The following is a 288358-nucleotide window of genomic DNA, read 5'->3' on the forward strand; positions in this document are numbered from 1 at the left end:
AACCTTCAAATCAATCCCAATTTGGGAGAAGTTCTTAGCCTGGGGCCTTTTGTGAAACTATGTATAAAAATATCCTTTTTCTAGGGAGAATATCTGTAGTGTTCCTCAGAGACTTAAAGGAATCTAGAACCCCAAAACCATAGCTGAGAACTCAGGTTCAGAGATAGGATTTGCTGTTTTACAGGAATTTACCCTAAGGAGTTGATAACATTTGGATTAGAGAATACAGCCCCAAACTCCTCAGAGTGAAATTTATTGTTGTTCACTCTCTTAGTCATGTCCGACTCTGCAGCACACCAGGCTTCCCTATCCTTCACCATCTCTTGGAGTTTGCACAAACTCACGTCCACCGAGTCGGTGATGCCATCCAACCATCTCATCCTCCGTTGAGCCCCTTCTCCTCCTGCCTTCAATCTTTCCCAGCATCAGAGTCTGAGTCAGCTCTTCGCATCAGGTGAGCAAAGTTTTGGAGCATCAGCTTCAGCATCAGTCTTTCCGATGAATATTCAGGGTTGATCTCCTTTAGGCTGGACTGGTTTGCTCTCCTTGCAGTCCAAAGGACTCTCAAGAATCTTCTCCAACACCACAGTTCAAAAGTATCAATTCCTTGGTGCTCAGCCTTATAATGGGTCATTATAAACCCATCATCAGGCAAGCACTTTTTTTTTTTTTTGCTGTGTGCATGGGTGCGCAGTCACTTCAGTCGTGTTGGACTCTTTGGGACTCTATGGACTGTAGCCTGGCAGGCCTCTCTGACCATGGGATTCTCCAGGCAAGAATACTGCAGTGAATTGCCATGCCCTTCTCCAGGGGATGTTCCCAACCCAGGGATCAAGCCTATGTCTTCTGTGTCTCCTGCATTGCAGGCAGTTTCTTTACCCGTTGAGCCACCTGGGAAGCCCTTTTGGCTATGTATTAGGAATTTAATGCGTGTTAACTGTTAGGAAGATGAAATTAAGGGAGGAATTGAAATGACTGGAATCAGAAATCCAACAAAACCATTATGGTATTGCAAACACTTTTAGAATTATCTTGCTTTTCATTTTCTAGAACAGTCTGTACTGGGTATTTTCAGAAAGAGTGTTAAGGCTCCTAGCTCAGACCCCAGCTATTTTAAAACATTTTTTTTATTGACGTGAAATTCATATAACATAAAATTAATCATTTTAAAGTGAACAACTCTGCGGCATTTAGCACATTTATGTTGTGCAACTACACAAGGCCTCATTTTTAATCTCCTTTCATAAACCCTGGTTAAAATGATTAAATATTGCCGTAGGATATATACAGACAGGCCTTGAAAGCCTGAGGCACTGTGAGATGTTGGTTATTATTATTGCGTCATTGTTTAACAATGATCCTTTTCATTTGTGAGTCCATTTTTCTTTTTAGAGTACTTGGACCCAGGTTGACACTTTCTCGGTTATTTGTCCATGGCATGTAGATCAGTCATTCATCACGTTTTGTCAGCGCTGGATCCTACCTCCTCAGTTGGAAGAAATAAAGGCTTTTAAAGCTTTCTGGTCACTGATAGCTGCCCTAGGCGTCTCAGCTCTGCATATTTTGCAGGGCTTAGGTCAGAACAACCAACTCCTTCTTCATTTCCCGCCTCTTCTCCTCCTCCCCCAACCAGCTCTCAGAATGGGCAAGGGATGAGGCATTTTGGCAGGCAGAGGGGACCAAGAGAAATGTCTTGTTTCTGCCTCAGATGAGCCACAGCAGTTGGCAAAACGAGGCTGTGTATTCACTCACCATTGTAGTGGCCGCCAGTTGGGGTTCAAGTCAGCTCTGTGGCTTACCACCTGTGTGTCCCTGGGCACATTATTAACCTCTCTATGCCTCTGTTCCCCTCTCAGTGAGACAGGGAAGAATAACTGTGTATACTTCATAGAGTGGCTGTGAGATAAAATATGATCATGCAAGTAAAAACAAAGCATTTAGTAGAACATCTGGTACTCAAAAAAAAAAAAAAAAAGATGTACTCAAAGACATTAGCTCTTATGATTTTTCATCATCACCATCACTCTGATTGGCAAAGGCAGCGAGCTGCATATCTCAGTCAATCAGGGTCAGCTTATCCACCCAGGCAGTGGGAGCAAATTCAACTTGTTGTCTAGTGGCAGAGGTTCTCTCTCTCTTTCTGCCTAAGATGGTCCCAGCCCCTGTGAAAAGAGGCTGGAAAGTGAATCCTGAGAAGGGAATCTAGACCTCTGGTGAAACTGGTTTTTGAATAACCCTGTTCCCTATAAGAGCCAGAGGGGCAGCAGAAAAAGCCCTCTTCCGGCAGCTTGGCCATCCCAAAAGCCATGCCTTGGGTTGGGTAGAGCTCAGAGTACAATCAGTGACTTCCAGGAAGGCACAGATCAGCTTGAATCTGTCTGTCTTTCTAACAGAAGCAAGCAAAACCAGTGTCTTCTGTAGTTTCTGACCAAGTTACTCCACTTTGAGGAACTGATCCCCTGACTGGGGAGTGATTTCTGGGGCGTTTCGAGGACGGACTCTCCCATAGAGCCAGCTCCTCTGTCCTTGTTCGCAGCCCCATGCAGTCAGATGTTCTGTTCTGTACACCCATCAGGGCTTCTCTGTGGAGGCTCTCAGGGGTTAAGGAAGGTCTGGGACTGAGTTTCACTGATTTAGAGTGAAACTCCAGAAATAGGCACCAGCCGCAACTCACCCATGAAGTAGGTGGTGGTCTTGCAAACAGCGCTCCCGAAGATGAAATCCTTGAGCAGGTTGGGGATGAGGTTGAATGGCATGCAGAAGAGACAGAGCATGAGGTCGCTGACAGCCAGGGAGAGGAGGAAAATGTTGGTCACTGTTCTCATCCTCTTGTTCCTAACCAGCACCGTAATGACCAGCGTGTTTCCCAGCACGCTGAGCAGGAATATCAAGGAGTATAACAGAATCTGCACGGCCGGCTGCCACTCTGCAAGGAGGAACCCGGACGAGCCGGAGAGATGGAAGTGATGAGGGCAGAATGTTAAAACCCCGGCACACCAAATGAACGCTTATTTCCTGCTGGTTTGTATTTTCAGGGGTGTGCCTCGCCGACCCCAGCTCTCCCCATACTGACGATCTTTTGCAGAAACAAAATGAGGAGAGCACAGAGTGATTTAGTTGCTTCTGAAAGGCTGGTCTGTTAAAGGACTGCTCACTAGGGGAACCACTTTTTCTTAAGAACAAAGCTCCTCCAGTGATTTGCTTTCTTCCCTAGCTGCTAAGCATTATTTCGGTTTAATCACTTCTTCACACCGATTTCCCCCAAGGAAAGGCGACAGCTAGATTGTGACAGCACCTTTTCTGTGATGTTGGTAAGTTCCAGCTTTAACACTTGTACTCCCTCTGGCTCCACTTCAGCTCCTCCTCCCACTGCTTTTGTGCCCCCCAAGTCCTACACGTTAATCCCAACTCTCCCATGGGGAACAATAAGAGCATTGGACTCAGTTCTGCTTTTAGATCTCTTACCCAAACTTCTGAACTGATGACTTTATCCAGTCTCATCTCACGAGGACTGTGTTCTATTTTCACAGTCAGCCTTGCCTTTGCTGATTTTTTCCACAAACTTAAGGTTTTCTGAATTCAGATAACAGCCTCTGACACCTACCTTTGGCAGGATGGGGCTGATCCAAGCAGAAAAGCGTCTCATTTTCGATCCCCAGTTCACAGGGGGGAGTCAGGTTGCTTTCATTCATGAGAAGGCTGTCAACCACATCCATGCTTGCCTGCTGCTTTCCACCAAGTGTTGGCAAGCTGCTGAATGGCTCACTCTCGGCTCAGGCTCATTCCTCTAATGACTGACCGGAGAGTCTCCCAAATGCAACCTGCTGTGGAGAGGCAGGAGGGTAGGGGGAGTGAGTGCCAGGTGTGGGCTCCTGCGGCCATTCTTAAAGGCGACTGGAGTTCAGCACGCTCAGGCCAGCTGGGCAGGCATTTGCACTCCTGTCTTAGAAAGAGCAGCTGATGCGAGCCAAGCCCGCTCCACCTTCCAGGCCCACCCCATTCCTGGGCCAGCCGTAGGGCCCTGAGCACAGGCAGCCTGATTGCGAGTTAACCCTTCCCGAGTGTCACTGCTTTTCTGCACACACACACACACACACGTGGACACACACGTACAGGGGCACAGTACCTCTCTCCTCTGTGTAGGAACCTGTCACCATCCCAGACATAGGCAGAATAAAGCTCAAGCTGGCTGTGTGAGACAGGAGCGATTAACTCGGCAACAGACAGCGACATGCAGAGCATCAGGACCAGAGGACACGGAGGGACTGTGTTTCTACCTCCTTAGATAAAAGCAATTAGTGCCTTTTAGCTTTGGAACCATGCCCAGCAATGTGTGTGGATATCACTGCTGGATGGTTGTTAAGTTGTTGCCAACCACGGGGTTATTTCTTGTGGTCTCTGTCCCTGGTAACTGAAAGGAGGGGGGTGCCCTGACTGTAGGTGCTCGGATCCTTATTATAGAAAACACTTAGTAAGATTTTCCATTCATTCGTTTACGCATTCGTCCATTCATTCAGCACATGTTCATTGAGAGCCTACTGCTTACCAGGTGCTTCTCTAAACACACAAGCAAATAATGAACAAGATCATTTCAGATGTGTAAAGCACCACAGAGGAAGTCAAGCAGGAAGGTATAATGGAGAGGGATGATGGATTGTGGGGGCGGGTGTTGCTCATTTAGATGGGGTGGTCAGGAAAGGCCTCTCGCAGGAGGGGACCAAGATTGGAGAGCTGGATGACAAGTTGCAGGAAGGCTTGTGATGACTGGGGAAAGCTGCTTCTAGGCAAGATAAGCAGTCTTTTGGGCAGAGGTCACAGAAAGAGCAAAGGCCCTGCGTGGGAATGAACTTGGCCTGTTTGAGGAATAGTTAGAAGTAGGAATGAATGAGGGGTCACCAGTGGGAGATGGGGTTAGAGATGGGGACCTGGCCAGGGTCTGGGTTTTCTGTGAGGTGTTGTGGTGCCAGCAAGCTCCTCTGGCCCCTTCGTACACGTGGTCTCCTCTGTTGAGACCTTTGGGACAGCAGAGGACTCTGTGTTGCTCCCGGCTGCTTAGCTGAGCTGAGACCTGATCTAGACACTTCAGAGGTCCCTCATGCTTTGACAGCTTTCTCCGCTGACAGTCCTATTTGTCCTATCTTGGCTGATTCCCGGCCAAACATGGATGCACCGATGGGCATTTTTACCACCCAGGCTTGGGATGTGGGGGCCGGGAAGAGACCAATACCTCTTTTCTTTGAAACCACAAACAGCTCATGCTGGAGGCACTTAGTCACAAGAACTAGAAATGCAAGGAATATTGGAGAAGCTGTTAGCAGTTATTAACAGGAGAGACAGACCCCAGATCAAGTCCTGGCTTCACTGGTTACCTGCTGGCAGATACTGGGCAGGTTTCCTAACCTGAGACTCATTTCTTTCTGTCAAAGGGGGACCACATGACTTCCCAGATACTTGTTATAAAGATTGATTGCCTCAGGACAGTGTCTGACGCACAAAAAGTGTTCAATAAACCATAGATAATGAAAACGATTATTATGATTTTTCCTTTTATTTTTTTGTTTGCACTGGGTCTTCATGCTGTGTGCCGGCTTTCTCTAGCTGCGGCGAGCCGGGGCTGCTCTTTGTCGTGGTGAGTGGGCTTCTCGTGGTGGTGTCCTCTCTTGTTGCAGAGCACAGGCTCTGGGGCATGTGAGCTCAGCAGCTGTGGTGCATGGGCTTAGCTGCTCCATGGCATGTGGGATCTTCCTCAACCAGGGATCAAACCCGCGTCCCCTGCATTGGCAGGCAGATTCGTCTCCACTGTACCACCAGGGAAGTCCCTATTATTTTTCTTTTACACACCAGGATTTGACTCAGAGTGGTCCCATGGTTTGCTGGTGAGAACGAGTGGTTCTCAATCCCCTTCATGGACCAGTGGCCCCGTCCTTGCTCCTCCTCCTGCAGTGTACAGCCAGCTTTCTTCATTATTCTATGTCCTGGAGCCTCTCTGGAGCCAGAACCCCTGTCTCTGCCTCTCCTTCCTGCCTTGGTTCCTGTTGGCTTAATCTTCTCAGTCTGCAGACTGATATGGACCCTGCCCACTAGGAGGGACCCGGAGCAGTACTGTCCTGATTTGGGGAGGGACAAATATTCAGATTTTGAGCCCTGGGTACAGCTGAATTTCACCACGCTGCTCTTCTCAGCAGCTGACTGCTTCAGCTGCTTTAACTGGGCAGACATCACCATCCATAGCAGGTGCTTCCACCTGGGAAGCCCTGAACTGAAATGGAGTCCAACTTGGAGCAAGTTCTTCCTTTCTGCATCCCTCCTTCCCTCCTTTCTGTTGAGTCCTGCCCTGAAGCCACAGGTTCGAGGCCTTGCACCGAGGCCACAGAAGCAGAGCCCATAATCAAGGACACCTCCGAAGCTGGCTGGGCCCCTTTGTAACCTCGCCCCAAACCCCCTGATAGTCACTAACAAGCTTCCTGACTCCCAACTAAGCGAAGATGCCCACTCCAGTAAACACTCTATAGCACCCCAACCAGTCACCTAATGCCAACCGTCAAGCAGGAATTTTCTTTGTCTTGAGGCTCTACAAATCGGCTGTTAACCCACAAAAGGTCAACTCTTCCTGGCCTGTCAGGAGTTGTTGGCCTACTGCGCTTGCATTGCCCCCCTTATCTCTGCTCTTTGTTCTCAATGAACTCCCGCCTTTCTGAAATGCCCTGTGTCTGGAAATTCTTTTTCAACCCATGCTCAACACCTTCCATCCTTTCCTCCTTCCTCCCCACCTTTCTACTCCATCTGTTCATCGGTTGGCAGGAAGCAAGGGTGCGGGGGCCTTTCCCAGTGGCTCAGCTCTGCCTGCAATGCCAGAGTCACAGGAGACGCTGGTTTGATTCCTGGGTCAAGGACGGTCCCCTGGAGGAGGGCTTGGCCATCCACTTCAGTATTCTTGCCTAGAGAATCCCGTGGACAGAGGAGCCTACCGGACTACAGTCCCTGGAGTAGAGTCGAACACGACCGAAGCGACTTAGCACACACGCACGCAAGGATGCGGGAGGCGGGTGCTGGGGGTTTTGTAAACTCGGAAGAAGTCAGCGTGGCACATTTGAGTGATGTGCTTTACAAGCTTTAGTGCAAATCTGGATCAGCTGAGTTAGTGGTTAAAAATTGGGATCCCCAGGCTCCCCTCCTGGGATTCTGATCCTTCAGCCCCGGGCGTGGGAGTCTGCATTTTTATCCAGCATTCCTGGTGTTTCAGAGGCCAGTGATCTCAGGGTCACTCTCAGGAAGCTCCTTGGAAGCCATTATGCCGGTTATGAGCGCGGGCATCAGACTACAGTAACCTAAGCCTGTTCTCCACCCCTGCCACCTCTGCTGTGAACATGAACAACTTAATTGGCCTTTCTGAGTCTCAGCTTGCTCATCTGTAAAATGCGTATAACACAACATGACCTATAAACAAAGCAACACATGGAAGGCACCTCAAACAATGCCTGGAACTTAGGGCTGGACTGTAATAATTTATTGCCAGTGGAGAAGATTAATCCCAGGGATCCTCTATTTGTCACTATTATCACAGCCAGATTAAGGGCTTATGTCTCCAGCACCCGAGCACAGTGCCTGGCATACAGTATGTGCTTGGGAAATGGAAATAAATAAAGAGTAAAACATCAGGAGTGTCAATATTGCATTGCCTAGTCTACCCTTTTATATCTCTAGCTGAAGAAGGAAATGGCAAGCCTCTCAAGTGCTCTTGCCTGTGAAGTTCCATGGACAGAGGAGCCTGGCAGCTACAGTCCATAGTGTTTCTAAGAGCCAGACATGACTTAGGGGCTAAACAACAGCAGCAATATCTCTGTCACATCTGTTCTTTTCCTGGCCATCTCTGGATTTTTCACTCTGAGTTTCTGAGCCAGTGTTACCGTAGAATTAAACTGAAAAAGAGGAAATTCTAACAAGAGACCATAGTGCTTTCAAGGTGAGAGCTGATGCATTTCTCAGGGCGTTAGTCTTTATTTCACTCCTCAGTGCACATTTATTGAATGCCTTCTAAGTGCCAGGCATGGTGCCAGGTGCTGGGGATAAGCCATGAGCCAAGTTGATGGAATCCCGCCCTCAGGAAATTCTCAATCCACTGTGGGAGACAGGCCATAAATAGATGGGGCAAAATTGAAGTAGTCCCCTTGTCTCAGAGCCCTGTCCCTTAATTGGGCACAGGCCCAGACGAATTGATAAAAATTGACTCAACTGAGCTGAAAAATTGCCTCCCCTTTCTCTGAAACACACAGGTTGGGTGCCTCCTGTGGTCCACAATGCTCTTTGGGTACTGAGGACTCTTGGCAAATGCTGCCCTAGGAAGACAGAGCATGAGCTATCTTTTTGTTGTTGTTGTTGTTTTTTAGGTTTGTAAATTTAAAAAATTTATTCTTAACTGAAGGATAATTGCTTTACATGTGTTAGTTTCTGGTGTACAACATCGTAAATTAGCTATATGTATACATATATCCCCTCCCTCTTGAGTCTCCCTCTGACCCCTCCCATCCCACCCTCTAGGTTTTCACAGAGCACTGAGCCGGGCTCCCTGTTCTATATAGCTGCTTCCCACTGTTTTATACATGGTAGTGTATATATGGGTGTTCATTGGACGGACTGATGCTGAAGCTGAAACTCCAACACTTTGGCCACCTCATGCGAAGAGTTGACTCATTGGAAAAGACCCTGATGCTGGGAGGGACTGGGGGCAGGAGGAGTAGAGGACGACAAAGGATGAGATGGCTGGATGGCATCACCGACTCGATGGGCATGAGTTTGAGTAAACTCCGGGAGTTTGTGATGGACAGGAAGGCCTGGCGTGCTGCGATTCATGGGGTCGCAAAGAGTCAGACACGACTGAGTGACTGAGCTGAACTGAACTGAGTGTATATAGAGAACTTCCCTGGTAGCTTAGTTGGTAACGAATCTATCTGCAATGCAGGAGACCCTGGTTCAATTCCTGGATTGGGAAGGGTTAGGCTACCCCCTCCAGTAGTTTTGGGCTTCCCTGGTGGCTCAGACGGTAAAGAATCCTCCTGTAATGTGGGAGGCTTGAGTTTGATCCTTGGGTCGGGAAGATCCCCTGGAGGAGGGCATGGCAACCCACTCCTGTATTCTTGTCCGGACAGAGGAGCCTGGCGGGCTACAGTCCTTGGGGTCACACAACTGAAGCAACTAAGGATAACACAGTGTATGTAGAACATGAGCTATCCATTACCCTTGGATAATGGCCCCCTTGGTAGCTGCTCCCCAAATTGTTCTCCACCTTAAGAAACAATTGTTCTAAAACACCAAAGACTTGTTTGTATTTTTTCCTCATTATAACTGAATCACATGCTCCTTGTGATTTTTTTTAAATAAAGAAAAATAGATAAGTATAAATATCACACAAACATATTTCAGGACTCCACATGATTGAAACACAGTCCAGAAGCCAGAGGTAGTTAACAGATAATGGCAGGTTGAAGAGTCTCAATTCTTAGGGCAACCTGACATTTCTTCAAGTTCTCTTGCCTCTGCTCTGCAATTTCCTCTCTCTCTGCTGCTCAAATGTCACTGTCTAAATTCTTTATTCCTCATTCTCTTTCCAAACCCAGCCACACCGCTGCCTGCCGGCTAGGGTTTTTCTCTTTCCCTCCCTGTAACGGTCTCAGACTTCCGGAAGTGCCTGCCTGGGACTCGCCTTCCTCCTCACCCTGTACTGGTCATGCTGGGTTCCTCGGGTCGGGGAGGGTGGACATGCTGAGGTTCTGGTACAACCCTGCTGCCCTCAGAGGACTGTATGTGACCCCCTCTGAAGGCCTTCTCCCACTTCTTGAGAAATCACAGTGGATCTTTTCTGATAAATGAAAAACCCCTCCTCACTACAGAGAAAGGCGAGCATCATGTCTGTGTCTGACGAAACTTTCCCTTAGCAAGTCATGGCTGGGTTTGGACAAATAGCTTTTCTGCTTTTATTTCCTCACCTTAAAGTGGGTTAACAGAGGTAACGCCTACCTCAGAGGAATGCTGGGACATTTCACATCACGGTGTGTTTAAAGTGCACAGCCTAGTGTTTGGCGTGTCATATGTGTGTGCTAAGTCGCTTCAGCCGTGTCTGACTCTTTGCGACCCTCTGGACTGTAGCCCGCCAGGCCCTTCTGTCCGTGGGATTCTCCAGGCAAATGTGCTGGAGTGGGTTGCCATGCCCTCCTCCAGGGAATCTTCCCAACCCAGGGGTTGAACCCTCATCTCTTATGACTCCTGCATTGGCAGGTGGGTTATCTACCACTAGCGCCACCTAGGAAGCCCCTGGCTTGTCATAGGGCTTAGTAAATAATAATATGCCATGCTTCATGTCGACAGAAACATTAAAATCATCTTTAATGCCAGTGCCTCAAGATAATGTGGAGAAGGAAATGGCAACCCACTCCAGTATTCTTGCCTGGAGAATCCCAAGGACAGAGGAGCCTGGTGGGCTGCTGGTTATGGGGTCGCATAGAGTCGGACATGACTGAAGTGACTTAGCATGCATGCATGCATTGGAGAAGGAAATGGCAACCCACTCCAGTGTTCTTGCCTGGAGAATCCCAGGGACAGAGGAGCCTGGTGGGCTGCTGTCCATGGGGTTGCACAGAGTTGGACACGACTGAAGCGAATTCGCAGCAGCAGCAAGATAATGTTTGTTAAAGATTTGGAGGCTATCTGTCCAGACTTCACCTCTATACAATTAAAAAGAACAAACAAACCAAATTTGAACTCCTGCCTCATATACAAGATTCATCCTACTTACCATTTTTTGAAAATGTATTTTTAAGATAGAATTTTCCCTCAAAATGAGAAACATGGCTTTTTAGGGTTCTGAAAAACTTATTTTTTAAACATTTAGGTAAGAACGTTAAAAAAGTATTACAACCCCATCATCCAGCAAATTTGAAAAGTATTTTGCATACATACTAGTTTGCATATTTATTGTTTTCACTTAGTATTCTTTCATCATCATGTTTCAGTACTTCTCTATGGTATTATTTTCAGGGTTGTCTATTATTTCATTAATAGGCACCACTGGTGGCCTGAGGCCTGGGCAAATAGTTTTGCAAAGGATCAGATTCGTTATATAAGGCTGCTATTCATTAGTATTGGCCTATTATACTTTTTATCAGCATTTGATATTATTAGTTCACATTTTCATTTTGTTAATTTAATCATAAAAGGTACCTCATGGTTGTTCAAATTTTCATTTTCCCTTTTAATGGATATATAGTTGATTTACAGCATTACATTAATTTCAGGTGTACTGCATAGCAAGGCAATATTTTTATTGATTATAATTCCTTTATAGTTATTATAAAATATAGGCTGTATGCCCTATGTTGTGCATCACATCCTTGTATCTTATTTATTTTCTACCTGGTTGTTTGTATCTCTTAACCCCCTACCCCTATCTTGCTCCTCTCCTTACCCTTTTTCCCACTGGTAACCACTAGTTTGTTCCCTGTATCTGTGAGTCTGTTTCTGTTCTGTTACATTCATCCATTTTTTTATTTTTCTAGATTCCACATGCTAAGTGAAAACCTATAGTATTTGTCTTTCTCTGACTTACTTCACTAAGCATAATACCCTCCAGGTCCTTCCATGTCATTGCTAAACGGCCAATTTTCATTCCTTTTTATGACTGAGTAAGATAATTTGCATGTCTTTTATTACCAAAGATGCTCCATATTTTCCATGGGCTTATTTACTAGTTGTATTTCTTCTTCTGTCACTTGTATAAACCTAGGATAAGCCAGAGCATTTCTTATGAATGGTTTATGTGCTTTGCCTATTTCTTCGTTAAATCAATGAATACTTATTGAACACCTAGTATGTGCCAGGAACTGATGTAGGTACTGTTCATAGCAGTGAGTAAAACAAAGTCCCTCCCTTAACTGAGCTCCCATCCTAGTGAGGGACACACATAAACATGGAAGTAAATAGATAATATTTATATAATATCAGATAGTATATTAGTTCTTTGCAGGGAAACAAAGCCAGATGAGGGGATGCAGAGTGATGGGTGACCAGAGAAGTTCTTTCTGAGGTGGTGACATTTGAGCAGAGATCTAAATGAACTGAGTCTCATGACTATCTGGGAAAAGAACATTCCACATAGGGTATTTACTGCCACGTTAAAATGTTTTTCTCATCACTTGACAGAAAAGCTACCTAAAGAGTTGACAATGATATTTCATTTACAATTTACTGTCATAAACTGCTGTGTGTAGCACAGACTACATCCCTTTTCCCCCTTCTTATATATAATTGGAGCTCCAATTTTTAATTGGGCGCATGGCTGCCTAGAATTTATGTTATATATTTCCAGCCTTCTTTGCAGCTAGACGTAGTTCTATGATAAGGTCTGGCCAATGGGGAATAGGCAGAAATGAATATGCGACTCTGAGAAGCATCTTTGCAGAGAAGGAGCATACTCCTTTCTTTCCTTTTCATCTTTCCTCTGACTAGAATGAAGATATGAGCACTGGAGCTGAAGCAGTCATTTTGTACCCTGAGACAAGTGCCAAAGTTGAATGTAGCTGAAACCTGGATACTAACAGAAACGTGGATCCCTGATGGTCTTAGAATTTATATACTAGCCAGCCCTGGACTGCTTCCAAAGAAAAATACATTTATTTTATTAAGCCAATGTTATTATTGTTATTATTGCCATTTGCAACCTAATCCTAACTAAAACAGTGTGGAGTAGAGTCTGCATATTTAATTTATGATCTTTTCTCACATGATTCTTCAACTGCACTCAGGATGCAACATGGTAGCGGTCATACACATGCTTATATTTTCCAGCCCCTAGTGTATCTGATTCCTTCCCACCTAGTCAGGGTCTACTGTTCTTCAGGGCCCAACTGCATCCTGTCTCCAAACAGCCTTCTCCAGTTTATAACCCTCATGGCTCTGCCTTTTCTTTTAAATGTCACAGTCCTTTTCACTGATCCCACTCTCTGGGACTCAATCAAATGGGCCTATTCTTTCTCAGGTTGAAGATAAATTTCTGCCCCATTATTCACGTCCCTCCATCTCCACTGCTCTGGCCTGGTCCATGTGACCCTTAACTGAAGTCCCTACCTTCCCTTTGACTTCTTCCATCCCTTTTCCATATAAAGGAATAGGATGGTTTTCCTTTTGTCTGGAAAAGTGGTGGTTTCAAAACAGAGAAGGATACTATTATCTACCTAAAACTCTCCAGCCCAATCCAGAATGGATAGACCCCGACTCTCTCCCTGGCTTCATCTTACACTCTTCTCCACCCACTTTCTGACTCTGTGTACCAGATGCACTTTCTTCTCCCCACTGTGCCATGCTCCTGGCCCACTCTCTTCCCCAGCACCTTTGCCCACTTTGTTCTCTCTGCCCGGGCTGTTCTTTCTGCCTGTTATCTCACCCTTGCTAATCCCCACCCACTGCTGCCACCTTCACAGGGAAATCTCCCCTGGACCCAGACTCGAATGCATTTCCCTGTTGGATGTTTGTATAGCCCACAGGTCTCATCTTTCACTTACTATGCACTTATTGTGGTTTGTGATGTTACATTTGTCTGGTTGTTGGATCTTTATGGGTCTCCCCACTAGCCTGAAGGTCCACAAAGTTCAAGGTTGTGTCTTTTTTGCACATCGCTATAGTAACTCCTCAATCCTCAATCAAAGAATCCAGCACTGTTCCTCATAAAACCTCAAGAAGTAATAATTATCTCTTACTAGAGTTTGCTTTTACAGATGAGGAAGGTAAGTTGCAAAGAGACTGGAAATGCAGTGTCAGTATTCAGACCCAGGTAGGATTGGTGCCAAGACCTACACTCATTTCATTCCACGACTACAGTCAAAATATCACCTAACAATTCTCTGAGTCTGATGAGAGCAGGGACCAACAACTGACTAACTCCCACCTCCTCTGGTCCTCAGCACAGTTGGGAGGGGCTGTGTGTCGTTAAGGGCATGACTCTCAGAATGGAACTTCATGGTGGATCACAGACACTGGGTGAGATACTCAGCAAGAAGACAGAATAAGCTTATAATTTTCCCACCCTTCCTTAGGATCTCCGAGGACCACTCAGAGCAGGACATCCAGAGATTAGCATGCCAGGACCCCTGCACGTGCCTTTACTGTGTGATCTTCCATGATCTGGCCTCAGTCGAACTCCACTCTTGACCTTCATCGTCTGAATTTCCATATCCTCATTCATGACATGCTGATTATCATAGGAACCTCACAGGGTCATGAGAGGATCCCATAGGATGGGGTATGTGTATGAAAGTTCTGTCTAAACTCTGGAGAGATTGTGTGAGTGGTTAAAACACCATTACTGAGCATGAACTCTCCCTTAGGTGCTTCATTCTACCATTTCTGTTCCTCACACACCGTGTGAGGTGGCTTCTATCATTCTATTTTACCCATGAGGGAACTCAGAGTCATAGGACTTAGATCCGCTGCTCCTCCTTGGAGGGTCCCCCAGTTATGTGCCGGAGTCCTCAAGCAGAGGCACCTGCACCTGATCTCCTAGCTGCCAGTTCCCTCCGGACGCCTGTCACTTTACCTCCCATCCTAGTCCCACGGTGGGCATGTGCTGCCCACGCAGCCACTGGAATCCCACCGTGAGGCCGCTACCGGCCATGGAAATGATAGTGTTTCCATTTAACCCAGCAGTAGCCAGTGCTTGGGCCAAGATGGGAAGCGAACACCCAAACGGCTCTGTTTGGATCAGAACCTCGGAAAACCTCCTATGAAAACTGTTCCATCACCTCCAGTCCTCTAATCCCGTCCAACGGCTGCCCTGATACTCTGCCTCCTCATCTCCCACTCTCCTGCTGTGCTCCCCCACCCAAAGGCCTTTCACCTCCCGGAGACAAAAGATCATGGCCCGGGAAATCTTAGTGGCTGCAAAGAGCTGAGTGCGTCTCCCTGAGGTGGTGGGAGGTCTGTGACCAACCTCTGCCAGCTGAATGTCCTGCTCCCTTATTGGCATTATTCTGGAAGAGGTTCCAGTTATGCCAGCTGCTGCACACCATTAGGTCACTAAAAACCCAAGGTTCACATGCCTCAGAGGTGTGGGGCTCCCGCCACACTGCTCTTCCGGGATCCTCTTAGAGAGTTGTGCCTGCTGGTATCTGCTCCACCCATGTGTCCATTTGCTATTTGAGGATTGTGACAGCTACCGAATCCATCAAATGGCCCCAAAGTGAAAGCCATCGGAAGCACAAGTGGCTTGAAACGTTTAAGCACCATAACGCTGATCTGGCCTCATTACTGCCAAAAGTAGTGTCAGAACAGAACTCTTGATCTCAGCCCTCTTCATGGCCCAATACACTAAAGGAGAAATGGCAGATTTAAGAATTAAAAAGTATCATTTCTATGCCTGTCAGTAATAAAAGCTTGGGTTAGAAATTCAGTTATCTTAGAATGGTACTAGCGGTCACAGCATACTTATAGTACTTACACTTCCAGGCTCAAAGCTTACTCTGCAGTGATGTAATTTGCCTTCCTTCTGGCTCCCCAGAGGAGGGTGGGTGTTCTGAGCTCCCTGAGGGCAGGGCCCTGTAGGACACATTTGCTGCAATTATATCTCCAGCTGTTTCTGCAATGTTTAGTGCATTGTAAGCATTCACTAAATGACTGCTAGGTAAATGCATGAACAGATGGAAGGATTCAGTATCAGTTCAGTCGCTCAGTCATCTGATTCTGCGACCCCCATGGACTGCAGCACGCCAGGCTTCCCTGTCCATCACCAACTCCTGGAGCTTTCTCAAACTCATGTCCATCGAGTCGGTGATACCATCCAACCATCTCATCCTCTGTTGATGTTATTTAAATGACTCTGATGCTGGGAAAGATTGAGGGTAAGAGGAGAAAAGGTGACAGAGGATGAGATGACTGGATGGTATCACTGACTCAATGGACATAAGTTTGAGCAAACTCCGGGAGATTGTGAAGGACAGGGAAGCCTGGCGTGCTGCTATTCAAGGGGTTGCAAAGAGTAGGACATGACTGAGTGACTGCACAACAACAAATGTCATTTCACCATTCTTATAGAAAGAAGAAAATTTTAGAGTCTGAAGCTGTGGGATCTTCCAGACTAGATGGCATCATCTTCTTTACTTTTTTTGTGATATAAATGTTTTGACAACTCAAGTCTCTCACATGAAGGGTTCTTTCCAAGCCATTAAAAATATAGCAACAACAAAAGCTATCTAATAGCTAACAGATTGACTTCTGCTTCATGAGCTTTATAAACATTGACTCATGTAATCCTCACATTAACCCCTGAGGGAGGAACTACTATGACCCCCCGTTTTCCAGAGAGGCTGAGCAACTTCCCCCAAGACCAGAACAGAAAAGGAATGCTTTCCACTAAGGTTGTTCCTTACCTTCTTTGGCTCAAAAATCCTCCTTTAGAAATCTAAGCTTATGAGTTTCCACGTAAGGGAAAAATGTGCACTCCTCAAAACACACCGTGGTGCACAGTTTCAAAAAGTGTAGGAATCTGCCAAAAGCTATTCATAAATTGTAGGTTAATAACCAGTGTGACAATATCCTTAGGCTCTGGGATCAGACACTCCTTGTTTCTTTCTCTTTTTAAAAAGTATTCATTGTTAATTGAGAACTAATATTGAAATACATGTTCTTTAGCGAAAATCCAAACATCAGAATGTGTGCTTAATTGCTCAGTCTTGTCCAACTTTGCAACCACATGGACTATAGTCCGCCAGGCTCCTCTGTATATAGGGATTCTCCAGGCAAGAACACTAGAGTGGGTTGCCATTCCCTCCTCCAGGGGATCTTCCCAACCCAGGAATTGAACCCAGGTCTCCTGCATTGCAGGTGGAGTCTTTACCAGCTGAGCCACAAGGGAAGCCCAATGATAATTTAAACTACAAGCCAGCCATCAGAGGTATATCTAAATTTCCTTTGACCAGTTAATTTCAGGTCCCTTCTTAGAAGTAACCATTGCTATCAGTTCACTTTATATCCACTTTCTATACATTATATACCTATCTATGTATCCATGGAAATTACTTGGTATGGTTGTATGTTATCTCGGAATCTACAAGAGCTATATTGTATTGCATCTTTTTCCCCCTGCAACTTGCTTTTTTTCTCACTTAAGAATCATCTTGGAGGTTTTTCAGCTTGTATAGATGGGCTGCCATATCTTTTTAAGCTACTGTGTAGTACTCCACAGTGTGGACACAGCACACTATTACCATTTTCTTACTAAGTGACTTTAGATTGTTTCTAGATTTTTGCTCTTACAGAGTTGCAGTGCATACATTTATAAATACTTCTTAAGCATGTAAACAGGTGTCTGTCTTGAAGAATACCAAAGTTCTGGGATTACTGGGTCGTAGAATATGTGCATTCTTAAATATAAAAAAAAAAACCACCAAATTTCCCCGGAAAGTGACAGTGCTAATTTGAACCCCTCCAAAAATGTACACAATCCATAATTTATTCACATTCAATCATTACCTTTACCAGTCATTTCAGTTTTCCCTAATGTGAGAGGTGAACAAAGGTATCTTGTTTTATTTTGCATTTTTGATGACTAGTGATGTTGAACATCATTTTGTATTCTACTAATCATTTGTATTTTTTTCTCTTGTGAGTTACCTGCCCATTTTTCTATGCATTTTCTTCTTGCCATTGATTTATGAGCTCTCTCTTATATTCTGATACTAAACATTTGTTAACCATGTTATAAATATTCTCTCTCCATCTATTTATTGTGATTGTAATTTACATACCTGGCTTAAAATCCTGGCACTAACACTGAATTCTGGATGACTTGAAAAAAATACTTACCTCTCTGAGCCTGCAGGTCCTTATCTGTGACATGGAAGTGCCATTCACCTTTAGGGCTGTTTTCAGGATTAAATGAGATAATGACTGAAAATTCTTGATTCAGTGCCTGGCATGTAATAAGTGCTCAAACAAGTGCTTATGTAAATATTATGAATATTCATTGCTAATGTTTAAAAGATTCCTCCATTAATGAGCAAAAATAATGCCTACCTTCAAACTTTTACCCAGTGTTTTTAGACCTGTTTTCTACAGGAAAACAAAAACGAAAGTCTGAAAGATCTTTTAGGATGAATGGTGCAAAAACATCACATCAGATTTTTGTTTGTAACTTGTGTAATAGGTCTGTTTTATTTTCACTTTCAGCCAGTACTGTAGAAATCAAACTGTTATCACAGCAAGGGAAAGCCTGAACAGAAGTAAAATTGTTTTTATTGAAAAAAAGTGTTTAAAGCAAATGTATAAAGACATTTTTCACAACAGCTCAGAAAGAGGCAGAGACATCCTGTCTTCTTCCCACTGTAACATTACCTAGAACATTACTGTTCTTAAAATTACTCATTTGTTCCTATAGATCAAACAGCTTCTCCTGAATCTGAATGATCATAAGACTATCTGTTTAGCATTACTCTACAGGTCACAGACCAGCTCATGAATTTGATCCCACACACCCTCTGTCCCAGCTTCTCCATACACTTCTAGAATAGGTAGAACAGGAATAACTATTTCCTCCAAACTTCCAAATAAAGAAACAGAAGTTCTGAGGGCAAAGACGTCTCTGACTTTCCCAATCTGACTCAGAGTCCACTCCTAGGCACCTGTATCCTTCTGTCAAACCATGTTCAAGTCAAGTATGTAAGTCTTTTCTTCAGTAAATGAGCTCTAACATGTTTCTTATGAGCAGAAATTCTGCCTTTGGTCTGTACATCTTTAATACCTGCCTAGCATGAATGCATACATGGATGGATACATGTATGTCATGCATGCTAAAAAGTGGTACCCAGGTCTCCATAAACCATATGGAGCACTTTTCTAGGTGTGTTAGCAAAACTTTTTAATGTATGAGCTGATCATATAGTACAAAAGACTTTAGGGGATGTGTGTATAGAGTTTTCTGAAGTTCAGAATATGTATAGATTCATATGGGCTTCCCAGGTAGCTCAGTGGTAAAGAATCTGCCAGTAATGCAGGAAAACACAACTCAGGCTTGATCCCTGAGTTGGAAAGATCCAATGGAGAAGGAAATGGTAGCCTACTTCGGTATTCTTGTCCCTGAAATCCCATGAATGGGGGGCCTGTTACGCTACAGTCCATAGGGTTGCAAACAGTCAGACATTATTAATGACTAAATAATAACAACAAATAGCTTCATATATTCACTCTCACAATCAAATGACAAAGATATTCAACTGTCACTAAAAATTCCCTCTCATTGCCTTTTATAGTCACCTGGCATCTACTGAGTCTGGTCTGCATTACTAACATTTTGTCTTTCAAGAATGTCATATAAACGGAATCATACAGTATGAGACTTTGATATTCTTTTCTTTCATTCCGTGTACTGCATCGGGGGTTCATTCTTGTTACATGTATCAATAATTTGTTCCTTGTTTTTGGACTGAGAAATACCCCTTTGGGTGGCTGAACCACAGAGATTTTATCCATTCACCATTAGACTGCTTCCACTTTAGGGCATCTATGAGTACAGCTGCTGTGAACACTGAAGTCCAGGTTTTTATGTGAACCTAAGTTTTCATTTCTCTAGGGCGAATTCCCAGGAATGGTGCTGCCAAGTCTTATGGTAAGTGTATATTTAACTTTTTAAAAAATTTACTGGCGGAACAAGATGGCAGAGGAGTAGGTGGATCTGGAGTACATCTCTCTCCACGGATACATCAGGAATACACCTTCAGACACAGAAGTGCATGCAGAACACCAGCTGAGCGCGGACAGGAGTACCTGAGCAGCATAGAAGAATATATAGACCCACGCAAAACTCAGTAGGATGAAGGAACTAGGGGGAAAACAAGAGTGTTAGTAGGACTGGAGGTGGGGGAACTGAGGCAGGGGTCCAATCCCCACATCAGGGCAACTGAGTCAGAGGAGAAACATTTAAGGCTGAGAGTGAACAGCTGATCTGTGGCAGCCTAAATGGAATGAGAATCAGACAGTCCTTGCCACAGCCATACATACTCCGGACAGGGATGCAGATCCCCTGGAAGACGCAACGGCTGGGAGCTGGAGTTTAGGGAGTGTGGAGCAATCCCAGGGTGAGGGCTGCTGTTGACTGTGGAGAGATGGATCAGGGGGATGTGAGAGAGGAGACTGTGGTAGGAAATATCTGTGGAGGAAAGCCAGGCAGCCATGGAAGCAAGGCAATACTGCTGAGTCGCGTGTAGGGGGTGGAGCCATCACCGTAGCCTCTTGTCCCCCACACGGCAGCATCGGCAGCTGAACAGTAGAGAAGCTGGCCCATCAAACGCCTGAGGCACTGAACTATAGCGTAGTACCCGCCCCAGGTGCTTCTTTAAGTGACTGATGCGCCAAACTACAGAGTACAACCCCAGCCAGGGTGCCCCTTTAAGAGCCTGATGCCCCGATCTACAGCGAAGGACCCCAGCTAGGGTAGGGGGCCCCCTCTATGTGCCTGACACGTGGAACAACAGAGAAGGACCCCAGGCAAGGGAGCCGTCTAAGTGACTCTATGGGTGGAGCTACGGAGAAAGACTGGCCAAAGAGACCTTCTGATCACCAGCTACAAGAGTCTCGAAAAAAGACTCTGATGGGGCCCTAACTCCTGCAGTGGAGGCGGTCCATGTCCCTGCACACTTGGCGCCGCCAGGGTCCCTGCAAGCCAAGCCGCTGTGCCTCCTTTATGCCCAACTCTCACTGGGGCAGAGCTGCCACAGGTGAAAAAAGTCTTGCATCTGTGTGTGCAGGGTTGCTTTGATAGTGTCCGACTCTTTGAGGCCCTGTAGACTGTGGCCTGCCAGGCTTCTCTGTCAGGAAGGGAGGTTCTCCAGGCAGGAATACTGGAGCGTACTGGCCAATAGTGGTTGGATACCCTTCTAGAGCACTGTATCTCCTGCTGCCCTAGCCGCCAGTTACCCTGAGTACCTGGTGCCTCCAGAACCCCTGTAATCCAAGCGGCTGCACCACCTCCATACCTGGCCCTCACAGGGGCAAACCCAAGCCCTCCAGGGCAGCCTCAGGAGCAAACCCCAGTGGACGGCCCACATGCAGAGGTGGAAATAAAACCATAATTGAAACCCAGGGGCAGTGTGACTAAGGAAGAAAACCCAAAACCCTCCCACCAGCTGCACAAGCTGCAGATTAAATCCGCATGATTAACTAGGCAGACTCTGTGTCTGTGGAATATGTAAAAGGTCACTGAGAGCTCCCGCAAAAGAAAATGCACTAGTCCTGATAGCTGTGGACACTGGAGGCAAGAACCCAGAGCAGTAGGACCAGATAAGAATCTGAGCCGCCCCCACAGCAGGTCCAGAGATCAACACAGTGTTGGAGGGCGTCCTAGGGAGGTGAGGTGGACTGTGACTCCCAGCAAGGGAAAGGATTCTAATAGCAGTGACTCAAGAAAAACATTTATTATTGTCATGTTTTGACTTGTTCTGTAGATTCTTTGGATTTTTTTTCCTTTTTCTTTTCCTCCCCACCCCTGCCCCTGTTGTAATTGTCGATTTCATTGGCACTATGAAATCTACTTAAGCTTTTGAGTTTGGTTGTTTTTTTCCTCAGTCACATTTTTTATTGTTGTTATAAACTTCTGCCTCTACATTGGACTTTTGCAGTTCTGGGGAGTTTTCCTTTTTCCTCTCTCTCTTTTTTTAATTTTAATTTTTTAAACCTATTATTATTTTCTCTACATTTATTCCTTTGTTGGCTTTTCCTACTGTTCTTTCCCCCTTGCAGTTAATCTTTAATGTATATAAATCTTTATCTACCTGTATTTAACTCTGCATATCTATTCTTTCTCTCTTTTCTTTCTTTCCTTTCCTCTCAACATATTTGTTAGTTTTATTTTCATTGCTTTATTCCCCACTTGGCACCTTGCTTTAGTTTTGTTTTCCAGTTTGTGCTTTAGTTAGTTTTGTTCTGGTGGACATATTTTTTGGTTTCCTTTGTTCACTGGATCAATCTATTGTACTTCATTTTTGTTGTACTGTTTTAATTTTGCTTATGGGTGTATATGCATATGTGTGTATTTAATCACACTTTTTATTGTTGTTATAAACCTCTGCCTCTACGTTGGGCTTTTGCAGTTCTGTGGAGTTTTTATTTTTTCCCCCATTTTTCTTTCTTCTTTTTTTTCTTTTCTCTTTTTTATAATTTTAATTTTTTAAAACCTATTGTATTTTTCTACACTTATTCCTTTGTTTACCTTCCCTACTGTTCTTTTCTCCTTGCAGTTAATCTTCAATGTATATAAATCTTCTTCAATTACCTCTATTTAACTTTGCACATCTATTCTTTCTCTCTTTTCTTTTTTAAATTTTATTTTTAAAATTAATTTATTTATTTTAATTGGAGGCTAATTACTTTACAATATTGTAGTGGTTTTTGCCATACACTGACATGAATCAGCATGGGTGTACATGTGCCCCCCTCCATCCTGAACCCCCTTCCCACCTCCCTCCCCACCCCATCCCTCAGGGTCATCCCAGTGCACTGGCTTTGAGTGCCCTGTTTCATTCATCAAACTTGGACTGGTGATCTAGTCAACATATAGTAATATACATGTTTCAATGCTATCCTCTCAAATCATCCCACCCTCACCTTCTCCCACAGAGTCCAAAAGTCTGTTCTTCATATCTGTGTCTCTTTTCCTGTCTCGCATATAGGATCATCATTACCATCTTTCTAAATTCCATATATAGGCATTAATATACTGTATTGGTGTTTTTCTTTCTGACTTACTTCACTCTGTATAATAGGCACCTCATTAGAGCTGATTCAAATGTGTTGTTTTTAATAGCTGAATAATATTCCATTGTGTACATATATCACAGCTTTCTTATCCATTCATCTGCCGATGGATATCTAGGTTGCTTCTGTGTCCTAGCTATTGTAAACAGTGCTGTGATGAACATTGGGGTACACGTGTCTCTTTCAATTCTGGTTCCCTCAGTGTGTATGCCCAGCAGTGGGATTGCTGGGTCATTGCATGTCTATTCTTTCTCTGTTTTCTTTCTTTCCTTTCCTCTCAACATATTTGTTAGTTTTATTTTCATTGCTTTATTCCCCACTTGGCACCTTGCTTTAGTTTTCTTTTCCAGTTTTTGCTTTAGTTAGTTTTGTTCTTAATTGGTAAATATAATTTTTTTCTTTCCTTTGTTTGTTAGGCCGATTTATTGTACTTTATTTTTGTTGGACTGTTTTGACTTGCTCATGGGAGTATATGTGTATATTCCATTATTTTAATTATTATTTGCCTGATTTTGTAACTGCCATATGTGATAAGCTTATAGCAAGCATTATTCTCAATGGTGAAAAATTGAAAGCATTCCCCCTAAGATTAGGAACAAGACAAGGGTGCTCACTTTCACCACTATTATTTAACATAGTTCTGGAAGTCCTAGCTATAGCAATCAGAGAAGAAAAAGAAATAAAAGAATCTAGATCAGAAAAGAAGAAGTAAAGCTCTCACTGTTTGCAGATGACATGCTGCTGTACATAGAAAACCCTAAAGATAGTATCAGAAAATTACTACAGATAATCAGTGAATTTTACAAAGTTGCAGGATACAAAATCAATACACAGAAATCACTTGCATTTCTATATAGTAACAATGAAAAATCAGAAATAGAAATTAAGGAATCAATCCCATTCACCATTGCAACAAAAAGAATTAAATATCTAGGAATAAACTTACCTAAGGAGACAAAAGAACTGTACACAGAAAATTATAAGACACTGATGAAAGAAATCAAAGATGACATAAACAGATGAAGAGATATTCCATGTTCCTGGGTAGGAAGAGTCAATATTGTGAAAATGATTATACTATCAAATGCAATCTACAGATTCAATGTGATCCCAATCAAATTACCAATGGCATTTTTCACAGAACTAGAACAAAAAATTCACAATTCATGTGGAAACATAAAAGACCCTGAATAGCCAAAGCAGTCTTGAGAAACAAGAATGGAGCTGAAGGAATCAACCTTCCTGACTTCAGATTATATTACAATGCTACAGTCATCAAGATAGCATGGTGCTGGCACAGAAACAGAAATGTAGACCAATGGAACAAGATAGAAAGCCCAGAAATAAACCCATGCACCTATGGGTACCTTATTTTTGACAAAGGAGGCAAGAATATACAATGGGACAAAGACAGCCTCTTCAATAAATGGTGCTGGGAAAACTGGACAGCTACATGTAAAAGAATGAAGTTAGAACATTTCATAACACCATACACAAAATTAAACTCAAAATGGATTAAAGACCTAAATGTAAGACCAGAAACTACAAAACTCTTAGAGGAAAACAGGCAGAACACTCGATGACATAAATCAAAGCAAGATCATCTATGACCCACCTCCTAGAGTAATGGAAATAAAAACAAAAGTAAGCAAGTGGGACCTGATTAAACTTAAAAGTTTTTGCACAGCAAAGGAAACTATAAGCAACATGAAAAGACAACCCTTAGAATGGGAGAAAATAATAGCAAATGAAACAACTGACAAAGGATTAATTTCCAAAATATACAAGCAACTCATACAACTCAATGCCAGAAAAACAAACAACCCAATCAAAAAGTGGGAAAAGGACCTAAACAGACATTTCTCCAGAGAAGACATACAGATGGCTAATACATACATGAAAAGATGCTCAACATCGCTCATTATTAGAGAAATACAAATCAAAACCACAATGAGATATCACCTCACACTGGTCAGAATGGCCATCATCAAAAAATCTACAAACAATAAATGCTGGAGAGGGTGTGGAGAAAAGGGAATGCTCTTGCACTGTTGGTGGGAATGTAAATTGATGCAGCCACTATGGAAGAAGGTATAGAGATTCCTTTAAAAAACTAGGAATAAAACCACCATATGACCCAACAATCCCAGGTATACACCCTGAGGAAACCAAAATTGAAAAAGACACATGTATCCCATTGCAGCACTATTTACAATGACTAGAACATAGAAGCAACCTAGATGTCCAATGACAGAGGAATGGATGAATAAGTCGTGGTACATATACACAGTGGAATATTACTCAGCCATAAAAAGGAACACATTTGAGTCAGTTCTGATGAAGTGGATGAACCTAGAACCTATTATACAGAGTGAAGTGAGTCAGAAAGAGATAAATATAGTATTCTAATGTACATATACAGAATCTAGAAAAAATGATTCTGAAGAATTTATCTACAGGGCAGCAATGGAGAAACAGACATAGAGAATAGACTTATGGCCATGGGGAGAGGGGAGGAGAGGGTGAGATGTATGGAAGGAGTAACATGGAAACTTATATTACCGTATGTAAAATAGAGAGCCAATGGGAATTTGCTGTATGTCTCAGGAAATTCAAAAAGGGGCTCTGTATCAACCTAGAGATGTGGGATAGGGAAGGAGATGGGAGGTAGGTTCAAGAGAGAGGGGATATATGTATACCTATGACTGATTCATGTTGAGGTTTGACAGAAAACAGCAAAATTCTGTAAAGCAATTATCCTTCAATAAAAAAATAAATTAAAAAGAAAAAAATTACCAAACTGTTTTCCACAGAGGCTGTTATCAAGCTTTCTTACCTTTGTACCATAAAATCTTTTAAGAAAAATCCATGCTTTTTTCCCCCTCCTTTGGGATGGGATCCCTCTCCCAGGCTCCCCTTATCTAATTCCCCCTCCCTGCACTCTTCAGAATTCTGGGTGCCTCCCTGAACTCCACGGCTTGAGGGGGCAGAAGGCAGCCATCCATAGAGGCATTGGAAGATGCACCCCACCCCCAGCCCAGCCTCTCCCTCATGGCTTTTGAATGTCTTCCCTTCCACAGCACCAGAGTCTACCTTTCATCCTTGTTAAAAAGCAGATGGTCAGGGTTGGTACACGATGGGCCCTTCTCAGTCATATTTTTCTTAGGACAAACCACACTCGTGGTTTTCCCAAGTATGGACGTGGTACGGGAAGTAGAGAAACCGTGGGGGTGGGTGCAGGGCCGGGCAAGGAGCGACTTAGAGGAAGGTGGAGGGTTCCCAGCGCTGTTGGTCTGTCAGCCCTGTTTGTCTGAGGCATCTTTGCTTCCTTACACTCTGACTTTAGTAACAGGAGGTGTGGGGGGCAGTGTTGCCCCTCACTCCACCCTTTCTTTCCCCTATAATCTACCAGTTCTCCCCTCTCATTTCACCACAATGATCACAGTGCAACTGGTTCCTTGAGTGCAAACTTTCATATTGTGTGATTAGCACAGAGCCCCAAGAGAGACACTTTTAGATTAAGGGATTATGAACTCCCAAGTACAATAACATCTCACATCACAGCTTCATTCTTCAGGTTCTAATTATGTACTGTTCTAATTTGACACTAAGCTCGTGGTAGGAAGGCAGGGGAATCCTGAAATAACACAGGCTACAAGATGGAAGAAGGTCCGGCTCCCCAAAACTTTGGAGGAAGCACCACAGCCTCTTAAAATAATCTATGTGGCATATTTCAAGCCTCATGCTCTTTATTTTATCTGTGATTTTAAACACTGCCTGACAATGAGATACAATGATATCAGACTTCAGAGCCACAAATCATGATGTTATTTGAGTTGCTTCACTTTTGACAAACTTCATAAATACAGGGGATGGAAAGAAAGGGCTCTTTTGGTCTTTCTCTCTTTGTGAAATCTTGACACGATGCAGACCCACATTCTTCTAATGAGCCTTTGGCCAACATGGCGGTGGCCATCTGTCAGTGGAACTCACACCAGCATTGGTCTCTGTGGAGCCAGAGGGCCACGTGGGTCCAGGGCTGTAGTGCTTGCTCGCTGGAGGCAGTGCTTCAGGTAGGTCTGCCCCCGCCCTCGCCTGCCATCCCTGCCAACTCCCCTGCCTTGCTGGCCGCCTCCTAGACTGGCATGCTGGGACTTTGTCAATTCAGCAAGCAGATTGTTCATAGGCTTCGTAGCTCAGCGTTCAGCATGTTGTGGCCCCTCCTACACTGATGGGGTAACAGGCATACCAGAGGCTCCTTTGCCCCTCAGCTGGGCTTTTCCCTGGGGCCACCTTTTCCCTGGGGCTTGTAGACTACACAGCAGGGAGAAGGGAGGACCAGTGTGTGGGGTTAGGGTGTTTCCGAGGGTGATGAGTCTGATGGGGTCACAACACAAAATCCCCTAATGTAAGAGATGGAGAAGGGATTTGGGGGCTACAGAATCTACTGTATGCTCTTATCCTCCTGCCATTCTGTATGACCTTGACAGTGAGGAACCAGGGAAATGGCCTATACCATTCTCTGCCGGGTCTTTCCTGCATGGGTGAAACTCACTGTTTAACAAAGGGGGAAGGTGACCCTTCAAATGTGTTCTCTGAACAACCAGCTAAAGCAGGGATCAGCAAACGTTTTCAGTGTCACAGCAGATAGTAGATATTTTTGGCTTTATGAACCACATGTTCCCTGTTGCAACTACTTAGTTCTATCTGGAGCATGAAGGAAGCCAAGACAATATGTAAACAGATGGGCATGGCTGTGCTCCAATAAAACTTCGTTGATGAAAACAGACAATGGACTGGCTTTTGCCCACGAGTGGGTCATGATTTACTGACTCCTGCTCAGTAAAGAGATGGAGATGGCAGATAAGCTAGAGAAAGTTTCCAGATCCCTATCCTATGGCTCTGGATTACTTATATTTAGTCTGTTGGGTGAGAGAGAAATAAACATCTATCTTATTTAGGCAGCTGTTTTATGGGGTCTCTGTTACAGCAGCCTATCCGGTCCTTGCTTGGCTCAAGCCCTTACTTTATTTAAAACTTGTGCTTGAATGCCATCTTCTCAGAGAGACGTGCCCTGACCACCTTACCTAAAGTAGCACCTGCCAACATCCCGAGCTCCTTGACATGCTTGATTTTTTTTAAGTGTATTGTTAGGAAAGGAAAGTGGAAAGTGAAAATCACTCAGCTGTGTCTGACTCTGTGACCCCGTGGACTATATTCTGCTAGGCTCCTCTGTCCATGCGATTCTCCAGGCAAGAATACTGGAGTGGATAGCCTAACCCTTCTCCAGAGGATCTTCCCAACCCAGGGATTGAACCCAGATTTCCTGCATTGCAAGTGGTTTCTTTACCATCTGAGCCACTGGGGAAGCCCATTGTGTCTGTTACTATAAAAATACTTTAAATAATTTTTTTACTGCCTATAAATCCAAGTAAGTTCTAAGAGGGCAAGGAAATTTCCAGTTTTAATGTTGTATTCACATGCCTGGACAAAGCATAGCACATAGTAGGCACTGGATGAATATTTAATGAGTGAGTGAGTGAAGAAATGAATAAACTTAAAAGAACTGGAAAGCTCAAAATATGAGAGACTAAATCAAGTTTCCAACATTTTTTTCATCTATCCTCCATCAGCAAAAATTTTTTGAGCATGTACACCAACTATAGGACTATTTGTTTCTCAATTAAGTCAAAAATTCTAAAGGATAAGAAGAAAAGAAGAAATAGAACTTCCTAGTTATCAATGAATTGTTTCATGCATCCATTTTGGAGTCCAGTGAATTAGAGATGGTGGTAAGAGAAGACCTAGATAGACGTTAACACTGGGGATGAAAAAAGAATAAATCAAGCAGTGAATTTATTGGATCCTCCAAGAGATCTTTGAAGGCACTGTCTTTGCTCAAATCTTTCCCGATGTTCCCTCTCACCCCAGTGAGTGGTTTGAGGGGCTGATCCTTCTGAACAAGTGTAGAATCTCAGGGATGACCCCAACCATGAGATAACAAAGGCATATGTACAGGTTTTAGGACCAACTGGAAAACTATATACTTTTTTTTAGTGCAGGCACTTGGGAGTGGGAATGGCCCCCTTTTTCTTTTCCTTTTTTCCCCCTTTCTCCTTTAATTTCCAAAGTTCTGGAGCGCATATGTGCTACTTTAATTTTAAATGCAGTAGCTCCCAATTTATTTATTAAACACAGTCCACTTGCTAAGCATTATGAAAAGCTGGAAATTGAGAGCAAAAACAACATTCTCAATATCTAGGAAGCACAATCTCCCTTTTAAATGAGAAAAAAAGCAGGAGGAAAGCACACATACGGAATGATTCTTTGTTGCTTCCAGAGTGTAGAGAGCATCTGTAGGGTACTAAATATTCTTGAGCCTAACCTTGGTGTCAGCACTGCAGGACCAGTGAGCAGCTGCTCCCTTAGGTATTCTCCTTGCTAGCCTCTTGGGCCCCTCCCACTCCTGTCTTATTTGTAATTTGCCTTTTGCAGGAACTGACTTTCCAGCCCATTCCAGCCTTATCTCTCTTCTAGCTGCATTGAGAGGGGATTTATTTATGATTAACATTTTCAACACGATGTCTGTGTCCTGAATATCTTTCTTCTTTGTTTTATTAAAACCGGATAGGCTAACACGGATGTTTTCATCTTTATTAATATATTGAAAAACAGCTTGCTTGTTATAATTCCTTCTTCCCAGGATTCAGGTGTGAGTCCCTGGGGGCTGAGACAGACGGCAGACCATAGATGCGACAGTGGGATCTCATTGTGGGTTCAGACTCTCCCTTTATGCTAACCCTGCTGAGCTTGGGTTATATCTGCGCACTTAACTCTACCCGGGAATGAGAGTTTTCCCAGGAGGCTCTCCTGTTCCTCATGCTAATCAGGTCTCCATACGATTCTCCCCACTGCTCTTCCAGATGCGACTGAAACCTGGAGTAAAAGCCCATGGGAGTCCCCACAAATATACTCACACACAAGAGTGCTACACAGTTTTGTTGAAATAGCATGGGTTTTGCAGTCAGCAGGAGCTGAAATTGAATGTGATTTCATCATATGCTCAGTGTGTGGCCTTGGCCAAGGTACTCAACCTTTCTGAGCCTTGGATCCCTTATCTTTATGTGACAGAGAAAAAAGGAAAGATATTAGATTATGACTACTTGCATTCCCCACCCCACCCCCCCACCCCCAACACACTCCACAAAACAATACCTGAAGTGAACAAGGATTCTTTGCCTACATAATCAGCTATTGGGCTTTGTATGGATTCCACAGGGTGAGAGATGGAGAAGAATATTAAAGAAATCAGGAGAGACCAGTTTGCATTGTTTAAGAAAGATATGAAGGGGCAGTGGTGAGCCAGAAGGAAGCAAGTAGGAGCCTTTTCCATGGCCAACTACAAGGAAATAGGAGTTTTGGAGCTGGGGGTTATATGTGTCATTTCACATCTTCCAAGAAGCAGACACCAAGATGGAATTAGGACAGAGATTTCTTAGGGAAATGCTTGTGAAATAAAAGAGATAAGAGAGGAAGCAGGAAGAGCAGAAGGGAAGTTTGACCTCTGTGAAGAAAGAATGGGAAGGAAGGAGGATTGAGTAAGAGCTTCAGCCTACAGTATAGCTCTGAAGGAAACTTGGCCAGGTGATGGAAGACCCAGATCAAAGACTGCCCAGGAGAAGAGTCCCTTGTTGGTTAGGAATATCTGGGCTCAAGTACCCCCACCATGCACATTGGCTGGGAGAAACCCAGAGAGGGCTGCAGTGGGTCCAAAGCCCTGCTGATACTGTGGTGGGTCCAAAGGTGCTATAGCGCCAGGCTGTCAGCCACAGCAGGTTCTCTCCTGAAGGGAGACTAGAGAGGCATGCTCCCATAGACCCCGTGGAAAGATGGCCCTGTTCTGTGTACCGTCATGGCTGCTGTGGGTTGATGGTCACTACTGTGGTGTTACTGTTCCATTGCTTCTCTTGACAATGACGCAAAACTTAGGGGTTTTAAGCAACACAACCTATTATCTTATAGACCTGCAGTTTGGAAGTCCAAGAAGAGTTTTACTGGGCTAAAGGTAAGTGTTGGCAGGGCTGTGTTTCCTTTGGGAGGATTTAAGAGAGAATGTGTTTCTTGGTTTTTCCCAGACTTCAAATGCTGATGGCCTGTCTCCTCCATCTTCAAAGCCAGCTGCAGCAGATGGAAGGCCTTCTTCCATCCCATCACTCTGGCCTTTCTTCTCTACTCACATCTCCTTCCCTCTCTCCTCCTCTGCCTCCCTCTTAGGCTTTTATGGACTCGTGTTGTAACGTTGGGCCCACCCAGATAATTCTAGAAAATCTCCCCATTTCAAGGTTATTAACTTAGTCATATCTGCAAAGTGCTATTAGCTGTGCCATCCAGCATAGTCACAGGTTCCAGGGGTCAGGGCGTGGACATCGTTGTTCTGCCCATCGTGACAGCTGTGTTTTCAGTTCTGATTCTGTGTTCCATTGGAAACACAATTTATGGAGCCAGCCATTGACAGAGAGGGAAGCAGTCGGGCTATGAGGCAAATAGGTGAACTCCAAAGGTAGACATTCATCAAGGATTATGCAGGAAGTTAATGATGGATACATCTTACAAGTCATACTAAAAATAGTTTTGTTCAGGTGAAAGTGGGAAGGGGATGATCAATTTCAGGACAGAGGTAGCACTGACAGAATTTTGTTGACCAAAAAATTTACAAATATAACAAGTTTGGGGGATGCATTCATCTGAAGTTGTTTCTTTTTGTCCAACAGCCTTTTCCCACAAGGAGGATACATAAAAATCATCCACCTAATCAAAATTTCAAAAGAAATCTCTTCTCAATAAAGCATTAAATTGTCTGTGTAAAAATAAAAATTTTGAGGGAATACCCTGGTGGCCCAGTGGTTAAGACTTCATGCTCTCACTGCTAAGGGCTCAGGTTCAACTACTGGTTGGGGAACAAAGATCTTACAGACTGCATGTCGTGGCCAAAAAAAAAAAAAAAAAAAAAAAAAAAACAAATTTAAGAAAAAAGAAGAAGAAAAATCTTGAAACATAGTGAAAAGTTTTGAAAAGGATTGAAATTTTTGTTTAGGAAAAGTAATTTCTTTTCCCCCCACTTTTTTATTTGTTTGGAGTTTAATTACTTTACACTGTTTCTGCTGTACAATGAAGTGAATCAGTTATATGTATAGATACAACCCCCTTACTCTTGAGCCTCCCTCCTACCACACCCCATCCTACCTGTCTAGGTCATCACAGAACTCCGAGCTGAGCTTCCTGTGTTATACAATAGCTTCCCACTAGCTATCCGTTTTACACGTGGTAGTGTATATATATTAATGTTACTTTCTCAATCCGTCCCTCCCTCTTTATCCCCTGCAGTGTCCACAAGCCTATTCTCTATGTCTGCATCTCTATTTCTGCCCTGCAAATAGGTTCATGAGTACCATTTTTTCTAAAAGGAACAGTAATTTCAGACTTTGGGGTAATTTCATACTTTGAGAATAAAGATTACTAGATGGCCTTCAACAGTGTTCAAAATCTTATCAACACCACAGAATTCATAATGGAATAAAAATTTGTGAATATAATGAGTGTAGGGAGATTGTTTAGCCACGGCTCTCATCTTACTCAACATCAAGGACTATACACTAGAGAAAAAATGCTGTGGATGTGATAAATGCGAGAAGGCTTTTAGCCAATGCTGAATTTTAACCAATTACTCTCTATTGAAAAATTCATATCATGGATAAAGCCTATGAATGTAACCGATATAGAAAAGGTTTAGCAAGTGCTCAGACCTTTCTAGGTACCAAAGAACTAATAATGAAGATGAAATCTGTGAGTTTCATTCATCCAAGCATGGAGTCATGACTGTGAGCAGGCAAGATCTTTAGCCATGTCTCCAGCCTGGCCTAGAGTGAGAGAATTCACGTTGGAGAAAAGCCCTACAAATGTAATGACTGTAGAAAGTCCTTTAGACAGAGCTCAAACATCGATCAACATTTCAGAATTCCCACATAAGTAATGCTGGCAATTCATGCATCAAGCAACCACTATAGATGCAAAGAATGTGGGGACAGCTTTAACCTGTGTCACTCCTTACTCATATCAGAGAATTCTTGGGGAGTGAGGGTGGAACTTCCCTTAGGTATAAATTTCATTGATTTAATGTCCAAAAAAAAATTGCAGCAATGAGAAACCTCTGAATTTGCAGTGTCTTTTGTCACAGCTCCCTGGTATGGACTTTTCTTCTGGCTCAGATGGTAAAGCGCCTGTCTGCAATGCAGAAGACCCAGGTTTGATCCCTGGGTTAGGAAGATCCCCTGGAGAAGTAAATGGCAGCCCACGCCAATACTCTTGCCTGGAAAATACCATGGATGGAGGAGCCTGGTAGGCTACAGTCCTTGGGGTCGTAAAGAGTTGGACGCGACTGAGAGACTTTATTTTCACTTTCACCTTGTCATAGTTTAACCTTACTAACAAGCAGGGAATTCTAACTGGGGAGAAATCCAAACTGTGGAGCAAGTGAGTAATTTGAATACACAGGTTGAAAAGCATGAGAAATGTGAAGAAATCCATTTGTCTGTGTAAATACATGGTTTTCATTGCCATTTCACAGAAAAGGTCGATAAATAAAGCCAAATAGTAAGGAAGACTTTTGTCTTAGAGTCAAAATCAATTGAGGCAGTAGTGCAGACAAGATGAAATCTTTGTTACAAGGAAAGCCTAGGACATTTGTTTTTAAAAACCTTGTCTTAATAATATGTATTGCAGGAATTGTAAATGAATTCATTTAATGGATAAAGTTTTGAATCTATTACAAATGGCTCCGAGAAGACAATGAAGAACGAATCACTCCAAAATGAAAAGTGTCCAAGGGAGAGAAATCCTGATACTTAGGAGAAACTACAATTTTCTGATGATGAGCATAGAGAAAGATACAGGAGCAGACTGGGGGAACCTGGTGACTTTAGAGGAACCAGCAGATTCACAGTGGTGGTGAGAGTTGACTTATGTGGAGAAGAAACGAAGAAGAAGCTTCAGGCTGGAGATCTGTGGAATCGGAGGAATCTATTTTCTTTGCAGTCAGAAAGCATGTAGAGAAGAAAGTGTGAGCAAGGCAAATGGAAATGAAGGGCCACGGTCTTGGGGGGAGACTGAAGCAGGGCTTTCATTTAATCCATAGTGAACGTGAACATTGGGGATTGTATTATTGTTTCATGTGAAAGTAATTTAATATATTCTATACATGAAAAGATTTTTTTTTGTGGGGAAAAAAGTAGAGAACTATTGGACTACTGCAGTGGGGGGGAAAGGGGGAAAGATTTGCAAATGGAGAGAGGGGAGGGCTAGGGAATGCCAGGTGGCAGAGAGTGGGGTGATGTGGAGAGGGAGAGGAACTGTTCAGATCCTTGATGAGCAGGGTTTAATTATGGAGACAGAGTCTGTGGGGTTGTGCAATGTAATCCCTCCTTTACGTCCCTCCGCTGCTCCCACCCTAATACAACTCTCTGTAAAGATTTGTGTTGCTTTTTAGTGCCACCAGGTCAGATTTGTGCTTCTCCTAAAGTGGTCCTGTTTTATTTGGATTATGTGCAGAAGCATGATTAGCATCTACCTTTTGGTATTATCTGACCAACCAGGGCGGAGAAGGCAATGGCAACCCACTCCAGTACTCTCGCCTGGGAAATCCCATGGACGGAGGAGCCTGGTGGGCTGCAGTCCATGGGGTCGTGAAGAGTCAGACACGACCGAGTGACTTCACTTTCACTTTTCACTTTTCTGCATTGGAGAAGAAAGTGGCAGCCCACTCCAGTGTTCTTGCCTGGAGAATCCCAGGGACTGGGGAGCCTGGTGGGCTGCCGTCTGTGGGGTCGCACAGAGTCGGACACGACTGAAGCGACTTAGCAGCAGCAGCAGCAGACCAACCAGGGAAGCTGTTTTGATATTATAAGGAATAAATAAAGCAAGTCACATGGAATTTCTTGTCATACAGCATACTGAGCACCTAATATGTACCTGTCACTGTTCTATGTAGTAGGAATGGAGAGATAGGCAGGACCGATATAGTCTTGCCCTCATGGATCTTAATAAGAAAAATGACTTTTCTTATTTTCCTTCTCAGGAAGCTTTCAGTTTAGGAGATAATGGGTCTCATTGCAACCTTGATTTCACATCTGCATAGACAGACAATCCTCTTAATTAATATGATATCTATTAGTTATGATAGTTAATGATCTTGGCTAATATTTGTCGCTTGCACTTGAGAAGTTTTTATGTGTGGATGTGTTGAATCTTCACATCACGCTCATAAAGCCAGTATCTGTGTTACCCCATTCTAAAGATAAAGACGATGGAGCACAGAGGTCTTGAAGCGCTTAGCGAGGGTTTGGCAGACGTGAGATCTAAACCAGATGTTGGCCTTTGAAGCTGCCACTCTTCAAAGACATCATCCTACTGCGGGAGTGCAAAGACCTATTCGCTCTGGAGAAACAAGTGTTATCTAATGAGCCTGCCCACGCTGTCCTTAATGAGTTAACTGCTGGACAAATGTTTGCTTTTCATAAAACAAACCTTAGTGCCTTTATCTTTCCGAATGTGTGTAGTGCCGACAAGGCCATTCAGGCAGCCAGGGAACAGAGGCAGGCCGAGGAAGCCTTTATTTACATTCTGAGAAGACAGTTCAAAATTTTTCTTGTCTACAGAAGAACGCTAACTTCTGTCCGCAGAGCTGGTTCTGAGTTCCCACCGCTGTTTGTGGCTGCTGCTCCCCACGCCCGCTGCCAAGACAGAACTCTCCCCTTCATCCTCAGGACACTGAGACTGACCTGGCTACCAGTTCCAGACAGTTATTTTCTGTGCCAATGCCAGGAGTAATTCTTCAGCAGATTTATATGTTTCTCCTTCATTTGTGGCCCAGGTTTCTTTTTTCTTTCCACTGCCACATTCGTTTCTCTTATGAATGACATACCTTTTCCTGGATTCATTTCTCTCTGCTTTTTTCATCTTGGCTCATTTAGTTTTCTCTTCCTGTTATTCAAGGTTAATAGTGATATTAATATCTTCTGTTTGCACAGTGCTCTCTGAATTACAAATGCTTTTGTTTATTTAATCCTCTTGATAGTTTCCTGCAATGGGCGTTTTCTACCCTTTATACAGATGAGAAAACTGAAACTCAGGTATTTTTGGTGATTTGTCCAACGTGATAGTAGTGGACATTTGTTGTCCACCTAGCATCCATTTACCCCTTTTCCAACATTGTTCCAATTTTTATTGGCGTCAACTGCCCCATCTTGGGCTGTGAGGTCCTTGTGAAGCTGTCAGCCAGTGGTTTCACAAATAGCTATTAGAGTAATACACCACCCGAGTGTCACTGAAAGTTTGTCAGTGACTTCCACAGAGGCGACCAAAGCTCATCCTGGGAGTGATCTGCTGAAGGGCTTTGTTTTTACTGACCTTGAAGCCTGAGGACCCACAGGAGAAGAACATGACTGAAAATGGAGTTGACACCAAAGGATGAAGAGCTAAAGACCGTCAGCCTCTTTATAAGCTGGATCCAGCTGGAAGTTCTGGTTGAGAGAGCCAATACCCACCCCTTCTGACTTATGCCCGGTGAGCTGGGTTTCTGGGACTGAGTCCAGATCACACCCCACGTGCTCAAAGCAGCAAGTCGATGTGACGCACCTCACCTAATCCCACCTGGTGTGTTTGTCCCTGCTCAGAGTCACCTTCAAAGGACCAGCCGTCCCACCCATCTGAGTGTGATAAAGAGTATAAGGGGCGACTTCATTACGACGTCACCCCCTTCCTAAACACCCCTAGAACTTCATCTTTACCCTGGCAGCTATGTTTCTACTTGTTTAAGGATCTTCTCTAAGATCTTTCCAGTGATAAAAACAGACTTAAAAATGTCCAGCCTGTAAACTCAAGGTCACTTTTTTTTTTTTCATTTTGAATAGAAGGGTGACCTTTCTCATTTTTGAGAGTTTTCTTTATGCTTCTGAAGAACTAAAATATAATAGCTAATAGCTTTGCGGTAATATCTTCATATTCCTTGAATACCTTAGAATAAATACCATCTAGCTTGGCTAATTGAAGTGTGTTCAGGTTCTGAATATTCTCTGTCATTCTTCCTATTTGTAGAGACAGAGATTAAAGAGAAAACTGTAAGAGGTGCCAACGTTAGTGATGCTATTTTTTTGGTCTATTTCTTTTACATTTTGTTTTTCTTTGATTTTTATTACAAAATTAACATACTTCCTGCAAAAATTTAAAGTAGAAAACATAAAATTAAAAACATACTCCCAGCCTTCAATAACCCTCTTTTCTCAGTTCAGCCCTGAAAAAATAATCACAGAACAAGGAATCCAGAAATATAACAAGTTATATTTGAATCTTTCTAATGACATTTTAAACATTTCAAATGTCTTCTTTGAATAAAAGTACATATATGTATGGGCTTCCCTGGTGGCTCAGACAATAAAGAATCTGCCTGCAATGCAGGAGACCTGGGTTTGATCCCTGTGTAGAGATGATACCCTGGAGATGGGAATGCAACCCAGTCTAGTATTCTTGTCTATAGAATTCCATGGACAGAGGAGCCTAGCAGGCTATAATGGGGTTGCAAAAAGTTTGACACAACTGTGTGACTAACACACACATATATTTGTATAGAAAGTACGGCTTTCCCCCATTTTAAAATTTCACTCCCTTATGGTAGCAATTGGATATTTTATACTGTTCTGTGATAGTTTTTATTTTTTGCTTAAGAATGTATGATGAAAACTTTCCAGATCAACATACGTAGTTCTACCTCATTCTTTGCAAAGACTATGTGATCATCCACTGTCTATTTAGACCATAATTTATTTAACCATTTTCCATTTGATGAGCATGTAAATTGTGTCTATTTTCTACAGTTATGAACAATAAGGCAATAAATAGCCTCTCACACATTTCTTTATACACACTGGCACAAGTATTTCTGAAGTTTCAATTTCTAAAAGTGAAATTTCTGAATCATCATTTTTTAAATATTGTCAAATAATGCTCCAAAAAAGGCTTTATCAGTTTATGCCGCCATCAAAGTATACAAATGAGGTAATACTAGAGGTAATCAATTTTTTTTTCATTTTTGCCAGACAACAGGTAGAAAATAGAATCTTGTTGTTTTAAATCTTCTTCTTTTACTATTGGAGGAGTTTGCTCCTTTTAAATATTTGCTAACCATTAATATTTCTTTAGTGAATTTCCTTAATATATCATTTGACCATATTTCTATTGAGTTGTTTGACTTTTTAATTGATTTTGTAGGGCTCCTCATATTATTTATTTGTTTCTTTGTTCATTTGTCTCATGTCTTCTGAAAGCTTTCAGATTATTGGATTATGTATATTGTGGTGACTCACATGTGACTCATTTTAATTTTCCAAATAGATTATCACCCTCTTTTTAGGTAGTCATATTTATTTTGATTTTTCCTAAGATAATGGTTTTCTCAATTTCATTTCATTAGGCAAATCTACTGCAATCAATAATTGATTTTTCTCCAATATATTTTTGTTAACTTTTAATTTTAATTTAATCTTAAATAGACACTCCATTTAAATTTAATAAATTGGTAGTCAATTATTCCTATGCACTTTATTGAATAAGTCATATAGTTTCTTCTGATTTGAAATACTACCTGTATTATATTTCCTAAACCAGTCTGTTTCTGTTTCTGGACTCCCTGTTCTGTTCTAGCAATATATGCATGTATTCTGAACCAGTGTTGCAGTATATCTATGCCCTAAATTATCCATTACATGCATTGTATAGTTAAAAGTACAAGCTCTGAAATCAGACTGTGTGGGTTCAAATCTTGCCTATACCACTTATTAGCTGTGTGACTTTGGGCCAGGGACTAAATCTCTCCTGATTTTTTCTTCACATCTGGAAAATGTGACCGATATCCGTTTTAGTTTCATGAAGATGTTGTGATGGTTAAATGGGATAAAGTATACCAAGCATTTAGTTGAATGCCTAGTTCTTTAAAAGCAGTACATTCCTGTGAAACTTCAAGTCCAAACCACGTGCTGTGTGCTTCTTTTGTAGATATGTTTTTTTTTATAAATCTCCACTTAAAAAATAATAAAAAGTATATTATGTATACCTATTGTTGATTCATGTTGATGTTTGGCAGAAGCCAACAAAATTCTGTAAAGCAATTATCCTTCAATTTAAAAATTAATTAAAAATTAAAAAAGATAATAAGTAAGATTTATAAATTTTAAGAAACTTGTGTAATGTGGTAGAACTCTGGTTCTAAAGTCTGTCTTTTTTGAAGGCACGTTCCCTTTCCACTATATAGAATGCGAGTGCATGCTTAATCATGTCCGACTCTTTGAGACCGCGTGGACTATAGCCCACCAGGCTCCTTTGTCCATGGAATTTTCCAGACAAGAATACTGGAGTGGAGCCATTTCCTTCTCCATTCCACTATATCATCCTTCTTTTAAACAACAGGCACTTTGCAATAGTGGAAATTCGTGACTCATATTTTACTTATATTCTTATTACCGGTCCCATTAAGTCTGGAATCAGCTTTCCCCTCAAACACGGCTTTTTAACCCTCTCTTGACCCCCTGGCTTCCATGCTGAGGAAAGATGTCTGTGTCAAAGTTAGTTCTCCTAGGGGACTTCCCATGCGCTAACAATTGGGGAAAACAAGCAAATCTAAAACAGAGTAATACATTTTCTACTGTGGTGGCTTTCATAGTTATGTTACTCCAAAGATTATTCAACATAGGCTATTGGCCAAAGCTTAAAATTATTTTAAATTCCACTGAGTTTTTAAAATGATATCCATGGTGAAGGGTTTGGTCCCCGTGCTCTAGGTGTGCCCTCTGTTCTGAGCTCCCAGGGCATCTTGCACCCTGCCACCCTCTGCTTTCTTTGGCACTTTGTTGGCACCCTTCTCACTTGGCCCCAGTCCTTCTGGGATTGTTCTTTCCTAGGTCAGGGATCCTTTATGCTGAAAACCCACTGTGGCAGAGACTAGCTAGATGTCCACTGATCCAGTTTCCGCTTCCTAGACACACGGGACAGTTATATTCCCTGCCTTCCTTTATGGGTAGATTGAGGCCTTAGGATGAGTTATGGCCAGTGGAGCGTGGTCAGGAGGGACGCACGCTATACTTCCAGGTCTAATGATAGAGTGGACTGTGTGTGATGGTTAATCTTATGTATCAACTTCATCAGGCCACAGTTCCCAGATATGTGTTGAACATTATCCTGGATGTTTCTGTAAGCATATTTTTGGATGAGATTAGCATTTAAATTAATGGGCTTTGAGCAAAGCAGATTGCCCTCCATAATGTGAGTGGGTTTCATTCTATTAGTGGAAGGCCTTAGTGAAACACAAGACTGGCCTCCCCCAAGCAGAAGGAAATTCTATCAGCAGATGGTCTGTAGCATCACCTCTTCCCTAGTCTCCAATCCACCCACCCTGAAGATTTTGGAGTTACCAGACTCTATAATTACATGAGCTAATTCCTTAAAATAAATCCTTTTCTATACGCATGCATCTTACTGGTTCTGTTCCTATGGAAAATGTAATTAATACACTGTGCGATTCTCCGTGCTATTTTGTTCCCTAGCTGTGTGGCTAGAAGTCCTCCAAGATGACAGAGCCACGTGATGGAAGGAGTTTGGATCCCTGCCTGTCACCATAAAAGGCACTCTGCCCAGTAGCATCATCTGACTGTATCAGACTTTTTCTGAGCTGGAAATAAATGTTTTTTTTTGTTTGTTTTTGTTGTTGTTGTTGTTGTCAAGTCACTGAGATGTGTTACAGCAGCTAGAATTACTTGTCATAATATAAACACAAATTGTTGTCTACAAAATCAAGTGAAAAGGTCTGACTTTTGTGAAACCCTTTCTCAAAAGTAGGAATTTTGCTTGAAAGGTATCCTGACCCTGGAGATTTATCACACTTGAGTGATAGTCCTAGAACTGCACTGTATGATCCTAATAATTTTTTCTTTCTGTTATATTGAGATATAATTGACATACAGACTAGTTAAGTTTAAGGTATATAGCATAATGATTTGACTTACCTACATCATGAAGTGATTATCACAGTAAGTTTAATGAACACCCATCATTTCTTATAGGTACAAAAATAAACAGAAAAAAAAATTTTTTCTTGTGATCCTAATAATCTTGTCACATTTTTCACAGTGGACTAATTAAGTGATTTACAAACATTATTTTATTAATTTATTCAAGAAATATCTACGGTGTCTACCAAGTTTGAGGCATTGTTAGTGTTAAGGACACAACAGTGAATAAGATATGCATGATGCTTGCCCCACAAATCTAGTGGGGGATTTATGGCTCTCAAAACCTTGTAAAGTACAGATCATCATCTCTACAGATGTAGAAAAGGAAGCACACAGAAGTTAGGTGTCTCTACTAAGCTCTTTCTGGGTAAGGAGGCCTCTCTCATTGACTCACTAAGCCATCTTAGATGTAGGCTTCTGGTTCCAGCTTCCAGTAGCATTTGATTCAGGAGGAAAGCATTGTTCAACATGGCCCTTGCTCACTTCTTCCTGAGCTCCTCTATTTTTCATATAAAGTTTCGTGTTTAGTGGGCCATGGAAATCATAGACTTCATCTCCACTGTTATGCACACCCAAATATATCATCAGGGTTTTTTGACTGCAAATAACAGAGACTGGGCTTTCCCAGTGGCGTAGTGAAGAAGAATCTACCTCGCAGTGCAGAGGTAGTGGGTTGGATCCCTGGATGGAGAAGATCCCCTGGAGTAGGAAATGGCAACCCACTCCAGTATTCTTGCCTGGAAAATTCCACGCATAGAGGAGCCTGGCAGGCTACAGTCCATGGGGTCGCAAAGAGTGAAACATAATTTGAGCACACACACACACACAAAACAGAAGCTAAGTTTGGTTGACTAGGGCAGAAAAGAGAATCAGTAGAAGGATATTCTGTTTCCAACAGAAATGATGGAAGATTTAGGGAGCAAGTTTTAAAAAGTGGCAGGAACCCGGGTTAGCAGAAACACAGCCATGACCACATCTCAGGAATTCTCTGGCAAGTGTATAATTGCCACTGTGACCACTGGATTAAAAACTGCTATTTCTGCTTTGAATATTGTTTCCACATCTTTGTATCATCATCTAGATGGGATAATTGAGTTCCAAAACTCTGGGCCAGGAACAGCTGCTAAAGAAGCAGGGGATCAGGAAGAAGTATCGCTTTGAATAGAAAGGGAGTGGTGAACAGATTCTGGGTAGCCAAAAGTAATGAACATCCACTCCATCAAAACAGTGATACTGGGGTACAGAGGACAGGCATGGTCATGAAGAAGTCTCAGCGTTGGTGATCTCAGAAGCCAGATGTTGGCAGGGTTTAGTTCTGAGGTAGAGGGGATTCATGAAGTGTGGAGCATTAGTAATCAAAACTAAGGGCTTCAAAAAATAAAAGCAAATTACCTTAAGCAAAAAAATCTATTGCCAAATCAAATGGAAATGGACAAGAATATTTTTGCTTTAAATATGTCCTATCCAGAAATTCAAACAATGTTACTAGAGTCCAGTTTCATCTTCTCTGAGCAATGCTCTCCTGTGTGTTTACTCTATTCTCAGGCTCTACTGTGAGGTAAACAGTCCTTGGCCCACATTCTTCCAGGTTCTCAATCAGCAGAGGGTGTACCTCTCTCTATAAAGTCTTAGTAGAAGTCTACTTATATCTTGTTGGCTTGTACTGGGCAACATTCCCTTCCCTTAACTCATCACTATGGTCAGAGAAAAATGATATCTGTTTGGCTAGTCCAGTCACATGCCCACCCCAGAGCTGAAGTAGAGTTAAGTTTACTTGGGCACAAAGACAAAAAGTGAGGGAGAAACTGGGCCTTCAGAGAGAAATCAGAAGAGGACAGATATATGTCAGCAGCAAAAGCCAGATGTCCAACTGAAATAGGACCCCAGGCAGTGGTGGAACATATAGATTAGAAGGTCTAAAATGCAGATAAATGGAGGTCCATCCAAGTGAAGAATCCTAATGAAGACCAAGGAGGTGATGCACAAGAGACTTGGGGGCTTCCCTGCTGGCTCAGTGGTAAAGAATCCACCTACCAATGCAGGAAACACAGGTTCTATCCACAGGCTGGGAGGATTCCCACACACCGTGGATCAATGAAACACACGCACCACAACTACAGAGACTGTGTTCTAGAGTTCGGGAATCACAACTACTGAAGCCCTTGCGCCACAACTACTGAGGTTCACACACCATAGAGCTGGTGGTCAGCATCAAGAAAAGCCACCGGAATGAGATTCCTGCACATGGCAAGGAAGAGTAGCCCCCGCCTGCCACAACTAGAGAAAAAGACTTCACAGCAATGAAGATCCAACCCAAATAATAAAAAAATAAATAAAATGGTTAAGAAAAAACAAACAAACAGAAAGGACTTGGGAACTGAATAAGCAGAGAGAATGCTTATGGACCAGAGGCTGGCCCAGCGAAGAAGAGCTCACCCAGGCAAAACACATGCTTATTCGGCAAAATGAATTTCAGACTCCAGCTGCTGGGGGTGAATCAACCCAGGGACTTTATGGGAATGAGTGAGCTGTCTCTTGTAGAACCAGAGAGTCCGGGGCCCAACGCAGTTTACTCAGGAAGTGGGAGGGCAGTGGAGGTATCTGGGCCAGCAGCAGTAACCCAGACTCCCTCCGTCCTTTGGTCATAGTCTTAATTCTCCAAGTATTCCTGCACTTCTGCTTAATCTTGCTGGCATCCCCATTTCTCCCTCTCCCCTTATTTCTCTGTAATGAGCATAGCTTGTTTTAGCTCCCAGGCAACCAGAGGAGAATGCAGGAATCAGGTAATGACCTCGGCAGGACTCTAGACTTTGATGTCTCCTTGCTCCTTGTAATGGATTGAATGCTGCCATCCCTGACCCCAGTCATGCCTACCCAGAACCCCACAGTGTGACCTTATTTGGAAATGCGGTCTTAGCAGATTCAATTAAGTGAAGATTCTCAGAATGAGATCATCTTGGACTTAAGGTGGGTCGTGCATCCAGTGACAGAAATCCTGATAAGAAATGCAGAGGATGCAGAGACACAGCCAAGAAGGTGATGTGAAGATGGAGGCAGAGATTGGAGTGATGCATCTTCGGGCTGTGGAAGACCAAGGATTGTAGGCTACCACGAGGAGCTAGGAGAGCAGAGAGGCCTGGGGCAGATTCTCCCTTCGAAACTTCAGAAGGAACCAAACCTGCCATCACCTTGATTTCAGATTCCTGAACCCCAAAGCCATGAGAGAACTCATGTCTGCTTTTGCAAGTTACTCAGTTTGTGGTTATTTGTTGTGGCAACCCCAAGCCGGTTGGTGGAGTGAGGCTTGAATCTGGGCCTTATGATGCCCAAATTAAACCTCCTTCCTCTACCTCTTTAGCTTTAGGCTTGTAGGAGGGATTTATGTGGAAGCAGTTGATTAAAATGGAGACTGAGGCAGCAGGAAGCAAAATGCCCCTGATACCATCAACCCTGACCACTAGCAACTTCATCATAGACTTACTGGTTCAGTACACTTGTTACCTAAATTCCAGCCTTCCTTCAAGGCAAAAAAGAGAGAGCGCTGTCTACACAACCTGCTCAACGCAATGAAATGGAAAAATTATGTTCATCACTGCAGTTTTTGCTAGTTCCAAAGGGCTAGATAACAGAATTCTCTAGCTGCCATAGGGATGTTTGCTTGGCATAGGCATAGACAGGGTTAGATGTTTCCATAGTTGGCTTTATTGGAGGAAAAAAAATTAGTGCGGTGACTCAGAATGTAAAAATCATATTACTTGAAACGATATAAATAGCAGTCAAGGCAAGAATACAATTATCTGCAGGTGGAATCAGAAAGCAGAGATTCACTGTCGCAGACCAGAATGAGGTTTGTGGTCGTCTGCATTCCTTCCTTTTCCAGACAATTTCACTGACTATTGATCAATCAAACACAGTCGACAGCACAGAAATTGACCTCAGTGTATCTAAGAAAATGAGTTGGTGTCTTCATCCGTGCGGGCTGCTGTAACAGAATGCCATGGTTGAAGTGTCTTGCAAACAACAGAAATTCATTTCTCACAGTTTTGGAGGCTATGAAGTCCAGGATCAGTGTGCCAGCAGGTTCAGTGTCTGGTGAGAGTCCACTTTCTTATTCACAGACAGTTATTTCTCTGTCCTCATATGGATAATTGATGCTTTTGAACTGTGGTGTTGGAGAAGACTCTTGAGAGTCTCTTGGACTGCAAGGAGATCCAACCAGTCCATCCTAAAGGAGATCAGTCCTGAATATTAGTTGGAAGGACGGATGCTAAAGCTGAAACTCCAATACCTTGGCTACCTGATGCAAAGAACTGTCTCATTTGAAAAGACACTGATGTTGGGAAAGATTGAAGGCCGGAGAAGGGGACAACAGAGGATGAGATGGTTGGATGGCATCACTGACATGAGTTTGAGTAAATTCTGGGAGTTGGTGACAGACAGGGAGGCCTGGCATTCTCCAGTCCATGGGGTCACAGAGAGATGGACATGACTGAATGATGTGGATAAAGGGGCCAGGAAGTTCCTTGGGTCTCTTTTTTAAGGGTATCAATCCTATTCATTAGGGTTCCACCCTCATGACCTAAATACCTCCCAAAGGGCCCACCTCCAGATATCATCTCATTGGGGATTCAGATTTCAACATATGAATTTGGGGGAGACAAACATTCAGTCTATAGCAGATGGCATTTCAAGTTAACTGAGGGAAAATGGATTATTATTATTATTAAATAATTCATATAGGAGTGATAGATTATCTATTTGAAAAAGCTGTGTTCTATTCTTACCGCACAGCATACTTGAATTAGTCAGTGCACTTGGTTGTAGATAATAGAACCCTCTCTAGCTAGTTTAAGCAGAAATAGAAATGATTAAATAATTAAAGGATATTAGGTGGTCCTGAGACTCTCTAAGAAGGACACGAATCAAGCTCAAGGATTCTGAAGCTAGGAATAGCCCAAATTACAGCACAGGCCAGCTTAAATAGAAACCATACTACTCTCCTCCAGAGTACCGACCTCCAGACCTAACCCACGGTAAGATGTACAAAAGCTGGTGACACCAGAACCTCTGCCATTGCTGCCTCTGCGATCTGGAGGCCTGTGCCATCACCTTGCCCAGAGCGGTTCTTTAGAGGCCTCTACCCACTCATTACTGGTTTCTAAACTGAAACTTCACATGGATTGGTAGAGTCTTGGTCACATGCATGCTAAGTCGCTTCAGTCATGTCCAACTCTTTGCAACCCCATGGGCTGTAGCCCAACAAGCTCCTCTGTCCATGGGGATTCTCCAGGCAAGAATACTGGAGTGGGTTGCCATGCCCTCCTCCAAGGATCTTCCCAACCCAGGGACTGAACCTGCATCTCCTGCATTGGTAGGCAGATTCTTTACCACTACCGACACCTGGGAAGCCCCCTTGGTCACATGCTTGTGCCCTATTGGCAAAGGCAGCTGAACATTGAGTTTCTGGCTTACAAACAGATAAGGTGGGCACACCCTACACACACACATACACACACACACACACACACAGAGGAAAGATTGTGTCCAAGTTGCTGTCAGCCAGAAACATAATAAATGTTCACTATAATACTTCATAATAAATTCTTGAAATTACAGAGTAACTATAAAAAAGGGAGCCCTAGAAAGACTGGAAGAAGATACAAACAAATATTGAACCTATCTTCGGATGAGGAAGGACTTTTTGAGCATAACACCAATAGAAGAAATCACAAAGGGACACATCAATAGACTCAACTGCTTAAAAATCCATTCCTTACTTCAAGAAATCCGCAAACCACTTGTCTGATCACCCCATGTAGCATTTGCTCCCTTTAAAATATACACATGCAAGACTATACTTTGAGAGATCATTTCTATAGTTTGTAAAATATATACATGTGTAAGGCCAAAGGCAACTGAATACAATATGTTTGGAAGGTCATCAGAGATCACACAGTTTGAGTCCACATGAAACTACTTCTGTCCTCTCAGATTGCCTAAAAACCAGCTCTGGTCTCCTCCAGAGGATGACTTATATCTCTAAGGAAGAAATTTGGTTTTTCCCAGTCTCTTAAGAATTGCTTTTACATATTTGGAAAGTTTAATTATTTTTATTGTCCAAATTACATTCTGCTTTTTAGAGGTATTTAAGTTAATCCACATCTAGACTCATGAGATTCTTTTAATTAGAAAGAGAAATGACTCAGTAATATTGTCGATGTTCCCTGCAGTTCCCTTAGCTCTGTTTACAAGCTTAATGTTGGATGTATTATTGTTAAGGTGGAGTGTGACATGGGGTGGGTAAGAGAAATTCTCTTTATTCCTTTTCATTACAACTACTGGAGAATTCTGGGGCTCAGCTCTGGGGGCTAGCTGGGCCCTGACAGGTGCTTTTTGCTGACAACATGAAATACATGCTTCTTGTTTCTTTGTCAGATTTAAATATACCATTCACGTGATTGGGAAAATTCCCTGGAGGGGGGCATGGCAACCCATTCCAGTATCCTTGCCTGGAGAATCCCATGGACAAAGAAGCCTAGCTGGCTATGGCCCATAGGGTTGCAGAATCAGATACGACTGAAGCGACTGAGCGTGGGTGGACGCAAGAAAAATGAGGAAGGGAAGAAGAGCAAATCAGGGTCTCGACACAGAAGTGCTGATGGATGTGAGGCTGAGGTCTGAGCTTAGAGCAATGCAGATGTGCGGGGCATCTCCCCGCTGCCAGCCCGCTCTCATCACTGTAGGGGAACGGATGAACAATACCCTACATATGGGAAGGAGATAAAGAAGGGCTAGCTGATCAACGTCACCTTAATTATTGTGGAGTTTGTGATCTAAGATTAAGCAAAAAAGAGTACTCATAAGCAGATACGAAAACCAGGGTCTATTACCAGCCAGTCCTTCCCATCCTTTGCATTTCTACCCCTGTAAACCTACCCATGTACTCATTTCATCACAAAACACAGAAAAAGTCAGAAAACTTCATTCTGGTATTTATATGCCAAGTACTTTGAATAGGTAACAGAAAAATAGTTTTGCTGTTGAACAACACTTATTTCAAAATAATAGGTATGACAGATTAAAGATGATGCAAATTGTTATCTGAGCTGGCTCTAGCTTTGACAAGTAGAACGTGGCAGAAGTTTTTACTTAAGAACTTCCAGGGCTGGGCCTTAAGAAAGCTACAGCTTCTGCTTCCAAGGGTTGAGAATCTTCCCTCTTGGGACCCAATTGCCACACTACAAGAAGACCAAGCAAGTGGAGAGGCCACACAGAGGAGAACTGGGTCACTCCAGCTCAGCTCCCAGCAGAGAGGCAGCACCCACTGCCATCCATGCGAGTAGATGGTCTTGGGTATGTCATCCTGCTGATGAAGGTAAGGCCAGCTGACGCCATGTGGAGCAGAGGAACCACCTGGCTGAGCCCAGCCAACCCAAAGAACCGTGACAAAGATAATAAATGCATGCTGCTACGTTAACCCAGTGAGTTTTGGGGGTGGTTTTTGCAGGAATAGGCAATCAGAATAGGGAGTCCTGATAAAATGACCAGTGGACCTTTTGTTTGCTGAGCAGGGTGTCAAGCTTTCACGTGTGAGTGGAAACTTCAGAATTGGCTTGGAGCAAAAGTCATATGGTAATAGAAGTTCGATGAAATTGCTTGGGGTGAGAGATTCTGGAGGGAGAAGGAGTAGGGGCAAAGAAAAGAGAAGAGAAAAAGAGAATGAGAAATAAAGAAAAAGATAAATAGAGCGAGATAGATAGAGAGGCTCCAATCACCACCCCACCCTCCATCAGCTCCTCTGGTGGCAGGTTAGCAGAAAAGGGTGCTGGAGAGAGAATAGGTCGTTTGCTGTGGAGGGTAATACGTAAAGCTCTTCTTCATTGTTCTATGCAATCTTCATCATAGTCTACGTTACTTGAGAATTCTTCTGTGCAAGTGCAACCATCAGACACAGTGGCTGCCCGTGGTTACGCTGGAACCGCAGGACAGGAAGGCAGAGGGCAGGGCTCAGACATGAGGCAGCATCTCATCTTGTCAGCCGCCCTGTGAGATAGGTATCATTCAATTCATTTGCATTTGAGCAAACATACGCTTTGAGATGTGAAGTGATGTTTCCAGGAAGTGCAGCCTAGAAATGGAGGCAGTGGGATTCACCTCCAGTTCTCTCTAATACCACTGCTTGAATTCTTTCTGCCTTACCTTATTTGTTTTCTGTACTGCTTTTCATCTTTTACTGTTCAGATAAGCAATATTCAAGACTTAAGTGTTTCATGGGCCTTGTATTCCTTGGTTTTTCAAGCCTTTTGTTCTCTAGAAATGCAATGTCCTACTAGTATTTAAATGTTGTTTGAGAGGCTATTGGCCTAATGGTCACATGTATAGATCCTGGAGTCAGATTCTGGGTCTGGGTTCCACCTCTGGGCAGGGTACCTCATAACCAAAAAAAAAGAAAAAAAAAAAAAAAAACAGTGGGGAATCTTTGTACCTTTCTCTCAATTTTGTTGAGAATCTAAAACTGCTCTAAAAGAATAGTCTTCAAAAAATTAAACAGTGGTCCTCTCTTGTTGATGAGTTACAAACAAACTTAAGTTTTTCCTCATACTTTTTGGTATTTTCTGATTTTTTTTTTTTTTAAAGGACACTTTGTTCTTATTGCATAGAAGCAAGAAAGCCATTGATTCAAAGCTCACCTCCATCACTGACCGACTTTGTGATATTGGGCAAGTTCCTTAACTTTTCTGTGCCTTGTTTTCAGAGGAGGATGATGGGTTTTTTTTGTTTTTTTTTTAAGCCTTTTTTAGTTTGTAGGCAATTTTCAATGATTTAATGCCTGAGGTTCTTATGGCAGCGCCTTGCATAAAGAAAATGCTACACAAAGTATTAGCTATTGCTGTTATGCTACCCACGCCGTCTCAGAGGCTTCTGGAAACTAAATTTTTCCAGTCATTCTGAGGCATATTGCTGGAATTCTTGGTTTGTGTTGGAGATGAGAGGAGGCAGGATGCCCTCATCTTGCCATGAGCCTGCACTCCCTGCTGAAGTGGTCAGCTTGTCCCCAGCATGTGGATAGTGAATTCTGTTACAGACAGCAACCGTGGACCAATGACGAGGTCAGTTTAAAACTTCCTTCTTCTGGGAATTCCTTGGTAGTCCAGCAGTCAGGACTCAGGGTTTTCACTGCTGTGGGCCCAAGTTCCATCCCTGGGCAGGACACTTCCCCCACCCACCTCCCAAAAAACAGTGGGGAATCTTTATACCTTTCTCCCAATTTTGTTGAGAACCTAAAACTGCCCTAAAAACAGTCTTCAAAAAATTAATAGTGGCCCTCTCTTGTTGATGAGTTACCAAAAAACTTAACTGTATCCTCTCTACTTTTCTGTATTTTCTGATGGTTTTTGTATGAACATTTTGCTTTTATTGCATAGAAGCAAGAAAGCCACTTCACATTTTTTAAAAAAGCTTAGAACTCACGATTAACTTGGGATTTATGGACTCACAGAATTCTCACCTTGGTAACAGTCTTTGTTACATTCCCAGCTCAAGCATCCATCCTGAGCTGACCATGAAAATACCTGCTCCTACCCCTTAATGATGGTCTCTCTAGTGCTGGAAGGCTATAATGATGTTTCTTCCTCATTCTTTGGGGAAAATGACACCAATTTTGTTAGTCTTTTCTCCTAGAGCCAATTTTCCCAGCCCTTTCATCATGTCAACACTTCCAATCGGCAGTCCCACCAAGTATGAAAAATAATTACATGTTACTGACCTCCATCAAAGCAGGTTGACCACATCCTCCAACAGACATCTGGAAAGTCTGAAATAAAAGCTAACCAGATCACTCGTATGTGAGAAAGGGCTAAATAAGGCATAGTGACTACATGGGCCCCCAGAGGCCTCTGCAATTTCTTACATTGCTATCATGCCTTAAGTTGTTGCTGTACCTCTCATCCAGGGGCAGACTTTAATTTCTGTTATCATAAGACCTGGGGACCAGAATGCTCCATTGCTACTTGTGAAGGAGGAAACAGACAGAACAGTTTCCAGCTTGAAAGCAGGACTCCATTTTGGGCCGGACTGTGGACTTTGAGCTATGTGCCCTGTATCTATGGAAATGACATATAAACTGGAAAATCAGAGCCCCTGGATGGAAGAGCCCCAGGGCTCGTACCTAGACTCTCCATCGCCTAAAAGAATACCCTAATTATCTGTGTAACCGAATAGAATCATAAATTCTATTATGCTTATTGGGGTATGACCACAGGCCTATTGATAATTGTCCACTATTAACCACCTGGGCTTAAGGCATACAAATCACGGGTTTAAGACATATGAATCACGGGTTAACTTTGTATTTCTCTTTTCCTTTGTTCAGACTAGTTTCAGAGAATTTGGGGAGGTGGGTTTGAGCACATACACTTAGGGTATATAAGTTTTCACAAAAACTGGTCGGGGTCCTTGGCTAAGAGGAGACTCTGCCTTGGGCCCACTGGTGTAATAAACTGCACTCCACTATCTGCACTGTCCTTCTGAGTGAGTTTGTTTCCTGGAACATGTGGCTACAACACTTGTTCTGCCATAGTGATAATAATAGTTCAATGATTATCATTAACAATAACAAAATGACCATATTGATACATTATTATTATTGTTGCTACTATGTGTGGGTGCTGTGTGTGTATGCTCAGTTGTGTCCGACTCTGTGACCCCATGGACTGCAGCCCACCAGGCTCCTCTGTCCATGGAGTTTTTCAGGCCAGAATACTGGATTTTTTGGCCATTTCCTACTATCACAATTGATTCTAATTTAATTCTTTGCAATTGTTATGTTCTAAAGAGTTGCTGAAAACTTTAAATTAGCTGATACTGAGCCATTGCTCCTAGGAGAAATACAAGGTTCTGTACCTGTAAGCCTCTGTTACAACATTTTCATGAATCAATCAATACATACCTTATTTCCTGTATGCTTCTGCTTAAAGACACCTTAGTTAGCATCTATTGTCGATTCATTAGCATTGAACTCCCGGCCAACAGCACCATAATTCATGCCTGCATGACTCTTATCTCATACATCCATTTCCTCTAGAGGGCATAGCGCAGCCTTCTCGCATTTAGGAATCTTAGCCGTCACTTCACCATTACACATGGGGACAATTCTAAACAAACATCACCCCCAAAAGCACAAAAATGAATACATAATGGCACTAAATAGACTGCAGAAAGGCACTTGTTTACAGTATGAGAGCTGAAATGAGGAGGCAGAGCATCACCCGGTTCAACCTCAGCTGGAAACGTGAGCACTGAGTTCCTTACTACTTTACAGAGATAGGTACATAGTAGAAGAGCAAATAAACATGTTTGTTAAAAAGAATGCCTTTTTCTTATTCTCAATTAGCTCAGAATTTTCCAGGCCCTGGGCATGTACCCTAACACGCAGTAGAAGCTTAATCAAAATCCCTGGAATCCCAAACAGTTGAAATTATCTGAGCTACCTGTTTTTCAAACACATATAATTTTTCAGGGATAGAAGATGCTTTTTACAGTCAAATGTAAGAGAAGCCACCCAGCAGGTCACAGTAACCCTCAAGCTTGGCTTGCAATTTCATTGAATTAACTGTATATTCAGGGACTGGCTTTAACCCATCAGGACCACCCATCTCATTGTGCATGGCAAGCAAACTTAATAGGGCTCCCTTCTTCTGTCAGGACTAAATAATATCCAGACACCCACCAGGATCCAGGTTGGCCATTGCAAGCCGGATATATTTTCTTTGTTTTGTTTCAGAGCATATTATCAGTCTCCCCAGAGCACTTTATATTCAGAAAAGATCTTCCCAGAGAGCAGTAAGTAGCTTTTACAATTCAGCAATGTGCATGCAGTTTGGAGGTAGCTGGATTTGGAGGTGAGTGAAAGGAAGTAAAATCCAAATGTCTTTTTCATTCCAAGGTCTTAGTTTACCTTAAATCAGCAGCAGGCTGCCTGCATCTAACCCCAAGAAACATGAAAGGGTAACTCCAGGTTAAATTTTTAGCAAATTCAAGTCTCTCGTTAGGGCCTCTCTTCAGAGCTTTTTGTTAATTACAAACATAAGTCTAAAACCGTATTTTTTTGTTTATGTGCAGTTTAGAAGCAGCTTGGCCATTTCTGTTCTAGAAGAGAATGAAGGCAGAAGATCTTTTTCTTTGAATAGTTAATTTAAGCACAGTGTTTGATACTTTCACAGATAATATTCCACTTAACCTCCACAGTGACTCTGTAAATTGCATATTATTATTACTACATTTTACTGGTAAAGACACTAAGGTTTAAGCCTGTAATGTAATTTGCCCGCAGCAGTTCAGTAAGTAATGGGAGAAATGGAAGGAGAAACAAAATTTCTGTTCAAAAAAATTTGCACAAAGTGAAACTTGCAAGTTAAGTTTTATTTGGGGCAAAATGAGGACTTGGACCATAAAGAAAGATGAACACCAAAGATTTGATCCTTTTGAACAGTGGTGTTGGAGAAGACTCTTGAGAATCCCTTGGACTGCAAGGTGATCAAACCAGTCAATCCTAAAGCAGATCAGTCCTGAATATTCATTGGAAGGACTGATGCTGAAGCTGAAACTCCAATAATTTGGCCACCTGATGCGAAAAACTGACTCATTGGAAAGACCCTGATACTGGGAAAGATTGAAGGCAGGAGGAGAAGGGGACGATAGAAGATGAGATGGTTGGATGGCATCATTGACTCTATGGACATGTGTTTGGGCAAACTCTGGGAGTTGGTGATAGACAGAGAAGCCTGGCGTGCTGCAGCCCAGGGGTCACAGAGAGTCGGACACGACTGAGCAACTGAACTGAACTGAGGACAGCAGCCTGGGAGATAGCAGCTCAGATAGCTCTGAGGTAAGAGGAGGAGCTAGAATACATAGAAGCTTTACGACAAAGGGCAGATGGTCAGGAACATCAAAAGATTACTTTAGGGACTTCTCTGGTGGTCCAGTGGTTAAGAATCCACCGGCCAGTTCTGGGGACGCTGGTTCAATCTCTAGTTGAGGAGCGAAGATCCTACATGTGGCACAGCAGCTGAAGAAAGCCCGCATGTAGCAGTGAAGAACTGGTGAGCCACAACAAAGACTCAATGCAGTCAAAAAGTAAAATAAAATAAAGGATTACTGTTAGTTAAATAAGCCAGATGTGTCCAGGAATTTAGCGCTTTTCTGTGTAGGTAAAGATTCAAGAGTCTGAATTCAGCAAAAGCATTCCTTTGATATGCACCTCAGCTAACTGGGGCAAGTATTCTGTATTTTTACATCCTGAGTTTCCTCTGGGCTTACCTGCTCACATGGAAGGCTTCAATCACTGATGACTGTGACATCCCTCCTTTCATGATATGGCAGGATATATTCCATTTATTATCTCTAAGAGCAAGAGTAGGATGAGAATTGTTTTTTGAACCCAGGGTCAAAAGCATCACAAATAGGACTGCATTAAACAACAAAAACCTTTTATAAAGACACTATAAGGAAACAATAAGACAAGAACCCCCATGTTTCAAAGTGAGGTGCTGAATTATCTATGTGAGATTTGCAAACGGTATTTTGGAAAAACCTATTTTGTGACGCCCCTAAATGAAATGATCTGGAGAGACGGCATTCAGGAGACGGGGCTGCATGTACCGTGCGTTCTGTCGTACACATGGATTTGCATTCGATGCACTTCTGAAAAACTCTACAGATAGGTGACTGGGTGATGCTGCCTGACGCAAGCAAGCATTCCAGAAAGGTCTGCACTGGGAATAAACTCTGGTTCACTGGTGGAGAGCGCAGATACTAGCTGGGGTACCAGCTGCGTGACAATGTGGAAAGTTCTAGCTTGAAGGCATCTTGGACTCCACCTGAGAGAACCTTCCAGAGGGGCAGTGTGGCTGCAAGAGAGTGAGTGAACAGCCAGATGCCCACAGGCTTAAGAGGAATCATAAGTAGCTACTGAGGGGCACAAATTCTCTACATTAAGGATCACATGAGGCACCTCTGGGAATTCTTCAGAGCATCCCATGAGAGAAAGAATTAGCTCTAGGAATCTCTTATGGTAGAGACAGTGCTGTGCATTCCAAGTCCTGGGTACTCAGACCACATTTCCCAGCTGCTTTTGCAGGTTTGTGGGATCATGTGACTGAGTTATAGGTAACAGACCATAGGCAGGAGTGCTTCGAGAGATACCTTCCCGAATAAAGAACATCCATGGGATCCTCTGTCCTTGTTCTCTTTTCCACCATAGCAGAGCAGGAGAGCACCCTAGAAAATGGAGAAGTCACAGACTGGAGGAAGTGGGGACTTTGAGACTGCCAAATATTGCTCTCTGTAAAGTTGCCCTCCAATATACCTCCATCAATAACATGTGAGAGAATTGACTTCCCCATGCCTTCTTCGTAGAATTTTGTATTCATTTTCTGAGGCCATCATGATAAATTATCAAAAACTTGGCAGCGTGACACAACAGAAATTTATTCTCTTACATTCTGGAAGCCAGAAATCTAAAACCAAGAAGTTGACAGGGCCAAGCTTCCTCCAGAGGTTCTGGGGAAGAACATCTCTGGCCTCTTCCAACTTTGGCTCCCAGCACTTATTGGCTTCCTTGGCTTGTAGCTGCACCAGCCCAGTCTCTGCCTCCTTCTTCACGTGGCCTTGTCCTCTTCTGACTGTGTCATGTCCTTCTACCTCCTTCTTATAAGGACACTCATCCTTGGATTTAGGGCCCTCCTGGATAATTTAGGATCATCTCTTCATCTTAAGAATTTCAACCTAATTACATCTTCAAACACTCTTTCCCCAAATCAGGTAACATTCACAGATCCCAGGGACATATCTCTTTGGGAGCCATAATTCACCCCCCTACAAGTTTATTAAAACTTTAAAAAATCTTTACTAATCTTATAGATGAAAAACAGGTTTTCGGTATTTTTACCAAGAGCATCTTTGCCACAAGCATTTTTGTCACCTAAAAAATGCCTACTTTTCTCATATCTGTGGGCTTACACCCATACACTTCCTCTCCAACATCTTTAGTTTCCCCCGGTGCCTCTTCCTTTCTATCCAAGCATGCACACTCTCATCCTGTCTAAATCAAACACATTAGATCATCCTCCTTTGATCCTGTAACCTCCTCTGGCTGAGATTCTGTTTTTCTCCTTTTTATTGCTAAATTTCTGGACTAAGTGGGAATTAAATGGTCCCTCTGTTGCTTGAATAATTGAACCTTCATTGCCATATTTGCCATAAAAGAGTGAAACATAAAAGAGAGACATTAAAAGGGTTATAATGAAGCAAGAAAAATGAATAACAACATTAAAACAACTTACAAAATATGAAATATTTGAGTATATTTGAAATGTTGGCAGATTCATGGCAATACCATGCAAATAACTGATTTTATTTTGTGGTTTGTACTTAAGCTTTTGTCTTCCAAGTCTTTTGTTCTTAGTATTTTATGTTATTTTTTTTGCTTATTGATTTGTGTCCTTGTTCAGCATCACAGCTTTTCTTTGTTGCTCAAGTTTCTTCCTTCATTAAGAGAGGTATTAGTTTCCACTATTGAGTCAGAGTCAGCACTTTAACAAGATCCCCATGTGTCAGATGTGTGTGAAAGTTTAAAGAAGCACCTGTCATATTGCACTCTCTCGCTCTGATCCTGGCCCAGCTTGATATGTAAAACTGAACTCTGGATTCTCCACCCCATCCCCTTTCATCCCACACCAATCTCAAGCTTGTTCCTTACTCATCTCTGTAAATGTTGGTTCCTTCTCCTGAAACTCTTTGAGTCATCCTTGAAGCCTTGCTTTTTCCTGTCCTCCATATCTAATCCATCCTTAAATCTTGTCAGATCTACTCCAAAATTACCCACAGTCTGACCATTTCTTTGGACTTTCAACACTATCCAAATAGTCTAAGACATGATCGTCTCTCTACTGTGTCACTGCAACAGCCTCTCAAATGGAAATGGTCTTTCTGACATTACCCTCCGGCAATCTCCTGGCCCACTCAGAAGAAGATCCAAAGCCATCTTGTGTCTTACAAGGCCCTACATGGTCCAGACCCACACTCCCACTCCACCAACTCTCTGACTTCATTTCCTCCTCTTCCTTCTCCCCTCCCCTGCCCCCCTGTCCCAGTCACACTGGTCTTCTTACTATTCTCAACTATGGCAAGTTCTCCTACCCCAGGGCCTTTGCACTTGTTGTCTCTCTACCTAATAAGTGTTTCCACAGATATCAGCATGGCCAGATATCTCACTCAGTAAGATCTCTACTCAAATATCACTTCTAAATGGTCTTCCTATTATTTCTAAAATAATACAATTCCCCCCACCCTCATTCTTCTCTACCATATCAACTGCTTCTATTTTCTTCCTAACGACCAATAATTACTCAATGTAATACACACATTCATACATTTATTTTCTATTTATTTTTTGTCCATCACCTCCCATGAGATTCAAACCCCTGAAGGCAAGGCATTTCTATCATTCAGTCATATAACTCTCGTGCCTAGAACAGGATTTGGCTTGGAGTAATTTCTCAGAGCAAATATACTCAAATTTGGCACATTCTAAAAAGCAGTTAAATATATCACTTGTTGTCTTATTTCTGGCTACCTACATGGCCTATTGAAGTTTGTGTGTTCTGGATGTCTTGCTCTGTAGACAAGATCAGATCTTTCTGGTGTTCCTCCCACTTGCGCTCATTCTCTTGAGCATGTTCTCTCCCTCTTTCTCTCTTCCTTAACACTGCTTTAGGCAGTTAATAAAAATCTGATGATGATAATGATTTTCTCATTACATCAAGAAGATGCAGTACTAGTAGACTGGCAGGTGGCTGAAAGTCACCCAGGAGAATCACGCTGATTAGTACCCTGTGAGTTAGAGGTCAAAATGATTTAGTTCTTATTATGTGAATGAAAACATTTCAACACTTGTTTATATTGCTTGTTGATTACTCCACTGAGTCTTGTTAGCACATTCAGGAAAATAAATGTAACTCAAAGTCACCTTTGCCAAAGAGAAAATGATCCATCCAAAATAAAAATAAACTCCAAAAGGAATAAGTGAGATAATTTGGGGGGAGAACAAATGGCAGTGAGTCAGGTTGTAAAAGACTTGACTCTGCAGAAGTCAGAGGGAAGCTTGGCATCTTAGTGCAACTCACACTAGCAAGACCTAATACTGACACTAGCAAGACAGCTGCCAGTATTTGTTGGATACTTTACAAGAGACAGGCACTAAGGAATCCTATAAGATAGATAATATTATCATCCCTATTAAACTGACAAGCAAACTGAGGCTAGTAAGTTCTCCCGGGCCATAAGAGCTATAACAAGCATACCCAGCCTGGCACTGAATATATGCCCAACTGAGAAAAAGACATGCTGACTGGGTACTTTGTTTGAACTTATGAATGGTCATACAATAGAATAGGAAATAGTAATTGAAAGATTATAAAAATTTCATTGCCTTTTAAAATAAATTGTCCACCTACACATTTGGAGTAGTCAGAGGACAGAGGCAAATGCTATTTAAATACCAGTTCTCCAGGAATTTTAAATGGCAAGGCGAGATTAGAATTAGAATTACTGTATCCTGTATATAATTCTTGTATCCTGTCGTCATTCTTGTCATTCTGTGTTGTAGCTATTTGCTAAGTGTTTCCTCTACTGATTGTGGACATCATAACAAAGCATCCCCTTTTTTATCTCTATAGTTCCAGTGCTAGATGGTTTGTTGTCTTCACTGATAATAAATAATGGCTAACAATTTTCATATAAATTAAAGAAATATGAGGTAACCACCTAGACAGCATATTAAAAAGCAGAGACATTACTTTGTCAACAAAGGTCCATCTAGTCAAGGCTTTGGTTTTTCCAGTGGTCATGTATGGATGTGAGAGTTGGACTATAAAGAAAGCTGAGTGCCAAAGAATTGATGCTTTTGAACTGTGGTGTTGGAGAAGACTCTTGAGAGTCTCTTGGACTGCAAGGAGATCCAACCAGTCCATACTAAAGCAGATCAGTCCTGGGTGTTCATTTGTAGGACTGATGTTGAAGCTGAGACTCCAATACTTTGGCCATCTGATGCAAAGAGGTGACTCATTTGAAAAGACCCTGATGTTGGGAAAGATTGAGAGCAGAAGGGGAACGGGATGACAGAGGATGAGATGGTTGGATGGCATCACCGACTCAATGGACATGAGTTTGTGTGGACTCCAGGAGTTGGTGATGGACAGAGAGGCCTGGTGTGCTATGATTCATGGGGTCGCAAAGAGCTGGACATGACTGATCGACTGAGCTGAACTGAACCTCCCCAAATCTGTTAGCGAAATGTAGCTGAGCCAGCATGTATTAGTCAAGACTCTGTCAGTTGTAATGGGCAGAATTTTAACCCAAATTGGCTGAAGTTAACTGTGGATCCTATAATGCATATTTCACAAAACTAAAGCAAGTCTTGCAGGCATCATGGCATCTCCAGGGCCATCTGGGATGGAACTGCACCCTGACACCCCAGGACTGCACATCATCTGCCCAGCCTATTTCTGGACTCTCTTTATTCTCACCTGTTGAAGGTGAGCTTTCTCCATGTGGAAGGCAAGAGGGTCAAAGTTCTACATTTCTTATCCCCTTGTTCTTTCAACTCCAAATGGAAAAACCCCAGAGAAAGGCCATGTTTTGCCCAACATAGTCCTTTTCTCATCCTGGAACCATTTTCTGTGGTTAGGAGAATGGGAGACTGGCCTTCTAGAGAAGAATGGCTGAGCAACTAGAGTGGAGAATTACTCAAGTAGGGGAGGAAGGTTCATTCCTCTACTTGGAGAAAGTGTCCTACATGAACAAAAACAACAGATAGTCAACTCGGCAATGTTTTGTTACTTGAAATAAATCTTACTTCAATAGATATTTACTGCGTTTCCAGAGATTGACACTGAAGATTAGGAACGGCAAAAGTTTGAGACCCAATATCAAGGAGTTGGGATGACCCAAAGTACATACTGATTTCAGCTATTCAGACTTCAGGTCCAACTCTTTTCGAACCCCTGGACTATAGCCCACTAGGCTCCTCTGTCCATAAAAGTCTCCAGGCAAAAATACTGGAGTGGGTTGCTATTTCCTTCTCCAGAGGGATCTTCCCAACCCAGGAATCTGACTTGCGTCTCCTGCATCTCCTGCACTGCAGGTAGATTCTTTACCATTATGTCACCTGGGAAGCCCACTTAGAATAAAAGATGGATAGAATTGCTGAAGATGTCAACGTGAATAACCTATCTGAGGAAGTGTGAAGAGAGAGCAGGGCTCCCCAGGTGGCACTAGTGGTAAAGATCCCACCTGCCAACGCAGGAGACATAAGAGACATGGGTTTGATCCCCCGGTCAGGAAGATCCCCTGGAGGACATGGCAATGGCAGTCCACTTCAATATTCTTGCCCAGAGAATCCCACGGACAGAGAAGCCTGGCAGGTTACAGCCCATAGGGTCACAAAGAGTCAAGACAGGACTGAAGGGACTTAGCGTGCATGCACAAAGAGAGAACAAAGCTGAGAACCAAGAACTGAGCTTGGGCAGGGCCTAAATTAAACTGAGTAAGAGGAATAAGAGATGGAGAGTGAGCTGGAGAGAAATGAACTGGAGAAGAGGGAACTGGCCAAACAAGAATCACTCTATCCAAGATAAGATAAAGTTTTGTTGAAAATGGAGAGGTGGCAATGTTTGCTGCTGAGAAGCAGGAAAGGAAAAAAAAAAATTTTAAAGTCACAGCCCCCCAGATTTGTTCTAGAAGGAGAGATTAGCTCACTACCTCAATGTCTCTTTATCCAAATCAGGACTGGTCCCCCATGGATGAAGGAAAGCTCTCCCACTTAGAAAAAGCCCGAGAACTTGCCCTCGAGCTCAGTCTATGAATTTGATCTGCGCTGCTTGCAGTCTTTAAGAAAAATGAATAATTTCAAAGTTTCTGCTCGTTATTTGTTTTGCTAAAGGTCATGAGTTGGGATTCACTTCGGGTGAAAGAAAGGAGAAATTAGATCTCTGTGCAAAAGGAAAAAAAAAAACCGGACAAAAATGCAAACTCATACTGGAATTGAGAAGCTGAGACAGTGAGCAAGGAAGCTGGGACTTCCTTTCTCTGTCTGTGCATTAAACCCCATGGGGAGCTTTTAAAGCACACCCATATCCTGACCCTAATTCATGTGAATCAGAATCTCTGCAGGCACAGAATAATCACTGGAATTTTTTACAAGTCCCAGGTGACTCTAGTATGTAATCAGAATCGGGTTAAATCTCAGTAAACTGTTTTATATGTTAGTGTGATGAGTTTGGGAAGTTCAGCTTCTGCGGGTTGGGGCTAGAGATGGGGAGCTGGAACTCGGGAGACAGAGACTATAAGAAGGGGCCTTCAACCTGACTGAGGAGGGGACCCTCAACATCATGGTGACTGGCCTTGAGCTAAGGAGGTAGACAGCCCCCATACTGAATGTTCCCCTATCCCCTCTCAATCTCTGCCCCCATGAAAGGGCCAGCCAGTAAAGTTTAGGATATGTTATATCTAACTTAGGATTGCTATCATATTTAATTCTTTTGTCCTCTGTGATAATTCCTTGCAGTAAACTTGTGTTAGCAGGGCCATGGGAAATGCAGAAAGGGGCTGTGTTTATCTACCCTTGGGCGAGAGGGGAGATGGCAAGAGGCATCCACCAGAGCAGCCTAGTACTACCATCTCAAGGGAGGTGGCAAGCATCCCTCATCAGTAATCTTCAGCTAGATCTGGCAAGACATTGGTTTCTCGTAATAAGGCAGGAAAAAGGCAAAAGGTTTTATTTGAATATAGTTTTCTAAAACTAGTAGGAAAGAGCAATAAATTTGACTGGGGACAAAGAGGTCAAGGACCTAGGAAAGATTGTTAGATTTGGCTCTAAGATCTGTGGGAACATCCAAACAATGGGTTTCAGAGGAATGGAGTTAAGTTTGTAGGATCTCACCCACAGAGTCGGTGTGCATGCACATTCTGGGGATGGTGGTGAGGACAAAAAAGCAATGAAGGTACAATTATTCAAGCAAGAGAGGCACCTTTTGATGCCCACTTAGTCCAGGAATTTGGCAATAAAAAGGAGAAAGATAGAATCAGCCAGAGGAGGTTACAGGATCAAATGAGAATGCTTGTATGTATTTGATTTCAAGACAGGAATGAGATATGTGTGCTTGGATAGAAAGGAAGAGGCACCAGGAGGAACTGAAGATTTGGAGAGGAAGACCATAGGTGGGATAAAAACAGGTGTTTTTTTAGGTGTGTAGTCTTAAAACTTCTGATTGTGCCATTCCTATCAAGATAATATTTTTGAAGATTTATTCTGAATACAAGTATGTTTATTTCCTTATGAACTGCTTATGTAGCATTATTATATGTTATTAAAATTGTGCAAATGGGTATTTTAAAGTGATGATATATCGCTTCTCGGCCTTTTGGCTAAGATCAAGTGTAAAGTGATGATATACAATATTTTAAATGGTTTTAATTATTTATGGTACATAAATCTTTTGTTTTCAAAATGTTGCTTAAATCCAAGACTAAGTATTATTAATAGTAATAGTATTTTTAGTTACAGCAGAGTAATCAAATAAGCTTCACTATTTTTGAAAATCTTGATTTAACATTTTGTATTATGTAATCCAAAGGTCTGATTCTAATTTCAGCTTATTTTGATACTTGATTTTATGTCTATCATAGCTGAAAAAGATATAGCACAAAGATACAGAGATCTGACTGGAAGTGTATATTTGCTTTGCTTATCAATTCAAGATACTCATTTTTTATTCCCACCCATCAATTATGCAGGGTTTTTTGTTGAAATTGAGCCAAGAAATTTCTATCTTCCCTGATGTCAATCATTTGTTCTTGTAAACTAATTGTAAGGCATTCTGTCTCTGTATTTTTAACAAATGGATTCAAAACCCATTGAAATTCTTTGTTTAGGAAAAAAATGATTTTTTATTGGTTGATAGCACACATGGTAAAATTCACTGATCCTTAAACTCAATTGAGGATTATTAAGCAGTAGAAAACTCAGTTTCCAAGTTTTTCAAGTGTGCAGATACGGCTGCTTTTACAGTAATAAACATAAATTGTTCGGAGCAACAGTATGAAATAACTGTGGGAAACTCCTGATACAAGCTTCCAAGCTGAACCCTCTACACACAGCATAAATACATTTTTAAAAAAATGACTTTTTTTCCCTCAGCATTAAAAATCACCCTCACCAAGAAGGGACATATTTACTTGTTTCAAAAATATTTGCTAGGTAGCATTCTAGTGACATTTGCTTGTCATCACAGAAAAGGTCAGTAGATTTCTAATATTTGTAAAAGAAAAATAAGTAGTATCTTTTAGTTTGACGAAGATTTTAGCTTGAGATAACGGCTTTGTATGTGATACCAGGTTAGTCCACTGTTCTCCATCACAAACAACCACAGGATTTCAGTGGTCAAAGGCATAAGCATTATTTCTTGCTCACAGGTCTGGGGACACCCTGGTCCTGGTTGTGGATGACTGAGCTTGATTCTGAGCTGCTTCATGTGTCTCATTCCAGAACCCAGAATGAGAGGCAGCAGCAATTCAGAGCATATTCTTCATGGCTACGGAAGTGAGCAGCGCTTGCATCTTAATCCTCTCCCTCTAACAACTTATGGGCTAAAAGGAGTCACGCATTCAACCCAAAGTCAAGAGTGAAAAGAGTACCCTGTCCTCTAGGAGACTATGTCAAGTCTGTTGTTTAGTCGCTAAGTTGTGTCTGACTCTTTTGCAACCCCATGGATGTAGCCCGTCAGACTCCTCTGTCCATGGGATTCTCCAGGAGAGAATACTGGAGTGGGTTGTCATTTTCTTCTCCAGGGGATCTTCCCAGACCCAGGCATCTAAACTGCATCTCCTGCATTGGCAGGCAGATTCTTTACCACTGAGCCACCAGGGAAGCCCTATGTCAAAACTATTGAAGTTTAAATTTTCCAACAAGAGAATGAAGAATTGAGATCAGTCATTCAGTTCACCACAGGTTCCCAAGATTTTTGTGGTCACTTCTCATCTCTCTAAAACATATTATACAAAACGGTACCATAGGGAGTGCTATCTTTGTAATCTTTCCCTGGAATGTATTTATTCATTCCAATGCTTTGGCCTTATCAGTAGTTTGCACTACTAGTAGCTTTAACTAAAACATTTCTTTCTTGCCTTTTTAATGGAAAGAATTTCCAGTCTTTCAAAACAGCTTTTTATTGACGTGTAGATGATGTACAATGTTGTGTTAGTTTCAGCAAAGTGGTCTAGTTGTTGTTCAATTGCTAAGTCACGTGTGACTCTTGGCAACCACGTGGACTTGTAGCACGCCAGCCTCCTTTGTCCTCCACTATTTATTTATTTTAGTTATTTATTTAGTTATTATAAGATATTGAATATAGTTTTCTGTACTAGACAATAAGTCTTTGTTGGCTATCTATTTTATTTATGGTAGTGTGTATTGTTAATTCTGAACTTCTATTTTATCCCTTCTTCAAGATATTTCCCATTGAAAACACTATTGAATTCTTCTACTAATTGTCTTTCCGTAGAGATTCTCTCTCACACAACAACAGTAGTCAGTGTCTCCTCTGTTCTTTACCAAAGCAGAACCCCTAAAACTGCCAAGTGAAAGGCACTGGCATGACTGTGTTTTCCTTTGACAGAGTAGAAAACCTTGCATACTGCTTAACTTGAACTAATACTAATTTATTCCATCTTGAGGTAGCTTTTTTGATACATCTTCCAACAATATTTTCTGAGAGATGAACATGTATTGTTTGTAACTCTATTGTTTTCAACATACTATTTCAGCCATATCACCACCATAGGAAGAACAAGTGATTCCATCTATGGTATATAGCTTGTTGGGTTTCAGTATAAAAGCACTTCATACAAACCTTCTAAATATTTATGATTCAATTTAACTAAATGTCATAAAGTAATAGATTGATATCACATGATTTTAACTATTGCTGAAAAGTAAGAAGGATCTGTCATGTTTTGTCTGTTTGATCTTTTTATGTGATTTGATGTGCTATCAAAGGAGAATATCCACAATATCTGAAAATGATGTGAAAACACTCCTTCCTTTTCCAGTTACATATCTCTGTGACACTGAATTTTTTTCATCAACCAAAAAAAAAAAAATAGCACCACAGATTGAGTACCACAGCAGTTTGAAGAATCCAGCTGCTTTTATTGTCAGACATCAAAGAACTGTGCACAAATCTAAAACAATGCCTCTTTTCTCACCAATTTTTGCTTCTGAAAATACATTTCTTTTAAATAAAAATATGTAGATTAATATATAATGATTTGTTATTATTATCTTAAAATGAATGAATAAGCAGTCTTTTTATTGTGGTGAAGTATATGCATAACAAAATTTACCATCCTAGCCATTTTTAAATGTACAATTCAGTGATATTAATAAACATTCATATTTTTGTGCAATTATCACTACCACCAGTCTCCAGAACTCTTTCTGTCTTGTGAAACTGAAACTATATTCATTAATCAATAACTGCCTATCCCTCTCCCACCAGTCCCTGGTAACCACCATTCTACTCTGTCTCTATGATTTTCACTGCTCTAAAGTACCTCAAGAAGAAAAGCTATGGCAAACCTAGACAGCATATTAAAAAGCAGAGACATTACTTTGCCAATAAAGGTCCATCTAGTCAAAGCTATGGTTTTTCCAGTAGTCAGGTATGGATGTGAGAATTGGACTATAAAGAAAGGTGAACCCTGAAGAACTGATGCTTTTGAACTGTGGTGTTGGAGAAGACTTTTGAGAGTCCCTTGGACTGCAAGAAGATCAAACTAGTCAATCCTGAAGGAAGTCAGTACTGAATATTCATTGGAAGGACTGATGCTGAAGCGCCAATACTTTGGTTACCTGATGTGAAGAATTGGCTTATTGGAAAAGCCCCTGATGCTGGGAAAGATTGAAGGTGGGAGGAGAAGGGGACGACAGAGGATGAGATGGTTGGATGGCATCACCGACTCAATGGACATGACTTTGAGTAGGCTCCAGGAGTTGGTGATAGACAGGGAGGCCTTGCATGCTGCAGTCCAAGGGGTTGCAAAGAATTGGGCATGACTGAGCAACTGAACTGAACTGAAAGAACCTCATTTAAGTAGAATCATATAGCATTCACTTTTTTTTGTGCCTAGCTTATTTAAGATGGCCTAATGTCTTTAAGGTTCATCCACACAGTTGCATGGCTTCCCTGGTGTCTCAGTGGTAAAGAATCTGCCTGCCAAAGCAGGAGATGCAGGTTCGATCCCTGGGTTGAGAAGAGCCCCCGGAGAAGAAAATGGCAACCCACTCCAGTATTCTTGCCTGGGAAACCCTATGGACAGAGGAATTTGGCAGGCTATAGTCCATGGGGTTGCAAAGAGTCAGACATGACTTACAGACTAAACAATAGCAACAACATATGGTTGCTGATGTCAGAAATCCCTTCCTTTTTAAGGCTGAATAAGATCCCGTTGTGTATATACCACATTTTGTTTATTAGTTCATCTGTCAGTGGGTGCTTGGGTTGCTTCAATTGCTTAGCTATTGTGATCAATTCTGCAGTTAACACGGAAGTACAATACCTCTTCAAGACCCTGCTTACAACCCAGAGGTGGAATTGCTGGATCATATAGTAGATCTCCTTCTTGAATTGGCATCTTCCAGCAATGAGAGACATTTCAAGTCTTTCTTAGGATTTGAAAGCTTCCTTTCCTTTCTTTTTCAAGATTATATTATCTTTGTGACCTAAGCAAAATAACCTGTATTAACCGGTACAATTTAGAAGTTTCTTGAATTTTTGTCTTTGCCTACAATTTGTACCTTTAAAAATGGGCTGTGACTTTGCTGTTTATGGCAGAATTTTGCTATAATCAGCTCTGGCAAAGTCAAAAAAACCATTTAAAAATTAGTCATTTTTCCTTCCTGGGCTTAATAGACACCTATTTATGCAAAGAGAGAGAGTGAATCTTTGTATTTTCAGAAAATAAGGACATTTATGAGACTGTCATAATGGCCCCATAGTGGCCCCAGACAACACAGTGGCTAACAGAATTTTATGCCATTCAGGAAATAGGGAAGCAACATGAGCAAGGTAAAGAGCAAATTATAGATGAATTTCTCTTCCTAACAAAGTGTCTAAAGAATTAGACAAGGAACATTAAGCTCCATAAGAAGAATGAAGAATAATTTGACCGGTTGGCATAATAGACTCTGAAAATTATTGGGAAATGAGGAAGGTTTAACTCTGGCCCATCCAGCATCCTCCTTTTATTAATGACCATCTTTAATATTTTTACAGGACTTTGCAATTTACATAGAGCTTTTCTTACTGGTCCACCCTCCTCCTCATGTTTCCCGCTGGTCCCCCGGGTGCTCTCCAGAGCTGAGCTCAGAAATGCAATCGCTTGACTCATCCCCAGCAAGCAGCTTCAAATCCTTTATGAAACAAGACAGGGTCATATTGAGAAAAAAATTCATTCAAACAAAGGTAAAAATGACTAATAATGTTTAATATGTGACCTTTGCAGAAGCATTTGTATTTTAACCTGAAGATAAGGTCTTAAGTTAAACAGATGAATCTGTAATTCTATAGGTCAGGCAGCAAAGAGATTTTTCTGGGGGCGGGGAGGATTTAAAGTTTCCTTTTTGGTATCTTTAAAATGAAACTATTTAGGAAGCCATTTTGCTCTCTGGCAAAGTATTTCTCTCTACAGGTCTGCAACGCCGATGGTGTACATTTCATTTTGGCATCCAAAATACAGACTAAGAGTTTTAGAGACTGTGAGGTCTTAGAGCTATTTTGAACATACCCCTTATTTTATAGATAAGAAACTGAGAGCAAGGAAGTCCAAATCTGATTAGAGCCATAAGATCCAAATGCTTTAAAAATCAAGGAAGTTGCTAATGTAAAGACTAAATGTCAAATCGACCAATAAAATCTCTGGAAATGTATTGTCATTTAGACCCATGCCAGGTCTTCTGTGTTTGGTTCTTGTGGTGGTGGTGGTAGTTCCATAAAGCCAACTAAACTACATCTAAGCAGTGGATGTCCTGATTCTGGTTCTATCAATGTGTTATTACTTTCTGTCTCTAGAGTAATCATTATTACTTACATTGATCTTTTACTATTCTCTGTATACTTCTGAAATTTAATATATAGAAGGATTCTAGAAAAGTCAACAGATTCTCTTTAATATTGAGTTCTTTTATCACATTAACAAAGATGCCCCTCCTTAAACTACAGTGCTGTTTGAACCGCTGCACTCCTTGCTAGCTTTATTCCATCATTAGATTTGTTTTTTTTTAAACAATTAATAATTTATTTCTGCTTCTAAAAATTTGATTCAATGGAGCCACAAGAAGGAACACTTTTACTCTAAAAGTGACAAATTAAGTATTGATTTGTTGCTGTGGACATAGTATACTACTTTCAATGAGAAAAAATACATGCTAGTCTACACTGGCTAACATTCACTTTTCAAGAGCTGGTATGTTTGTCTAACATGATGCTCTAACTTTAGTTATAAAATAGTAAGAATGTATAGACAGAAAAGTGAACACAAGACTGTATACATTGCAAAGCTCTAAAATACATTTATTTCAACATTAGATTTGTGATGAAAGATCTTTAAAGATCATCTTATTTAGATATCATGTGGCTAAACAGATGAGACCCAGAGACCCAAAGACCCACACACCTAATTTATAAAAGAACCAGAACTGAGAGCCTGGATGCCCCATATCTGAGCCCTGGTCTCTGTCTACTGTACCGCATGGCACCATTTTACAAGCCCAGAGGCATCTGGTGGCTCCAGAAAGACTCTTATCCCATATTCTTCAAACCTAGAGAATGTTGACTGGCGTGATTGCTTTGGAGTAGACCCAATTCTGGAAGAGGAGAGGAGACTGAGTTATTCTTTTCCCAGGCTTTATGAGCTGACTGGGAATGTTCTCAGATGATTTGTTTGTCTCTAAGAGTTTGGTTTTTTCCCCTTCAGCTCCTTTTTGTTTTGTTTGGCCTCACAAGGAGGGAGAGCACTTAGCTGAGTGATTAAGCCAATAACATCTAAATTGGCTGTTTTATGTTTTCCTCATTCGGTATTTCCATTTGTGTTTAAAATTCAGAAGCTCATCTTAAAGAGCAAAGGTTACATTCAAGATTAATGTCAAAGAAGTCTTAACAAAATAGACTGAACTACCAAGATCCTGGTCCTTGGAGGAGCTATTCTTTCTGAGAAAAGCCTGATGTCTTGTGCTGGTTGTAGAAGTTTATAGATTTGCTGTGCAAACTGAGAACTTACCCTTCAAAGATTTCCTTAGCTACACTGGATTATCTGGAGAAAAATTGGAAAAAAACAAACAAAAATTCCCCAAAAGTCAATTGCCTAGGTATTCTGGCTACATAATGACAAACATATATTAAATAGCTTTTCTTCAAGTTTTGCATATGACTGCCTGAACTTTTTATCATCCAGATTCACAGTCATGCACACTGTTGAGCTCAAACCTGCATTACTATCAAGGAACAATTTGTTTCTACCTGGCATATAGTTGGAAATTTAAAGCACAGATTTTGGTGATTACTAGCTTAATGAATAAACATAGCTGAATATGAAACATCACAACTCATAGAATCAAAAATTAGTTGAAAGAAAAATATATCACAGAAGAGAAAGGATTAAAGCAATCCAGCTGCAACTTATCATCAGAGCCAGTGTATTGTTGGCATAATGAGATGTAGTTTAAACCAAACATACTCATTTGAAGTTTTGGTATAATGGCAGGGTCTCTGGAATGCTAAGCCCTGAGTTCTGCTGATTACTAACAGGAAGGAACATCCACACATAACATGCAGGTCAAGAATTCACACTCATCTGTCTGGGAGTTCAGCCAAGAAATCTCTGGTGCCTAGAAAACAGGAGGAAAAAAAGAGACACGTGCACCCCAATGTTCATCGCAGCACTGTTTATAATAGCCAGGACATGGAAGCAACCTTGATGCCCATCAGCAGATGAATGGATAAGGAAGCTGTGGTACATATACACCATGGAATATTACTCAGCCATGAAAAAGAATTCATTTGAACCAGTCCTAATGAGATGGATGAAGCTGGAGCCCATTATACAGAGTGAAGTAAGCCAGAAAGATAAAGAACATTACAGCATACTGACACATGTATATGGAATTTAGAAAGGTGATAACGATAACCCTATATGCAGAACAGAAAAAGAGACACAGAAATACAGAACAGACTTTTGAACTTTGTGGGAGAATGTGAGGGTGGGATATTTCAAAAGAACAGCATGTATACTATCTATGGTGAAACAGATCACCAGCCCAGGTGGGAAGCACGAGACAAGTGCTCCGGCCTGGTGCACTGGGAAGACCCAGAGGAATCGGGTGGAGAGGGAGGTGGGAGGGGGGATCGGGATTGGGAATACATGTAAATCCATGGCTGATTCATATCAATGTATGACAAAACCCACTGGAAAAAAAAAAAAAAACACACACACACAAAAACAGTAGATTGTACTCCATGAGGCAGGTCCGTTCTGACCCACTTCTATTCATCAGACGTCAGATGAATAGCTACCAAACTTCTAAGCCCTAGAAGCTTCAGCTTTGTTTCTTTTGTTTTTCCATTTGTTCATCCGAGCTTAATACCTTTAAGTTTGTGTTAATTATTTGGTTGATGAATACAATTTGATGTCAATGACTAAGTAACATGGGTCAGACGTTGAATGTCACTGCCTCAGAGATGCCTTCTGTGACCATCCAATATACGTATCAGACATCTCTACCCATCACAAGGTTTTATTTTATTCAAAACAACCAGGTTTATCTAAAATTGTCTTTGAAATTTTTGGTTATGTATTTACAGTCCATTTTCTCCAGTGAAAAGGACTGTAAGATCAGGGCTTGTATGGTCCACTTCATTGCTGAGTATCTAGTATCTAGGACCAAACATAGCATGTGAAAGACACCCAATAAATGCCTGTTAAATAAATATCTGGAAGCCTAGGGTGCATGGCCTTAATTAGACCTCTTTCCTGTGGAATGGAAACTAAGTTTCAAGATGCCCTGTAAGGGAGAAAATCCTCTAAGACAAACCAGAGAGATTGGAAAAAAGTTAGCAATACCTAGAAACAAAACTGAATAAAAGAAGCAGAGCCAGATTATTTGAAAGATAAATAAAATTCATTGATTATTAATTATTATTAAATGGTTAGGAAATAATTTATTTAAGTGATTTTATGGGTAAAAATGTAAAAGATAGTAAAAAGTTTAAAAAATAGAAGTTAATTTGGCAAAAAAAAAAAAGACAAGATATTGGGTGGAAGGTTTGAACTGTAGGCTTGGCATGCTCCCTACAGCAATCCTTGGGAATTCAAATGCTAAATGGACCAGAAGGAAAGAGGGTCTGGATTTTCCTGGCACCATCAGTAAGAGCCCAGACATTGGAAGCAGCCTGGATTCAAATCCTGAAAAGTGTAGATAATTCTGAGATGAGGCTTGAATGAGACCTGTATAGGTCTTAGCACTATACCTGCTTCTTAGTGAATGTTCAAAACTGTCCGTTCTTATGGTTTCTTTTTAAAGTCAGGAAATAGGGCGTGGTGAGCAGAGCTGTTGGACCTCTCTGCCTGCATTGTATCAGCCACCAGGTTGCTCCTGAAATTGAAGAAGTAGAGATTTGTCCAGAATATCAGCACCCTCTTCCAAGTGACATTTTGCACTATCCCCTTTCCTCACTATTGGGTACTTGAGTTTCCCAAGAACTTGATATCTGGAATGGCAAAGACAAATTCATAAGAAAGGTTCCACTTATTAAGCACTATACAGACACATATAACTCGTCCTGAAAGGCTCCCCTACATCCCTTGCTGTATTTTCTCCATAATCTCTTCCCTCTTCTGTAACAGCACTTAGGACCTGCAGCTGTGTTTATAATCTTTTCTCCTAGAGCAAATCCCTCCAGAACGGAAGTGTGTCTTACTCACTGTTATGGATTGAATTATGTCCCCCTGTCCCCAAATCCACATTGAAGCCCTAGTTCCCTGTGTGACGTGTTTGGAGACTGAACTTCAGATAGGTAATTAAGGTTAAATGAGCTCATAAGAGTGAGGCCCTAATCTAACGGGACTGGTTTCCTTATAAGAAGAAGGATGGACATGCATACAGATAAAAGGCCATTTGAGGACACAGTGAGAAGCAGCTACATAGAGCCAAAGAGAGAGGTCTCAGGAGAAATCAAACTTGCCACCTTGATCTTCAACTTTCCGCCCCCAGAACTGTGAGAAATAGGTTCCTGTTGCTTAAGCCATCCAGTCTGGTCTTTAATTACGGCAACCTTGGCCGCCTAATGCCTCCAACTAGGATGGAAATGGGAGACTGGCATCAGCATCTCTTCCAGTGTCCCTCCAGCGTGTCTCCTGCGCCATAGAAGACGAGAGCTTGGTGTTCCCTCCGTCTTGAACGTCAGTGTTTCCTCAGTTAGCTGCCCTTTGTGGGGTATTCAGAAGCTGGAAGCGAGGCAGGGGCCATCCTTCAGCTGTTGTGAGTGTTGCTAGGACAAGCACAGTCATGAAGATGCTGAGTTGTTCTGCCACATTCTAGTACCCAGAATCTAGCTTTGAGAGCGTTGGGAGGCAGCTGTTGCCGTGGTCGAGGCAGCCATCTTGAGGGCCAGACAGGGGCTGAGGCATCGTATCCTCAAACTCAGCGGTTCCTGAAGGTGGTCCGATTCTCCCTCCCCTGACTGTATCTGTGGCTCCCCTTGACGGTATTGTTCTCAGAGTTGTTTCTGGAGCCCTGGTCTAGAACTTGCTCCTCAAGGCTTTCCTATTTCATAAGTCTTTTGCAGTCTGGATAAAATGTCTTTTTCCTTAAGAAAGCTAAAGAGGTTTCTGTTCTTTGAGACGGAATCCAGGCTGATGCCTACTTCCTGTATCTTTGACCTTGAACACAATACCTGGCACATGTGAAAGATGAACAAGTGTTATCTAAACTAATGTTTGTTAATCTTTGATGCATATCATTGTCACCTGGAAGGCTAAGAAAGAACACGAAAGTCCAGGCTTACTGAGGTAGAATAGGGACTTCATCTTTGTATTTGTGTCAAGTTCCTTGGGAGATTCTAATACTCTCCAAAGCCTGAGAAGCTCTGGTTGAAACATTCTCTGGCTGAAGCCTCCCAGGGACCAGGGCATACTTCTAAGCACTTGGTATTCAGTGACTCGAATTCTTATAAAAACTTTACGAAGTGGGAAGTAGTATTATCCCTATTTTACAGATGTGAAAACCGAGGCATAAAGTGCCCAAAGTCACACAACAAGTAAGGATAGACCATATAGACCATATAACCCCAAGATCCAGGGAGCTTAGACCATGAGCACCAAGCTTATGACCACTATCTTCTTTTGCCTGGAAGATCTCTCTATGCAGAGTCTAAAGATAAACCTCATTTACATTTAAATCAGATTCCTCCACGTGATTTTTAAAAAACTTAACAATGTCTCAGTCCCTCTGATCAGGTCAGTCCTTCAGTTGCTAAAGAAAAACACTGAGCTAAGAAAAAAATCTTTCCGATGAAACCACAGTCTCTTGGGTAAATGCCAACAGGTTTGAAAGTCTAATAAAACCTATTTGAATCAAGGAATAGCTTGAAGGAATAATTGCTCTCAGATACAAAACTAATAATTCTCTGAATTTTATTATTATCTTTGAAGTGAAGAATAACAAAATTGACCCTTAGGTCCATCTGTTAGAGAAAACATTTACACATTTTCAAGAAGAATAGATCAATAGAGTATTATTTAGCTGCAGGTCTCACACTCCATTTTCCTTACTAATCTTGTTCCTTACATTCTCAAGATTGCATCTCTAAGATTTAATAAAATCTTATTATTTTTCTAATGCCTAGAAATTAATAATGTAGAAAATGATTTTCAAAGATGTTCAGAAGAACTTCTTGCAGAGATATGCAGAAGTGTACAATGAATAAAGGGAAATATTCTCCCCTCACATACTTCATAACCTGTTTCGTCAATAGAAGTGCTCACATTTAAATTTTATCATTATTAAAAGGGAGGACTTCTGAAAACTTTCGGAGTTTTCATTCTTATCACTAGTTGGGCTAGCAAGACAAAAGTGGGACCTGAATATTTTTGAGGCAAAAATTACCCTCATTTTTCCCAGAGAGGAAATGTGAGGCTACACAAGCTGGGCTTGTATCCCAGCTCTGTTATTATGAACTTTACCGTGACTTTTGACAAAACTTTGAGAAACGTTTTATGAGACTTTATGAGGTGTTAGAAGGGTTAAGTGAGATAGTACTAGTTTTTTTCCAGCCATGTTAAATTTCTGCAGCTCTGAAGCAAGAGAAGGAAGGAAGGGCAAGAGAGAAGGAGGGAGGAAAGAAAAAGAAAACGAAATTATAATGGCACAACAAAATACACACACCAAAATAAAAATTCTGGAATCAAGGGAATGCGTGAGATAAATTGTCAGAAAACTTGGGTGTAAATTTGGAGCTCCAGCTCCATCTTCATCTGTGACTCGAAGAATTTTCTTAATTTTAGTCTTGGAAAGAGCAAAATTTCACCCTTGAGGAAATGAAATATTTGACTTCCCAAGTTTGTTCTAATTCTGACAATCCAGGCTGCAGAAATATAAAAAGTAATTCTTAAAATTTATTTTAAAATTTTCACCTTTACTCATATCCTGAAAACCTTAAAATGTGCTTTTTAACCATCCACATTTCCTGTCTTTTATTTGTATTGTCAAGTGAAGCAGTTCCAGCAAATGAGTCAGTTGAGAAGGAAGCATTTCTTTTCTGATATAATGTGTCAGTGACGCTGTTTTAAAGTGTTTTCAGTATGTTTTGACATTAAGTAACATCACACACAAACACACACAAATGTGCATGAGACAACTAAAATACTAGTGGTGAACCACAGACACGATTCCCTTCCCCTTAGGGGCTCCAGCTTGATTTTGTTACTTCTCTTTCTTTTAACAAATGAGCTATATGACATATATTTTCATGTTTAGTTCGATGAATTAAATTTTGTTTTGGTTTGGGAATCTGTAGAGACTCTCACACCTTACCTGGGACCCAACGCAATGGACCACTGAACCCAGATGCCCAGGCCTGAAAGGACTGTGGCCCCAGATCAAGAGCTCAGTCCCCCAAAGTGGAATCCAGTTCAGCAGGGACACACCAAGAACAGAAAAAGCATGAAACGGGGTAAAGCACCAAAGAGTCTCACAAAAGAGAAAATCACAATGGAAACTCTATAGGGAGACTCACGAAGTTAGGGAGATAATGAGGGATCAAAATAGAATGGGACTTCATGGAGGCAAGTATGTCCAAAAAGTACTGTTAAAAACCTATGTTAAGGACATGGGCATGTCTTGTATTGGTTAATTTTATGTGTCACCCTGGCTAGGCATGTTGTTCATTTGTTTGGTCCAAAACTAATCTAGAAGTTGCTATGAATGTCTTTGGGTGTGATTAGCACCTGCAGTCTCTTAACTTAAGTAAAGCAGGTTGCCCTTGATAATGTGGATGACCTCATTCAATGAGTTGTTGACCTTAAGAGCAAAAACTGAGGTTTTCTGAAGAAGAAGAATTCTGCCTCAAGTCTCTATCCTAGAAATTCTGCTATTTTCCAGCCTGTTGCCCTATGGATTTTGGCCTCAAGATCACAATCTCAACTCATCTGAATTTTCAGCCTGCTGACTTGTTCTACAGAATTCAGGTCTTCCAAGCCTCATAGTCATGCAAGTCAATTTCTTAAAATCAATCTATCTATATCTACAACTATATCTATATGTTTCTATCTCTATCTCTATTGCTTCTCTTCCTCTGGAGAATCCTGACTGATAAAATCTCTGTTGCCATTCTTCTGTAATGTGAGTATGTAAGGTCTGGAAGGCCCTCCTGAGCTGGAAGATTGGGTTTAAAGCTGCAAAACCCCAGCCAAGCTCAAGGATATTTTGAGCTACTTGAGAACCACTCTTTTTTTTTTTTTTTTTCCATTTATTTTTATTAGTTGGCAGCTAATTACTTCACAGCATTGCAGTGGGTTTTGTCATACATTGACATGAATCAGCCATGGAGTTACATGTATTCCCCATCCTGATCCCCCCCTCCCACCTCCCTCTCCACCCGATTCCTCTGGGTCTTCCCAGTGCACCAGGCCCAAACACTTGTCTCATGCATCCCACCTGGGCTGGTGATCTGTTTCACTATAGATAATATACATGTGAGAACCACTCTTTTAGTGCAGTCTTTGTCTTTTCCCCTCTCTACCTGGAGAAAATTGGAAATGGTTATTGTTTCCTTTGGCTTAAGAAGTGCCTGCTATCTTCCAGGTATCTTATTTGGTGTTTAATTTAGGTTGGGATCTCCCGAAAGCAGATTCTGAAATAAGAATTTGAGTGTAAATAGTGTGTTGGGGTGACTCCAGCAAATACTGGTGGGAGAGTAGGGAAGTGAGACAGGGAAGGAAAACAAATCAGAGTATGTTAGTAAATGGGGTAACGTTGAAGGCTAAGGTTCAATGCCACTGAGACTCCTGGGAAACTGTGTGCTCTAAGGGCATACAGCTGTGCCCCAGGAAATGGGCTGAACATCAAGAATACAAATGGTGCATTAATTTTCTAGATGTTGCATTATTAAAATATGTTTTATATTAAAATAAACACAGGCATATTTTGGAATACCTACATAGTCTTGTAAATTTTTGACATAAAGTTTGGAAACTCAAAGATATTTTGAGGTATTTGAGAACCAGTCTTTTAGGACAATCTTTGTCTATTTTTCCCTCTTTATCAAACCTGGTCATTCAATTTCCCATTTGAAAGCTTCTCCTTGCTGTGATAACCACTTTGTCCCAGGGCTCATGGCCTCGCTCCTTCCACTGAATAGAGCTTGTCACTGTGTTGTTGTTTAGTGTCTAAAGAAAGACTCTTTGCAACCCCAGGGAATGTAGCCCACCAGGTCTTCTCTGTTCATGGGATTTCCTAGGCAAGAATACTGGAATGAGTTGCTATTTCTTCCTCCAGGGAATCTTCCTGACACAGGGATTAAACCCAAGTCTCCTGCATTGGCAGGTGAGTTCTTTATCGCTGAGCTACCAGGGAAGCCGCTGCATAGAACTTCTCTCTGGCTTATGTCCTGGTAATAGACCTGTCTGCCACTTCCCTAGAACCTGCTGTTATTAACCAGTGGGCCTGCTCGTTCTGCTCTAGAGGGCCACGCTCTGCCCCTCACTGGCTCTGATCTCAGATGATGGGGTCTCTGACATATGGCGCTTGGTATTCTTTCTAGGTCTAAAACTCGATCCTAATTCCCCATCTGCATCCATAGGGATAACTTGTATAGTAGGGCCCCATTGCAGTCTTTGACTTGATCTTAAGGACTTAATATCGTAGCTGTCTTATTCTTATATATATATATATACATGCTTGCCTTGTATGTGCCACTGTGTCTTCAAGAAAACTGGAACAAAGACAGCTGGCAAATGGTACACTGGTCTCCCAGGAGGTAACAGAAGAAAGGCCATATAAGGTGAAAAAGAGCAATATAAAAGGAAATATCCTGGAATGGAAACATCTGTGTGTGTGTGTGTGTGTGTGTGTGTGTGTGTGTGTGTGTGTGCATGTGTGCTTGTGCAGTTTGGAGGAGGAGGTGAGAAAGCAGAGTTGCAATCACAGACATGGGGAGAAAATGAGCCAGGTAGATCCTGCTCTACCCTGTTACCTGGAATGGGGTGGAAGTGCTGGAGGAACTATCGATAGGACATCCCTTGGCAGCAGTAAATCTCTTTCTCCCCAAGAAGCACAGGTTGTGTTGAAAAATAGATTGTTTCTAACATTCAGTTCCACTTGTACAACCAGAGAGAATAACCTAGAGTTTCAATAGACTGGTTTCTAGATACAGAGAGCCCTTCATCAAAAGTCATTTATGCACAAGCCATTTTCTTCACATGTCACCAATTTTTGTCTTTTTTAGAAAAAATAGTAGTTGCAAATGTTTTGCTCTTGCCACATAATCATTTATTCATAGACTTTGTTTTACGAATGTGTCAACCTTATTTGTTTTTAGCTTTTAAAATATCATATCATAATGCTGAGAAATTGCCACATCTAGAAGTATTATCATTTAGATTCTGGGTCTTAAACCTCACACAGTCAACTCTGTGTGAATAGCAAGTGATCTGAATATTGCCTAACTCTAAGGATTTTCATTTATTTTTAGTCTGACTGGCCCAAATATCAATCAGAGAAGTTCATTTACAAGTGTTCATATTATGGTAAAATTTTATACTAAAGGCATTTTGGACAATATGGCAGCATCAGCAAGCAATTCTCCTTCATCCTTCTCCCAGGTTTGAGAATAAAATACTAGGTTATTTCTTGCCAGGCTTTCATGTAGCATTCTTTCTGGGGCTTCCTAAAAAATAGCCTTTCCTCAAAACAGAGACACACAGTCACTGAGAACTCTTATTTTTCTCCCCCGCCTGGGAGTTGTAGGCAGCAGTAGAACATGTCACTTGGATCTACAGCAGCCATCTTGAGACTGAAGCAATAAGCTAGGTAGTGAAAGCTGGCGTGCTAAGATGGTGAAATGGAAAAAAAAGAAGAGGTCAGATTATTGATGATTTTTTTTGAGGCACTGAACCAAAATTGTGCAGTAGAAACTACCGCACAATTGCACTCATCTCACACTAGTAGTAAAGTAATGCTAGTAAAGTAATGCTCAAAATTCTCCAAGGCAGGCTTCAGCAAAACATGAATCGTGAACTTCCAGATGTTCAAGCTGGTTTTAGAAAAGGCAGAGGACCCAGAGATCAAATTGCCAACATCCTCTGGATCATCGAAAAAGCAAGAGAGTTCCAGATACATCTATTTCTGCTTTAGTGACTGTGCCAAAGCCTTTGATTGTGTGGATCCCAATAAACTGTGGGAAGTTCTGAATGAGATAGGAATACCAGACCACCTGATCTGCCTCTTGAGAAACCTGTATGCAGGTCAAGAAGCAACAGTTAGAACTGGACATGGAACAACAGACTGGTTCCAAATAGGAAAAGGAGTACGTCAAGGCTGTATATTGTCACCCTGCTTATTTAACCTCTATGCAGAGTACAGCATGAGAAACGCTGGGCTGGATGAAGCACAAGCTGGAATCAAGATTGCTGGGAGAAATATCAATAACCTCAAATATGCAGATGACACCACCCTTATGGCAGAGAGTGAAGAGGAACTAAAAAGCCTCTTGATGAAAGTGAAAGAGGAGAGTGAAAAAGTTGGCTTAAAGCTCAACATTCAGAATACTAAGATCATGGCATCTGGTTCCATCATTTCATGGGAAATAGATGGGGAAACAGTGTCAGACTTTATTTTCTTGGGCTCCAAAATCACTGCAGATGGTGATTGCAGCCATGAAATTAAAAGACATTTGCTCCTTGGAAGGAAAGTTATGACCAACCTAAATAGCATATTAAAAAGCAGAGATCTTACTTTGCCAACAAAGGTCCGTCTAGTCAAGGCTATGGTTTTTCCAGTGGTCATGTATGGATGTGAGAGTTGGACTGTGAAGAAAGCTGAGCACCAAAGAATTTATGCTTTTGAACTGTGGTGTTGGAGAGGACTCTTGAGAGTCCTTTGAACTGCAAGGAGATCCAACCAGTCCATCCTAAAGGAGATCAGTCTGAGTGTTCATTGGAAGGACTGATGTTGAAGCTGAAACTCCAATACTTTGGCCACCTGATGCGAAGAGCTGACTCATTGGAAAAGACCCTGATGCTGGGAGGGATTGGGGGCAGGAGGAGAAGGGGACGACAGAGGATGAGATGGCTGGATGGCATCACCGACTCGATGGGCATGAGTTTGAGTAAACTCCGGGAGTTGGTGATGGACAGGGAGGCCTGGCGTGCTGCGATTCATCGAATCGCAAAGAGTCGGATACGACTGAGTGACTGAACTGAACTGAACCAAAGTTGGGATGCTCTTCCAGATTTGTTGCTGACAATAATTTTCCCACTGTTATTTGTTATTTGGATTTCTCTCCTGAGAGCTTTAGAATTTACAAGGAGTCAACACAGTTTCGAGATTGTTCACAGAGCCAGTAGCCCAGTCTTCCTCATTCACACACAATGGTCTGGAACCAGAGGAAGAAAAGATAGCGAGTGGAGACTAGCACAGCCTGGTACTTACCCTGGACTCAGAAATGAGGTATAGCCACCTTGTAAAGAGAGGTGGCAAGAAGGTCAAAGAGGTTTTTCATGAGGGCTTTGCTGAGCCTTGGGAGTTAAATACTTCTGGTATTTTGCAGCTTTGGGAGCACGAAGAAGCAACACTGTGGACAGTGGCTTGGGGGCGCGGGCCATCGCCAGAGCAGGCAGAGGAGATCACAAGGGGAAATTTCCTCACGCACACCTGTGTCATTTCCTAACAATTCTTACGAGTAACAGGAAGAGACTTCTAAGACGAGCCTGAGGTCTTGTGCTAGCACATGGGGCTAACTACCCAGTGACAGGTAGTCGATACCACTACAATCTCATTTGTTCCCAAAGACAGTGCGATCTGTTGACATTCGTGACCCACACGACAAAAAAACATCATAAATTTTGTTGAAGTAAATTCCTGACAACATACAATTCAAGCCATTCTGCAGAAACAGTAGGCTAAAAGCGGAGTGTGTGTGCTTAGCCAACCAGTCATGTCTGCCTCTTTGCGACCCCATGAACTGTAGCCCTCCAGGCTCCTCTGTCCATGGAATTCTCTAAGCAAGAATATTGGAGCAGGTTGACATACCCTTCTCCAGGGGATCTTCCTGACCCAGGGATTAAACCTAGGTCTACTGCATTGCAGGCAGATTCTTTACTGTCTGAACTACCTGGGAAGCCCAGTGTCTCCTTCAAAAATAACAGCTGAAAATAATTTTCATTGCAAATTGTAGAGTTTATGCAAGCCATACTCATGTGAATAAAATAAGGACATGTTCTGGTATACCCTAAGAGTGCCTTAATTTTGCATTAGACTGGCAGGGTGTTTTTGATGTGGTCCACATCCTTGCCTCTGTGAGGCCACTGGTCAGTGATTTTCAAATGCATCCCCTCACCCACAGTGAAATCTGACATGACATTGTATATAACACAGATCAAAGGAGAGCAGCTCTGAGGAAGTCAGTCATGACTGAGCACACGGCCTTACACATGTTGGCCCAGAGTACCTCTGCTCTGAATTCGAGGCAATTTTGAGGAGACTTCGCTCTGCATCTATTTTGCTGTTGTCTCTGTTTATGCAGTTTTAATTATTCAGATAATTTGGACCCCTTTGGCTATTCATCTGTTAGTCTGGGTCATGGTTCACTTGAAAATGTCAGAAATAGTGTATTTTCCCAATTCCCCACCCTGTAGGTAAAGTAAGAATTTCCAAGGCAAAGTTCTCCCTTGAGGGACAGAGATAGGAAGCAGTACTTTCTGTTTTTTATGAGACAATTACGTTAAAGTAATAAAATTTCCAGATTCACAGGTGAAAGGGGCCTGTCTACCATTTTAGCCCTTTGTGTACTGGGCTCACCATCCCTTTGGGACTGAGACTTCCTTGAGAGAAGGGACCATTGCTCACTCATATTTGTATTCCTTGCCATTCCTAGCACAGAGAGGTGTTCTGAAAAATGTGGCTAAATTGAATTGAAAAAAGAAAAGCAGGTACTCTAGGATTGAATTATACTCCAAACACATCTGCTTCTGTGGGTGTGAGAAACACTTTTTTAATGTTAAGATTAAATTTTAACTTTGCTTGAGCAGGTCATCAAAAAAATTTGAACTTTTTACTTTCTGCTTTAAGACTGAAAATTATTTTCTCCTTAAAAGAAAAATTTTTTAAAGCCTCTATGTGTGCAAAGAATTGTGCTCAGTACTTTCATATGTCTTACGGCATATCTTCAGGTACTTTCTATTCCCTTGTCAATTGAACAGGGGCCTGTTTTGTCAAACTATCCAATTTTAATATTTAATTTATTATTAGTTGCTGCTATTTTAATACTAGGCACACTATCCCCTCAGGTGGGTCTTTTATCCTCTTGTTACAGAAGAGAAAGTGGAAACTCTGATGATGGAGGACTCGAGCAGCTCCAAGGGGAACCCAGACTTTTCTGACTAAAGGCACCGTGCTTTATCTTCAGCTCCATGGTTTCATTTCTTTCCCTTCTATACTTTATGAACTTTCCTAACCTAAGCATCCCTATCTCTTCCGTTATTAATCACGTCACCCTTTGCAATCTCAAAAACACTGTCTCCAAAGTTTTTTTTTTTTTTGGTTGTTGTTGCTGTTCATAGTGACATTGATGCAGAGATTCTTGAATGGGTGGGATGTTGGGATAAACGGACTGTAGAGAGTTGAGGAGATGCACTCATATACAAGTCTGAGAAATTCTGAGTTGTGGGAGAATGTTTTGTAGAGGAGCCACATGTTTTGTAGAGTATGTAAATTGCCTTAAGCACCAAGTTTGATCCCTGGGTTGAGAAGATCCCCTGGAGGAGGGCATGGCAACCCACTCCAGTATTCTTGCCTGGAGAGTCCCCATGGACAGAGAAGCCTGGCAGGCTATAGTCCACAGGGTCGCAAAGAATCAGACACGACTGGGCAGCTAACACACTTTTCCCCTTGCCCGCCTCACTCCAAAGAAACAAACCTGACCAAAGGATTTATTTGGGATCTGTATTTATCATCATAATATTCTGAAAGCCAGGGTACTGCCCATAGATCCCAGAGGTCTGGTCCCTTTGAATTTTTATTGTTTACCTGTTCTAGTCTTTTGCTATTTAGAATATAGGCCTTGGGCCACCAGGGTTACCATCTCTTGGAAACTTGCTAAAAGTGCAATTAGCAGGTCCTACCAGAGGCCTGTTGAATCAGAAGATCTGTTGTGATGCCTAAGCACATTAGAGTTTAATGTAGTTATACTAGCATAGTTTTTGCCAGCAATCTTGGTCTCTTTCCTTGGAATCCTACCTTTTCTCTGCTTAAAAGATATGCATGCACATATCTGAATTTAATTCTTGATTATTTTGGTGAGGTTATTCTAATACATTTATTATTCCATAGGCCTTTCAAAATTAGCTGCCTTTTGGAATGTCATTCAATTAATCAGATACTTCCAGTTTTCTTTGGGCTTCCCTGGTGGCTCGGAGGTTAGAGCATCTGCCCGCAATGTGGGAGACCCGGGTTCGATCCCTAGGTTGGGATGATCCCTTGGAGAAGGAAATGGCAACCCACTCCAGTATTCTTGCTTGGAGAATCCCATGGACAGGAGGAGCCTGGTCGGTTTGCTATGTTACGTTGATGTCAAGAACCATGTTTTATTTACCTTTGTGCCTACACGATTTCTTGTGTGTAAAAGCTCAGTAAATTGAAAGCTGAATGAATTTTGAATTGAGTTTTGATTGAGTGAGTGCATGGAAGAAGAGGAATCTATTTCGATGGCACATTCCTTAAGACTCCGGCAATGTCTTAGCTACCACCGAATTGCCAATGCTTCAGAGAAAACCTATCAATAAAATGCTTATTATTGTAGCTGTTAGGTGGGGGAGATGTTGTATATTTATTCCTGGCATAAGACCCCAGAGAACACAAACAGAAAAGGAAATAAAATGGAGCGCTAAGTACAGTGCTAGGCACCCTCACAATTGTTATCTCAGCTAATCATCACAGCATCTTGTCATCTGGGTATTATTTTACTGAGGCTGAAGCCGAGTTCTTAACTTGAAGCACCTCGCCCAAGTTCACGCAGCTAGGGTCAGAGCCTCATAAGTTTTGGAAGTCATTTGCAATATCATTGTGTGCACTGCCCTGTTTTCTGTAGAGACTGGAAGATGGAAAAGGAATGATCCTTTATGATAAAACACAAAAATACACAACTTTCTGATTTCCCCTGATGCATCAGAGGCTCTGTAGATCTGGAGGAAAGAGACCCTATTTCTGCCTTTCCACCATAGACTAAGCGGGAACAATGGAATTGAAAATCTACTCTCCCCTCCTCCCCAACTCCGCAGGTCGTTTTCTGCCAGCGGAACGCAGGTGCTGGGCCTTCAGGCTTGAGGGGGGACCAGAGAGGAACGGACTCTCGGCCTGGCAGTTGCCTAGTAACGCCCGCTGGAGGAGTCCCAGCGTAATAAGGTCCCCGAGAAGTGTCACTGGTCTGGAGTGGGACCCCGAACATAGCCAGTGCTCTCCGCGCTAGCGGCCCCCGCTACTTGGCGGGATAGGACAGGGGAAATGTTGCAGGAGGAGTCGGATCTGTCTCTCATTATTGCCCAGATAGTCCAAAAGCTCAAAGGCTCCAATTTGTACGCTCAGTTGGAACGGCAGGCCTGGGTAAGTGAGGCTATGGGAAGGGATGGAGACCTGCGGGGCCGCGGCGTTGCCCCGTCTCCTTCTGCCTCCGGCAGACGTAAGCCCGAGCCCGCCTCGGCTCTCTTCAGCTCCGCTCCTGGGCACGGAAAATCCTCCCTGCCCCTGGTTAAGCTCCACTTGCTCAGTCTCGGGCGTCGGGTAATAGATTTATTTTTAAAGTAGGGTGGGGCACATCATGCCTTTCTTTTAGGCCAGAGCATCGCTGAGGCTATTCATTCATAATGTAGAGCTTTACAGGATCTAATTATTTAAGATGCTGAAATCGTTGGAGGTAGGTTGGAGTATACCTTACTTCGCTTTTTCCATCCTGTGGGTGTGTTTGAGCCCCCAGGTTCCTTTTGACTTTGGCTTCTATGACCTTGCTGTCTACCCTCCATGCAATGATTCCCCCTCTAACGGCCCACCAGGCATTCATTATTTTCTAATGTGTTAGGTTCTTTGGATGCAGAGATTGATCAGGAGACCTTTGCCTTTTTTTGTGAATGTGACAAATGGAACCATATAGTATGTGAATTTTTGTGCTTGGTTTCTGTCATTTTGCATAATTTGAGATTCATTCATGTAGTTCCTCTTTCAGTAGTTATGTTTCTTTTTATTGTTGAGTAATATTTCATTGTTCGAAGGTACTACGATTTGTTTATCCATTCCTTGGTTGTTGGGCACTTTCAGTTAACAGAGTTATGGTTTGTTTCCATTTATAAACATTATGAGTAAAGCTGATATATGTTTCCTGGTATAGTTTGTTTGTTTAATTTTCTTTTCTCTTGAATAAATACTCTGGAGTGGAATTGCTGAGTTGTATGGTAAGTGTATTGTCTATTAAGAAACTACCAAACTTTTCCAAAGTGGCTGTATTATTTTGCATTTCCACAGCAATTATGAGGATTGCTCTGCATCCTTGCTAGTGCTTGGGATTAGTTTTTAATTAATCAATTTTTATTTGTAATTATACTCCTCTGAATCTTTTGCCTTTAAAAAGATGGTGTTTGTTCTCATACTGGTGAATTGTATGGATTCTTTATGTATGACATAAGTCCCTTATCGGGCTTCCCAGGTGGCTTAGTGGTAAAGAATCTGCCTGCTAATGCAGGAGATGTGGGTCTGATTCCTGAGTCAGAAAGATCCTGTGGAGAAGGAAATACTCACTCCAGTATTTTTGCCTGGGAAATCCCATGGATGGAGGAGCCTGGTGGTCTACAGTCCATGGGGTGGTGAAAGAGTTGGATACAACTTAGTGACTAAACAACATATGATTATTGTACACATTCTGTTAAAAATTTCCCCAAGTATTTCATGTTTTTTTGATACTGTTAAAATGCTGGTGTTTTTTCTCTTGTTTCAGTGTCCAATTATTTGTTCTTTTTTCATTTGTACTTAGTATACAGAAACATAATTGATATTTGTATATTTACCATGTATCCTGGGGCCTTACTAAACCTATGTATTTGTTATAATACCTTTTTTTGTAGATGACTTAGGATTTTGCAAGTCGGGTGTCATTTGCAAATAAAGATGTTTTACTTCTTCCTTTCCAATCAGTGTGCCTTTTAATTCTTTTTCTTGCCTTGTTACACTGGCTAGTGATTCCAGTGTGATGTTGTCTAGATACTTTTTGTTAAGTTGAAGAAGCTCCCTTCTATTCCTTGTTTTCTGAGAGTTTTATTACTAATTGATGTTGAATTTTTTTCTCAGATTTCATAGTTATAGTTTACTGTTGTTGTGGACTCTATGAATTTTAACAAATAAATAATGACTTGTATCTAACATTGTACAGCATAGTTTTTGATATCGTGAAAATACTCTGTGCTTCTTTTGCTCATCCCTTCCTCCCCCTGAACCTCAGGCAGCCACTTACCTTTTTACTGTCTCCATAGTTTTGTTTTTTTCAGGATGTCATATATGTAGTTGAAGTCATACAATATGTAGCCTTTTCAGATTGGCTTTCACTTAGTAATATGTATTTCAGTTTCCACCATCTGTTTATAGCTTGATAGCTTTTTTTTTTAGTGCTGAATAATATTCCATTGCCTGGATGTATGACCGCTTGTCCATTCATTGAAAGATATTGTCTGCTTTCAACTTATAGCAATTATGAATAAAGCTGCTACAAACATTCATGTGCATGTTTTCGGGTGGAGACATTTGCAACTCATGTGGGTAAATACCAAGGATTGTAATTGCTGGGTTATATGTAAGAATAGTTTATAAGGACCAGTCAACCTGTCACCCAATGCCTTGCTTTTTATTTTTATTTTTTAAATTAATTTTAAATTTTTATTGGAGTACAGTTGCTTTTTGATAGCTCCTTTCTCTTGCGCTTTTGGCAGCTGAACTTTGTCTTGTGGCACATAATGGGTGAGAGATTCCTCCCTCTCCCTAGTGCTGACTTTCCTCTGCTTTGTACTGGTATAGGACTTGGGGCCTGCGAGAGTTTTCTTATGTTTCCATGAGGAAGGTAGTTTTTCATCAATCATAATCCCCAGAGGCTCCCCCTGTGCCTAAGTGGTAAAGAACCTGCCAGCTGGTTCAGGAAGCATAAGAGATGTGGGTTTGATCCCTGGGTCAGAAAGATCCCCTGGAGGAGGGCATGGCAACCCACTCTAGTATCCTTGCCAGGTAAATCCCATGGACAGAGGAGCCTGGCGGGCTACAGTCCATGGGGTCACAAAGAGTCAGACACGACTGAGTACACACGCATACACCCAGAACCTCTGCCTTGTCCAGAGGTTTAAGGCCTCTTCCTCAAATGAGAGGGGAGTTTGGGCAATGTGGCATGGCTGCATGCTGTTTTTGGAGTGGTGGCCTATCCTTTGTTGCACACCTGTGCTGCGGAAAGGGACCCTTTGCAGTTCCTTGCTCTACCCTCAGCCCTGATGGAGACCTTTGGCAAAGAGCATGCAAGTGTGAATTCCCCTGTGTTTTGAGCTTCCAATGTTTCTAAACTGACATACTAGCCCACATCTAATCTATAACAGTTAATTTTAACTGAATTTTTCTTTCTTGTTTGTACAGTAGCCTCCTTTTCCTCCTGTGCTTTGTCAAATATTAAATAGTTTGTAGTTCCTTTTGTCTATAGAGGGGCTTGTTACTGTTTGGAGTTTAATTCATTTGATTGTCTTAAAACTTCATTTTTCTGTTAAATTCAAAAGGTAAGATTTTGTAGATTATACCATTCTTTCTCATTGTTAGGGTGGGAGTAATATTTTCTTGTTCTGACTTTCCACATCCTATACATTAGCAGAAATCCAATAATAAGTGTTGAAGGATTGAACCTATGTCAGTGAGAAAGATTTGTCTGTAATTTTCCTTTCTTGTAATGTCTTTAACAAGTTTGTATCAAGGTTATGCTGGCCTGATAAAATGGCATCTATTTGATGCAAGAGTGTTACAAGACAGTGTTATTTCTTTCTTAAATGTTTAGAAGAAGTCTCCATTGAAGCCTGTGCCTCAGATTTTCTTTTGAGAACGTTTTTTTTTTTTTTTAATTAGTAAAGCTTTATTTTTTAGGATGGTTTTAGGCTTATGGAAAAATTGGGCAGAAATACAGAGTTCTCATACATCTCCTCTCCTTACACAGAATTTCCCTTATTAGCATCTTGCATTAGTGTGCTACATTTGTTATTATTGGTGAACCAGTTGATATTGATACATTACTGTTAAAGTCCACATTTTACATCATGGCTCACTCTTTGTATTATACAGGTCTGTGGGTTTGGACAAATGTGTGATACCATGTATCTACTATCCCAGTATCTTACAGAATAACTTCAGTTCAGTTCAGTTGCTCAGTCGTGTCCAATTCTTTGCGACCCCATGGACTGCAGCATGCCACACCTCCCTTTCCATCACCAACTCTTGGAGTTTACTCAAACTCATGTCCATTGAGTCAGTGATGCCATCCAACCATCTCATCCTCTGTTGTCCCCTTCTCCTCCCGCCTTCAATTTTCCCAGCATCAGGGCCTTTTCAAATGAGTCAGTTCTTTCCATCAGGTGGCCAAAGTATTGGAGTTTCATCTTCAGCATCAGTCCTTCCAATGAATATTCACAACTGATTTCCTTTAGGTGGACTGGTTGGCTCTCCTTGCAGTCTAAGGGACTCTGAAGAGTCTTCTCCAATGCTATGGTTCAAAAACATCCATTCTTTGGCTCTCAGCTTTGTTTATAGTCCAACTCTCACATCCATACATGACTACTGGGGAAACCATAGCTTTGACTAGATAGACTTTTGTTGGCAAAGTAATGTCTCTGCTTTTTAATATGCTGTCTAGGTTGGTCATACTTCACTGTCCTGAAAATCCTCTGGCTCTGCCTATTCATTCCTCCCTCCTTTCAAGCCTGCAGCAGCCATTTGGCTTTTACTGTCTCTGTAGTTTTGCTTTTAAGAATGTCTCACTGTTGTAATTAGATAGTATGTAGCTTTTCAAATTAACTTCTTTTACTTGGCAATGTGTCTTATGTTACTGTATATCTTTTTGTGTCTTGACAGCTTTTTTTTCTGAATAATATTATATTGTGGGGATATATCAGTTCATTTGTACATTCACTATCTTTTGAAGGGCATCTTGGTTGCTTTCAAGTTTGGCAGTTATGAATAAAACTGATATAAACATTCCTGGGTAGATTTTTGCGTTGGCATAAATTTTCAGCTAATTTGGCTAAATACCAAGAAGCATAATTTCTGGTTTTTAAGACTTTAGTAGAAACTGACAGCTTGTCTTCTGTTGTGGTTGTACCATTCTGCATTCCCACCAGCCTTGAACGACCGTTTCTGTTGCTCCATGTTCTTGTCAGAATTTGGTGTTACCAGTGGCTTAGATTTTAGCCGTTTTAATAGGTATGTTGTGATATCTCACTGTTGTTTTAATTTACAGCTCCCTAGTGACATATGATAAGGAATATCTTCTCATATGTTTATATGCTATCTGTATGTTTTCTTTGGTGCGATGTCTGTTCAGGTCTTTAGCCATTTTTATTTGGGTGTTCTTACTGTTGAAGAGTTTTAAGAGTATGTTTAGGGTACAAGCCCTTTATCAGATATGTGCTTTGCAAATATCTTCTCCCAATCTGTAGCCAGTCTTTTCATTCTCTTAGCAGTAACTTTCCAGAGAAATTTTTAATTTTAAGGAAGTCCAACTTACCAGTTTTTTTCTTTGATGGATCTAAGTATGTCTAAGAATTAATTTTAGATTAATTAGATTAATCTTAGATTTTCACCTGTGTTATCTTTTAGAAGTCTTATAGTTCTACAGTTTACATTTACTATCCATTAAAAATATATATATGTATACACACACACACACACACACACACACATATATATTTGGCATGCAGATGTCCAGTTGTTCTAGTACAGTTGGTTAAAAGGACTGTCTTTGCTCCATTGAATTGCTTTTGCTCTTTTGTCAAAGATAAATTGATTATAAATAATAAATGCTGGAAAGGGTGTAGATAAAAGGGAACCCTCCTGCACTGTTGGTGGGAATAAATTGGTACAGCCACTGTAGAGAACAGTGTGGAGGTTCCTTAAAAAGCTAAAAGCAGAGCTACCGTATGATCCAGCAATCCCACTCCTGGGCGTATACCCAGAGAAAACCATAATTTAAAAAGATACATACACCCTAGTATTCATTGCTGCGCTGTTTACTATTTACAGTCGCAAGACATGGAAGCAACCTATATGTCCATTGACAGAGGAATGGATAAAGAAGACGTGGTAGATGTATACAAAGAAATACTACTGAGCCATAAAAAAGAATGAAATGATACAATTTGCAGTAACATGGATGGACCTAAAGATTGTCATACTGAGTAAAGTAAGTCAGAGAAGGCCAAATGTCACATGATATCACTTACATGTGGGATCTAAAGAAAGTTATATTATATTATATACCAATCTATATTGTATTCTTATACTATATTCTTTGCAGCCAAAGGTGGAGTTTTGTGGTCAGCAAAAACAAGACCTGGAGCTGACTGTGGCTCAGATCATGAGCTCCTTATTGCAAAATTCAGACTTAAATTGAACAAAGTAGGGAAAACCAGTGGATCATTCAAATATAACCTAAATCAAATCCCTTGATTATACAGTGGAGGTGACAAATAGCATTAGATTTGGTATACAGAGTGCCTGAAGAACTATGGACAGAAGTTCATAACATTGTATGTGACGCAGCGACCAAAACCATCCCCAAGAAAAAGAAATGCAAGAGGGCAAAGTAGTTGTCTGAGGAGGCCTTACAAATTGCTGAGAAAGAAGTGAAAGGCAAAGGAGAAAAGGAAAGATGTACCCAACAGAATGCAGAGTTCCAGAGAATACCAAGGAGAGATGAGAAAGCCTTCTTAAGTGAACAGTGCAAAGAAACAGAGGAGAACAATAGAATGGGAAAGACTAGAGATCTCTTCAAGAAAGTTGGAGGTACCAAGGGAACATTTCATGCAAAGATGGGCACAATAAAGGACAGAAATGGCAAGTATCTAACAGAAGCAGAAGATATTAAGAAGAAGTGGCAAGAATACACAGAAGAACTGTACAAAAAAGGTCTTAATGACCCAGATAACCACGATGGTGTGATCACTCATCTAGAGCCAGACATCCTGGAGTGTGAAGTCAAGTGACCTTAGGAAGCATTACTGCAAAGTTAGTGGAAGTGATAGAATTCTAGCGGAGCTGTTTAAAATCCTAAAATATGATGCTGTGAAAGTGCTGCACTCAGTATGCCAGCAAATTTGGGAAACTCAGCAGTGGCCGCAGGACTGGAAAAGGTCAGTTTTCATTCCAATCCCAAAGAAAGGCAATGCCAAAGAATGCTCATACTAATGTACAGTTGCACTCATTTCACATGCTAGCAAAGTAATACTCAAAATCCCTCAAGCTAGGCTTTTACAATATGTGAACTGAGAAATTCCAGATGTACAAGCTGGATTTAGAAAAGACAGAGGAACCAGAGATCAAATTGCCAACCTCCATTGGATGATAGTAAAAGCTATGGAATTCCAGAAAAACATCTGCTTCTGTTTCATTGACTACACTGAAGCCTTTGACTGTGTGGGTCACAACAAATTGTGGAAAATTCTTCAAGAGATAAGAATACCTAACTACCTTATCTGCCTTTTGTGAAAGTGTATGCAGGTCAAGAAGCAACAGTTAGAACCAGACATGGAACAACAGACTGGTTCCAAATTGGGAAAGGAGTATGTCAAGGATGTATATTGTCACCCTGCTTATTTAGCTTATATGCAGAGTACATCATGTGAAATGCCAGGCTGGATGAATCACAAGCTGGAATCAAGATTGCCAGGAGAAATAACAACCTCAGATATACAGATGATACCACTCTAATGCTATCATTCTAATGGTATCTTCACTTTCAGAAAGTGAAGAGGAACTAAAGAGCCTCTTGATAAAGGTGAAAAAGGAGAGTGAAAAACTTGACTTAAAACTCAACATTTAAAAAACTAATATCACAGTATCTGGTCCCATCACTTCATAGCAAATAGAAGCAGAAAAAGTGGAAATAGTGACAGATTTTATTTCCTTGGGCCAAAATCACTGCAGATGGTGACTGTAGCCTTGAAATTAAAAGATGCTTTTTGGAAGAAAAGCTATGACAAACCTAGACAGTATATTAAAAAGGAGAGATATCACTTTGTTGACAATGGTCTGTATAGTCAAACTGGGGTTTTACCAGTAGTCATGTATAGATGTGAGAGTTGACTGTAAAGAAGGCTGAACACTGAGGAATTGATGCTTTTGAACTGTGGTGTCAGAGAGACTCTTGAGAATCCCTTGGACAGCAAGATCAGACTAGTCAATCCTTAAGGAAATCAGTCCTGAATATTCATTGGAATGACCGCTGCTGAAGCTGAAGCACCAATACTTTAGCCACCTGATGCGAAGAACTGACTCATTGGAAAGGACCCAGATACTGGGAAAGACTGAGGGTATAACAGAGGATGAGATGGTTGAATGGCATCACTGACTCAATGGACATGAGTTTAAGCAAACTCTGGGAGATAGTGAAAGACAGGGAAGCCTGGCGTGCTGCAGTCCTTGGAGTTGCAAAGGAACTTAGCAACTGAACAAGGAACAACAGCAACAACAGAAAAACGGTACAAATGAACTAATTTACAAAAGAGAAATAGAGTTATAGACGTAGAAAACAATTTTATGGTAACCTGGGGCAGTGGGGGTAGGCAGGACAGGGAAGAAGGGTAACTAAGAGATTGGGATCAACATATACATGTATATGTAGAAACATATAAAATAGGTAACTAACAAGGACCTACTATATATAGCACAGGGATCTGCTGTCTGTGTTTTTAAAATTACCACATTGTCTTGACTTTCATAGCTCTATAATAAGCTGAAGTTGTCAGTCCTGCAACTTTGTTATGTTTTAGCATTGGCAACTGTTTAAAGAACAGATTTATTCTTTAATAGATATAGGAGTGTTCAGATTTTCTATTCCTTCTTTTGTCAGTTTTGGTAAGTTGTGTTTTTCAAAGAATTTGTTTATTTAAATGTATATGCATGCGTGCTTAGTCGCTCAGTGATGTCCGACTCTCTGCGACCCCATGGACTGCAGCCTGCCAGGCTCCTCTGTCCATGGGATCCTCCAGGCAAGAATAATGGAGTGGGTTGGCATGCCCTCCTACAGGGGATCTTCCAGACCCAGAGAGCAAACCAAGGTCTCCTGCATTGGGCGGAATCTCTACTGTCTCAGCCACCAGAGAAGCCCATTTAGATGTATACCTGTGGCCGATTCATGTTGGTGTATGACAGAAACCATCACAATATTGTAAAGTAGTTATCCTGAAATTAAATAAATAAAAAATTTAAAAATAAATGATAGAAATAATTGATGTCTAGTTGTCTAAAACAAACTTTTATTTCTTTTTAATGTCTGAAAAATCTATCAGTTTCCTATAATGAAAATTTGTGTGCATATGTGTTTTTGAACAGTTTGCTAGGTGTTTCTCAATTTTATTAATCTCATCAAAGAACCAATTTTGGCTTTACAGTTTTTCTCTTAATTTTGGATCATATCTTTATTATTAATTTTCTCCTACTTTCTATGAGATTGATTTGCTATAGTTTTATAGTTTCTTGAGGTGGAAACTTAGAACATAAGTCTCAAGACTTTTTTTCCTTTCTAAAATATCCATTTAAAGCTATAATTTCCCCCTAAGCACTACTTTAACTGTATTGTAGTTTTAATGAGTCATATTTTTAAATATTATTTTGTATAAAACATTCTCTAATATTTTTGTCACTTTAAAGATTTCATCCAAGGGTTATCCTCAAATATATTACCTAATTTCCAAGCGATTGAAATTTTCTTTTTTTTTTTGTATTTTTTATTAGGATTTTTTTTGGTATTTTTTGAAGTTTAGTTGATGTACAATATTTATATAAGTTTTAGGTGTACAATATTGTGATTCACAGTTTTTAAAGGCCATACTTTCAGGTGACTCAGTGGTAAAGCATCCCCCTGCCAGTGCGGGAGACACAGAAGATGCAGGTTCGATCCCTGGGTCAAGAAAACCACTTGAAGAAGGAAATGGCAACCCACTCCAGTAGTCTTGCCTGAAAAATCCCACGGACAGAGGAGCCTGGTGGGCTACAGTCCATGGGGTCACAAAGAGTCAGACATGACCGAGGGACTGAGCACACATATACTCCACTTATAGTTATTATGAAACATTGACTATGTTCACTGTTTGTACAATATATCATTGTAGCCTTTAGTTACAAACTATACCTAATAGTTTGTACCTCTTAATCCCATACTCCTCTATTGTCCTTCTCTTTTTCCCTGTTCCCACTGCTAACCACCTGTTTGTTCTCTGTATCAGTAAGTCTCTTTCTTTTTTGTTTATTCACTAGTTTTAAATTTTTTTTTAGATTTCACATAGAAGTGAAATCACGTAGCATTTTATCTTTCTCTGAGTTATTTCACTTAGCATAATACATCCATGATCCTGTAAATGGCAGTATTGATTCTTCCAAAACAAGAACATGGTATATCTTTCCGTTTGTGTCATCTGATGAAGTTTCCTTCATCAGTGTCTAATAGTTTTCTGGGTATAGGATTTTTGTTTTCTTAGGTAGGTTAATTCCGAGGTATTTTATTGGTTTTGATGAGATGGTAAATGGGATTTTTTTCCTTAATTTCTTTTCTTATTGTTGATTATTAATGTATAGAAATGCAATATATTTCTGTATATTAGTTTTGTATTCTTCAACTTCATTGTTGAAGGAGCTCTTCTATAATAGTTTTCTGGTGGCATCTTTGGCATTTTCCATGTATAATACCATGTCATTGTTATTGATTTCCAGCTTAATATCAGTGTTGTCAGAGAACATTCTCTGACTGGTTAAATCTTTTAAAAGTTGTTGAGGCTTGCTTTGCAATCTAGTGTATAGTCAGTTTTGCTGTGTATCCCATGTGCACTTGTAAAGAATGAAAGAATGTGTATACTGTCGTTGGGTCAGGTTATCTGTATATATGTCACTGAAATCCAGGTGTCAATTATACTGTTCAGCTTTTCTATAATCTTACTGAATTTTTTTCTGTTTGTTACCAACTATTCAAAGAAATATGTTTAAATCTCCTATCATGACTGTATATTTATCTATTTCTTTTATTTCTCTCAATTTTAAAATTTTAAGGCTATTTCATTGGTTGTACGTAGATCTATATTGTGATAACTTCCTGATGGAGTAATCCCTTAATCATTATGAAATGTCTTTTATTTCTAGTAAGGTTCTTGCCTTAAAGTCTGTTTTTTCTGATGTTATTATAGACACAGCAGCGTTTTTTTGATTAGTGATTGCATGGTATGACTTTTTTCATACTTTTATTTTCACCCTTTCTGCATCAAAATCATCCTATAGTTATCTTTTAAATCCAGGCTGACAAATCTTTTAATTTTATTAGTTAGTATATTTACATTTAATGATTTTACTGATGTATTTGGTTTTACATTCTTGGTCTTAATATTTGGTTTTCTAATTTTGCTTCATATTCTGCTTTCTCTCTTTTTTTATATTCTTCTGGGCTATCAAATATCATTCAAATATTTTTATTGTTTTTTGTTTTTCCTCTCCATTAATGTGGTAGATACACATTGTTTTACTGTTCTTTATATAGCTGCCCTAGATGTTACACACAATATTTATTCTTGATTAATTGTACTCTCGAATAAACTTTTTTTTTTTTTTACTATTTCCCTGTAATGTAATGCTAGAACTTAGAAACTTTAGTTATTACACCTCTTTCCTTTTGTGTTATTTTTGTTGTGCATTTTATTTTAAATTCCATAGGACATTGCTATCACTATTTTGTAACAAAAGTATTAAATCTATATTTACTCATCTTAACCAATTTTTATTCTTGTTTCTCATAATTCCCTTCTATATATCTTTATTTACCCTGGGATTATTTTTCTTCTACTATAAAAACTCTTCTTAGTCTATCTTTTAGTTCAGATTTTCTGGTGACAGTCTCCTCGGTTTTATTTGTTTGATGATGTCTTTAGTGAAAGTGAAAGTTTCTCAGTTGTGCCCGACTCTGTGAACCCATGGACTGTAGCCTGCAAGGTTCCTTTGTCCATGGAATTATCCAGCACAAGAATACTGGAGTGGGTAGCCTTTCCCTTCTCCAGGAGATCTTCCCAACCCTGGAATCGAACCGGGGTCTCCTGCACTGGCAGGCGGGTTCTTTACCACTAGTAGTACCTGGGACGCCCTTATACCAGCTGAGCTATGAGGGAAGCGCCGATAATGTCTTTATTTCATCTTTATTTTTGAAGGATTTTTTAAATTTGTGTTTAAATTTCAAAGTTGTCATTAATTTGTTTCTCAGCATGTTGAGTCATTTCTTTTTCTTCTGGCCTGTTTGTTTTCTGTTGTGAAGTCAGCCATCAGTCTTTTTGTTATCCACTGAATATATGTTCCCCACCCTCACCCTGGCTATTTAACATTTTCATATTATCTTTTTCACTTTAATCTTTGTTAAAAATAACCTTGGTGTGCTGTTATTGTTGTTGTTTGCATTATATTATTATTGTTAAATTTACTCTGGTTTGAATTTATGGAGCTTCTTAAATCTCGTGTTAGTATCTTCCTCAAGTTTTGGAAAATTCTTGATCATTTACAGAATATTTGTTCTGCCACATTTTTCTCCTCCTTTCTTTCTGAGATTCCAATTTGTACATAATAGATTTTTCACTAAGTCCTGCTTATCTCTAGTACTCTTTTCCTTTATTTTACATTTTTTCCCTCTCTGCTTTAGTTTGGACATTTTCTTTTGACCTCCTTTCAATTTATGAATCCTGTTTTGTGCTATTTTTATATCTCTTGGTAAATCTATCTAATGAGTTCTTACTTACATTTAGTGTTATTTTTCAGTTCTAAAATCTCCAAATGGTTCTCTTTTATTGATTCCAATTCTTAGGTAAAATTACCTGATTTTCATCTACTTTGTCCAGTTCTTTCTCTTTAAAAAAAATATAACTCATAATTGTTCTAAAGTCTTTGTCAGTTAACACCAATATCTGGATCACATGTGGATCTGTCTATGGTGTTATTTTTCCTTATCTTTTGTTTATCTAATTTTGTCTGTTGGCATGCCTAGTAATTTTTATTTTATGCCAGACATTGTGTCTAAAAAATTGTAATGCCTCCTGATGATATCTTCCTTTTTTTAAGGAAGCCCCTCTGCTGGGCTTCCCCAGTGGTACAGTGATAAAGAATCTGCCTGCCAATGCAGGAGACGCAAGAGACGCAGGTTCAGTCCCTGGTTTGGGAAGATCCTCTGGAGGAGGAAATGACAGCCCACTCCAGTATCCTTGCCTGGGAAATCCCATGGTCAGAGGAGCCTGGTGGGCTACAGTCATGGGGTCCCAAAGAGTCAGATAGGACTGGGGGACTGATCACCACAACACTACCACCTGCTGGACCGATAATCTTGTGACTGATTCCTTTTCTCCAGTTAGGGAGTGTGGTAGGTTGAGATTGAGATTGAGATTGAGTTTTACTTTCAGGCTAAATTTTCTTTCCTCTGTTTCTTCCCTGGCTCTCACAAGTTTTCAGCTATGAATTTGATATATTCTAAGGGTGCTTTTCTCCTTGGGTCCCAGACTCTAACCTTTTTCTTGTCAGACTGCTAAAGAGCTTTTTCACAAGTTTCGTGCTTAGGTTTGTAGCCTTCTACCCCACGCAGTTTTAATATTCAAAAATTTCTTGAGAAAACTGACCATGTGCTTGAGATCTCCCAAGTCTGTGCCAAAGCTATGCTTATTTCTCTGTCCTCCCTTGGTAGCCCGCCACCAGGGTTGGTACTGGGTTTGTCCTGATCGTCAGCCTTCAGTTCATGCTCAGAATAATGATCTGAAAGTGTGGCTGCAGCAGCTAGTTTGTCTCTCAAGATCTTCCCCTTTCTGTTACTCTAGTTCTTGTTCTCTTAACAACCCTCTTCTGTCTATATATAGTTGGATTTCTGTTTGTTTGGCTCTTCTAGTTGCTGTACGTAGGGATGCTGATCAGCCACCAGCTCCTCCTTACAACTTGGAAATACAAGGCCAATTTTGTGAGGCTTGAACAAGATAATATGCCTGGAACATAGTAAGTGCTCAGAAAGTAGAAGTCTGAGTTAAAGTCCAAATGAAATATCACTCCTTTGTTGAAAATCCCTCAGTACTTCTCACTGCCCTTAGGAAAATGAGCAAAGTCCTTGATTAGGCCTGCTTGATTAGTCTCTGCTCTTCAGCCATGACTGTCTAAGATTTATAGAATTGCCATAACCTTCTAGTTTAGTTTAGGTACTCCTTTCTTTTGGGGATCCATAATACCTGGAACTTTATTTCTTGTAGTATTTAAACGTCATCCTTCCCCACTAAAGTCTGCTTCATAAAGACAGGGAAAGACTCTGTGTCTCTTGTTCTACTGTCTTATACATCTAGCATGATGACTAGTATGAGAAAGGTGCTCAACTTGTCTTTATTAAATGAAACAAATCCTAGTTCTTCTTTTTAGTGTCCATTCTGACAATATAAAGTACCTTCAGTTCAGTTCAGTCGCTCAGTCGTGTCTGACTCCTTGCGACCCCATGAACCGCAGCACGCCAGGCCTCCCTGTCCATCACCAACTCCCAGAGTCCACCCAAACCCATGTCCATTGATTCAGTGATGCCATCCAACCATCTCATCCTCTGTCATCCCCTTCTCCTCCTGCCCTGAATCTTTCCCAGCATCAGGGTCTTTTCAAATGAGTCAGCTCTTCACATGAGGTGGCCAAAGTATTGGAGTTTCAGCTTCAACATCAGTCCTTCCAATGAACACTCAGAACTGATCTCCTTTAGGATGGACTGATTGGATCTCCTTGCAGTCCAAGGGACTCTAAAGAGTCTTCCCCAACCCCACAGTTCAAAAGCATCAATTCTTCGGTGCTCAGTTTTCTTTACAGTCCAACTGTCACATCCATACATGACCACTGGAAAAACCAAAGCTTTGACTACCCGGGCCTTTGTTGACAAAGTAATGTCTCTACTTTTTAATATGCTGTCTAGATTGGCCATAACTTTCATTCCAAGGAGTAAGCATCTTTTAATTTCATGGCTGAAGTCACCATCTGCAGTGATTTTGGAGCCCAGAAAAATTAAGTCAGCCACTGTTTCCCCATCTATTTGCCATGAAGTGATGGGACTGGATGCCATAATCTTAGTATTCTGAATGTTGAGCTTTACGCCAACTTTTTCACTCTCCTCTTTCACTTTCATTGAGAGGCTCTTTAGTTCTTCTTCACTTTCTGCCATAAGGGTAGTGTCATCTGCATATCTGAGTACCTGCTATGTACCAAATACTTTACTTAGTGGTAAAAGATTATGAAAATCATCCTTAATTAAGGAATTCAAAGTCTGCTGTGGCATTCTGCTTTTCTTTAAAAATGTTTTTTCTTTAAGTGTTTCTTTTTGTTGTAATTTGGGATCTAGTAAGTTGATAGTTGTTTCTCAGTTTTGTAAAAAATCCTGAAGCTTCAGAATATAAGCAGTAATGACAAAACTTTTTCCAAAGCTTTTTCTGTTTCAGAATTGCAAATAAAGAGATTAATGATGTATAAGTTATAACTTCATTTGGAGGTTACTGCCTTGGAGGAATATTTTTGTTCCTTTCTATTTTGAACTCCACTTCTATTAATTCACTGTTATTATTTATTTTGATTATTGAACAAGTATCTATTGAGTATTTACTATGTGTAAGGCACAGTTCTAGGCCCAGGGAATAAACCAATGAATAAGATAAAGTTTTCCTCTCATGGGGAGATGATAGTATTAGGTTGGTGCAAAAGTAATTACTGTTTTGCATTGTTAAACTTTGCCATTTGATACTGGAATATTTCTTAAATAAATGTGGTTATGTTATACATCATTTTTTATGTGCATCTCTCAATTTATGTTTTTTGCTAATGTCTTATTACTTGCTGCTTATTTTATATTTATTTTAAACTATAGAAATTATGTTAGACAAAAAGCAAATTTGAGCGATTTTTTAATTCCAGTTTAAAACGGGTTGTAAAGCAGCACAACTCACAACATCAGCAATGCATTTGGCCCAGGAACTGCTAACGAATGTACAGTGATGGTTCAAGAAGTTTTGCAAAGCCTTGAAGATGATGAATGTAGTGGCCAGCCATCAGAATTTGTGTGTGTGTTAGTTGCTCAGTCATGTCCAACTCTTTGTGACCCCATGGACTGTAGCCCACCAGGCTCCTCTGTCCATGGGATTTTCCAGGCAAGAATAATGGAGTAGGTTGCCATTTCCTTCTTCAGGGATCTTCCTGACCCAGGATTGTGCCTGGATCTCCTGCATTACAGGCAGATTCTTTACTGTCTGAGCCACCGGGAAAGCCCAGAAATTGAGACTGACCAACTGAGAGCAGTCATTGAAGTCGATCCTCTTACAGCTACATGAGAAGTGGCCTAAGAACTCAGCGTTGACCATTCTCTGGTTGTTTGGCATTTGAAACAAATTGGAAAGGCGAAAAAGCTCAGTAAGTGGAATAAGTGGGTGCTTCATGAGCTGACTGAAAAAAAATGTTGTTTTGAAGTGTTGTCTTCTCTTAGTCTATGCAACAACAAAGAACTATTTTTATATCAGATTGTGACCTGCAACCAAAAGTGGATTTTATACAACAGTTGGAGATGACCAGCTCAATGGTTGGACAGAGAAGCTCCAAACCACTTCCCAAAGCCAAACTTGCACCAAAAAATGGTCATGGTCTCTATTTGGTAGTCTACTGCTGATCTGATCCACTACAGCTTTCTGAATCCTGGTGAAACCATTACATCTGAGAAGTATGCTCAGCAAATCAATGAGATGCATGGAAAACTGCAATGCATGCAATAGGTACCGGTCAACGGAAAAGGGCCCAATTCTTCTCCATGACTATGCCCGACTGCATGTCACACAACCAACACTTCAGAAGTTGAACAAATTGAACTATGAAGTTCTGCCTCATCCACCATATTCACCTGACCTCTCGCCAGTGGATTACCATTTCTTCAAGCATCTCGACAACTTTTTGTAGAGAAAACCCTTCCACAACCAGCAGGAGGCAGAAAATGCTTTCCAAGAGTTCACTGAATCCTGAAACATGGATTTTTTGGGCTACAGAAGTAAACTTATTTCTCATTGGCAAAAATGTGTTGAATTGTAATGGTTCCTATTTTGATTAATAAAGATGTGTTTGAGCCTAGTTATAACGATTTAAAATTCATGGTCCAAAACTACAATTACTTTTGTACCAACCTGCACGTAAATACAGGTCCACAATCCCTTATTCAAAATCTAGGGGCAGGGTATGTTTTGGAATTCACATTTTTCAAATTTTAGAAAGCTAATTCCTGCATATTCTATATGTTATTTAAATCCTTACTATTTATTGTTTTATTGCACCTTGCAATTACACATTAATATTTATGCAGCAAAACGTATGAATTTTCACTAGATTTTTCTACCAAATGAATTTTAGTAAGGACAGATTTTGCCATCAAGTCAGTTTAAAAAAAACAACAGCTTTAATTTTCCAAGCTTTATAGGTTGTAGGATTTCAAATAAAGGATTATGTATCTATACATATAACATCAGGGAATTAATTGCCTTGAGGTAATAAAAAGTAGAGGAAACAAAACTGATAAAGGAGTGTAAGGAGATGGTTACACAGGAAACTCAAAAACATGTATTTGCCTGATTCTTAAGATAAAATAGGAAATCTATGATATTATAGATTCCTACTGTAAAAGAATATAATTATAGATCCTTTTAAAGTAATGTAATGTAGTCTTGGACTTGAAAATATATGTGATAACTTTGCCTTAGTTTATGTCCAATACCTCAGACATTTGCTAGAAATGTCAGCTAACTCTTAAAAGGCAGCTTTACAATCAACTTTGATAATGTACGTTTAAACAACTGGCTGTTTGTAACAGGCCTTTAAAAATTTAGTCAAGAGGGCATTTTCCTGCCACAAGCACATTCTGTACTGCCTTCGTTTTGTCTGTGTATATTTAGAAAGTGCTAAAGCAGTGTTGGCCCAACTTAATTAGAAAAATTAAAATCACACAGAATATTTCAAAGCCAAATATAAATGATTTTCAGATTTCCCCCTTGTTATTAGTGCTTTTCTTATAGTATTTTAATGTATCCTTTCATATACTAAAGTTTACTTATTTAAAAATCTTGATGTAATAACATGGAACTTTGTGTTTCTAGAAAAAGCATATGGTTTTTTATTTCTGTGTTTTCTTAAATTATGAAATCAACCTACATCTTAAAATTGAATTTGCTCATTCATCCTCTAGTTGGTAGAGTGATAGCCAGATTCCAAATTTGATGTCTAGCACCAGGTCATCATTGTTATTTTGTATCATGTGTTATTTGTGTTTGAAATGGATGTTGTGTAAAACCTCAAATGCTATTTCCATTCTATTAAGTGCTTAATAAGTCTTGTTGCTCAGATTGTTATTATAAATAATAGAGTTGTAAGAGTTGTAAAGGAAGGAACCTGAAAGGAGATAGGCTTTGGAGAGAGAAGGAATAATATAACTGATAGGATGTTGTCATGAGACTAGAACCTCAGAGCATCGTTTTGTTGTTGTTGTTGTTTTTAAAATTTGACCACACTGCATGGCATATGGGATCTTAGTTCTCTGACCAGGGATCAAAGTCACACCCCTGCATTGGAAGCACAGAGTCTTAACCACTGGACCACCAGGGAAGTCCCCTAGGACCCCAGAGCATCTTTTTTAAAATTTTTATTTACTTTAATTGGAGGGTAGTTGTTTTACAAGGTTGTATTGGTTTGTGCCATGCATCAGCATGAATCAGCCGTAGGTCGCCTCTCTGCCGGACCTCCCTCGCACCCATCCCACTGCTCTAGGTTGTCGCAAAGGTTGTGTGGAGCGCCCTGCATCACGCAGCACATTCCCACGGGCTGGCTGGTTTACATACCGTGACGTGTGTTTCTGTGCCACTCTTTTCTGTGGGGGTGCTGGGCCCTTAGAAAAACTACATTAAGTCCGAAGCAATTATGTTTGTGGTGAAAATGTTTGCATTTGGTATGGGGAGGGGGTTACATATATATTATTTTAAAAATCATACTTCTCTCTTAGCTTTTTTTTTTTTACTTCACTAAATACATTTTGAGTTCTACAAGGGTGAGGGATGACTTTGCGTTGGTTTTCCCTTTTATACTGAGCAACTAGCATGTAGGAAGTGTTCTGTTAATTATTGAAGGAAGAATGCAAGTGAATAGGTGTATATACTATATTGAAAGGAGACCCCTGGACTTGGAGAAGGCTTGGATGGCACTTAAGGGGGGAAGATGGGAGTGAACTCCTGATGTAGGAATGGTGACAAGGCTAAGTAGCTCTTTGTTGTAGGGCACTTCTAGAGAGATAAGATTTTATAAATTGGGGTTGAAGTGCCAGAATGAGTTTGTCTTTATTTCATAGGCAGTGAAAGGGTCTTTGAGGTATTTTGAGGGTGAAGACATTGAGATGGTTTTGGGGGACACTAGTCAGGCACTGGTGAGCAGGTTAGATAGAAATGGGGAGTGTTCTACTTTCATCCTCCACTTTATTCCTTCCTGTATTCTCCTGGAGCGTCCACCCTTCCACAGACTGATAGTGCAGCAGAGCATTCCCATGCCTCTGTTCAGTTCATCCACTCCGCCTATACACCTTTTCTAGTTTCTAAAATTAGAATTAATTGTTCTGTGGATGATGCCTCGTTGTAACATAGTGGAGTTAGCTTTTTTTTTAATTGGCCATCTTTTTATGTTTTTTGTTTTCATGCGTTTTTATTTGTAGCCATTTTTCCCCCCTCCTGTTTGTGTTCTGTGTTTTTTGTTTTGTCTTTGGCTGCGCCACATGGCTTATGGGATATTAGTTCCCCAACAAGGAACTGAACCCAGGCCACAATAGTGAAAGTAGCGAGTCCTAACCACTGGACCATCAGGGAGTTCTGTTCCCATGGGGTTTTGTAGGTGTGAAAGAAAGTGAAAGTGAAAGTGAAGTTGCTCAGTCGTGTCTGACTCTTTGCGACCCCACGGACTGGCTATAGCCTATCAGGTTCCTCCGTCCATGGGATTTTCCAGGCAAGAATATTGGAGTACCATTTCCTTCTCCAGGAGATCTTACTGACCCAGGGATTGAACCCGGGTCTCCCAATTGTAGGCAGACGCTTTACCGTCTGAGCCACCAAGGAAGTCTTCCCTGATAGCTCAGTTGGTAAAGAATCTGCCTGCAATGCGGGAGACCTGGGTTCGATCCTGGGTTGGGAAGATCCCCTGGAGAAGGGAAGGACTGCTCACTCCGGTATTCTGGCCTAGAGAATTCCACGGATTTTATACTCCATGGGGTTGCAAAGAGCCAGACACAACTGAGCAACTTTCACTTTGTAGGTGTAGGCCTAAGTAATCTTTAGTGCAATGTGTTCACTGAAAACACGTTTATGAAGTACTTCTATGTGATAAGCATTATGCTGGTTCAGAGATGAAAGACATATGCTTTAGAAGCCTAGTGCAGTGTTTCTCAAAGTATAGTCTGCGAACCCCTGGTGGGCCCTAAGACCCCTTCAGGTCAAAACTATTTTCTATAATACAAAGGCCTTTAAAAAAAATATTCACTGTGCTGACATTTGCACTGATGCTACAAAAGCAGTGGCGATGAGTTTAAATCGGGGAACTAGTACCAAACTATACTAGTAGTCACTGTATTTTTCGCCAACACAGTTTTAAAAAATAATCTAAGTGTTTAAGTGTTCTTTATCAATAGTAAACAAGTATAAATTTTATTAAATTTCATTTCTTGAATACTAATTTTTAAATATTCTGTTTGCTGAAATGGAAATTATGAGTAAGACACTACTGCTGTATATTGAAATAAGATGATTATCTAGAGGAAGACCACTCCAGTGATTAACTAAATTATAAACTGAATTGCTTTTTTTTAAAAAAATGAAACAGCTTTACTTGTAAGTGTAAACTGTTGACAAGCTGTTATTCAGACTTGAATATTTGGCAGATATTTTCTCTGAAATGAGCAAAGTTAGCCTATCACTTCAAGGAAAACCGTTATGTGTTGCCAATGATAAAATTCAGGCTTTAAATAAAAATTGGATTCTGGAAAACTTGTATTCATCAGTGTGAATTTGATGGCTTCCTAATACTTAAATACTTTTCTGATGATGTTGATGGTGATATTAACAAATGTTACTTTTTGATATTGTTTAATGAAATATGTCCACTGCATCGCTTGTTAATATGTTTGAAATGATCGATACATAATGTTACAAAATCATGTATAAGTAGAAGATTGATTCAAAGTGCAAGGCAGATTGAAACATGTTTTTCCAATAAAGTATGAAAGTATGAGAAGTTCATTGATGTTCAAATTCCACATTTCAACTAATCTTTAGGAAACTACTAGCTGTCAAATTTAGTATACTATCAAAGGAGAATATCTGAAAAGTATATTAAAATATCATTTTCCAGTTGCCTATCTGTTTGACACTGATTTTCATGGATGTTAGTCAAAACAGCATAGTGCTACAGATGGAATATCACAGCAGGTTGAAGAATCCAATTGTCTTCTACTAATCCAAACATCAAAGACATTTGCAAAAATGTAAAACAGTGCCTCTTTTTCTCACTAATTTTTGTTTCTGAAAATATAGTTCTTTTAAATAAAAATATTTTGGTTAATATATAATGGATTTATATATATTATTTTTAAATGAATTGACAAATATTTTTATTAAGATGAAATAAACATGGAGTTTGCCATTTTAACCATTTTTAAGTGTACAGTTCAGTGACATTAAGTACACTCACATTTTTGTGCAACCATTATCACCATCCACCTCCAGAACTTTTTCATCATCCCATACTGAAACCCTGTACTCGTTAAACACTAACTTCCATTGCTCCTTCCTCACAGTCCCTGGCTGTTACCATTCCACTTTCTGTCTCTATGAATTTGACTATCTAGTACCTGATATAAGTGGCATCATACAGCATTTGTCTTCTTGTGACTGGCTTATTTTGCTTAGCATGATGTCCTCAAGGTTTGTCCATGTTGTAGATGTGCCAGAATTGTCTTCTTTTTTAAGGCTGAATAGTATTCCATTGTGTGTACATACAACATTTTCTTTATCCATTCATTTATCTTTGACCCTTGGGTTGCATCCACATTTTAACTATTATAAATAATGCTGCTATGAGTGTGAGTGTACAAGTAGCTGTTAACATCCCTGTTTTCAGTTCTTTGAGTATGTATGCAGAATTGGAATTGCTGGACCATATGGAAATTCAATTTTTTATTTTTTGAGGAATTAATTTCTAGTACTATAAATATCAGTAGATATAATCCACATAAACAGAAGTACTCTTGGGTCTTCAATGCTTTTTAAGAGTGAGGGTCCTGAGACTTAAAAGTTTGAGAATAAGTGGTGTAGTGGAATGAGTGAAATAGAGAGGTAAGTTAGGAAGTTACTACAGTAGAAGACAAGTTGGACTAGACTTTGCTTAGAGAAAATGACCAGAGTGGTAAGGAGAATATGTCATATGAAGAGAACTTGGAGAACCTGAAAATGTATGTGACCTTGAGAACTTTCTGGGAAGATATAATAGCTAACTTTGAGTATTTGAAGATGTCTCACAGAAAAGAGATTTGGCATATTTTCTGTCAACTTGGGTTAAGGTGGAGCAGAGGGGAAGACATGATAGTAGCAGATGTTAAGGGGAATCAATTTTAGTTCATAATAAGGATTTTCTAACAGAATAGTTCCAAGGTAGAATGGACTAAAGGTAGGGAAAGCTAGCATAGAGTTTCAAACTGAGAGTTTCTAAGCTTAAAAAAAGCTCCTTGGAGAGGAGAGGTGAATCTGTCATTAAATGGTTAGTTGGCCTAGAAGAACTGTCTAATCCCTTCTGATGCTGAAGTTCCATGATTCAGATTAAAATGTTCCTCTGTCGTTTGTATGACTTGTAAGTTGATGGTTGGATTCAGGGGTTTTGATTAGACTCAGGTGCCATCTCAGTGACCACAACTTTTGGCACTGGTGTCCTCTTTCATTGAGAAGCATATAATGGCTGGTTGCTTTTTGCAAAGTTAGTAGCTGTTTCTCCTTAATGCCTAGAATTGATTAGGAGTTGCAAAATGATGGTATTCTAATTATATCATACCTGTTTTAGTTATTTTAGCTGGAATATTTTTATAAAGAGACATTTCTCCTTATCTATTATTTGGTTACCAAATGATATAGTTTCTGTAGGACTTCCCTGGTGGCTCAGTGGTAAAGAATTCCCCTGCCAATGCAGGAGTCACGAGTTTGATCCCTGGGTAGGGAAGATCCTCCGGAGAAGGAAATGGCAATCTACTCCAGTATTCTTGCCTGGAAAGTTCCATGGACAGAGGAGCCTGGCGGGCTACAGTTCATGGGGTCGCAGAAGAGTTAGACACGATTTAGTGACTAAACGATAGTTCCTGTAAGAAAGTCAGGCTAGATAGGCGCCTTTTCATTTATTTGTCAGTTTTCAAGGTAGTAAGTGGGTTCCTTGTCATCTTCAATTTTCATTACTCTATCAAGTTTTTCTTCTTCAAAAGGGAGACAAGGAGACTTGTCTGGTCAGTTTCAAGTATTCATAGGTACCAGGCTGCTCCGGTGTCTTCAGACCTCATTTGCTATCTTGGATTAGAGAACAACCCTCCCGCTGTCAGCTCCTGTTCTAAAATTAGCTCTTCATATGTTCCAGTGAATACTTGCTGGCAATTTTGGAGTCTTCCTCTTTTCATATTCATCAACAGTCCCTCTGCTGTTTCCTTTTAAAGTTGCTAACACCATACAAGTCTTGTGGTTGTTGGTTTGTCCCCAGCTTCTTGTATTTTAGGTTTGTGGGGAATACTTTATTGCCAAGGTTGGTTGGGAGTGTTTTCCATGGGATTTTGGTTTTGTTGTCTAGTTGCTTGGTTTCAGTGTGAAGATCATGGAGATTAAAACAAACAAACAAAATCTCCTTACTGCCAATGTCATCTTCCCAGAGAGAGGATAAAATCCTGGAAGAATTAGGGTAGAATTGAGAATAACTGAAATTTCTGACTTGGTGAATGGTAATTTTCATGGATGAGGATTAAAAATAGGAGAGAAGGAGAAAGGTAGTGAGTGGAATATAAGATCAGTTTTTGATTTCTTAGATTAGAGATATTTGTGAGATACTCTAAGAGAGATGCTTTCTTAAGACATATGTCTGTAGAATTTGATAGAGAGAGCTAGGTGATGAAAGATCAACACTTCAAAGGTAATTGAGGCCATTATAAGTTGGAGAAATTATTATTTTGGTAAAAATTACAGTGTGAAAAACCAGTAGAATAGAAAGCATTCAACTGAAGATGAAAGAGACACTAATAAGCATTTGTGAGTGAGTAGTTTTATGTATTTTCCATAAATATGCACAACAAATGCAGGTTTACAGAGCAGCAATCCAAAGGGGATGACACTCTTCAAAGCTCCAGTTATATGGATGCATCACGGCTTTTGGCTATTTGGTGTATGTAGATGGCATATGTATTAAGTATAAAGAGAATGAATTTATAAAGTATTTTTCCTATTAGAAAAATAGATGTTAAATACTCATAAAAATGAAAGTCTTAGATGATGTTAACTGTTCATCAGTTACAAGGTTTAATATTTTCAGTAGATTCTAGTGTCCTATCACAGATCTTCTGTTTTAAGAGTAAATGAAAGTGTTCTGTCTTACGAGCTGTTCCAGATGTTCAGGTGCTTTGATCTCAGAGGGGGTGTTTTAAGTGGTAGTATGCATACTGGGGGCCTCCCTGGTGGCTGAGATGGTAAGAATCTGTCTGTAATATTGGAGACTCGGGTTCAATCCCTGGGATGGGAAGATCCCCTGGAGAAGGAAATAGCAACCCACTCCAGTATTCTTGCTTGGAGAATCCTATGGAGCCTGGTGAGCTGCAGTCCACTGGTCTCAAAGAGTTGGACAGAACTGAGCAACTAACACACACACACACACACACACGCACGCACATTTGGACATTCCTTTTTAAACATCTCGTTAGCATTAAGTATCACCCCAAATGACTACTTTTGACCTGTCTTTTCGTTTCTTCTTTCTAAAATCAGGCCAGTCTTCAGAGACCTGAGATTAAACTTGAATCACTAAAAGAAGATATTAAGGAATTCTTCAAAATATCAGGTTTGTAAGTTGCTTTTTCTTTTTCTTTCTCTAATTCTTTAAAGCAAAATAAGGAAAGACTTTATTTTGAGGGGATATTGTATCTGCAGTCAATTACTTGTTTAAAATTGTGAAAGAGTGGTAGGATAGTTTTTTTATTTGAAGTGAATTAGAACTTTCAGACATTTCTGCAGAAATTCAGGAACACTGGTAATAACTACTTTACATTGATCAGTTTTAAATAGTGTTTGCCTTCCTGGTCAAAATACATCCTGAATGTATTAAAATCTCCTTAGTTAAGTACCTTGTCTTTTACTTTTCATCTGTGACTTTTTTTCCTTCTTTGCTTCATTCTCTCTTTTCCACGCTTCAAAGAAAACAGAAGAAAATTTCAGCTTTTTTAGAGCAAGCTGTTAAGAAGCCTTTGCACTTGGGAGCTGAGATATTAAGTGGTTTACTTAGCCAGATAAGTTGATCAAAAATAATAGTTAGTAGCCAAGTGAACTGATCTGACTGGTGGTGCCTTATAATAGTCTGCTTCTCTTGTTTAGGAATTTACTGACCAGGTTATTGTCACGAATTACTTGTGATCTTTGTCAGGTGCCTGGCTGTTTCTCGCCCTTCCATTTGCATATTCCTCATAGCACTGACAGTACAGCTGCCAAAGATTTTGGCATTTGTTGAGTGCCTTAACAGTGGAAGAAGGAAATAGTCTTCTCATCTTAAGAAAATGGCGCCATAGTTTAACTTACAAAGTAATAAATCATGTTGATGACTTTGTATTTAGTGTTAGCCAAGGGAATATTGGTAAATATATAAGAAATAATTCCTTAGAATAACACTTTACATTAGCAATTGCCAGTTGGTAAGGTTCTTTCGCAGTAAATATGATGTTAAAGTCTTTGTGAGATAAATTTAATTTTTATGTATGTTTACTTTAAAAACTAATATGTTTGTATATGTTTTCCTTTTTTTAAAATAGGTTGGGAGAAAAAACTTCAGAATGCTGTGTATAGTGAACTGAGTGTGTGAGTTTTTCCTCCCTATTTTGAGATACTCAAATTACATTTAGCTATATTTGCTTTGTAAGTAATGAATATAGTTTTACTATATGTACTCATTGTTATTATTTCTTGTTAGCATTTATATAGTATTTCAAATGAGTTTATACTACTAAAAATTGTAGTCTTCCTGAGAATTAATACATGGTGGTTTTTACCAATAAAATTTTTATATTAACAATTCATTAATCCAGTGTATTTAGGGAATATGATATTTCTCATAAGTTAGTATTTCAGATAATTTAAGCTTTCCAGTGTTCTCTTTATTATTGCCATATTGGACATTATCCTTTTTCTGTCTTTATATACTGACCATTCTAAACATAGCTAACTCTTTTTTGAAATATTCATTATTAAGAATATTACTATTTTTATTTATCTGAATTTGTTCTCAGAGTTTGCTGAAGTGTGTAGAACTATTTGTCATTATGAGAAATATAGATCCCGAATGTTAACCTTTGTAGTTTATTTAATGCTCCATTATTCATCAATTATCTATTGCTAGCACTATAGATAGTAGGCACTGGGGATATAGCACAGAAGAGTGAACACAGTTTCTGCCCTCATGAGGTTTATGATCTAATTGAGTTCTTAAGTCTTCTTTTCCCTGCTATCAGTGTATCTATGTCTGTAGCCTCTCTAGTTTCTCACACTCCTGTTTCCAGTTTGCTCCTTCTAATCTGCTGTTACTTGGAAAAGGAGATAACCTGGTTTACCAGGATTGTTTCTAAAACAAAGGGATGAATGCTTGTGGATTTGTGTTTAGACACACGTTTTTAAAATTAGTTATTTGCTTCTTTGCTTATTGCTGAGTTGGTTTTTGAGCTCTTAAACTCATATATAAAGTGCTATCTATTAAGTAAAGCTGATTGTGATCATACCTTTGGTTCTAGTCACTAAAGGAAAAGGTATTTATCATGACAAGTAAGGTTTTAAAATTCCCCAAATGTAGTAGAGATACCATGAGTTGATTAAACTAATATGGACATGGTGATTTACCTCTGTCTATTAAAGCTTGTAACTTCAGTGTCTTTGTCTCTGATACTGGCAGAATAATAGCATCTGTTGTGTATAATTCCAGATATTAGATTCTCATCTCAGTTGATACTACTGGTGATTGCTATTTTTGTGGTATAATGCATTCCTGAAAATTGTTCTGTGAGACAGAGTCCCTTTTTACTTGATGGCATTGACAATATATCATTCATGGTCATATCTTTGATATCCTACATAATGGACATTAAATAAGTGTTTTATAAATATTCAATAACTTGTTGGGGTATTTGAAGGAGTTCAGTAAAACTGCCTGTTTTCCTCACTTAGATTCTGAACTAATAGAGAAAATAAAATATAAAGGCAAATGGGATAGCAAAACTATACTTTTACTTGTAGTAAAGATTGGGTAGGAGGACATAGCTTAGTGCAAGAGCAAAATAAACTCTAACTGAACTCCAGACTTAGACTTAACCTTCTAGTTAAATAGCATTGTGAGCATATTCAGTTTATTCTAAACTTCAGAAGTTGTAGAGGGCATTTTCTTCTCTTCTGGGGTATAGTGAATAAAGCCCTGGAAGGAGGTCAAGTGTGTTACAGGGAGGCAGTTCGTTTCATATGAAAGGGCACATCTAGAGTTGGGGAAGAAGTGTTTCTTCACGCAAATCAGAAAAGTAAGTGGACTTAGCATAGTCTGGTCCATCTTTCATTGGCAGAAATCATTAGATGCATAGGTAAATAAAGCAAAAGTAAGATAGAAGTATCTATTAATTCAAATGATTGGAACTGAAAAAAAATGTACATACTCTCATTCCTAACAGAAGTGTGGCCACATGAGCCATATACATCATACCTGGAATTTGCTCATGTCATACTTATTTTAGTAATCTTTCCAAAGGTTTTAGTCATATTTTTATTTAACAAGTATAGCAGGAAAATTTCTACAGTCTTTTATTACATGAAACATAACCCTAGCCCAGGTTAGCTCTTTCCACTTCAAAACTGCATACTTTGTTTAATTATTATTGTGTTAATAACTATTTAATATTATATCAATGAATAATTTGCATTGATTGAATGTTTATGTCCAGCACTGTGGTAATAAGCACTTTATAGGCATTGTCTATATTAAGTAGTCTTTATAACACCCTACAAAGTAGATTATTATTCTAATTATTTTGCAAAAAAGAAAACTGAGTCTAAGATCACTTAAGTAACTTGCTGAAAATCATGTAGCTAGTAAATGGCAGTGCTGGGGTTACACCTCTAGTGAAACATACTCTAAAGCTGTGTGTTTTACTGCTTGTCACACATACTTGCATCTTGTTTTTTACCTAGATTAAAAGTGTTCTAAAACAAGAATTATGTCTTAAATTTCTTTGAGTATCTCCTATAGCATCAAATAAATGACACTGAGTCAGCAAGTAGTTATTGAGCCACCCCTAGGGCTAGCACACAATAAATTATCTTTTTGAATTGAGAAAACTTAGTGAAACTATTAATCCTAAATATTTACTGTAAATATTTAAGAAAGTCTTTACTTTGAAAATGTTCCAATTTCTTTGTCTCTCAGTCTTTATTGTATTTTATGTAGAGCAGTTTGGAGAAGGAAATGGCAACCCACACTAGTATTCTTGCCTGGAGAATCTCATGGACCAGAAGAGCCCGGGGGGGCGGGGTGGGGCGGGGGGGACTACAGTCCATGGAGTTGCAAAGAGTTGGATATGACTGAAGCGACTGAGCATGCATATAAAGAATTAGAAGATATATTATTTTTCCTTATGGACTATAAATTAAAAGAATATATAAACATTTTTAACCTACCATATATGTATATGCTATAAAAACAGATACCACAATCTGCTATTATAGTATTTATATGCAAGCGTCTACCATATTTTGGAGAGGTATAAATGTTGAATGATAGCTGGCCTCAAAACAGAAAGACTTTTAGATTAATGAGTACACTGCACTAGATCATCAGACTAGGTCAGTCTTTTATAGACTTTCACAGTATTCTCTAAAAGAGTCCTCAGGTAGTAGACCTGGGCACCTCTAAAATATCCTAATCATAGTTCTTCTTGCCCTCTTAGTTTTAAATGTTACACATAACAAGTGTTGTGTTCAGAGCTAGGTGCTGGCATAATGCACAAGTAGGTAGATAATGTTTGCTTTTTATGGAGCTTACATCCCAGTAGGGCACAGAGACTTTACAGAAGCAATTATAGTAGAATATAGTAAGTGCTATAATAGGGTAACTGCAAGCAGTACGTAGGAAGGTGCTTAAGTCAGATTGGAGATGTCATGATGACTTGTCACAGGAAATAATATTCAGACTGAGATCAGAAAGCAAAGCTACAGTTAGGGGAAGGAATAGAGAAGAAAAATGCTTTAGGCACAAGGGAACAAGAGGTACAGATGTCTCACACATGCGTGTGTGTTTAGTCGTGTCCAACTCTTTTGTAATCCTGTGGACTGTAGCCTTCCAGGCTCCTCTGTCCTTGGGATTTCCCAGGCAAGAATATTGAAGTGGGTTGCCATTTCCTCCTCCAGGGGATTTTCCCAGCCCAGGGATCGAACCCACGTCTCTTGCATCTTCTGTACTGGCAGTTGGGTTCTTTACCACTGGTGCCACCTGGGAAACCCACGTATGTTTAGAGGTAGAAAAGAATGTTGTATATTGGAAGAGCAAAAATTGTATGGCTGGATGGGAGTGGGCAAAGGGCCATAGGAAAGAATGAAGCTAGGTCTGTAGGCGGCTTGTGCCTGTTACTCAAGGATTTGTAGACTGGATCCTAAAAGCACTTGGGTACCATTTTAGGATTTAGTGGTAACATGATCACATTTGCATTTTAGTTATTTAGCAGTGTGCGTATGTGCATGCTCAGTTGTGTCTGACTCTTTGTGACCCCTTGGACTGTAACCTGCCAGGCTCCTCTATCCAAGGGATTCTCAAGGCAAGAATATTGGAGTACATTGCCATTTCCTTCTCTTCCTGCCCCAGGGATTGAACCCACATCTCCTGCATTGTTGGCAGATTCTTTACCATCTGAGCCACCTGGGAAGCCCATTCAATAATGTACTGGGTATCTAGTATGTGCCAGGTCTTATGCTAGACACTGGAAATGCAATCACTGGTGAATAAAGAACATACTACTCCTGACTAACAGCCAGACAAACTGACAATTAGGTTGAAGATAGTGTAGATGCAGGGGAGAAAGCTTATGAATATATCAGATATGCAAGCAAGTAATGTCATTGCCTAAATCAGTGTCAGTGAGGTAGTAAAAGATGAGTGGTATTTAGAGGAATTTGGAGAGACAGGAAGAGGGAGGAGTAAAGAGAGACATCCAGGTTTCTGCATTGTTCCTATCTGCTGATCCTCATCTCTTTGTATTACTAAATGTGAAATCCATGAGGACAGAGATTTTAATGTGTTTTATTTTCTGCTGTATTTCTATAACCTTGAACACTTGGTAGATTCTCATTAAATATTTATAACTGAATAAATAGCTTTATTTTAGTTTTAATATGAATAATTTTGGGGTGACCACTTCTTACCTTTTTTTCTGGATAAATTTCATTGAGCTTAAATAACCCTTAAAGTAAGAACGCGTTAGTCACTCAGTCGTGTCCGACCCTCTGTGACCCCATGGACTACAGCTCGCCAGGCTCCTCTGTCCATGGAATTCTCTAGGCGAGAATACTGGAGTGGGTTGCCATGCTCTTCTCCAGGGGATCTTCCAGAATCAGGGTTTGTACCCGGGTCTCCTGCTTTGCAGGCAGATTCTTTACCATCTGAGCCACCAGGATCTTGTCTAAATAACCCTTAAGACCATCAGTAAATGCTCTCAAGTTTCTAAATTTCCATTCCTAAGTTTCTAAGTTTTATTAAATTTAGAAATAATTACCGTTAAAATGGAAGGATTTTAGAATTACATTTCATTATAAAACATATGTATCTTTACAAGTAATATAGTGAGCAATATAAAATATATAACTTTTAAACCATCTTGCATATAAGAAATACTGAGGTATCTAGAAATTACCAGTGTGTTTTTTGCTTTTTTTTTTTGTGAGTGGGGAAAGGTGATTTGTTTAGGTACATGGAATGCAAATTTTAGTAGAAAAAACAATTAGAAATAATCAGTTATAGAAGCTGTCTAAAATTCCCCTTTAGATGTCCCTGTTTGGATGAGGAATTTCTTGAGAACTCAGTGCATGGTTCTTGACTGTTAGAATATGGTTGCTTTACATGGGTACAATTTCTATGACTAATTTTAATTGGAGGTATAAGTTGTGAAAGAGATTGAAACCTCTAAGGAAATGTTAAAATTGTTGTCTTTACCTATTGCCTTCTCTATGATTTTATATCACTCTGTGCCTCAGTCATTACATTTCAACCATCCTGGCTTTTTCTGATTTTTAAACATTACACATTTTCCCACCTCAGAGTTTTGTGCTTGCTGTCATTTTGCTTGGAATGTTGGTTGGCTCCTTTTCACTCATGTCTTAATTTAAGCATTAGGTTTCCTAGATACCTTCCCTGCCCTTCCAAATCATTTAGACTTTATCCTGCTCTCATTTTCTCATGGCATTTAATACTCTTTTATGTTATTCTATTTATTTGTTTGTTTTTTATAAATATTGACTTTCTTCACTAGAATATTAGGTATGTGAGAACAGGAGACACTGTCTTAATCTCACCATATACCTAGAATGGCTCAAATATTTGTTGAATAAATGAATCTGTTTTCTTAATAAAAACAATATATTTTGAATATAAAATGTCATGTTACACAGAAAACAGAATTTATGACATTAAATTTAAAAAATTTTATTAAATCTGTGAATTAATATAGTATGTAATATATTGCATGCTAAAATATGGCTATTACAAAAGAGTATTTAAACTATCATTTCAATTCTGTGGAAAAGGAAATTGGGAGAAATGAGAAAAGTTGATATTTTAGTAAGTTAACAGACTTGTTTAGGCTTCAGATTTTTAAAATTTCTGTTATATGTATATACTAAAATTAACAGTTGTGAAAATTTCGTATGAGCACTTACAGAACTAAATAATTTTAAAAGTTACCTCAAACTATGAATTCCACTTTAAGTTTTAATGTCATTAAATTGCTAATTTAAAGTTACAATGCTAGTAGGGTAAGAATTAAAGTTTTATTAGGTTGTTGTACCTTGTGTAAGTACATAGAACTGCTAGCAAATGTTCTGTTTCATATATCGTGGACTACAGAGGTAAGTAATTTCTAACCAAACAAACTGACTAATTATCAAGAGTAGTATATAATATTTAGCTCCCTCTTTCTGTCCTCAGGTTTCCTTTACCGAGTCATCCAGCTGCACCTCCTGAACATCTTAAAGAACCTTTGGTATACATGAGGAAAGCACAGGTTGGCTGTTATTCATTTTAATTTATTATTCCATACCAAGTTATATAATTCAGAATGAAAGATCCTTATTAACATTAGGACTATATTTATTATATGAAAGACTGGATAAGGACTACTAAAGTGATGCAGATAGTATTTGCATGCTCTTTACATTCGGAAACCAAAGATTACACTTACTTAATTCCTATAGTAATTCTAAAAAAAAAAACTTAGTAGAAGGGAAAAAAGTCCTGTACCATACTGGCCTAAGATTTAAAATATGATATAAGTATTATGCACTGATTTGTTCCTCAAGTTCTGTGATATTAAAGGAATGAATAGGGAATGAACTGACTCACTCTTCCCCTAAAATTTTGGCTTTTGACAGCAGTGTTACTGATAGTGTGTTTGAAATATATTTGTTTTCGCAACAGGTTGTTACACACTAGTCGTATTCAGTTGCAGAATCCAAATGAATCCTGTAATCTCAGATGAACTGAGAAACAATGAAAAGTAACTTTAAAAGAATGAAATAAAATAATTTAAATAGAAAGAGTATAAAAAGCTATTAAAATAGAAACAATAAGCTGTCTAAGTGCCCCTAATACTTTAGCTGGCCTTTGCCTTTGCCTAGCCTTGTCTACCCGCCTGTGAGGTAGGACTGTTCATGAGCCTTCCTCACAGTGCTGGGGACCCTTTAACGGCCACTGCTGAGGCTTTAATGGACATCATAAGCTGACCTTCTTTCTCCATCGTAGTCTCAGAAACTATTATGGAAAATTTGAAATACACCCTGGAGAACTCCCATGAACCCATCACCCAGCTTCAGCAATTACACATTGGTTCTGCTGCTTTGAGTTACTATGTTTCACGTGCTGGGTGTTAGGCAGATTTTTAGTTTTCTGCTTTCATTTTCATTTTAAAGACCCTTGAAATTGGAGGGTGAAAGGAAGTGATATAAACAAAAAACATGGAGATATTTGAGGAGATATTACTGTGTAGTATATTTCTATCCCTAGGTGGTATTAATACTTTGGTATTAATGTGTAGTATATTTCTATCCCTAGGTGGCATTAATACTTTGGTATTAATGTGTAGTATATTTCTGTCCCCAGGTGGTATTAATACTTTGGTATTAATGTGTAGTATATTTCTGTCCCCAGGTGGTATTAATACTTTGGTATTAATGTATAGTATATTTCTATCCCCAGGTGGTATTAATACTTTGGTATTAATACAATCAGGTGGTAGTTACTATTGGTGTGTCATAAAGCATGATCTTGAAATGATGCATGTATGAAAGAATTGTTTGGTCTTTTATTATAAAAGTCTGAACTCAAGAAAATAAAGCTAAATATCTAGTTCTAAGTTTTTTTTTGGCAAAAAGTGAAAATTCTTGAAACTTTTAGAGAAAGTATCAGTTTTAGCATGTGTAAAAAACAGAAGTTGGTTTCCTATTAAGAAGTGAAGAGGTGAATAATAGGTCTATTCTTAAAGTCTACTGCTAGTTGCTGAGACTGTGTATGAATGGTAAGTGTATGTATATGGATGGTATTCCTTTCTCTTCTTTCTAGGCTTACCCACTAGATCAAGAGTGGGCATGCTACAGCCCATGGGCCAGATCTGCCCTGCTACCTGTTTTTGTACTGTGGGGAAGCTAGGAATGTTTTCTTTTTTTTTTACATATTCAACTGGTTGAAAAATCAAAAGAAGAATACTATCTTGTGACCCATGAAAATTATAGGAATTAATAAAATGTATTTACTAGAAAATAGGCATGCTCCTTTATTTACATGTTGTCTATGGCTGCTTTTGCAATACAGTATCAGAGTGAAGTAGTTGCAGTGGAGACATTATGACCTGTAAAGTGTAAAATTCTTAACCACCTACCCTTTTACAGAAAGTTTGCAAATCCCTTGATTAAATTATTCAGTACTTTAAGAGCATGAACTGTGCTTTTATCCTTAACATCTAAGCACAGTCCCTGGCTCATAGAACACTCTCAGTAAATGTTTGCTGAAATGCAGTTGACTGTTGAACAACATGGGTTTGAACTACATGGATCCACTTATATGTGGATTTTTTATTCAGTGCTAAATACTACAATACTACACTATCCTGGGTTGGTTGAATCTGCAGATGTGGAACTACAGGTATGGAGAGCCAACTATCTGGTTATACTCAGATTTTCCACTGTGTTAAGGGCTGGCATCCCTAACCTCCAAAAAGTTGAAGGTCAACTGTAACTGATTCTTCAACCATGGTCATAGTAAGTACCTCCTCCACCAGTTAGGGTTTGCTTGCCTTCCCATCTGTTCTTCTCTAGTTGCCTAGTTCTTTATCGTCCTGATCTGTCAGGCAATTCTCTGCTTTGTGTGAAAGCTACCTAGTCTGGATTGAATGATTGCTGTTCTATCATGTTCTATCTTCCACCTCATACCTTTTACCCCATCAGATTTCTACTCTGACGGGCGTTTTAGTCCTCAGCCTAAGGCTGCCTCTACTGCCTACTATCTCTCTTCCCCTAAACTGTTGAGTACTTAGGGAAGAAATCACATAAGTTCTATGTTTACCATTAGTTTAGTCTAAATCCATTTATTTATCTTTCAGTGGGTTCATTTTGCTGTGTCTCAATCCTTTTATTATTATCTGCTTTTGATAGTCAATACCAAAGTCAGGTTGATTATATTCTTTGCAGCCAAAGATGGAGAAGCTCTATGCAATCAGCAAAAACAAGACCAGGAGCTGCTTGTGGTTCAGATCATGAACTCCTTATTGCAAAATTCAGACTTAAATTGAACAAAGTAGGAAAAACTGCTAGACCACTCAGGTATGACCTAAATCAAATCGCTTACAATTATACAGTAGAGGTGACAAACAGATTCAAGGTATTAGATCTGATAGACAGAATGCCTGAAGAACTATGGATGGAGGTTCATGACATTATACAGGAGGCAGTGATAAGACCATTCACAAGAAAAGAAATGCAAAATGGTTGTCTGAGGAGGCCTTACAATTAGCTGAGAAAAGAAGAGAACTAAGGGCAAAGGAGAAAAGGAAAAGATACACCCATTTGAATGCAGATTTCCAGACAATAGCAAGGAGAGATAAGAAAGCCTTCCTCAGTGATCAATGCAAAGAAATAGAGGAAAACAATAGAATGGGAAAAACTAGAGATCTCATCAAGAAAATTAGAGACACCAAGGGAACATTTCATGCCAAGAAGGGCACAATAAGGGACAGAAATGGTATGGACCTAACAGAAGCAGAAGATATTAAGAAGAGGTGGCAAGAATACACAGAAGAATAGACAAAAAAGATCTTCGTGACCCCGATAACCAGGATGGTGTGATCACTCACCTAGAGCCAGACATCCTGGAATGTGATGTCAAGTGGACCTTAGGAAGCATCACTATGAACAAAGCTAGTGAAGGTGATGGAATTCCAGTTGAGCTACTTCAAATCCTAAAAGATGATGCTGTGAAAGTGCTGCACTCAATATGCCAGCAAATCTAGAAAACTCAGCAGTGGCCACAGGACTGGAAAAGGTCTGTTTTTGTTCTAGTCCCAAAGAATGGCAATGCCAAGGAATGCTCAAACTACTGCACAACTGTATTCATCTCACACACTAGCAAAGTAATGTTCAAAATTCTCCTAGCCAGGCTTCAACAGTACAGGAACCGTGAACTTCCAGATGTTCAAGCTGGTTTTAGAAAAGGCAGAGGAACCAGAGATCAAATTGCCAACATCTGCTGGATCATAGAAAAAGCAAGAGTTCCAGAAAAAACATCTACTTTTGCTTTATTGACTATGCCAAAGCCTTTGACTGTGTGGATCACAACAAACTGTGGAAAAGTCTGAAAGATGGGAATACCAGACCACCTGATCTGCCTCTTGAGAAATCTATATGCAGGTCAGGAAGCAACAGTTAGAACTGGACATGGAACAACAGACTGGTTCCAAATGGAGAAAGGAGTACGTCAAGGCTGTATATTGTCACCCTGCTTTTTTTAAAAAAAAAAAGCATGATGTACGCAGAGTACATCATGTGAAATTCCAGGCTGGATGAAGCACAAGCTGAAATCAAGGTTGCTGGGAGAAATATCAATAACCTCAAATATGCAGATGACACCACCCTTATAGCAGAAAGCGAAGGAGAACTAAAGAGCCTCTTGAAAGTGAAAGAGGAGAGTGAAAAAGTTGGCTTAAAACTCACCATTCAGAAAACATGGTATCGGTCCCATCACTTCATGACAAATAGAGGGAAACTGGGTATCAGATCCTTGGGAATTCTCCTTAGTATCTTCCCGATTTTCCTATACATCTAAAACTCTTGTAAAAAGTCAAGTCTACTAAAAAAAAAAAAAATAGTGGAGACTTTATTTTTGGAAACAGTGAGACTTTATTTTAGGGGGCTATGTTTTTGGGTTGCCATTTCTTTCTCCAGGATTTACCCTTCTAATATTTCTCACTGACTTCTAGAAAACCTTTGATGACTGCCAGTTGCCTAATAAATGATGTTCCTACTCCAAAGCCCACCACTGAAGGGTTTTTACTGTCTGTCCCCAGCAGAGACTATTCCACTCCATCAGTCTCTGCTGTCTTGTAACTGCCCTTGTGCCAATCCAAGTGAAGCGTTTTGCTTTTCCTATTGCATCTTTAACACTTTTTTGTTTTGCTGTCATGGAAAGCCCTCTGCCTGTTCTATATTATGTAAATCCCATTTATTTTGTGTCAGCTTAGATGGCATCTCTTCTCTGAGGTTGTTATTACCCCTGTTGAAAGGATTTCTCCCTCTTTTGAACTCTGGTAGCATACTATCCCTGGAGGAGGGCCTGACAATCCAGACCTTTATGTAGCAGAACCTTAGTAAGTTTATAGTGAATCAATAAGAAAAGGCATTTACCATCTTTTCTTACAGTATTTATTTAACAGATGTTTACTGAATGCCTGTGAGTAGAAGACACTCTGCTGTGTGCTTTGGAGATTCAGAAATAAATTAGATTGAGATTCTGCCTTCAGGAAACTACATGATTTGATGATTGAAATAAGACTTGGACACATGTATCTGTAACACAAGGTAGAAAGTGCTGCCTGCCAAAGAGAAGGTGGCCAGGAAATCTGGGCTGATAAGGGGAAGAGGCTTCTTTTACTGCGTCAACCTTTTCCCGAGTGTTTTATGCCGAATCCTCACCCTGAGAGGTGCTCCACAAAGCGGGGTTCCAGGGACAAGTAAGTTTGCGAATGGAAGCACACATTGCCTTCCTCCTATTGAATCACAATTTATTTTATTTTTTTTTTAGTAGACTTGATTTTTTACAAGAGTTTTAGATGTATAGAAAAATCGAGAAGATACTATGAAGAATTCCCAGGGATCTGATGCCCAGTTTCCCTTATTAACTTCTTACATTACTATGTACATTCATTACACTTAGTGAACTGATACTAATACCATAGCTAAAGTTCATAGTTTATTCAGATTCCCTTAGTTTAAACCTCGTGTCCTTTTTCTGTTTTAGGAACCCATCTGGGACACCACATTGCATTTGGTTGTCATGCCTCCTTAGGCTCCTCTTGGCTATGACATTTTCTGAGACTTCCCTTGTTTTTGATGACCTTGACAGTTTTGAGAAGTACCAGTCAGGTATTTTTGTAGAATATCCCTATCTTGGAATTCGTCAGATGTTTTTGTCATGATTAGACCGGGGGTTGTGAGTTTTTTGAAGGAAGATCACAGACATAAATTGCCATTTATATTCATTAAATTGTATCATCGTTTATACTATCAACATGATATATCACTGTTGATGTTGACCTTTACTGCCTGATTGAGGTAGTATTTGTGCGGTTTTTCCACTGTAAAGTTACTCCCCCTCACCCACCTTAGATGCATGCTATACTCTCTGGAAGGAAGTCACAGTTCATACTTAAGGAAGAGAAATTATGTTCCACCTCCCTGAGCGGGGGAGTATCTACAGAAGTTATTTAGAATTCTTTTGCATCGAAGACTTGTCTCCTCTCTCCCATTTATTTACTTATTCAATCATTTATTTGTATCAGTATGGACTCATGAATATTTATTTTATACTTTGGTTTTTAATCTAATGCTCCTTAATTTTGTTGCTTACAATTTCTTTTGGTGTGTTAATAGCTCAGAGAGGCTCTTCAGTAGAGAAACCGTTTAATTTTTATTTAACCTAGTGCTGTTCAGACTTATGTGACCTATTTCCATGTAAAGTACTTTGGGAACTACTTTGCTACACCTTTCACAGAAAGCAGTATTTGAAGAAATTTATATGCAGTGTGATAAATATAAGTTCACGAGTTTTCAAGTGAAATAATAGTAGCAAGCACATAGAGCTCTAATTATGTGCCAGGTTCCATTCAGGTATTCACTCATTGAATATTTATGTCTACTCTGTGAGATGAGTTACATTTATCGTCTCAGAGAGTGCCAGCTTCACAAAACTACTAAGTGGAAGACTTGGAATTTGAACTTGGACAGCCACTCCAGAATCTGCACTACCTGATTCTATTCAGCCTGTTTCTGTATACAGTCCAGAAATGCTCAGACAAACTCAGGATGAGCTGTGTGGTTGAATTTATCCTGTTTTCTGTCAATCCAGTAAGCTTAGTAAAGTTGAGACTTTTGCTAGTTTCTTATTACTTCAATTCTCATCTCCTTCCTAACTGGTCTTTCTGCCTTCTGTATTGTCACGCCATTTCTTAAAGCTTCCAAGACTTTTAGGATAGAGCTTCAGTTCCTTACTTTTGCTTAAAAATCTATACATTATCTTGCCCCATTTTACTGTTCAAGTCTCATCTCTTGCCTCCTCTTACTGTCCCTCCCCTTCCTGCCACGCCCGCTGCCATTTCCACGCACATGTGCCTTCTCTCTCTCTTCATCTCCTTGGTGTCCTCCAGCAGGAGAACCAGTGCTCATAGCATCACTCCTTCCCCAAACTGCCTCCCCTCAAACCCTGCATGTTTCTGGCTAACTCCTACACATTCTTCAGGTGTTGGGTTAGATGATGGTTTCTTTAGGAAGGCTTTCTGACCCCTCGCTCTCAGATACTCAGATACTTTTCCTCTATCTCCAGTCCTCCACATTAGAGGCACCCTGCCCTTCCTACCACAATACTTGGGTTGTCTGTATCATCATTAGATTCTGTAGAGCAGAGCCAGTGTCTGTCTTCCCACATTGTATCTGCAGCCTCTGGTATGGTGCCCGGCCCATGGTAGACGCTCAGTAGATTTTTTTTTTAAATGATGAGTGAATTGAATAATGAAAAAATGGAAATGTTCCCTTTAGGAAAATATTTATACCCTTATTTCGAGTAATTTCACTTCTTGAACCTTATCTAAAGAAAAGAATCAGAGATAATAGTAAAAAATTTAAAGGCATCTAAAGAAAGCAATAGGGCCTGCTTAAATATAACATAGAATCTCCAAAAGACAGTTTTACACAGGCATCAAAAATGGCATTTTTAGAGAAGTATCAGTTCAGTTCAGTCGCTCAGTCATGTCCGACTCTTTGTGACCCCATGAATCGCAGCACGCCAGGCCTCCCTGTCCATCATCAACTCCTGGAGTTTACTCAAACTCATGCCCATCGAGTCGGTGATGCCATCCAGCCATCTCATCCTGTCGTCCCCTTCTCCTCCTGCCCCCAATCCCTCCCAACATCAGGGTCTTTTCCAATGTGTCAACTCTTCGTATGAGGTGGCCAAAGTATTGGAGTTTCAGCTTCAACATCAGTCCTTCCAATGAACACCCAGGACTGATCTCCTTTAGGATGGACTGATTGGATCTCCTTGCAGTCCAAGGGACTCTCAAGAGTCTTCTCCAACACCATAGTTCAAAAGCATCAATTTTTCGGTGCTGAGCTTTCTTCACAGTCCAACTCTCACATCCATACATGACCACTGGAAAAACCATAGCCTTGACCAGACAGACCTTTGTGGGCAAAGTAATGTCTCTGCTTTTTAATATGCTATCTAGGTTGGTCATAACTTTCCTTCCAAGGAGTAAGCGTCTTTTAATTTCATGGCTGCAATCACCATCTGCAGTGATTTTGGATCCCCAAAAAATAAAGTCTGACACTGCTTCCACTGTTTCCCCATCTATTTCCCATGAAGTGATGGGACCTGAGGTGAAATTGCATATGATATAATCTCAATTCAAAAAAGCAAACTATAAAACAATATAATTCTACTTTAATTAAGTGTATATATATCCAAGTGCATATTATATACACACATATACATCTCAGTTGTACATATACATGCATAGAAAAAATGAAGAGAATAAAATGGTAACTGGTTATTGTGACTGGTGGAAATTTATGAGTGCTTATTTATTATTCTTTACAATTGTATGGTTTTTCATATTATCTTGAATAAATGTATAATTTTATTATCATAGAATTACTAAAGCTTTTTCCATTAGAAAGCTGGGTTATTATTATTTTGTTTTGCTTCATTGATTTCAGCATGAAGAAAGTAATTTTAAATTTTATAATTTCATAAATTTTGCATGCTATATATTTGTTACATGGTTTTTAATGACTTCTTATTTGTTTTCATCTTATGAAAAAGTAGCAAGATGATAATTAATAACCATTTAAAGATTTCAGTAGAATTGCAATTCTTTTGTGAATCTTTTACCTCTCATGGCTTAGAAACTACCTTATTTATAAAATTCTTGAAATCCTTTGAGTTAATACCATAGTTTTTAATTATTAGGGAAACTGATTAGAAAGCAACAATAATTTCATTTAGAGAGGATATGGGTTTAAGTAAAAGGTAATGTCTCCCTATTTAAACATTTTAAATGTAAAAGACCATCCATTTTCCTTTTAAATAACATTTAAAAAAATCTTTATTTTGTAAGTCTTTGGGGTAGAAACTTTTACTTCTTATTTTATATTGGTGCACTATCATTTTTCAATAACTTATTTGCTACTTCCACTTTTTGTTGGGTGCTAGGTACACACTTAAATTTTTATTTAAATAATAGCATAGGAATAACTATGACTTTTTAGCATTTATCTTTGAGATGTAGGGCTTATTTATTCATTTCCACAGGTAGAAAAAAATTATGTACCTATAGAACTGGAGTTGGAGCTAAAGTGGACCTTCACATTTATCCAGTCTAACCCCTGAAGCTCATCTCCTTTTGATGGAGAACTGGAAACAAGAAATTCACAATTTTAACCCATTTTGATTAAGTCTTTTAATTGTTGGAAAGTTTCTTGCGTGTGTTAAATGGTTATAAGCTCCTTATAACATTTACTCACTGGTCTGAGCTTTGTTCTTTCTAGATATAAAGCATTGAATACATGATAATCAGTGAGACAAAGGAATGAATAAATACCACTTAATCAAGATAAGAGTTCTTTAGGGAACCTAAAGGATGACCCCACTTAAAAGCAGCCACTTGCTTCATCTTGGATTTCCCTTCATTGTCTTGAAATTCTGTTACTGTTTCTGATGTCTGTGGAAATGATTTTTTTTGACTAAGACTTCTGTGAAATGACTTCTGACCATATCACTGAAGTTCTTGCAAAGAGTACCTTGGAAAAATCCTGACAGCCTTTCACAGATATGACACAGGGAACAGGGAAGACAAGGCCGACCACTGGGGTCACTCTTCTTTCCTTATTCTTAGGATTTCCCAGGATGTGATGTGTTCTGTTGTCAGCTAGAAGTTTTGATATACCTAGCTTCCTATTGCGTGCCTATTGTTATACATTTTCTATGGTTTTTGATGTATAGATTGGTATAGCCCTTAAGAACTTTTTGCAGCTTATCCCTATTATTTGTTTCTGTCTTATCCTTCTCACCTTCTCTACAGGGATAGCTATTTTATTCATCTTTTAATGGCATATGTTTAATAAGAGCCCAATAAGTATTTGTTGAATCAATATATTTTCATTATTTGAAAACTCAGCTATTAACCTCATGTCTACCTGTTCTAGCCTTAAAAATTTGAATTTTCTGAGTTGAACATCCTTTTCCTCTTTCTCTGTTTTTCGTCTTGTTCTTTCTTCTCTTCTGGATCATTTCCACGTTTTTGCTTTAGTTGTATAACACAGTAAAAAAATGATAATTGAATAAAGCTTTGTTCAGCATTGCTTCAGTTCTTAATATTCTTTTCCATTCTATTCTCATGTGTTGTTTTAAAAAGTTTTCCCATTTTTAAAAAGAGGGTAATGATACATTACTCAGAAGATTAATAAAATAACATATTGTCAACACATGTAAATCACTTAGCTCTATTTTTTTCATTCAGAATGCTTTCTTCTAATATCTAATTTCTTTTTTAAAAGATTTTATTAGAGTATAGTTGATTTACAATGTTGTGTTAGCTTCTGTTCTTCAGCAAGGTGAATCAGTTCTATACATATACATATATCCACTGTTTTTTAGATTTTTTCCCCATATAGATCATTACAGAGTATCAAGAAGAGTTCCCTGTGCTATACAGTGGGTCCTTATTAGTTTATTGTTGTTTAGTCACTAAGTCATGTCCTACTCTTTGCGACCACATGGACTGCAGCATGCCAGGCTTCCCTGTCCTTCACCATCTCCTGGAGTTTGCTCCAATTCATGTTGAGTCAGTGATGCTCTCTAACCATCTCATCATCTGCTGCCCTCTTCTCCTTTTGCCTTGAATCTTTCCCAGCATCAGTGTCTTTTCCAATTAGTTGGCTCTTCGTATCAGGTCTATTTTATATGTAGTAGTTTGTATTTGTCTATCTCTCTCCCCCAATTTATCCCTCCCCTCACTTATTCCCTGATAACCGTAAGTTTGTTTTCTCCTATTTTCTTTTCTGTGAAATTTTTTTCTTAAGTAGTTTCTCTGTATATTACATCTAACATTAAATTTAAATTTGGTAAGTTGAAATACTTGGTAAGTGGGATAGTCATTTAGAGAACTGTGATTTATCACTAAAATTTTACTTTGTCGAAACACCTGAAGAGATGTTTTTGTCAGAGTGATTTTTTTAAAGAATAAGTTAAATATGCTTCAGAATATCTTATTAACATATAATAATAGAAAGTATCATTCTATTTTAAATGGACTTTATGTCTGAGTTTTTAGTAGGTTTTATGCTGTATTAAAATTATGTATTGCAGTCTTACAAATATGTACAGTATATATTATGAGCCACACATTGATGTCTGTTGTAACTTTTATTTTTATATCTGAAAGTTATTTGCTTTTTATCAACTCAAGAGTCCTCTTATTAGTGGTTGAAAATGAGAATTTTTGTAATCATAATTCAATACCTAGAAATTTGGTTATTTTATATAATAGGATACATAATACAAAGTCAGGGATTGGATTTTTAATCATTATGCAAGTTTTATTTTTATAGTAATGACTGAATTAAGATTCAGTTCAGTTCAGTCACTCAGTCATGTCCGACTCATTGCAACCCCATGGACTGCAGCACGCCAGGCTTCTCTGTCCATCACCAACTCCCAGAGCCTACTCAAACTCATATCCATCACGTCAGTGATGCCATTCAACCATCTCATCCTGTCATCCCCTTCTCCTCCCACCTTCAGTCTTACCCAGCATGAGGATCTTTTCAAATGAATCAGTTCTTCACATCAGGTGGCTAGAGTATTGGAGGTTCAGCTTCAGCATCAGTTCTTCCAATGAATATTCAGGACTGATCTCCTTTAGGATGGACTAGTTGGATCTCCTTTCAGTCCAAGGGACTCTCAAGAGTCTTCTCCAACACCACAGTTCAAAAGCATCAATTCTTTGGCACTCAGCTTTCTTTATAGTCCAACTGTCACATCCGTACAGGACTACTGGCAAAACCATAGGTTTGACTAGACAGACCTCTGTTGGCAAAGTAATGTCTCTGTTTTTAAATATGCTATCTAGATTGGTCATAACTTTCCTTCCAAGGAGCAAGTGTCTTTTAATTTCATGGCTGCAGTCACCATCTTCAGTGATTTTGGAGCCCCCAGAAATAAAGTCTGTCACTTTTTCATTGTTTCCTCATCTATTTGCCATGAAGTGTTGGGTCCAGATGCCATGTTTTCTGAATGTTGAGTTTTAAGCCAACTTTTTCACTCTCCTCTTTCACTTTCATCAACAGGCCCTTTAGTTCTCCTTAGCCTTCTGCCATAAGGCTGGTGTTATTTGCATATTTGAGGTTATTGACATTTGCATATTTGCAATTTTGCATATTTGCATATTTGAGGTTATTGATATTTCTCCCAACAATCTTGATTCCAACCTGTGCTTCATCCAGCCCAGCATTTCACATGATGTCCTCTGCATATAAATTTAAATAAGTAGAGTGACAATGTACAGCCTTGACGTACTCCTTTCTCAATTTGGCACCAGTCTGTTGTCCCATGCCCACTTCTAACTGTTGCTCCTTGACCTGCATACAGATTTCTCAGGAGGCAAGTCAGGTGGTCTGGTATTCCCATGTCTTTCAGAATTTTCCACAGTTTATTGTGATCCACACAATCAAAGGCTTTGGCATAGTCAATAAAGCAAAAGTAGATGTTTTTCTGGAACTCTCTTGCTTTTTCTATGAACTCTCTTGCTTTTTCTCTTGGCAATTTGATCTCTGGCTCCTCTGCCTTTTCTAAATCCAGCTTGAACATCTGGAAGTTCATGGTTCCTGTACTGTTGAAGCCTGGCTAGGAGAAATTTGAGCATTACTTTGCTAGTGTGTGAGATGAGTACAATTGTATGGTAGTTTGAGAATTCCTTGACATTGCCCTTCTTTGGAACTGGAATGAAAACAGACCTTTTCCAGTCCTGTGGCCACTGCTGAGTTTTCCAGATTTGCTGGAATATTGAGTGCAACACTTTCACAGCATCATCTTTTAGGATTTGAAATAGCTCAACTGGAATTTCATCACCCCCACAGCTTTGTTCCTAGTGATGCTTCCTAAGGCCCACTTGACCTCACATTCCAGGATGTCTGACTTTAGGTGAGTGATGACACCATTATGGTTATCTGGATCATGAAGATCTTTTTTGTCTAGTTCTTCTATGTATTCTTGCCACCCCTTCTTAATATCTTCTGCTTCTGTTAGGTCCATACCATTTCTGTCCTTTATTGTGCCCTTCTTGGCATGAAATGTTCCCTTGGTGTCTCTGATTTTCTTGATGAGATCTCTAGTTCTTCCCATTCTATTGTTTTCCTCTATTTCTTTGCATTGATCACTGAGGAAGGCTTTCTTATCTCTCCTTGCTATTGTCTGGAAATCTGCATTCAAATGGGTGTATCTTTTCCTTTTCTCCTTTGCCCTTAGCTTCTCTTCTTTTCTCAGCTATTTGTAAGGCCTCCTCAGACAACCATTTTGCCTTTTTGCATTTCTTTTCTTAGGGATGGTCTTGATCACTGCCTCCTGTACAATGTCATAAACCTCAGTCCATAGTTCTTCAGGCACTCTGTCTCTCAGATCTAATCCCTTGAATCTATTTGTCACCTCTACTGTATAATTGTAAGGGATTTGATTTAGGTCATACCTGAGTGGTCTAGCAGTTTTTCCTACTTTGTTCAATTTAAGTCTGAATTTTGCAATAAGGAGTTCATGATCTGAGCCACAATCAGCTCCTGGTCTTGTTTTTGCTTACTGTATAGAGCTTCTCTATCTTTGGCTGCAAAGAATATAATCAGTCTGATTTCAGTGTCGACCATCTGGTGATGTCCATGTGTAGAGTCTTCTCTTGTGTTGTTAAGGTTCTCATACTTGCTCCCTCTACCCCCACAATCTGGAGTTGAGGCACCAAGTGGCAGAAAGCTTATTAGAGGAAATTATTTTTAAGCTGAGATATGAAAGTTGAGTTAGATTTATCCAGATAAATTTGGGATAAGAATGTTGAGGGTGGATGTGGGTTGTATTGCACTAGCTAAAGTTTGGTCATGAATTACATACTCAAATATATTTGAAGTCCTGCATCTAAGAGAACTCTTTACAGGAAAAAAGAAAAGAGAGAGAAAAAAAATGAAAACAAACTAGTAAACAGAATTAGTTTGGACTGTATTTTATGAAATTTATTAAGAGTATTCTTTTATTCTTGAAAACCTATTTCTATATATTTAGTAAACTAAGTCTTATGCATTTCACACAGCTCTTTATTTCTTATAGATGATTTTTTTTCCTGTTCATGCATTGCTTTTGCAGTTGTACCAAGATTTTTCTAAATTCTTGCAGCATAACTAAGAGTAGAAATCTGTTCAATTATTGAAAACTTATTATGTACTCAATAAAGTGTGATATGTGCTGTGATATGTGAAGGAAGAGATGCTGTCAGAATCTGTAGGCAAAGGCACTAATATTATCTGAGTGGGGGCCAGGTAAGAGCAGGCTTAATGGAGGTTAGAACCTGAATGGTGAATATAATTTATTCAGATAACATAGGAATAAGTATGTTGGGATAAAAGTAGAGCATGGAGAGTTTATTCCAGATAGAGAGTTATATATTTAGATATGTATGTTAATGAAGAAACTCTGAATAATGATAGCTGTAGTAAAAACTATCAGTTATTGAATGATTATTATCATTGTGTCACTGTTCAAAGTACTTTACATCTTTAATTTTTATAGCAATCACATAAAGGAGGTATTATTATTCTACTTTTATTGACTGATTTTAACTGTCCTTTATGGATAATATAATATATAGTTATCTCCATTTCTCCTCATTTGGTCTAAATTTTGGAGCTTTGGTATTATTCTGTTTTTGTGAGTCAGATGTGGCCTGTGCTAAAAGACCAAAAAATTATGGCATTTTAACTTGGCATTAAAAAGAATAATTTACTAAAGTATGATATGTATGGATGATCAATTTATGACTGACCGTTAAAGTTAACTTACTATTTCAGGTTTATGAGAAATATCAGGGACAGAGAAGAATGTAATTGATATGGTGAGAAAACAGTAAGACCAATCTAGATTGTGACACATTCCAAAAGACATCTGCCCTGGACTGCTCAAAAAAGCTAGTATGGAAAAGAAAAGGAGAAAAGCACTCTAGATTAAGCTATACAGAAAGAGACATAACAACCAAATGTAATGCATTAATTTTTAATGAATTCAGGATTTAAAAAGCTATAAAGACATTTTGGGGGATAATTGGAAATTTTTGAATATGGGCTAAGATGATATGAAATAATTTTAGTTTTCTCAGGTGTCATAGTGGTATTGTGGTTATGTAAGAGAAGGTTCTTATTCTTAAAAAATTCATAGTGAAGTATTTAGGGTGAAATATGTTTGGAAAAATTACAATATAATAATTTCTATAAAATTTTATTTTACTAGGTCATTAATAGGAGTTCCAAGTATCAAAGATTTATAAAGTGCTTAAATATAGCTTACCTTTTTTTTTGAACTTTTTATTTTATTTTTTAATATAAATTTATTTATTTTAATTGGAGGCTAATTATTTTACAATATTGTATTGGTTTTGCCATATACCTTTTTTTTTTAATCTGCTATTTCCCCATCTGACTTATTGATTTATTTCTTTATTCCATCTTCATTCCTATCCTCCACTAGAATGTCAGTTCCATGAGGATGAAGACATTTTGTTATTCACAGCACTAAGGATAGTATCTGGCACATAGTAGGCAGTAATCAATATTTGTTGAGTAATCTAGCAAGTAAAGATAACCAATCTCAAGCAAATCCACCATTTCTATATAACTCATAATGTCTTTAATTTTTAAAAAATCACTCTTGGCACTGTTAACCAAAAATAATAATAGACTGTTCCTTATGTTTCAGGGAAGTTGGGAAAAAAGAATTTTGAAGAGTTTAAATAGTATGTGCACTGAACTGAGTATCCCACTGGCACGAAAGGTACTTTTAACACTTAAGTATTTTATTGTGAATCATGTACTAGGAAGTGTTGTGAAATTATAGAAGTATCGTGAAATTATAACTGTTAGGCAGATTTATCTTTTTTTGGTGACTGGTATACAGCTTTCTGAAACCAAAGTCTATAAAAGCTCAATTATGTGGGTGTAGTTTATATAGTTTTCTATTACATATGCTGTAATGCTTTTTGTAAAAAAAAAAACAAAAACCTGTATCTTGAGAATAAATATAGGCTGTACAGTACAGATTATTTGGAGATTTGTCTATAAAGGTTATAAGTGCACTTTAAAAATTTTAATTACCTTTAGTCTCCTTACTTGAATGATTTATTATCTCTCCAGAACTATTTAGGTCTAATACTCAACATTTATTTGTAATTCTGGGCTTTGATAGGGGAGAGATGAAAAAGGAGAGAAAAGCCACTTGAGGAATGTTCTGGACCTTTTATAGCTGTTCAAGAGTAGGAGAGAACAAGTTTCTCTTCACTTCATCCTCCCTACCACCTCTTTATTCCCTGCTGTTGGACAAGATATAGTGAATGTACATTGGATAATATCCAAGCACAAGTCACTGAAGGCACCAGAAGGATGGTGTAAAAAAAGGATAAATTTACATGAAAAACTGTCTAAATATGTAGTATTGTGTAATATACTGTCTTTCATATAGGAAGATGATGCTACTGACTCACAGTCACACTCTCTTGGCCAGCCCCCTTGTGATGCATTTCTGAGATTGCTGGATGGGGTAAGAGATGTAGTATGTGGCTGAGGAGCAGTTTTTCTTTGTGAAATTTTACTGGCCGGTCATATCATTTACCTTCTATTTTAGACTCATTAGCACCATATTCTAACTGAGCCATTAAGACTATATACAACGTAATAGTTAAATAATATTAAGTGTAATTCCCAGAAAAACTAATCATATGTAATGAAATTATTTTTTCTTATGTTATGGTAGCTTATATAAGCTTTTAGATAAGGTATTGATTCTTATTTTTCAGCTGCATTGCTTAACTTCACAAAACGAAACCAATTTTAAAATTACCTTTTTTAGAGGCCAGTTGGAGAACAGAAAGAACTTCTCAATAAATGGAATGAAATGGGAACCGATGAACCAGGTGCATATGAAAAAAGTATTTTCAAAATGTGGTAGTGGGAAAAAAAATTGTCCTCTTAATTGTGGATCCAAAATAACAATAGTAACAAGTATTTTTAATAGCAACTTTCCCTTCTCACTAATTTATTATCATCTGTTATTTTTTTTCCTAAACTTCTACTTTGCAGTTTAAAATTCCCAGCTTTAATCACTGTTCTCCGTTATTTTGAGAATATTTAAATCAGTTATTTTTTAAATCAGCATTTGAAAACATTTTTATGAAAGAATGTTAGAATCATTCAGTGGATTTCTTAGGCTCATAATTAAGATAAATCTCAAGCTTTAATTACATTGAGATGTTAAAATATGTTACATTTTGAAGTTTTAAGACTTCTAAAATGTTTTTGAGAATTTATTTTGGTTCATCTTAATGTTTAAAACGAGTCTCAATTTTAAAAACATTTAATGAGTGACAACTGTGAAATATTTACTGTGATAAATATATGTGTAAAATAATTATTGATATATATATAAAATAATTGTTTAGGTAGACATGTATATAATTCTTCACCACTCCTTCTTAAAAAAAAAGATGGGGCCTGGGTAGGGTGCAAGAAATTTTTAGCCACCATAAAGGAAGCAGTGTGTTATAGAAGTTCAAAAGGGAGAGCAGTTCAGTACAACCACAAGATTCACTGAGAATTTATTGTTTGTATTCTAAGTACTTAGAGAATTCTCATGTAGAACTTTCATATTATATTGACATTGTTTTTCAATTCAATTACTAATGCTCCATTACAAATCTATAGAAGAGAGGACTCTAATTTCTTCTAGAATATGTCATCTAGACTGTCAAGGGAAGGGACTTTCTTTTTATTTTTGTTAGTACAGTGCTTATCACAGTGTATGACAAATAATTAACATTCTGCAAATGTTTGAATTAACCTAGCTGCATAACAATATGAAAGAACCATTATAATTTATTATTAATAAGAATTTGTATATTATAACTGAAATTCTGTTTTAATCTTTCTTATTAATTCTAGATTTAAGCCTTTTCAGACCTGTTTATGCACCTAAGGACTTTCTTGAGGTAGGTTCTATTGTCTAAATATATGTATATTAATGAGGTAAAAATGCAAAAGAAAAAAAAACATCTCCAGGCAGAAGAATCACCATGTAAGAAGCCCCAGAGCCATGAAAGCAATGGAATAACCTGATCAGATTTGTGTTTGGAAATTGCTCTGGGAAAATACATTGTAGTGTGGAAAGATTAGAGGGAAGTAAATCAAGAAGATTTGATTAAAAAATAGTGACTATAAATCATGTAGCCTGCTGGCTAGCACAATAGGTGCTCAGTGAATCTTTTCCTTTTTTATTTTTCTCCCTGTTGTAGTAGTTCAGGCAAGGTATGATAAAGGTTTAAACTCAGAGAACAGCATTCAAAATGGAAAGACATCAACAGACTTGAATTTAACAAGATGTGAATTTAACAGATTTTTTAAAAGATTTGGGAATTTATTATATCTTGGGAGTATGAGAAAAAGAAAAGATAAAGATGACCTTTAAGTGTCTAGATTGGATAACTGGGCAGAGTTAACTTAAGATACAGAATACAGAAAGAGACACAAGTCCATTAGTAAAGGTGATGCACTTAATGAAGTTTGAGAGGCGTATTGACATTGAAGAGGAACTCTTTAGTAGGCAGTTAGAACTCACTAATTATTTTAATTCACCCATCTTTGATTCCATTTTTTTTCTCTTGTACCTTATATGTAATCCACCAGGAAATCCTTTCAGCCTTACCTTTGAAGTATGTCCAGAATCCATTCACTTCTCATCACCACCATTCTTATGTTGCTGATCCAAGCTGCCATCTCTTGTCTGGACTATTTCAGTAGCCTCTTAATTGCTCTCATTGCTTCTACACTTCCCCACCTAGAATTTGTTTTTAGCAGAGTTTCTAGAGGAAGCCTTGTAAATACTATTCTGAAGAAGCCATTCTTCTGCTATCCAGTGGCTTCTTATCTCATTCTACTTAAAACCCAAGTCATGACAGTGGCCTAAAACACCCTATTTGATCTGACACCCATCAGCTCTCTGAGTTCATCTCCTATTACTTTTCCTCCTGATTTGTTCTACTCTAGCAGCTTCAGCTTGCTTACTCCCCCCTGGCTTTCTCCCCTTTGAGGGTCTTTGCTCCTTGTTTTCTCTGCCTGCATTGCTTTTCCCTGAGATGCTGGTGTGTCCATTCCCTCACATTCCCTTATGTCTTTGCTTAAATGTCATATTCTCAGCATAAACAATATGGTCAAGAGTATTGTAATAACTTTGGAGGGATACAGACTTATCGTGGTGATAATTTCATAATGTAGCAAATGTCAAATTACTGTTAGTACGATCTGAAACTAGCAGGTGTAACAGTATTTAGCACATAGTTGCTCAGTAAATAAGTGTTGAGTGAATGAGTAAATGAATGTTTAATCTTTTGCATTTCATTTTTTTTCTGAACTTGTTTTCTCAGATACAACTTTGCCAGCATTGTTAGAAATTATTTCGGGCCTTTTAGAATTATAAACAGTCTCCTTTTAACTTAAAAGAGAAATTACTTTGTTTTGAAACTGCCTTTATACTGCTAGTGTTATTTCTCTTAGATTATTAAAGGTTTCTCTCAAACTCATTCCTAGCACTTAAATTTCATGTAATTTTTACATAATTAACTTTATGTTTTCTCCTTAATAATCATAGCATTCTGTTTCCTTAAGGACTGTTGCTGAATTGATTCTTTTATTAGTCATGCTGAGAGTCTTCTTTAGCTAAATAAAATTTTTCTATAATCACTTCCTTATAGTTTCTGCTTTTCTAATATTTTTTTCTTTTCTATTGCCCATATAGTCATAATTTTTCTTTTCAATTCTATGTTTTTAAGTTTTCCATGCACTATGATCCCTTATTTTCATAATTAGACTAAAATTGTATTGTGCTATATTAGTCTATATTTAACACTGTTGGTTCTTTGCTAAAACATTTTTTAAAAATAAATTCCTTTGATATTTTTAGCTTCAATTTAGTGTTTGAAATTTTAGAAAACTCTTTTGCGCTTGTGGTATATTTCATTTTGCCAGCCATTAGTTATCAGGTTATTAGTGCCTTCTTCAGATACGCTGGTGTTTCTATCATTATAATCTTCTTCACTGAATTCTTGGTTTCTTTCCCTTCAGAATTGCAATTTAAAAATATTTTTGAAAATTATTATTATTTTCTCCCTAAAATACATGTTGCTTTAAAAACAAGAAAACATATATAAGAAGAAAATTTAAAACAAAAATTACTCATAATATCATCATATAGCAATAAACACTACTGTAATTTTTAATTTAATAAACATTGTAGTGTTTATTAATTGTGGCATATTAAACTGTATTTTATGTAAATTAAACATAATATAGGTAATTTTCTCTACCGGAATGTTTAAGTAGTCTTAAACATCTTAAATGTCTAATATTGAATGTCTTAAGATATTAAATGTATAATATTTTTCTGTTATAAACAACACTTCCTTTACCTTTTTTTTCTGCACTATCTCTGCAAGCAGTTTTAATTATTTCCATAATCATACTCATAGAAGTGAGATTCCTAGATTAAAAGATGTGCAAATATCCAAGATTTTTAATTTTGAAAAATATTTCCTGTTAGTTTGGCTTCTGAAAAATTTCTTTTTTTACCTTTGGATTTGATTTAGAAACAATACCTTATGATGTTATTCCACTGTCTTTCTATAAACTTTTCAGCATCTATTTTTAAAAGAGAGTTGGTTCTGAAGTTTTCCCTGGCAAATACTGAAATCAAGCAGTTTAAATTTTTCTGTCATTTTTCCTTGTAAAATATTACACTCAAACAAATTTTATTTTTTCTTAACATCAAAAAGTTTTTCTTTCTAACTGAAATTTTAATTTTTTAGTATTTTATTTGATAGATCGTCTTTTGGAATATTAAATTGAAAACATGTTTATGGTATCTTAACATTTTAACATAATTTTATAGCTTTCAGAATGTAATTAAAGTATATGCATAACCCAAATAGTTTTTAATTTTGTGATGATATACTAAGAATATCACTGCCAATTTTATAAGTGTAAATTTTGTATAAAGAAACTCACCAATTTCATTGGATTTGTTTTTAAAGGTATTAATTAATCTTCGCAACCCAAATTATGAAAATGGTGATTCTCTTAGTTTCCGGACTCATTTGGGTTTAATCCAAGTTCCTCTCAAAGTAAAAGACATCCCTGAATTGGTAAGTATAGGTACTTAAAAATAAATTAACATATTTTAGAGGGTAACCATTGAAAAATACTTTAGTTCAACATGTATCTAAAGTAGTAGGACAATCTGCTCATTAAATAAATGAATAAAGTGGAAAATTTCTTTTTTATTGTAAATATGTTCTATAGAGAGTGAGTTGCTTTGCTAGTGGGATTAAAGGTGACCTTTCATTGACCTATAAATGCTTTTGCTTATTTCTTATTTTAATAAACAGCATAGACTTATAAGACCTGTTATTGGGATTTAGGTGCCTGATGTATAGCTATAAAACTGATTGAAACAAATTGTGAATTTTATTAAAAAAATTTAAGGAATATACATTTCATTTATTTGAACCAACCTTTTTTTAATCTCTGAATATGGAAGACACTGAGGGAGATAAAAGAACATAAGACGAGTTAAAGACTATCTTTGCTCTGCAGACTGTCACATTTTGGTAGGGAAATTAGTTTTAAAATAGAATAATTGTAGGAAAGTGGAGAGATTTCCTTACAAAGAAGTTAGTTAATTACCCCAAAATAGTAAGGAGCACAGAAATGTAAATATTGTCTTTGGTGAAACTAAGAAACAACTAAATTTTAAAATATTAAGATAGAGAACTGGAAGCGCCGGGTGACTCAGCCGCGTGGCCGCGCGGGCCGGGGCAGGGGGGTGCGGGGTGCGCGCCCTGCGGCACGGCCCGTCCCCGCGGCTGCCGCTGGCGGCGCCGTGAGCGCGCGCGCCTCCCGGGCGGATTCGGGCCCCGGGCTCTGGAGCGCGGCGGCAGCGTCGGGTAAGTGGTCCGACGCGAAGAACCGGCGGGGCGAGTGCGGCAGCGGCGGGCCTGGCCCCGGGAGGTGTCTTTGTGTCGGGGGGTAAGGGGACCCGCTCCTCAGGACGGCGCTCGGGCGGCAGCCCTCCGGGTCGTACCCCCATCGAAAGGCCGCGGCGCTGCAGTCATCTCGAGGAAAAACGTTGGCAAACGGGTTCCAGGCGCCGGTTTCCGTGCTGAGGATCTGTTCTGAGGACCAAGATGCATTTGGGGGATGGTTACAGAAATGAGCCATGGTAGGCAATAAAAATACACATTCAAAGTTGAATGAAACATCCATCCCGGAAGGGGAGCAGACCCTCACCATAATGTTGAAGCTCACTGCCCCGTTATTTGTTGAAGAATTCAGTGTCTGTCAGTTTGTTTCTTAGGTTTCATAGATCAACAGTTTTCTTCTATCATTCTAGGATTATAGAAGAATTAGTTTATAAGGGACTTTGAGAAATGACAGTGGTTTCTTAAAGTACGTACCATTTAGCATTAATCCTGAGATGGTTTCTTGGGGGAAAAATGTTTCTAGGCCAAATTCTCTTGGGGAAGCTGCAAATTAGGTCCTCTCTTGGAATTCCATGGTACACTCTAATCCTATTTATTGAAACATTGTAATGGTTAGAAACAACTTAATTCATAGATAGGAGAGCAGAATCATAGAATATTACACAACAGTTAAAAAGAGTGAACTAGATAGATGTGTCTTCTAACATGGATGGATTTTTAGAATGTTAATTTCAAAAAGCATATTACAGAGTGAGAATGTATAGTTTGTATGTTTTTTACAAATGATATGCTTTTATAGTATACCTGTATAAGGCTTGAATTTTTTTAAGAGGGAAAATTTTCATGTTTTACTTATAATAAAAATTAACTAAAGATGCTTACTCCTTGGAAGGAAAGTTATGACCAACCTAGACCGCATATTAAAAAGCAGAGACATTACTTTGCCAACAAAGGTCCGTCTAGTCAAGGCTATGGTTTTCCCAGTGATCATGTATGGATGTGAGAGTTGGACTATAAAGAAAGCTGAGCGCAGAAGAATTGATGCTTTTGAACTGTGGTGTTGGAGAAGACTTTTTTTTTTGGAGAAGACTCTTGAGAGTCCCTTGGACTGCAAGGAGACCCAACCAGTCCATCCTAAAGGAGATCAGTCCTGGGTGTTCATTGGAGGGACTGATGTTAAACCTGAAACTCCAATCCTTTGGCCACCTCATGCAAAGAGCTGACTCATTTGAAAAGACCCTGATGCTGGGAAAGATTGACAGCAGGAGGAGAAGGGGACAACAGAGCGTGAGATGGTTGGATGGCATCACTGACTCAATGAACATGGGTTTGGGTAGATTCTGGCAGTTGGTGATGGACAGGGACGCCTGGCGTGCTGCGGTTCATGGGGTCACAAAGAGTCGGACGCAACTGAACTGAACTGAAATACAAATAAAATGCTTGTTGAGTGCTTAGCGGGTTACTTTCTTTTTCCTCATTGGAGATATCTGCCCCTGATAATTTTCAAGCATATCTTTCTGTTTATTAATTCATTGTTGTAAGTTAAACTGAATTTTGAGCCCTGGTATTTACAGATTGGGAAGAAAATATTTTCATGATAGTCTATGATAATGAAACTTTTTCACACATTGTAAGGAATAAATGAAGTAACTTAAAAAAAAAAAAATAAGATAGAGAACTGATGGAAGAATGAGGAATGACCTAGACTTGAAGAAGGTCAAGCCTTATTGCTTCTGAAAGGTGGGAGGTATGGATGAGAAGTGTGATGGTAATCAATTTGTTACCTTTCAGCTCCGAATCTACCTTTTTGAAAAACTGAACTATGGTTGCTTTACAATATTGTATTAGTTTTAGGTGTACAGTAGAGTGATTCAGTTACATACACACAGATACACACACATATTGTTTTTCAGATTCTTTTCCATTATAGGTTATTGTAAGATACTGAATATAGTTCCCTGTGCTATACAGTGAATCCTTGTTGTTTATCTGTCTTACATACAGTAGCATATATATGTTAATCTCATACTCCTAATTTATCCCTGCCTCCCTCTTTCTCCCTTTGGTGACTGTAAGTTTGTTTTCTATGTCTATGAGTCTATTTCTGTTTTGTAAGGAAGTTCATTTGTTTTATTTTTTGAGATTCTACATATAAGGATATAGTATTTGTCTGTCTGACTTACTTCACTTAGTATGATAATCTCTAGATCCATCCATGTTGCTGTAAATGGCACTATTTCATTCTTTTTCATGGCCAAGTAATATTCCTTTGTATATCTATATACCACATCTTCTTTATGCATACATTCATCTGTTGATGCACACTTAGGTTGCTTCCATGTCTTGGTTGTTATAAATTGTGCTGCTATGAACTTGGAGTGTGTGTACATTTTTGATTTAGAGTTTTTGTCTTTTCTTGATATATGCACAGGAGTGGGATTGCTAGATCATATCATGAGTCTATTTTTAGTTTTTTAAGGAACTTCCATACTGTTTTCCCTAGTGGCTGCACCAAATTACATTCCTACCAACAGTGTAGGAGAGTTCCCTTTTCTCTATTCCCTCTCCAGCATTTATCATTTATAGACTTTTTGATGGTGACCATTCTGGCCATTTGTAGTTGGCAAACCTGCCTTTTTTTTTTTTAACCCTGTTTTATTATACTGGAGCTGGACCTTGTAGACATTTCCTTTTTGCCAACTAGCTTGACATTAGGCTTTGTCAGTAGAGGATTCTGGAGAGACATTGCAAGACCATAGTAGGATAAGAGGACTTTCCATGTACAGAAGCCAGCAGATCAGCAAACAGAAGACCCAGTAGGCTTCACCTTGGCAGCCCTTAGTCAACCAGCTCCAGCCTGTACTCACTGGCAAGATTGTTCTTCGCCTCTGGTCTGCATGTTCCTGGGGCAGGCACACCCTCTCCTTAAAAGTCTGAATCTCAGTCTTGAGGACAGGGGGACCTTTCCTGAGTTATTAGTTCTTTGGTTCACGCTCCTTCAGCCTAGAAGCCATAGTTGCTTTCTGCACTTGTTAATTCTGTTTGTCCCTGTTCACACTTCTGATATGGTTTCTATTTCTTGACTGGACTGTGACTGATACAAGAAACCAGATGGTTTTATCCCTGGAACTTTGCAAAGAATCAGGAATTGGAGACACCACATGTGATAGAAGGCATTGAGGAGACATAGAGCTGAAAATGGAGATTGTATAAAACGGTTTAGACTCCCAGACTTGTCCCATCCTTCATTTTCTGGCGACTCCTCCTCCCCAGCAGGAGACCAGAGGTGTATATAATCATTGCAGAAAGGCCATGAACTCAGAGACCTCAAATGTAGAGCTGAATAGGAATGAAGCATTGTATTGAAAACAGAAGAATTAAGTGAAGGTTGACCAAAAGAAAGAAAGCAAAAGCTGGCTGTCTATAAAAATTTTTTCAGAGTAAAGCCCATCATACTCTGCCCAGGCCTCAAAGACAGAGCTTCCAGTCAGTTGTTCATTGCCTAAATCCGAAATATGACTGACCAGCCTAGGCTCTCCAGATACTTTAAATTTTACAATTTGAAAAGCACAGCTCAAAACTAAAACAGACCCCGCAGAGAAAAATAAGGAAGAAGAAATAGCCAATTTATGAAATGAATAATTTTTATGACCACCAATATAGTTACTTCATGTTTGAATTTACATCTACACTCGCAAGATACAATAGGCCAAACCTGGTGTAAGGTTCAATTAGATTTGTAGAGAGATACAGAACAGAAAACATGGCATGTCAATATATCATGTAGATCTTCACTGGAAGTCCTTACAGCCTACCAGCTGCTACTTCCCAGCCCCTACAAGGAATGCTTGCAAATGGAAGTAACAAAGTTACATTGGCACAGCATAGGAAAATCTCATGCGCAATAGGAACCGTTTCTTGTAATGCATATGAGCACAGTTTCCAAGTCCTCTCAAGAGGCATACCAGGTAGCTAAGGCCTGTGTTTTCCAATAGGTTTCTATAGTCCACTTATAGTCCTCCATTTCAGATGAAATTTACCAGTCAAGTGTCATATTTTTTTTTTCAGTAAATTATATTGCTGGTTATGTAGCTGGCTTTCCTCTCCACATTTTTTTTTTTTTTTTCATAATCCAGTACATTTTCAGGGCAACAGTGCTGAAAGAAGGTAAATCCAAAGTAATCTTCATGTGGACAAAGAGGTTAACCTTTTGTTAACTGTATCTTCCCAATAGAAGACTTAAAACAAACATTAATCTCAGAGAAGATATTACTCATGAAACAGGAACAGAATTTCATTAGAACAACAAAACAAGACATTAGAAAGTGGAAAAGAACTTTTGGGAATCAAAAATATGATGTGCAAAAAAAATGAGTAGAGAGTTAGGGGAAATAAAAAAATATGGTGTACAAAAAAAGTCAGTAGAAGGCCCAGGAAATCTCTATCAGAAGACAGTGTAAAAACAAAAAGCCAATGAGATGAAAAATAAATGGGAAAAGGTCTTTTTAATTAGATGGTCAGTCCAGATAGGCTGATGCCTGGCCAGTAGGAGTTCCAGAAAGAGAATACAGAAGTCAAGGAATTTAAAAAACTTTTAAGAACTGAAAGACAGGAATCTTCATTATGAAAAGACCTACCCTGGTACCCAGTTCATGAATGAAAGAAGACCCATAGCAAGGCACCTGAAAAGAAGACGACTAAAAACTTTTTATGGAAGAACAGAGTGTATATAATGTTTCAGGCCTCAGAGTGGCATCTGACTTCTCAGCAGGAAGACTGGAAGCCAGAGAATTTTTTAGTAAAGCCTTTGAAAATCTGAATGATTTCAAGCCTAGAATCCTGTATATAACCACCAGTCAGTCAAATGTGAAGTTGAAGTATCTGTTTTCAGATGTACATGATCTAAAATATTCTAATTCATGGAGCTATTGGTAGAAATGCCCTAAAACAAGATCATAAACAAAAAGAGCAAAATAGAGGATCTCGGAAATGGGATTTCCAACCTAAGTATAGAATAAGTTCCAGAATGCCAGTGAAGAGAATTTCCAGGCCAGTCTGTGCAACAGGACCAGAGCAGAGCAATCCATATTGGAGCAGAAGCTTGTAGGGTTCCATGATAACTGGCAAGAAAAACATCAAAAATGTAGATGATCTGACGACGTGCTAACCACATGCAAAACTATTGTGGAGGGTCTTTTCAGAGTTGTGAAAGGGAGGAGGAAGAGGTAAACAGAGAAAATACATAAGTGAAAAAGTGATTTAATTATGAACTGTATGGAAAAAAGTACAAGAAAGGAAACATATTTATAGCATACTACATTCTTCAGCAGTGAGTAACATTTAAATAGTAATAACTAACTCTTAACATTGATGTAATTAAGCATTGATATATACTTATATTGGAATGATAGAGGGAGGAGAAGAGAATGTACTGAGATAAAAATCCACATTTATCACTAAAAAACTTAATAGTTATTTGAAACTGCTAAATTTAAAATAGCGGAATGTACCTGTTACTTGAAATACGGATATATGTTTGTTTTTTGGCCATGCTGCATGGTTTATGGGCTCTTAGTTGCCCAGCCAGGGATTGAACCCAGGCCCTTGGCAGTGAGGTGGATTCCTAACCCCTGGGCCACCAGAGGATTCCCAAAATATGGATATAAATACCAGGAAAAATGCTGAAAGTGGTTGTTCCTGCTTAGTGGAATAATTATGATTGTGTGTATTTGTGTGTTGGAGAGGAGTGCATAAATAGGGGACTAATGTTTTGTTACTGTTGTTGTTAAGTCTTTTAGCTGACTTGATTTATGTTTAATGTACATAAAGAGAGCATAGCATGGTGGTTAGATAATTAGATTCTGAAGTCAACTAGCCTGGTTTACCCTCTTGCTCTACCACTCACTGGTTGTGTGACCTTGGGCGAGTTTTCTTAACCTTGAGCTTTAGTTTTCTTATTCAATATATGGATAATAGTACCTCATAAAAGTATTGTATTGATCAATATCTTAAGATATGTTATGGGTTGACTTGTGGCCCCCCCAAAAGTTATGTTGAATCCTGACCTCCAGAACCTGTAAATGTGACCTCATTTAAAATAGGACCCTTGCAGATGCAATGAAATTAAGATGATTTCTTACTGGAGTAGGGTGAGCTCAAAATCCGATATGACTGGTGTCCTTAAAAGAAGAGGGGAAGAGAGACTCACAAGGAGAATGTTGTATGACAGGCAGAGATTGGAGTGTTGCATGCATAAGCCAGGGAACATCAGCAGTTGCCAGCAACACCAGAAGCTAAGAGAGAGACATGGAACAGATTCTCTCCTGGAACCTTCAGGGAAAGCATGATCTTGTTAACATTTTGAACTTCTAGCCTCTAGAACTGTGAGAAACTGGGAGTTTCTGTTGTTTAAAGTGAAAGTGAAGTTGCTCAGTCGTGTCCAACTCTTTGCGACCCCATGGACTGTAGCCTGCCAGGCTCCTCTGTCCATGGGATTTTCCAGGCAAGAATACTGGAGTGGGTTGCCATTTCCTTCTCCAGGGGATCTTCCTGACCCAGGGATTGAACCTGGGTCTCCCGCAGCAGACTCTTTACTGACTGAGCCAACAGGGAAGAACCCTTATGTTTTTAAAAGCTAGCCAATTAGTAGTACTTTTTAAAATGGCAGCCTTAGGAAATTAATATATAAATATAAAGCATATAAGTGGTCCTTGAAACATAGTGAGCAGTAAATGTTAAGCATTAGTACTACAACTTTCATAAAAAAACAATTTTTAAGACGTTATTTTAAAAGATGTTAGAAGACCTCTTCAGTTCAGTTCAGTCGCTCAGTTGTGTCCGACTCTTTGCGACCCCATGAACCGCAGCACACCAGGCCTCCCTGTCCATCACCAACTCCTGGAGTCCACCCAAACCCATGTCCATTGAGTTGGTGATGCCATCCAACCATCTCATCCTCTGTCGTCCCCTTTAGGAGAGGTTTATACAAAATGGTATGGCTGTATAGAAGAGGAAGTGGCAGATTCTTCTCATGAGGTGTAGAAGGTCTTCTCAGAGGTACTGACATTTGATATAGTTTGAAGGCATTTTCTAGGTAAAGAAACAGGGAATGATGATTTATGAAAAGGTTTAGCATATTGTAAGTGGGGCTAATTAGGCCTTCTGTCTGTCTGAGGGGACCTGGAGCTGGTGTAAATACATTCTTAGCTATTGGAGAATCAGAATCCTGTGACCGATTTTCAAAAAACTGTGACCATACTTAATGTCTTCAGGTATTAGGGATAGTTGTACCCATTTTCTGAATCATGTGGCTGGTGATGATGGTTCCACCTCCAGAGTGCATGGTTTATCTGTAACCCTGGTCTGTCTGTGTGAGTACTGAACTTGGTGAGACTCAGTGAGTCGTATATGATCCTATAATAGATGGCCCTCAAACCTAGCTTACAGTGTTATGCAGACGCATGCATATTAAAAAGGATTTTTTTTTAGGTATAGTTGATGTACAATATTACATGAGTTTCAGGTGTACAACTTATTGATTCACAATTTTTAAAGGTGATACTTCATTTATAGTTACAAAATATTGACTATATTCCCTATGTTGTACAATATATTCTTATAGCTTATTTACTTTATATGTAGTAGTTTGTATCTCTTAATCCTGTACCTCTATCTTGCCAGAAGGGAATTTCTTGAAACTGAAATGTATTAACTCTAAAGAGAAGTTGCAGACTAATTCCTGTTCAGTCTTGCACAGGCAGCAGGTCGGAACTAGAGCTCAGAGAAGTGGTTCCCCATTTATTAACTCCCCTCTGTCACATGTCACTAAGCACTGTGCTAAGTACTGGAGGTGCAAATGTGTGTAAGAGATAGGACTGTCTTCCAAGAGCTTCAGGCTAGTGAGGAAATGACCAGTACAAAGATAATTTCAATACGATGTAATTACATGCTTTGATAGAGGTTGCAGAAAAGGTAACGCATGTTCATAAAGAAGAAAATCTGAGATTAGGGCCCAGGGCTTCTGTGGTGGCTCAGCTGGTAAAGAGTCTGCCTGCAGTGCAGGAGACCCCGGTGTAATCCCTGGGTCAGGAAGATCCCCTGGAGAAGGGAGTGGTTACCCACTCCAGTGTTCTTGTCTGGAGAATTCCATGGGCAGAAGAGCCTGGCAGGCTCTTGTCCATGGGGTCACAGAGTCAGACCTGACCAAGTGAGTAACACTTACACTACTGCTATAAAATAAAAAATAGTCCAAAACAGTACATTTTACCTCTTTAGTTGTCAAAAATTGGTGGCATAAGTTGCAGTGCTTTTTTAAGATATAGATAAAAATCAAGGTTTTAGTTAAAAGATTGAAATAAAATGACATTTATTTAAAATCTATACAAAAATAAAATATATGTGTTATGCTGAATAACTGTTTTATGAGGGACACAAATCACTAATTTAAATAATCATAGATAATTATGAAAGATTAAAACTAATTCCATTTTTAAAGAAGAAGGAAGTTTGGTTTTAGCAATTAGGATAGTAACAAAAGACTGAGGCAAGTATTAATAGAAATATTTAATTACTTAGGGAATAAAAATAATGTGAATACTATGAGGTTCTTATGTATTAAAAAAAACAGACAAACAGGGTTACTTTCCTTAGACATTAGTAGATAAGTAGAGGAAGTCTGGAGAATAAATCTAATTTATTCTTATTTTAGCAGAGCACTTGATAGTCTAATTTTACTTAAAAATTAATTTAAGTTGTTTTGGATATTTGCAGTGTTTATTTGATTAAGAGCTGAGTGAAGTACAGTACCATACAAAGCACAGATACAGAATTATATTGGTAATTTTAGATAATGAATTTAGAAAATAAAATTTATCAGTACTGCATGTGCTATTTGTATCTGTATGTTTAAGGAAAGATTTGAATGTTATTAGTTCTTTACTCAAAAGAATAATTATTCTTTACTTTCACTGACTAGTTTGTTATCTAAAATGGGAAAATTTTGGACTAAAGCATTACTATTTAAAGGTTCAATAATATCGTTTTCTTTTTTAGATATTTAAATGAAGCAAAGATTTATTTTACATTGTGATTTTCATTTAAGTTGATGTCTAGGTGAAGATATTTTTTTAAATAACATGTAGAAAAGTCTGAGATGTATGGTAATTCTGTGTGTTATTTTTCAGAAAGAATTCTTTGTAGAACTTGGCTTAACTACAGGACAGCTGGGTATAGATGACTCTACACAAGTGCCTCCTGGTCAGTATTTCTCCCATATGGCATATAATAAATGAAAATGAGAGTTAGGTTAAGGTTTATCTTGTCATTTCCAAATTAATCTAGTAACTTTTTAATATCTGTCAACTAACATGCTTTTTGCCTCTCCTTGGTTACTATTAATTATTGTATAGAATCTTGTATATTTATTAGCATTCAATTAGATATTGTCTTTTTATTTGAGGGTCTTTAAAACAATTTTGAAAACTCATAAGACATACATAAGTCATTTTGTTGGCAAAATTTTTCATTGGCAGCACTCATGGTTCCCTTTATTTGCCGTTACTATCTTTATTATTTTTCATATCACCAAGTTAACTGAACACTGACATTCTGTCTTGCATAAACAAACATAGGTTTTAAAATTGGTATGTTTTCATCTAGAACATTTCCCCAACATCTCTCTTCTTGTGCCTAAATGCCTGTATTTTCATAAAAGACTGGATTAATATTTAATCATAATAAACAGGAAGTAAAAATTGACCTAAAATATGGAAGGTCTATATTGTTGTACTAATCATAATAGGAGTCAAGGAACTGTTCTTGTCTTTTCCTCTGTCACTGGCTAGTTGTGTGACTTGTAAAAGTCACTTTGTATTTCTGGACTTGTTTCTTCCACTGTAAGATAAGGAAGTTGGCCACTTATTGTTGTTGCTAATAATAATAATAATAATAAAGTTATTGAGCATATACTATGTATTACATGTGTTTTATATATAAAACAACTCTAGATGTAACTGTATTATTATCATTTTAAAATCTTTGTTACTGTATAATGCATATAGGAAAGTACATGTGTCCTAAGAGAATGGCTCAACAAATTTTTATAATTGGACACTCCTATTAAATTACCACCCAGATCAATGAAATGAAATCCTTTCCTACCCCCTTTCAATCTTGATCCCCTGTGTCAAAGATAACCACTGTTTTTACTATTCAAGTCTCATCTCTTGCCTCCTCATTCCGTCCTTTCCCCTTCTGCCACCTCCATCCCTGTTTCCACATACACACATGTTCTCTGTCTCTAATCATATTTGAAAAACTGCTGCACATTTTTCAAGTGTCTAGATTGATGGCTCTGCCTCCTCTACATCTTCTCCATCATTATCATCATCACCATCCGTGTTTATAGGATTTCAGCATATCTTCAAGTTCCTTGTTGGTAAGGGTTTCTCTATGCTCTTCTCTGTGGTCCTCAACATTGTCATCAGTTAATTATGTCAGAGAAACCTTCCCTACCAAACTTTCCTTGAAACATTCAAAATATTCTTGATTTCCACATCATTATTGGGGAAATCCCTGAGTCACTGATTGCTTCATTCCAGAATGGCCTTCAGCGTGCATCAGGCTTTAGGGCATCTACAGCCTCTGCGGTGGACAAAATTGCATCTGCAACTGTGAAGCTCTTTCGTAAATTGCTACTGTGGCTGCTGCTGCTGCTGCTACTGCAGGCAGGGTTAGCATCACGGGCAGTGGGGAACCTTCTGCAAGTGGGGTGGATGTAAAATCACCTGGATGCACCGCTGCAGCGGTGACAGAGAGTTAGGAAACAGGAGCAGCATTCCACATTCTCGTTGGTGAAGCAGAGAGATTGGGGTTGACCAGGAGCATTCTCAGCTAAGAGGAGGACCTTGAAATGGCAGCCCCTTCTCTTCATGCCTTTACTTCAGGAATGAAGCACTGGTGGAACCTCTCCAAGAACAAGATGGCCTTCACCCAAACCTTCTTTTTGTTTTTGTTCTTGCGGGCCTGGGGATTCCTTGCTCAGTAGGTGGAGCCCGGCTTGATCACGTGGCCTCCTGCATTACCACACAGCTCCAGAGTAAGGTCACCTTTCCAGGCCCTGAACCTTGGGGCTTGCTTTACATTCTTACGGAAATAGGTGTTATTGGGCATCCCCTTCCAGAACATGCCCACTTCATCACAACTGAAGATCTGCTCTGGAAGGTAGCCTGTCTCTTCTGTAAGTTTTCTGAGCTGTCTGGGAACGCTGAAGCTGCCTGGGCATCAGCCAGTGTTGATTCTCCCATGATCTCTTGAGTTCCTGTGGCTGCAGCGCTTCACAGAGCTAGCCAGCCATCCCTGTGAGCCTCAGACTCGGTTCTCTGCAGTCCCTCACCGTGGTGCTCACAGAGGCCAAGTGCTTTTCACACCGCATCTTGCTGTCAACAGGAATATGCTTCTGTGACACGTCCTCCAGCCACACACTTAATGCCTTTGCAAACATTTTATCACAAACCGGAGACCATTTTTGCAATTGTAGGGGTGGCACTAATACTTCCACATATTTCAGCTTCTTTCTGCTTTATTTTGCAAATGCTTCGTTCATTTTTACTGACCTATAGCTAACCTTGGCAAGCAGCATGAATCTATGACATGGTGGGAGACTCCAGCTATATGGGTATGCCATATAGGGTATATATACCCTATACTATATGGGTATGCCAACATATCAGTTCATTCACATGAATTCAAGTTTTGCTTTTTAGAACTTCGCACACAGCAAATTCAAGATTTGTTTTTTTGGAATTTTCTGGAATTTTTTTCAAATATTTTAGTCTGAGGTTGGTTGAATCCATAGATGTGGAACCCACAGATTTGGAGGGCCGACTGTATTACAGTGGTGCGCTGTGACTATTCTTGCGTAAGTCTCCTGGTACACATAGGCACGCATTAAGTTTCACATGTGAGAGTAAAGCTGCTAACTGTTATAGGGTGTGCATACATTCCGTGTTAGTAGATGTTGCCAAATGGTTTTCCAGGGTGGTTGGACTGATTTACACTCCTACCACCTTTGTATGAGAAGCTCATTTGCTCCATTTCCTCTGCATTTAGCCATTGTGGTGGTTGTGTATTTCATAATGGTTTTAATTTCATTTCTCTGATGACTAACATGGTTGAGCATTTTCTCATATGTTTATTGGTCCCTTGGATTACCTCTTTTGTAAAGAACCTATTCACATCTTCTGCCTATTTGTATTGGATAGTTGTCTTTTTTAAGCTGACTTACTGGGAGAACACAGAAAGGTCTTCTAAGTACAAGACCTTTGCTGGATAGATGTATATTGCAAATATATTCTCCCACTCTGTGACTCACCTTTTCATTCTCAGTGATGTCTTTGATGAACAGAAGAAGTTCCTTGGGTCGAATATGACCAAGTTTAGGAGGTTTTTTTTTTTCTATTATGATTGATACTTTAAAAACAAATTTTTGTTTTCCCCATATAACGTTTATTTTTATAGTGGGATTACCTATATAGTATTAACACTTTTATTAGGTATGCTTTCATGCTAGTTTAGAGTGGAAGTAGGGGTTTGCAAATGAAGCTGTCAATAAGTTTTGTTTTCAGGGGAAAAAATCAAAGATGAATGGACAGAATCTTGTGTTATGAGAAGATATTTTATACTATCTTAACAAAGGAAGTTAGTTTATCAATTTTTTCTTCTGATTAAATATACTTAATTTTCTTTTAATTTCTATAAACTTTAAACAAATTAGAAAAAAGACTTTTCTACATATATTCTTATAGTTTCCCGTAGAGCTATTCCAGCTTTGAAAATAATTAGAAGCATCAATACTAGAAAAATATACATAATATTATTCTAAATGTGGCTGATTATATTTGTTTCTAAAAATGTTATTTTATCATTTTTAGAGCTTTTTGAAAATGAGCATGTACGTATTGGGCAAAAAGGTAAGCTTTTTTAAAATTTTTAATTGGAAGATAATTGCTTTACAATGTGATGGTTTCTGCTGAACAACAACATGAATCAGCTATTTAGTACACATGTATCTCCTCCCTCTTGAGAAAAAGATAAGCTATTGATTAAACTTATTTTAATTTCTGAAAATGAGACAGTTTTAAGTAAATGTCTGCATCATATGACCTCATCTGAAATTTAATACCCAAAAAGCTAAAGACCTAAAAAGGAATCTTAATTAACAATGTAGATAAAACAATAGGAATCTTTATAAAGAGGGGAAATGCATCATTTTGGCTTTATCAGTAAACAGCAGATAAAGTACACAGATGATTCACTAAAAAGGAAAAGATAAATGCAGCCACACATTTCTCAAGGATATTAGCTTAATCCATTCAACAGTAGAATTTTATTTTAAAATCAGAGTCAGGTTCTCTCTTTGATGTGCCCACACCCTTCTCATTAATGTTAATAGGAATATGCTCCTGCATCAGGAGAAAGTAATGACTGCCACACTTCCTGGTGACTGTTCACAGTGGTAGGACTTAATAACTGAGCAGCTGTCAGCATTCTGGAGAATAAATTTTCCCCATCTTTTGAAGATTCTTTTCCTTGTTTATATAAATCCTGTTTAGTCTTTGAAATATGAAGTGCAGATACATATGTCTTTGTGTCAGGATGACCCTTCTGACAGTTATATTATCATGGTCTAAACTCCCTGGTTCAATTTTCAGAATCTGGAGGACTGTGTTTATATGATTTAATATTTTCATTAAACACAATTGCAAGTTAAAGAATATGTTTCATCTTTGTATTTTGTGTGGTCCCTTTGTTTCTTTTGGTCTTCTCATTTTCATTTAGTGTAAGGTTTTTTCCTTTTTCTCTTAAGAATATAAGAAAACAGTACTATTAGACATATATTAGCAGATGTCTAGTATTTCTTCTTTTGTTTTTATTTTTTTATATTTTGGTTTTGTTTTGGAAAGGGGCTTAATTTCTAGATTTAATATTTAATATTTTCATTAAAATAAAAATTAAAAGAAAAGGATAATATATTAATTTTGTGAACTTGACCACTTCTGAATAATTTGGGGCCTTAAAATGTTATTGGATCCTTTGTGTTTTCAGTTCTTAAAAAATTCCTCTTTTCTGTTGATTTTACTGGAGAAGGAAATGGCAACCCACTCAGGTAGTCTTGCCTGGAAAATCCTATAGACAGAGAAGCCTGGTAGGCTACAGTCAATAGGGTTGCAAAGAGTCGGACACGACTGAGCAACTTCATTTCTTCACTTCTTCCGTTGATTTTGGCAGATAGTTAAAAGGTCATCTAATAGAATGAATATCTACATTTCCAAAATTCTTAATCATAATACTTCAAATAGCATACTACTTCCAAATACTAGAACATTCAGGACTTAGTAGAATATGCTTAGGAAATTTAAGGTTTCTGTAGATATGATTTGATGTGATCTTCAAATCCAAAATTTATTTTAAATATGCATCACTTGTTGCAGATCCATGAAACTATAGTTAAAGCACAGGAATTCAAGGTACTTACATTAAAAAACTTTCAGGTAAGGCAGGAGGTGGAGGAGCCTAAGGCTTAAAACGTACAGGACTGTAAATCAGACCACATCAAAAATCAGAGAGTAAAAGAAGATCACCAAGACATGTTTTAATTATGTAAGATACAAAGATGAAATGTTAGCTTCCTAAAAAAAATTGTAAAGATTTCATTGTCTTTCTTACATTACACATTTTCTAATGAGACTCTAATATACTTTTAACAGTTCTAACAGAACAAGATAGCGCTGCCGCTCAGCAGTATGTCAGACAAGGAAGTCCTACAGCCCTGAGGGCTGAGCTGTGGGCTCTCATCCTGAACATCTCCAGTCACCCCGAGGTGAGGAGGGGGAGGAGGAGCCAGACCTGACGTTTATGCCTCGAAGACCCGTGTTTCAAAGCAGAAATACTGTTTGTTAGTCTTTTATTTATCCCCTTTTTAAATTTTCAAATCCACTGTAGTTTAGAGTTCTACGATAAGATTAATGTATAATTTAATCACTATGTATTTAACACAGATGTTTTTATTATTAATAATTAGATGGTGTGAACCTATACATAAACAATAAGTGTAGGGTTGGCCAGAAAGTTCATTCAGGTTTTTCTGTAAGATCTTATAGAAAAACCCAATGACCTTTTTGGTCAACTCCATAAAATTTTAATAAGTGGAGTCCACCAGTTTAGGTCACTGAGGATGTATGGTGGAATTGGGCAATAGAATAGGGTGAAATAAAGATAGACTACTCAGTATATGTAAAATGAGTACTTTGTCCCTACAGTTACTTTGAAAATATGCACCATTTTTATAGCTCTAAATATTGACATTTTATGTGGGAATGTTATTTTTCTAAGTATAAGAACATTTTATTTTAGGAAATAAAATGAAAATGAAGATAAATCACCAACAGACAGGTAATAGATTCAATAAAGAAAAAATATGTAACACATTCTTTTTGGAATATTTTAGAGAATTTTTTTTTTTTTTGCTTAAGCCCATTGAGCCTACAAATCATTGATTTAAATATTGTAATAAATAACAAACTAATAGTAATAGCAAACTAATAGTTACAGCAAACTAATAGTTCACTAGACAGTGGTTAAAAACATGGGTTTTCTTTGAAATCATACAACCTAGTTTCAACTCCTAGCTCCCCCAACTTATTTGAAATAAGTTGCTGAGTGAGATAAATTTCTTCAAGCCTCAACTTACCTATGCTTAAATATGGGTAATAATTTTTATATCACAGAGTGGTTGTGAGAATTAAATAAAATGTGAGTCTTTTATTGACACAGTCCCTGATGTAACAGGCCACCACTAATGGTAGCAGGAATGATTATATATTGCATATAATTATAAATCAATCATAATTGATAATATGTAATAATTCTATGCACATATATTATAATTATATACACACATATACACATATATTAAAATTACATATAATTATAATGGTAATGTTATTAATAATAAGTTAATCATATGATATTAATCATACATTAATCATAATTTAAAATAATGCTGTTTTTAAGAAAATCAAGCACTAGACATAAGTATTATAAAAGCTATACCTCTGGCCTTTGCAGATTATGTATGTATGCTTGTGTGTGTGTGTGTGCATGCATGTATGTGTGTTTTAAATCTCCCTCTGTGAACAGCACTGTCGAAAATCACTTGCTTTCTTTTTTGAAAGAATAAGCTTTGTGCTTTATTTTAGAGCAATTTTAAACCAAATGATACTGCTGATCTTTTGAGGTGACACTTTAAAAGTAACAGTTGACAAAACAGTTTGGAGTATACTTTAGGCCTTTTTTTTTAGTGCATCAGCTCTTGTAAAAGAGGTAGTAATTCTTGTTCTGATCTAACTGTGTAGATCAGAGTTAGATCACCTACCAATTTCATCGAGCAGCAGCTAAGTTAACAAGTCCTGTCTCTGCAGAGGAACTACTTCCATTTCAAAAATAGATTTAGGATTTTTCCAGAAGTATCATTGTAGAATAAAAGTAGTAATCCCAAATAATGATAGTTTGTTACAATGTTCAATGGCTGTTTTTACACCTGCGTTCTGGAGTTAATAATGATCTTGATTTTCTGTACTCAAAATGACAGATCCGTAAATAGAAATTAATATCAGAAAGGCAATCTTGATTTTGTTGAATAAAACACTTTCTATGCCTTACACTTTTATATTCACTGTAAAGGTGTCACCAGCACCCACCATAGCAGCTCCAAAATAATTGTTGTAGGTGGTACATCAGAGGGGGGAGAGAGGGAGGATACTTCTTCTTACGAGGATCTCTTTATCAGAAGGTTTTGTTCAGTTACTTTTCAGTCACTTAAAATAAGCTACACATGCAAATGTATCATAGTTAAGGAGATACATAAACAGAATATTTCAAATTTGACACCCATAAACCTGTTTTAAAAATCTTACCTCCTTAGAAAGACTTGGTATTTAATGCCTTGAGTTCCTAGCAGTTAGTTTATTTAACACTTTTGTTAGAGAATTATTTAACTTTGATTTTTTTTACTCTTTTTAAGAAAATATGTGATAAGCTTAAAAGCATTGTCTTTATATATTTTCTATAGATTTCTGGATCAAAATACCCATATTTAGCAAACATTCATATTTAAATTTTTGTTTAATTTCAGCTTGCTGGTTAAAAGAAGATAGAAAATTTTCTTTTACTTTGCTCTAAGTTCTTACTGATAAAATAGTCAAGATGAGTATTAACATTTAAGATTTCCCTCAGTGATTTCACAACAAGGTTCTCCACAGCCTGACCTAAAGGTCTCCAGCAATGCCTGATCATCCTAGATCTTTCTGGTCACACTTACCTCGTCTTCCCAGTGTCTGTTTCTGTCCTTCACTCTCCGCAGCCACTTTTTTTCACAATCTTAGCAAAAGATATCACTTTCTCTTAACCAGAGAAAACATAAGTCATCAGAAGGAACTTATCCAAATTCTTTCCATGAAACCTGTGAACTTTATTATGTCAGCACCTGTTCTTGCCTCCTCTACTTTTATATCTAAATCTTGTGAAAGAAAATTCTATGCTGAATGCTCCTATTTTCTTAATCCCATAATCACTCAGTCTACCTTACTCTGGTATACATTCTACTAAATGACAATAACTGTCCTAGCTAAAGATATCAAGAACAGTGGACGCATTTTAGTCTTTACATTTTACTGCATTTGATACTATTATCTATTCTGTCCTTGAAATATTCTTTGTCTTTAATTTAGTTCATCCTTTTTTTTAGTTATTTCCCTCTTTCTTTCTTTTTTTTTTCAAGTCTGCATTTGGGTTCTGGTACAAACCTCAAGTGCTTGTGTTTTTCAGAATTCAATTTTGATCTTCTTTTCATTCTGCACGTTTTCCTTAGACTGATTCACCGATCGTTTTTTTCTGTAATGGCTTCAACTCTGTTTTAAGACAATCAATCATTGTCTTAAGTCTAAAACTGTTATTTCCAGTTTCCTACAGAACTCTTAATACATGCTCCAAAAGTATATCAGACTCATGATGTTTTAAAAAAAAGGCATAATCTTTACCTCAGTGCATTTATGGCCATCCAAGAAATGTTGAATTGTCTCTCCACCATGCTGTTCTATCCCTGGAAAAAAAAAAGGTCTCAGACTTTCTTCTTGTTGGGTACTCTCCTGTTCTTTTACGTGCAGCTTACTCCATCACCTTTCCTGAGAGACCTTCCTAACCTCTTCTCTACCTTGTCTTCTCCTGACTCCATCACTGCTACTGTTAGATACTTCCTTCTTTTTCCTCCTGTGGAGCAATGACCTAAAGTCAAAGAAACATATACCATACTTCTTACTTTATTTGTCTGCCTCCCTTTCTAGACTGGGGCTTCCTTGGTGGCTCATATGGTAAAGAATCTTCCTGCAATGCGAGAGACCCAAGTTCAATCCTTCGTTCAGGAAGATCCCCTGGAGAAGGAAATGACAACCCACTCCAGTGTTTTTGCCTGGAGACTTCCATGACCAGAGAAGCCTGGCAGGCTACAGTTCATGGAATCACAAAGAGTCAGACATGACTGAGCAACTAACAAGTTCATGTTCTTTCTAGATTGAGTACCTGGGGACAGGAATTGTTTTCTTCTTCATCATCTTAATGTCAGTATCTTGTACAGTGTCTAAAAATGATAGGCTTATCTAAATGCTTACTGAACAATTAAGTATAAAATTTTAGGACTCTTTGTGAGTTGTTTGATTTTTTAAGTATATATTTTCTTCTTCTCTTTAGTTAAATGGATAGTCTAAGTCTAAATAAAATACCAAATAGATACATATATTAAAATTATTCTCTGATGCTAAAAATTTGGGCTACTTTGCTTTTTAAAGATTGCTTTTATAATCATAATTTATTGCTCTTAAATGTCTATTTGCCAGAGCTTATATAAAGTACTCTTTAAATATTCTATTATTGGTGATTGTTTTATTTTATAAATTGTTTTCTTATAATGTCTTTGTCTGCTTTTAGGGTAATAGAATGAATTAAAAGGTATTCCCTCTGCTTCTGTCCTGTGAAGGAGATTGTAGAAAACTGGCAGTATCTCTCTCCCTTAAATGTTTGGTAGAATTCACCAGTGAACCACTCTGGGCTTTGTACTGTCTATTTTGGAAGGTTATTAACTATTAAATGAATTACTGTAATAGATCTAGGCCTATGCACATTGTTTCTTCTTGTGTGAATTTCAGCAAATTTTCAGCAAAATCTTATTCAAGTAATTGATCCATTTCATCTAGGTTATCAAATCTGTGGGCAGGGAAGTATTCTTAGTATTCCTCTCTTATCCTTTTAATGTTCAAAGGATCTTTCACTTCTGATTTGGGTAATTTGTGTCCTTTCTCTTTTTTTCTTAATTAGCCTAGCTAAAGGCTCATCAATGTTCTTGATCTTTTCAATGAACCCACTTTTGGTTCCAGTGATATTTCTCTATTGATTCCTGTTTTCAATTTTATTTATTTATGCTCTATTCTTACTGTTTCTCTTCCTCTGCTTACTTTCAATTTAATTTGCTCTTCTTTTCCTAATTTCCTAAGGTAGAAACCTAGTTTATTTATTTTAGGTCTTTCTTGTTTTCTAATATATGCCTGCATTTAATTCTATAAATTCCATCTAACTATGCTTTTACTGCATTCCCCAAATTTTGATGTTACCTTTTCATTTAGTTCAAAATACTTTACAATTTTTCTTGAAATTTCTTCTTTGACCCATGTGTATGCTGTTTAATCTCCATGTATTTGGATATTTTCCAGTTATCTTCCTGTTATTGGTTTTTAGTTTAATTCCACTGTGGATCTGAGAGCAGACATTTTAGGATTTCTATTCTTTTAAATTTGTTAAAGCTATGTTTTGTGACCCAGAATGTGGTCTGTCTTGGTGAGTGTTTGATGTAAGCTTGAGAATCACGTATGTTTTGCTGCTGTTGGATGAAGTGGCGTATAGGTATCCATCGTATCCGGTTTATTGGTGGTATTGTTGAGTTCAACTTTGACCTTACTGAGTTTCTGCCTACTGAATCTATTTCTGATAGAGAAATGTTGAAGTTTTATTTCAATTGGAAATGCATGGCTTATTTTATAAATGATGCTGATGACCACCCTTCTGAAAGAAAACAATCAGACCTTTGGCTTGCAAAATATAAAAATAAATTCCAGGTAGGTTATAAACATGTAAATTTAAAATATCAATTTTAGAAAAAATTAGGAAAATATTTATATAAATATGTGGTGTAGGAGAACCTTGCCTAAGACAAGCAAGAAAACCTAAATCCATAAAGAATTTTGAAAAATTTGTCAATGTATACCATAAACAAAAACAACACATATTAATTTGAAGAAAAAGTATTTGTAACACAAATGACAAATGTTAATCCTCAGTATAGATAAAAGATCTGACAAATTAATGAAATAAATGTAATCTAACAAAAATATGCAAACCATGGAAGTAAAAGTTCAAATGGCCAATAAGCATATGAAAGAAAGTCAACTTTATTAGTATTTGAGAAAGTCTAAATTAATACAACAATAAGATAACCATTATTTTTACCCATGGAAAAGTTAAAATGGTGAAAGTGAAAGTCGCTCAGTAAAGGCATATGTGCATGAGGATGTTTACTGCAGTACTTGCCGTAACGAACAGCTAGAAACAACCTGAGTAGTCATCTATAGGGGCATGGTTAAATAAATCGTGACATAGCTGTAGTACAGTTATAAAAATATTAAAGTTTATGTGTTGATAGTTATTTAAAAGACCGAGAGAGATGACCGTGACACATCACTAGAAACTGAAAAATAACTATAATATGATTCCATTTTATGTTAACAAACAACAGCTAAAACCCTCAAGTATGATTACGTATTTATATAAGCATGGAGAAAGGTATGGAAGGATGTAAGTTACAGATAATGTTATTAATACAAATATAAATAACATTAGTTTCTTCAGCATGGTAGGAGGGAAGAAAAAAAGAGTATTAATTTTCTTTATTCAGCTCTAGATTGTTTCACTTATTTTAATGGTTATATATCAGTTTGTAATTTTAAACTTTTTATTTTTAAAAAGCGACATAACTATAAACAGCTTTTCTGCTATGTTCACTAGAAAACACTAAAGTATAATATTGTGCCCTTTGCCAGCTGTCAGGATTGGTGTTTGAGTTGGGTGCTGTTCCTACCTTTAAATATGTTCTTTTATTCTAGCTAGAGAGGTAGATTTAATAAATATAACAGAAGGTAAATAAAATAGTAAAATAATTTTTCTTTAGGTAAGAAAACATCATGAATGAGAACAAAATAAGGCTTTTTAATTAAAATTAAAATGACTAAAAATAGCCAGCAAGTCCCCAGATTATCTTTATGTGATGAGCATTTTGACTCAAACCAGAGAACTGTGTATCAAGCATTTTTTAAGACAAAGAAATTGTATTTCAGGAAACATAGGTTTGGACACCATCCAGCCATGGCCGCTGCATCCATCAGATATTCTTCTTTGTCTCAGGTGATCCTGTCCCACAACTCTTATTTGTTTGAGGGACTGTCTTCAGAAAGAATCACACAGACTGCGGTGAGGGAGCCAAGCAGTATTTGGATAGGGGTGGAAACCAGGGCTAGAGTCCCCGAGAGATGGATGGAGGGATTCAGAGAAACGCAGGGATCAGCTTAAGTAGTCAGATGATATTTCCATCTCTCTTTAACACAGCTACTACCCAGTTAATCTTGACCTTTTTCAATCTTTATTATGAACACCTGACCAACTATTAGCCTGTCCCTTAACTGGATTACATCTTACATCCTTCCTCCCCCTTTCTCTTCCTCTGTCTTTTCTTCTTTTTCCTTCCCCCGTTTTCTCTCCTTCCTGTCCTTCCTCTCTTATTCTTATTTCTTATTCTCTATTAAATGGCTTCCCTTGTGGCTCAGCTGGAAAAGAATCTGCCTGCAATGCGGGAGACCTGGGTTTGATCCCTGGGTTGGGAAGATCCCTCCAGAGAAGTGAAAGGCTACCCACTCCAGTATTCTGGCCTGGAGAGTTCCATGGACTGTATAGTCCATGGGGTTGCAAAGAGTCGGACACCTGAGCGACTTTCACTGTCACTTCACTTTCAGCCTAATCCTATCACTGTTTAGAGTTAATTCGATTTTCTAATATCATGGTACCATATTATTTTTTTTAACTGATTTTGTTTTTGCTAAAATTTTACTAAATTCTTTACAATTAAAAAAATTTCTTTTGTATTGGAGTATTGTTGATTAACAATGTTGTGTTAGTTTCAGATGTACAACAAAGTAATTCAGTTATGCATCATGTATATGTATCTATTCTTTTTCAAATTCTTTTCTCAGATTATTACAGAATATTGAACAGAGTTCCTGGTGCTATAGCTGATTTTTATTTAATTTTTAAAAGCCTTGACTCAGATTTAAAGAAAAGTATACTACTGATTCTATTGATCAATGTCATTAAAAGTCCTGAACCCTTATCATTGTCCATTAGCCAGATGAGATGAGAATGTTTGACATTATCTCTTAAAAATTTAACATACTTTTCCAACCTATGTTTAAATCATGTACACATTAGCTATATAGCATTATGTATAGTTATAACCATTATATTTTGAACTAAAAATGAATAATAAAAATTTTTTTCAAAAGCAATTCTGATTTTTTTTTTCATATGCTATATGATAGCTTTTACTACCAGGGATGATTTAGTATGCTTAAATTTTGTTATTTATAATAATTTAGATATTAGAAAGGCAGTATAGAGTAGTCACTGGGTTTTTATATAGGTTCTGGGGGTTTCCTGGGATCAAATCTTACTACCTTTGTGGCCTTGAACAGAAAGTTACTTCTTTCTCTGGGCCTCAATTCTTCAAATGTAAATGGGAATAATAATCATTGAACAGGTTTATTTTGTTGATGTGAGATTAAATAGATTAACATGTATATTGGGTAAAACAGTTCCTAATAATTACTTAATAAATACTACATTTGCTGTTAAATTACAGTTAAATCAATTTAGCAAATATTGATTAAATACCTACCAGTTACCAGATTTTATCTTAAGGGATGAGATTAAGTCTCTTTATTAATCATCAGCTATTAGCCAGGCATGGAGACTCTAGTAATGAATAAAATAAAGCCCTTATTCTCTTAGTGTATATAATACTATTAATGATCATTATTAAAGTTTGAGGCTGACTTTATAAATGGTTGACTTGTAATGTTTTTGTTTTTCTTTTAAATCTAGGATATTTTATATTATGAGCAGCTTAAGACAAATGTGATACAACATGACCTTTTGGTGGACAGTCTAATTTATAAAGTAAGTAAAGCTGTAAGTTTTTCCATTTCGTTAACATTAAGCAATTTTCAAGAGTCTTCTTCATGTAGGTGCTGCACTATCTATGATGATACATATTAACCTTAAAAAATAATTTTAAGTGATCATTATACTTAGGACGATAAGGTTGACCTTCAAAATCTGCAGTTTCTATTCAATGTATCTTTCACTTTGCAGCTGTCTTCATAATCCTTTCTTGACCCTCCCATTTATTGATTAAGTGAATGATATTTCTTGTCCTTATAAATTCCAATTTTCCACTCAAACTCTACAGAAAATCTACTAAAAGAAAAAATCAGATTATGGATTTCTTCATCTTATTTATCCCACAGTTCTTTAGAGCCTGCTTATTTTATTATATTGAAGTCACAGCTTATTTTTAATTTCTTTTGATTTCTAGACATAGAGTTAAACACACCTCAAGCTTTATGATAGGGATTCATTGAGTTTTTGCTTTTAGGCGTCTGTCATTGAGAGTTGAGATGCAGATGCTGAAAGCATGGCGTAGGGTTTGACTGATTCTGGATTCATAATTGGGTTGTTTAAAAGACTTAGATTTTAGATTTAGAACTTGTAAGATAGAGGAGAAAGGGCATATTTTTCCAGATCTCAGAAACAGGGGAAAAAAGAGTCAAAGATTTGTCTGGGGAGAACATAACAGAAGTTAATAACAACAGTGACTGCTAGTGTTTAATGATTGCTCCCTGTGTGCCATACAATGGTCCAGACTCTTCACATAGATTGGCATCTGATCCTGACAGCTACCCCAGGGGAGTAGATACTGGCATTTGGGCTATAAATGATAATTCTTTTTTTTTTTTTTTCCCCTGAAAAAAAAGTTGCATTCTACAAGATCATGCATTAAAAATAATAGAGCTTATAGGAAAAATAGGGTTGGGTTTGGCTATAAAGTTGCAAAAGCTAACAGAAAGTGCTAACAGAAACAATCATTGGGAGATGAACTGGACAGCTCAGGCAGGCTGCTTCCGCCGGAATTATTAAAAATGGACAAAACTAACAAAGGGTAAGCGCTAAGATAATTCAGTTGCGCAGAGTCACTGGGGCTGCTGTCCAGGGGGGCACAGGAGGAAGTGAGGCAGTTAAGAGATGTGCAGGGCTGGGGGTACGCCTCTCTGGAGACAGGGACCCCGTGCAATCATTCATTTTCCGTTCTCTTGAAATTTCCATTCTCTTGGAAACAGGCAAAGGGCTCATGCCTGCAGAAGGCTTTGCCTTTTCCTGCTGAAGGATGTAATTCTACTTCTGCTGTTCTGACTTCTCTTTTTAAAGGAAAATTGCATTTGAACCAACACCATTCTCCTGTTATACTGACATCATTTCCTTACTCACCAGCCACATATTGATAACATGTATTATAGCAAAGTAGGAAGTATTAATACTATTACTTTACTGTCTTACAGATGAGGGAACTAAGGTAAACAAAGAGTAAAGAAATCTGTTTAAATTCATATATTAAGTAGTAAAGCCAAGATTTGAATCTAGGTAATCTGACTTCACAACCATACCTTTAACCACTGTGCTCTATAGGGAGGAGGATGAGGAGAGTTAAGAGGATGCAATCTTTTGATGAAAAGTCTTGACTCTTGAAAAAGTCTTGAAGTTTTTACATAGATTTGGATCACAGGTACTGCTTACCGACTTTGAGGTCAAATGACTGTACACAGGGGATTATCTTAGCAACAGCCTAAGAGATCTTTGGGGCTTTAAGACTTTTAATCTCCTCTCTGTTCAAAGGAGAGAAGACTCACAAGAGAAGTTCAAAAATCCAAGCGTGCGCGCATGAGAGTCCTTTGCTGCCCACATGGATTTCAGTTAGAATCAGTAAAGCAAAAAAGTCATGAGAAAGTGGTAAACAGCTTGTGTCTGAACAATCGAATGTAAGTTTTGGTAGAATCAGTCCTGACGGTCCACAGCATGAGTGTTTACTTACGTTAGTTAAACTCTGCTGATCTTACTGAAGCAACTCCAAATAGTATTAAAGTCAGCCCTTAAGGGAATGAGCATTAAAAAAATAATCATTTGAAGTTTCATTACAACTCCCTTTGGCAAAGATTCATTTTTAATTTAACTGAAAATAAAGTAGAATTATTTTAGCAGTTAAAGAAATGAAGGAAACAAGGCAATACTTAAATATAGAACATCATCAAACCCTCCCTAAGCTAAAATATCTAATGATTCTCTCTGGATTGTATTTTTTTTCTCACAAACTTACCCTGAATCCACACCATCTGCAATTTTCTACCACTTACTGTGATCTGACAGTTCATATCAGTGTTTCTCAACCTTTTCTTCATGTAAGAGAAAATTTTCTCTAATATAAAAAATTAAATACCAAAGAATAAGATTCTGTTGGGTAGAACAATCTTTGGAGATCCATAAGTTATTGTACTATGTAAAAAATTTTGATCCCCAGGAATGAAGCCCCCTTAGAGGTAACATCATCCTCCTTGAGATTGCGTGATCTCTACTTCTCCCATGTTGTGACTGGCTCCTTTCTTTTCTCTTAATCTGTGTCTTTCAGTTTTTCTAGGCTTGGCACATAGTGTCACTATCTCTAGGGTCATCCACAAGTCATTCTATCCTCCTCTAATGCTGTTTTGATCAATAGCCCAGTTGAATTTTGTAGGTTGGGCAATATTTTCATAGATTTATATAATATTTACATAGATTTATATTATATTTATAATTATATAATATTTGCATAGATTTCTGTAGTATTTCTTTGGGGCGTGTAACCAGTATTTCTCATTCTCTAATATTTTTACCATGTATGTTTTCTTCCTGGTGAGATTGAAGATAAACTTTGTCTTGTTTGCTGACAAGTGATGACTTGCAGATGAATAATTACAAAAACATCAAAGATTTTTGGTATTTTGATGGAATGGCATGAATGTGGGCTTGAATGATGGAGGACCAGATTGAACAGTAATTTGATGCCAGATTTTTACAGTTGCTTTTGGACATTGTGATTGCAAATGCTTTTCTAATTTTAAGATGCCTAAACATTAGATTCAAAGGAGATAAAATTGAAATAAATAATAAGAAATTACTAATGGAACCCAAACAAGTGTACACAATTTGAAGTCAAGTAATGTGTCACATATATTAGTCAAATAACCTTATAAATTTATTTCTGATAAATCCAGTGATAAAATCTAATTGAGAAGTTTATAATCATATGTGAAGTAATAAAATCACGTCAGTATTATTTCTATATGTTACATTTATGTCTTAGTACTATAAACATACTCATTTAAGTTCTTTTCAGTGCTCTCTACTTTTAATTATAGGATGTGAAATTGACAGCAAGCAATGATGATTATTATTTTGTATTTGAAGATTATTTATATCAGGTAAGTTGAAAAATTAAAATATATAATGTTCTTATTTTAAATTCTCTAACTCAGGCTACTTTAGAAAATATCTCTGTTGTTAACTGAATCCTCCTAAAATCCACACCATGTTTCTTCTTTATCAAATTAAATTTTCCAAGTTTGGGACCAGGTTAACTTTTGTTCTTACAAAGGACTAGGTGGGAGAGAATAAGAGCTACATCCCTGTTCCAACCAGGAGAGGTACAGACACAGGTTCGTAAACTGAGTGTCCACTTCATATGTCAGCTGTCCCAAGGTGTGTAGAGAAAGCATTTTTACATGGTACTTTTCTGTTAAAGGTCTTGAGTAAATCATTAAGTGCTTTGAAATGAGCTTAAAGAGTTGTGATTATTCTTTGATCACATCATATGGTGATCCTGTGGATATTTGGATTTACCTAGGTCTTTCTCATATCTGATAAAATAGAAACATCACAGTTAGGAAATAAGTGATTTATGTAGAATTGCTTAAATGATATTCCTTTTTTTAAAGATCATACACACATAGATAGAAGATAGATAGATAGATAGATAATATGATCTTGAGTGAATGTCAATATGTGTCATGGAAAAAACATCTAGATTCCATATGGCAGTTTCTGCTTGACTAAATGTAAATCAGTCCCAGATGTCTAATTAGCAGGTCTCTGATGGTAATAGTGATTGTAGTTGTGTATCTGTTTAAGAAAAGAGTTAAATAAGAATCTCTCTAGAAGGTTTAATTAATTGTCTATTCCAAGAACTAAAATCCAAAAGATTTTATAAAATTTATTTATAAAATTAAAATTTGAAATAACCTTGGAAAGAATTTTAAGGGAATTTCCATGATTTCAAATATGCCATTAATTTTTAAAATTTTAAAAACAGTTAAGACTTAAAATCCCATTCTTTAACATATTGTTATTAATTAAAATTTGGACAATATAAAAACCTTAAAGTTTGTTTACTTATGTAGCAAATATGTAGTCTGATACCTATTTTTTGGTACTCAGTCAAATTTTGAATGTACAATAAAGTTAAAGCTTCATTTATATAGTAAGTTTTGTTTCTGAACTGAAATACTGAGTAGAAATTATCACTTTTGGTATTGTAACATAAGGAGGTCCACAGAACCACCCCTATTAGAAAAAGCAAAACCAGTGAAAATTATTTAAAAAGCAAAAAAAAAAAAAATTAAATTATCTGGAAACTGTCTTAAGATTAGATGTCAAGTCAGCAAATAAAAACATTTATTCAGGAAAAGTGACTAAGTCTCAAAACAGTCTGTAGCACTTGAGCCATGATGCACTCTCTCCCTCCTCTCAGCCCCAGATCATCATGATGGAAGCTTCAGTTCAACTGAGTGTGGCTAGGAAGATGGGGTTCCTTTTTCGTGTAATTTCTAGTCAAAGACTGCAGTATCTCTACAGAAGACTCTGTTCTGTGCTCAGTCGCTCAGTCATGTCAGATTCTCTGCAACCCCATGGACTGTAGCCTGGCCCCTCTGTCCATGGGGATTCTCCAGGCATGAATACTGGAGTGGGTTGCCATGCCCTCCTTCAGGGGAGCTTCCCAACCCAAAGGTCGAACCCAGGTCTGCTGCATTGCGGGTGGATTCTTTATCATCTGAGCCACCAGGGAAGCCCATAAAATGTTCAGGTAACCAGTATTTCTCATCCTCCTCAGCTCTGTGTTGTAGATGCAAAATTTCAGAAGAATGCTGCCATGAAGTCAGGGGCTTCCTGCCTCCACTCAGAGGGTAGCCCTCTGTCAGGAGCAGGTTTGAGTCAGCTCTGTGACTTGTTCTCTGTAGTGGCTGCACCAACGTGCATTCCTGCCAGCAGTGCGCTAGGCTTCATTTTTCTCTGGACCCTCACCAGCACTTGTCTTTTTTTTTTTTTTTAATGGTAGCCATTTTAACAGGTATGAGGTGATAACTTTCTGGTTTTGATTTGCATTTCCCTGATGATTAGTGATGTTGCATACCTTTTCATGTACCTGTTGGCCATTTGTATGTCATTTGGAAAAGTTCTATTAATTTCCTTTGCCCACTTTTTAATTCGTTTTGCTATTAAATTATAGAATTCTTAATAAATTTTGGATATTAGCCTCATATCAGACATAAAATTTGCAAATATTTTCTCCCTTCCTGTAGGTTGCCTTTTCATTTTGTTTTTAGCTTCTTTTGCTTTATAAAGGTTTTTAGTTTGATATAGTTTCACTTATTTATTTTTGCTTTTTAGCTTGTGTTTTACTATCTTGCCTGGTGGTTCAGATGGTAAAGCGTCTGCCTACCATGTGGGAGACCTGGGTTCGATTCCTGGGTCGGGAAGATCTCCTGGAGAAGGAAATGGCAACCCACTCCAGTACTCTTGCCTGAAAAATCCATGGACAGAGGAGCCTGGAAGGCTACAGTCCATGGGGTAGCACAGAGTCAGACACGACTGAGCGACTTCACTCACTCACTACCATAAAAGGAAATTTCTATGAAGACCTAAGTCAAGGAACTTTTTTTCTATGATTTCTTCTAGGAATTTTATGGTTCAGGTCTTATGTTTAAAGTCTTAAGTCCATTTCAAGTTCACTTTTGTGAGTGGTGTAAGGTACAAGTCTAATTTCATTCTTCTGCATGTGGTTATCCAGTTTTCCCAACCCTGTTTATTGAAGATACTATCTTTTCTCCACCGAGTATTCTTGGCTCCCTCGTTAAATATTAGTTAACCATGTGTGCGTGGTTTATTTCTGGGCTCTCGATTCTGTTCCATTGGTTCCTGTGTCTGCTGATTACTATAACTCTGTAGTATAGCTTGAAATCAGGAAGTATGATGCTTTGTTATTCTTCCTTGAGATTGCTTTGTCCCCTCAGTTTCTTTTCTGGCTCTATACAAATTTTAGGATTGTTTTTCCATTTCTGTGAAAAATGCCCATTGCAAATTTTAATAGGAATTGCGTTGAATCTGTAGATGGCTTTGGGTAGTATGGCATTTTAACAGTGCAACTTCTGATCCGTGAACACAGGATATTGTTCCATTTGTGTCTTCTTCTGCTTCTTTCATCAAAGTCTTGTAGTTTTAAGTGTGCAGATCTTTCATCTTCTTGGTTAAATTTATTCCTTAGTATTTTATTGGTCTTTTTTATGCTATAGTGAATGAAATTATTTCTTTTTCAGCTAGAAACACAACTGTTTTCTGTATATTGATTTTGTATCCTGCAATTTTACTTAATTTTACTGAATTTCATTGATTAATTCTGGCAGATTTTGGATGGAGCCTTTAGGATTTTCTATATATAAGATCATGTCATCTGTATGTAGAGATTATTTCTTTCTTTCCTACTTGAAAGTGAAAGTGAAAGTTGCTCAGTCATGTCCAACTGTTTGCAACCCCATGGACTATACAGTCCTTGGAATTCTCCAGGCCAGAATACTGGAGTGGGTAGCTGTTCCCTTCTCCAGGGGATCTTCCCAACCCAGGGATCGAACCCAGGTCTCCACATTGCAAGCAGATTCTTTACCAGCTGAGCCACCAGGGACACCCATCCCTACTTGGATGCCTTTTTTTCCTTTTTCTTGCCTAATTGCTCAAAATGGTCTTGTAAAAACCCCAATCAATTCGTGTTACTTGTGATTTTAAATCCCAAACACCAAAGTCCTTCCCAAGGCCTGGATGACCCTGCCTGTGCTGGTTCACATCTCTAGCCTCATTGTTCACCTCTGCGCTAACACTGCGACACTGCATTCCAACACCTCTGACCTCTTACTCCTGAGGGCCATCAGACCTGCAATTCTTTTGATGTAAAAGACTGTTGCCCTCCCCTCTTCCTCTACTAAATTCCTATTTTTCCTTCAGCTTTCAATACCTCTTTTTACAAATTTGCTATAATTTTTTACAAATTTGCTTTTTACAAATTTATTTACAAATACCATATTTACAAATACCTTTCCTGACCTACTCTGCTTCTCAGCAGGACACATACATAGGGTCATGGCCTTGTGTTTTGTGTGATTACATATTTATTGTCATTGTAGAGGGCTGTAGATTTTCTTTAGTTAAGAGTTTAGTTCTAGATGTGAAGGATCTTTTTATGAACTGACTTCTAAATGAAACAAATTAGTTAATGTTGTACAACATTAAAAATATGAAACAAATAAAAGTTTTTGGTCCTCCCTGTGATAGCTATTTAGATCCTGAACATGAAATTATTATGACACTAAACATGACTACATAAATTATAATATCAGCCAAAGGACAATAATCATATAGTTTGTAGTGTGTTGACTATTCTACTCCAGTGTGTGGGTAGAGAAAGTGGAAATGTCACAATTTCTGCCCCTTTAGTGGCTGGAGAGAAGAGAATTGTCAATTTAAATTCACAGCTACAAAGGCTTTTTGGTGGTGGTGAAAGGGACTTGCCAGACAAAAAAACCTACCTCATTTGATGAACAGGGTCTATAAGGATAACATTTTAAATTATAGTCGTTACAGTTTCTCCACATAGTGCCAGAATTAACCCTTGAAGACATACTCATCTTTGTGTACCACATAAACTTGGGAAACTTATAAGTGACAGAGTATGACAAACATAACTATTTATAAACAATGGATGCATTCTCTGAGAAAAAGCAGAGTGGTCATCAGTAAATATTTATTGATCCTTATATATAATGATACCACCTTTGATGGGTTTACATTCTAGTTAAAGAGGCAAAAATGTTTTGAAATTATTTTAAAGTATGTGTGTAAAGCATTAGATATTAAATTAATCAATATCACAGATAGTAAGTACTATAGGAGTATACTTTAACCTTTGTTTTCCATTTTTAATGAATATTTTAGCCCAAATTATATTATTTTTAGGTTTCCTATAATTTTTTCAGTCATAGATCTCATAGCCTCTGCTATTCTCCATACTTTGTAAAGGTTTAATGTGGATCTTTGTCCTTACAACATAAATAGATGGATAATTGTAACACCTAAGTTCTGTCTTTGGGAATTTTGCAGAATAAAATTTTCCTCATATGGATAGTTACCAAGAAAATACTTTTCATGATCATACTTGTTCATAATTAATTTTATAATAGTTTGACTTGTCATAGAGAAGTTCATTTTAAGTAATAAAAGTATATGTAATTGTTTGCATTGAAAACAATATTATCAGAAATTGAGTTGTGATTTTTTTCTGAAAAAAAATTTTTATCCTTATACATGTATGCACATTCCCTCAAATGTGTATGTATGTATGAGATAAGAAAGAAGAAAGCCTTTTCTTATCACTAATTATGGGCTTTCCTTTGGCAGAGCTGCCTAGCAACACAACTACTCAATGGGAAAATTGTTGATGTTAATGGGATGAACTTAATTTTCTAGCACGCTCTGTGTCATAACCCATGTGTTGGGTTTTGTGACTAGACTGTGAAATTTGACAGCATGTGGCATTGCTGTGTCCACATATGGACGAGAAAGTCTGCAGTAGCTCCTCCTGAAGGAAGATCTGGGCCTGTGTTACACGGACACACAGGTGCTCTTCTCTCTTCTGAGTGACTCTCGTTAGTTACCTGAATTTTTTCAGCAGCAACACTGAACATTATAGAAATAACATTTTGAGTAATAAGTCAACTTTTTAGTATTCCAAAGTTTAGCATTTATTTTGTATGAAATTCTTAAAAATACTTAGTTGTGCTGAAAATTTTAAATTATGTCAGTTTTAAAAATGTGTTCAAACAGAAGACAACCCTTTATTCCATGGAAGTAAATTGGGTCGTTTGACAATTTAGTTCAGATTTGAGTACTTAATGATATCATGACAACCTATAAGTTAACTTATTGTCCAAAGTATATAAAGTATTTACAGGGGAGAACTTTTAAATAGTAGAGAGAAGACATAGGAATTACTCTTTCTGTTTTCTGACAAATCCTCTGTCCTGTGCTTGGCTTATCTAGCATATGCTCAGTAGAAATACTGACGTATTAGAATATGCCATTTTGTTGTTACTGCTGTTTAGTCGCTGTCGTGTCTAACTCTTTTGCAACCCCATGGACCGTAGGCCACCAGGATCCTCTGTATGTGGGATTTCCCAGGCAAGAATGCTGGAGTAGGTTGCCATCTCCTTCTCCAGGGGGTCTTCCTGATCCATGAATCAAACCCACGTCTCCTGCATGGGCAGGTGGATTCTTTACCACCAAGCTACCAGTGGAGCTTACAATATGCCATGGTTATAAATATTTTAATGCCATTGAATGGAGTTTAAGAAAGGCCCAGGTGCAATCAGATATCCTTTATTCATGTATTCATGTCAAATTATTGAGTGTCTGTTCTGATACAGGCACTGCATAAGAAAATGCTTATTAAGCTCACATTTTAGTGTAAAATGAGAGAAAGGCAAGTACACAGTTATAATATAATTTGATAAATGTTCTGATAGAGGTTTATGCAATGTTCCATGCAAATACAATTAAAGGGGAAATAAATTCTGGGAGTAGTTCAGCTTAGTGGTGGCTTTAGAATAGAAATGTTATAAGAAATGTCTGGGTTTTTTTCCTTTATCTTAAAATTTTTTAAATTTTTTATAGAAGTGTGGTTGACATATTATTTTTAGATATACAACATAGTGACTTGACATTTATATACATTACAAATTGATCACCATAATAAGCCTAGTAACTATCTGTCACTAAACAAAGTTATTCCAGTTATTGTTGACTGTATTCCCTGTGCTATACATTACATCCTCATGACTTATTTATTTTATAACCGGAATCTTATTCCTCTTAATAGTCTTCACCTATTTTGTTCAGCCCCCCACCCGTCTCCCCTCTGGTCTGTATCTATGAATCTATTGCTGTTTTGTTTGTCCATTTATGGGTTTTTTTTTTTTTAAGATTCCACATATAAAGAAATCATTTGGTATTTTTTTCCTCTGAGGAAATGTCTGATTCTTAAAAGACAAAGAATTAGGAGAATGGGAAGAGCAAAAATAAGCACGAGCCATATGCACATGGTGATTAATGAGGAGCAGTTAGCTTCGCATGGCGGTGAACAACTCTGGCAGGTCAGGCTAGCCTTAACCAGCACCTGATGTAGAGCGACGCCTGTGTGAACAGAGAGAACAGAAGTGAGACGTGTCAGTACCGTGACTTACCATTATAATTACCTCATCTTGAATGCATGTTCAGCTCCCTTGCCCTTCTCCCACTTTCTAGTAGTAATTGCCTGACAAAGCCTTCATCCCGGTTAAGTATGGCTGTCCACCAATTCTGTGGCTACGGTGTGCGTTTGAAAGTGGCTGGAGAAAAGTATGCAACCATGATAACTGGTTTTATTTAAATTCATGACCAAGAACCTCAAGATAGTCCTTACTTTTCCTTGGCATTTATTTCTACTTCATTTCCCTAGTCCAATTTTCATCCATTCTCCTAGAAGACTTCTCATACCTCCTATCTCTTCAAATCCCCACCTCTTCTGTCTCAGCTAATGTCTCCGAGTCCTGTTTCTGAAAAAAAGTAAAAGCTCTGAGAACAACCTCCCAAAGACACACACACACATACTCCCACCACCACTTGTATTCCTCATACCTACATCTGCACCAATATACTCAGCTCCCTTCCTCTTATTATGGATAAATTATCCATGCTTTTATTTATAACAAAACCAATCCCTGCATTTGGACACTGAAACTCATTTCCCCTTGGTACTCAAAAGCAATGAAATTGTTAGTTTTTCCATCGTCAGTTTTCCTGTCTCTATTGGATCACTCCTCTCACTATACAAATGTGCTGTCATTTCTCTCATCTGAAAAAAAAGCAAAATAAAGTGAAACAAAAATCATCCCTGATTGCTCATCGCCTCCAGCTACTGCCCCATTCCCCTGTTCCCTGAGTTGGTGAAAGTTCTTTTTTAAAAATCTGTAGATGTTGTTTCTAAGTCCTATCCTCCTGTTGTCTCTTGAACAGGCTTTTTCTCTGCCAACCTATCCCACTAAACTTATATCATGTTGCTGAATCCATTGGTCCTTTCCCAGTTCTCACCTTACTTTATCTGTTTGGTCACTCAGTCACACCCTCTCTTGGATTCTCTCTCTTCACTTGGCTTCTAGGATACCATGCTTTCTGGTTTCCTTCTACCTTACTAGCTGGCACTCTCATTCACCTTTGCTGATTTCTCTTTATTTTTCTGTCTTACCCTGGAGTATCCCAAGATAAGCCATTGAACCTCTTTTATCCCCCTGTTCTTGCCATTGGTGATCTCGTTTATTCTCATGACTTTAAATACCATCTATACACTGACACCTCCCAGATTTATGTTTGTCTTGTCTTTTTGGTCTTTCTGGACCTCTCCCTTCAACTCCAGGCTTGTGTACCTGGTCCAAACTCTTATTATTACCCTAGACCCATTTCCTGACCACTTTTAGGTTCCTAATTAAAGTACACATCAAACTTTTACTAATATATACATGTGAGCATGCCTTATCCCTCTTGTTCATATTATTTTCCTCTGTAGCACTTACCACCAAATAACATACAATATAGTTTACTTTTTTTCGCCTCTGTCTCCCTTCACAAAAGCATAAGCACTGTAAGGACAGGGATTTGGGATATTTTTTCATTCATGGCTGTATTCTTAGTCTTTAGAACCGTGCCTGCCACATAGTAGATGTTCAAGTACATACTTGTAGGAGGGAAGGAAGGGAGGGAGAGAGGGATGGAGGGATGGAGAGAAGGGGAAGGAAAGAAGGAAGGGAGGGAGAGAGGAGAGAAGGAAGAAACTGCCAAAGGTAGAATCAGGAGGATTTTGGTGAGTGGCTGAATATGCAGGTTGAGTGAGAAGGAAGAATCAAGAATGACTGAGTTTGCAGGCTTTGGATAGTTTTAAGTATTGGTCTTCCAAGATGGCACTAGTGGTAAAGACGTCTCCTGCCAATGCAAGAGACTCAAGAGATGTGGGTTTGATCCCTGAGTCAGGAAGATACCTTGGAGGAGGGCATGGCAATCCACTCTGGTATTCTTGCCTGGAGAATCTCATAGACAGAGGAGCCTGATGGGCTATGGTTCATAGGGTCGCAAAGAGTTGGACACAACTAAAGTGACTTAGCATGCATGGAAGTTAAGATCAGAAACACAGGAAGAATGTATAAGGTTGGAAATAAAGGGGACAGGTCAGAGGATTTTTAAAGTGTATTTTTCTCCATAAGAATGTGCTAAGATGAGAGTCCTTAGCCAAGCATGAAACTAAACCAGAAGAAGTCTTTGTTTATTTTTCTCCCAGTATTCTCTGATTGCAAGTGAGGTTATCAGCACTGTGTTGGTCACTTACTTAGAGAGTGCTTGTTAGGTGCCAAGAACTGCTCTAGATGCTTTATGTACTTTATAGCCAGTTCTTACAACAGATAGCTTTATTTCTGTTTTATAGATGAAGAAGCAGAGGCTCAGAGCTCAAACTATACCTTATAGCTACCAGGACCCAGGCTAGGTCTATTCCATTTCAAAGCCTTGTAAGCCTAATTGTTCTTTGGTTTATGAAAATTTAAATCAGGGCAGAGGATTTCAAAAAGTGATTCTTGAAGTTTTATCATTTGAAAATTCTCCAGATTAGTTTGGATCAAAATACAAGACATACCACAACTTTTAAAATTGCACAATAATTGTGAATTAAAGTGATTTTTCCAACAGACATGCATCATTTCTTATATGCTTTTTATTACATAAATGACTTATTTCTCAGAAACATCCATTTTAAATATCTTTTCAAAAACTAAAGGAAGCTTTAGTCCATGTAAATCTTATGCAGCTGTATGTAGAAATGATAGGTGTAATTCTGCTATAAAACTGTAGTTCAGACTTACACATCCAGCTTATACTTACACTCCCAACTTTTCTAAATAAAGTAAATCATTACATATGTAATCTCATCCACATAAGGTTCAATTTTTACTTAAGTAGTAAGTAATCAAAGTTGAATTTTCTAGTTAATTTGATTCAAACTGTCATCTTCATACAGTCACAACATTTCTAGCAAATTTACAGTTGAACTGTAACTTCATTACAGATACAAAATTGAATCTCAGAAGTTAAAACAGCTCAGGTTAAGATAGGAGTTGGCAGCTCGTTGCTTGCATGCTGGGGTTGCACGTCAGTACATAATGTGTAACATCCCATCTCTGGCTTATCATCAGAGCCACGCTACAGTCACCGATGTTCTCTCAAGAGCAGTTTCAGACATCTTGTCTTCTCTAAGGCATTAGGGATTTGAGGGGTATATATTTAAGCACAGAATTTCTCCTAACATTGCTATGTTCCCACCAGTTTCAAAGAGAAAGTTAATACAAATGTTTCTTTAGGAACTGTCTTCCCCCTAGGCAATGATAGAAGGATATTTGTAAGTATACTTCCTTTTGCATTACTTATTCTATTTATTTGTATTTATTTATTTTATTTGTATTAGCTTATTAGTAGTTATTTATTATTACATTAATTGTATAATTTTATTAGTTATATTAGTTGTATTAGCTGATTGGTGCTGCTATAGCAAATTAACATAAATTTAGTGGCTTAAAACAAAACAAATATATTCTCCTACAGTTCTGTCTGAAGACTGTAAGTTTTTTGAAATGGGCTTTAGTGGGCTAAAATCAAGCTGTTGTCAGGGCTGTCTGTGTTTCTTCAAGGGACTCTGGGAAAGAGTGCCTTTCCTTGAATAAGAAAAATAAAGTTATAGATGCCAGAAAGGATACAAAATTATCATCAAATATAGGTATATAGAAATTCAAAGGAATTAACTGAAAACCATTGGAATTATAATTCAGTTAAATACCTGTTTACCAAATAAAATATTGAAATCATTTATTCTTTTAAATATGAGAAATAATCATTTGGTATATATAATGGAAAGTAAAGAGCCAGGCAACATAAGTCCTTTATTCCTGAAGAGGATCTGGGCCGCACGTCCCAGTGGCCACTACAGACTGCCCCCATCTTAGTCCCCATCATTGTCTTAATCTTCTGCAGGGCTTCCCTGCTTCTGCCCTTGCCCCGCCGTGGCCAGTTCTCTTCATAGTAACTAGAGGAATCCGTATAAAGTAAGTTAGATCGTTGACTATTCTGCTGAACTTTGCAGTGGAGCTGCACTTCACTCCCAATGAAAGTCAAGACCCTGACGATGCCTTGCATAATTTGGCCTCTTTTCCTCTCTCACGTATCTCTTCCCACTCATCTGCTCCAGCCACACTTGGTTTCTCCAGCACATCAGGCACACTTCTGCCTTAGCACTGCTGTGATTATCGGCTTTTCTGCCTGGCATGCTCTTCTCCCTGGTATCTAAATGTTAATGTCCTCAAGTTCTTTTAAGTCTTCCATCAGATGTTACCTTCTCAATGAAGTTCACCCTGATTGTTCTCTTTAAAATGGCAGTTGCCCTTCCTTACCCTGCCTCTACTTCGTTCCTGTAGCACTTACCAACCAATATGTTATATAGTGTAGTTATTTACAATGTTTGCTATTTATCTCCCGCCCCAATCAGGCTCCTTAAAGGAGGTTTTTTGTTTGTCTCTTTGTCTGTTTCCTTTGTCATATCCCAAGCACCAGAGCACAGAGGGGTGAACCTGATTAGGAGTTGCAGCAGGTTGAATAAGTGTTGGTCAGTCTTCGATCTGTAAGAGTCAGGTAGGAGTGACTAGGGAACGAGAGAGGCATCTTTCAAAAAGATAATGGCTGAGAATTTTCCAGAAATGAGGATGAACACAATTTCACAGTGAAGACACATGGTGGTCTTAAGCCATAGAAATAAAGACAAACCCAAAATTAAATATACTGGGGGGAAAGCTACAGAATATGGAATAAAATTTAAAGTAGTAGGAATAGTAATAAATAGTGACTGCAGCTAACATTGTAATAATACTCACCATGTGTTAGGCACTGCTTTAAGCACTTTATGTCTATTAATTAAGTCCTACCGTAGACATTGAAGTAGGTATTAATATTGTATATGTATGACGTAGAGGAGAGGAGACTCTAAGAAGTCCAGTAACTCGCCTGGTATCACACATCTAGTAAGTGGTGGGGGTATATTTTGGACTCCAGCAGTTTAGTTTCAAAATAAATTTCAGATGAGCTAATGATTTTATTACCAAATGATTTTATCAAATTGCTAAACAAAATTTCCTGATTTTGCCAGGAGGCCCTAGATTATCCTGTTGGTTGTTGTTTGGTTAGTCACAAAGTCATGACCGGCTCTTTGTGACCCCATGGACTGTAACTCACCAGTCTCCTCTGTACATGGGATTTCCCAGGCAAGAATACTGGAGTGAGTTGCCATTTCCTTCTCCAGGGAATCTTCCCAACCCAGGGATCGAACCCAAGTCTCCTGCACTGGCAGGCATATTCTTTACCACTGAGCCACCTGGGCTACGGTGGCAACATGCAAATCCAAAAATCTCAGCAACTTAACACAACAGAGGTTTATTTCTTGCTCATGGTCATATTCATCCCAGGTAGGATGGGGACGTAGCTCTGTCATCCTCACTCCGGGACCCAGGTTAATGGCATAACCACAGTCTGGGACACTGATGGTTTCTGTGCAGAGGGAAAGAGGGACCCTGGTTGACTACTCTGGTTCTTAGAGCTTCCATTTGGAAACTTTCAAATGACACACACCTATTTTGTTGAGTAAAGAGCAAATCTCATGGCCACACCTAACACCAAAGTGGACAAAAAATATAAGCTGACATATGTTCTCTAAGGGAAAGAACCAGAAATATTTGGTGATAAACACCACATACTTCATAGTTTAGGTGAATATGTATAGTAGGCTGATAAATGCGGAAAGGGACTTTCAAAGTGTGAAAGTATTGGTAGATTTGAGCATATAAAAATTAAAAATACCTGTGTCAAAGATAATTAACAAATCATTGAGCAAAGCCATTTATAACATATAATTTGACCATATGTTAGTGTCTTTAATATGTAAAAATTTAAACAAATCAGTAATTTAAAAAACATCAATTTTAAAGTGGACTAAGATGATGAACTGGAAAATAATGAAAAAATACAAATGGAAAAGTGGTCAGCCTCATTAGTAACTAAAGCACGGTACCATTTCTTTACCTATAAGATGATAATAAACCATTTTGATGAGAGTAAGAGAAAATGTGTACTATCTTACTGATGTCCATGTTAAAAACAAAAGCAAAATATTTCTGAAAGGCAGTTTTGCTATGTGTGTGAAGAATTTTAGATTTAAAATGTCCATCACTATGTCCAGATAACTAGTCCAGTTTTAGAAATTTAAGTAAAGGTGTACATAAATATTTAGCTATAAAGAAGTCCACTGCAACATTATTTGTAGCTGGGGAAAAGTGGAAATAATTAAATGTTCAACAATAAAAGGTTATATATTATTCATCTACACAGTGAAATATTCTGCAGCATTAAAAATGTGGGTAGAAAATACTTACTTTATAATATTGAAATAGAGTATAGGATAGTATGCATTATCCTGTTTTGTTTGAAAATGTATATATGTATGTATAAGAACAATCTGAAAGGATATACATTAAAACATTAACACTGGTGGGTTTGTAGGTGTTTTTTCTTTTCTTTGATTATTTGTATTTCTAACTTTTTCTGTTTTTTGTCATAAACATGTATTGCTCTGTAGTCTTTAAAGTGAGAATAAGTTAGTGGCAGTGGTCAGTATGCGTCTTGCCTTTGGGCCTGACTGATGCCCAGTCTGCGTAAGTGTCCTGTTTCTAAAGCTGGGCCCCTTCTCCTGTCTTGGAGCCATGGTTCCTCTCCGTTCGCTCCTGCTGCTCGTCCAGGCCTCCTTTGTGCCTGTGCTCTGTTAACTGGGCTTCTGCCTTTTCTGTTATTCCCAAATTCTTTTCTCAGTGACTTTTTTTGAATCCCACATCTTCCAATACCAGGACCCAGATTTCCTATCACTAATCCCCTTCCTGGGGATTGGTCCCCTGTGCCAAAATTCCAAGCTGAAATCAGCAGTTCAGGTCCTCTTACTGGACATCTTTGATTTTGACTGTCTCTCCTACCTGCCTTCACCTCCAGGTAGAGGGGTCAGGACACCCAGCTTCTAACATGTGTTGGACTGCCACTTGTTCTGCTGCTGCTAACCTCTTTTAGATACCTTGAGTCGCCTTCCCCCCACCTCTGACATCCCCACTGCCAGCTGCCACATCCCAGCAATGAGCCGAGTTTGTTTCCTGAACTTTCCAAACTGCTATATGCCATGTAGTTACCAAGGGTCCCGCCTCTACATTCTTTATCTTATTAAATTTCTCCCAGTTGGTTCTTTTTTCCAGATAGAAAATACACTAATCAACTGGGTAATACAGAATCAACTGGTAGGTAGCAGCTAGCGTTTTCTCCTGTTGTCCGAGGTTTCAGTGACCTAACAGTGAGAAACCTCTGGATGAACTTGGGCCATTGCACTTGGTTCTCTGCTGTAACACTTCCCACAGGTGTCCAGTAGAGGGCGCGCTGCCCATTGGCACGTGCTGTACTGAGCCTGAGGGCGTCGATCTGCCTCAGTACCTCATAAGCAGACATAGCAATGAATTGCCTGTTATAAAATAGTGCTTAATTGTTTGTTTTTTTCCAATGTTGTACCCAGGTATTACTTTGTTTTTCCCGAGATACATCTGTATTGAGTCATTTTGCATACAACAGTGCTTCACCACCGAAATCATATATAAGAGGTAAACTTTACTTAATTAAAGGAAGTATTCTTTAGCACTTACATAATCATACCAAGACTGCTCATTTTATAGCATATATTATGTTGTCAAAGTTTTTTATTGTAAATTATTTAAAAAGATGTCTCTCAAGTTATTGTAACCATCCTTTTACTCGCAAGCAACTTGTCACAAATCACCGGAAAGTGGATCCCCAAAACAGTGTTTAAAGTTACCTTCTTTATTTTTCCTGTTTGCTCTATCCTCTGTTGCAGTTTTTGTCATATATGTTGATTTTTATTCCCCCTTCTCACTATGACTTTATCATTTGAATTTGCTTTTTCTACCTTTTTTTGCCTTCTTTATTCCTTCTCTCAATGTTACACCACACTTAAAAGTTTGATATAATTTATATGCAATTAGCATTCTGATTTCTATTTAGTGCTTTCTTATCTTTATCACTAGCTGCCTACAAGGTAATGCTATTTCAGTATCTTGCTGTCACCTGACAACTAAGCTAATTGTCAGCTAAAAGACTTTCCCCTGATTTCTCATTTTTATTAAGTAGTGAATTCCCAACACTGAAAGCCTGTAAACCTATTGTGTATGGTTTTTCTGCTGTTCCCATAAAGAAAGAAGCTGTTTGCCTGTATCTCCTAAGTCCGACTGTCTGCGTGATTCCCACACCCCTTGCCCTAAGACAGGCTCACATTCCCAGTGCTAGGATCAGGCTCCCCCCAAACTTGGGGGCTCTCTCAGTCACACTGCTTCTACACTGAATTGATAGAAACATTTGGTTTGCTTGTTTGTTTCTTTAACATCATCTGCCGAAAACTGATTGTAGAGCTTAATTATCTAAGGGACTCACCTCTAAAGTCAGCCAGGATTTTAAGGCCCTGTCTTAACCTATCTAACTTTGGCTCCCTGTTTATTCCACATTACCGCATATTCACTCTAAATCTCTATATATTCCCTGCACAAAAGGAAGGACTCCTTTTCCTTCACCCCCAAAATCATAGGTTCTTGAAGAACTAGTCTATATCTCACAGTATCAGAAAAACAGATTATTTCCTTCTATGTGGGGAAAAACCCAGTTCTTTCCTACTGTATTTCCCAGTAGTGTGTTTACTACTCACACAAAACACTTCACTTCTGACACTTTGTTTACATGTATGTGGGAGTTTTGCCACATACATGTGGCAAGTCTTGGCACCACCTGGGTATCCTACGGTTGAACTCAATTCTAATACTGTCTGCCTAGAGATGGTGACAGATCCCATAGATTAGGGACTCAGTCCCACAATACTGCCCCCCTCCACACGTACACACACACACACACACACACACACACACACTCTCACACACTCTTCAGACACCAGTCACAAGCATAGGTTGTCGCCTGTGCTTCTGACCAACTGGCTATAGGTTGGAGGTTCCAACAAACCCCTCTTTGGGTTTGATTAATTTTCTAGGGTGGCCCACAGAACTCAGGGAAATATGTACTTTAATTTACCAGCTTGTTAAAGGATATGATAAAGAATACAAATGAACAACCAGATGAAGAGATACATAGAGCTAGCTCTGGGAGGGTCATGAGAACCTAAGTTTCTGTCCTGTGGAATTGGGATGTGTTATCTTCCCACTGTTGACCTGTTTGCCCACCTGAAAGCTCTTTGAACCCCATACTATTGGGGTTTAAGTCTTCCTCACATTTTTTGAAAGTCGCTTAGTTATGTCTGCCTCTTTGCAACCCCATGGACTGTAGCCCCATGGACTGTAGGCTCCTCTGTCCATGGAATTTTCCAGGCAAGAATACTGGAGTGGGTAGCCATTCCCTTCTCCAGGAGATCTTCCCAACGTGGGGATCAAACCCAGGTCTCCCACATTGCTGATGGATTCTTTACCGTCTGAGCCACCAGGGAAGCCCACATAGGCATAATCAATTATTAAATACCATTTCCAGTCCTTCTAGAGTATCGGGGGTAAGACTGAAAATTCCAAGCTTCTAATCATGGCTTGATCTTTCTGGTGACAAGCCCCCATTCAGGAGCCCACTCAGGTCACCCCAATAGAATAAAAGATACTCTTAATGCTAGTTTCATTTAGAAATTGAGAAGGGTTTCAGAAGCCTTGTGTCAGGGACAGCGTCAAAGACAAATACTAGCATAAGAGATGCTCCTAGTGCTCTTATCAAACCTAGGAAATATCAAGGATTTCAGGAGCTCTGTGCCAGCAACCAGGGGCAGAGACCAATAATACATTCTCTGTTGTCTCTTACTCACCAAGTCCACTAATCTCTCATCAATTTCCCTCTCCTCTAAACCTCTAAAACACTTAAAGCCTGTGCCAGAAAATTCAGCAAACATATCTTAATGTTCCCTGTTTTAGTCTGGATTATAAGCCCTATGGTTCAAGGACCAGTTTACATCTATTCTTTTGCCTCTTGGCACCTAGCCCAGTATTGAGTAGTCAGCAGGTATTCTCTATCATCCATCCCTCTAGATACCTATCAACCTAGCATCTATCTGTCATTTCATTTTCTTCTTACTCACAAGATCAATCCTTGTTGTCTCCACCTTAACCTAAACTGCTTATCCAGTTCTCCATTTTTTCTCTGCCACCATTCCCAACAAGAACTACAAAAATTGTTTTAATTAAAATCTTGCCTTAAAGTCAAATGCAAAAATGCATATGTCTTTTCAGTAGACTCAACAGTGTTGGAAAAACTGTCAAGATAAACATTACCTACTTTTTCACACTTCAGTGGAAGGTGGGAAAAACCTCAGACCTTTAAACATTTTGAGGAAAAAAATTTTAAACTCCTTTAAACATTTAGTTATGGTGAATATACTTTAATTTTCTGAGACAATAGTGATTTCAAATATTTTTTCTGTGACTCAGACAGTAAAGAATCTGCCTGCAGTGCAGGAGACCCAGATTTGATCCCTGGATCAGGAAGATCCCCTAGAGAGGGGAACAGCAACCCACTCCAGTGTTCTTGCCTGGAGAATCCCATGGACAGAGGAGCCTGGCGGGCTGTGGTCCATAGAGTCACAAAGAGTTGGACATGACTAAGCAACTTTCACACTTCAGACCATATTAATTGTTTAAGGACTCAGAAAATATGACCACTGTTCAGCGATAGATATTTAATTTAAACTCTTCTGCCCATTGCATAAAAATGGTAAACTAATGAGGTATTACAAAGCTTAGATTTACTTTAAAGACAAAAATAAAATTACTTATAATTAATACAGCAGTTCTGTGCTTACAAATAGATGCTGCTCTTCCTAAGTGCTTAAGGAGCTTGAAAACGTTTTTTAAATTATTTGCATTACTTACCTTGTACTTAAGTTTTCATTATTAACCTTCATTGATGAAAGGATTTGCTGATACCAAAAGATTGGCTGGCATATTTTCAAATTAATTTCTTATCATGAAATGAAAGGAGAGTGTACTATACTAGTTTTTAAAATTCCATTAATTATTAGTATATTCACAAAATTAGTTAATTTTTAAAGTTTTTCCTATTTTATTTAACAATATTGGAACTGTGTGTTTTTTCTCTTACAGGAAAACTAGGACTAGAAGAATATGCTGTCTTTTATCCACCAAATGGTAAGAGTAATGTTATTGCTTCCTCTAGTGGGAAATAGGAAAATTACAACTTTTGTAATAGGAATGTGACTTTATTATTCTCTGTCTTTAAATGAACAATAATTTATCATCTAAAATAAACCTTCTGTAGAACAACTATTCTAATGAATTTTTCCATATTTGTGGTAGGTTTGTGCTGAACTGTGCATAGCCTTTCTGATTTCCCTTGAGACCAGTAAGAGTATTTGTGAGCAAGCTAAGAAGACTCCGGTGTCTCAGTGCAGGGCACTTAGCTTCCCTCTGAAGGACACTAATTCATCTGTCCAGTACCTTCCTGTGACTACTGGAGCAGCGCCCTAATGAGTGGATCGCCATGTATTGCACTTTGTTGTTCTCATGATTTGACAAGTGTGGTGTTGGCGGTGGTGATTTAGTCGCTAGGTCGTGTCTGACTTTTGAGATCCCGTGGGCTGTAGCCTGCCAGGCTCCTCTGTCTATGGGATTCTCCAGGTGAGAATACTGGAGTGGGTTGTCATTTCCTTCTCCAGAGGATTTTCCCCACCCAGGAATCAAACCCAGGTCTCCTGCCTTGCAGGCAGATTCTTTACCGACTGAGCTAGGAGGGAAGCCTCTTGACAAGTGTAGTATTTGTGAAATCAAAAATATTTCAAGAAATGTAACTCCAAAAATGTGTATTTTGGTTAAAGTAATCAAATGTATGATGACCTTCTTTTGAAATTCTTAGTTTTAAAGATATGCTTCTTGGAAAAGCACTATATAGCAGTCCTTATTATGATAATATAAAGTGGCATCCTGAAGAAGTTCTTTTACTCCAGCAGAGTTAAGAACATGGGCTTTGTAATCCTATAGACCTGGGTTCAGATCCCAGTTCTTTCAGCTCACCCTATGACCTTGGGTAAGTTATGCATTTCGCCAGACTTCAGATTCGTCATCTGTAGCACATGGGTAACAGACTAAAGGAGATACACATAGGAAGCAGCACAGTGCTGGCTGTGTGGTGAGTGCCCAACAAACGCGACTTACAGGCTGCGCTTAGCTTCTTCAGGGACCAGCCCCGTGAAACTCACGGACGGTGCTGGGAAGGTGCAAGGCTGTCTCCTTGCACCTCTCGGGGTGCTGTCCCACTTCTGTCCCAGGCCACCCGCCTCTGCTCCTCCTGAGCGCTGGAGTTCCAGGGGTCCTTCTGCTGCTCTTCTTTCTTCTCCCCAGGGTAGCTCTTCTTTTCAATCATTTTCCTAGGACTTCTTATCTGCTCTCTTGCTTCTGTTTGTTAATTATTCTTCTATTTATTAATTCAGTTCTGACTTCTACATTATTTAACTCAAACTTAACATGTCTTAAGCTAAAGTAAGTTAATTTTCATATTTATAAAAGAAAAAAAAAAAGCAAACTTAAATTTAAAAAAACAGAACAACAACAACAAAAACCCAAACAGTGAACTATTTCTCTCTCAGTTAAGTGTGCCTGCCAGTCATTCAAGGCCTAACATCTGGTAGTCATCGCGATTCTTTTCAGTTTTGGATCCTCTTCCTCCAACAAATCATGAGGATATTCCAATTTTATCTTCAGAACCCATCTGGGACCCTCGTGGCATCATCATAACTACTACCTTGCCCTCAGTCAGCCTTTAGACACCAGTAGACGCAGAGTACATCATGAGAAACGCTGGGCTGGAGGAAGCACAAGCTGGAATCAAGATTGCCGGGAGAAATACCAATAACCTCAGATACGCAGATGACACCACCCTTATGGCAGAAAGTGAAGAAAAACTCAAGAGTCTCTTGATGAAAGTGAAAAAGGAGAGTGAAAAAGTTGGCTTAAAGCTCAACATTCAGAAAACTAATATGGCATCCAGTCCCATCACTTCCTGGCAAATAGATGGGGAAACAGTGGAAACAGTGGCTGACTTTATTTTTCTGGGCTCCCAAATCACTGCAGATGGTGATTGCAGCCATGAAATTAAAAGATGCTTACTCCTTGGAAGGAAAGTTATGACCAACTTAGGTAGCATATTAAAAAGCAGAGACATTACTTTGTCAACAAAGGTCCGTCTAGTCAAGGCTATGGTTTTTCCAGTAGTCGTGTATGGATGTGAGAGCTGGACTGTAAAGAAAGCTGAGTGCAGAAGAATTGATGCTTTTGAACTGCAGTGTTGGAGAAGACTCTTGAGAGTCCCTTGGACTGCAAGGAGATCCAACCAGTCCATCCTAAAGGAGATCAGTCCTGGGTGTTCATTGGAAGGACTGATGTTGAAGCTGAAACTCCAATAGTTTGGCCACCTGATGCAAAGAGCTGACTCACTGGAAAAGACCCTGATGCTGGGAAAGTTTGAGGGTAGGAGGAGAAGGGGACAACAGAGGATGAGATGGTTGGATGGCATCACCGACTTGATGGACATGGGTTTAAGTAAACTCCGGGACTTGGTGATGGACAGGGAGGCCTGGCGTGCTGTGGTTCATGGGGTCGCAAAGAGTCGGACAGGACTGAGCGACTGAACTGAACTGAACTGAACTGAGACAGGCTTTTCTAGCCTTGTTCTGTTTTTTTGCAGTGCTGTCTGAGTTATATATCTAAAAGGAAGAGCTGAAATTTGTCATTTTCTCCCTAAAGTTTTCTTAATGGCTCCACATTTCTTTATAAGCAATATCCAAGCCTCTCAGCAAGCATAAGAAGGTCCGTCTTGACTCTGGCCCCTATTCAGTCTAACTTCTAGCTTCATTTCTCACAATTTCCTATTTTACTTTTTAAAAAATCACAAAATATCAAATTAGTAATTCTTTATACAAGCATACTCTCACAGAAGCAGTATGCTGCTTCCTGCCTCGTTACCTCTCCTGTTTCTGTGATTGCAGTAGCCCACTCAACCTTTCTTCACCTGGCTGTCCTCCAGGTTCAGCTCAGGCATGATCCTCTTCAGGAAACTTTCCCTGGACCCCCAGGTGAGGTTAAGGGCCCTTCTTCTAGACTCTCATAGTACCCACTGTGAAAATCTTTGCTATCTCTTATTATATTTTCTTGGCATTGGTTGTTTATGCTTTATCAGCCCTTCTACATTGCAGGCCTTGCGAGGTTCAGGACTGTAGCATTCACTTTTGTTCCTCCAGGATCTCGTTTTAGTAGGACTTTAAGGAGCATTTAAAAAGCCAAATTAGAGGCTTTTAAATTTTAACATGTATGTGTAACCTTTGTTACATCTATCTCCCCAGAAACTTAATTTTATAGTTATATAAGGATTGAGAAGTAAAAAATAATTATCTCTGAAGGGCCAAATGAGATGTCCATGGAATCAAGTTCCTTTCCTCTATTCATAGAAGAGGTTTTCCAACTTAGTTTACCATATATTAGCTTTTATTTGACACACATGCCTAACAAAGTTGGTTTACGGGTTTTTATACTCCTGTTAAAAAAAAAAAAAAAAAAGAAGAGTGAAAAGAAGCTGATATAGATTGGAGAATGACTAACAACAGTAGAAGTGAAAATCAGAGACCTCACAAAGGAAAATAGAAAAGCTATAAAACAGCATATAAAAAAGCACACCCGCGAATCAGTCTGGGACCATTTTATGTAAAAGCCAATAGCCCTCTTCCCTTTAAAAAAGTATCATTAGGTTGTAACACGTTATATGGCAATTTGAGACTTTCATGATGAGCTTAAGGCACCAAGAGGTAAAACAGTGTGACAGCAGCAGCAGTGACAGCGGTCACCAGTGCCCGCTCACATTCCCCGTGCAGGGCTATGTAGGGGGGCGCGCTCAGCACACGACATGCGTTCATTCACTTAATCCTTGGGAGAACCTGCTCAGGCAGCCACTAGCATCATCCCCACTCACAGACGGAGGGGCTGAGGCACAGACTGCTAACCTGCCCAGCTGGTGAGCGGCAAAGCCAGACTCTGAATGCCAGCTCTTTGACTTCAGAAGCAGTATTTACTTATTTTTTTTAATTTTATTTATATATTTTTGGCTGTGCTGGGTCTTCATTGCTGTGTGGGCTTTTTTTTTTCTAGTTGTCGCAAGTGGGAGCTGCTCTCAAGTTGCCGTGTGTAGGCTTCTCATTGCAGTGGCTTCTCTTGTTGCAGAGCGCAGACTCTAGGTGCTTCAGTAGTTAGAGCGCATAGAGAAACTGGCCCACGGGCTTAGTTGCTCTGGAGCATGTGGGATCTTCCCAGGCCAGGGATTGAGCCCTGTTCTCCCGCGTTGGCAGGCAGATTCTTTACCACTGAGCCACCGGGGAAGTGCCAGAATCAATAATCTTAATCACCACGTCCTACTACCTCAGAACAATGTTACTGAATTCACTGAGTATCTTTTAGAAAATTAAGGAGTTCATATATTGAAAAGGTGTGTGTTAACTCAGTTGTTTACTATTCTTTGCGACCCTGTGGACTGTAGCCAGTCAGGCTCCTCTGTCCATGAAATTCTCCAGGCAAGAATACTGGAGTGGATTGCCATTCCCTTCTCCAGAGGATCTTTGAGACCCAGAGATCTAACCCAGGTCTCCTGCACGCAGGCAGATTCTTTACCATCACCATCTGAGCCACCAGGGAAGCCCCATGGAAAGGTGGTTGTTCAGTTGCTCAGTCATGTCCGACTCTTTGCAACCCCATGGACTGCAGCACGCCAGGCTTCCCTGTCCTTCACCATCCCCCAGGGCTTGCTCAAACTTATGCCCATTGAGTGGGTGATGCCATCTGACCATCTCATCCTCTGTCATCCTCATCTCCTCCTGCCTTCAATCTTTCCCAGGATCAGGGTCTTTCCCAGCGTCAGGGTCAGCATCAGTGATTGAACCTGCTCTCCTGCATTGCAGGCCGACTCTTTTACTGCCTGAGCCGCCAGGGAACTGAGACTGAAAAGGTATGTGTATGTCTTAGGTTCTAGAAACAGTCTCATCCAGAAAAAAAAAAAAATAGCTTAATGCTTAATGAAGCAAACTCACTGCTGTTCATAACCTTAATACTTAAGGATCACTTCTTTTCTCAGGCTGTTTTAGAACCTTACCAGAATCAGAGAGGACTCTTCTCTGAGGATAGAGTCTGAAATTTCAGATGCAAAGAGGCAGGGAACACTCAGTCACTGTCCGTTTACTCCTAAGGCAATACTAAGCAACATTTTAATATTATCCGCCCTGTTTTTCGACCTCTGCCAAAGACAGGGTCACTTTGAACTCTCAAGGATGCCTCTGCCGCCACCACCCCACCAAAGGTGGCCTGGCTTCATGGTCACAGGGCCTCACCCAGAGAGCTTTGCCTGCAGCTCAGAGACACACCCTCCATCCCTGACCTGGCAGGCGCTCAAAACGGGGCAGAGGTTTGCTCACTCACTTCCCCTCCTGTGGTCTCCTTTCCGAGGATGGAAATAGATAACAGGCCCCTGTGGCGCTGGACGTCCCAGTGGAAAGACTTTCTCTGGGAGGTTCATCAGACAACTAGTGAGCAAAGATTTCTGAGCTGAAGGAGACTCATCATGGGAAAGTTTTAAGCCTTTCTTTTTATTTTTAGTTCAACATGTGTAACTTGTCCCTGTTCATTTAATGAATACTTATTTGGCCCTGTTCTGGCTCCCTCTTCTAGGTGGGTGAGCCACAGTAAAGGGCACATATAAAGTCCCTGCTATCAAGGACCTCACATTCTAGTGAGGGAGACATCCTATAAACAAGTACACAACTGTTGTTGTTGTTGTTCAGTTGCTCAGTCGTGTCCGACTCTTTGTGACCCCGTGGACTGCAGCACACCAGGCGTCCCTGTCCTTCACCATCTCTCAGAGTTTGCTCAAAATCATGTCCATTGAGTTGGTGATGCCATCCAACCAACTTGTCCTCTGTCATCTCCTTCTCCTCCTGTCTTCTATCTTTTCCAGTGAGTGGGCTCTTTGCATCGGGTGACCAAAGTATTGGAGCTTCAGATTCAGCATCAGTCCCTCCAATGGATACTCAGGGTTGATTTCCTTTTGATTGACTGGTTTGATCTTTTTACTATCCAAGGGACTCTCAAGAGTCTTCTCCAACTCCACAGTTCAAAAGCATCAATTCTTCAGTGTTCAGCCTTCTTTTTATGGTCCAACTCTCACATCCATACATGACTACTGGAAAAACCATAGCTTTGACTAGACGGACCTTTGTTGGCAAAGTATTGTCTCTGCTTTTTAATACGCTGTCTAGGTTGGTCATAGCTTTGCTTCCAAGGAGAAAGTGTCTTTTAATTTCATGGCTACAGTCACCATCTGCAGTGAATTTGGGCCCAAGAAAATAAAGTCTGTCACTGTTTCCACTCTTTCCCCATCTATTTGCCATGAACTGATGGGACCGAATGCCATGATCTTAGCTTTCTGAATGTTGAGTTTTAAGCCAGGTTTTTCACTCTCCTCTTCAACCTTCATCAAGAGGCTCTTTAGTTCCTCTTCACTTTCTGCCATAAGAGAACAAGTAGCTAACGTAAATAAATAACTGAAAATAATTTTGTAGAGTGATAACGTGAACAATTAAAGGGAACAGAAATTAATAGGAGGTAGGGAGGTGGGGAGGGCACAGCTATTATAGAGAAGGGAGTCAGGAGAAATGCCTCTGGGGAGGTAGAATGTGAACAGAGCCCAGAATATGCAGAGGGAGCCACGCAGAGAAGGAGGAGAGCACACCCCACGGGGAACGCACAGCATTTTCAGATCACACTCGGTGATCTGAAGAACAACAGATGGTCACTGTGACTGATGACAGTGAGCAAAACAGAAATTGGTACAAGATGAGGTAGGAGAGGGAGACGGGCCAGGGGCCAGGTCAGGTAGGGAGACAGTCAATCTAAAGTTTTATCCAGTAAGTCCAACGTCTGGGCTTCTTTAGGGGAAGTTTCTATTAATTTATTGTTTTCCTGTGAATGGATCATATTTCCTTATTTATTTGCATGCATAATAATTTTTTTGTTCTTGATAACCAGATATCTTGTGGTAACTCTGAAAATCAGATTTTCTCCCCTCCCAGAACTTGTTGCTGTTGTGGGCTCTTGTTGTTTATGCCTTTTCTGAACTGCTTTTGTAAAAGTTATCTTTTTTTTTTGTATTGAGTGCCCCGTGAAGTCTCTGTTCTGTTAGCTTAGTGACCAGTCAGAAATTTGACAGAGATTTCCTTCTCAAGCCAAAAAAAATTTTCCCAGTCTTTGCTGATTGGACCATGTAGAGGGTCTGCCAAGGCTTAGGCCGTTTACAGCTCTTCCTTGGCTTTCACGTCCTGCTTGCATAGAGCCCAGGAGTCAGGCCAAAACAAAAACTCAAGAGTCTTCTCAGGAAAGATTCTTGGAAGAAATAACAAAAATATATCATTTTAAATCTTGTCAGGTTGATAAATAGCAATATATTTTGTTATCTAAATTAAATAAAAAGATCTCATAATCCAAATTAATTTCATGTGTAACTTTGGACATTAACTGAAAAACTGGTTGTTTAAAATATGATTTCTAGATGTATATTTAAATATGGTTATGTTCTGTTGTTTTGGGAACTTTTAACTACTAAAATAAAGTAACAAAATCATATTCTGAAATTCCAGTTCAGAAAGGTAGCAGAAATAGTAGAAAACAATTTGACCGCTGTCCTAGTGCTTACACTTACTGACCTGTAGGCTACATGTGGAATGAGAATAAACAAAGGAAATGATTATTTCAGCAAATGAATTAAATAAACTGTACTAAGTAATCCCAAATGAAAGAGTGTAAAAATTTGCTTTCAACTGAAGTAATGTTAAAGTGAATCAGATATTAGTGTTATGGTACAACTATAAATGCTAAATATTAATAGAGATGATGAGAAAATTAAGGGAAAATATTTAGTAAGTGCAAAGCATGTTAATAATTTGGGGTATTTTCTGAGTCATATTTACTATTTATATCTCTTCCAGTTCAAGATTTATTTTTGTTGATGATGTTTACCATTCTGGGCTATGTCAAAGGCCCATTGAATCATTACTTTATAAAGTTATTTCTGTTGAATGGAGTAGGCAGTTAATAATTTAGGCTTTCTTCAGTTAGATGAAGGTAGGCTAGGATCTTAAAATAACCATTCGTAGCAGACTTGCAGATCTCTGAGGCCAGATTAGAGATGGTGTCCCAAGCATCCTGATGCTGGTTAGAAGTACACTCTTGGATGAAGGCCAGGTGGATGAAACTTGACCACTGAAACACTGAAGTGGTGAGAGGCAAGGAAAGGATTTTGAAAAACTGGCCAAGAAAGTGACAGGCTTTGAGATCAAAGAAATGTTTTAGGTGGTATGTGCCCTAGAGTGTTAATGAATTCATTGCTTCTTATGCCTCCTACTTTTGTTTGCCAGAATCTGACTTTGTGCTTTTCAACAGAGCAGTCTATGTACACTTTTCTGGAATCTTAAGCCCAGGTTAATCTTGATTAAGCAGAAATAAACCTCTATTTAATACTGTTGAAAGAAAGATTTTCTTAGGTTTAAGCTGATGCTCCAATGTGGTACTCTCCCTTTATAGTATAAAATATAATATAATTAGTGAGCACTGACTATGTACTAAATACTATACTGTAATGCACTTTGATAACATTAACTCATTGGTGCTTTAGTATTATACAGCCCAGTGAAGGTAGTATTATTTAACCTCACTTTTAAAAATGAAAATAGAGACTCAGAGTGTTAGTAACTTTCCTGGAGACACACAAGACCCAAATTCATGTCTGTGTGACTTTGTGGGCCATTTTTAATTTCAACACTGAGTTATTGAGAGCCTCTTGTCTTATATGTTAATTGCTTATTCATAAATGAATCTTACACTTTAATATCATATATAAGCCTTGATTATAATTGCTTAAATTCCCATCATTAACAGCATATATTGAGCATCTCACTTGTAGAAGACAGTATGCTGGATGCTGAAGATAATACACAGTATGAATTGTGGGCCTTGCCTCAAATACCTTATAACCTAGCTGTTTATACAGCAGCTATAGATTTTATAACTTGGGGGAAATGTGGTAAAAGTGTGATTAATCATGAGTCATCTTAAACAGCATTCCTTTTTGCTGTTTGGCAGTTGACTAATTCATTCGCTCTAAGCTTCATAACCAGTCCATCCTAAAGGAGATCAGTCCTAGGTGTTAATTGGAAGGACTGATGCTGAAGCTGAAACTCCAATACTTTGGCCACCTCATGTGAAGAGTTGACTCATTGGAAAAGACCCTGATGCTGGGAGGGATTGGGGGCAGGAGGAGAAGGGGATGACAGAGGATGAGAAGGCTGGATGGCATCACCGACTCAATGGACATGAGTTTGAGTAGACTCCGGGAGTTTGTGATGGACTGGGAGGCCTGGCGTGTTGCGATTCATGGGGTCGCAAAGAGTCGGACACGACTGAGTGACTGAACTGAACTGAAGTTTCATAATGAAAAGTGCTCTGTCCTGATTAAGGTATTCCTACACTTAGGACATCTTTAATTATTATCTGTAGAAGACAAAGATAATGATAGTAACGTCTTCATTTCTTTCTGCCTTAACTTGCTTGCTCAAATGTTTCTGCAGTACTGAACAGAGGAAGTAAAAAGTGCCTTTTCAATGAGAATATAGGGGTTTTGTATAATAGCAGCCAGCTTTAATATTTAGTTTTTAGAAGGATGTAATACATACTTCTATTTCTGTAACGTCAAAATATGCCTTCTATTTATGAACTTATTTTTCTTGCTTAGTTTTTCTTTCACATGTTAACATGATTAGATGAAGATGAACTTTTAAATTTGTTAAAAGTTTATAGTCAGTAAAGGAAATAAAATGAAGCTGCATTTAGGGAAGATAGAAAAAGATGGGTGTTCACAAGAGAAAAGAGACTTAACCAAAGATATAAACAGAGGGAGAGATTAAAGAAGAAAAATCGTCTTTGGGCCCTCTTAAGTGTTCCCTTGAACTAAAGCTGGAGGCTGTAATGTCGTTAAGAATATTGACCTTCAGCGCGTGTCTAATCTGGTTTTCAATTTTTTGTTTTTCGAAAGCAAAAGCCCTTTAGTGGTAGTAGTAGTGTTATTCGCTTAGTTGTATCCGACTCTTTTCAATCCCACAGATTATAGCCCGCCAGTCTCCTCTGTCCATGGGATTCTCCAGGCAAGAATACTGGAGTGGATTGCCATTCCCTTCTCCAGAGGATCTTCCTGACCCAGGGATTGAATCTGGGTCTTCTGCATTGCAGGCGGATTTTTTTATCATCTGAGCTATAGGGAAGTCCTTAAAAGACCTTTAAGTTGGTAAAGAATCTTACCATTCTCATGGTACGATCCTCATATGTTCAGTTTACTTCAGATCTCACAAATTTTTCTGTATTTGCCCTAGACATAATTGTTAAATGTAGAATTCTAGAGTTTGATGATATTTCGGAGACAATCTTAGTCCCTTTTTTTCTTGTTCAGTCACTGTCTGGTCTGACTCTTTGTGACTGTATGGACTGCAGCACACCAGGCTTCCCTGTCCTTCTGCTATCTCCCAAAGCTTGCTCAAACTCACCATGGAGTCAGTGATGCCATCCAACCATCTCATCTTCTGTCATCCCCTTCTCCTCTTGCCCTCAATCTTTCCCAGCATCGGGATCTTTTCCAATGAGGTGGCTCTTTGCATCAGGTGGCCTAAGTATTGGAGCTTCAGCTTTAGCATCAGTCCTTCCAATGACATCAGGTCTTCCAATTAGTCCCTTTTAATGACAACCAATTACTGAAGCTCATGAGGTTTGATCACTTTCCTAAAGTTATCCAGCTAGTTTGATAAGCCCACAGTGGAATCCTCATCTCCCAACTAGATTTCTTGCTCCTTCTCTATCATTTACTTATTCATCTACCCTTCACTCATTCAGCAAGGGAGAAGGAAATGGCAACCCACTCCAGTACTCTTGCCTGAAGAATCCCGTGGACAGGGGAGCCTGGTGGGCTGCTGCATGGGGTCGCACAGAGTCAGACACAACTGAAGCAACTTAGCATGCATGCGTGCATTGGAGAAGGAAATGGCAACCCACTCCAGTATTCTTGCCTGGAGAATCTCAGGGACTGAGGAGCCTGGTGGGCTGCCGTCTGTGGGGTCATACAGAGTCAGACGTGACTGAGCGACTTAGCAGCAGCAGCAGCATTCAGCAAAAGTATATTCATTATTAACCATGTTTGTGGCACCATAAAATGCATAAAAGGTGCATAAAATGTATTTACTGCCCTCTGGAACATTCTGTTAAATTATCGTGATGGAAATATGAACAAAGTGCCATAAGAATTTTTGCAGAAGAATCAGTGTTTAATTAGGATTAAGAGATTGTGGTATGTTTTTCTGAGATTATACTTATCCTTAGCAAGGTTTTGATAGACATTAAAGCAATTCATTGTACAGAATTACTAAGTTCAAAGCTACCACAGTATGAAAATGCATGATGTGTTCTGATGCTGCGTAATCTAGCATGGCTGTACCACAGTAGGTACAGAATCAAGATGACAAAGGAGAGGCAGATATATCTCAGATTGCCATCATGAATGGTTAAGACCAGATCAGAGTTTTTGAATTTCACTCTGTAGACACTTAGCCTATATTATAAGGCTAGAATGTGAATTCCATAAATAGAAAAAATGTTATATTCAGTTTAATTTCTCCAGAGGCTACAGAGTAGGTTTTTAAACACTGGTTAATTGGGTGAGTAGAAACTCAGCAAATATGTGGATGAATGGTAAGGAGAAAATCCTCGATGGATATAGAGGTCTTTTTCATGGCCTCATCAACATTTTAGAAGATAACCTGAACGATTACAAAAGTTTGTTGGAAGGCAGAGAGTTTTGGGAAAGGGTTTCCACTTTGGAGGCTCTTACAGACTATAGGTAAGAGTTCATCAGAGCCTGAACTCAGTCCTGGCATTCAGAAGGAAGTGAACGGTTGAAAAACAGTAGAGGTAGATTCTCTAGGACTTCATATATTCATTCCACAAACACTGAATGAATATCTTTTGTATTTTGGGCATTAAGCTTGCCTTGGAATAGAGATAAATAAGGAATAGTTTTTGTACTCAAGTGATTTATTACATTGGAAGAGAGAAAAACAAAAGTGATTATAATATAGTATAAGAGAACAAAAAATGTCATTCGTTAAGTTCTGACTTTGCATCTAGTGTTATGCTAGGCATATAACATACGTCCTCTTATTTAATCTTTACAGCCTCACTGGTATTGTCCTCATTTTGCAGATAAAGGAAAGTCTGTTCCTAATTTGGAGGGTCCAGGCCATGAGTACAATTGGAAAGTGAAAATGAAAGTCACTCAATTGTGTCTGACTCTGCGACCCCTGGACTCTACAGTCCATGGAATTCTCCAGGCCAGAATGCTGGAGTGGGCAGCCTTTCCCTTCTCCAGGGGATCTTCCCAACCCAGGGATCAAACCCAGGTCTCCTGCATTGCAGGCGGATTCTTTACCAGCTGAGCCACAGGGGAAGCCCAAGAATACTGGAGTGGGTAGCCTACCCCTTCTCCAGCAGATCTTCCCAACCCAGGAATTGAATCAGGGTCTCCTGCATTGCAGGAGGATTCTTTATCAACTGAGCTATCAGGGAAGCCCAGTACAATAGGAAGCCCACCTACTGTAAGCTTAGATTTTCAGAAGTTATAAGTCAAGCTAATAAACTGCTTAGTATATTCTACTTGGCTTTCTTGTCTTGAAAAATATACCTTTATAATAATCTGGGAGGCGAGTTTCAAATTCAGAATTCTTAAGACTCCTCAGAAGTCCCTAGCTTGTGGTATCTCCCACCCACTTCTTACCATGGCTGGTAAGACATACCTGGACAGACAGGTCCAAGCTCTGTTCACACCCTCCACAAGTGTTCACCCTTTGACCGCCTCTCCATCCTGAAGACAGCATACCTCAGAAGAGCAGCTCCACTGAAGAGGATGTGGAGACCCTGGAAGCTGGCTGAGGGCCTTTGGGATGGGGGTTTCAAGAGTCTTGGGTACCTGAGTTTTGGTCTGAAAGGAGGGACATGGATTCTGGGTGAGCGGTATAGTCAGAGGAGGGCCATAACAGGCCTCTTACTCCAAGTCTCCCTGCCTTGGTCTAAGAACAGTACTGGATAAGGAAAAAGGAGAAATGAGCAACCTGAGTATACACAGGTAGGAAGTGGAGCCAGAACTGTGCAGGGCTGTCTAGGTGCAGAGAGGAGGGGGCGCCTCAGTCAGTCAGGGCAAGTCAGCCGATACGAGAGCACTGATCAGTGAGTGAGTGGGGATGGAGAGCAGGGGTCTGTCAGGGGGGCCTTTCTAGAAGGAGTACTGTTTAAAATCTCTAAGGGGTGGGGCTGGGACACGGCTGCAAGTATAGAGGAGCATCTACAGCCCTTTTCCTAAGGTCCAGAAGCTGAAAGGCTGGCAGTCAGTTTGGCAGGATTAGAATTGTGCTTGTAGGGAAGAAAAATGAAGCTGTGTTAGACAGTGGCCGAATCCTGAAGAGTTAAGCCTTCTTTATCATAAAGCAACAAGAAAGGAACACAGTCACATTTAGGTACAAGGGCTGAGAGAGGACTGGAAAGCAAAGCTTTCCTCCTTGACGCCTAGGGAGGCAAGGAGTTGTTTACAGAACTAGACAGTCCAGAAGGAGGCGCAGGAAGCTGGGCTTTTACTGTTCGAATTATGGGTTAATAAGGAGAATGCTAGTGGAAGGAAAGAGAAAACAAGTGTGGCAGAGTCTTGGAAAGTAGCCATATTTAAGAGCTGTGCAGTAGAGAGAACTAGCCCAAAAGACAACAAAACAAAACCAAAACCTGAGCAGCAGAAGCTTCTGAGGCAGGGAGCCTGATCTGTACGGGGCCTGGTGGGCTCAATCTAGAGAAGGGACTTTCAGTTGCTGGGGGGCCAGGACACACACACAGAGGAGACGTTAGCAATCAGGAGTTGGGTTGAGAGGAGTGGAAACCAGATTATAAGGAATTGGGGCTACATGATGAGGAAGTAAGGGCAGTTAATTCAGATCATGTTTTTAGAATTAAGCTTGACTTCAAGAGGAGAGAGATTAGACATTTGTTTGACAGGAATGTAAGGTCCAGGAAAAAACTGGACAAGTCCTCCTTCTCCTCTTCTTCTTGTTATTAGTGAAGGTGTTTACACTGTCTTTGGCTGAAAGGTGGAAGTGAAAATAGAGGCTGGAGAGAGGAGTACTTCCATAATACCTAGCCGCCCCTCTCCTCTGCTCCTCCGCTAGCAGGAGTGAGCGCCCACGCCACCACTCTCTGCCTTCAGGCCATCCACCTCGGGACACTTATCCCGGTTCATGGCAATCACCGCATGAAGCCCGGGGCCTCCAGGTCACCCCTTACCAGGTGACTCTCACCTCCAGAGCTTCAGGGCCTCTTAAGACCGCCTCCCTCCCCTGGCCTTGTCCTCTCCGCCCCCCCTTGCCTCCATTATTCCTCTTCATGGCTCTAATCACTGTCTGACATACGTGCTCTTATTTCATCAGGACTTCCCTGTCCTTGATACAAAGTAAGCTCCAGATCTCAGAGCAGTGTCAGGCACATAGTAGAAACTCAGTACATATTTGTTAAATGATGAACATAAAAGAGGGGGGAGGAAAATCGGTGGGACAGAATTCCAAAGCAGAGGTTGGCAAACTTTTCCTGTAAAAGGCCAAATAGTAAATATTTAAAATTTTGCTGGCCACAAACAGTCTCTACTTCTTAATACTCTTTATTATTTTCTAAAATAATCTTTCAAAAATGTGAAATCCATTCTTAGCCCCCAGACCACACATAGACAAGCCACAGATCTGACCTTAACTTCTGTGAGAAAAAGTGAAGGAAACAGGGTTAAGAACAGAGGTGAAGCTCTGGTAGCTTCTGAAACGGTAGCTCTGAAGAAGGGAAAGGAGACGTCTCCCTCTGAAGACTTCCCTAAAGGGAAATGAGAAAAAAGATGAAACGTGTGCAAAACCTTTGAGGTAAAGAACAGACAAGCAAGAGAATTTATTTCAGTGGCATCAGCCTCAGCGTGGGGGGAAACGAATTCTGCAGTTGGGTGTGAAGCACTTGAAGAGTAGGACAGTTCTGATAGAACAGGGCAGCTAATTACATAGAGATAAATAAGGAAAATGATAAACATGGTGGGATTCAGGCAGAGTTGAACAACATGAATCTGTGTTGTGTTCTGGAAGACAAGGGGAAAATGGGAAAAGGTAGAGCCTGAGAATTATAGCTTACGAAGTTTGAGTGATGCTGCACAAAATTTTAAAGGTGGTTGGCCTGGCATACTAGTTCAGAATAATATTTTGTTTTCCTCATACTCTTTTTTGATAAAATTACTTCTAGAATCATCATAGAAATATGAGTTAATTTGTGAATAATAATATCAATAATTGCCTTTATTTATGAATGGCTAAGCTATAGTTGTATATGCATGTGTACTCAGTCGCTTCAGTCATGTCTGACACTTTGCGATCCCAGGAACTGTAGCCCACCAGGCTCCTCTGTCCATGGGAACTCTCCAGACAAAAATACTGGAGTGGGTTGCCATGCACTTCTCCAGGGGATCTTTCCAACCTGGGGATCAAAACCTCATCTCCTGTATCTCCTGCATTGCAGGTGGATTGTTTACCCGCTGAGCCACCTGGGAAGTGGTAGTCAAAATGTAGTCATTATCTCTCATTTAGTCATTTATGTAGTTCTGGTATTATCTCTGATTTACAGGATGAGGAAATTGAGAATTAGGGGAGTTAAGAAACGAGGCCCACAAGGTTCTTAAATGATGGAGCTATATGAACCCAACCAAGTCTGTCTGATACCTGGTCTGTGCTCTTAATGTACCTCAGTAGGATGTTGATGAGTGGATTAGTGTCAGTGTGGAAGGAGGTCTCTAGTGACAAGTCCTGTCCTCTGTCTTGTTCAGCATTTTTTGATGCTCTAGATGAGGACATAGATGGTGCATTTATCAAACTTTCCAGCAATGCACACCCAGGAAGAAGAGGGAATACATTAGATGACAGGATGAGGATCCAGGATTGTCTCAAATTGGAACGGTTCATCAAAGAGGAAATGTAATAGATATAAGAATACAGCCCTTTACTGTCAGAAACAACTGCACAAGTATGCTATGCTTTAGCTCTGGGGCGTGTAGGGAAGAAAAATGCTTGAAGGCTTTCGTCACCTCACTTTGACTGTGGTGAACTATAGTTTGTCCAGAAGAGAATGGAATAGAGAAATTATTCAGGACTACTTCACCCGGGGAACTGTTAAAGGAACTCATAAAGTCTCAGAACAACAACAGGAAAAACAAAAAACACTCACCGAAAACCCAACCTGGTGGTGATGGTGTTGGGAGTGGGGGAAAGAAGAGTCAGTGGCCTCCAATGTTTCTGAACGTTTTCATAGAAGATAAGTTAGGCTTGTTCCATGTGACCTTTGTAGTCAGAACTAGGAGTAGTAAGTGGGGATTACTCGGAGCCAGAATTTGACTCTGTATGAGAAATAACTCCCCCTAAATTAAACCTGTTCAAAATTTTAACTGGTTTCACTGGGAATTAATGTGTCTCCTATTGCTGAATGTGTTTCAGATTGAGACTGGACAATCATTTGTTAGAACTTACTCTAGATGACCTCTCAAGGCTCTGCCAACACCATGTTTTTGCCTCTGAAAATGTCAGATGAATAAAGCATTTCCGTACTATTTTTCAAAATAGTAAACTTATTTTTCTTCTGTGTTTGCAGCCTGATCTAGTACTGTGTTAGATATATGGTGGTGTGTATAATACAGAACTTCTGTTTTGAACTTAAGCTGTCCAAGTTCTAATTTTTAACTTAGAATATGACAAGATGTTTAGCACTCCAAGTCAGGCTTCAAGTATTTTTTTTTAAACGGATGTGTTCTTTTGTATAATTCTTGCCAAAGATTACACTGAATTTGTACCACATTCCTACCAATGTTTTTTCCAGATCACATCCTATGATGTAACTTTTGGTAAGTTTAAAGGGAATATATCTATTCAAGAGGTACCTTGAAATGCTCACTTATCTTTTAACAAATTAAATCTAATATACAGGTTGAAGTTGTTTCAAGGACTTAATCTATTGACTTTCTGAGACCATTAGTTAGTTCTTAAACTTGGTTCTGTGATCTGCCTTGTTCTGTTTTTGTAACACATATATTCATAGTCTTAATTTTCAGCTTTATAAATGAAAAGTTAACTGGATAAGTATTGAAAACCTCTTGATTGTTTCTCTAAAGCTATTAAAAAGCACATCATTTTGTTGGTTACCATCACTAAGTCTTTCTGACATTCATGAACAAAGTTGAAGCAAAAATAGGAAAGCTCTCTATTTTTGGTTTTAATCCCCTAAAGTTTACCTAATAATTCAGTGGGTATACTAATTGAAAAGAAATACTTTTTTTTTTTTAGGTGTAATCCCTTTTCATGGATTTTCAATGTATGGTAAGTTAGGCTTTTAAATACTCACTGTTTCTATTACACTTTAGAAAATTTGAACATGAACCTCACCATTTATATTGCATCACCCACACACTCAACAATGTTATTGTGAACTTTTAAACACTGGGTTTGGTATTTGTTTATATGTCCAATTAAAATTTGCTGAGATGATGATTGCTTGTGAAATTAAACATACTGTGAAAATGGTTCTATGGTTTACCATTTTCTAATTCACTAGAAATTAGAAATACAGACTGATATTTAGTTTTAATAGCTGTAAAAATTCTTAAACTAATTCCCTTAAGTCTTTTTAAAAAATACTGGATCAGAAAAAATGCAAAGGGAAGGACACCACCGCGTGAGCTCACGATTTCTTCAGACTGGCTGGTATGCAGAGCGACAGTCACACTGAAGCATGCGGTCATCCTGACGCACACACGACAAACACGTGTGCAGGTCCGAGAGCCCTGAGCGCCTTCTGCCTCACGTGTCTTTGAATGAGGAACGCAGGAAGCGTCATGAAGATAAGCAAGAGCGAGAACACTCTCTGCCTTAATGCCATTTAATTTTTCATTTATCTGCATTACATATGAACTTGTTGAAGATTCTTGTCCCAACTATTCCTCCTCCCCAACCTTTATACTAAACAAATATAAAGTTTACCTTTGTAAAAAGAATCAGCAATAAATTAACACTTTTCTTTGTAAAAAAAAAAAAAAAAAAAAACCCTTGAGTGTTCAGCATCAGACCATCATGGTGAATGACATAATATAAAACTTTTAAAACCAGCACACAATGAAAAGGATTCAGAGTGTCTAGGAATTTTGCATTATGCTTCCCTTGGCTTTATTCTCTTGAGCCGACAAAATTTCATAACATAATACATATTGTTATAGTGAGGTTCCAGCACATTTCTTTTTTATAAATATGTGAGGAATTTAAAATAGAAAACCTAGCAAGGTTAAGAATATAAATTTTTACCTCTAATAATAAAATGTAAGCCCTTTAATCCTTTTATTTTAATAATCCCAACTGCAAGCATTTTTCAAGTAAATAGTTTTTAAAAGGTGTACTTGAGCGATTTAGAGAACAGTTAATGATGTCAGGAAGTTTAAACTTCCTAACAATTCTCAGGGTACAAAATACATCATTGATTCCTGCCTATTCACAGATGAAATAATCATATTGTCAGGTTGGCATCTGATTTTAAAATCTGACTTTCTGACATTCAGCTGTGGACTCTCTGGTTGAGCTGACCCACCTGTGCTTAATTGCCACAAACAGTGCAAAAGAAAACTTAATTCAGATTCATTAGAGAAACAGAGATTGTTATCACAAACACACAAAAATTTCACTAGAGAAATACATTCTTAGAGTTGTTTTACTTTAAGCCTATGAAAACTGTCTAGAAACATATTGAGATATGCCAATGTTGACCAATAGCCTGTTAATCAGAATTTTAATTTTCAGATTCCATCAGTTGAAGACCAACTTTCTAAAAGCTAGTCATAAATCATTTTATATTTTACTTACCTGATGTCAAAAATTAAAAATTTTGAAAGATGCTTTGTGGGACAAAGTAAAAATGAATTGCCTGGATGTCACTTTCTTATTACTTCAATTTAAAAAGAGAGAGATTTCATGTAATTTTTAAAAGTTACTTTGAATTTTTAATACCCTTATATGGTTCCATTGTGTTATTCTACTGTTGGGATTATAAAACATTTTTTTTTTTTTTATAAAACATTTTATAATTTACTCCATTTAAAAAAAATTTTAATGACAGTTTTTACATGTGCATATATTCCCTTTTCAACATGAAAAAGAATATATATGATTTTAAACTTGAATGAATATTATTACTATGAAATATTAATTTATTGTGTATGTTTTGTGAACTTATTTTTTCAATTATAGTAGTTCTGCAATATTATCAATTAATTTTTTTTGTTCTTTCAGTTGCACCACTTTGTTTTCTATACCATGAACCTTCCAAACTGTATCAGATATTCCGTGAGATGTATGTGCGTTTTTTCTTCAGGCTTCATTCCATCTCTTCTCATCCTTCTGTAAGTTCATAAAAAATTGGATCAAACCAGACTCTGATTTGTTCTTTTTCCCTTAAGAAAAACAAATTGTGAAGCATCACTTTCCTATGGAAAAAAGGAAAGAATAAATTGATACTTAAATAGTTTTAGTAATAATGACGAGAAAAAGTCCTTTATCACTTGCATTTAAATTATCTTTTATATGTTGAAAGAATAAACATAGCAATGTCTGTATTGTTTTCTTTGACAAAGATGGCTACATTTTTGAACTTTGGTTTCCTCATCTCTGAAATGAGGTTAATGCTGAGTTTCTGTGCTGCTGTGAAGAAGAGTATGAAGCCCTTGGGTAGTAAGTACTTGGCTCGTGGCAAGTGTTCAGTAAATAGATGGCTGTTGTTTTTATTATCATTATGATCATCATCATCATCTTTGTCAATGAAAATTAAACATGTATTTGTCCCTTATTTTTCAATATCATGTTTGACTAATTATCCTTTATCAAACTAGATATTTTCTTTGTGTTTATTCAATAGATGACTCCTTGGCCTTAACAAGAAATTCAAAGAGAAACATATTGGGAATTGAATATTCGTATCTGTCTCATTTTGGCCAATCCTTTATCGTATCTTCCCTCCCCACTCCCACCCCCCTTAACCTGAGTAAAAACAAGTATTTATTTCAGTTATACTTTTTCTGTCTTTGGGCCTGCTTTGGTCTGCTTGTGAGTGACTTGACTGACACTCCCAAAGAAACATTAAAATTGGAATGTGTCAGATCTACCAAGTTTTCTGAAAGAGAAGATTGTCACACTGCTACTAAACTAAATAGCAGTTCATCATACCTCCTCCGCATTTTAATCCTGTGTGTTCCTAGTCCACCTTCCTCTGTCTCTAGTGTTGCTCTCAAACATTGCTGATGAAAGCTGGCAAATATCAGAAATCCAGGATGTCACAGATGAGCAAATGAAGTGCTACAAAATTATCACATGTCTCTTCTCTCTGAGATAACTTGATTTAGTGTCTATATTACAATAATGTTTAATCTAGAATAACCAAAAATATATTAATAATTCTCTTTTCTAATGAGTCATACTTAGCATCAGATTTCTTATTCTCATGTTTTATTTTCACACATCAGACTTTAAAAAAATTTTGTTTTCAATTTTTAAAACTCTGGCTATTCCTTCTGTCCCTCCATGCTGACCCTAAGCTGTCCTCTTCCTGCTGACTGATTGGGACAGCCCTGCCTCTGCCCTTTCTTTATTCAGTGAAATAAAGACTTACAGGAGGTCATCTCCTTTTCTGGCTTGCAGCCAGACTGAACTGTTTAGAACCACGACAGCCTTACTTCTTTAGAAACTCAGAAACTCAAAAAGAGGATTAGAACTTCCTTACAAAGAACAACCCTGAGGAATGCTGAACTGCAAGAAAGACTTTATTCAGAGTTGTCAAGTAGTTAATGCACTTGAAAACCCATCTGCTTTGTACTCTACAATGCCCTTTTAAAAAAAAGTAGATTTCAGTTTTTTAAAAAAAACCATCCTTATACTCGGTAATCAAACATTCTTGTTTGATGGCTTCCTGACAGAAATTTCAAGCAGTCAATCTTTCCCTGGGGATGGTTTTCAATGAAAGAGTAAAAAAAGCAGGAAATATTTTCCCTGATGGGTGAGGCAGCTGAAAGAAAGGAACATATGGAGGAAGAAAGTGAAGGGTGTGGCTACAGCGCTAGAGAAATACCTGGAAATTGGACTGCATCCAGAAAAAACTAATTTTGCTGAGCCTAAGTGATAATATATGACTTACAGAGTAGCAGGCTTTCTAGAAAATGATGTTTTTCTTGAATTCTGAACATTACTATATACCAGCTTATGCAGGAAGCCTCTTGTTGTTAAAAAGGAGGCTCCTTAGCATATTTATAAGAGTGAGTTAGGGATAAACTTATTTTTAATGTTTTAGAGATCAATGGTGCATTTCCTGTCTTTGGCTCTTAAACAATACTGATATTGATCATCTTTTCGTCATTTCTATTTGAGTAATTTGATGGCAGAGTTCATTTTTAAATACTAAGTTATGCTTTTCTCTTGTGACTTATTGTATCCAGGGTATTGTGTCCCTCTGTCTGCTGTTTGAAACCCTTCTGCAAACTTATCTCCCCCAACTCTTTTATCATCTGCGAGAAATTGGGGCTCAACCGTGAGTATTTTTCTCTCCTAATTGAAGAATAGATTGACATCAGAAGGCTCTTTTTAATCATCAAAGATGCAGTGACTTTTTTCAGAGAAATTAACATTTTCCCCGATAGAACAATACTTGCTGCTGCTGCTAAGTCGATTCAGTCGTGTCCAACTCTGTGCAACCTCATGGACTGCAGCCTACCAGGCTCCTCTGTCCGTGGGACTTTCCAAGCAAGAGTACTGGAGTGGCTTGCCATTGCCTTCTCCGAGAAAGAGGTACAGAGTAGTTGGTTTAACACAATGAGGTGCCAGCGAACTTTTAGGATCTGATACATAGGGTAAAGGAGTGACCTAATGATATGCAGGTTAAAAAGTTCACTCTTAAAGTCTGAGAAATTGACAGAAGCAACCTGTATGTGCAGGTTCCTCTGTCCCTGGGATTCTCCAGGCAAGAATACTGGAGTGGGTTGCCATTTCCTTCTCCAGAACAATAATTATCAAGTAGTAAATTATAAATCAACATTGTGCCAAAAATTCTTGGAAGGCTTACCAAAATCCTGATAAATTCTTATTTGCTTGGATTTTTGTGCTTGGTACAAGAATCCCCAGAGAACTAATTCGTGTTCATGGTGAAAGATGGTGACCAAACTAAGGTAAAAATCTGTGGAAACGAATACTGCCTGAGAAATATGATAATACTTAAATTGTCAGTTTGGGCCAGATTTATCAGAAGACAACTTTGAAAGCCAGATCAGTTAAAGTTTGCTATCTTTCATTAAATGAAAACTAAATCAATTATCTAATGGTTGTACACTGTGATTTTTCCTTCCAAAAGCTTGAATTTTTGTTTATTTATCTCAGTATGAGTTATCAGTAAATATCCCAGTACCAGTTATCAGTGAGTAGGTCAGGTACCTGTGGACCTCATTATTACTGGTTCTCTTTTCTCTTTTCCAATTAACAATGTTCATGGCAACAGAAATTTCCAAATGATTTATCAGTGTTTTGTTATTGTCTTCCTCTCTGTGTACCTCATATAATTTATTGATAATACCTGACAATCTTTCTTTTATGGCCAATAAAAAATAGAATTCTGTTAAAAATTATAATTATTATTAAACAAAATTGTGGCAGAAATATCATATTACACATGTATTTTTTTTCTTGTGGTAAACACCTAATTTTTTATTATTGTGAAACGAATATTTGTATATATCTATGCCTTTCTGTACTAGACATTTAGTTTATTGTTATAACTAAAATCCTGATATTTTCCTAGTCTATTTATATACTTTAATCATTAAAAGAAACAAATTTATTTCAATAAATTATGGTAAACATCAAAATTCTAATGAAAGGTGTCAGGCGAGTGTATGCGTCTGGGTTCTTGTCTCCTCACAGCAATGATTGGGAGCGACGGACATTAAAGCTCGTGGTCCATCACAGCTCTTGGGCCTTGGACAAATGGTGTCATAGCTCTTAGACAAATCAGTGTTACAGCTCTATTTTATTTAGAAGATAGCAGGAGAATCCATCCTCAAAGAAGAGAAGAGAGTGGAGGAGCGGGTAGAGAGAGAGAGAGAGAGAGAGCATACGGACGGGGGCGGGGGAGAGAGAGCGCGCTTGGCTCCTCCTTTTATACGGTTTTTTCTTCCCCCTGGGCCTGCCCTATGCAAATTGGGCTCAGCCAGGAGTGCTGTTCTACCAGAAGTCCTCACTCCCGTCCTGGGAACTTTCTTTGACCTTCCTCTGTTCTATTTTCGCAGGCTTTTCCCTTCCTTGTCTTTTAGCCACTGCCATTTTGGACTCCTTTTACCTATTCTAACCACCTAACAAAAGGAAAGTAAAAAAATTCAGTCGTCAGGCTAGAAATCAATTATTAAAAGACTCGTACTATGAATTAAAACTAATGCTATTGGAAAGTTTTAATTAGAATTTAATTTTTTTACTAGATATAAGACTTTTCAGGATATCTCCTTCTGCTTGAGTACTCTGTGCATTTTATCTAAGTTATCATATGTATGGACATAAATTATTCATAATATCCCATAATTATATTAGTCTTTTACTATCTTTAAAATCAGAGTGACACTATCTGTCTCATTCCTGAGATTGATATTTTTATCTTATGTTTCTTGATTATTCTGGTCAGAGGGCTTATTTATTTTATTCTTTGAAAAAAATCAGTTTTGGTTTCATTGATTTTCTATTTTCAGTTTCTTTGATTTATCCTCTTTTATTTGTTTTTTTCTTCTGGGTGCTTGTTTTTGCTTTGTTTTGCTCATCTTTCTGCTTGCTTAAGGTGAAATTTAGAGAATTGATTTCAGATATTTCTTTCCTAATATAAGCAACAATGATGTTATAAATTTCCCTCAAAGCACTGTTTTACCTCCACTCAACAAATTTTGATATTTTATGTTTCCACTTTCATTCAATCAAAATGTTTCTTAATTTCTCTTGTGACTTCCTGTTTGACCATAGTTTATATAAAAGTATACATTGTTTAATTTCCCAATATTTGAAAAAATGTGGTATCTTTCTGTTATTGATTTCTATTTTAATTCTATTACAATTAGACAACATGCTTCTTAAGCTTTTAGTTCTTTTAAATGTTGTTGTAGTTTGTTTTATGACCCAGAATATGAGCTACCTTGATGAATCTTTAATGTATACTTGAAAAGAAGTAATTTTCTGCTAGTGTTGAGCAGAATGTCTATAAGTGGTAATAAAGTCAAGTTTTTTTTATAATGTTCAAGACTTCTCACTGTTAATTTTCTGTCTACTATTTCTATTGATTATTGAGAAAGAAGTGTTAGCGTCTCCAATTATAACTGTGAATTTGTCTTTTTGTTTCTACGTTGCTATATATATATATATTTATTTCATGTATTTGACACTGTTTTTAGGAGAATTGATGCCCAGATAGGGGCATCATCAGGTTCAAATTGGACCTCAGTATTCTCGGGCTTCCCTTGTGGCTCAGCTGGTAAAGAATCTGCCTGCAATGTGGGAGACCTGGGTTTGATCCCTGGGTTGGGAAGATCCCCTGGAGAAGGGAAAGGCTACCCACTCCAGGATTATGGCCTGGAGAATTCCATGGACTACAGTCCATGGGGTCGCAAAGAGTTAGACACAACTGAACTATGTCTGATACAGCGATTCCAGCTTTCTTTCTATTAGAATTTGTATAGTGTATTCTTTTCTGTCCTACTTTTAGTGTATTGATTATCAATGTCTCTACTTTTCAGGCGGCTTTCTTATCAAAAGTATATTCAGGTCTTTCATTGTGGCAGTTTATCTTTAATTGGTGTGTTTATTCCATTTATATTTAATGTAATTGATATTGGGTTAAAATAATAACAGTTGATACTGTTTACTATTTTGATAGACTTTTTTGTTTGTTCCATGTGCTCTTTATTCTTTTTTTCCCTCTTTTCCTGCCTACTTTTGAATATTTTTTATTCCATTTTAATTCCAGTATTATTATTTACACCTTTTAAAAAATATATTTTGATAATGTCTGTTTTAGTTCAGTCTGATACAACATATTACTATAAACTGTATGGCTTATAAACAACAGAAATTTATTTCTCACAGTTCTGGAGACTGGAAGTCTAAGATCAAGTTGCTAGCATGGTTGAGTTCCAGAGCGGACCTTCTTCTAGATTGCAGACTGCTGACTTCTCATTGTATCCTCATGTGATGGAGAGCAGAGAGGAAAAACACGCTGTCACAAGACTTTATGAAGTCACTAATCCCAATCATGAGAACCTATTTCATAACTTTATCTAATGCTAATTGACTTCCAAGGGCCACATCTCTTTCCTAATACTATCACACTGCAGGTGGTTTCAGTGAATTTGGGGTAGGGATGGGGACACAGGCATTCAGGCTATGACAATGCCTTGGGCTTCCTGATGGCTCAGCACGTGAAGAATTCGCCTGCAGTGCAGGAGACATGCATTTGACCCCTGGGTCAGGAGATCCCCTGGAGAAGGAAATGGCAACACACTCCAGTGTTCTTGCCTGGGAAATCCCATAGCATTATCACTGAAAAATGTACATGCCTTAATTAAAAAATACTTTATGCAGGACTTACAATATACATCTTTAATTTATCACATTCTATTTTCAAATAAACTCCAGGCCTGGAGGGCTTCACAGGCAAATTCAACCAAACATTTCAGGGAGAAATAATATCAATTATTGTTTTTCTCTGACTGCTATCAAGGTCTTTGCCTTTGTTTCTCAACAGTTTATGATGTATCTGGACATGGATTTCTTGGGTTTATCCTGTTCAGGGTTTGTTGAACATCTTGAATTTGAGGGTTATTTCTTTTGTCAAATTTAGGAAGTTTTCAACCATTGTTTCTTTTTTTAGGTTTCACCCTTTTTTCCCCAAACTTTTAACTTTTTATTTTGTATTAGGGTATATCCAGTTAACAATGTTGTGGTAGTTTCAGGTGAATAGTGAAGGAACTTGGCCATACATATACATGTATCCATTTTCCCTCAACCATTATTTCTTCAAATATTTTTTTTTCTGTACCACTCACATTCATCTTTTCTTCTGGAAGACAAATATTGAAACTTTTGGTCTTATCCCACAGGTTTCTAAAGCTCTTTTCATTTTATTTTCAATTCTTTTCATTCTGTAGTTCAGATTGGACACTGTTTATTGACTTATACTTAAATTCACTGGCTCTCTCATCGTTTATTTCCATTTTGCTGTTGGATTCATCCAGTGAGGGTTGCTTTGTTGTTGTTATTGTTTTTGTATTTTTTAGTTCTAAAATTTCTATTTGGTTTTAACAAAACTCAGAATTTTACATTAATAAAAGCAAATTCCACTGTATATAAATTATACCTCAATAAGCTTTATTTCTAAGAAACTGATTCTGTGCTAGATATACTAGGAAGCAGGGAGGCATGGTATGTGGTACTGTTGGTCTAATAAGACACGATGAGAGATCCATAAAATGAAACTAGTTGAAGTTAATAATTTTAGACTTAAAAGTGAATTTGTTTTGTTTTGGGCCACACTGAATGCCTTGTGGGATCTTAGTTCTCCGACCAGGGGATTGAACCCAGGTCCCCTGTAGTGGAAGCATGGAGTCCTAAGGGCATGCCAGGGAATTAGTGAACTTTTTAAGTTTAAAACATTCACTGGCCAAAAGTTTTTTGGCATCTATAAACTGATATTCTAAAACCAACCAAGAGACTTGACTTATAATACTACTGCCTACATGTACTTTTGTTATATTAGAGCAATAGTTATATAATATTGAGGAACTTCTGAAACTTGGGGGTCCTTTTTCAACCTTAGGAAAATTAATATGACATCAACAAAGGCAATCTCTGGATCCCATTTTCTCTTTTAAGAAAAAGTACTGGTATTTATATAATATTATGACAGTTTTAATAAAGAATTTGGCTAAAACCTCTCGGGGCAGTCAAGTGATATTTAATTGCTAATATATAGTAGAGAAATATGAGAGAGTATTTTATCTCTTCAGGCACCAAAGCCAGGTTTGTTTCCTGATTCTAGAGATAAAATATTATTGTAACATAACCTTGTTATGAAACAGTAGGATCTAAAAAAAAAAAAGAAAGAAAAGAAAAAGAAACAGTAGGATCTCATACTTCTTAGGATTTTTTTTTTTTTTTGGTCACAAAATAGAATTAATTGAATTTTCTGGTTGATCTTTCAGAGTTCTGATGACCTCCTTTTTAAAACTAGTGGGTTGAAATCAGAATTCTATTTCTAAATTCCCTTATAGCTTTTCTATTTTATTTTTCTTTTGCTAAGTTGCTTCAGTCATGTCTGACTCTTTGCAACCCCATGGACTATAACCCACCAGGCTTCTCTGTCCATGGGATTCTCCAGGCAAGAATACTGCAGTGGGTTACCAGTTCCTTCTCCGGGGGATCTTACCAACCCAGGGATCAAACCCATGTCTCTTATATCTCCTGCATTGACAAGTGGGTTCTTTACCACTAACACCACCTGGGAAGCCCCTTATAGCTTTAAAACTATTTTTCCTTGTCTTTTTTGTATCCTTAGTAGCCATTTGAGTGAAATTTAGGAATATAGTTTATTGAATTGGAAAAATATGCAGCTATAAGTATTTATTTGACTCATTGGAAAAGACCCTGATGCTGGGAGGGATTGGGGGCAGGAGGAGAAGGGGACGACAGGGGATGAGATGGCTGGATGGCATCACCAAGTCGATGGGCATGAGTTTGAGTAAGCTCCAGGAGTTGGTGATGGACAGGGAGGCCTGGCGTGCTGCGATTCATGGGGTCGCAAAGAGTTGGACACGACTGAGCGACTGAACTGAACTGATAATTTTAAGTATCTTGAATAAAAATTCAAATAATCTTGGCTTGCCTGGAACTCTTAAGACTATAAGATCACCTCATTGATAGCTAATTAGTACACACCCTGAAAAACAAAATGTAGAAGTCAGTTTTCTAAAGAATGAACTACAACATAAAGTAGGGTGCTGGAATATAATTCTTTCTCTTAATACTTTTGAGAGCACTAATTTGGGAACTCAAGGTTTCTCAGCTGAATTTTTATAGCTATTAATAGAGTACTTGAATTTTTTTAAATTTATTTTATTAAAGTATAGTTAATTTACAGTGTTGTGGTAGTTTTACTGTATGGCAAAGTGATTGAGTTATACATATATATATATTCTTTTTCATATTCTCTCCCATATGGTTCATCACAGGATATTGAATATAGCTCCCTTTGCTACACAGCAGGACCTTGTTGTTTATACATTCAATGTATAATAGTTTGCATCTGCTAATTCTGAGCTCCAGTCCATCCTTCTCCTGTTGGCCTTGGCAACCACAAGTCTATTCTCTGTATCTATGAGTCTGTTTCTGTTTTGTATATAAGTTCATTTAAGATTCATATTTTAGATTCCACATATAAGTGATATCATATGGTATTTGTCTTTCTCTTCTGACTTAATTCACTTAGTATAGTAATCTCTAATAATGTTGCTGCAAATGCCATTATTTTATTTCTTTTTTAAGGCTGAGTAGTATTCCATTGTATATGTGTAGAGTACTTGAGTTTTAAATGACTGTGATTTGTAAAACCCACAAAGGAGTTACTGTCATTGTAACTCGTTGAGATTTTCTGATAATTGCTTTTTGATGAGAAAAACTTCCACTGGTAAAATATCTTGTTTTTTTTTGTTTATAGACTTCGCATATCATTTAAATGGATGGTTAGAGCTTTCTCTGGATACTTGGCTACAGATCAACTCTTGCTTTTGTGGGACAGAATCCTAGGATACAACTCTCTGGAAATTCTTGCTGGTAAGAGTAAGTGCTTGTTCATAAAACACATGTTGTTTCTATAGTAAAACCCTTCTTTTCTTTCTAACATTTACCATCTATAATTGGAATTGGAATCTACAGTTGTCTGTCATCTCTAATTCATGAACATTTAGTTGATTTATCTGCCTTAGAAGACAAGGACTGATGTTCTGCAATCTAAATACGCTTGTGGAACTGCCCATCACCAGTTTATTCCTAGTCTTCCTTCATTGCTTCCAGGAATGTCAATTTCCCCTCCCCTGCTTCTAGTCCAGCCAGAGTGTTTGTTCAGTCTCAGCACCTATGAGGTTTGTTCAGCAGAGTGTAGGTCCACGTCCCTTCTTCTCCTGACTCCTCTGATTATCTTCTAGTTCTGTTCTGTGCCCCTTCTCAGCTACTACCTAAAAGCCAAACCAAGACTGAGCCTCCCTGCATAGTTGAAATCTCTGTCTGTGAGTAATACATAAAAGTTTCCCCTTTTACTTATCCTCTTAAGTCAAAAAAAAATCAACGTTTTTTCAGAAAGTCACAAACTCATCTCTTATTTAATAATTAAGCAGTTCTTACAGCAGATATACACAGAGGGCAACTGTATGATAACACATATGGCACAGATTTCTTATATTATTTTGCTTCTCTGCATGTAAAATACATTCCATTGTTTCTATCACCAGGATTATCAGGGAATTCAAATAAATATGACAGGGTTTTCACACGGGTGGGGAGCTGAAAAGTTGCCAGAGTGCTGGTTCCAGCCTTCTCCATTTGTGTGATATGAGCAAATTATTTAAGCTGTGAGAGCCTTTATTTCTTTACCCAGTAGCAGCACTGTAAAGTCACCTCTTTGGCCATTTGGAAATAATGCTTAATTGAAGACTCTTCCTGGAAAAGATTCTCTAGGTACCATATTAACATATTTTTGAGTGCTGAGAGGTCTAGAGTAATTAGGTGGTATTTTTGAAAGGAAAGTTAGCGTAATAATAAAGTGCCATGAAGATAATAACTGTTGCCCCTGGTGTAATCAGAGTTATTTACCAAAGTTTTTAATAACTCCCAGTATCCTTCCATCTCAATTGTTTTTAAAGCCAATATAAATATGAGTTAGGGGGAAAAAAATGGTCTGTCATCACCTCTTTTGGCTGAATGGCTGTGATACATACCATCCAGAGATAGAAGGAATGCTAGAGATCATCAAGTATAACTTCTTTTAAGTATTTCTGGCAGGTAATACTTATCCTGTGTTTGAACATTCAGTGTTGGGTAATCTCTGTCTTACTAAGTGGCCTATTTCATTTTTGGATAATATAACTTGTTAAAATGTACTACTGTGGCACCAGGATCATCATCATGTTTTTTCTACTCTCTCACCCCCTTTCTTTCCCCAAAGTCTTCTATTTTCCAGGCTAAGTAGTCTTGTTTTTTGCTAACATTACTTGGGTGACAGGATTTTAAGATTTTCCACGAAATAATTCTTCTGGGTGTTCATAAATTTTGAAGAGCATTGTATTAATATGTAACTTTTTGTATCATTTCAAAAAGATATTAGAGCATGTTAAAGAAATGGGCTAAGTATTAGGAAGTACTTTCTAATAATATAGGACTTTGGAAAAGGAGAATGGGCTTTTTAACTGTCATCTGAAGGGTTAAGAGATTTTCTATCGTGAAAGAAATGTTAAACTAGAAGACCTCAAAGCCTCTTCCAGTTTAAATTCCCCCTTTCTGTGACTTATCATGCCCTCAGCAAACTGAAGTAAAAGAGGAATGAATGTTGAATGCTGCATTTGCTCTAAGCCAGGCACTCTGCTGCATGCTTAATACGTTAATAAGTTATTGATTCATAGGTAGAACGACAAGCCACACTGTTACATCTCACTTTCTCAGAAATGTTTTTTAAAAAACCAACAGGGAAGAATTGTAGAACATCTAGAAATGAAATTAGACTGATGGGAATTCCTTCCATGGAATTCAGATAAAGAGACCAAAGGCAAATAATTGCATGTAGACGCCTGGAAAATTCCATGGACAGTGGAGCCTGGTGGGCTGCACTCCATGGGGTCTCAAAGAGTCAGACAGACTGAGCATGCATGCACACATGTATACAGGTTAGTTTTGATCATTTTATACATTTTTTTAATCTGAGTATATTAGAACAGAATATTTTGAGACCAACTTTTTTGCTTAAGTGAGTTTATATAATCTTTAGAAATATTTTAGTAAATATTACTGGTTTCAACTGTGAACTTATTAGGGTCTTTTGAAGAACAGTTTAAAGCATGGGTATCTTAATGTTCATGATAGAGTTGCCTAAAATTAATGAGAACAATATAAAATACCAAAAGTAAGTATTTGAGTTTCTACATTTCATATAAAACATGAATTCAGTTGAAAATATCCCAAAATATAGAGCTTTTCTCCTTGGCAAATAAGCCTGCTCTGTGGAAGGGCTGGGCAAACCAAACATGAAGTAGACAGAAAGGAACTTCTGTGATGTGACACCAAGATAAATAAAGGTTATGAGCACATAAGCATTTTGGATGCTGAAGTTAATTAGTAACTACTCTTTTATTCTCCCTCTTATCTACCTTTGGAAAAACTATTTCCCAGCATGTAAAACTCTTTCCTGCTACAGCAGAAAATTTGACCATCCTGTCAAGCTTTCACCAACTCCATTAAATTACACACAAAAAAGGAAATAGTGACTACATCCCTTAGCTTATAAAATGTCTCCATTGTCAAATATGATTCTAGATATTAGAAAACTATAAAGAAGTTGCTGGTCCACAGAAGTGGTTTTCTTGGATATTCTTGTAAAAATGGAAGCTCAAGGACTTTAAAGTACTTAAGTTTTCGCAGTTAAAGGGTAAATTCTTTGTTCCAGATCTCTTATATCCATGTTTATATATTAGATAATTCCAGCTGACTTGACTTTTTAAATAAATCTATTCATTTTACCACAACCATCTTTTTTCCTCCAGAATTTTCCTAACTAGTTCTAATACTTTTTTGGCGAGCTTTCCAAAATCTCTTGTCCCCTCAAAAATTACCTGTGCTTCCCAGTCACTCTGCCTTTACCTGGGGAAATTAAGAAACCTGGATCCTGACATCTACTCCCCAGGAACAGCCACCTACCAGGTGGTCCAGAGCACTGATTACCATGCACCATCCTCAGTCCATCTCTGGCAAACCATTATTTTTTAAAATTGAAGTATGTTGATTTACAGTGTTGTGTTAATTTCTACTGTCAAAGTGACATGTATACATTCTTTTTTATCTCTTCTCCATTATGGTTTACCCCAAGGGAAAATCATTGAGGGTCAGAAGAGAAGACAGTTAGGAAAACAGATTGATTTCCATGTCAGGGATGAGTCATTACTGCTTACCTTCAGTCTCAAAAATTTCATCACACACTGGTTAAATGCTTGGGTTCTGGGACCAGAGTTGAGTTTTCTCTCTATTATTTTCTACCTGTATGACTCTGAATATGTCATCCAAACTCACAGTGCCTCAGTTTCTACATTAGTAAAATGGGGCTAATAATAGTAATAAACACAGAGTTGATGTGAGAATTAACTACTCTTATGATTATTATTTCCATAGTAGAAATGTATTTTTAACAATTATTTGCATTGTCTATGCAATATACTTAGGAACCAGTCTTTCAAATAATTTTAAAGATTCCTTACCATTCATTTCCTAAACTTCAAGGACTTGTTGGGTAGGGAATGCACTGTGCACTATGGTGATGAAAAAATCAGGGAGAAGTCAAGTCACCTCTGGGCAGTACCGTTTCCTTATCAGAGTTGCCAGAAGCTCTTACATGAGTCCTTCCATTGTTCATGATGAGTCATTCCTTTTCATGAGGCTTTATGGTAGATTATATAATAAGACATAATGCATATCAGCATTACTCTCTTTTCATATGCATATGACTAATGGGAACAAAAATCTAGATGTTTTCTACTCAGTATATATTATTGACCTTCAAGAGATTCTATAATGATTTGGTTTATTTTTTTTTTTCAAAGTTTCAACTTCTCTTTTCCTATAACCAACATTAATGAAAATGTCAGGATCAATCCCCACAGTAGCCCACCCAACAGATATACCCATTTATGACACTCTAGGAAAGTCAACAAATAACAAAATAGTATAACAACATTTTTAAGGAAAGACATACTTGTTGCCACATTTTCATATAGATACTGCCTTGATATGTATGAAATATTATCTGATATATTTAAAAATTCAGTCTACGTGTAACTTTTCAGAAGCCTTTCCATTGCATCAATAAGAAACACCTGCATCAAAATAAATCTTCATAAGGCAGTCATTATAGCTAACATTTAAAAGCTGTTATAATTGAAGCCGTAGGTACAAAAGAAACAATTTATAAAATGGCTTTTTAAAGACCACTAAAATTTTTGTTTTTTCCAAAGAAAATGAAATGCCCTCAGATACTGATCTCCAGAGAAGAAAATTTCCATTCCTCACCAGACCTTAACTGAATGCAGTTGTGTTAAGCACTAGGTCTGAGTTCTCACTGTGGATTTTGGGTATAGCAGTAAAGTTGTCAGGCCGATGAGTAGGCCAGCAGTTAAAACAGTGTTCATTCTCTTCCAGTCCTGGCAGCTGCTGTGTTTGCTTTCCGAGCGGTGAACCTGATGGAGGTGACGTCACTGGCTGCAGCTGAAGTAAGGATAAGCTTCGCTGAGATGGGCTGGGAATAGTTGCTGAGAGATTGCCAGGCTTGGGCACTTCAGTCTCCAATGCATAGGACACACATTACTCATAGCCTAATTTTTTAACTTGAGTAATGCCTATAAGTTTTAAGCTCAGTAATATTAAACATTCAGAATTCCTTAATTACTTGAAAACAATGTTCTTGTGAAGGGGTCATAAACAAGGTTATTATGAGAAACCATTATAACTTTTATGGGAAACAAGATACCTAGTAATTTTGATAGAAACTATTGAGACTTGTGTGGCATTTTCTTATGATTGTTCACATCCATGTGTTATGCTCATAGAACAAAGACACACTAGTTGGAAGAATTAAAGAGCATACATTTGGTTGATACAGTAAAGATACATGGTTTTTGGTTATTTTTAGTAGTGAGTTAATTATTAAGGCCGGTTTCTTTTCAATAGTATAATTTATACCTGAAACATGGTTCAATTAAGTAGTGACTTACAATATTACTCTATTTGTTATCTCTCATAGAAATGCAATTTTATCCTTAAAATAGCTGCCTACATTCTTTGTTTAAAGGGAAGAGGATGTTTATGCATCTTGCAACTGAATAAACATTAATTCCTTCTTAAAATGATTTTCTAAAGTCAGTTACTCCTTACACTAGTATAACAAGACTAGGATTCATAATGTATGTTTATTTATAGAAGCAAGTTGAAATGTCAGACCTCTTATAAACTCATGCTACCTTGTATATTTGAGGAAGGCTTAAGGCTAAAGTCCAGGTTATTTTCTACTGCACATTTGAGCATTTTGCACACGTTCTAACATTAAGATGTTCAGAAAAGAGAAAGAAGGTTTGTAGCTTCAGATTTGGGACCAAACTGAAACAGAGTGTGTTGATGTCTGAAGTGCATTGTAATGGTTTTTCTGTGTTTATTTCAGAGGCTTCACTTTGCTGATCAGAATGCTGATACTAATCATTCCTTTTGTTTTTTGTTTCAGGCAGTTCTTGCTGACCTTTCTACTTTAAAAGTTATGCCTCTTCTTCAGATTTTTCTGTTTGCTACTGTCACCTGATCTTCTGCAAGGTCACTGACAATACATCTAGTTTTTCATTAGAAAGTAATCATGAACTATGCAAACTCTGCATAAAACCAAAATTAAACTTTGCATATAAGCCAATAAAGATCATGTTCCCTTCTCAGTTAAACCTAAGTAGTTTTTCACTTTTTGAAACAATAACTCTGCACACCATGTATTGCACTGCATGCTGTTGATTTTCAAGAGAGAAGCAATAGACATAACTTCTGCTAATCGAGCGTACTATATAGATAATCCTGACTTGTAAAAGGCATGTAACTATATATGCAATAAGAACTAAAGATATTGTAATAAACTTGAATAGGTAATGTAGCCTCTGGGAGAATTCTCTTATGTCAGTTTGTAAATTTATCTCTAGATAATGAATCATTTTGTCTTATAAATTGCTCTTCACTCAGAGGAGGGGTGGGATACGATGTGAGAAGACTTGAAAAAGATAATGCTTTTTAGTAGGAATGCAAATGTACTTTGGTGTTTTTGACAACCTGTCTCTCATCAGAGGTCTTCTAGATCTCTCTCCATTTTACTTCTCCCTTAAAGGTCTCTCTTGGAGAAGGTCAAATTCAGTTGTTTGCACCTGACTGTTTTAGTCATCACTTTCTGGAAAAAAGACACTTATGGAACGATCCCTTCAACTCTCTCAACTTTCCATCTCTTGGTTAGAAGACTTGACACTGCTGAGGTGTGTTGCCAGATTGTTTTACTTCGGAAGTATCCAAAGGGGACACCTGAGGACTCAGCGGAGGGAGTGAAAAATCAAAACCATGCGCGCTTTGGCTGAAGCTTGGTCTAACAAGATTTACTTCTAGGGCAGAGCAGCTTAGAAAGACCAGAAGTAGAGACTGAAGACATTGTGTACGGCATCAATCTTATTTTGGTCCTGTTACAAATGGAGCGTCTTATTTTATATTACTTCTTGAAAACCTAGCATTTCTGTAGTATGGAATGATAGATTGTGGGAAGAAGTCCAAAAATCAATGTCTTTGAATTTTATACTCAAGTTCAAAATTCTAATCATTTCAATAAAATTCTGAATCAATATATTGATAGTCTTACTAAATGTCTAGAATTGTATAAAGTTTTATCCAAATCTATTTCCCGAGTCTTTCATTTAAAGAGTGTATTTTAGGAAATGTATGAGGTTTAGCACACCACAAGTGTGGTGGAATTTTACACAACTACCAGTTATTAATTTGAAATTCTATATAAATGCTTTTATTCATCAGGTACCTGTTGACTTTTGCGGACTAAATAATGACTAGAAGAAGCAAATAACCATTTATTCAGTAATTGATTCTTAATAAGCTCCACTTTATTGCTTTTGAAGGCAATGCGGTTATGATCAGATGCTTTGGCATTCTGTGTCCACAAATGCACTTTCATCACACGGACAAGTACACACCTGTGACTGTTAGGAAGAGTACTGGATGATTAAGGTCAAATGTGTACAGATACACCTACCTTTGGTTTCTTTCTTTAGGAGAATATTCATAAACTGTTTGAAACATAGCAATGTGGTAATCTATTAGGAGAAACATTCGACTGGAGAGTTCTTGTCCTAGCTTTAAATCCCTAGATAATGTAATCTCTTTTATCTGTAATTTGGCTCTGGGTTACGGGAGACAGGACAGGCAACTGGAAGTTTTATATTTGCTCTGTCTACCTGTCAGGGTTGAGTAAAACCAAATGAGAAAATATATTTGAAAGTTATTTTTTTATTATCATTATAATACTACAAAGCACCAAACAAATACAAGAGGTTGTCAGTAGTTGATTTTACATATGACATTTTAAGATCAAGTTGTAGAAAATAATATGTGAAGAGTGCCCAACTTCATTAGCATTTGTGTGACTTCATTTGATAGTTTGAGACCTTATATCTATAAGAAAAAAAAATTTAATGAACCGTGGCATAGCAGACCCTTTCATTTAGGAGGGGCGGCTCTGGCCAGTAGCTCTGAATCTGAATTCGAAAGCCAGACCTGAGAATTTGCCACACACGCCCGCTCAGCCCTGTGCTGCTCCTGGCTGCTTGCTGAAGCACTGCATGGAAGACGGGTTGCCTTGCCCACTCCATCTCTTGTTGGGCTCCTCTTGCTACTTCTCTTTGCCTCCTCCCTCCAGAATTCCCCCACGCCATCTCCTACCAGCCCCCAACGCTGCCTCACACAGGCTCGGCCAGTGATCGCAAGGATCTGAGTGACCCGCGATAATTACATTGTTATCCTGCCTGTGGTGTTCTCGCTTGGGCGAAATAGCCTAATAGATTGTATTTGGCTCTTCTGGATTTCAATTCGCCCATTAAGGTAGTATGTGTGACCTCATATTATGGAAGAGTTTACTGAATAACCTTTTTGATCAGAATGTTTCGGTAATGCAACCTTCTGGCTAGTTGAAATTTCCAGTGTCTTAACTGCATAGTACCCCCTTACATTTAGCACCTCCTCTCTCTACCTATTTCATAGAGGAAATAGAGAACATTAACCTTGAACTCCCTCAGCCTTCCACTTCACAACTTAGCTTTATTCCCCTACGCTTATCTCCTTCTTCCCAGTCTCAGAAGTATCTAATCTGTTCCTACAGCTCTCTAAATACAGGTTCGGTTGTGTCACTTACATGCTTACAAATTAAACAATACCCTGTTGCCTAAACCATGAAGTTCAGGCTCTGTAGCAGAGTGGGGGGAATTCACCACAGCTTGATCTTTCCATTCCTGTGTTCTTACACTGATCCGTTATCCTGTGCCTCACCCTCACCAGATTACATGCTGCTCCTCAACCAACTATGGCCAGGTACTTTATCTTTGCCAGTGGACCTCCATTTTTCAAGGCCCCACTAAAAAAAACTCTCCTCTGTTGTGAAGATACCCTTGAGCCTATAAACTGTAATTAATTACACCCTTCTCTTTGTTCTCGTAAAACTTCTCATTTAGTAATACGGTGCTTAGAGTTGTGATAGTTTTTTGCATATATGTTGTCTCACATCATTTTATTCTGAAGTCAGTTTTCATTGACTAGTCCTAGGAATGGACGATGAAAAAAGAAATCTGACCATGCGTTTGTACCCCCTGCCTTGTTCTAAAAATTGTTGGAATTTGTTAGTTCCTCCTCAGGACATATAGTCTCCCTTCTTCTACAAAGACTCTAATTTTTATCCGGAGATCTACCTGTTCCTCAATGTACTTTAAATGAGGCTGACTCCCGCTTCCAGGGCCTCTGGGTCCTGGCCAAACCATCATTATGTATCATCCCTCTGGCTACAGGGATCCAGTGCAAAGTCTAAGGTTGTGCAAAATTAGTGAAACTTGATTATGAGGCTTTGGTTTAACCTTTCAGGGAAACTGGATATGAAAAAAAGACGATATAAGATCTGGAGCTGCTGTGGCCTAAGAATGCAAAGAGTGAGAAGCTGCTCTGTTGACCTTGTTAATGCCCAGGTCACACTCTTCCAGTCTACCCCTGGACTGTTTTGTTACCTGAGCCAAAAGATTATCTTTGCCACAAAAAGGATCCTAACTGACGGTGTAGTTATTTTACCTTTTAGGAGATCCTCTACAACATGAGTATCACTATTTGGTACAGGACTCCTACCTGCATGCTGGTTAAACTAGAGGAATCTTTCAGAACTTTTTTTCAGTCAAGACACTCCATGACCTTACAAGGATGAATTCTGTGTTCCAGATCCACTAAGCTTCCTGCAGAACCTTAAACACATGCTGTCTCTCTCACCTCTGGCTCTTTGCCCACATAGCACTCTTTGCTTGGAATGCCTTCTCGTCTCTACCTAATTCTTACTTGTACCTCAAAACCCAACTCAGGTTTTGCCTCATCAGGAAAGACTGCTTTTCTTATGAATTCTCCTCATATCTTAATTATACATAAGGAATATCCTAATCATATGTTAGCTTGTCTTTCTTTTCCACTAGACTCATTCTGTTTCCTTAAGGGGAAAAGCTGGTTTCTTTTTCAGCTTTATATCTCTAGAACCTGGCATAGTGCTTGCCCATAGTGGGTTTTAGTAAATGCTTATTGAATGAACAAATGAAATCATCTAACCTAATTCACTCCCTTTACTGATGAGGAAAATTGCTCAGTTCAGAGTAATAACTTGCTTGTTCCAATGTCACTCAGCTATTTTACCTACTAAGTTGATTTGTGGACTTGCCTCTGGAAATCCAAAAAGGAATATTTTGAGAGAAAAAATGTAAACACTTGGGCTCACTCAAGTTTTTTCATTTAAATCAACTTTATTAAGATATAACTTTGTACAATAAAATGTATGCATTTTAATTATACAATTCTGTAAAATTTGACAAATGTATGTACTCACATCACCACCACTGCAGTCAGGTTACAGAACATTTCCATCACCTGGAACAATTCTCTTTATGCTCCTTCCCATTCGATCTTCCATATGCACATTCACTCCAAACAACCATTGATCAGCTCTGTTCCTAAATGTTAGAATAGTCTTTCCTAAGTTTCATGTAAATGAAATCATGCATATGTACTCTCTTGTGTCTGACAGCTTTTGTTTAACATGATGTTCTGAGATTCATCCGTGTTGTTATGATTAGTTTTCCATTCCTTCTTATGACTTGGTAGGGTTTCATAACAATTTGTTTACCCTTAGTGATATCCATGTTGTTCTCATGTTTTGGTGTATTATGGATACAGCTTCTAAAAACATTTGTGTGCAAGCCTTTACATGGAATATCTTCATTTCTTTTGGGAAATACCTAGAAGTAGAATTGCTGAGTCATATGTAAGCATAAGTTGAGCTTTGTAAGAAACCTCCAAATTTTTCCTGACGTGGTTCTACCATTTTACATTCCTAATAGTGTATACGAGCTCCAGTTGTGCCAAATCTTCACCAACACTTGATATGATCATGTTAGTCATGCTAATAGGTGGTTTTAATTTGCATTTCTCTACTTACTTAGGATGTTGAGCACCATTTTATGCTTATGTGCCATTTATAATACTCTTTCGCAAGTGTCTAAATCTTTTTGCCAGTTTTTAATCAGTTACCTGAACTTGTAAGAATTCTTTATTCTGTTTACACTTCTGTTATGTAAAATTTTCTCTCAGCCTGTGGCTTGTCTTTCCATTTTAACCATCTTTCAAACAGCAGAAGTTTTAATTTTGTTGAATCAGTTTATCCATTTTTTTTTATGATTCATATTTTTTGTCTCCCATCTACAAAATCTTTGTATAACTTAAGGTCACAAATTTTTTTTCCCTATATTTGTTTCTAGAAACTTTATAGTTTTAGCTCTTACATTTAGGCCTTTGATTCTTTTTTTTCAGTTAACTTTCCTGTATGGTACAAATTAAAGGTCGAGGGTCACATTTTGCATATGGATACACGATTTTTTCCAGCACCATTTGCTAAAGAAACTACCCCTTTACATCCATACCTCTGTATAAAATCAATTCACTATATCATCTATGGGCTTATTTCTGTACTCTCTACTCTGTTCCATGGATTTATGTCTATACTTATTCCAACACCACACTGTCTTGATTTTTGTAGCTTTAGAGTAAATCTTGAAATCAAGTAGTATAAGTTCTCTAATTTTGCTCACCTATGTCAAAACTATTTTGGCTATTTTAAGTTATTTGGATTTCTAAATAACTCCTGGAATAAGCTTTTCCATTTGTACCCAAAAAAGGCTGCTGGAATCTTTTTTTTATATTGAGATAGCATTAAATCTATAGATAGACTTGGGGACAATTGATATCTTAACAATATTGAGTCTACCAATCCATGAACATGGACTGTGTCTTCATTTTCTTTAGGTCTTATTTAGTTTCACTCAGTATTTTGTAGCTCTCCATGTAGAGTTCTTACACATATTTTGTTAAAATTATTTTACTTTTTTATGCTATTGTAAATGATATTTTTAATTTCAATTTCCAATGATTTGTTAATATATAGAAATACAATTGCTTTTTAAATATTGACCTTGTATCCTGAGATCTTGCTAAACTTACCACTTCTAGTATCTCTTTTTGTAGCTGCCCTAGGCTTTTCTACGTATACAATGTCATCTATAAATAAAGATGCTTTTACATTTTTTTCAAATCTGTGTTTTTTAATTATTTTTCTTCTTTTGTTCACTGACTAGAACCTGCAATAGAATACAGAAGTGCTGCAGCTCATCTAATTTTAAATTAAATATACTTCTTTCTTGATTAAATGCAACAAATATTTTCAATATATGTCAATTTACTAGTTTAACCAACTTAGGGATAAAGTAATGAAAAGAAATGAAATAGATTCAGAATGAGGTGGGAAGACATACAAAGTCAAGATAATTTTGCTCAAAGCTTTATGTTGCTGATGATCCAAATGGCTTCTTCAAATTATTAAGCAATTGGCCCCAGGTATTAATGTCTTTATTATGTTAATTAGGTAGTTATTTCACGTTACTTCAACTATTCTTTATCCCTAAAACTTTTTTCTTAAATATGTGATATGCATATATTTATTCAATAAACATTAAATGCTTACTCAGAACATGAGACTATTCTGAGTGCTCAATGTTCATATGTATTTGTTTGCTTTCTCAGTAATAAATGTGGTAAGAGACTGCTTCTTATGCAGCTAGAATACTAACACCTCTTTTTTGAAGTAATGGTGCTATCCCTCCTATGAGGAATAATGGTCCCGCAAAGATTTTCATACCCCAGTCCCTGAATCCTGTGAATCTGCTACCTTACATGACAAAAGGCGCTTTGCTTGTGTGAGTAACTTAAGGAATTTGAGATGAGCTCTTATCCTGGATTATCTGGTGAACTCAGTGTAATAAGGGTCCTTATAAGGGAAAGAGGAAGGCAGGCAGGAGTCTCAGAGTCAGAGAAGGGTTTGAGGATGCTTTGCTATTGGTTTTGAGAATGGAGAAAGGGGCCATGAGTCAAGGAATGCAAGTGGTCTCTAGTAGCTGCATAAGGCAAGGAAATAGATTCACCCCTAGAGCCTCTAGAAGGAACTTAGCCCTGTTGACACCTTGATTTTAGGACTTCTGACTCTCAGAACAGTAATCAATTTGTGTTATTTTAAGCCTCTAAGTGTGTGGTAATTTATTACAGCAACAACAGAAACCTCGTCCACCTCCCCTCAGATGAATTGGATTTATCATATTGACTGTTACCTATGACAGTAAGTCCACATTGCTTGAATTCTCTTATCTATAAGATCTATGATTCTACCTGTCCAATTCCTTTCGTGATTTTTATAATATTCAAATAAGATAAAATTTGTAAAGCATTTTGAAGACTAGCTTCTACCACTCTGGCGCTGACAGGGAAAAGATTCCCCAAAGTTGGACTTTTGTAAGGCAAGTGTAATAGAGGTTTCAAGGGATATATATGCATTGCCAAATCCTAACATTTGTTTGCCTATAGAGGGAGTTCACTGCTGTAACACCCCTCACTCCCTCTTCCTGTGGAGAGGAGTGAATTGTGTTATCGATGAGGTTGGGATCAATGAGTGGCCATGTAAATAAAGCCAACCTCTTTCTCTCACCTTTCTTTGAGGATCCAGCAGCCCAGAGCAAACATATATTCTTTACTGTTCCTCTGTGCCCTAGCTTTAGAAAGTCTGGATCCCATGGTATGGGAGGAAGTGGGGTAAGGGGAGTAGCTGCAGTTGTTCAATTCATCACTGGGCAGATAGGTCCAAGACACAGTTTTGAAAAACCTATCCTTGTCACAAAACTAAGTCACATTCCCCAGGATTAACTTTATCAATAAGAAACATGATGCATCATCTTCATCTGCTTTTATTGCCTAGATTTTATCTAACCACTCAGAACTCATGCAGGAAGAAGGGTGCTGCTTACTGAACCTCCAAACTTCATTCAATGGGGCAAAGAAGTCAAGGTTTGCAACGCAGAAACTATAACAATGAGTCATGGAATATAAACTAGGAAAGAAGTGAGAGGTAAGGAGGGGTTGACAATAAGTATGGGTAAAGAGAGCTGAATGGACTGAAAGTCACAACAAAAAGTAAAGGCACTTTTGAAGAAAGGGTACTTCAGCAAGTAGCTTGGAAGGGTAATCTTTGTAGCCAAATGAGATATTTACATTTGAAATTTTGGAGATTGTGCCAATTTAATTGATACCAAAACCTAAGGTATGGTAGATATCTGAGGTGGAGTAAAAGAACACATCATTGAATATATGGGAAGTCAAGAAACCAGGAGTCTGTGATATTGGATGAATCAATCAGCCTACATGTTGAAATTGACAAAGATGATATGGGTAGACATAAAAAGAAAACTGAACTGCAGGTTCATTTTACTGAGAATGAGGAAGAAAGACCCAGAGGCTACTAATTAGTGACTCTACCATGGAGGAAGAAGAGTGATGTGAGCCTCAGAGGAGCAGAAGGGGGTTGCAAGAAGGAAGGGGGAGTAAAACTCAACTAGCTTTGAGGAGTAAGGCTGGTAGTCTGAGAGAAAAGAAATAATTCATTTGAGAGGGCTGCGTAGAATACCATGTCTCCAGGAAACAGCCTGCTTTTCGTTAGGAGGTGCATACATTCTTCAGGGAGGAGGTTAAAAATTACAAGAGCTCTTTGATTTCACAGGGCATTGGGAATTTTAGAGACAGAAGAGGGAGAGGAATGAAGGATAGGTGGGAATTAGGTCAGAATAAGGAAAGAAAGTTTAGGTAAGTGATGACTAGAAAGCTTCATATTCTGATGGAGAATAGAACACACAGGGAATCCTCTCAGTGGTGATTGCTCTGTACCAGACTATTTTCTGTGGTGGGGCGGCTGCTTCCTCAGGCAGCCTGAGGTTGGTATGGTCTAATTATAGTCCGCTGCTGCTTCAGACAGCAACACTTGTGGTTGTCTCTGCATTAGCACTGCTCTACTTTGATGACTGAGCTATCTTCTCCCCCATCCAGAGAGTTTGGTTCTCTTCTCCCTCTTTCGGCTTTTATCTGTTCATGTTTCAACTTATTCATGGCTTGAGAGATTGTTTTAATTACTCAGACAAAAGGATCCTTTTGTTATAAGTGGAATCAAGCAGAAGAAAAATGACAAAAGAAGGAAACCTGGATCTACACAAAGTAGTGGCGAGCACTAGAAATAATAATTATTTAGGTTAATATAAAACTTTTTTCTTTTATCTGTTTTTTAAAATAAACCATGTCAAGCAAGAATAATAAGAAATTATGAGGTTATATAGAAGTAAAACATATGACAATAGCACAACAAGTAGGGTAGAAATGTAGTGAACATACAGTTTAAGGTTCTCCACATGAGTGGTATGAATATCACTGGAAGGGATACTATGATAAATTAAAGAGGTATACAATAAATCCTAAAGCAACCAGTAAAATAAATCACCAAGTTATAATTAATAAGCCAAAGGAGATAAAGTGTAATCATAAAAATATGCAGTTCAAAAAAAGCCAGGAAAAGGAGTAGAACAGATACAAAACACAGATGGAGAAAATAGCAAAATATTCAGCCAAATCGATAATCACATTAAAATGTAAGATTTAAATGTAAACAATTCAGGGACTTCTTTGGTGGTCCAGCGGCTAAGACTCTGCTCCCAATGCACGGGGGCCTGGGTTCAATCCCTGGTGAGGACCTAGAACCTACATGCCACAACTAAGACCCAGCACAGCCAAGAACAGGCTGCAATGGTAAATGTAAACATTTCAATCAAAAGGCAGAGATTGTCAGATTAGATTTTTTGAAAAGACCAAACAATTATTATTTTTTAATAAGACAACTGTTTTATTTATTAATAAAAATGAAGACCTTTCAATTGACATTTTGAAGGCATATTTGCAAAAACAGAATATTAGTATAATGATAAAAGGTGAATTCATCAAGAAGATACAACAGTCCTGAACATTTATACACAAAACAGTTTCTAAAAATAGGAAGCAAAACTGACAGAAGCACAAGGAAAGAGACAAGTTTAAAATCACAGAGATTTTAGCACTGCTCTGTCAATTATTTACAGAAAAATAGGCAAACAAATCAGGATGTAGGTGTTGCTTATTTTGTGTTCATCTGAAGTTCGTGCTATATTCTTTCAACACCTAATTTCAAAAAAAGTTTTTAATTTCAAGAAAATTGTCTTGAAATACAGGGTTTAGTATTTGTTCTGTTTCCTTATTTTGGTTTACTTCTACAGGAAACCCTGGAGAAGTAGGTCACTTGGTATCTTGACGTAGTTCTACCAGACAGGCCACCTTATCTCCACTTTTCAGTTAACGAAACTGATGATCAGAAAGGTTTTGCAATTTTGTCAAGTTTCCACAGCCTGTAGAAAGAGAACTAGACCTCTGGCCTGCTCAGCATTCAATCCTGAGCTCTTTCTTTTACACTACCCTGCTGCTTGGGTCCAGATGTTACACAATTGGCCTATCTCTGTGTTTATTTCACTGACTTTCTTTCCCATGGTCACTCTCGTGTGTCTCAAAACCTTCCTTCTCAAAGTGAGGTCCTTGGACCAGCAGCATTGGCATCACCTGAAAACTCATTAGGGCAGCAGAATCTCCCTTGCTTCAGGACTACTGGACAAGAATCTGAATTTTTACAAGATGCCATGGTGATTCCTGAGCCATTAAAATTTGAGAAACACTGCTCTAGGAAAAAAATCTGAGGGCACTTTATTCAGTGGCTCTCAAATTTTACTGCATGTTAGAATCATCCTAGGTATGTCCCGTCACTCGGTCATGTCCGACTCTTTTGTGACCCTATGGACTGCAGTCCGTCAGGATCCTCTGTCCATGGGATTTTCCAAGCAAGGATACTGGAGCGATTTGCCATTTCCTACTGCAGGGAATCTTCCCAACCCAGGGAATCGAACCTGTCTCCTGCCTCTCCTGCATTGGTGGGCGGATTCTTTACCACTTGAGCCGCCTGGGAAGCCTCCTTGTACACATTTAAAAATCGCGACAACCAGGCCACAACTCCTAACAAGTCAGAATCTCTTGGAATAGAGCCCACACATCAGTATATATTATTTTAAAACTCTTCCAAAGTAGAGCCAAGTTTAGAAACCAGTGCTTATGGCAGAGCTTTTTAGCCCTTAATGCTCCTAGGAGTCACCTGGAAGCATCTTAAACAACCAATGCCAATTCAGAGGATCTGGGGTGGGGGATTCTGAGATTCTGTATTTCTAATAAGTTCCCGAATGGCAAGTGCTAGGGTCCAAGGAGTTCCTGGAGCAAAATGAAACCACCTGGGGTTTCTTTCAATAATACCAATAAGTGCAAATAGCACAGAATCAAGGCAAGCTTATCTGCGACACAGCCTTGGGCCTGCTGATCACCAAGTGAGATAAAACAAGGAGCTCTGGGTGATGGGGAGTGGGGTGCCGCAGGCTCTTCCGTGGCCTTCCAACTTGCTTCCCAGCTGGCGCTGGGCTGGGCAGGGCCCCTGTGCCTAGCCAGGCCGGGCGCCTCTGTGTGGGCTTACCACAGCCCCTGAGGCCTTGCTCGCCCTGCTGTGTGTTTACTCAGGCCTTAGACCAACTCAAAGCTGCAAAATCTCAGGCCGTAACACCAAGGAACTGCAGCCAGAACAAGGGCCACAGGGACGGGTCCCTGAGAGACTCAGCGTGACGGAACTTGACTGCGGCTCATCCTAGCTCCACGCACGGCAGGCAAGATTTGGTCTGCTGACTGTAGCTGGCGGGACTTCACATGTACCGCATTTTCTCCAGCTTATAATTTACATATTGTTCTCTCTTGGCAAGATCCAAGCACTGTCATCAGCAGGTTGGAAGGGACTAGCTGAGGGTGAGGCCGGCCTGTGTTGAGTTCAGCTGTGGCCCAGTTTTGACTCAAATCCCCTGGCCTCCAGCAGTCAGGGCTGGGATGGCTGTGAGGTGAAGGTTGAGGACGGGCTTCCCTCTGGACAAGCCACAGCTAAGGAAGGCCCTGACAAACTTAACCGGCCCTGTTCCTAAGATGACAGGATGCTTACTTCAAATTCCAATGGCCCACAAATTAACCTACACATTAAAGCAAACTAGTTCATATTTCTCTGGGGTTGACAGGAAGAACAGTGGGAAAGGAAGGGGGATCCTGAGACCTCAGGATGTCTAGGGCCAAGGCAGCCAAGCAGGCAATTCTTTCTTTCTCACTGGGATTATCCCGGGGTTTTTATTTGCGGCTTGTTCACTGACATTTTTTCTAAGCCCTACTTACAAGGCATTTTACCACATGCCATGTAAAACTCGTCGTCAGAACACAACCTGTTTACCCTCTGCAACAACCTTTACCCCCACCCCCAGATTCTTGAGACTCTCTTTAATTTCCTGCCAGTTTCTAAGAGTTGAAAGAAAACCACTCTGGGACCTAAAAGAGTTAATGTAGCTCAAAGGAGGAGCAGGTTTCTCCTCTCTGCTGACAGCATAATTAATCTTTATTGTTCCCTGAAGGATATCCAATGGAATGCTTCATTCCCCAGAGGAGGGGTTCAGCAGCCTCCCCTAGGCTCTGGCCCCAGCTACTAAGTGGCCAGATACCCACCTCACATCCTGCAGGTTGGACCCAGGCTCTCAGATGGGCCTCTGGTTTCCCACAACTAATCTAAGTAGACAGGTTTCTCTTGTCAGGTCCCCAGGCCTAACAATATACCCCCTCAGGGGCACTGTTGAAATACAGGGCATTGGAGGGTGGAAACAAAAGAAATTTCCTGGCTGGTAGGTGAGTAATTGGCTTAGTGAAACCTCACCTGAGGGGTAGCTAATTAACCAACAGAGAATAGCGGAGGAAGCTGTAAGTCCTCATCATGGAGAAACAGCCCAGTGTGCGAAGACTGCGTTCCAAGGGACTGGCAGTTTCAGCCTGGCCACTGGGACCCTCTGACAGCCTTAGTGAGTGAAAGAACTCAGTCGTGTCCGACTCTTTGCGACTCCATGGTCTATACAGTCCATGGAATTCTCCAGGCCAGAATACTGAAATGGGTGGCCTTTCCCTTCTCCAGAGGATCTTCCCAACCCGGGGATTGAACCCAGGTCTCCCGCACTGCAGGCGGATTCTTTACCAGATGAGCCACAAGGGAAGCCCTAAGTAGCCAATAAATTAGTGGATCTCCTTAAGGGCTCTAAGATCCAGGCCTTGAACCCTCTTCATTGGAAAGTCCCAGAATTAAGGTTCTACTTGCGCCCACTGGTTCTCTGTGTGGTCACTAAGGAGGAATTTGTTAGAAATGTGCATTCCCAGGCACTGTCCCAGATCCACTGAGTCTGAATCACTGGCGGTGGTATCCAGTAATCCCTGACTTAACAAGGTGATTCTGGTTCAGGCTCAGGTTTGAAGACCACTGCCCATCAATAGTTCAGCCCCTTGAAATCAGGCTGCTTGGGGACCATCCAGAGGTAAGGGAGTTGGGTCAAGTTGTCAAGGTCTGAATATGAGCTCTGCCACTTCCGAGTCATGCGACCTTGCAGGTGGGTCTCTTGGCTCTTAAGATGGGGGAAATAACACCTCTTCCACAAGAGACCATGAGCACACAACAGTTTCTCTTTCCCACTCCTATGTGTCTGATAGGAAATTTATAGAACAAGACTTACTACTGTCCTTAGAGTAAAAGTCTATAAGGTAGTACAGGGTACTAATAATACTGTTTAATTAACATTTTTAATGATTCTACATTTAAAAGTTCAGTTCAGCCTTTGAATCCTGAGGAAAGGCTTTTTTTTTTTTTTTTTGAGAAATAAATTTCCTCATGCTGACTTTCATGCAAATAGTTTCAAAGCTTAGATTAAAATTTTCCTGAAAAGTGAAATTTAATTTTATGCAATGATACTTCATTTTCTTTTCTTCTTCTTCATTTTAAGAGAGAGAAGGCCAGATCCTGTGAGGCTTGATTTGGGCTTTTTGTATGTGTAATTCAGGATCAAGCAAAGTTAATTTGTGCATTTGATTTGAGCATTTTTCTTTTCTCCTACTTAAGGCACCATACTTTTGACTCTTCATTGTATGCCACATTATTTTTTTACTTACATGTCTCTATAGCAAGAATTTTAGAAGGTACAGAAAAATACAAAGAGAAAGAAAAACACCCATATCCTTCTGCTTAGAGATCACCACTTAATCACTGTTAAGGTTTCAGTATATTTCTCCAAGATTTGTTTTTCTGCTTGCAAGTGTAAATATTAATAGGTGGACATACAGAAAAACTTTTTCATAGGATCATACTGTATTGTTGTGATCACCCTACAGGGAAGAGGAACTCCTCTCTCTCAAAATTTGCTTCAACATCAAAACTGATGATGCCACAAACACACCAGAAGGATATGAAAAGGTTTGTTACTCACATATGAGGTTTTCTGGGGAATGCAAGGCAGGCTTCCAATGAGGTCCAAAAATGGTTCAAAAGAGCAGGGAAATGAGACTGGCTTGGAGGTTTTTTGTGTGGTTGGAAGGTGGCGCTGGGTGAGGGTTCCTGCATAGAAACTGGGGCCTCGCATGGCTTGAACTTCCCTCTGGTGCCAAAGCAGGTTGTACCTGGGCTGGATTACTCCATTTGCCCAGCCTGGGCCCAAACAGGAAAAGGTGAGACGGACTTGCAGGTTGGCATCAGATAAACCTCAAAACTGGAGTTAGACTCCATCACTTGCACAGTTTTGTATCTCTGTCTTAAATTCAGCATTGTGTGTTATACGGTTAACAGAGACCAAAAGCTTTACTGTCAAATTCCTCTTGACACTGGTATCTTGTGGCAATGCCAGTTTTCCATGTAACTGATAGTTTATTTATCCATATTCCAGAAGGATCTGTAGGTTAAAAAACAATATTGACTTTTTTCTTATAAAACAAATTTTAAAAAATCATGGAACATATACACACTCAGTTCAATTCAGTTCAGTTCAGTCGCTCAGTCATGTCTGACTCTTTGCGACCCCATGAATCGCAGCACTCCAGGCCTCCCTGTTCATCACCAACTCCCAGAGTTTACTCAAACTCATGTCCATCGAGTTGGTGATGCCATCCAACCATCTCATCCTCTGTCGTCCCCTTCTCCTCCTGCACGCAATCCCTCCCAGCATCAGGGTCTTTTCAAATGAGTCAACTCTTCGCATGAGGTGGCCAAAGTATTGGAGTTTCAGCTTCAGCATCAGTCCTTCCAATGAACACCCAGGACTGATCTCCTTTAGGATGGACTGGTTGGATCTCCTTGCAGTCCAAGAGACTCTGAAGAGTCTTCTCCAATACCACCAAAAGCATCAGTTCTTCAGCACTCAGCTTTTTTCACAGTCCAACTCTCACATCCATACATGACCACTGGAAAAACCATAGGTTTGACCAGACGGACCTTTGTTGGCAAAGTAATGTCTCTGCTTTTTAATATGCTATCTAGGTTGGTCATAACTTTCCTTCCAAGAAGTAAGCGTCTTTTAATTTCATGGCTGCAGTCACCATCTGCAGTGATTTTGGAGCCCAAAAGAATAAAGTCTGACACTGTTTCCACTGTCTCTCCATCTATTTCCCATGAGGTGATGGGACCAGATGTCATATACACACTACTATATGTAAAATAGATGAACAACAAGGACCTACTTATTGTATAGCACAGGGAAGAACTATACTCAATATTTTGTATTAACCTATATGGGTTAATAATCTGAAGAAGAATATGCATATATGTAAAACAGAATCTCTGTGCAGTACAGCTGAAACTAACACATTATAAATCAACTATACTTCAATTAAAATTAATTAAAAATAAAAATAAAATGCAAATTGAAAGAACAAAAAAATCACGAAGGAATAAAGCATAGCGTGTATCCTGAAAACAAGACATTAATAAGCTTTCCTTGAAAATGAATACAGCTTGCTCCAGGGAAGAGAATACAAATAATTTTCTTGCTTGTGAGTATATTTGCACTTTTATGATCACACATCCTGCATTCTACAGAATGTGTGAGTCACATATCTAATCTGCTTTTAAATATTGGGCCTAAAGACCATAGGTACTTATAATCCTACAGTTGGAGTCCACACCCTGTGACAACAAAGGACAGCTCAAGTCAGCTTCAAACAGGAATCAAAACTAACCGCAGGGCGATTTTTTCCATCTGTGATGAAGAATGTTCCAGCATCTTTAATGACCGAAGATAATCCTCTGTCGTCATCTTGTGCATCTAGGTTATAAAAATATATACACCGCTTTGAAGAAAAGTTCTGGCCCACTGGTGTTAAGTGAAGGTCAGATTATGGAAAACTGGCATTGTTACAACAAGAAATTAAGCCTGCTTATGTTTCCCTTGGTATTTTTGAATAAAGAATCTCAGTACGTAAGCCCCAACTTGAAGATTTAATTAAGGGCATGAGGAGTGATGGATTCTAGATGCTGATCAGGGAAGATGAACTGCCATGCATTAGAGAAACACCTTTGAAATCTGTGAGGGAAAATAATCTTGGTTTCAGATTGAAGGTCTACTGAAAAACATTTTGAACAGACCGGGAAGAGCAGAACAAATTGGAATATCTTATTCCAAGATTAAAAACACACACACACACACACACTTTTTAAAAAAGAAACTATTTGGTGGAAACATTAGCCAATCCTATTTTTCCCCCTTTAATTCGAAAGAAATTGTCAGCGGGAGAAATAAAGTGGGTATGCTTTCTGAACTAAAGTGTAAAGACTGGCAATACCATGTCAAAACAATAGCTCAATGAAGGAGATATAAGATAGCAGAATGGAGGCAGGGTGAATCAGTTGGGTTAATTTAGAGAGATGGGTGTTCCTCATGCTTTCCCTAAGAAGGATGGCTCACCAGCAGTGGCAGAAATGTTCCCGGAGCATGCCTTCTGATGGCTGACATCTCCAGGAAGCTCCCCCCAAGATTCCATGCAATCGTCAATAATTCCAATAATGCACGCACAGCAGTTAACACAATGTCTGTTACACAAACATCTTTGCAGTAAAGATGTCAGTATTACTGTGAAAATGATGATGATGACAGTGGTGATGATGACATGGTGACATTCACAGTCTAGGGGAGGGAGCATCCTAGCAAACAGGTGGTCATGATACGAGGCAATGAGATAATGCATGAAGGGTGATCAGGACTAAAGAGAGAAATCCACCAAGACTGGGGGCAAGGGTGCAGGTGGGAACCACACCATTCAGTCAGCACACAGATGTGCGGTGTGGATGTGCATGAGTGGCTGTCAAGTGACCGCTTGGTTGTCCATCTGTCTGTGTAAACAGGAACAGAGTTGGGTTTAGACAACTGCTGCTTTATCTGTTTCCTCTTCTTTGTGTTGCATGAGGCCAGGATCTCCAGGAGCTTTAAAAAAGGCCACTTTAGGATGCTATTGAAGAGTAGTTTGGATGTGTATTCCAGTCATTAGAGCTTTCATTGTTATATAAAGGGGCATACAGGATGGAAAGAAAAAGAATTATGGTTGCTTAGGAAACAGAGCACTCTTTCCTGTGATTACAATCTCAAGTCTAAAGTTTCACGCTCACTGGGGGATTTTCTTGACAGCACGGTGTACCAATCAAAAGATTTTTGAAAGAATATAAAACTAGGGTTCTTTGGGTTTCAGGAGACTGTTGCGCTGGACTCTTGTCTGTTGACCTTTCTTGAATGGACTTCCCTGGCCCTGGGTACTTGAAGACTTGGCCTCCTGGCTCCTGGTCATCTGGAAACATGGCTTTTATCTTCACAACCTGCCCATCAAAGGGCAGGGTAAATATTCAATCATTATCTAGCTGTTAGTAAGTATTCAAAATGTCCAAAGTGCTGTGGTAGGCTTTATGAAGGACACCTGAGCCCTGTCCTTTGTGATTCCAGTGTGGGGAGAAAGGTAATGTCTACATTAGGAAAGAATTAGTCCCACACTCAGCTGTTATGGGGGGGGGTGCAGATACTGAGGGTCACAGGAGGCTGGAGGTGGCAGAGAACCGCCTTGCTTCACATAGGTGTACGGGGGAAGGAACAGAAGGATGGTAGATGGTTGGCTGAATGGGTGGACAGGAGGGTGGATGGGCGGGCAGACAGATGGGTGTCTGCATGCAGGCATGGGTATCACAGCATAACAGTGGCTTTAAACCCAACTGGGCCAGAGTGGCTGGTCTGTCGTTTACTGGTGACATGACCTTCGGAGATTTCATTAACAGCTTCAAATTATTTCACCTATAAAATAAGGTGATAATCCTTACCTTGCAAGATTGTTGAGAGAATCAAATGTGATAAGGTGTGTAAAGCAGCCTGTATATGGTAGACACTCAATAAAGAATGAGCTTTCCAGATGGCACTAGTGGTAAAGAACCTGGCTGTCAATGCAGGTTAGACGTAACAGACGTGGGTTTGAACCCTGAGTTGGGAAGATCCCCTGGAGGAGAGCGTGGCAACCCACTCCAGTATTCTTGCCTGGAGAATCCCACGGACAGAGGAGCCTGGCGGGCTGCAGTTCATAGGGTCGCACAGAGTCTGACACGACTAAAGCGACTTAGCACAATAAAGAGTGACATTTGTATTCGCAATGATCTAGATATGTTTCCAGGTGGGCATGGAATAAAGGCAGGCCTGGAGAAAGGATGGGATTGAGATGGATTGACAGGAGGAAAAGGACCCTCTGATGGAAGAACCGCATGATGAGAGCAGGTACCTCGAAAAATTGGAGCACGTTTAGCCTCACTAAAGGAAGCCACCTAGAGCCATAGTTTCCTGAGATGACAAAGGCACTCTGAGGCTGAAGCTCAGAGGATTTGCCATGCTAAGGAGTTCCGGCTTCTCCCTGGAGGTTGGCAGGGGATACCGGATGTTCAGAGGAAGCAGAAAGGCTCCCTCTGGGCCCCCCTTTCTTCCTCAGCCCGACCTTGACAGCATCCGGACTGCCTTTGAACTTGGAGGCTCTCGGTCTTTACAGTATTTATAGTCCCCCCTACTTTTTACCAGTAGCCCCTGGACTTCCCGTGCCCAGCACAGCTGCAGGGCTCTGGCAGCCAGCCTCTCCATCTCCAGGGGATCAGCTGACAGGCTGCTTACCACACAAACCCTCCCCTGACAGTGAAGAAGCAAATGATTTTTAAAGATTAGCTGCCACAAAGAGAAACAAGGCCCCTTACACCTCCTTTGTCAAATAAATGCACCCTGTGAATCAGAAGAGCTCCTGCGGTGACTCACTCTTACACAAGGCTCGGAGGAGAAGCAGGCCATCTGCCAGCAGATCTGAGGGCCTGCTGCCAGGCAACCAGAGGCCCCGGCTTGTGGGGAGGGGCTGCGCTGGTCAGGGCCACGCAGACCTCCTGGGGGCCAACCCCAGGGCCCGAATGTACCAGGGAGGTTTCCTTCCATAGGAGGCGACAGAGTCAAGGGAGAGCGGTCCTTCACTGCTTTCAGCAAGCTACACAGAGCCCAGAGTCAGCCGATCTTAACGAGCGGTTCAGGGACGCTCTTCAGGAAGTCTGTCAGCTCCTGCAGAGTTAGGTGACTTATGTCATTTTGTGGGGTGGGGGGGACCCCTAGTTTTAGCTAGATAGTTTTGGTTCTAAATCCCCCCTGGAAGTCTTGATCATGTCTCAACTCCTCATTTTGCCCAGAGAGCATGAATGAGTGACTTCCTAAAGTTACTCCACCAGTGGGCAGCAGAAAAAAGGGTGGAAGCGAGGTTTCCAGGGCCCTTTCTCCAGGGCCTCCCTGGCCCCATGAGAGAGCCAAAAATAAGATGACAGCCTGTGATGTTCCATCCAGGGCCCCCTGGATGGAAACTATGCGCGTCAAGAAGGACTACTTTGCAAGTCTTAATGTGACTTTAAATGTGGCCTCTCCTCCTTCCGGTGAAGCCCTCTCCCCACAGACCACCCACCTGTCAGGCTGGCTTCTTATTATGAGGACAGCGTGCTCTTGGTGACAAGCATTTGTGATGGGAGGATCGCTGAGGCTGGTTCCCTGACTACTAAGCATCTGGCAGGGAGGAGAGGGGAGGGGTGTGGTGGGGGATGGGATCCTTGCTGTGTTTCTGGCGCTCCTGACTGTACACTCAGAGACAACAGCAGGTTGAGAGTAAGCAGAAACATGCGAGCACTCTGGGGATCTAGGAGTCACTGTTGCTTTTTTTTTTTTTTTTCATTTATGTGGGTGGCTGGTTGTCACTCTGCCCTAACCTCCATGGAGCATCGTCATAGCTGTAGTGATAAAGAGCATATACTCTGGGGATTGACAGCTTGGCTTTGAATCCTGGCTCCATCACTATTTACTGATATAATCTTAGGAAATTTTTTAACCTTCTAGACTGTGGTATTCTTCTATGTAAAACAACACACTGGCGCCCACCTTTGGCAAAGAAGATCAGTGCCCACTGTTCACACACAGCCAGACTGTTGTTCCCAGCCCAGTCTCCCTCCTGGCAGGCCTGCTGTGGGACTGAATTCTTCAGTGAATGCATTGTAAGGGGAGTGATGTGCTCTGATTCCAGGCCTAGGCCAGGGAAAATTCCTGGGTGGTACTCCACATTCTCTCTTATCCCATCCACTAGCTGAAGGTACCTAAAACGACCCTGAGGCGTTGGGAGTGATGGATTACCAGAGGGAAGGAGCCTGGGTCCCTGAGTCAGAGTGGAGGCTGCCTGCCAAACACCTGCATGAACTATTACTTGAGTGAAAAACAAATTTTTACTGTGTTAAGAAGCTGAGAATTTAGAGTGGGTTTCTACAGCAGTTAGCCTACCTCATAAGGTGGTTGTAATAAATGAAGTAACATATGCAGAACTCAAAACAGTGTCTGGAATATATATAAATAAGCTACATACATGATTGCTATTATCATGATAGGTGGATGAATGGATGGATGGGTGGATAATTAGAGATTGAGAGTGAGGGAGAGAGCCAGAGAATCGCGTTTAAGGGTTGCAAAGAGTCTTTCCCCAGAATCTTTCCCCAGTTTTGCTGAGCTATGACTGACACACAGCACTGCCTAAGGTGTAGAGCATAAAGATTTGCCTGACATATATTGTAAAATGATCTCCAGAGTAAGTTTAGTTAACATTCATCATCTCATAGTGATATAAAAAAAGAAACAGAAAAACTTTTTCCTTTTGAGAAGTGCTGGGGTCTACTTTTTAAACAGTTTTTAAATATACCACATATCAGTGTTAAATATAGTCATCATCAGTTCAGTTCAGTTCAGTCAGTCCTCTCCAACTCTTTGTGACCCCATGGACTGTAGCACACCAGGCCTCCCTGTCCATTGCCAACTCCCAGAGTTTACTCAAACTCATGTCCATTGAGTCAGTGATGCCATCCAACCATCTCATCCTCTGTCGTCCCCTTCTAATCCCACCTTCAATCTTTCCCAGCATCGGGGTCTTTTCAAATGAGTCAGTACTTCGAATCAGGTGGCCGAAGTATTGGAGTTTCAGCTTCAGCATCAGTCCTTCCAGTGAACACCCAGGACTGATCTTTAGGATGGACTGGTTGGATCTCCTTGCAGTCCAAGTGACTCTCAAGAGTCTTCTCCAACACCACAGTTCAAAAGCATCAATTCTTCGGCACTCAGCTTTCTTTGTAGTCAAACTCTCACATCCATACATGACCACTGGAAAAACCATAGCCTTGACTAGATGGACCTTTGTTGGTAATGTCTCTGTTTTTTAGTATGCTGTCTAAGTGGGTCATAACTTTTCTTCCAAGAAGCAAATGTCTTTTAATTTCATGGCTGCAGTCACCACCTGCAGTATTTTGGAGCCCCCCAAAATAAAGTCTCTCACTGTTTCCACTGTTTCCCCATCTATTTGCCATGAAGTGATGGGACCAAATGCCATGATCTCAGTTTTCTGAATGTTGAGTTTTAAGCCAACTTTTTCACTCTCCTCGTTCACTTTCATCAAGAGGCTCTTTAGTTCTTCTTCACTTTCTGCCATAAGGGTGGTGTCATCTGCGTATCTGAGGTTATTGTTATCTCTCCCGGCAGTCTTGATTCCAGCTTGTGCTTCCTCCAGCCCAGCGTTTCTCATGATGTACTCTGCATATAAGTTAAATAAGCAGGGTGACGATACAAAGCCTTGACATACTCCTTTTCCTATTTGGAACCAGTCTGTTGTTCCATGTCCAGTTCTAACTGTTGCTTCCTGACCTGCATACAGATTTCTCAGGAGGCAGGTCAGGTGGTCTGGTATTCCCATCTCTTTCAGAATTTTCCACAGTTTATTGTGATCCACACAATCAAAGGCTTTGGCATAGTCAATAAAGCAAAAGTAGATGTTTTTCTGGAACTCTCTTACTTTTTCTATGATCCACCAGGTGTTGGCAATATGATCTCTGGTTCCTCTGCCTTTTCTAAATCCAGCTTGAACATCTGGAAGTTCGTGGTTTATATACTGTTGAAGTCTGGCTTGAAGAATTTCGAGCATTACTTTGCTAGCATGTGAGATGAGTACAAATGTGTGGTAGTTTGAACACTCTTTGGCATTGCCTTTCTTTGGGACTAGAACAAAAACAGACCTTTTCCAGTCCTGTGGCCACTGCTGAGTTTTTCAAATTTGCTGGCATATTGAGTGCAGCACTTTCACAGCATCATCTTTTAAGATTTGAAATAGCTCAACTGGAATTCCATCACCTCCACTAGCTTTGTTCCTAGTGATGCTTCCTAAGGCCCACTTGACTTCACATTCCAGGATGTCTGGCTCTAAGTAAGTGATCACACCATTGTGGCTATCTGAGTCATGAAGATCTTTTTTGTCTATTCTTCTTTGTATTCTTGCCACCTCTTCTTAATATCTTCTGCTTCTGTTAGGTCCATACCATTTCTGTCCTTTATTGTGCTCATGTTTGCATGAATTGTTCCCTTGGTGTTTCTAATTTTCTTGAAGAGATCTCTAGTCTTTGCCATTCTGTTGTTTTCCTCTTTCTTTGCATTGATCACTGAGGAAGGCTTTCTTATCTCTCCTTGCTATTCTTTGGAACTCTGCATTCAAATGGGCATATCTTTCCTTTTCTCCTTTGCTTTTCACTTCTCTTCTTTTCACAGCTATTTGTAAGGCCTCCTCAGACAACCATTTTGCCTTTTTGCATTTCTTTTTCTTGGGGATGGTCTTGATCACTGCCTCCTGTACAATGTCATGAACCTCCACCATAGTTCTTCAGGCACTCTGTCTATCTTGAATCTATTTGTCACTTCCACTGTATAATCATAAGGGATTTGATTTAGGTCATGCCTGAATGGTCTAGTGGTTTTCCCTACTTTCTTTAATTTAAGTCTGAATTTGGCAATAAGGAGTTCATGATCTGAGCCACAGTCAGCTCCCGGTCTTGTTTTTGCTGACTGTATAGAACTTCTCCATCTTTGGCTGCAAAGAATATAATCAATCTGATTTCAGTATTGAACATGATAGTCATCGTGTTGAGAATTATATCCCTAGAACTTATTTCTTTTATAACTGGAAGCTTATATCTGCTGACTGTGCGTGCATGCTAAGTCGCTTCAGTCATGTCTGACTCTTTGTGATCCCGTGGACCATGGCCTGCCAGGCTCCTCTGTCCATGGCATTCTCCAGGCAAGAATACTGGAGTGGGTTGCCATTTCTTTCTCCCAGGGATTTTCTCCATCCAGGGAATGAACTCGCATCTTTTACATCTCTTGCATTGGCAGGCAGGTTCTTGATCACCAGTGCTGCCAATTCCTCCTCCCCTTCCTCACCCTCTGGTAACCACAAATCTGATTCTTTTTCTATAAGTTTGGTTGGGGGTTTTTTGGTCTTTTTTTTTTTTTTTTAGGTAGATGCAATATATGAGATCACACTGTATTTGTCTTTCTCTATTTGGCTTATTTCACTTTGGCCAGAAACTTATTTCTCATATTATTGCCAAGATAATGTTAAAAATATATTTTTACCATACAACTGTAGAGTTTGCATTTGGTGGCAAAAGATGGCATTGTAGACAAATACGCTGAGGCATTTATTAGTACATTCATATGTTTCTTGAAGAAATACAAAAGACTACCGCTTTCCTCAAACAGATATAGTATGGATGAGACAATTGGATTTTTTTTCAACCAAATATGGTATTTATGAAAAAATAATATTTTTACTTTTCCACTCAAATAATTATTAAAATAATTTGCTTATTGAACTAAGAAGGAAGGAACAGCATAACTGAGCATACCTCAGGAATATTCCCTTTCCAAATGTTGGTGTTTCCCTTGCAGGGGAAATACTCTTTCTGCCCCAGTCACAAAGGCTTAAACCCCAAAATCATCATTAGTTCTTTTCTTGATTATAAAAATGACATTCTTCTGGCCAACCTGCCCCCAGTTTCCTCTGCATGCCACCCTGCCCACCCTCGCATCCATCCATCACACTTTCCCCGAGAAACGAACCTCAATGCTCATCTGTCACTTCTCTCTCTCCTGCTCTAACCTACATGGCTCTTGCCTCCTATAGAGAATCTCAAACTGTTCTAAAGAAGAGCCATATAGCCTAGTGGTAGAAGAGAAGAAACACTGCCACCCATTCTTCAGTCACTGAGTCAATTAATTCTAATAACACTTTTAAGTACCTACTATTAACCAGGGGATACAACAGTGGGGAAAAAAAGGCAAAAAAAAAAAAAAAAAACCACCTCTGCCCTCAGGGAGCTTACATTAGAGTGCAGGAGGATAGAGGATAAATGAGTAAAATAAATCATGGTACATTACATGATGATGAGCAGAAGGAAAAAAGTTAGAGATGAATAATAGTAGGTACAAGGTGTAGATGTAGTAGGGTGCTATTTTAAATAAGGTGATCAGGGAAGGACTCACTGAAAAGTGATGTTTAAGCCAAGATCTGAGAAGATGAGGGAGCAAGGTATGTACAGAGCTGAAGAAGAGCATTTCAAAAGGAAGAAATCTGAGCCTAGAGCAGGTCTGGTTTGTTTGAGGAACAACAAGGAATCCCTCAGAACTGACATGGAATGAGTGAGGAGAAAGAAGACAGTAGATCAAGTGAAGATATGAAATCCAACAGATGAAGTTTGGCTTTTCCCCTGAGTGAACTGGGAAGCCATTGGAGGGTTCCAAACAGAGGAATAAATGGCATGGTCTGACTTACACAGTGAAATGACAGCTCTGGTTGCTAGGTGAAAAATAGCCTAGAGTGAGCAAAGGCAGAACCCAGGAGATAAGTAAGAAGTCAAGGGAGCAAGAGCAAGAGACAGTGGATCAATGCAGCTTAGACCAGGGTGGCACCAGTGGAAATTCTGGGTGTAGTCTGAACACAGAGGTGAGACAATTTTCTGATTGATTGGATGTGGGGTGTAAAAGAGGAATCAATCCATTGTTTGAAGCCTAAAAATGTCAAAGATAGAGTTGTCATTTAATGAGATGGGAGAAGAACAGGTTTATTGTGGGGAGATTAAGAATTTCCTTTTTGGGTGCATTAAATATGAGATGTACATTAGATGCAAGTAGAGACGGTATGGCTAAGAGGTTAAAGCGTCTGCCTGCAATGCGGGAGACCCGGGTTTGATCCCTGGGTCAGGAAGATCCCCTGGAGAAGGGAATGGCAACCCACTCCAGTATTCTTGCCTGGAGAATCCCATGGATGGAGGAGCCTGGTAAGCTACAGTCCACGGCGTCGCAAAGAGTTGGACACGACTGAGAGACTTCACTTCACTTCAGAGATGTTAAGTAAGCATTTGGAATTCAGGGGGAAGTCCAAGCTGAAGACTGAAATTTGGACATGAACAAGCATGTAGATGGTATGTAAAGCCGCCATTGTTGTTTAGTCTCTAAGTTGTGTCCAACTCTTCTACAACCCCATGGACTGTAGCCGAAAAGGTTCCTCTGTCCATGTGATTTTCCAGGCAAGAATATGGGAATGGATTGCCATTTCCTTCTCCAGAGGATCTTCTGAACCCAGGGATCAAACTCACGTCACCTGTATTGCAGATGGATTCTTTGCCATCTGAGCTACCAGGGAAGCCCATTTAAAGCTATAAGACTGACTAAGGTCACCACACCAAAGCATGTGAATAGAGCAGGCATCAAAGGACTGAGACCTGGAACGCTCCATCCCTTGGCCCCTGACACTTCCATGCAAAGTGGTCTGGGGAATGAAAAGAACCAGCAAAGGAGATGGCAAAGGAATGTGGGGTCCTGGGAACCAACTATAGACAGTGCTTCCAGGAGGAGAGGCCGGTAAACTACATTCAGCTCTGCAGTGGTCATGGGAGCTGAGGGCAGATAATTGACTGCTGGATTTTAGCAACATGGAGGCTGCTAGGCAAGATGAAGTGGGAGCAAATCACTGGTGAGGTGGTTTCAAGAGAGAGTAGGATTAAGAGAAGGAGAGGCAATGAATTTAGACACAGCATTTTGAATGAGTTTGGCTATTAAGGAAGTCAATTAAAAGGGCTAGAGCTGGAGGAGTATGTGGGATCCCAAGAGGGCTTTCCTGAACATGGGAGAAATTGCATCCTAATTATATGACACCAGAAAATTGGGAGTACATTGGCTGAAGCAGCCTGCCATAAGCGTTAAACTCCTTTGAAGTCTTAAAGATTCACATCAACTTTCCCTTTTATTCTGAAGAATATGTTTAATTTACAGCAGTTTACCCTCTCAAAATCTTTGATTAAAATTGAATCTCAAAAAAAAAAAAAATCTGTATCTGTCCTTTTGCCCTGCAAGTACTCAAGTACTCAAAAGATATACATACTCCATTATGATAAGCTGAATTCAGACCAAATTCTGGCTGTTTAGCCTGGCTTTCCAGGCCTTCTATGCCCCCTGAACACAAGTCCTTTCCTGGCCTCCCTCACTCTCCACACCAACACACACTTTCCAGGCAAACAGGTCCATTAAGGAGGTAGTTCTGTGACCCAAAAAAGTAAGCCATTCTGTCTTTCTCCCAAGTCAAAATATTTAAACTTCTAGCCAGCTTTTAAATAAAAGCGTTTATTTTCTGTTACCCTTAAAAGATACCAGCATTTAACAGACAACCAGAAGACTTGGAGAACCAAAACAACGTAGAAGTTGCGCACTGAGGAGGCCTAGGCAGTGGGCCAAGAAAGAGGGAGGCAGGATGAGTGAGGGGTGCGACCCAGAAAGCCTAGAGTATGTGGGGGAATCTCTGCCAGTGCCAACTTGACCCCTTTCTACCAAGAGACATGCAGTGGCGACACAAACTGCGTCTATCAGGAGCGTGGCGTGTGTCAGAAGTCCAATTCAGACTCACTAGACAAAAGTGTAAATTTACTCGCTTATTGTCATGAGAATGTTCAAAGGAGCTGAATCAGCTCAGACATGACATGGTATCATTGAGAATCCATTGCTTCTGTCCTGTGTTCCTCTGTGTTGACTTCATTCTCAGGCTCTTTGCAGCAGCAGCAAAGACAGTCACCAACAGCCCCAGACTCTGTTGCTTCACAGCACCTGAAATCTCAGAAAGACAGGCTCTCTCTTTTGCGACAGCACTAGCAAGCTCTGGGAAGATATTTAATTGGCTCTTCTTCTGTCCTATGCACATTCCTGGACCAATCACATGATCGGCTAGATACAGAGCTCTGACTAGCTTCGATCTGAGTCATGTGCTTCCATCCTTGAGCTCGGCAGGGAGATCTCATTGCCTAAGGATGAAGGAGATGTTGTCCTCAAAAGAAAATCGATGGTCTGTTGCCAAAAAGAACAAGGATGCATATTATAGGAGCAAAAATAAATATTGACGTCCATTCTACACTACTAATTTCAATTTATTTTTGAAGGGAAAATTCCTAATTTAGTTAAGAAGTATTGTTGCTTAGCTCTTCACATTTTCCAACCTACTTTGTTAATGTTTTGGAGCTTAAAATTAATTTTTTTAATAAGAAAATAACCCAACTGAACTAGGAAGATGAAATTAATGAGACAAAATCTAATATTATAGAAAAAGAAATCAAACAAAATAATGAAAGGATAAATAAATCCCAAGTTGAATTACTTGCAACGACTAATAATCAGACTTTATGAGCTTTATTGAGGATGAAAAAGAGAAAATATATATTTGAAAATACAAAGGATATGTACAGAATATGTATAGAAGAGATTAAAAGTCATAAAATGTATGTACAATGAAAAATATGAAGGAAATACGAGATTTTTTAAGCAAAATAAAAAATATCAAAATTAATCATAAAATAACTAGAAAAGTCAGATGTTAGTTACCATGTGAAAGTGAAGTCACTTAATCATGTCCGACTCTTTGCAACCCCATGGACTGTAGCCTACCAGGCTCCTCTGTCCATGGAATTTTCCAGGCAAGAATACTGGAATGGGTTGCCATTTCCTTCTCCAGGGGATCTTCCTGACCCAGGGATTGAACCTGGGTCTCCCGCATTGCAGGCCGATGCTTTACCGTCTGAGCCACCCACCAGGGAGGAGATAGAAAAGGTGATTTTAAAACCACCATTGAAATAGACATCAGCATCAGATGGCATCACAATTAAATTTAAACTCTTAAAAAACTTCTTTATTTTTAATTGAAGGAGAATCGCTTTACAATATTGTATTGGTTTCTGCCATACATCAACATGAATCAGCTGTTGGTATTTATGTGTCACCTCCCTCCCATCTCCCATCTCATTCCACCCGTCTAGGTGGACAAAGAGCACCAGTTTGAGCTCCCTGGTCATAGACAAATCCCCACTGGCTATCTATTTTACATATTGTAATGTGTATGCTTCCATGCTACTGTCTCAATTTGTCCCACCCCCTCCTTTCCCCACTGTGTCCACAGGTCTGTTCTCTATGTCTACACCTCCAGTGCTGCCCTGCAAAGAGGGTCATCAGTACCATCTTTCTAGAGTCTATATATATGCGTTAATATACAATATTTGTTTTTCTCTTTTGACTTACTTCACTCTGTATAATAGGCTCTAGGTTCATCCACTCATTAGAACTGACTCAAATGGATAATTTAATGTTACTTAAATAGTTCTAAGTCATAGAAAAAGGTAAAAAGTTCTCTAATTTAGTATTAAAAGATAAAATTAATCAATTAAACTGAAATGCAAAACTTGAAAATGAATCAGTCAATGTAATCCAGAAGGGAATCAGAAGAATAACAGCCTCATGACTTGAGTTTTTATTCCAATAATTCAAGGCTAGTTTAGTATCAGAAAATCTATCAACATAATTCATTACTATATTTTCCCAATTATCTATTAATACTAACAAATAACCTTAAAACCTGGGGCTTAAATAAATAACAATGTAGTTGCTTGAGATTCTGTAGTTTGGGCTCAGAGGGGTGGTTCTGTCTCCCATGGAGCTGTTGAGGCCCTCATGTGATTGTCTGTGGGGGTTAAGCTGGGCCTGGAACATGGACACTCATCACACCGTAGTCTCAGCTTTATTATAGCATAGTGCCTGGCTTCCAAGGGGGAGTTCTCAAGAGGACCAATTCCATTGTGCAAGTGCTTATCAAGCTCTAATTGCAGCATGCTTGCTAATGTCCAATTGGCTGAAGTCGCATGCAGAACTACACAGGGGTGGGAATATTGGGAAGGGTATTCATTGGGGTTACCAATGCAACAGTCTACCCCAATATTAAAACAGAAAAATCATAGAACCCTACCAAGAGTGCCAAAGCACATTTGATAAAATTCAGCAGCCATTTTTTTAAAAAGCTAGGTAAAAGAGGTGTGGAAATCAAGAGCAAATATTTACATTGAATCATGTGAAGTAACTGATTTTTAATTCTTGTAGACCTATAAAACAAAAACTGTGAATGATTCAACCTAATATTAACCTAAATGCAAAGTGCTGAAACTATTTCCATTAAAACTAGAAACCTGACGTAAAGAACAGACTTTTGGACTCAGTGGGAGAAGGCAAGGGTGGGGTGATTTGAGAGAATAGTACTGACCAATGTGTATTACCATATGTAAGACAGATGACCAGTGAAAGTTCAATACATGAAGCAGGGTATTCAAAGCCAGTGCTCTGGGACAACCTGGATGGAAGGGGTGAGGAAGGAGGTGGGAGGGGGTTTCAGGATGAGGGGGACACATGTATACCTGTGGCAAATTCATGTTGATATATGGCAAAATCATCACAATATTGTAAAGTTATTATCCTCCAATTAAAATTAATTAAGAAAAAAGAAAACCAGGAATTTGGAAGTAAAACCATCGTCATTATTATTTAACAATGTCTTGGGGGTCTAACAAGCGCATTGAGACAAGAATATGAAATAACTGATGTAAATGTTGAAAGAGTCTAAATGATCTCTGGTGATGATATGGTTATATATCTAGAAAACCCAAGATAATCTTATAAAATATTATAAGAATTAATAAAATAACAAATGTATTCCCTCTTCAAGCAATAAACACTTGAAAAGCAAAATGGGGAAAAATGTTTCATTCACAATAAAGTCAAAACTTTTCTAGAAATAAATTTGATAAGAAGACACAACCATAAATCAAAGTATCGAAGCCAAAATCTTAACAAATAGAAAAATATTTCATAGTCTTGGCTGAGAAGACAACATAATTTAGAAATCCAGTCTCCCAAAATTAAGATATAAATCTAATGTGATTACAATTGAAATGTCAGTAGCATTGGGAAGATGAGAATTGGCTAAAATTATCTTAAAATTTGTACAGAAAGATAAGTGCCTTAGAATAGCTAAGAGAAAATTTTGAATAGGCAAAATTTTAAATTAAAATAAAGGGGAAAATAATACAGTGAAAAATGTTTTCCCATCATTGTCCCATACCTGCCCAGGTCCACCTCACCCCCGACCATATCCTTCCAGAATTTCTTTGTATATGTATAACGAAAGTCGCTCAATCGTGTCTGACTCCTTGTGACCCCATGGACTATACAATCCATGGAATTCTCCAGGCCAGAATACTGCAGTGGGTAGCCATTCCCTTCTCCAGGTTGTATATGTATAAGCAGAAGCGAATACAGAATCTTGTTTTTTTCCACATTTTGTACATAAAGAGTTGCATATTTCACTCTGAATCATGTTTTTTTGTTTACTAAGACTCCAAGGTATTTGTAGTATAAAAAGAGACTTTCTGTTCTTTACTGTATGAGTTTCCCAGGTGGTTCAGTGGTAGAGAATCTGCCTGCCAATGCAGGAGGCTCAGGTGTGGTCCCTGGGTCAGGAAGACCTCCTAGAGGAGGAAATGATAACCCACTCCAGTATACTCACCAGGAAAATTTCCTGGACAGAGGAACCTTGTGGGCTACAGTCCCTGGGGTTGCAAAGAGTCAGACACAACTAAGCATGCAAGCACATTCTTTACTATATAGCTGCTTCATGTTCTATCGTATGAATATACTATAATTATTTGACTATTCCTCTACTATTAAAAGCTGAGGTTGTTTCTAATATTTTGTTACTAAAAACAGTGTTGCAAAGTGTGTCTGTGTGTGTGTATATGCACACCTTTTCTCCTTAAAGAAAATGTATCTGTAGAATAACTTCCCAAAAGTACAACTGCCGGGAATATGCATTTGACATATTGCCAAGTTGCCTTACAAAGGGGTTATGCCAAGGGGTTATGCTCTTAACCGGAAATGAATAAGAATATGTTTGCCCATAGCGTCACCAGCACAGAGGGTTAGCAAGCTTTTGAATTATTGCCAACTTAAGAGGTAGAAAACAGTGTCTTGACTGACAGTATGTATTTTTATTTATTGAGTAAGATTGAGCATCTTTTAAAAGACAGTTGTGTTTTCCTTTCAAAACTCTTCATATCCTTTGCTCATATTTCTACTGGGTTGAAGGATAGACAAATGAATCAATGGAATAAAACAGGGTCCTGAATGGATTTAACCATATATTTACAGTTTCAGGTAGGACAAAAGTGAGATTTCACCAATCAAAAAGGCAAATTTATAAACACAAAAAGCAGACCTGTGGTTGCCTAGGCTGGAGGGTAAACAGGCATAAAAAACATGTTGAGGTGATGGAAATATTCTAAAACTAGATTGTGGTGATTGTTGCCAAACACTATAAACACACTAAATATACTAAAAGTCACTTAATGATGGGTGAATTTTATGGTGTGTAAATTATACCTCAAAAAGCTGTTTTTAAAAGTGATTTTTCAATCCAGTAGGGAAAGATTAGGTATTAAATAAGGATGCTAAAACAACTGACTCTCCAGCCAGAAGAAAATAAAAATGAACCCCTGTTTTACCCATATGCAAAAATAAATTATGGGTGGATTAAAGACCTAAATGTAAAAAATTAAATAGGATAAATAATACTAGACCATCACAAGTAAAATCTAGGGTGGGTGAAGGATTTTTAATCAAGACTGGAAACACAGAAGCCTTAAAGGACATATACATATATTAGACAAAATGAAAATGAGAAACGTTTGGAAAAGACACCATGAACTAAGTCAACAGATAAACACTAGACTGGGGAGCAGGGGAGGCCTGGCAACCCAGAGATCAGAGGGTAAATGGCTATAATATACAAAGAACTCTTACAAAACAAATAAATAAAGCAGGGATGAACACCACAACAGAAAATTAGCCAAGGATATGAATAGGAAATTCACAAAAAAGCAATTTCAGGTGGCCAAACAAATATGTGAAAAGAGGCTCAAACTTGCATGCAAGCAGAGAGATCACAAACAGACACCAATTTACATGGGTCAGGTGGAAAAATTAGAGACCAACAATCCATATTGCTAAAGGGGTTGTGGAGACTTGTGTACATTTCTGGTTGGAAATATGTATTAATGTTCTCTTTTTGGAAAACATTATGACAACATCTGTTAGTGATTAAAAATACATACATCTTTGACTCAGAAATCCTACTCCCAGGAATCTATCTCTTAGGAATGAAAGCTTCCAAACCTAAGGAGATATTTACACAAAAGTGGACTGCATTGTAAACACTGGTAAAAAATAAATCAAAAACTGGAAATAAAGTGAATATCATCCATATGGGAATAGTTGAATAAATTATAGTTCTGTCTCTCAATAAAGTTGTATATGGCCATTAAAAATAATAAACTGAAGATAAAGCAGGTGAATTAAAAGATTCCATTAGGTTTTGAAGATTGTTTTTAAAGGTAAGATACAGAAAAATATAAAAATAATAAAACAATGGTAAACAAACGTGTACCTGTGTTAGTGTACATGGATATTTACAGATGATTATATGAACATGGATACAATAGTGAAAGGATAATATCTCAGTCAGCTAGGGCTGCTATAACAAAATACCATAGATTGGGTGGCTTAATCATCAGACATTGACTTCTCACAGTCCTAAAGGCTGAAGTCCAAGACCAAGGATGAAAAGATTCGGTTCCTGGTAAGCACCCTCATTTAGCCCTAATTACCTCCCAAAGACTCCACCTTCTATCCTATCACACTCAAAGTTGGGACTTCAATACATGCATTTGGAAGGACATACACACAGTAAATAACAAGTATGTCCTAAGTTGTCTATACAGGTTGCCTAGGGTACCAAAGATGCATTGGGGAGGCTACAGTACAACTAATAAGTAAAAGGGTGGATAAAGAAGAAAATAAATCACAGGAATTATCTGTTAAAATAAAGATTTATCTTGTACCAGCAGATTTCAGTGCACCTGACCAACAGCTGTGGCATGGAAGGTTTTTCCCTGTTTTCAATGTGGAGAAATGCAGGCTCAGAGAGGATTATTTCCTGAGCCAAGGCCCCACAGCGAGGCAAATACTGAACCATAAATACCACCCAAGGCTCCTGACTTTCCCATGACTTGAATCGGAATCATTCCCGGATAAATATAACCAAGTCATTAGCATGAAATCAATGAACATAAACATATAAATGACAAAGGCTTGGCTTTACAGCCTGGGAGTTTGGATCTGGCCCCATGACTTAAGAGAGTTATCCAGTGTCCCTTGGCGGGGGTGGAGGTGAAGGTGGCTGCCTCTCTGCGTTTCCGAAGTAACAGAACAAATGCGATTGTGGCTGGGGAGCCATGTGAATCAGCCCCACAGTCCCGCTCCCAGTTGTCTCCGGCCCATTTGTGGCAAACGGTGCATTTGGAGGGATTAACAGGGAGTGGGAGTGGGTGAACAGATGCAACAGATTAGAGAGGAAATCTGTTCCTGGGTGGCTCTTGGCAAACTGGAGGGGTTTCTGGCAGAACAGGGGAGATAGGATGGTTGGGGAAAGGAGATGGAAATGTCTCTCTCATTTTTTATTTTGCAAGGCCTTCTGAACAATAATTTTTCTGCCTGCGTGCCCTTAGTAAAATGCAGCTACATTGTAAATAAAGGGTAGGGGGGAGTTAGGTTAGGAAATGTGAAATTTTCTGGAATTCAATGGATTCTAATGAATTCAGATGGAATTCAATAGGCAGGCTCAATTTCTCTTTCAGTGGACTTGTCTGGGAGGACCCACGGATCTAACTGGGGATGGGGGGCAGGGGAAGCAAGTAGCTAGCTGCATTTTTCTGCATTATTAAAAAGTTAATAACTGGTAATCTCTGACAGCAGATCGTGGGTGTTAACCCTGGCATCTGAAAGTCTACATGTGACCTGACTCTTCCCCAGCCTTTCTTTTGGGGGAGCTGCTAGACCTCAGCTAAACTAGAGCATCATGGAAGAGTAGGAAAGCCACTTCCCAACCTTGGTTCACTAAGAGGGGCGCTGGCTCAGCTCTAATCACCATGATGACCAGGCACAACAGAGACCGGTGTGGCCTGAGCAGCTGCAGCAGAGGTCAGCTCAGGTTTGGGGGCCGCTCTCCCCTTCCTTGCGCTCAGCCATCCACTTCACTAGCGCTCGCGCTGTGTGCGATAAATGGAGCTCTTAAATAAACGGGAAGCCGTAGACACAGTCCAGAGGGCAAGATTTATTTTTATTTAGAAAGGTTGAAGAGGAAAAATTTAAACCTGATTTAAATATTTACTCAGAGAGGAGATCTGCGGACAGTTGAAGCATTCTAACGCAGACTCAGGACAAGAGGCTGAAGACTGCTTTTCTGCAGTCAACCACAGGCCACAGAGAAACCCCACTGGTAGAAAGAAAGAGGGCGTGAAGATTCAGGAGATTAAGGAAATCAAGGTACAGTCAGAGGTCATGTGGCCCAGCTCCGCAGCCCACAGATGCTTCATTGGACTTGCCATGAGACTCTGGGAGAATTACTGAGGAGCTCGCAACCCTGCTGTTTGCACCTGTTATAGCTAGAGAGGGAAGTACCTATCTCATAGAACTCTTGTGAGATTAAAAAAAACAGGAATGTGAAGTGCTGGTTCAGAGGAAGTGCTTAATAAAAGTAAGCTATTATTACTTCACTCTACACGAGGCGTAGGAAACTACAGGCTCCTGGCCGCCCCCCCTTACATGAAGATTTGGTTTGTCGGAGAAAAGGCCCAGGGATCTGTATTTTGAATATGCTCTATAGGTAACCAGGTTTGGAGACCAGGGTCTTATGACCAAAAGTGGCCCCAGCCCCTACAGTGGATGCCAGCAGGATTCTCAAACCAGGGGTCTTCATTTCAATTCAGCGTTCACTCACACATACTTATTGTTAACTACAGGCTTCCCAGGTGGCTCAGGGGTAAAAAATCTGCCTGCCAAAGCAAGGAGATGCAGGAGACTCCAGTTTGAGTTGGACAAGGCTGAGCACACGCACTTTGTTAGTCATCCCTACACATAACTTATTTATTTTATAGCTAGAATTTCATTCTTTTTGACCACTTTCACTCATTTCCTCCACTTTCCCATCTCCCACTGCTGGTGACCATCAACCTGTTTTCTGTATTTATTTATTTTTATTAATGTATAGTTGATTTACAATATTGTGTTAGTTTCGGGCGTACAGTAAATGATTCAACTATACATATATAGGTATATATCTATATTCTTTTAAAATTTCATTTCTATTGTAGTTTATTACAAGATATTGAATATAGTTCCTTGTGCTTTATGTAATAGATAAATCCTTGCTTATCTATTTTATATATAGTAGTTAACATCTGTTAGTGAAGTGAAAGTTGCTCAGTCGTGTCTGACTGTGACCCCATGGACTGTATAGTCCGTGAAATTCTCCAGGCCAAAACACAGGAGTGGGTAGCCTTTCCCTTCTCCAAGGGGTCTTCTCAACCCAGGGATCAAACCAGGTCTCCCATATTGCAGGTGGATTCTTTACCAGCTGAGCCACAAGGGAAGTCCATCTAGTCAAAGCTATGGTTTTTCCAGTAGTCATGTGTGGATGTGAGGGTTGGACTGTAAAGAAAGCTGAGCACCAAAGAATTGATGCTTTTGAACTGTGGTGTTGGAGGAGACTCTTGAGAGTCCCTTGGACTGCAAGGAGCTCTAACCAGTCCATCCTGAAGGAGATCAGTCCTGAATATTCATTGAAAGGACTGATGCTGAAGCTGAAGCTCCAATACTTTGGCCACCTGATGTGAAGAAATGACTCATTCGAAAAGACTCCGATGCTGGGAAAGATTGAAGGCAGGAGGAGAAGGGGATGACAAAGGATGAGATGACTGGATGGCATTACCAACTCCATGGACATGAGTCTGAGCAAGCTCCAGGAGTTGGCGATGGACAGAGAAGTCTGGCGTGCTGTAGTCCATGGGGTTGCAAAGAGTTAGACATGACTGAGTGACTGAACTGAACTGAATGTTAATCTCATACGCACTATTTATCCCTCCCGTCACTTGCCCTTCGGTAACAATAAGTTTAATTTCTATGTGAGTCTGTTTCTGTCTTGTAAGTAAGTTTATGTGTACTATTTTTTAGATTCCACATATAAGTGAGATCATATGATATTTGTCTTTCTCTGACTGGTTTAACTTAGCATAATGCTCTCAAGTTCCACTCATGTTGTCACAAATGACAGGATTACCTTCTTTTTTATCTTTCAATAATATTGAGCACACACACAATATTATATACATACATAATATATTTTGTATAAGTAAATAGTATAATGTTTTATAGAAATAAACAATTACATATCTTACATTTTTCTTATTCACTCCTCAGTGGAAAATGTATATTGTTAGAAATAGCACCAGGCACTTAGCAACTGCTCAATAAATGTAAGATGTGAGGTCATATTTGTCTCACTGAATTACAATAATTTATTTATGTGCCAACTTCTTCTGCAGACTATAAGATTATGAGGAGGTCTTACTCATCTTAATATTCGGGCCAACTGGCAGAGTGTCTGGCATAAAGACATCTCTACTGGGTTGAATAATATACCCCAAAATTCATGTTCTTGCAGAACCTCAGAAAGTGACCTTATTTGGGAACAGTCTTTGCAGATGCAACTAGGTGAGATCATGCTGGATTAGGGCAGGCCCTAAAGCCAATGACTGGTGTCCTCCTAAGAGACCATGTGAAGATGCATACAGGCACAGACACAGAGGGAGAAAGCGATGTGATGACAGAGGCAGAAACTGGAGTGATGCAACTTGAAGCTAAGGAACACCAGAGATTGCTGGCAAATGCCAGAACCAGGACAAGGCACGGAAGGATTATTCCTGCTGGATTTCAGACTTCTATCTTCTAGAATTGTGAGAGTAATTTCCATTGTTTTAAGCCACCCAAAATTGCACTTTGTTACGGCAGTCCCAGGAAATGATTACAACTGCTGATAACTGCTGACAGAGAGAGAGAGAATAATTCAAAGATACACTGTTCAGATTCCCCTGGCACTCTGACTCCCAAGGGAAGGCAAAGGCTACTCTTCTCCTTTCCCTGTAACATTACCAGGGAGCTCTGCAGGGTGTTGTCAGACAGGTGTTGGCAGTCCTTTTGGGATATAGAGCTGGGGACCCAAAGTCCTTCCCACTTTTGACTTGGAGTGGGGAGACCAGTAACCACCCTGCTTCAGCCAAGGTTAGCCCAACATAAACTGAGCCACCACCTGCCATCAAGACAATGGCCTCTGTCCAAGGCAGGAGAAAGGTCTTCCACAACAAAAGTGGTTAAAACCCATCCATTGGTTCGGTGACATCGACTGCGTACCCCTGAGTGCCAGGTACCGAGCCTGACTCTGGGATCCCACAAACTGTGCTCTGCTCTCTCCTGGGAAGCCTCTCACTTCCTCCCTTGAATCTTGGCTATTTATATAAACTAAGCTGCTTCGTTTTCCCAAGGGGGTCATTTGGCAAAGATAAAAATGGCTTGGCAAAAACCACAGACCAAAATACGTTTCTGATGAGAACCGCCCACCCCTCAATGTGCGATTTGCAGGGTAAGTCCATTCCTTCTCCCATCCATGGTGGGACTTCATCAGTTCACATAGGACACAAGAGCACACAGCCCAGTGGGTTTTTCTCTCTCTCTGGATCATAGATTCTTGGCCTTTTAAGGTCAACTCCTACATTCTCTAGGCCAGGTCACAGGGTGAGACATGGTTATAGACTATATCAGGTTGATAGAACAATGGAGATTAATAAAAAATAATAACAGTTAATCATACCCAGGCACCATGCACTCTATTTAACTGTCATTGGGGCTTCTTGGTGGCTCAGAGGTTAAATCGTCTGCCTCCAATGTGGGAGACCCAGGTTCGATCCCTGGGTTGGGAAGATTCCCTGGAGAAAGAAATGGTAACCCACTTCAGTATTCTTGCCTGGAGAATCCCATGGACGGAGGAGCCTGGTAGGCTACAGTCTACGGGGTCGCAAAGAGTCGGACATGACTGAGCGACTTCACTTTCACTTTTCACACCCCATAGGGGTAAGGACTATTATGAACCCTGCATCGGTGATGGAGAAACTGGAGCACAGAGATGTTGAAGAACTTATCCAAAGTTACACAGTAAATAAAGGACAAGTGATGAGCTAGAGTGTGATGATGGTGGTCTGGCCCCAGAGCCACTGCTCACAGCAGAGCTGAAGGACACATCTTTGGAAGAAGCATCTCATGCTACCATTGAGGACCCAAAAATGATTCCTCAGAGGCCTTGCCTTGTTTGCTGTTTCTAAAAATAGCTAGTATCAACTTTCTTAGCGATAATCCACTAGAAACCTGTATCAAAGCACAAAAGAATATCGAATTTGGAGTCAGTGAGACAGAGATTTCATTCCTGGCTCTGCACTCACTAAATATGCAGCCTTGAGCAAATTACTTAGTCTCTCTGGACCCTAGTTTCTCCACCTGTAAAGTGATGGCATTTACAAGTTGACTGGCACGTGGTAGGTACTCAGCTTATAGTTCTGTCAGCTCACTCTGCCTAAGTAGATTTCACATGAAATTCCACAGTTTAGGAGACATGATATACCCACTGTCTTAATCCATTTTGGCCTCTCTAACAGAATTCCACAAACCAGGTGGCTTAATAACAGCAGAAATTTGTTTCTCACAGGTTTGGAGGCTGGGAAGTTCATGATGAAGGTGCTGGCAGGTGGGGTGTCTGGCATGAGCCTGCTTCCTGGTATATTTTCACAGGACAAAAGTGAGGACTCCAGTCTCTTCAGACACTTATAAGGGCACTAATCCCATTCCTGAGGGCTCGTGCTTATGACCTAACCACCTCCCAGAAGCCCCACCTCCTCAAACCATCTCCTTAGGGGTTAAAATTTCAACACATGAATTTGGGGGCGTGTGCAAACGTCCCATCCATAAAACTACCTTGGCTCACATCTAATATGAGATTATTATTAAACTGATCGTTGATGCTGTTGTTTAGTCACTGAGTCATGTTTGACTCTTTTGGACTGTATGGACTGCCCGCCAGGCTTCTCTGTCCATGGGATTTCCCAGCAAGAATACTGGAGTGGGTTCCATTTCCTTCTCCAGGGGAGCTTCCAGACCCAGGGATCAAACCCGAGTCTCTGTGTCTCCTGCATTGCAGGCAGATTCTTTAGAGCTGAACCACCAGGAAAGCCCATTAAACTGATATTGGAAGCTAAAAGCGACCTCCAGGAACCGAGGATCAGGAAGTTTGGTTACTGATTCTAAACACCAACTAAACAATTATAAAAGTCTTTGGTAAACACTTAGAATGTAGTCATTGCTGAGCACCAATAACCTTACTTTCTGGGAAGACATAGTGTACTGGAGTGAACCCTGGACTTTGAAGCAGAATAGATTTAGGCTCTTGGCTCAGCAGGGAATGGGTATTGATACCTGCTCTGCCCAGCTGGCCCACTTATTTTGAGACACGGATGTCTGGGTTCAAGGTAAAATAACTGCAGCTCTAAGGAGCTCACAAGTGTAAGGCATTGTTGGATAAAGCTGTGACATAAAATGGTGAGGCTTCCAGCAGCATAGACATCAATCTGAACAGTGAAAGTTACGGACTTCACCCTGGTGGGTGTACTGGACGTCCTCTATTTGTCTCACCCCCACTGTTCCCTCCCTGCTCTGTGCCCCGAGACCCTTCCTTTGGGACCCACCCGGTTGCTGGGGCTTCCTGGCTCTCTGGCTGGTGGACTGGGCAAGTGACCGGACGAGGAAGCTCCTGTCTTCAGCTCCCAGTCTAACAAGCTATGCCTCGGCGGGGCTGCAGTTTTCTAGGTAAGACCACACTGCCCTCAGACAACCACTTTCCCTGGGCGCCAGCTCTCCCTTCTTCTCTCCAAAGAACGCTTGGGTTAAGGACTTTTAGGAGAGTGGGGAGGTGAGCCAGGAAAGGGAAGGCAGCGATGCTGGGAGCACTGATGAGCTACTGGGTTCAGACCTTTGAAAACAGTGTCCATGAGCCTCAGAGTTGTCCCGCGGAACGGTGAGTAGAGGTCCCGCTTTGGGTACGCGAGGGCTCACTTGCTGCCCAGGGACACCAGCCTGACTGGCCCACACCTCTGCCCGATCGTCCCTTCATCCAGTTCTCTGCATTTTACCCCCTGGGTGCGCTTTCTCTTCCCTGCCTGACTACTAAACGCGCCTTGTTTCTCCAGATCATTCTATCTTAATAACCAGAGGGCTCAGATCCTCGCCCCCTGCCCCCGCCCAGCCCTCCATCACTAAAGCTCCGACAGCAACAGCTTTGCGCACCCGCGGCTCTGGCTGCCTGCTTCTCAGGCTGCAGGCTCTGCTGTGACTCCCACTCACTCGGAGCCACAGAGTCGGGAATCAAAGCCCCAGGGAGCCGCTCTCCAGCATGACGGAGCACAGTCCCCTGGCGTCCTCACCCCTGGAGTGGAATAAGTCTGAAGCATGTTTTTCAGTTGTCCAGGGGTCTGAGCTGAAGTGCTCAGGGCGGTAACTGCTGGTTGGTGCTCCCTGTGTTGACCGCCATCCCTCTCCCTGCCCACTTGGCCAATCCCCTAACAGTCCCTCTTGGGATCATCTCCCAGTGAACCTACTGGCCCGTAAAGCCTTGTCTCAGAATCTGCTTCTGTGAGGACTCAACCTAGGACCCCAAGTAATCAGGTCCTGACCCCAGCATCATTGTGTGGGTGATGGCTCTACAGACGGAACTGTCTAAATTCCATAGCAAGATGGATAAGATCTTATCAAGATCTTGTCCAGCTTCACCTTTCCCCAATCCTTTCCCCATCACATCCTCCCGCCTGACTCCCACATACCAGCTATGCTCAATTATGTGTGGCTCTTGGAAAATATTCCAATCCTCAAGCCTTTGGCTCTGTGCCATGCTAGTCTCTGCCAGGAACACCCGTCCCCACCATTCATTACTCTCCCTCTCACTAGGCTGAGTGAGAGGTTGCAGGCTTCCCTGACCACCTCCCATAAGCTGGGGACCTGCCCCTCTTCTGTTCTTCCAGACCACTCTAGCGTCACATTGCCTGTCTTCTCCCACTAGCCTGTAATTTCTGGCATGCAGGAACTCATCTTACGTATCTTCAAATCCCAAAGTCGAGCACCATACCTAGACAGAAGAGGTTTTGAAAAATGCTTGATGAATTAATACGGAAAAAAGTAGTAAATGAACAAAGTTTTTAATTTTGGCAAGGGAATAAGACAAATCCTCTAATACAAGGTATGATATGGTGAGATCATAAGGAAAGTCTAAACCACTTTATGGGTGGCCAGCGCAGAGACAAGGCAGCGATGACTTTCTGGTAAAAGAGGTGAACTTTGGCTTTGAAAGTCATCAAGGAGGGTGATAAACAGGCAGTGGAACTGGAGATGATGAGGAGAAGGGAGAGGAGTCATTCCAGAGAGAGGGGGCCCTGAGCACGAATGGCCTGAGATTCCAGGCCAGCACTCAGGAGAGCTTTTTTGGGGGCAGTGAGGAAGGTGCAGATGGGGGTGCTTCCTCTGACCATGTAGACACTGTCTTCAAACGTGTGACTTTCCTTATTGTTTCATATACTGACCCTCCCCCGGCTCTGCCATCTTCCCTTCCTTCCTCGGCTTCCTCTGTTAGTGGGTGAGGTTTCCTGTTAGTCGTTCTGAGAATTGTAGTTTTCATAGCTTCAGAGACCAGGAATGCCTGCCAGCAAAATCACCACTGAAGATCCCCAAGAATTCCAAGATAGGATTCCTTGCTCTGCTAACCTGGGCACTCTAGGGAGCACCAGCCTTCCAGGGGGTTAAGCTGATCTCCTCACTGTGGGGGTCCATCCTTGATAGAGAATTCAAGGCCACTAAGGAAGAGTTCTGTGCCCTCCACTTTTTGCCCAAAGCCAAATTGTAATGACCAGGATGCTTGCTATTTAAAGGAATCCTGCTATGAATCATTTCCAGGACAGAGACTCTTGTAAAGTGAATTGCCATTCTTTTCTATTTTTTGATTAATAATTTGAAAACATACCTATATAAGGTAAATTTCCATTTTTCTAGAATCCAGACAATATATATGTATATATATGTGTGTGTGTATGTATATAAAACTATGCAGTAAAAGAAAGACTATAAAAAAAACAATCAACATTCATAATAATGACAATAAAATACTACAACTCCTAGGATGACTTCTGAAAATTTAACTTGTTCAGTTGCTCAGTCATGTCCAACTCTTTTGCAACCCCATGGACTGTAGCCCCCCTAGGCTCCTCTGTCCATGGGATTTCCCAGGCAAGAGTACTGGAATGGGTTGCTATTTCCACCTCCGGAGGACCTTCCCAACTCAGGGATCAAACCCACATTTCCTGCATTGGCAGAAAATTCTTTACTACTGAGTCACCAGGAAAAATTTAACTACTAGTTAATAATTTCTTATCGACAGTTCAAAAAAACCGTTTGGTAGCAAAACTTGACTTGAACTAATGATAAATTATTTATATTTATTTATCTCACTTAGAGTAAATATTCATGCCTTTTGCTGCAGACATATGAATGTATTTTGTTACAGGGTGCTGCCCTCAACCGTGCTGGGGGCGTTATATAACATGTAGTTCATGAGAGTAAAAACACTTTCAATTCCAGGGTACATCGGGCCCACAGGGTTTCAGATAAGGGATTACGAGCCTGAACCCATATAAATTGTATTCATGTTTATTTTAGTGTTAGACATTTATTTCAACCCTGTGAAGTAGAAATAATGGCATTCCATTCAAATTCCCGCCACTTTCCTGTCCCCTGCTGGACCCATACTTCCCTACCCTGCTCTTTGCCATAGGTGGCCAGCCTATGTCATAGGTGGCCACATATGTCATAGTGCGGACAGCCTCATTTCTGATGGCCTCTGGATGGCCAGTGTCAGGGGCTGGCTGGAGCACCAGTGGAGAGGGAGGTTGGAGTGTCTTCTCCCCTCTTCTTCCCACTTCAGTGTCGATCACAGGCACTTTACCTGCCTCCCTCCCCAAGTCAGCTCCTGCTGGGTAGCCCGATTCACAGTCACAGCTCCAGCCACTAAAATCCCCCACTTTCTCCTTGCTTCAGCTCTTAGAGATAGTATTTGCTCCCTACTCTTGCAGGAGGTGAATGCACCCACCTCCCTGTTTGTTCTCTGTACCCTGCCCACACCTCATAAGGAGCTCGTTTATTAGAGTCTCTCCATTTGAACCATCTGGAGTGAACGCTGTTTCCTGCTGTACCCCAACCAATATACCAACAAATCAGAAAGTCCCTGTAATGCCCTGTAAAATACACTGATCTGGAATCACGAGGCTCAAGTTTCAGGACTGACTGACTTTGGGCAAGTCACTTCACTTTTCTGTTCCTTAGTTTTCCTATCTTCAAAGGTGTGATAATGCTTATTTGAGAGAGTTCCTTGGTAATAAGACAGATCAGTGTATGTAAGTGTCCAGGAAACTCTACAGAAATGCTAAGAATTCAAGAATGCTTAGGAAACTAGAACATGCAGTTATTCCAAATAGCCTAATCGCTCAGATCTTCTAGATGAGAATGTCTGCTTTGTGTCACTTCAGACTGCCATGACAAAACAGCATGGATGGCTTAAGCAGCAAACATCTTGGGATGTCTAAGATCAAGTCTCTGGAAGATTTAGTGTCTCGTGAGGGGACACTTCCTGGTTCGCAGATAGTCATTTACTCCTTATATCCTCAGCTGATGGAGAGAGAGATCTCATATCTTCTCCTCTTTCCATAAAGGCATTAATCCACCATTGGAGCCCCACCCTCATGATCTCACCTAACTCTAAGTACCTTCCAAGACCCTACCACCTACTACCATCCCACTGGGGTTAGGGTTTCAACCTATGAATTTGGGGGAGTGGAACACAGACATTAAGTTCATGACACTTTGTTAAAGCAAAGTCTACCTGTGCCCTGTGCTGAGACTGAGGTGACCAGAAAAAGGAAACTTCCCAGCCTGCCCTCGCTCTTCCTAATTGTGCACCTTCTTCGCTGCCTAAACTTAATTGTTATCATCCAGCTTCAGTGAGTGTCTGAGGCAGAAGCTTCTGTGCTTTAGTCTTACGAGGGTAAATCTATTTTTTCTTGTCCATCTTCTGCTGTTTTGTAATTATTTGGGTTTCATTTTTATGATCTTCAATATTTTGTCCTGTTTGACGGACTTCTCTATCTGTTTTAAAGTCACATGTGTCCCCTCGAGTATAAAGTAATAATCTTTAGTAAGAACTCTATCGGGCTCCCCTGGTGGTCCAGTAGTTAAGAATCTGCCTTGTAATGCAGGGACATGCGTTCAGTTCCTGGTCAGGAAAGATCCCACATGCCACCGGGCAACTAAGCCCATGAGTCATGAGCACTAAGACTGCACCCTAAAGCCTGTGTTCTACAACAAGAGAAATGCTCCGTAACAAGAGAAGCCCACTGCAATGAGAATCCCAGGCACCAGGCCCAGAGCGTAGCCCCCAATCTCCGCAACTGGAGAAAGTATACCCAGCAATGAAGACACAGTGCAGTCATAAATAAATCAATAAATTTTTTAAAAAAAGAACTCTATCACTCACCGAAATTCTCTTTACCACCTTAATCCAAAACTATTTCAGACAAGAATCTCCTGTGGATTTTTTTTTTAATCAGTAAGAAATTGTGCTTTGGCTTTAGAAAAATCTAGATCAATTTTTTTACGTGTGGCCAAAATTCATCAGAAAGATCTTACTCTGTAATTTAGTCATATGCTGCTGCTAAGTGACTTCAGTCGTGTCCAACTCTTAGCGACCCCATGGACTGCAGCCCATCAGGCTCCTCTGTCCATGGGATTTTCCAGGCAAGAGTACTGGAGTGGGGTGCCATAGACTTGACCTAAAAATCTGCTCTTTTCCTGGAGTTGGTCATTCCAGCACTACATGGGTGTTCCCCATAAAAGGGAACAATCAACAAGATTAAGTTACTTTGAGTTCTTAATTGGTTTGCCAGAACTTCCTCTTCCTGTCACAAAACATAGCCTGAGCAGCACATTCAGTTTTGCCTAATTCTGCCTGGACTTTAGTGAACAGGATACACTCTGGAAATAAAAGTGACTTCACATATAGATGACCAGTTGATACTTTTAACCTCCCAATAACCCTTATTATTATATGGGGCTTCCCTCATAGCTCAGTTGGTAAAGAATCTCCCTGCCATGCAGGAGACCCCGGTTCGATTCCTGGTTCGGAAAGGTCTGCTGGAGAAGGGATAGGCTACCCACCCCAGTCTTCTTGGGCTTCCCTTGTGGCTTAGCTGGTCAAGAGTCTGCCTGCAATGTGGGAGAGCTGGGTTCGATCCCTGGGTTGGAAAATACCCTGGAGAAGGGAAAGGCAACCCACTTCTCTATTTTGGCCTGGAGAATTCCATGGACAAAGGAACCTGGCAGGCTACAGTCCATGGGGTCACAAAGAATTGGACACAACTGAGTGACTTTCACAACCCTTATTATTTATCTTTACCAAATCTAATGTAAAACAGCTTTGAGGGTTGTTCAAATTCTTTTGATCCCTGAGTTTCCTTTTACCAAATTTACTAGAAATAAGGAGGACATTCTCACAGGACTTGGAAACACTTTGATATGCAAAAATTTTGATCATGCTAATTATGATAGTTATATTTAATTTCTGTGACTTAGTAAACTTTTCCTTCTTGATAATTTATAGTTATATACCAAAAACAAACAAACAGAAGACCAGAATTAATCTCTTTTTTGGTAAGACATTGCATGACACCTCTGTAGTGTATGTGGTAACCCAAATGGGGAAGTCCTACATATGCCTGGGTTCCAGGGCAGGAATGCAGGTACCCCCACCTCCTAGACTTGCTATAACCCTCAGGGCCACAGAATCAATTTATATTGCCTATTGTAAATTAAACAGAAGTCCAGTTCAGCAGAGCTTTCCCCATAGGCCCTTTTATCAAGGACCAACAGACTTTTTTTATCAGGGCCAGGTAGTGAATATGTTAGGTTTTGAGGGCCATGTAGTCTCCACTGCATCTTCTCAATTCTGCCATTATAATGTTAAAGTAGTCAGAAATAATAGGCAAGTAAATGGGCATAGCTGTGTTTCAATAAAACTTTATTTACAAAAGTAGGTGTTGGGCCTGATTTGACCTGGGGTCTTTTAGCTTGCCATCCCTTGCTTTATTTCAGAGCAATTGCTATGTTGTACTGTAATTATCTGAAACTTGTCTGTCTCCTCCATAAACATATATACTTCTAATGCAGATTCTCCCCTGTTAAACATTCTAAAAAATAAAGTCCAATCTTTGGGCAACCCTTCATAAAAAAAATTGATTCAGGCGAGTCATCAGTAGATACTGAAACAAGTGGGAGAGTTTAATGAGAAACCAGATATTTACATAGTCTCTAAATATCTCCCCACAACATATTTATTAATTACAAAGAGGAAAATAGTTATTTTACCTAGGAGAAAACTGACAAAAACCTCCTCAATCAAGTGATCAAAGTTAAAATACCTGGTCATGGGGTAAATCAATAGCATATGTCTCACTTCTGTGTGATTGCGATTCCTTCCAAAAAGAAATAATCTGGATTCCTGCCAAAAAGAAATAATCTGAGTCCAGTTGTGTGAAAACATCAAAGAAACCCATTCTGAGGGGCATTCTGCATAATACTTGAACTGTATCCTTCTAAAGTATACAGGAGACACATAATTTTTTGAGGCAGAAGGCTGGTGTGTGGTATGTCTCCCTTTGCTTGGCAAAGCAATAAAACTGTTACTGCTTCACTACTGCCCACCCCCACCCCCTGCCAAAATATCAGTGCCACTAAAACAAAAACTGACGCACTGGTTCAGACTGAAGAAGGGAAAAGAAACATGACCAGTGACACATAATCCAGGGTTTTCTTTTTATTAAGAAATAAAATCCTCATAAAATCCTTCTTATTGGGAAGACTGACAAAATCTGAAAAAGCTCTACAGATTGAATAATATTTTGCATCAAAGTTGATTTCCAGATTTTGATAATTGTGCAGTGGTTATGTTCTTGATTTTAGTAAATACACACTTACGTATTTACAAGTAAAAGGGCATCACAGCTGCAACAAGGGCGATTGGTTGTCTCAGTTTGCCTGGGACCGAAGGAGCTCCCAGATGTAAGGCTTCTTCTAAAAATTAATTTTCTTTATTTATTTTTGGCTCTGCTGGGTCTTCATTGCTACGTGGGCTTTTCTCTGGTTGCAGCGAGCAGGGGCTACTCTCTAGTTGCGGTGCCCAGGTTTCTCATTGCAGTGACTTCTCTTGTTGCAGAGCACGGGCTCTAGGGCGTGCAGGCTTCAGTAGTTGTGGAGTGTGAGCTCAGTAGTTGCAGTTCCCGGGCTCTGGAGCACAGGCTTAATAGTTGTGTCACATGGGTTTAATTGCTCTGAGGCATGTGGGATCTTTCCAGACCAGGAATCGAACCCATGTCTCCTGCACTAGGAGGAGAATTCTTTACCACTGAGCCACCAGAGAAGCCCTCTCCCCACCCAGATATAGGATTTTTAATACTAAAATCAGTAAAGGCCCAGTTAAACTGGGAGGATTTGGTCACCTCAGTTGAAGCGGACTCTCAAAACGATTCAGAACAAAAATGTATATGTGTGTGTGTGTGGGTGTGTCTATGTATTTGTGTCTGTGTGTATGTACATACATAAAACAAATGTGGAAAATGTTAACATTTGGGGGATGTGAGTGAAGAACCTTTACTGTTCTTGCCACTTCTGTATGTCTAAAATTATAGCAAAATTTAAAAGTTGAAAGAAAATAAAAGGTGTTTTTTGCTCAGTTGTGTCCAACTCTATGTGACCTCATAGACTGTAGCCTGCCAGGCTCCTCTGTCCATGGAATTCTCCAGGCAAGAACTTGGAGTGGGTTGCCACTTCCTTCTCCAGAGGATTTTCCTAACCCAGGGATCGAACCTCGGTCTCCCACATGGCAGGCGCAATTTGAAGGAACGTCCTCCTAGATAGATTCAAATGTGTTTTTGGTGTCGTAGTAATAAATAAGTCGGACAGGACTGAGCACTCATGAAGCAAACACAGCGGCCCAATGGAGGAGCCATGGTGAATAGCAGCCTCCTTGACCTCAGGGGCAGGGGAGCCCTGCAGCACCCTGGCCGACGCACTAGAAGCCCGTCTTAGGAGCCATGCTTTTAGATACAAGTTAGAGGTGAGCTGGAAAATAACTGAAAGTCGGTTATAGTTTCCTCAGACTTTTCTTCAGGTACGCTCTCTCAGTCCTCAGAACAACATCAGGAGTGACTGTCAGAAACCTTTTACAAATGAAAGGAAAATGTCATCAAAGAGTTAAATACTTAACTAATGGAACACAAACTACAAAGAGAGATGAAAACCAGGGATAAAAGCGGAAGACAACACAAATGCCTAATAGCAGGGCTGAACGGGGTGGTGGTGGGGGTGGGCAATTAAACACTGCACCAAGTCAATCCCTACAGGGGAATAGAAAGTGGCTGTTTAAAGGTATCAACAACTGTTGCATATAATGATACTTTGGAAGGTTGTTGATGATGTTATTGAGTTAAATTAGTTAGTCGAGTTACGTTCAGTGTGTGTTACGTGAATCCCTTTGTGCATGCAGGTATATGTTTAATCTGTGTGTGTGTGTGCGTGTGTGTGTTCAGTTCAGTTCAGTAACTCAGTTATGTTCGACTCTTTGCAACCCCGTAGACTGCAGCATGCTAGGCTTTCCTGTCCATCACCAACTCCCGGAGTTTGCTAAAACTCATGTCCATCGAGTCAGTGATGCCATCCAACCATCTCACCCTCTGTCATCCCCTTCTTCTGCCTTCCATCTTTCCTAGCATCAGGGTCTTTTCCAGTGAGTCAGTTCTTCGCATCAGGTGGCCAAAGTATTGGAGCTTCAGCTTCAGCACCAGTTCTTCCTATGAACATTCAGGACTGATTTCCTTTAGTATGGACTGGTTGGATCTCCTTGCAGTCCAAGGGACTCTCAAGAGTCTCCTCCAACACCACAGTTCAAAGCATCAATTCTTTGGCACTCAGCTTTCTTTATAGTCCAACTTTCACATCCATACATGACTATTGTGTGTGTAAAGCTATATATTAATACATATACACACATTTTGTGTTAATAGAAATGACAAAAGACTTCTCAAACTTTAGCATTCATAAGAAACTCCTGGTGAACTTGATATTAATAAAATGTGTATTAATATCACACTCTGCTCCTGGTAGCCCAGGAGGGGACCCATGAATCTGCCTTTCCAACAAGCACCTAGAGTCTGAAAAGCTGTCAGACTTTTTCTAATATTTTCACCTGGAGAGTAGGCATTTTTACCTTTTACTTAAAAATTTGAATTGTGTAAATATTTTTTAAACAGGTATATATCACTGTTATACATTTAAAATCTAAGTCTCACCCCTGCCTGGACCCCAGTCCTCTGACCACACCCCACAGCCATCTGATAGTTATAGAACTCAAGACCAGCCCATTACTGGCAGTGGAGACTCGGATCCCAGGGGAACCAGAGCGCTGCGAGACCATCCTGTAAAAGTGAATCTTTCTAGATACCAGGCTTAAGGTAAGCCCAGGGGCTAATGTATATGCAGAAAACACATCTGAACTTCTGGAAACCACAGCTGTGGCATCTCCAAAGAAATGGATGCCAGGGAGGCCAATGCACAACACAGGCGCGTTGTGACCTCCCAGGGCAGCTGCTGGAAGCAAGGACAAAGGAAATCCCCAGCGACTAACTGTTCCTAGAAAAAAGAATAACTGGGATTTTTTCTTTAGTGTTTGCAACTTGCTCTAAACTTGGGCATCTGTTTCCTCTCCCAAAGTAGTGGCCCATGGACGTTCTAGGAACCAGAGATGGCACCTGGAGATCGAGATGGCTGGGTCAGAATCTCTGCCATTGGGAGTGCCTGGAAGGGGTGCTGGAGCTTCTGGGTCACCCATTCCTGCTCGGATTTGCTTCCTGAACAGAGTGGGGAATGATGGAGAGTGGAGGGAAACACACACACACAGGAGAAGGAAAGATATAAAGTCTAAATGGACCAAGCACCTTATCATTTCTCATCATTTCCATCACACACACATTGGTGCAAGCTGCCCATGTCATCTCATCTAAATGACTGCAGTGGCCACAGATTTGGCAGTAGCAACAGCAATACCCATGATTTCCCTACTTCTGCTCTTGTCACTTTCAGTCTGTGCTCAACACTGCAGCTGTGGTCATCTTGTTAGTACGATATAAATCAGACTATGCCACACTGTTACCTCCAGTGGCTTCCCATCTCACTCAGGGTAAAGTTGAAACTCCTCACAATGGCTCATGAGACCCTTCCCTGCCTGGTACTCAGATGCCTCTCTAAACTAACCAAATACTAGTTCCCACCTCGATTCCTTCTCTGTAACTGTGCTGACCTCCTTCTCTTCCTCAAGCTACCCAAACATTTCATGCCTCTGGACATCTGTGCTTGCCCTTCCCTCAGCCCAGAATGCTTTTCCTGGGCTGACATATCTGCCTGACTTTCTTCCTCTTAAAACTCATCTCTTTGCTCAAATAATCCTTCTTAGTGAAGCCTTCTCTTGCCACTATGTCTGTCTAGAACTGCAACCTTCAGCACACTTCCTTTGCTTGACTTTTCTTCTTAGCACTTACAACCACCTAACATACTGGCATTATACATTTAACTTATTTGGTGATAATCTTTGACCCCATTAGACTGAAAGCTCCATCAGCAAATGGATTTATTTGTTTTCAAGGCTGTATTCTGAGTGCCCAGAACATCTCCTGGAATATAGTAGACACATAAGTGTCTGTTGACTGGTTGCTAAATGGACTAGAATCACTCTGTTCAGGTTTCTGCATGTCCTGCCCCTCGTGTTGAATTTGATGTAGGAATGCATTGGTCCTGATGTGGTGCATGGAATAGAGGACCTTTGGACTTAAGCATGCTTGTGACTAAATACTCAGAAGCTTCAGACTGTTTGAAAGGTCTTCAAGTCCTAGCTACCCTTTCTCTTGAAGATCCCACATCTTAGAATATTCTTACATCTTAGAAAATCTATTTAAATACACCTACCTTCCACATTCAACATAATTTGGCTTAAATTTTCTTTAAAGGACTATTATAATTTTGCTTTTGAAATCATTTGGTAGTGAGTGACACTGTTAATTTACAATTGGCTCTGACTTTCAGCAGTTATGCACTTGGGAATTCTTTAGAAGTGAAGTCAAATCTAACCTTCAAATGGCCTCCAAATGTCATGAAATTTTTCTGAATAATCAATTCAACAGTTAATGAGATGGGGATAATGCTATGCTTTGTGGGCATTTATGTAAGCCTTGTGAATTAAGGTTTTACAATATGACAGCAGATAATCATTTTCTTTGGGGACTCAGCCAGGTTTACATGCTCCTGGAATCTCATTGTATCCAGGTCTTGGACCTAGAAAATCCAACAGATAAAATAGTCATGGAAAAATCAAAGATTAGAAAATCGAAGTGTCCCTTTACTGCCTGATAATGAGTCCTTGGCTGGTCGGAGATGTTCCGTGAGCATGGTGAGGAGCCAGTGGCTGTGGCTGGGCTCGTCGTGGTTGGGCTAGGAGTCTTCCTCCCAGATTGCTGTCATGCATGAGCTGGGCACCCATTCTTGATGTGTGGCAGACCTCTGGTGGCCAGGCAGACCACTTCCCTCCTGACCCTTGTCCCCATCACCTCCTGGGCTCTGGCGAAGGAAAATATTTTCACTGACATTTTATGACACTTCTGCAGAATTCTGTTGACTCATGTGAGACAAGATGGGGGATTTTTCTGCAGCAGTTGCCACCTGGGGCAACAGATGTATTAGTCACATCGTCTGCCAAGCCAGGCTGTTGTCTGTGCAGGGCATTCTTAGTCATGTAACTTTCAAAACTGTCCCTCATCTGCAATGACATTAGCCTGGGTGAATTTTTTGCCCGGTGTTAAGTTGTCAGTGGTTGAGGTTTTCTTGTTGCCTTCTCTGGCAGAGGCACATTTATTTATCACAGAAGAGCCTGCCTCTGAAAGGATCCGTGCAAACTTCCTTCTGGAGCTGAAAAGAAAACATCTCATTCCTAGCCTGTGCCATCCACTGAAAACCTTCTCAAACCCAAAACTAGTGACTGTCCTAGGGGACAGATGTCATCTAAAGTAGGTGTGGACCGTTTTGTTTGTTTTTCTTGCTAACCCTGCATGACTTTAAACTTACTCCATAACTAAAAGAGACAGGAGCACAAAACTCCTTATACTTCCTACTTTCCTCCCGAAATGCTGACACTTCAAAACCCCAAGCAGTTGTTGTTCAGTTGCACAGTCTTGTCTGACTGTTTGTGACCCCCATGGACTGCAGCACGCCAGGCTTCCCTATCCTTCATTATCACCTGAAATTTGCTCACAGTAATGTCCATTGAGTCTGTTCAGTTCATTTCAGTCGCTCAGTCATGTCCGACTCTTTGCAACCCCATGGACTACAGCATGCCAGGCCTCCCTGTCCATCACCAACTCCTGGAGTTTACTCCACTCATGTCCATTGAGTCAGTGATGCCATCCAACCATCTCATCCTCTGTTGTCCCCTTCTCCTCCTGCCTTCAATCTTTCCCAGCATCAGGGTCTTTTCAAATGTCACTTTTTCCCATAGGTGGCCAAAGTATTGGAGTTTCAGCTTCAGCATCAGTCCTTCCAATGAATATTCAGGACTGATTTCCTTTAGGATGGACTGGCTGGATCTCCTTGCAGTCCAAGATACTCTCAAGAGTCTCCTCCAACACCATAGTTCAAAAACATCAATTCTTCGATGCTCAGCTTTCTTTATAGTCCAACTCTTACGTCCATACATGACTACTGGAAAAACCATAGCTTTGACTAGTCAGACCTTTGTTGGCAAAGTAATGTCTCTGCTTTTTAATATGCTGTCTAGGTTGGTCAAAACTTTTCTTCCAAGGAGCAAGAATCTTTTAATTTCATGGCTGTAGTCACCATCTGGAGTGATTTTGGAGCCCAAATAAAGCCTGCCACTGTTTCCACTGTTGCCCCATCTATTTGCCATGAAGTGACAGGACCAGATGCCTTGATCTTAGTTTTGCTCAGAGGACCATTGAGCCTGTGATACTATCTAAACATCTCATCCTCCCATATGTTTCCCTAAAGAAAACTTCATGAAAATGTGTATTAAAAAATAATACAATGGTTTTTAGGTTATTAGGAGGAGAGGAGAGAGGCTGACTGCCTGTGGCTGTGGAAAGTAGTTTACAGAGGTTCTGATTGTCTCTACCTCTCTTGGTAAACAGCGGGCATGTTTAAAAGGTTTAAAATGCAGATATGGTTGAAGACTTGGGATCCATGTATGCTTTTTCATTTAGACAGATAGGTAAGCAATACTCTGCAACAAAGTTGCAAGCAAGATACAATTTTTCCAATTTATTTTTTTAAATTGGAGTATAGTTGCTCTGGGGCTTCCTTGGTGGCTCAGACAGTAAATTCACTCGCAATGAGGGTGACATTGGTTCAATCCCCAAGTTGGGAAGATCCCCTGGATAAGGAAACAGCTACTCACTCCAGTATTCTGGCCTGGAGAATTCTGGCAGTCCATGGGATCACAAAGAGTTGAACACAACTGAGTGACTTTCACACATACGCATGCATAGTTGCTTTACTATATTGTGTTAGTTTCTGCTGCACAGCAACATGAATCAACTCTACATATACACGTATCCCCTCTCTCTTGAGCCTTCCTCCCACCCCTCCATCCCTCACCTCTAGGTCATCACAGAGCACCAGGCTGAGCTCCCTGTGATATACAGCCACTTCCCACTAGCTAGCTACTTTACACATGGTAGTATATATATATATATATATATATATATGTATATATATATATATATGTTAATCTTCTCTCTCAATTCGTCCCACACTCTCCTTCCCCCTGTATCCACAAGTCTGTTCCTATGTCTTCATCTCTATTCCTGCCCTGCAAATAGATTCATCAGTACTATTTTTCCAGGTTCCATATATATGTGTTAAAATATGATAGATACAGTTAACAAATATTTCTTATTCAGAAACACTATCTAGAGAACTAGACAGTGTTTAAACACATCAGATTCCTAAAGAATTTTTGTAGACACTTGCTACTCACCCCTCCAGCATGGAGTCTTCATTTCTCCATGTTGATATTCTTTGGGGGTACACGTCTTCCACCTTTCACTGGTGGTCTAGTTGGGATTGACCCTAGCCCTGGCTCCAGGAATGAACTATAATGGGCTGAAACCAGTCAATGTATCCTATTCCTCAGGCCATGTGGGTTGGTCAGGGATGAGTTCATGATTCAATTTAGGTCAGTGATTCATGGTGATAAACACTGACATTAAGAAAAGAGTTCAAAAAAGCAACCTAACTTTATACCTCAAGGAACTAGAAAAAAGGAGAACAAACTAAGTCCAAGTTAGTAGGAAAGAGGAAATAACAAAGATCAGAGAAGAAATTTTCAATGAAATAGAGACTAAAAAGGCAATAGAAAAAAAGACAATAGGAAATATCAGTGAACTTAAGAGCTGGTTTTTTGAAAAGGTAAACAAAATAGACAAAACTTTAACTGGAGTTACCAAGAAGAAAAGAGGGAGGACTCAATAAACAAAATTAGAAGTGAAAGTGAAGACATTAAGAGTAATACCACAGAAATACAAAGGATTATAAGAGATCACTGGCAATAATCACACATCAACAAACTGGACAACCTAGAAGAAATGAATAAATTCCTAAAAGCACGCGTGTGTGCATGCTTAGTCACTAAGTCGTGTCCAACTCTTTGCTACCCCATGGACTATAGCCTGCCAGCCTCATCTGTCTATGCGATTATCCAGGCAAAAATACTGGAGTGGGTTGCCATTTCCTACTCCAGAAAGATCCAGGAGATCTTCCAGGCCCAGGGATCAAACTCACGTCTCTTGCATCTCTTGCATTGGCAGGAAAATTCTTTACCACTGAGCCACTTGGGAAGCCCTATACAACCTACCAAAGTTGAATCCTGAATAAAGAGACTACCTGAACAGATTGATTACTAGTAAAGAGTTTGAATCAATAGTCAAAAAACCTCCAACAAGGAAAGTCCAGGAGCAGATGGCTTCATTAGTGAATTCTACCAAATATTTAAAGAATTAATACCAGTCCTTCTCAGACTCCTCCCATATGGGCCAGTGAGAGAGGTGACATAAGTCACAGGACTTATGTGGAAATATTAAAAGAGTTTCTGTGCCCCAGGGTCACACCTGGTGTGGTGTGAGGATGAGAAACTTCAGTTCTGGGGAGAGAGCCCAGAGCTGCAGGTGGCTTTGGTGTGGAATCTGGAGCTGAAACTGTCACCCCTAGAGAGACTGAAAGAGTCAGATCCTTGGGTATCTTAGCCTCAGTGAAACCAGCCCTACCTCTGGATTTTTCAGTTGTGTGAAACAATAATTTCAGTTGTGTAAAACAACAAGCCACGTCTAATTGAATTCTCTGTCACTTGCAACCACAAGAAATCTAAATGGTTTAAGGCTGCTACAGCTATTCCTAGCCATGCCCAGCCAGCCTCTGAAGAAACTGCAATCTTGTGGTGAATGTATCTTTGTTTTTTGCATTTGTGACTTTTACCTCACCAGCACACTCCACTCTTCTTTTTTCACATGGAACCCCGTTGTTCCTTACTTCCCAAACTCTCACTCCAGCCATCCTAGCTAATCCCACATCCTGGCTCCAGTAGAGAACCTGTGACCAAGATATAAAATGGCATTCCAGCTCACAGGCTATTTGATAGGATCACAGATGGGTGTGCTATTCCCGGATGGCCAATGAAAATAAGATCCAGGACTTTTAGGTCTTATTAAAAAGGCAATTGTTGGGTATGCCAAGGAAGAAGGGGACATGTGTGCCACCATAGGGAGAGAATATTCCTGAAAATGAAGAAATAGAAAGAAAAGAAGAACACGAGATAAAGAGATGGTAAGAGAAGGACCAAGTCCTAACATTGATTTTCTGAGGCCTGATCCAACCATGCCTGAGGCATGTTCAGCAAGAACTTCCTTCTTGTTAACAACAGTTTGATCTGGGTTTTCTGTCACTCAAGTTTCGAATATTGATTATATAGACCTGATTTTTTTTCACACTAAAGTATTTTTATTTATTATAATATTCTTATTTTCCCCTAGTACAAAAGAAATACATGATTAATGCAGAAAATATGGAAAAGCAAAGAAAATAAAGCACTTTTCATACTACAACTCTGTAATCACTGCTAACCTCTTCATGTATGCTCTGAGTCTTTTTCATATGCATATTTATGGAATTCTACAATATAATTTCCAAATTATGCAGGTACACTGTAATTTCTTTAATTCTTCCTTTTTAACAACTGAAGTAATTTTCTTTCTTCCTTTCCTTTTTTGTTTTTCTTTTTCCTGTTATTTACTATTTACTAACATAAACATCAATATCAATATTGATATTGAGAAATATCAATGACCTCAGATATGCAGATGACACCACCATTATGCCAGAAAATGAAGAGGAACTAAAAAACCTCTTGATGGAAGTGAAAGAGGAGAGTGAAAAAGTTGGCTTAAAGCTTAACATTCAGAAAACTAAGATCATGGCATCTGGTCCCATCACCTCATGGGGAATAGATGGGGAAACAGCCAAAACAGTGTCAGACTTTATTTTTTTGAGCTCCAAAATCACTGCAGATGGTGACTGCAGCCATGAAATTAAAAGACGCTTACTCCTTGGAAGGAAAGTTATGACCAACCTAGATAGCATATTAAAAAGCAGAGACATTACTTTGCCAACAAAGGTCCATCTGGTCAAGGCTATGGTTTTTCCAGTGGTCACATAGGGATGTGAGAGTTGGACTGTGAAGAAAGCTGAGCACCGAAAAATTGATGCTTTTGAACTATGGTGTTGGAGAAGACTCTTGAGAGTCCCTTGGACTGCAAGGAGATCCAACCAGTCCATCCTAAAGGAGATCAGTCCTGGGTGTTCATTGGAAGGACTGATGCTGAAGCTGAAACTCCAATACTTTGGCCACCTCATGCGAAGAGTTGACTCATTGGAAAAGACCCTGATGCTGGGAGGGATTGGGGGCAGGAGGAGAAGGTGACGACAGAGGATGAGATGGCTGGATGGCATCACCAACTCGATGGACACGAGTTTGAGTAAACTCTGGGAGTTTGTGATGGACAGGGAGGCTTGGCGTGCTGCTATTCATGGGGTTGCAAAGAGTCAGACACGACTGAGCGACTGAACTGAACTGAACATGAACATCTATGTTAGTAAATCTTTGTACACATCCATGTCCATTTCCTTAGAAAAAATTGCATTGCCATATGCATAAGAAATTTCTCATGAGGTTGCTCCCAAGTTTTTATTATATATAATGCTTAAATAGACACATTTATGCATTCTTTTGTATAGAATTAACTCCTAGAAATGGAAGTAGAGGGCATGCTTGGTGAAGATTTTGATCAAGTTGCCCTGTGGAAGGTTACTTAACCCTGTTCCTCTGCTGCTCCTCCCCATGATTGCACACACTGCATGTTACTATTACCTCATTACTATCAAGATGAACATATTCTTCATAGTTGGTTGGCTATTTGCATTAATCTTTCCTTAACTTTTTATTTTATATTGGGGTATAGTTGATTAACAATGTTTTATCAGTTTCAGGTATATAGCAAAGTGATTCAGTTAAACATATACATGTATTTATTGTTTTTCAAATTCTTTTTCCCGTTTAGATTGTTACATGATATTGAGCAGAGTTCCCTGTGCTGTCCAGTGGGTCCTTGTTGGTAACCCATTTTAAATAGAGCAGTGTGTACATGTCAATCCCAAACTGCCTAAGTATCCCTCCTACCCTGCTCTTTACTCTTCCCCCTTGGTAGCAATTAATTCATTCTCTAAGTCTGTAAGTCTGTTTCTGTTTTGCAAATAAGTCCATGTATTGATTTTTCTTGACTTACCTCTTTGCAACACAAAATTTGGAATTCTTTTACTTTTTTTTTTTCAGGAGGAACCGGATAGATAAGGGAATACCTCATTATTCAGTTATTTTAGTTATTTTTCTGGCGGTGAAAACAAAACAAAAAACCCTCCAGGTTCTAATGGATGCATTTTTGTTGGAAATACCCATTGTCCATGGCTTCAAATTTTTTCTGACAATTTTCTGTATTACTAACCTGCCATGAGTTAAGTACAATGACTTGAGAAGCACTGTTGTCTAGGCATACTACTTGTGTAAAAGGGATTTGGAGCCAGACTGTCTGGATTCAAATTCCAGCTCTATGACAGCAGTTGTGTGACATTGGAAACACTGCTTCAAATCTCTGTGCCTCATTTTCCATATCTTTAGAATAATAGGACCTACTTCTTAGGATTATTATATCATTAAGGTAGAGTGAATAAAGTACTTGTAACAAAACCTCCTGATACAAGTTAAGCCCTCAATAAGTATTAACCATTAGTACTGAAATATAATTATAGCTAAACTATATTGTTTTTGGGCTCCAAAATCACTACAGATGGTGACTGCAGCCATGAAATTAAAAGACGCTTACTCTTTGGAAGGAAAGTTATGACCAAGCTAGATAGCATATTAAAAAGCAGAGACATTACTTTGCCAACAAAGGTCCATCTGGTCAAGGCTATGGTTTTTCCAGTGGTCACATAGGGATGTGAGAGTTGGACTGTGAAGAAAGCTGAGCACCGAAAAATTGATGCTTTTGAACTATGGTGTTGGAGAAGACTCTTGAGAGTATCTTGGACTGCAGGGAGATCCAACCAGTCCATCCTAAAGGAAATCAGTCCTGGGTGTTCATTGGAAGGACTGATGCTGAAGCTGAAACTCCAATACTTTGGCCACCTCATGCGAAGAGTTGACTCATTTGAAAAGACCCTGATGCTGGGAGGGATTGGGGGCAGGAGGAGAAGGGGGCGACAGAGGATGAGATGGCTGGATGGTATCACTGACTCGATGGACATGAGTTTGAGTAAACTCTGGGAGTTGGTGATGGACAGGGAGGCCTGGCGTGCTGTGATTCATGGGGTCACAAAGAGTCGGACATGACTGAGCGACTGAACTAACTAAACTATATTGAATGTTTACTATGATACAAAAGAAAAAAACATCCAACCCCCGCTCAGTTATCTTCATCAACTTTCTGAATCAATTTCTTTTGTTATATTCATTTTATAAATGAACTAAGGTGCAGAGGGGTTAACTAACTTAGTCAAAACATCCTTGTTAACATGTGGAACTGGGACTAAAATTCATCTGCGTTACCTCTGGGAGAATATGGAGGACAGGGGGTTCACATTTAAATTTTTTTTTAATTTGAAAGCAGTACTTTTGTTATAAAAGTGTAATTGAATCCCAGCTTGCAGGTAAAACTTCATATTCTGTCTGCCTATCACTTAAATCTAGCATTAGAGCATTTTTACCTAGCAACCTAATACATATTTAATGATGCCAAGTATCACAAAAGGCAGGAAAATTTTTAACTGTTTAAAGCTGATATATATATATATAATATATAGCTATATATATAAAACTGTTAATACATATATATACATCTACATAATACATATATATATGTAATATATATACTGTTTGGTTATAGTGAACATTTTGCAGAAAAAATGTAAGAATGGAAAACACTATTAACCATGTTACATTCTTTTCTAATTTCTTAAAAAAATTTAAACTTTTAAAAATTGGGGTATAATTGCTTTACAATGTTGTGATCATTTCTGCTGTATGACATATTGAATCAACTGTATGTATACACATATCCCCTCCCTCTTGATCCTGCCTCCCACGCCCCCATCCAACCCTTCCAGATCATCAGAGCACGAAGCTGAGCTCCCTGTCCTTTATAGCAGATTCCCACTCGCCGTCTATTTTACATGTGGTAGTGTTTATGTCAATACTTCTCTCTCAGTTTGTCCCACCTTCCTCTCCCCTCCTTCCATGCTTTAAATTCTTAACAGACTTCCTGTGGCTTTTCAATATACCTTTGGGAGTCATTGGTGTAACTGATGTCTGCGTGCATTTTGTCAGATTGGGTTCAGCTAGACATTCAAGTCCTCTAACCACAAAGTCCAGGAAAGCCTGGCCTTATGACATTTCAGTTTATAACCATGTTGGTAGGCAGAAAAGATGGCACTGCTTTTATTTAATAAAGATTAGTGCTCCTATGTTGGGTAGGTGTTTATATTGGTTTAGGTTGTGATTGGTGACGTAGATTGAGAGGAGAGAGCAGACAAAGTGGAGAGTGAAGTGTTATTAGCAATAAAAGATATGCTCTTCCAGAGAAATAATAATAGTTTTGAAATAGGAATGAACCTCCCAGTCAGTTCAACCCCCTACTGAGAGGTGGGGTCAGGCAAGTCTCTCTCCTAAACCGATTACATAATATTTTCTTTCCCCTTAGGAAGTTTCACAACCTCTTTTATAAACTGCTAATGTGCTTATTCAGTCGTATCATGGGGAAAGGTAACTAATTTTTAACTTTAACCAGGAGGGCTTGACCTTTCCATGATCACTCTGGTGAACCAATGCGGGTTACTGTTCCATAACCTTTCTTTTACTCCTCATCACAAATTCCATCATAATACATGATAAATACAAAAGCTGAACACAGTTTGTTTTCCCTTTCACTTGATTAAAACACTCAGCTTTAAATGTATTACTATTTAAATCATCTCTCATCTTATTCACTAAACCCATCATCTGGGTCAAAAACATGAGGCTGGCACCCACCCATCCAGCCCTAAATCCAAGCAAATGTGTTTATGGACAGAGGCCATCTGACAAATCCACATCTGAAGATTTGTAAAACAAAGAACTTTGCACCGGCTCCTGCAAGAACTAGCATGGCAGAAGTTTTGATGACTGTGTGTTTAAAGGGTAAAATGGAAACTCCCCAGCACCATAAGTCCAAATACCTCAGCTCTGACGTGCATTGTGTGTGGTCCCAGGAGAGATATCAAGTCCTCTGAGCCTCGGTTTCCTCCTCTCTAAAATGAGCTCAGCAGAGGATCCATGGACTGTATGTGTAAACACAAAGGATACCCATTATTTTATTACTTCTGGGGGAGACATAATGTACATCACCTGGGGAAATAAACTTCGGCTTCCAAGACTGTAGCTTCAACTGCCTTAAATGGAAGGAACCTGACCTGTGAACCCTAGCTCGGTTTAAAGTAGACTCTTTCTGGTAGATTTTTGTTTTGTTTTGTTTTTTCAGAAATTCACAGTGGGATTAGAGACAAAAAGAGAGTACTGAAACATCTTTGCCTGTTTCATACAATCTTGGAGCTGTTGCTTTTATACTGAAAGATGATTTAATAGGAACCACTTTGTCTTTCCAAATCATCTCTAGATTAGCCTTTGCTTGGATGATAAAATACTAGATGAAATGACATTTTAAAAACTTCAGTGATAAAGCATTGCTTCCCAAATTCATGCATGCCCAAGTATAATACACTGTGCTAAAGTAGTTAAGAGTCTGCGCTCTGGAGTCCTTTCACCTTCAAATCCTGCTTTTGCCACTTATTAGCTGTGTGACAAGTTACTAAAGCTCTCTGTGCTTCAGTTTCCTTGTTGTTAAATTTGAATAATAAAAGTATGCACCTCATAGGATGGGCTTCCCTTGTGGCTCAGCTGGCAAAGAATCCGCCCGTGATGCGGGAGACCTGGGTTCCATCCGTGGGTTGGGAAGATCCCCTGGAGAAGGAAAAGGCTACCCACTCCAGTATTCTGGTCTACAGAATTCCATGGACTGTATAGGCCATGGGGACACAAAGAGTCAGATACAACTCAGCGACTGTCGCCTCATAGGACTGTAGGGAGAGTTTGCTAAATTAACAAATGTAAAATACGTAGAATATTGTAAATGCTGTGTTTAGTGTTAGCCCTTAGAACAGTGTTTGGCAATTAGCAGGCACTGAGTAAATGTTAGCTTTTATATTACTGTTTTAAATGATAGAGACTGTGATGCAGGAGAGTGGGAAGAGCTCAGGAAGGAAGATTAGAACAAATCCATTTAGTTAATACACTTTAGTCATTGTATGTACAATGTTTATCAAACTAATTACCTTTCTTGAGAGCAACATTTGCCTGGGCATCCAGAGATGCCCAGAATTCAAGATTGGGAGCAAACATGAAGCTCTAATAACAGGTAATTAGAAGGAGCTCACTTAAAAAAAAAAAAAAAGTTTGCTTTTTAATGGAGCTTTAAATGAGCTCATGGGAAGTTTATTATAAAATGCTTGCCTGCACCAAATGCCTTAATGGGAAAAAACTTACTGCAGTTCAGTTGTTTAAATAATACACAGGCCATGTTCTTTCTGAGAGATTTTGTTCCCGCTATGTGAGTCAAAGATTTCTTTGACTGTCCCAAGGTATTCCAAAACAATCATAACATCACATTTCAGAGCTATAATAGGAGGGAATTTAGAAACCATCTCCTCCTAAGCTCTCTTTTTATAGCTGAAGAAAGAATCCCCACAGGGTTAAAGGATTTGCCTGAGGCAACTCAGCAACCTCCAACCTTGAAGCTAAAGTCAACCCCCACTTTCTTTAATTCTTAGTTCAGGATGGAGGGGGAGAGGAAGGAAAGAGGGAGTGGTAGAGGTGAAAGGATGCTGCAACTTGCAGATGGGGAGCACCCCAAGTTTTTCCCTTTCACACAGAAAAAAGGATAAACTGATCACATACCTATAGAAGCAATTATGGTTTACCAGAAAAAGTGTCGAGGCTAAGCAATGATCAACAAGTATTCAAGGAGCAAGTTTATTGGCCACAGGTATGTTTCTTGTTTGTTGATTTTTACTTCATTGGGACTAAAACCTGAGCATTTTGAGATGCCTGTGGACAAACAGCGTAGCCAGCTACCCAGTTGGTGAGGTTTCACTCTCCCAGAATTACTCTAGCGAACAAGGGAAACTGACACAAGTATAATAGGGCTCTACGGGTGGTTATAGCTAATCTTTGGCAATTCCTTCTGCACCGCCACCACACTCATAAAACCCTACAGGAACCCTCTGGGAGCTGGACTCGGGGAACAGGGACTCGAAGATGTGGGTCGTTCCATCCCAAGGAAGTTATGGCTTCCCAACCTCAGGTGTCCACCATCCATAAAAGAGATTTCTGTAAGAAGTAGACCCTATCATAAGAGCACTCAGTCTCACATATTCAATGGGGAAGATCACATAACTGTTTACTTACCTTAACAGGTACTTGCAAATCACCTGCTCTGTCCTCTGTGAATAAGCAAAGCCTATATGCAAATGGTGAACGCCCTGTGTTTGACCAGGACTCCTGAGCAGTGTGGGTCTCATGCCAGTGGAGACTTTACTGGAGGGTTTCCGGCTCCCATCTTTAACTTGGTGGGTTATCATCCAGTTATTCTGATTTCTTTAAGTGTATGTGACATCCTACCTCTGCTTAGATGTTTCTGCCAACCTGACTTTCTGGTATGCTAATGGGTAGACAAAACTGAAAGAGATAAGAGAGAGGTAAGTCTTTGCAGTTAAGCATGGGGCCCATGTGCAACTCTCAGAACTGTGCAGTGTTTGCATATTTCTGGGATGTTTATCACCTCTGACTTCTGCAGTTGCCTTCTATTACTGGGGATTCCCTAACCACCAAACTGCAGCTTCTGCAATTCAGGGGCTCACAAAGGGTTTTGTTTGTACCTCAGATCATATTGTATAAGCACTTAGATTCTAGTATCTGCAGCTTAAAAACCCTTTAAGGTTTTAGTTTCATAAAACAAAGTGACTGCCTATGAGGTTGATTTTCCATTAATGTTGGGACTGCCCAAGAGCCTCCACATACCCCTCCTCAAACCGGCTTATGCCTGGAGTTCTGCCTGTCAAGACTCATTGGCCGGTAAAGGAGTAATTTACCTGGACTGTACAGGTAGACTTCAGACCTCTGTAAGTTCTTGAGGTTAAACACAGAGTCTGTATGCGTTTGCCCATTTTTAGCCCTGAAGAGAGATACTTTAGATCTTTGCTGGTTCCCAAAAGTATCAGTAACCCCCCAAAAGTTTAAGAATGATTGCTTTTTTCTGGTAAGATGTTTTAAGTTATTTACTATTGAATGTTCTGGAAAACACATAAATGAAAAGACAATCATAAATTTTATACGTCACAAAGAGGGCCAACTGGAAACTTTGCCTAAGATATTTTCTAGAAAAACAAACAATGATTTTATTAGCTTTGCTCTCATTCTTTATTCAAAACAAAATATCTTCATTCTTGAGAGAGTTGATCACAACACAGATGTGACATTTTCATTCTTCACTTCAAAAGTAAGGCCTGAGTACAGGACTAAGGAGGATTCTGAACCTGACTCTGGAAAATGTTATTTCTAAGAAGAGAGATGGTCAAATTTCTGCAAAGAGTCGATAGTCAATGCTTTCAGCTTTTTTGGCCCTTGTGGTCTCTGCTGCTTTGTGCTACTCAATTGTGCTGCTTTGTGGAAAGCAGCCATAGACAACGTGTAAACAAATGGAAGTGGTGATGTTTCAATAAAACTTTACTTATAAAAACAAGTAAGTGGTGGACCAGATCTGGCCCATAGTAGCAGTTTGCTGATCCCTATCTTAAAGGTTTAAAGATGCTATTGAGTAAAAATAATAAGGCTCACATATTTGCTGGGTTTATGATATATACCAATGTCAAGGTACTTTGCAGAAAATGATATGTCTGATTATATTATTATATTGATTGTTGCGTTGGAATGAAAGTAATTTCAACAAGTTATTCTGCAAGTCAGGCAAGCCGTGCATTACATTAAACATTTGACAATTAAAATCCATAACTCCAAATGCCACCATCAACAAAACGAAGACAACCTACCAAGTAGGGGGAAATATTTGCAAATGATATGACCAATAAGGGATTAAGATCCCAAATATATAAACAACGCATGCATGCGTATGTGCTGTCACTTCAGTTGTGTCTGACTCTTTGCGACCCCGTGGACTGTAGCCCACCAAGCTCCTAAGTCCATGGGATTTCCCAAGCATGAATACTGGAGTGGGTTGCCATTTCCTCCTCCAGGGGATCTTTCTGACCCAGGGATCAAACTCATATCTCTTGTGTCTCCTACATTGGCTTTACCACTAGCGCACATGGGAAGTCCAGGCACATGAAAAGATGCTCAACATCATTAACTATCAGAGAAAAGCATATCAAAGCCACAGTGAGATATCACCTCGTACCTCATGACATGCCTCATGGCGGTCATCAAAAAGAGCTCGGATAACAAATGTCAATGAGGATGTGGAGAAAAGGGAACCCTCGTACACTGTTTGTGGGAGTGTAAACTGGTGCAGCCTCTGTGCAAAACAGTATGGAAGTTCCTCAGAAAACTAAAAGGAGCTATAAGAGATAAATGGATAAAGAAGATATACATACATACACACACAATCAGAAAAAAAAATGAAATTTTGCCATTTGCAACAAGGCAGAGGGACCTGGAAATTATTTTGCTAAGTGAAAAAAGTCATACATATTCGTGTACATGATATCACTTATGTGTGGAATCTAAAACATAAAACAAACGAATGAATATAACAAAATAGAAACGGACTTCCAGATATAGAAAATAAACTACTGGTTACCAGTGAGGAGTGGGAAGAGGGGAGGAACAAGATAGTGGTAGGGGATTAAAAGGTACAAATTACTGTGTATAAAATAAAGAAGTTACAAGGATACACTGTATGGCACAGGGAATATAGCTAGTATTTTATTAAAACTTTAAATAGAGTAGAATCTATAAAAATATTGAACCATCACATTGGACACCTGAAACCAATATAACATTGTACATCAACTACACTTCAATTAAAAAATAAGATAAATAAAAGACATAGCTTAAAAAGACCAAAAGATTTAGACATGCCTGATTTTTCCAGGGCATAAGACAAAAATAAAACTGGAATCTCTAAACCATGATTTGTCTCCATGCACCTCAAGGAAATTGTAGTTTTGGCAAATGATGACAGTAAAATAACCCTTTTACCCTCAGGCCTCACTCCAGGTGGGAAATCCCTCCCTGATCCTCCACAGGTAGACTTCTGTTTTTTTCTAGAAACCTGATATCCTTTAGAATCACAGGCTTTTGGCATCACAGATGCAAGTAGGCAGCGCCTGCCAGGCTTCAGGCTGCTGCTTGTCCAACAGGGGAGAAAAGAAATCCTTGTGATGCTCCCAAAGTCTGCAGTTCGTTTCATTTCTGAAGCAAGATGACAGAAACCCTGGACCTCTTTTTTTACTTTCTGCATTTGAAATAATGAGTCATTTTATCTTCCTGTTTAATATCTAGTTTTGCATGCTGTCTGGTTAGAACATTTCATATCTGCACAGTATCAGAGTGTGAGGTTTGAACAAATGAACGAAAGGGCTGGAATGGGCACCAAATGAATCAGAGACAAGTCAATCGGAAGACCATCATGAAGCCCATCAAAACTGAAATCACTCTCTCTGGAAAACAGACTCCCTCAGAACGAGTGAGTGCTAACTGACCTACAGGAAAAACAGCCAAAATGTATGTAAGCTCAGCCCATTGTCTGCAGGAGCAAACAGCAGTTGCAAACACACACAGAGACAAACAAGGGATGATTTTACAATGCTGTGCTGGGCTTAGTCTCTCGGCCGTGTCCGACTCTCTGCAACACCAAGGACTGTAGCCTGACAGGCTCCTCTGTCCATGGGAATTCTCTAGGCCAGAATAGTGGACTGGGTTGCCATTCCCTTCTCCAGGGGACCTTCCCAACCTAGGGGTCGAACCCAGGTCTCCTATGTTGCAGGTGGATTCTTTACTATCTGAGCCACCAGTGAAGCCAGATTTTTACAATACACGGCCCAGTAACAGATTTAAGCTGACATGAGTAGCCAGACCTCACACATGCCAAAGTAGGAGTGGGTACAAGAGAGAAATTAGGGGTGCAATGCAGATGCAAGACTCAGTAGGAAGGAAAGATTTTTATAAGTTAAGCTTATTAAAGCATAATTTACAAGCAGTTAAAACACCCTCTTGAGAGTACAGTTCTGTGAGTTTTGACAAACACATACAATCAGGAAACAGGATTTTCATCACCATAAAATATTCTCTTGTGCCCTTTGTAGTCAACCCCTCTGGAGAGTCCCAGCCCCTCCCAAACACTGACTTGATTTATGTCTCTACATATATATGGGGTCTCTGTTTTTGCCTTTTTCAGAATATCAGATAAATGGAAACATCCAGTGGGTAGCATAAAAAGTGAGATTTTAATCTCAAGCAAAGAGGAGTGTTTTAGAGATCAAATGTCTATAAAGCACCTCAAGACAGACAGGGCAGTTGGTAAAGGTGGCCTGTGCCATAAAATCTGCCATGGATAACGGAACTTCTGCAGGCATATTATTTCCACACAAACTTCCTAAAATGAATACCACCATAATGGTTTCCCATTGTCTTTTAAGATAAAATCCAGATTTTAGAATGTAGCTTACCAGGCCTTCCTCGATAATGACATTTGTTGCCTCCCCCAGCCCCGTCTTTCCCCATTCTCCTCTTTTCCATTCTCCACTTCGGAATCCCTGTGCCGTCCACTCTGCCTACACACTGGTTCTTCCGCTCGCGGTCTGCTCTCTCTCACCTCTGGACCTTTGTACGTGAGTTTCTATCAAGTGCCTTTTCCCCTGACCCCTACCTCTTTGGCTTCAGACTCTGGCTTCCTCTAGAAGCACTTCCTGACCCTCCCAGTTTGCTTTAAGCACCGTTCTTGTGTGAGTTCCCACACTTGAACTTCCCCTGTCTTAGTGCTCATCAAGCTACATTGTATGATAGTGAAAGTGAAAGTCACTCAGTCGTGCCCGACTTTTTGCGACCCCATGGACTGTACAGTCCGTGAAATTCTCTAGGCCAGAATACTGGACTGGGTAGCCTTTCCCTTCTCCGGGGCATCTTCCCGACCCAGGAATCAAACCGGGGTCTCCTGCATTGCATGCGGATTCTTTGCCAACTGAGTTATCAGGCAAGCCCACATTGTATGGTAAGTGCAGATTTGATGGTGTGTCTCCCCAGTGAGACGGTAAACTCCATGGAGCTTCAGGGGAACTGAAGTGCAGGCTGTCTAACTCGTAGCTGTATCTTCGGCACCTACCGTGGAGCCCGGCACAAAGTGGTTTCTCAATAGGTTTACAAGTTGAGTCAAAGGGACAAATATAATGCAGACAAGATTCGGAAGAGGGAGTGTTTCTTTTAGCTAGGGATGGTGAAGGGGCAGGGAGGTAGGAATTAAGAACTCCTTTAGGAAATGCATGGAGTTTGCACAAGGCTCTTGTCCAGTTATCGCCTCTGGTCTCACAGCCCCATTCTGCTCCGGAGAGGTAAGTTTGAGTGCCTGAAAATTATGTTTCCTAGACTCTCTTGTGAGCAGGGGCCAGGAGGGAATCCAAAGGCAGGAGAGAGAGGAGTCCTGCTCTGGATCTGACAGTGAGGTGGTGGCTGGGGTCACTGCAGGGATGGGGGTCCAGACTGTGGCAGCCCAGACGAAGGCAGCATCATTTCAGCGGTTCCAGACTGGTCCAGGCAGCACCCCTTTGGCAAGCCCAGAACTGACCAGCAGCACAGTAGCAGGTGTGGACTGAGGGGTTTAGACCAAGGGTGCCTACTTGTGGCTTCTCCTTCATTCCTTCAGCTTACCCCACCTCACCTTTTGCTCTTACACCACTTTCAGCATTTTTGCAACCAATTCCCTGTATTAAAATTCCCTATGTTTGAAACACCTGGAGTAGTTTCCATTCTCCTGCCTGGATCCAGATCAATATTGTCGAAAAATCAGAATGAGGGTGAAGACAGAAAGGTATTCTGTTGGGAGAGATTGCCATGAGCAAAAGTCCAGAGTTGGAAGAGTTTGGAGGAACTTTTGGAGAACACAAAATAGTCCGGTTTGGCTGAGGTATAGCAGCTGGTAAAGAATCCACCTGTAATGCAGGAGACACCGGTTTGATTCCTGGGTTGGGAAGATCCACTAGAGAAGGGATGGGCTACCCACTCCAGTATTTTTGGGCTTCCCTGGTGGCTCAGCTGGTAAAGAATCTCCCTGC

The 288358-nt window shown here is 39.5% G+C and overlaps 2 protein-coding genes and 1 pseudogene across 4 annotated transcripts in view; 2 read left to right on the forward strand and 1 right to left on the reverse strand.

Moving 5' to 3' along the window:
• The window catches only part of CCKAR (cholecystokinin A receptor), a 9655-nt gene extending 5939 nt beyond the window's left edge, over nt 1–3716 (reverse strand). Inside the window, exons 1-2 of the mRNA XM_061164779.1 lie at nt 3605–3716; nt 2675–2926 (exon numbers count right to left, since the gene is read on the reverse strand). Of these exons, the coding sequence (XP_061020762.1) occupies nt 2675–2926; nt 3605–3716 (364 nt within the window). The remainder of the gene's footprint in view (nt 1–2674; nt 2927–3604) is intronic.
• Nucleotides 3717–62358: 58642 nt separating this feature from the next.
• LOC133071960 (U2 spliceosomal RNA) lies at nt 62359–62450 on the forward strand (annotated as a pseudogene).
• A 21714-nt stretch (nt 62451–84164) lies between these two features.
• TBC1D19 (TBC1 domain family member 19) lies at nt 84165–219603 on the forward strand. Of its 3 annotated transcripts, XM_061164507.1 has the most exons (22): nt 84165–84378; nt 109125–109197; nt 110159–110204; nt 116569–116644; nt 132400–132474; nt 133159–133236; nt 133546–133609; nt 134634–134680; nt 137774–137884; nt 147904–147976; nt 151651–151689; nt 153487–153599; nt 162032–162106; nt 165436–165498; nt 180114–180198; nt 183748–183792; nt 201177–201209; nt 203166–203275; nt 205358–205449; nt 212653–212768; nt 217389–217459; nt 218464–219603. In XM_061164507.1, exons 1-22 carry the CDS (start codon nt 84280–84282, stop codon nt 218536–218538), a joined length of 1659 nt encoding a protein of 552 aa, XP_061020490.1. In that variant the 5' UTR covers nt 84165–84279; the 3' UTR covers nt 218539–219603. The 3 variants fall into 3 exon arrangements, with proteins under 3 accessions (XP_061020490.1, XP_061020491.1, XP_061020492.1); XM_061164508.1 differs by lacking the exon at nt 133159–133236; XM_061164509.1 differs by lacking the exons at nt 84165–84378; nt 109125–109197 and having other exon boundaries at nt 110174–110261.
• Nucleotides 219604–288358: the final 68755 nt, after the last annotated feature.

Source organism: Dama dama, chromosome 17 (genome assembly GCF_033118175.1).
Source record: "Dama dama isolate Ldn47 chromosome 17, ASM3311817v1, whole genome shotgun sequence".
Lineage (NCBI taxonomy): Eukaryota > Metazoa > Chordata > Mammalia > Artiodactyla > Cervidae > Dama > Dama dama.

What these genes read in the sequence shown, in the direction of transcription:
- TBC1D19 (XM_061164507.1), top strand. Translation starts at nt 84,280, where the DNA reads ATGTTGCAGGAGGAGTCGGATCTGTCTCTCATTATTGCCCAGATAGTC. An exon ending in AATGGGAACCGATGAACCAG is followed by an intron (nt 133,610 to 134,633) that starts GTGCATATGAAA and finishes TATTAATTCTAG; the next exon opens with ATTTAAGCCTTTTCAGACCT. An exon ending in TGGACAGTCTAATTTATAAA is followed by an intron (nt 162,107 to 165,435) that starts GTAAGTAAAGCT and finishes TTTTAATTATAG; the next exon opens with GATGTGAAATTGACAGCAAG.